At 51.6% G+C, this 280328-nt stretch overlaps 10 protein-coding genes, 3 long non-coding RNA genes and 1 pseudogene across 23 annotated transcripts in view; 5 read left to right on the top strand and 9 right to left on the bottom strand.

Moving 5' to 3' along the window:
• Positions 1 to 447: 447 nt before the first annotated feature.
• GPR137C (G protein-coupled receptor 137C) lies at positions 448 to 21443 on the bottom strand. The gene is made up of 7 exons (XM_021538447.4): positions 20958 to 21443; positions 13785 to 13828; positions 12881 to 13109; positions 10401 to 10550; positions 9778 to 9900; positions 9569 to 9684; positions 448 to 1477 (listed from the first exon to the last, which is right to left on the bottom strand). The coding sequence occupies exons 1-7, from the start codon at positions 21288 to 21290 to the stop codon at positions 1327 to 1329; spliced, it is 1146 nt and encodes a 381-aa protein (XP_021394122.1). The 5' UTR covers positions 21291 to 21443; the 3' UTR covers positions 448 to 1326.
• On the bottom strand, positions 4201 to 5991 carry LOC146767439 (splicing factor 3A subunit 3 pseudogene; annotated as a pseudogene).
• Positions 21444 to 21565: 122 nt separating the features above from the next.
• Positions 21566 to 59972, top strand: TXNDC16 (thioredoxin domain containing 16). Its single transcript, XM_021538428.4, has 21 exons — positions 21566 to 21674; positions 22726 to 22940; positions 28396 to 28599; positions 29530 to 29612; positions 30336 to 30409; positions 31209 to 31283; positions 32097 to 32218; positions 32736 to 32826; positions 34771 to 34927; positions 35978 to 36144; positions 36463 to 36523; positions 37963 to 38107; positions 38811 to 38957; positions 39405 to 39464; positions 46191 to 46359; positions 46672 to 46808; positions 51257 to 51341; positions 54651 to 54789; positions 55340 to 55500; positions 57214 to 57404; positions 58374 to 59972. The coding sequence occupies exons 3-21, from the start codon at positions 28431 to 28433 to the stop codon at positions 58643 to 58645; spliced, it is 2505 nt and encodes an 834-aa protein (XP_021394103.3). The 5' UTR covers positions 21566 to 21674; positions 22726 to 22940; positions 28396 to 28430; the 3' UTR covers positions 58646 to 59972.
• A 21396-nt stretch (positions 59973 to 81368) lies between these two features.
• Positions 81369 to 87259, bottom strand: PTGER2 (prostaglandin E receptor 2). Its single transcript, XM_021538429.3, has 2 exons — positions 86370 to 87259; positions 81369 to 82794 (listed from the first exon to the last, which is right to left on the bottom strand). Exons 1-2 carry the CDS (start codon positions 87213 to 87215, stop codon positions 82549 to 82551), a joined length of 1092 nt encoding a protein of 363 aa, XP_021394104.3. The 5' UTR covers positions 87216 to 87259; the 3' UTR covers positions 81369 to 82548.
• An 815-nt stretch (positions 87260 to 88074) lies between these two features.
• Positions 88075 to 91015, top strand: LOC146767440 (uncharacterized). Its single transcript, XR_014955860.1, has 2 exons — positions 88075 to 89034; positions 90656 to 91015. It is a non-coding gene; the product is annotated as an uncharacterized LOC146767440 (long non-coding RNA).
• LOC146767441 (uncharacterized) lies at positions 88848 to 92620 on the bottom strand. The gene is made up of 2 exons (XR_014955861.1): positions 92343 to 92620; positions 88848 to 92306 (listed from the first exon to the last, which is right to left on the bottom strand). It is a non-coding gene; the product is annotated as an uncharacterized LOC146767441 (long non-coding RNA).
• Positions 92621 to 92695: 75 nt separating this feature from the next.
• Positions 92696 to 103548, bottom strand: LOC110474760 (prostaglandin D2 receptor). 2 transcript variants are annotated; one of them, XM_021538430.4, is made up of 2 exons: positions 97763 to 103542; positions 92696 to 94595 (listed from the first exon to the last, which is right to left on the bottom strand). In XM_021538430.4, the coding sequence occupies exons 1-2, from the start codon at positions 99338 to 99340 to the stop codon at positions 94326 to 94328; spliced, it is 1848 nt and encodes a 615-aa protein (XP_021394105.2). In that variant the 5' UTR covers positions 99341 to 103542; the 3' UTR covers positions 92696 to 94325. The 2 variants fall into 2 exon arrangements, 1 of the variants encoding a protein (XP_021394105.2); XR_014955859.1 differs by having other exon boundaries at positions 94468 to 97184; positions 97395 to 103548.
• Positions 103549 to 114541: 10993 nt separating this feature from the next.
• Positions 114542 to 132068, top strand: NID2 (nidogen 2). The gene is made up of 22 exons (XM_077783882.2): positions 114542 to 114820; positions 115604 to 115912; positions 119610 to 119842; positions 120082 to 120455; positions 120967 to 121116; positions 121194 to 121439; positions 121622 to 121822; positions 121951 to 122169; positions 122441 to 122584; positions 123620 to 123748; positions 123831 to 123974; positions 124057 to 124176; positions 124257 to 124490; positions 125188 to 125424; positions 125543 to 125764; positions 125887 to 126056; positions 127040 to 127169; positions 128399 to 128570; positions 129623 to 129780; positions 130330 to 130453; positions 131111 to 131223; positions 131303 to 132068. The coding sequence occupies exons 1-22, from the start codon at positions 114632 to 114634 to the stop codon at positions 131311 to 131313; spliced, it is 4029 nt and encodes a 1342-aa protein (XP_077640008.2). The 5' UTR covers positions 114542 to 114631; the 3' UTR covers positions 131314 to 132068.
• A 191-nt stretch (positions 132069 to 132259) lies between these two features.
• Positions 132260 to 149159, bottom strand: RTRAF (RNA transcription, translation and transport factor). The gene is made up of 8 exons (XM_021538448.4): positions 148965 to 149159; positions 145744 to 145868; positions 144304 to 144403; positions 140646 to 140732; positions 139706 to 139794; positions 136759 to 136827; positions 134028 to 134076; positions 132260 to 132590 (listed from the first exon to the last, which is right to left on the bottom strand). Exons 1-8 carry the CDS (start codon positions 149023 to 149025, stop codon positions 132436 to 132438), a joined length of 735 nt encoding a protein of 244 aa, XP_021394123.1. The 5' UTR covers positions 149026 to 149159; the 3' UTR covers positions 132260 to 132435.
• Positions 149160 to 152793: 3634 nt separating this feature from the next.
• Positions 152794 to 156180, top strand: LOC146767442 (uncharacterized). The gene is made up of 3 exons (XM_085581031.1): positions 152794 to 154485; positions 154577 to 154791; positions 154847 to 156180. Exon 3 carries the CDS (start codon positions 154853 to 154855, stop codon positions 155558 to 155560), a length of 708 nt encoding a protein of 235 aa, XP_085437157.1. The 5' UTR covers positions 152794 to 154485; positions 154577 to 154791; positions 154847 to 154852; the 3' UTR covers positions 155561 to 156180.
• GNG2 (G protein subunit gamma 2) lies at positions 152798 to 184705 on the bottom strand. Of its 4 annotated transcripts, none has more exons than XM_085581032.1 (5): positions 184444 to 184705; positions 177299 to 177419; positions 159112 to 159178; positions 157460 to 157575; positions 152798 to 156376 (listed from the first exon to the last, which is right to left on the bottom strand). In XM_085581032.1, exons 4-5 carry the CDS (start codon positions 157544 to 157546, stop codon positions 156248 to 156250), a joined length of 216 nt encoding a protein of 71 aa, XP_085437158.1. In that variant the 5' UTR covers positions 157547 to 157575; positions 159112 to 159178; positions 177299 to 177419; positions 184444 to 184705; the 3' UTR covers positions 152798 to 156247. The 4 variants fall into 4 exon arrangements, with proteins under 4 accessions (XP_085437158.1, XP_085437159.1, XP_021394124.1 ...); XM_085581033.1 differs by lacking the exon at positions 177299 to 177419 and adding an exon at positions 179466 to 179657; XM_021538449.4 differs by lacking the exon at positions 177299 to 177419.
• Positions 184706 to 191468: 6763 nt separating this feature from the next.
• On the bottom strand, positions 191469 to 234801 carry FRMD6 (FERM domain containing 6). Of its 7 annotated transcripts, none has more exons than XM_085581038.1 (15): positions 234602 to 234801; positions 234301 to 234373; positions 203692 to 203877; positions 202626 to 202716; positions 202344 to 202486; positions 201670 to 201746; positions 199648 to 199834; positions 198557 to 198712; positions 197920 to 197985; positions 197763 to 197831; positions 196909 to 197083; positions 195200 to 195535; positions 194982 to 195107; positions 194188 to 194279; positions 191469 to 194091 (listed from the first exon to the last, which is right to left on the bottom strand). In XM_085581038.1, exons 3-15 carry the CDS (start codon positions 203788 to 203790, stop codon positions 193807 to 193809), a joined length of 1902 nt encoding a protein of 633 aa, XP_085437164.1. In that variant the 5' UTR covers positions 203791 to 203877; positions 234301 to 234373; positions 234602 to 234801; the 3' UTR covers positions 191469 to 193806. The 7 variants fall into 7 exon arrangements, with proteins under 7 accessions (XP_085437164.1, XP_021394127.2, XP_085437162.1 ...); XM_021538452.4 differs by lacking the exons at positions 234301 to 234373; positions 234602 to 234801 and adding exons at positions 210806 to 210924; positions 212853 to 212971 and having other exon boundaries at positions 202407 to 202486; XM_085581036.1 differs by lacking the exons at positions 234301 to 234373; positions 234602 to 234801 and adding exons at positions 210806 to 210924; positions 212853 to 212971.
• Positions 234802 to 240270: 5469 nt separating this feature from the next.
• On the top strand, positions 240271 to 247775 carry LOC146767443 (uncharacterized). The gene is made up of 3 exons (XR_014955862.1): positions 240271 to 241175; positions 241403 to 241449; positions 241758 to 247775. It is a non-coding gene; the product is annotated as an uncharacterized LOC146767443 (long non-coding RNA).
• A 28292-nt stretch (positions 247776 to 276067) lies between these two features.
• Positions 276068 to 280328, bottom strand: part of TMX1 (thioredoxin related transmembrane protein 1) — a 6385-nt gene continuing 2124 nt past the window's right edge. Inside the window, exons 5-8 of the mRNA XM_021538453.3 lie at positions 279497 to 279542; positions 279317 to 279418; positions 278988 to 279060; positions 276068 to 278621 (exon numbers count right to left, since the gene is read on the bottom strand). Coding sequence (XP_021394128.3) covers positions 278443 to 278621; positions 278988 to 279060; positions 279317 to 279418; positions 279497 to 279542 — 400 coding nt within the window. The 3' untranslated portion in view covers positions 276068 to 278442. The remainder of the gene's footprint in view (positions 278622 to 278987; positions 279061 to 279316; positions 279419 to 279496; positions 279543 to 280328) is intronic.

Consider the following 280328-nt stretch of genomic DNA (forward strand, 5'->3'; position numbering starts at 1 on the left):
CCAGCTCCCAGCACAGCATTCCCTGTCCCCCGGGGTCACACCGGGGCTGGAGCAGCAGGTTAAAAGCAGTGCCAGGGTGGATTTGCCCCATGGGCAGAGCAGCTCCCTCCCTGCACCAGTGCCTTTATCCAAAGCTGCTCTGCTCATCCCCACGGCTGGCTCAGGGACAAGCCAGGAATAACACCAAGCCTCATCTCCAAAGAGCCCAACCTAGGTCAAACTTGGCTATTTTGGTTAAGGAAAGACAGAGGGACCTGTCCCAGCCTGACCCAGCACTCCCAGCTCTGGGAGGCCCCAGGTCCATGGGGAGGGCAGAGTAAGGAGCCCAAGGATCAGATCCCTGTGTTTTCTGCCCCGTCCTTCTGCAACAGCAACGTTCCACAGGCAGCCACACACCCCCTGCACCTCAGTGGGGACCCAGCAGTTCACATTCACTTCAGGTTAAAACTCTTGGTTATCTGCTAAATGCAATTTAATACTGAGGGGGATGAGGGGAGCCCCACTGTGGGCACCGAGGAGGGGGAGCAGGGCTGCTCCCAGCACCCAGGGGGTGCAGCAGCCCTGGATTCACACACATTCCTGCACACACACTCCTGCTGAGCCAGCTCCAGCCTCTCCCTGCAGGGAAAAGCCAGCCCTGTCCCTCTGCCACGGGCCAGCAGGAGCACTGACCTCACTCAGCTCTGAGCCACGGGCCCAGGGAGGACAGGCCAGCAGCCAGGTGGGAGCAGCAGGCAGGACAAGACCCCCCGAGCCCCGAGGCCTCACCCAGCCCTGCCAGGTGGGAATATGGCACAGTAAACTCCAGCATCCAGCGCCGGGGGCCCTGCCCAGACAGAGCTCCCCGCTCCCAGGGAGGCAGGATGCAGAGTCCTTCAGGGAACACGTCTTTGCAGAAGACAGTGCCTCTCCCAGCTCTGGATGTGCAATTAAAACAGTAACTAGAACAGTCTCAGGCCAAGCACAGCCCGAGTGAGATTCGTTCCTTCCAAGTGTGCAGATAAAAGTGCAAATATGCATTTGATGTTTCTTTTCTAGTGAGGAAGCTCTGGTGCATTTAGCTGCCAACATCTTGAAGACCAGACCAAGAAAAAAAAAGAAAAAAGCTTCCAGAGAGTTCAGCTTCACTTTGCTACATGGTACCTTAAAGTCACAGTTCTCTGACTTAACTGCCTGCAGCCCTGGGCTCAGTCCCGCGCGCAGCTGCGGCAGGTAGTGGAATGTTTGTGTCGTGAGTTAGATGCTTCGGGGGGGAGAGGAGGACGAGAGGAAAACCAGGTTACAATCCTATACACGAGTGCCACTCTGGGAAGAGAGGGAGCCTCCTCAGTTCTGTGGGGCAGGGTGGGAGCTGTGGTGGTGCTGGTTGATCTCCGAGCCGCCCGCGGCGCAGAGCAAGGGCGCACTGTCGGCGGCGCTCCCGCCGGCGGTGCCAGCCAGGGAACCGTAGCAGCCCGAGCACTGAGGGGTGGCCAAGCTGCAGGAGAGACAGAAAAAACAGACTCAGAGGTGGCCAAGCTGCAGGAGAGGCAGAAAATAAACAGGCATGGATTTTATAGGGATTAAGAATTTGGCTCCTCCAGATTTCCGCTCCCAGCACTGCTCAGGGGGTTGAAGTTTGAAGGTGCAGTATCTCCAAGGAACTTGGCTTTGATGAGGCAGCTACAAGGAGAAGAGCACAGGCCCTGCTGGTCAAGAGGAGCCAGAAGCTCTGAACTGCTCACCACACCTCTGGGCAGCAAGTGAGGTGTTATAGACAGGTGGAAGAATTTTAACAGAAAGGTCTTATGAAATCAGGCCTTCCTCTGCTAATATTACCAAAGCTGGCCTGTCATTTCTTCTAAGTGCAGCTAACAAGCAATTTTTCAAGTTGCCATGTGAAGCTATTTTGAGAATCCAGAAGTTCCTTTAACACAACAATCTATTCTGAGGGTGAAAAACAAATTCACTTGTGTAAATAATAAGATTTCTGCCATGAGAACCCACAAAGGAAAAATGCAAACATATCTTAGAGAGAGAAAACTTGATAGACATATACAGTAACCCTTACTGATCAATGAACTGAGTTTCACTGCATTGCTGACCAATTAGGTTTAACACAGTGCTGATAGTTCCTATAAATATGAGCTCTGTGAGTAAAGAATTGGCTTTCTGCATGAAGAAAAAGGAGTCTCAACTGATTTATTCCAACCCCAAAGACGTGACTGATGTGTGATGAACAGCCTGTCACAAAAAAAGGTGAAATGAGCCAAGGTGAGCACAGGAGCGGAGGGTGAGATGGGATTTAGAGATGGAATATCCAAAGTCATGAAAGGGAGATTGCAGCCAGCCACGAGTACAGCTGAGGCAGCAGCAAACAGCAGCCTGCAACAAGACCAGACACAGCACATGGACACAACCACTGCCGGCTGCAGGATCAGCACGAAAAGAAATCCAAAGCAGCAAAAGGCTACGGCCACAATCAGCCGTGGGATCGGCGCAGAACGAGCAAAGACAAGAGCAGCCAGTGAAGCAGAACCCGGGCACGGGGGCTGCAGATGGTGTGGAATGCACAGAAACAAACACAACCCCTGGGAGAAAGTGAGCACCCGGTGAGAACAAAACTGAGAGTTGCAGAACGCAAATCAGTCCACGAACTGCGGGAGAGACGCGGCTGAAAGAGTCGTGGAAGGTGAGGCAGCCTAAGAGCTGGCGAGGAGAGAAGGGCCCAGCAAATCGTGGGGACAGCAGCACAAGAATGGTGGTGAGTGAATGGCCAAGAAGCAGAAAGAGTCTGCTAAGGAGTGGGGAAACAAGTCACAGAATGGAACTGGCACGTGGGAGCAGCAACGGGGCAGAAACGTACGTGTCACGGAAAGAAAGCCAAACTGGGAGTTAAGAGGCAAATGTGTGGGGAAAAGGAGAGAAAGTGTGATAAGTATATGTGAAATATCTACCCCCCACAGCTCCCCAGAGTTACCAGGCTAGCCCAGATCTGCAAGGCCTTGGGGGGAGGTATTTCGGGAGCAAGGCGAAAGATGCTCCAACCCCTGATGTGGTCCAAGATGTTTATTCCATAGAAGGAAGATGGAAAGAGAGTGAACAAGGAGGGGACAGAGCCTTATCTAGGCTCTGTACAGGAAAGGATACTTGGCTCCCAGACAATTGGGTCAAGGAAGAAAGGGTTAAACTAACATGGTCTCAGCTACAGGGGTCTCTGGGGAGGGAAAAACCATTCTCCAGAGCAATCCAACATATATTCTGACAACTTTGTCACTGTGTTGTGTGGTCCAGGGGCTGGTCCCTGATTTGGCAAATGTATTTAGTGGAGCCTGAGCCTACACTCTGGTTCTGGGACAGTGCCTGTGTGTGCGTCCCTGTGTGCAGGTGCCTGGGAGCACACGGCCCCCGTGTGGGTCATTTTCCCTTCTCTCCCAGAGCAGGACATGGCAGTAGGGGCAGCAAGAGTCAAACCACGTGGAGAAACAAATGAAGAGCCAGGAGCCCAGAACCAGAACTTAGTTGTGCGCTCTTGCAAAATGATCTCCAGAGCAATGTAGTTACCCCCCAGATGGCCGGGACAGGCGGCGCAGGGCTGGCTGGCCTCCGCTCTCTGGGGAACTGTGGTGACTGCAGGTGGTGGCATTGCAGCCATCTGAACGGGTCTCATCCTCCAGCAGAGCTCAAACTGCAGGACCAGCAGTGGCTGAACAGTATTTTTGTAGCAAAGCTTCTTTCCTGACCTAGCAGCTCCATCAGGGCTGGGCCCCTGGGTCGGCGCTGCCCCGCAGAACTCAGAGACTCCAAAACAGGAGAGGAGAGCTGTGGGCGCTCGGTGCCTTTCTAGCATTTTCTACATATTTGTCTTTTGGTGTTTTTCTCCTTATGGTGTGCAGATTTAGGGTTTGTTTTCTTGCCTTTTCCCCTCCTCTTCTTCACCACAAGTATTTTAGGGGGGAGAACAGAGGTGCAGCGGTGCAGGATGGTGCCACACAGCTTTCCCTGCCTGAGCTGGCGGTGGCACAGGGCAGCTCAGCCCTCCTCCCCCTTTTTTGGGGTGGTGCCTGCCCATCACTTGGGATTGGCTGATCTATATTTAATTGCTGCTCATCTAAAGGACCTGTTGTAGATATGGGGCAGTGTGGCAGGCCTCCCCCTGCCCTGGCACGTGGCTTGGCCAGTGCGCCTCTGTTCCTTTTTTGTTTTGTTTTTTTATATAAAACAGTGTTAAGGGGCTTACTAGAAAGTGACTCTACAAAGTATTCTTGAAATCTATATTCATACACACAGAAAATCCAGACAATGAAGAAGTCAGAGCTGCTGCCAGATCCACTCTCTCTGCAGATGTGTGATCCTTCACCAGGGGACAGCTACAGCAGCCCTTGGCGCTTCAGGTCTTCGTAGGTCTTTTTCTTTACCACATTCCCACTGGAATCCTCACAGTCCTCCTCTGTATCAGGCTGCCACCTCCCCGAAGCCTTCTGCTGTTTCAGCTTTGCCCACAATGAGACTGCATCCTCAATCCCCGAGATGTTGGCAAAGTGTGCTGTGTTGGGAATGCCCAGGCACCGCATTCCATGGGCGTGTCTCCACTCTGCAAAGTGCCTCTGGAACGCCTTGGGCCCTCGGTAGGTGCAGTCACCACAAATCTCACAGCTGTAGTGGATGTTCAGACCATGGAGTTTGTACAACCAGGACAGAATGGGATTCCCTTCCCAACCAAGAGGCAGATTTTTAGGGTTATAAATGGTTTCATTTTCTTCATCTTCACTCTTGCTGATCTGCTCTTCCTCCTCCTCTCTCTCCTCCTCTGTCCATGCCTGCTTACGCTGCATGTTCTTGTGAGTGAGGTGTCTTTGTTCCCAAGAACTTCCATGTACACATAAATCTGAGCTTCAGGAACGCAAGATCCTTATTTCTTTCAGTGTCTCTTTTGCTTCCTTTTGTCTTTGGATTCTCAGCAAACAAGGAAGGATCAACTGCTTCCAAGGATTTGCCTTTAGTGCTAAAAAGCCTCTGAGCACGCTCCTCCACAGTCCCACCACACTTCAGTCCCAAAGCCAGCAAAGCTGATTTTAACCTGTCCAGTCCCAGGGAGGCCAATTCCTCCCAGGAGGAGAAGGTTGAGAGCTCCAGGTGGGCACCAGCATGGGTGAGGGCACTGCTGGTCTCTTTCACCCAGCCCAGGAATGTGCCGTTCTCCCACTTCTTCTCAAACTCCGTCTGAATTTTCCCAAAAAGTTCATTCTGGTCCAGTAATGGTTTCACTTGATCTCTGTATTCCTGCAGGTACTCAAGGAGCAATCCAAGATACCTCTTATATTCAGCATTTTTTCCTCTCCTTGAGAATATCAAAGAGTTGGTCAAATGTGGATAAGTAAGTGATAGAATCCAATTTCTCTGATGATTTCAGGTTAGATTACTTGAGGTAACAATCATGCAAATCCAAGTATTGCCCGTACCGTTCCTCACCTGTAAACTCCACCGGATTCTGAGCTTCTTCACTCAGGTTGTCTCTGGACTTCCGCAGCTCCTCAAACTCCACTGACAGGAACACAGATCTCATTCGGGTGCTTCCAGTGAAATTCCTTAATTGGCTTCAGTTTGTTGTAAAACTCCACAAATTCCTTTGGCCTGGAAACAGCACTGAGCTCTTCCTTACGTGGGCTGTCCTTGTCGCGCTATGGGTCCCGCAGGTTCCCGCTCGCTGCCATGAACCTGTCCTGCAGGGCCCAGGTGTGGTGGTCTGAGTTGTTCTGGTCGTGGAGCGTGGACTTTTTGGTGAGCATCTCCTTCACCACCACGTCCACGAGCTGCTCCTGCTCCTCGTGGTGCCACTGCTGCTGCTCCAGGATCATCTCCATCTCGCTCACGGCTCCCGCCACGCTGTGCGCCTGCAGCTCTGCTCTTCTCCCAGGGTTATTAGCAGCAATTTATTTTAAGTTCTTAACTAAGTCCTATAACCTTGAATTTTAGCTGCAGCAGTTCTTTAAAGTTTAGATATGATTAGATCATAAATAAAATGTTACTGCTGAAGCAGACAAAGTGAGAATACTACCTGACAGCCTGTGGGTCAGGGTGGTGGCTCAGCCCTCCTGCAGTGCCAGCTGTGCTTCTGCTGGAGCAGGGATCCTGAACAAGGGGGGGGTTTCCTCTGAAGGTCCAGTGGTGGCGTAGAAAGGTCTGCTCTTCCTCTGGGAATGCAGTGGAAAAAGCCAGCCTGTGGTGTTCCAAGTCTCAGATTATAACCAGGTAGGAATGCTTGGCTCCTCCCTTGGGCAGAGCATCTCCCCATGGATGATGGAATTTTTATCAGCCATGCAGGGACACTCAGTGGCCATGATCAGCAGAGATCTCCTGGAGGGGAGGACTGGTTGTGGGAGAGATAAAGAAAACTGCCCTAGCTGGTTTTAACAGCTGGCCCATTAACAGAAGCCATCCCCCACAGAGTTATGAGGGATGGGTCATGGAAGAGATAAAGAACACTCCCCCACCTGGCTTTAACAGATGGGGATAGAATACATCTGGTTACATCTTGCATTGCCATCTAAGACAGTGAAATATTGCCTTTCTACATTGTAAGATATAAAGCTGTTTTCTTTTAAGAGATAAGATGAATAAACAGCTGTGATGAAACACTGATAAACACTTATTTGTGGATAAAGAAGACAGTGTGTTCACCCTTGATTTTGTTGAAGATTCTATTGCTCCTTACAATCTCTGCTGTTTTATCTTCCACAGATAACACAGAAGAGTCAGTTGTGATTCTACATTACGGCTGTTGTTGATTGTAAGCTGTTTTAGTGCCTTCCTTTGTCACATTTTACTGTCATAGGTACATGACTGTTTAGAAAGGTGTTATCTCAACTTCCTAAGAGGGTTACCACTGATACATTGATTACAGGATGAGAATTTACTGATTTTATAAAAGGCATAATTCATAAGATGTTATTACTGTATTTATAGCCAGCTTCTTATATGCTTTAACATCTTTGTGCAATTATATAAAAGACACATGTCCTTTTAGGATCCTTCTTTTTTGTTCCCTAGCTGCTTATGCATCTCTCAGACCAGCTGAGCTCTCTGCCTAGTCCTTGCACTGGCTCTGTGGTTTGACCCAATGCTGTATCATAATTTTAAGTATTTTTCAGAGTTCCAAGAAAAGATATTTGAGCTTCATTGAAAGCCTCCTCTGAACTGCGTGTCTTGGGGTTTTCCCCAGTTATTACAGAAGCACTCCAGCAGTTTGCTGTGTTTGAAGCATCTCTGTCCTGAAGGAAACTTTGTAGGGATCCAACTACTACTAGATGGTTTGGCTAGTCTTTAACCCCAAGGCCTTTACTCATAACTGCTATTCTGAAGAGCCTTGTTTTGAAATGTGTTTAGGGAATTCCCTCCCAGATGAAGCCTGGGCTGTGGCCAGGCCCTAGCTCTACCTGGATGGAGAATTTGTCAATAAATCAAATGTTTTCTGCATCAAAACTAGATTCAGGTCACTTTGACTTGGCAATTTGACCCTTTATATATGACAGCTGAACCTATCTTTAGAGTGAGCTTGGGAATTATTATCTGGAAATAATTATCCAAAGCCTCACTAAATTGAGGTTTGTCAGCTGTTTGCAGACTCTGGGATGATGGTACCGTATTTCAGACATTCCTAATTACCTAATTTCACATGTATTATTTATTATGTGTATTATCTGAAGCAGTCTTAATTGTTGTACCTGACTTATTCCTGATTGCAGTCAGTTTCTTGTTCACTACATGTATTGTTTCAGCTTGATGTTTCCTCATGCTTACAACCAAAGACATGCATCTCATTTTAAAAAAACAAAACAGAGAATTTAGTACTTTAAGACCATCCAAATAATGTAATATGTACATTAGAAATTTAGACAACAAATGATTTTGAATAATGTAATATTTACAGTAGAATTGGAAAAGAGATCATCAAAGCTAAATCCCAATTGACTGTGCTTCAATTAGCAAAGCCTAATTGATTCATTGACTTCAAGAGAGGGTTTGTTTGTATTTTATCAGCACCAGGTTCAAAGTGGTCACCTGTTTGTTCGATCAGACACTGATCACCTCTGGGAAAATGAGGCTCAGGGGAAAGAGAAATAACCTAACCAGAACAGAATAACCTGGCCAGAACAGGAACACAAGTGGGACTGCCAAGACTCAGCTGTGCCTGCAAACTACAGAGGCAATTTGCCAAAAAAAGCCCCTTATGTCAGCATCATGGTAGAGTGTTCCTACTAACCTTCTTCAGTTATTCCCTGTTCCAGGACCCAGGAGGACAGTCAGTGATGTCAAAGATCAACATTTCCAGCTAATGGACTTTCTCCTGAGTCTCAACTATTTGGACTTTAAAACAATGGTCGGTTATTTCCACTTCCCTAAGAGACATTGGGCATTATTGTTTCCTCATGCTGCAAAACCCTGTGTCAATGACATGATAGAATTTGGTAAGTTTTGTTGATTGTAATTGGTCCTTTATGCATCTTATCTAACAGATAACCAGTGATAACCTTAATGAGATAATACCCTCACAAGAGTAAGCTGTTTTCACATCAAAACAGAGCCTTTTTTAAATTAATGAAAAGGGTGAGATGTCCTAGACAGGTAGAAGAATTATAACAGAAGGGCCTTATGAAATCAAATTGCCAAAGCCAGCCTGTCATTTCTTCTAAGTGCAGCTAACAAGCAATTTGCATGTTCCCATGTGAAGCTATTTTGAGAATCCAGAAGTTCCTTTAACACAACAATCTATTCTGAGGGTGAAAAACAAATGCACCTGTGTAAATAATAAGATTTGTGCCATGAGAACCCACAAATGAAAAATGTAAACATATCTAGAGAGAGAAAACTTGATAGACATATATAAAAGCCCTTACTGACCAATGAACTAAGTTTCACTGCATTACTGACCAATTAGGTTTAACACAGTGCCTTCTGATATTTCCTACAAACATGAGCTTTCTGAATAAAGAACTGGCTTTCTGCATGAAGGAAATGGAGGCTCAGCTGCTTTATTCCAGCAGTGAAGGAAGTGAAATGGAAAGGAAGTGTTGCAGGCCAGGTTGGACTGGGCTTGGAGCAGCCTGGGATGGTGGAAGGTGTCCCTGCCCATGGCAGGGGGTGGAACAAGATGGGCTTTAAGGTCTCTTCCAGCCCTAACTATTCCATGATTCCATGGTGACAGAGCTACCAGGATGCCTCAGAGTTTTGCTGGGAATACCTGACCATTCTCCCCATACCAGCACTTCCTGAAGATCTTTGTCCAAATTACCTTCCAGAACTTCACTAACTCTCACTCCCCAGTGGAGAAACCCCTCTGGAGATCATTTCAGAGCCCTCTGAAATGGATCCCAGCCCTCCTGTATGCAAGCACCATCCACCTCTCTGAGCTGCTCACTTCTGCCCAATAAAAACAGCTCCTTGCGAGCTGCACAAGGGAACAAAAGCCCTGTCAGAGGCTCCCTGCCCCATCTACCTTGCTCAAGCTGCCTCTTCCACCAGAGCTTTTCCTAGGAGCAGAAGCCAGGATGTCAGAGGGCAGCAGAGCAGCAGCACAAGCCTTCCTTACCCTCCTTCCCTGGCCCCGAGCCGTGACAAGTCATCGTCGCTGTCGTAGCGCCTGGGATTGTCAAAGAAATAGGCCCTGGAGCTGTAGCTGTGGCTGTTGACCATCCCTGCTGGAGTCTGCCAAGGAAAAAGGAGTCAGGACAGAAGAAAAACATTCCCAAAAGTCACTTCAGGCATCCTCCCAGCACAGGGGCACTTGCTCAGGCCTACCAGGTTCTGGCTCAGTCTCTGAGCGCGGAAGAACAGCACCACGAAAGTGGTTGGCACCAGCTCCCAGAGGAACAGGACCACTCCAAACACCACGTACTCCTCGCTGCTCACCTCCACGTGCACCTGTGGGCACAAGGCAGAGGGGTCTCTGTCATCCCAGCCACCCACAGAGCTCCCAAACGCTGGAACTGGGAGTGTAGAGAAACTTTTCCAAAGGCAGGAGTCCCCAAAGCAGCAGAGTGACCTTCACCTGGCTGCTGGTTCTGCTCAGAGGGTGCTACCAGGCACTGGGAGCTCGCTGCCACACCAGTGACTGTCCCTCACACACAGCCATGCCTGATTAAACATTGCTGTTCTGCTCTAGTTGAGCTGTCCCTCCTCTCCCTCAAAAGAAAGAGTTGGCAGGCTGAAAGGGAAGAGAACAACAGGAAATCCTTCCTGAAGTGGCTGGAGAGAGGAGAACTCAGGTTTGCTGGGTGGAGAGAGCCAGCAGAGCAGAAAGGCAGCTCATGTGGGGGTTCAGCTACCCAGACACTCCCCAGAGCCCCCTGTTCACCCTCACAGGGTGAGGAGTGACTGCATTTCACTTCACTGGGTCTGGACTGGGTGGGTCACACACTCACCTTGTCTGAAAGGTTGTCCCAGCCATAGTTAAAAGGACCAGGAACATTGTCTGGAGATATGGCCACAGCTACCAGGTTATAGCAAGCCCTTGAGGAATACAGGAGGGCCACTACAGATCCCACCAGAATAGCCTGGCAGACAGATGTTCCCTGGGACAGGAAGAAATAGAGAAAGTTTTAATACAGAGCTGTGATGTTCTTCCCTGTTCCCTTTAATGCATGAGCAGCTGTGCAGGCAAGAATGACCCAGAACATTTGTATGTTGTTGCTAAAATATTCAGAGCTGGCTAAGAGCTTCCTCATGTGATGAGTTCGTTGCAGGAGCCACACAGCCAGAGCTGCCTGGGAGCAGGGAAGGATCTGAGGCAATGTCCCTGGCAGGACTTTGGCAGCCAGCTCCAAACTGGGGGGTCCAGGGAGATGCTGCTCCACCCCTGCCTTCCCGTGGGAGTCTCCACAAGGCCAACAACCAACCAGCAGGAAAATCAACTTCTGCTTTACAGCCCAGACTCTGCAGAGGTGTTCACCCAGCCCTTTCACTTGCAGCTACCCAGCACCCCAACACTGCACACAGTTTGTCTAAGAAAGAAGCTCAAATATTTGGGGTGGGCAGAAAGACCCAGAGCCTGAACCCCAGTACCTGGAGGGAGCCCACAGGAAAGATGGAGAGAGACCATTTCCAAAGGGAATGGCTTCAAACAGACAGAGGGCAGGGTTAGATGGGATATTGGGACTAGATTCTTGGTTGTGAGGGAGCTGAGGCCCTGGCACAGGGTGCCCAGAGCAGCTGTGGCTGCCTCTGGATCCCTGGAAGTGTCCAAGGCCAAGCTGGATGGGCTTGGATCAACCTGATCTAGTTAAAGGAAAGCCATGGCAGGGGGTTGGATCTGGATGGGATTTAGGATCTCTTCTAACTCAAACCGTTCAGGAATGCTGAGACAAACCAGGCATTAAATCCATCCATTAATGCCTTTAATGGCTGCTGGGTGGCAGCAAGTCACAGTGAAGGACAAACACCCTTCAGCACCTGAGCTGCCTTTGTGTTTAAGCAGAGAATCTGCTGAGGAAGCTCATCCCACTGGTCTGCTCCACATCCCAGCTCTATTTTCCTAGATCTAGAGCTCAAGACAGTGTCTTGAGAGCATCAGCAGGAGAGAGGTGCCAACAGACAAGTGACAGCCCTGCTGCCACTGGAAGCTGAGCCTGTGCTGCTCAGGCCAGCACAACGAGGCACAAAGGCTGCTGAAGCAAATCTCCAACTCACAAGGACCCCAGGACAGGAGGTGGCTGCAGTCTAGCCTCCTTCCCACAGCTCCAACGTTCCCACCTTCAGTGTGGAGGCAGCAGCCCCCAGCCCTGATGTGTGCCTTTGAGTTCAGGGGCAGGACAACCTTCTGGGGTATCTGTGTAACATTTCTGCTTATCCTCAGCCTGTTTCTGCAGCAATTTTCCCAAACACAACATCAGAGGATGCCCCCAAGGCAGGGGAGGGAGGCAGAGACCTTCAGCAGCCAGCCAGGGTGAGTATCCAAGTGGAGAGCAGAGGCTTCCCTGGAGCATGTTGTACACAGCCCAGGGGCAGCCTCGGGTGTGTGAGGAGAGGAAGTTCCTGCACTGGGGAACTGGGTGAGTTAATGAGTGTCCAGAGCCAGTCAGAGCTGAACACCAGGCCCAGGCCTGCAGGGATGTGAGCGGCTTCTCTGCCCCTGCCTCCCTGCAGATCTGGATGCAACCTGCAGCCTCTGGACAGCTGTCACAGCAGCCAGGCAGGACACCAGCCCCAGCCCACACATCCTACATTCCAGGAAACCACTTCTGCTGCTTAAGGAGCCAGACATCTCCAGAAAACCTCAGCTTCAGCTAGCTATGTTCAGGTGCTCTCTAGGTTTTTCCTCTAGGTGTTTCCAGGCACTCAAGTGGACACTGATTGCAGCCTCCTGCCACTTCCCTATCTGCTGGAAAAGAGCTGTGTGTGTTCAGACCCTCACCTGTCCTGCTTTGGGACAGGACCTACAGCAACTTCTGCTCCCATTCCAAAATGCTTATCTCATCTAGGACATCTCATCCTACCCAAGCAGAGTCCAGCTAAAGCTGCATTTCTGGGGGATCCCCTTTGCAGGGAATCATGACACACCTGCTTCAGGTAAAACACACAGCAAAAACTGCATCTGCTGCTCTGAGAGAACCCTCTCCTCAAGGCAAACCTGGAATTTTCTATGCCTGAAAAGCAGAAGCAGCTCATAAATCTGTTATGCCAAAGCTGCAGACAAAGTATTCCCCTACAACATGCAGGAAACATCACTCCCACAGCAGGAACATGCACTTTGTGAAAAGGAGGAATCCAAGAGTTGCCACCTCCACAATGGAAGGAGAATTTGAGCAAGAGCAGCTCGGGTACCACCAGGCCAGTGCTGCCCTGAGTGAGCAGACCCAGATGCAGCTGAGCAGTGCCAGTGGGAATTCCCAAGGCATTCACCCACCTTGGACTCGAGGTAGACGTTGGCTGAAGACATCTTTCCCAGTTTGCACATGCAGCAGGCCAGGGAGATGGCACAGAGGATGAAGAGGCTGTCGTTGACCAGAGCCCGGGCCAGGACCGTCCACCTCAGCTGCTTCTCCGGCACCTCGCCGTGGATCAGCATTGCACAGGTTAAATTCACAACTAGGAACAGGAGGCTGGTGAGGATGGAGCCCAGGTACAACAGGACCCTGGAGAGATGGTGAGGGGAAAAATGGTCAGTGAGACAAGGCCAGGTTCATTCTGCACCTCCCTCGTGTCTCAGCAGAGCCTCCCAGTGCTCGGCTTGCTGGGAAGCTCAGGCATTCCAGCAAATTTCAGGGGTTGTATTGGCAGCCCAAGGCTGCAGAGGATTTGTTGGAGCTGCTCTCATAACACATGAGCAGCGTAAGCAGTCATGAGTTACAAGACTCATCTTCTGACAGTCAGGTTCTTATCTTGCAGATTTTAAGTGTTGCTCCAGCTCTGCATTAACTCCAGTCAATAAGCCATGAGTCATCACAACCACTGCAACTCCTTTATTGAGAGCCACTGGAGCTTGCATTTTCCACCCTGGGTTTCCCTGGGAAGCACCTGGGCTGCACAAACCTGGGGCTCACCCATTGCTCAAACCTTGTTCTGCAGATCTTTTCTGGGCTGGGACAGCTCAGAGTGACCCTAAGAGACCACCCAGGGGAACTGGGATGCTTGAGCTCTCCTGGCACACCTAAAGCTCCCAGTCCTGCTCCAAGGTACAACTGTGCTCCTTTCTCAGAGCACAGGTATGGAATTAAAGCTCTGTTCAGCTTTTGGGGCCTGACCCTCCCATTCCCAGCCAGTTCCCCTGGGACCAGCTTTGAAGGGAAGGTCAGGACAGCAGCACTTACTTGTACTTGTTGAATTCAGCTGCACATTTCACTTTGAATATGACCTGGAGGAAAGATTTGCACAGGGTTACTTTACACAGCCTACAGTTGCCTTTCAACTTTGTTAAGAGATAAACAGGGAAATTAGAATCCAGCTGGGTATCTCCAAGGAATCTGGATTATTTATTAGCACCAAGCCTCGCTCTGGACCCAAAAGAATGGTACTTTTTCCTTGTACAAGCCCAACTCAAATACATGTTCCCAACAACCATAAACATATTTAACAGCCCATATGTGACAAGCACTTTAACACCACACCTTGAAGACTTAAAGAAAAGAAGGGAGTTTAGCACTTTGAAGTCCTTCAAAAATCCATCTCTTTTCCCTAATGTTTTGGGCTGTTTTAGGATCTCAGCCATGCTGGATTTCCATGTGAGAGGAGCAGAGACAGTTTAGGAAGGTGCAGACACTCCCAAGTCACAGCTCAGATGGGAATTCCTGCTGCAAAGGCACAGGGAACCTGTGCTCACACTGCTCAGGAACTGGGTTGTGCCCAGATCCAGGTCCAGACCCCACCAGGAGGACCCCAGAGCTGGAGTCACATTCAGCCACAGGCAAAGCTCATGTCCTGATTGGAGACTTTGAAGGAACTTGGGAAGAGGCACACACACATCCAGAGCGATCCCACCTGTACTTGTGGGATCACTGCACAGGTGTGGAGGTTCAGTTTCTGTTCTCCCACAAGGAGCCTTCCCTGTCAGCAGTGAAGGATCACTCATCTCCTCCCAAGCATCCTTAGGCAGCTTTTATCCTGGTGGGATTCCTTGGCTCCTGCTTCCAAGTCAGCACAGAGGTAGAAATGGCACAAAAGCTTCAGGAATCAGGCTGCTGCCAAGGGGATTTCCAGAGACATTTCAGGACCTGAGGGTTGTCTGAGCCACTGCAGTGGTTCCAAGCATTTCAAAGGATGTTGGACAGCTTCAGTGATTCTCTTCCAAGAGCCACTTCCACTGCCTGGCTCCTGTTCCCGAGGCTGAGGAAGGATGAGCTTAACTTCGTGAGGAATGAGACATGGTTCTTCAGCAGAGGGAGGTATCCAGCCTCAGGAAAGCTCTCTGCCCCCTTGTCCCGGCACACAGAAGCACAGGAGTGTGACACAATCCACTCTGAGCCCTAAAATTCACCTCAGCTACAAGAAACCGGGCCTTGGAAGGGGCCACGTGGTGACACCAAAACAGAAATATCCCTGAATCCTCCCTTGTTTGCCATGGGTGACATTCAGGCATTTTGGGAGTGCCATGGAATCACTGAATCACTGAGGCTGGAAAAGCCCTCCAAGGTCACCAAGTCCAATCCAGCACCACCACATTCACCACTAAACCATGCCCTGAAGTGCCACATCACAAGTTTTTTTGAACACTTCCAGGGCTGGGGACTCCACCACTGTCTTGAACAGCCTGTTCCAACACCTCACCACCCTTTCAGTGAAGAATTTTTTCCTAACATCCAATTAGGATCTAAATATTCCCTGGCACAACTTGAGGCTGTTTCCTCTTGTCCTGTCAAAACAGGCATTTTGGTGACATCCAGCTGGGAAACTCCTGGTTCAGCACCCATTCCAGCAGCATGGAAATCCACTGAGGAATCTGCTAGGACTCCATCTGTACCCTCAGCCTCTGAACAGCCCTGCAGAGTCCCTGGCTTGTGTTCCAGCTGGAAATGTTGTGTTCTCAGCTGAGAACAGCCCCTCAGCTGAGCAGGGAAGTGCCCCTGGCTCACAGGAAGATGCTGCTTTGGGCAGGACACTCTTCCCAAACCCTGCAGCCCCAGGGATGAAGGCACACAAAGCTGAGTCAGGGTTATGAGTGCAACAGCAATTTGAGCCTCATGCTTGGCCCGCTGCCATGGAAAGCAGAGGGAGACCACAGCTCCAGCCTTAACACTTTTATGAGCCCCTGGATAGTCCTTCCTAAAACTTCAGGAAGGGAACAGCCACCACTGCTTTGGTGGTTTTGGTTATTAAGGCTGATAAGTTATCTGAAGGTTGCTTTTCCTTCCCAGGGACTGGGTCAGGAGGTGCCACCAGCAGCGTGCACAGGGTGTCTCTGGGTTCTTATCCTTGAGATGAGCTCTGAGCCTCCTGCACGGGGCTCTGCTGCTCTCAGAGCCCAAGGACAGCTCAGGCAGAGGGTTCTGCTGGGAAAAATCCAGCACAGAGAGCTCAGGAGCAATCCTCTTCTTCAGAAAAACAGGAAAAATAGACCCCTGTGCTTCAGCAGGTGCATTAGGCCAAGCTGTGAGCAGCAATCCTTGCAAACTGAATGGTTCCTTCAAACCTGAGCTGAGCCCAGCTCCAGAAACCAAGCATGAAAACAGGGAACAGAGGTCTCAGCAGCACTGGGAACATTTACTCTGAACAAGTCCTTTACAGCAGTTTGGAATGCTCAGGTGCCTTTCCAGAGCCATGGATCCCTTGAGCACCCCACATCAGCCAGAAGGTGAGGCTGAAATGAGCTACACACCCCTCCAGCTGTGATGCTGGAGGCTTTTGGGTTTGTGATGAGTGGATTTATTCCATAAAAGTGATTTCCTGTGATTTCCTTGCCCACATCACAGCCCGGAGAGTCCCTAGGGGCGTGTTCAAGAGACACACTCACCCTCTTTAGAAGGTGCACTGGAGGTGGCACAGCTGCTAAGGGAAGGAAAGCGACACATCCCAGATCCCACAGATGAATCCAAGGACCACTCCCAGTGCCTGCACAAGGATCCTAACCCTAACAGTGAGGCACTTAGGCTGGACCAAAACCAAGATACTTTCCAGCAGATCTGAAAGATCCAGGAACTTGTTGTTGTCCACTGGAATAAAATTCTTTTTTCCTTCATAAAGACAACACGAATTTGGGCTCTGCAGATACAAGACACAACCATGCCCTGCCCCAACACAGCTCAGCTGCTGGAGCATCCCCAGACAGACCCCTCCCCTCACCACATGAGATAATGGGAGCACAGCCCAGACTATTTTGGGATCACACCTTGTACCAAGTGTGCAAACCCCTGCTTCAATCCACAGAGGAAAAGCTGGAACTGTCCATGAGGATCTCTCACCATCCTCATACTAGTATGGAGATCATTCCATGCCAGCATGAACACAGGCTGCAATTCTGCATGTTCCCTCCTTTCCTAGAATAGCTGGTCCCCAGCAGGGCCACCTGTTATCTGGGAAACATGGGAACCATCAGCCATGGGATGCAGCAGTTTGGAGTTTCAGTGATCCCCCACCAGCTGTCCCTCTGAAGCACAGGGCACTGCCAGGTGTCTGCTACACAGGGAAGGTCAAAGAGGGAAATGAAGGATGCAGATTTTCCCATTTTTCCATCTGAGAAGATCTAGGACAATGAAGACAAACCTCTCCCAGGCTGGATGCTCTCTCCATGCCTGTCTCCAGTGTCATTGGAGCAGGAAGGGATGAAAGGGGCTGATGTCATCTCCTCAGATGGAGCACTAAGAGCAACCCAGGCAAGATGAAGGGCTCTGGCACACCATCAGCCCCATCCCTGTGCCAGCTGCTGATTCCCAGGACAACCAAGAGTGCCAAGGGCTCAAGAAGGTCTTTAAGATCAAGGTTGTTGTGGATGCATTTCACAGAATCATTTGGCTTAGAGAACACCTCCAAGGCCATCAGGTCCAAGCTGTGCCTGATTCCCTCCTTGTCACAAGCCCAGAGCACTGAGTGACACCTCCAGGGGTTCCTTGGACATCTCCAGGGATAGGGGCTTCAAACATCCCTGGCAACCCTTTCCATGGAGAAATTTTCCCTAATATCCAATATAAACCTCCCCTGGCACAGCTTGAGGCTATTTCCTCCTGTCTCTGATCCCTTGGGAGCAGAGCTCAAGCACCCCAGGCTGTCTCCTCCTGCCAGGAACTGTGCAGAGCCAGAAAGTACCCCCTGAGCCTCCTTTTCTCCAGGCTAAATACCCTGAGGTCCTTCCATGTATTTCCATTTCCATGTACCACACTCCTGAGAAAGACCTGGGGAAAAACAGAAGTGGCAGAGCCTTGGGAAAGGTGGCATTGTTCAAGCAGCTGGCAGCACAGGAACTATTCCAAAGGCAAAGCAAAGGAGCATCCTAGGATGGACATCAGAGCTATTGAGGCAACACTGGGAGTGGATCTGAGGAATTCTGACCTGATGGACTGTGAACTCCAGATTCCCAGGAAAGGACTCCTTCTGGTACAAGCTGAAATAGAAAGGAAGAAATGCTCCCATGCTAAAGGGATGTTTCCAGGTGGAAAAAGTATCCCAAGGGAGCCTACAAGAGAGCTGGAGAGGACAAGAGCATGGAATGAAAGGACACAAGGAATGGCTTCCCACTGCCAGAGGGCAGGGATGGATGGGATACTGGGAAGGAATTCCTGGCTGGGAGGGTGGGGAGGGGCTGGCACAAGGTGCCCAGAGAAGCTGTGGCTGCCCCTGGAAGTGTCCAAGGCCAAGCTGGAGCAAGCTGGGACAGTGGAAAATGTCTCTGCCCATGGCAGGGGTGGCACTGGATGAGCTTTAAGGTCCCTTCCAACCCAAACATTCTGGGCCTCTATGAAAAAGAAACACACATCCCACACTCATTCTGCCAGGTCTCTGTATCCCCTCAGGAATCTCAGGGACCAAGATGGGATAGGAAGAGGACAACCTGTCCCCACAGAAAGGAGGAACAACAGGCAGTTTAGCAAATTTGAATTTCAGCCCTGAAACAGCCTGGAGCATTAAGTAATGCCAGTTCTCCATGGGTATCTGTTTCCTGGAGCTTCTTCCCCACCACCCTTCCAACCTCAGCCTCAATGCTGCCTGAGGAGCTCTGTGAATCAAGCAAGAACAGCTCAAATATCAGCACAGGCCATTTTCTTGCCCTGATGCCATTTCTCCAGCATCTCCACAAAGGAGGCTCTGTGTACAGGGACAATGAGCCAGGCCCTCAGCACAGCAGCAGCCCAGTGCTTTTATGTGAGGACATCTCAGATCAGGATGCCACCCCCAGGGCAGCAGAAGCTCAGTGTCCTTCCACAGGCTGCTGCCAAGTGGCCCTTAAAAACTGGGAATGGATGAGCATGTCCTGCTGGAGTCACACCAGTAAACACACCAGCCACCTCTAGATCATGGGAGCCAGAAAAGCTCCAGAGGCTTTCCATTTTTTTGCTCCATACCTCTGGAGTTTCAGCACTGAGATCTCCCAAAAACCCCACAGAGTGATGGACACCCCTCCTGGTTGTTCCAGGGAAGCATCAGGCCCTCCCTGGAGCAGAGCAAGCAGACCCATTTTCATAAGTCACTTTATCCTTCCCCACTCCAGATTCAGAGCTCTTATTTCCTCAGACAGGATTTCCCTTGGCTCTAGGTCTTCAAGGAGAAAGAAGTGGGATATAGGCAGAGTTCACTGAAAAGCAGATATTGTGGGAGGAGGAGAAGCCTGGGAATCTATTTGGATTTACTCTAAGAGGACCTTTAAACAAGCCTGCAGAGAGGCAAATCTGCTGTCAAATCCAGTGACCTAGAGGAAAACAGAAATCCAGCCACTCTGTGGAGCAGAGCACAGAATCCCTGCTTTTCAAGGGACACCAATCCCTCCTGGCTGGAGCAACTGGGAGGTCAGGCTCCCTTAATCAGACAAGATGGATTTGTGCACTCTATGCACCATTTGTTATCCCACTGCCACACCATCAACAACACCTTTTGCAACAGGCAGCTCACCCCCAAAGCCTCTGGGTGTTTACTAGGGGGCAAGAGAGGGGGGAAAAGAACCAGAACAGCAGAACAACCCCACTGCTCCAAGTATCATGTGAATGTTGGTGTCCTGGGGAAAATGAAATCATAACTCCCGTGGGTGACACATCAGAGCAATTTCTGTGTGCTAGCGATTCCTTTGTGAGGCTGGGGAACAGCTGAGAGCTGCAGAGCAAAGAATCCCAACAACAACAACAAAGCTGGAAGGAAAAAGTGGTGACTTGTTTCATAAATAGGCAGCGAACTGGGAGGCAGGCGAGCAAAGGGCTGCTCAAGAGAAACTGGAGCAGAAACAAAATATTCAGGAGGAGGATGGGGAGGGGAGAGCCAGGGCTTTAGGGGATAAAGGCAAGTGGAAGGACTAAAGAAAGGAGGCTAAAAATCACCACACGAGTGATGAGAAAGCCAGAAAAGCAGGGACACAGCTCGGTGACAATAACAAGCGGCTCCGCACTGTCCCAGCAGCGATGCTGGTGCTGGGAAGGGGCCCCCCTCGGCTGCCCCGGGCTGTTGTGTGAGGGATCTCGGGGTTTTTTTGTCTGACAAGCTGCGGAACAACAAGCCGGGTTCGCAGCGGAGCGATGGAGGGAAGGAGGGAGCGCAGCAACAATAGCAGAAGAGGCTCTGGCTGGTGACGTAATGGTTGGCATCACTCCAGGCCAGAGCAGCCCCCGCTGCTGCCACTTTCTGGTCCCCTTTGCAGAACGGGAATCAATTAAAACAATAAAAAAAAAAGATGGAAAACAGTCCCTCAAGTGACGCCCCCCCCCCCCCCCCCCACACACACACAAACACCCCGCCGTGGGTCAGGGTTGCTAAGAGGAAAACCCCACCTGGGAGCAGGGCATCTCCCAAAACCCAAATTCGGGGCATGTGGCTGTGCCCCCCCATGCGGGGTCTGCACTCAGGGTACAGCCCCGCACCCCAAATCCCTGATGCTGGGATTCTGGGCGCACTTTTAGCTCACACCATCCCCCCCAAACCCCACCCCGCCCCCCAAGCTTGGATTCAGGGCACAATCCCTGCGCTTCTCCCCACGCCTGGATTCAGGACACACAATCCTTGCGGCTGAGCTTGGATTCAGGGCAGAACCCCTGCATCCCCCAGCCACCACAGCCTGTCCCGAAGTCTGCAGCGAGGCTGGATCCAGGGCACAATCCCCGTGCCTCCTTCCCGGGCGGGATTCAGGGCACAGCCCTGCATCCCCTCAGGCTGTCCCAAAGCCGAGCCCGAGGGCAGAGCCCCGGCATCGCCTCCCAGCCTCACCTGGGCGCTGCCATCCCCAAAGCCTCGGCTCCAGGGCGCTCCAAGTTTGGAGAGAGGCGGCTGAAGAGGAGCTGCCAGCCCCGGCGTCCCGCAGGGTGGGAGCTTTGGAAAAAGGAATGTTGGAGGGGTTTTGCCCGAAAGGCAAAACTTACCTCGGCGAAATAGAGGTTGAGGAGGCAGAGGCTGAAGAAGAGGAGGCAGCCGGGCAGGCAGTAGAGGAGCCAGTGGGCGAAGGGCTGCTGGAGGCGGAGGGCCTGCAGGGAGTTCTGCAGGTAGAAGGAGAACAGGGTGGTCCTGAGGGCTGCCCAGAGCAGGCAGAGGAAGAGGCAGAGCGTGTGGTAACTCAGCCGCCGCTCGCGGTAGTAGAGCAGCAGCCAGAGCTGCAGGTAGGCGAAGAGGAAGAGCGCGGCGTAAAGCGCCGTGTGGAGCACGGTGAGCCCCAGCTCCACGGCGTAGGGCACGGCCGCCCCCTCAGCGACGGCCATGGGGCAGCGGGAGGCACCGACCCCCTCCCTGCCTTCCCTCAGCCCCGGCTGGACACCCCCATGCAACAAAGGGGAGCCCCCCTCTCTTTTCTCCTCCTCCTCCTCCCGCCCGCCCGGCTGCACCGCCCGCCCGCCCGCCGCCAAACAACTCCGTGCCGGGGCCGGCCGGCTGAGCCCGCTGATTTGAGGGGCGGTGGCGCGCGCTCCCCATTGGCCGCCCGAAGGCCACGCCCCCCGCCGCGCCCACCCGCCGCGCCCACTGGCCGGCGCCGCCTGTCAATCACCCGCGCGACGCCCCCGCCGCGCCGCCGCTTTGCTTGTTGGGTTGGCGGCGCCGCCCGCCCGCCGTCCTGCCTTCGCTCCTTCCCGGAGAGGCGGCGAGGGGTGAGAGGGGCGCGGGGAGACGGGAGGAAGGGATGAGAAAGGTGGGAGAGGGGAGCGAGGGGTGAGAGGGGCCGTGAGGGGAGCGCTGAGCGGCCTCCCGGAGGAGCCGGGGGGATGTGGGCACCCCCGCAGGCAGAGTCGGGCTGTGGGAGCATCCCCGCTTCGGGCTCCCGGGGTGTCCGGGTGTCCCTCACGGACCGGGAACATCCCGATTACAGGATGGGGATGTCCGGGTGTTCCTCACGGACCGGGAACATCCCGGTTATAGGATGGGGATGTCCGGGTGTCCTTCAGGGATCAGGAACATCCCGATTACAGGATGGGGATGTCCGGGTGTTCCTCAGAGATCAGGAACATCCCGGTTATAGGATGGGGATGTCCGGGTGTTCCTCAGGGATCAGGAACATCCGTGTCCCCGACGGACCGGGAACATCCCGGTTATAGGATGGAGATGTCCGGGTGTTCCTCAGGGATCAGGAACATCCCGGTTATAGGATGGAGATGTCCGGGTGTCCCTCACGGACCGGGAACATCCCGGTTATAGGATGGAGATGTCCGGGTGTCCCTCACCGATCAGGAACATCCCGGTTACAGGATGGGGATGTCCGGGTGTTCCTCAGGGATCAGGAATCCCGGTTACAGGATGGGGATGTCCGGGTGTTCCTCAGGGATCAGGAATCCTGGTTGCAGGATGGGGTTGTCCAGGTGTCCCTCACGGACCGGGACCATCCGTGTCCCCGACGGACCGGGAACATCCCGGTTATAGGATGGAGATGTCCGGGTGTCCCTCACGGGTCAGGAACATCCCGGTTGTAGGCTGGGGATGCCCGGGTGTCCCTCACCGATCGGGAACATCCCGGTTATAGGATGAGGGTGTTCGGGTGTCCCTCAAGGACTTGGGACCGTCCGTGTGCCTCATGGACCGGGAGCATCCCAGTTGCAGGCTGGGGATGTTCCTCACGGTCTGTTCCATGCAGGCAGCCATCCATCCATCCATCCATCCATCCATCCATCCATCCCTCCATCCATCCCTCCATCCCTGTGGATTTAGGAACAGCTCCGGTGCACCCCGTTGTTACTGAGAGGCCTCGGCCGGCTCAGGCATCGCTTCCCCCGGCTGGCACAGAGCCACCCGCGCTGCTCTGCTCTGGGCATCCCGGCTTTTCCAGCCCTGCAGCCAGCACCCAGGGACGCCTCGGGGTGGGATGCTGTCCCAGCACCGAGGAGGAGGGATGAGGACATCAGCCTGAACGCCCGGGACACCAGGTAGGTGACAGCCCTGAGCTTGCTCAGTGATGTGCATCCAGTGCCAGCTGCTTTCCAGTCACTTCGGGGGCTGCTTCCCAAGGACTGACTGAACATGGCAGCAGCAGTGGGTAATGCTGGTTCCACCAGGGAAGTGGTGGAATTCAGCAGTGCTGGTGATTCCAGCACATGGTGATGCTGCCAGGGAAGTGGTGGATTCATTGTCCTTGGAAATGTTCCCAAACCGTGTGCATGTGGCACTTGGGGATGTGGGTTCGTGGTGGGCTTGGCAGTGCTGGGGGAATGGTTGGATTTGTTGGTCTTAGATGTTGTCTCCAGCCTGTATGATTTATGATTCCATGCTGCAGGCTCTCTGCTGTGCATGGGAATCAGAGCTTTCCTCTCCTGGCATGTCCCCCCTGCAGCCTTGGATAGCAAGTGAGACCTAGCTGCTGGGAAGTTGGACCTGGAAATGAAAATGAAAGTGAAACTCTTCTGGAAGTGGCAGGATAAATGGCAGCATGGGAGCATCAAAAATCCAGGAAAAAAAATCCAGGCAAAACACACTGGGAAACAGGCTGGGATGCACTTGGATGCTCCCAGAAAAGGATCCCTGTGATTCAATATGCTCCCACAGCTGCCCCTGTAGGCAGGAGGGAGATGCAGTGAGTGCAAAGGGCCAGTGGTTATTTGAGTCCCATAATTGCAGGCTCGTCCCAAAGCTCTGGAGAAGCATCTCACTGTTATTCCAACTCCAAAAGCTGGGGAATTGCAGCTCTAGCACTCTACTCAAAACAGTTGTGTCCAAGAACTTGCCTTTGGAAAATTTGAAAGGAGTTGGGTTGAGCTCTGTGCCAGCTAATTGGGTAATGATAATGAGCTTCTGATAATTATCATGGGTCATGATAATGAATTTGTCAGCTGTGTAGGAAAAGTCTGGAGCAAGGGAGGGATGTGTGTGGTGAAAAATATGAAAAGTCAATATAATTCCAGGCAAGGAATTATGGGTTGGATTGGAAGGGACATTAAAACTCATCCAGTTCCACCCCTGCCATGGCAGGGACACCTTCCACCATCCCAGGCTGCTCCAAGCTCCATCCAGCCTGGCCTTGGGCACTGCCAGGGATCCAGGGGCAGCCACAGCTGCTCTGGACACCCTGTGCCAGGGCATCTCCACCCTCCCAGCCAAGAATTCCTTTCCAATATTCCATCTGTCCCTGCCCTGTGGCAGTGGGAAGCCATTCCCCCTTGGGGAATGGTTAGACTCAGTGATCTTAGAGGGCTTTTCCAACCTTAAGGATTGTGTCATTTTTCTGGATCACCTAAAGGAAGCTTGTTTGCATGGGCAAAAATGCAGGAAGAGCTGTCAGTGTTCCTCTCTGCCTTGCATTTTGGAGCAGCAGCAGGAGGCATATTTGTGCTGGGACATCCAGGTGAGCTGCAGAGAGAACTTCAGCCTGTCCATCCTGCTGGAGCTAAGGGATTGAGTCAGCTGCACATGGATTTGGGGTCTGGTTTGTGCCCTCCCTTCCAGGAAATTTGGGAGAACAGCTCACTGGTTAGGTGCTGCCAGAAGGGCTTGGAAGGCAGGTGAGAATCCTGCCAAAAACCTGTGCCAGCAGGGTGTGGGGTGAATGTCCTACTGCAGAGAGAGCCTTGATTTGGGTCAATCAGCACAGGAGAGCTTGAAGTGACTCCATTTAGGAGCATCCTAAGTGCTCCTGGTTTAGGAACATCTACCTAGGGAGTTAAAACCAGCTGAGGCCTCTGCAGGCTGGGAGAGGATGGAATGGGATAAAATGAACAAGGAGCCACAGGGTGGTGTATTTCTGGGGAGACACTGGCACAGGTGCCCAGGGCAGCTGGGGCTGCCCCTGGATCCCTGGAAGTGTCCCAGGCCAGGCTGGAGAGAGCTTGGAGCGCCCTGGGACAGTGGAAGTTGGCCCTGCCCATGGGAAGGTTGGAATTTTGGTTTTAAAGGTCCCTTCCAACCCAAACAACTCTGGGATCCTGTGTTGATATTTAGACAAGACAAAGTGGAGATTTTACATCACTGGCATTGAAGTCCAGGCTGGTGGTGTTTCTGCTGAGTCCAAGGAAGCCTGTGGATGGTGGAAGGTGGTCCCAGCTGGCTGGGCAGTTCATAATTCCAGTAGGACAGCAGTTCATCCTTGTCTCGTGACTCTTAAATCCCACCCCACATCACCCTCCTGTGGGATTATGTTTTTTTCCTGACTTAGAGATGGGGTAATTGAGAGGTGTTTTAAAAACTTCCATTTTATTTTTAGTTATATGTGAAGGGTAAAATAATACAGATGTTATAATTTATATTATTATAATTATAAATTAACTATTTCTTAATTATAAGTGTTTTCTGGCTTATTAGTTTTTTTTACACTATATTTGTAAATGTTTTAAAGTTATTTATTTAAAATTACTCCTCATGGGTCTTACTACAATGCATTTTTATAGTTTTATTTTTCTAAAGTATTTAGTCTTATTTGTAAGGTTATCTTTTAAAACTTGTTTCTAGTTTTATTTATTTTTTAATAATGTTTGTTTTATATTATGGCATTTTTAAGTTAGTATTTCTTACTTTAAGGTTTGTATATAAATATATATTATATAAACCTTCTATCAAACTTTAAAAAATTCTTTATTTCTTTCTTCCACCACACTTTATTTATTTCTTCCACCCTCTCTTTAGGAAGCTCAGCTTTCTCAGTGATAAATCTTGGCAGCTGAGATCTGTGTGAGGAAAGGTGTCATGGGAAGCAGCTGGGATCAGAGGTGATCCCAGCCCATGGATTCCACTGCAGGATTCCAAAAAAAAAAAACCCTGATGTGGCACAAGCAATTTATGCCCCCGCAAGAGTTTGGGCTGGATATCTCTGATGGATTCGGTTTCACCTCAGGTCACCTGCAGTGACTTTAACCACCTTGCCTGGCTCTGCCTTGGAATTGTGACAGTGGAAACATGAGCCAGGCCTGGCATTTCACCAGTGCTGTCCCTTGTCCATGGGCTTAATCTTTCCCCGCAGTGACACAGAGCTGCTTCACACATCCCTGGTATTTTCACACATCCCTGGCAATCCTGCAAGTGTCAGTGCTGCAGGGTTGTGGCTGTTTCCAGCCCTAGGGGGTTCATTTTCCATTGATGGGAAAGAGGTGACAGAGGAAATGGCCTAAAAGCTGAATATTCAGGTCTGGGGTGCTGGGGAGCAGAGGGAAGTTGCTGGGCAGGATGGAGTGATCAGGAGGTGAGAGGGAAGGGGTGAGCACACATTTTTCACTGGACCCCAGAATGGTTTGGGTTGGAAGGGACCTTAAATCCCATCTCATTCACACCCCCTGCCATGACAGGGACACCTTCCACTGTCCCAGGTGGCTCCAAGCCCCATCCAGCCTGGCCCTGGACACTTCCAGGGATCCAGGGGCAGCCACAGCTGCTCTGGGCACCCTGTGCCAGGGCCTGCCCACCCTCACAGGAAAGAATTCCCAGTTCCAAATTTCCCATCCATCCCTGCCCTCTGGCAGTGGGAGCCGTTCCCTGTGTCCTGTCCCTCCATCCCTTGTCCCCATTCCCTCTCCAGCTCTCCTGGAGTCCCCTTAGGCACTGGAAGGGCTCTGAGCTCTCCTTGGGGGCTGGAGTTATGTTTTAAATGCTGGCCCTCTCTTCCAGATATAATTCTGTGACATCTTGTAGTCCTTGGAGGCTGCTCCTCTTCCTTCCTTGACAGTAAGCTCTCCCATTTGACCTGGGCTGGTTCCCACGTGCCAGGATTGTGTTTATTTTTCCATCCTGCCATAGCCAAGCTTGTCATTTAATAAACATCAACCCCCCCCCAGCCTGATCCCTGTCCCCTCTGTAAGCCAGGGGAACAGATGGGAGGGCATGGGACCAGAAATGCCTGACACTGTCCAAAGCTGGAAAGGAGACAACTAGATATTTTGAGATGAAAAGAAAAAAAAAAAATTAATGTATTTCCAGCTCTGCTGTGCCTTCAGGCCTGATCCAACCCCCTCAGCTCCTGGAGAAGGAGCCTGTGAAGGCTGAGTGTGCCTGTCAGTAACTCCTCACTCCTGGAGCATGGCAGGGAAGTTTTCCCTGCTCGTTTTTGGAGTGTTTGAGCTTGGGTTGATCCCAGGGCAGCCGTGGTGAGCTGACAGCCTCTGCCAGGGTGTTTGTTGGAGGAGTGACAGCCCATGGACACAGGGTGTTTGTTGAGGGAAGCAGCTGCAGCTCGTGATGTAAATTCTGCATGGATTCAGGCCCAGCTTTGTCCCTTTGTTGAGCAGGGAGCAGCCACGCTCCAGCAGCAGAGAGCAATCCCTGAGGAGCAGGCTGGGAAGGAATGGAGTGGGAAGAAAGTGGCTTCTCATCCTTTAACCTCCTCACATCATCTGCCATGGCCTGGAGTGAGCAGAATCCCAAAATCTCAGATTTGGTTGGGAGGGACCTTAAAGATCATTTTGTTCCATCCCAGGGGCAGGGACACTTCCCACTAAAATCAATCTGTTCAGGAAAATTCACACTTAATAAATGTATTCCCTGGGAAAGTCAAGATAGCTGCTAAGAAGTGGCAAAGTCAGTAGCCAGAAGCAGAAAAGATTTTACAGAATTTTTGTCTGACTTGCTGCTACACATATTTTAGGTCAAGGGTAATCTGATTTTTTAATTAATCCTTTAAAGGTTAAATTGTATAGAATGTCTGATCACAGAGTAAAGTAAAAAACCCAGCAGTATATACAAAAATAGCATCCATTTAAGTTACATAAATCCTTATAAATATAAGAGAGAAATCAGTTATTCTATATAAAAAAAAAATTGGAACATGTGTTCCTGAAGCACCAGCAGAACATCCTCATGCTGAGGACTTCAGCTAGAAAATCTTTATAAATATACCTGCAAAATTCTTCCTCACTCTGACCAGGAACAAGTGTCAGAAGATGCACATTTCTCTTTTGCACTCAAACAAGAGCTCTCCTATTTGAATCTCAAATGGCCATTTGGTTTTTGGCAACCACAACACATCCCATCCCTTTGCAAACACCTTTCAGGGCCACATAAATTCTACTGGCATCCTCACAGCTTTGTAGCAGGAATTGAGACAGTTTGGGCGGGGGTTTGTGGATGATGCTGTCACTGTTTTGATGCCTGTGCATGGAATTTTTGTTTGACTCAAAAGAAATAAAAAGGAGGGAAGAAAACCAGCCCTGAACTGAAAGCACTGAGGGTCTGTGCACTTGAAGGTGCCACTCAGAAGGAAGAGAGTGGCCTCTCCTGTCGTCTTTGCAGTTGTCTGAGTCACCTGTGGATTTTGTGACTAATTCATAATACCCTCAAGATGTTTGTCATATTAATAATAACTTCCACAGTTGGAAATTACAACCATGTAACAGAGACTAAAACAAAGAAACACTCATATATGTGTTTGTGTGTGTTTATGTATTTTTAAATTTTTTTTCCCCCCAGTTGTGACTCTCCTGTGCCTGTAGCTGGGAATAGCCATGTCAGCCCAAAAGGACAGATGGGTTTCTTCCTTGGTTTTCCTTCTCTTCTGTGCCTCCTCCATCCCAAAATGTGGAAGTGCCAGCCTGCAGCAGGAGCCGAACCCCCAGCACTATTTCAGTGGCTTGGAAGCTGGAAAAACATCCTTGGCTTTTTTCACCCCCAGTGGTACGTGTTTAATGTGAGTTTCCATCAGCTGGGGCTCAGCAAGGCTGCGTGAGAGTGGAACAACCACAGAATCATGGAATGGTTTGAATTGGAAGGATCTTAAATCCCATCCAGTTCCACCCCTGCCATGGCAGTGACACCTTCCACTATCCCAGGCTGCTCCAAGCCCTGTCCATTCTGGCCTTGGACACTTCCAGGGATTCAGGGGCAGCCACAGCTTCTCTGGGAATTCTATTACAGCCCCTCCCCACCCTCTCAGCCAGGAATTCCCAGTTCCCAATCTCCCATCTGGCAGTGGGAAGCCTCTCCCTGTGTATTGTCCCTCCATCCCTTCTAAAGAGTCTCTCTTCATCTTTCTTGTTGGCTCCTTCAGGCACTGGAAGGCTGCAGTTAATTCACCCCAAAGCCTTCTGTTTTCCAGCTCTCAGCCTTTCCTCTAGCAGAACTGATCCATCCCTCTGATCAACCTGTGGCCCTCCTCAGTGAAGGGGCAGTTCTTGAGGTTTTTAAACCCAAGGGGGTTTTGAGGAGCTGGTTAAGCACTGTGTTTGCAGAATTCCAAGTGCTCCTGACAGGCAGAGACCTCTTGGGATAGGTTCTTTCCTGGTTGTGTCCTCAGGCACGGTCCTTCAAACATCTTCATTCATTTTCTGGATTATTTTCTGGAGGTACTGTGGAGAAGAAAGCAAATTTCCTAAAGGATTTTTCCCTCTTCCATAATACCTGCTAAAAAAAGGGAAATCCCTTTCCTGAGGGAGAACTAAAGGCTGTCATGGATTAGGAGAACATCCTTGACCTTGCTTTTGTTCTTTGTGATTTCCCAAAGACGTTGGCATGGGCTGAGGAACATCTCCCACATCTCAGTGTGTGGCAGGAGGATGCTCTTCACCCTGAGGACTTGGAGAGGATTTTTTTGTGTGTGTGTTTCAGTTTCTCCTGGTGCTCAGCCCTTCTGGGAGCAGATTGAGAGCTCAGCTGAGGCCCTCCAGGACTATGGTGTTTCCGTGGTGAAGGTAAATGGGACTCAGGGAAGCTGCTGGGTGGGATGGAGTAAGGAGGAGATGAGCAGGGAAGAGATGAACACAGATTTTTCCATAGGCTCTGGACTCACAGAACAGCTTTGGCTTTCAGGGACCTTAAAGCTCATCTCTTTCCACCTCACCTTCCATGGACAGGGACACCTTCTACTATCCTGGGTTGCTCCAAGCCCTGTCCAGCCTGGTCTGGAACATTTCCAGGGATGAAAAATCCCCAACTTCTCTGGGCAGCCTGTTCCAGTGTCCATGTTCATGATGGACGAGGTTGGCTAAGTTCTTTTCAGCTCAGTGCAATAAATATTTCATACAAAGGAGTTTTTAGCTGAAATTTTATTCAGATTCACGTGAGGGAATTACAAATTCAGGCAAGTGTAATTAGACTCTAAGAAGTGCTTATATATTTATATTTGGATTTATTTGGTTTCCTCCAGCTACAGACCAAGTTCAGTAAGGAAGCACTGATCTGTCCCTTTGAATATGCTGGGTAGACCATGGGGTCTTTTGTTCCTCTCTTACTCAAATCAGCAGGCTGAGCTGGAAAACTGAAGTACAAACTCCACTCTCCATTTCTGTCTCCATTTTGGTGGATTTTCCCTTCTTGGAAAGGCTGGATTTACAGTCTTGAATGGAAGAAAGCTGTAGGGGGTGTGTGTGGTCATTGTGGGGCTGAATCTGTAATTACATGTATTTGCTGTCTAGGTGAATTGTCCCAAAGAGGATGTCTCAAGATATTGTGGAAAAGAAAATGCATTAAGGAAAGCCTTCCTGTTCAGGTGAGGAGCATTTCTGGGCACTGCACTGGGATCACTTTCCAGTGCAAGTGTTTGAAGGAAACACTGTCAGCAATCAGAGATGTCTGCGGAGGAATGAGAGGAGCCATGAGGAGAAAAGTGACCCGCATAGTTTAGCCAAAGGTACCCCCAAAATTCCAGCACAGGCAGAGGAGATGCTTTGTCCTCAGTGTGAATTCCCCCATCCTGCCCCAAGTTCCTTGGAGCAGCAGAGGGATGAGCTGTGGAATGCAACCACAGGAGAAACCCTCCATCAATGTTTTGCTGTTCCTCTGGCCTCCCACCCCCAGAGCTGTACTCAGGCCACAAGATTTTGGGTCTAGTCCAAGAAAGAAACACTTTTTGGTGGTCTCCTTGTTGGTCGGATTATATCTTCTGCCCTGGATGGGAAGGTTCAGCTCCTGGTCACTCCAAGGGTTGTCACAGGAAGCTTTTCCATGTATCAGCTCAGTTTTCATTGACTGTTGTACTGATAATCATGGAATAATTAAGGTTGGAAAAGACCTTTAACATCATCAAGTCCAACCTTTCCAAAGACCTTTAACATCATCAAGTCCATCCCTTCCCCAGCACCGCCAAGGCCACCATGTCCCCAGGTGCAGCAGGAACCTGCTCAACTGGGCGTGAATGATTCCCAACTCTGATCAAAGACATCTCAAGTGTGTTCTGCTATTTCTCCATCATCCTCCCTATCATTCTGTGCCTACCTTGTCTCCCTTTTTCCATGGATCCATGCAGTGCATCTCTCTCAATTCTTTTGGTGACTCTTTTCTCTCCCCAGAGGAAACCGACTGATCCGAGAGTTCCTCACCGATGCTCTGTTCGACGTGAACTCCATCGTCGCCAACGTTTTGTTGTAAGTCCAGACCACGTCCCACTCTCTGAAATCCTTTTCCTTTCTATTCCCCCTAAATGCCAACCCCAGGCTGATGCCTTGTGTCCCATCTGGGTTGCCAGAAACGGATGCCTTGTGAAGGCTGAGCTAGAACAGAGACCAGAGGGAGCTAAAGAATAAAGCAGGGATTTATTCAAAGGATCTCTCCTCCATGGATCCACCTTGGGCAGCACAAGAGCCCAGCCAGGGTTGTACTCAAGATGAACCAAAATGGTCCCAAAATGCACAACTGCTCACAGGGACTCTCCCTGGGATCAGTTCTGCTCCATTGGCACCTTGGAGTTCATTGTCCCATTCCAGCTCCAGCCCATCAGTCCCACCCTGCTGGTTTTTCTCTCTCCAGCCCACGGTGTTTGTGCTCCTGGGCTGAGGTTTGGATCATTTGTCCTTGGTGCCCAGCTGGAGCAGGAATTGTTTTGTGTCCCTGCTCTGTGCACAGAGCTCAGCATCCCCTGATCTGGAGCCCAGACCCACACACTAAAGCAGCACAGAATCTGAAAAATATAAAACCTGAGGCATCAAGGTATACCAGGGGCTGCTCTCAGTCAAGCTTGTCTCTTCATAATCGTTTGACCCTGTTAAACTTTTTCCCTTGAGACAACTCACCAGCACATACCTGGTGGTGTGGGCACACACTGGGCACCTCCAGTTGGCTGTGAATCCTTAATCTGCCAGCAAGAAGCTGGAATTTTACCCTGTTTTTCCCATCATGGTTGTGTGGCTGTAAATTTACTCTTCAACCAGTTGCTAATAAGGTTTTCTCTGCCTCCACAGTGCCCTGCTCTTTAATGAAGTTAAATATGTTGAAACACTGGCAGACCTTGAGAACATTGAAAATCTATTGAAAGGGAAGTCCAACATGGTCTTTGCCTACGTACCAGCTACTGGGACAGCAGGTATGGATTTTCAGCTTTCCATCTTTCCTCTCTTCCTCCAGCTTTTTTTTTTTTTTTTTTGGTAGAATATCCAGGAGCTGAGTTTCTGATCCAAAGTCTTTCAAAGGAAAACCTGAAAGGGCCACCCAGCCACAGGATCTCTATTTCCATATGTTTTGCTTTGTTTCCAAAAGGAATCAGTTGCACCAGAAACGTTTTGCTGGGAGCACAAACCTTGAGAGACGGACTTGGAGAGAGACAGCAAGCCAGTGGATGCTATCTTAAAAATAATAAATCCCTGGGCAGATCTTTGGCTCTGCAGTGGAATGGATTCTCACACAGCACCTGTTTGCTGGGGATCAGGAATGGGATCCAGCTCCAGTTGCTCACTTCCCTTCACAGTGTGTTTTCAGACAGACTCTGTGACATTGTACCAAGAGTTTCTGAAAGCTTGGGAATTGATATTTACACCTGGCAATGATGAAACAGGAGATATGGAGGGAACAAAGCTAAGTTCACCTTGTCTTTCCCTTTCCAGAGCACAGAGCTGTGATGGAGGCAGCTTTTGTCTATGGGACCATCCACCAGTTTGTCCTGACAACTGAGGCAGCACTGCTGAAGACCACCAGGTATGTCCAGACACATCCCACCGTGGAGAGCCACTTCCATGCACTGTTTGCCTCACTCCTGGGGTCTCAAATTCCACAGCAACTCTGGGATGGCATTAGGATGTTGTGCCAAGGGTGGACAGTCAGATCTGTTTTCCAAAAGTTGCTGGTTGTGTTCCTTGGAGTAGCCTTGCTGTTTGTGGCTGTATTGGGTGGGATTTCACAGGAGAAGAGCCCTGTGTCTCTTTTCTGTGGCTGATGGATCAAACCTCAGCCATGGGTTTCCAGGAGAGCTGATGTTAAAATCCTAAAGCACTCCCACCTCGTGCTGTGATATCCAAGAGCAAAAACTGGAGCACTGCTCATGGATTTGGGAATTCCCATCCTGTGGCCTCAGTGGTCACCCCCTTCCCATACAGGAGGAGCTGCTTTAGAATGGCAGATCCTTCCATGTGATTGCTGGTGTGACCTCCTGCAGTCAGGAATGTGGGGGAGGAGGTGGGAACAGCACATGGGGTATTGCTTCCTCAGCCCACAGTGTGCCCAGCTGGCCAAGAGGCCACTGGCACCTGGCTTGTACCATCCTGTGGCTACAGAGCCAGGGCAGAGATTGTCCCTCCTGTGCTGGCACTGCTGGGGCCACACCTCAGATCCTGGGGTCAGTTCTGGGCTCCTCATGACAAACACTGAGGGGCTGGAGTGTGTCCAGGGAAGGGAACAGAGCTAGAAAGGGGCTGGAGCACCAGGAGAGGCTGAGGGAGCTGGGAAGGGGCTCAGCTTGGAGAAAAGGAGGCTCAGGGGGGACCTTGTGGCTCTGCACAGCTCCTGCCAGGAGGGGACAGCCAGGAGGGTCGGGCTGTGCTCCAGGGAACAGGGACAGGGCAAGGGGAAATGGCTTAAAGTTGTGCCAGGGGAGGTTTGGATGGGATATTAGGGAAAATTCCTTCCTGGAAAGGGTTGTTGTGTCAGAACAGGCTGCCCAGGACAGGGGTGGAGTCCCCATCCCTGGAGGGATTTAAAATCTGTGTGGATGTGGCACTTGGGGACATGGCTCAGTGATGGCCTTGGCAATCCTGGGTTGGACTTGGAGGGCTTTTCCAACATTAGTAACTCCATCATGAGTTACCTGGGACTTTGTCAAAGGCACCAGAGTGACAAAATCACCCCGTCCCGAGGTGCCGTTCATTCCATCCTTGCAGGATTTCGGGGAATCGTGCTGTGGCTCCCGCTAGATGGCACGGTTGTCATTGCACAGAAATCGCCTTAATTCTCCTTAGAGCAGCGCCGCCTCCTCCCGACCTGCTGAAGTGGTGGGTGGGAGCTCCTCCAACAGGAACAGCTTCCAGCCAACCGGGGCAGCAGGATTTGAGGTCTTAATATTGCGCTTTGCTCTTCCATGGAGAGCTCTTAAATCCTTATCCAAAGAAGGTGATCCCTGTTTTAGGTATAGGGAATGGGTGCATCGGAAAAGGAAAGTGACTTCCCAAAGTTACCCACAGGCCACCAGCAGTGATGGTGTCACAGCTAACCAGGGATGCTTTCCACTGTCCCAGGTTGCTCCAAGCTCTGTCCAGCCTGGCCTGGAACGCTTCCAGGGATCCAGGGACAGCCACAGCTTATTTGAGCAGCCTTCAACCCTCACAGGGCACAATTCCCAATTCCCAATCTCCTATCCATCCCTGCCCTCTGGCAGTGGGAGCCTTTCCCTGTGTCCTGTCCCTCCATGCCTTGTCCTCAGTCCCTCTCCAATTCTTCTGGAGCCCCTTTAGGTCCTGAAAGAGGCTTTGAGCTCTCCCTGGATTCTTCTTCTCTCCAGGTGAACAACCCCAGTTCTTCCAGCCTGTTCCACAACCCTGCCAAACCCCGGGCTTGAGGATAATCTGTGAAACACATCAGCAAACCTGCTCCTTCTGTCAGGGCACTTTGAACCCCTGCTCAGGGTGGGTTTTGTTTGCTCTCTCACAGCCATGATGACCCCGATGTCTCTTCTGCCTGGCTCTCGTTCTGCCATTGCCAGTGGGCCACAGAACCAGCCCAGCCCTGCAGGAGGACAGCCCTGGCACAGCCCCTGACCCTGCTCAACATCCACAGGCACCTCAAGCTCATGGGGGCTCCCTTGGTGGTAGGACTGGGAAGGAGAAACTGCTGGGAACCTGGGTGGGAGGCCAGGGTGGGGGTGTGAGGATGAGGGAGGTGAGAGAAGAGAGAAAGGCTGGGTGTGGGATCTGCCCCTTCCAGGGTGGGTCCAGGCAAGGAGCAGGAATCACCTGGTGCAACTGCCTCACCAATTCAGGGCTTGCCAAAATGTAAATATTATTGAGAGCATTTTCCAAATGATTCTTGAGCACTGCCCAACTTGTTCCAGTGCTCTTGGTAAAGAAACCTTCCTGATGTTCTGTCTAAACCTCCCCTGATGCAGCTTTGAACCATTTCCACTTGTTCTATCCCTGGATACTCTGGAAATATCAGCGTTTCCCTCTCCACATCCCCTCAGGAAGCTGTGGAGAGCAATGGGGTCATCCCTCAGCCTCCTTTTCTATAAACCAGACAACCCCAAAGTCCTCAGCTGCTGCCTCAGGAGTTTCAGCACCCTCTGGAATTTGATATCGGTCCCTCACACCTTGGTGATCACAAGGAAGAGGAGGCTCCCTCAAATTTCCTCCTTTCACGGGGCAGAGAACTTCAGCAGCCTCCTGTTCCCAGTGGTCATCCTTGGCCGTCCAAAAGGATGAGTAGATGAAGGAATGCTCCTTCAGCCATATTCCTGGATTAGGCTCATGGAGGGATGGCACTTCATCAAGCACCTATGTGCTGTCATGAAGCAGCACGTCCAAGGCAGAAAGGGAAGGATTCCAGCTCTTGCATGTTGTGGCTGGGATTCTCAAACTGCCCCAGGGAGTGGATGCCAGGTAAATAAAAATGAGTGGAAATTTGACATCTGGAATTGCTAAACCACAAACCCCCCCCCCCCACAAAATAAAGCCCAGGTTTTTAACAGGGAAGGTCGTGACATGTTGGAACAATTTAATTGCAGTTGTGTGGGCTCTACTTCCATGGATGTTTTAGAATTGTGTTTGGAAGCTTTTTCCTGAGGATTTCTGTGGCTGGGAAAGAACTGAGGTACCTTCAACTTGTGGAGCTGTGCTGCAGCATAACCCTGGCTGTTCTCCAGACAGAGGTTGCTGAGGACCCAGAGAAGATCTCCACTGTCCACTTGCAGCTCGGGCTGCCCCTGGTGTTCATCCTGAGCCAGAAAGAGACCTACGAGGCTGACAGGAGGACAGCAGAGTTTGTGGCCTGGCAGCTCTTGGGGAAAGCAGGAGTTGCCCTTTTGTCCAGGTATTTTGTTTTGGGGTTCTCCTTGCTTTTTCTGGAGTTTATGAGGTGGGTTACCCCAACACCAGGATGACAGTCAGTGGACTCAATCACATTTGGATGAAAGGCAGTAAAGCCAGGCTATATCCTGTGACAGGGTTTCATATTTAAGGATTTGTCCAGAATTGTACTAATTTGAAAGTGTTACTGGTTTAGGGGTGGAAAAAATATTCAGACTAAGAGAGATTTTGGAGAGGAAACTTAGCAGTGGTGGAATTAGGGCAGAAAGAGGAGGGGTGATCTTCCATGTCACTACCTAATATTCACTTTGTGTTTTGGAAGGGACCTCGTAGAGCTGAACGTTCTGCACCGGTCAAACGTCGCCCTCAAGACACCAGATGAGGTTGGATGCTGGATTTCTTTATTGGACAACTCTTAGCTCTGGAGAGGGTGGTGGGATATTGCTCCTCTCTGGGATTGATTTGACAGCATTCCCTGAAGCTCAAGGGGAAGTGTCTTTCCCAGGCTATCCAGAGAATCTGTGGATTTCCCATCCCTGGAAGTGTTCCAGGCCATGTTGGACAGGGCTTGGAGCAGCCTGGGATAGTGGAAGGTGTGGAACTGGGTGATCTTTAATGTCCCTTCCATGATTCCATGATTTGGGTGCTGCAGAGCCACTGTGCCTGCTGGGAAAGAGAAAACAGTGAGTTTATTTTGGTCCAAAACATTGAGTGACACCTCCACTACCCCTTAAGGCAACACAAAGTTGTGAACTCCATCCAAGTGTAAATTCCCCAAAAGATTTGGGCTTCTGAAAGGCCTTAGGAAAGGTGTCAAAAGATGGGAGAGGGACTGAGTGTGAAACAAAGAGCAAACAACCAAAGGTCTGTGCTGGCTTATCTAACCCAGTGCCTCTGGCAGTGAGCTGGGAGAAGGGCAGGGTGTGAGTTAAATGAGGTTGATCAGGATGAGTTAACTCTGGAGGGATCTGACCCAGCTTGTGAGGCAGGCTGGAATTGGGTGCTGGCAGATGCCAGGGAACACATGATGCCCCAGATTACCTGAACTGTCCCACTGGTGATTTCAGGTGCAGGATCAGACCTGAGCATCCCCTGAGGGCTTCCCATGGCCTGCTGAGAGACGTGCACATTGGGTGGCTCTGGGAGCCCGTGGGAGGTGCAAGCACTTTGTCATTTCTCTCAGCTCCTGATGAACTTTCCATTTTCTCTCCAGTGCCTTTGTCTGAGCTGGTGCCAGTGCTGGTTTTAAGCTGACAAGGTCTCATTTCTGAGAAATTCATGTTGCTTTTTTGCTTCTTTCCATGGGTGGCCAGTCCCTGTACGCTTGGGAACATTTCTCCTGGCTGAGCTCCATGAGATAAAGGATTTTTTGAGCTGGTTTCCCAGGCTGTGATGGGCTCCTTGGACCCAGCCTGACCCCTCTAATGAGGGGACATCCAAGTGGCCCCTGTACTTCCCTGCTCTTCTTCCTTGGCCACTGGGATTTTTCCTGCAGTGCTGGATCTGAGTTAAGTTGCTGGGAGATGGGGCTGGTGTTCACTTTCACCACAGGATCCTTCATAATCACATTTACTTACTTAGCCAGTTTTCCTTTCATTTACAAAGAAACATCAGCCTGGAGTGAGAAAAACTCATGCACAGGAGAAATTGAGTCAAAGAAACATTACCCAGACATTCCCCTGTTTGGCAGCTTCAGGGATCCGTGACATATCCCAAAAATAAGGAGTTGGGAGATGGTGCCCCATCAGCCTGGAGTTTGGTCTGCAGTCAAAATAAGCAGAGGGGGAATGCTGTGCTCCCACTGATTTGTTGTTTTCTTCAGGGAATGCCAATCCAATACCTGGTCTTGGAAGACACTGATGAAGTTATAACCTTGGTGGAAGATAAGAACAAGGTGAAACAAATCCAGGAGGATGAACAGGAGGAGGAGGAGGAAGATGAAGATGAGAAAGAGAATAACAATCAAGGTGTGCAATTAATCAAGTGAAAAGCTGATTGTCATCAGACAGAAGGTGCAATCAGCATCAGACATGGCAAAGCATTAGAGAGCACTTGCAAACCATCACAGTCACTTCATGGTGGCCACAAAGTGGCTCTTTCATTCTCTGAGGTCACTGGAATATGACAGACAGGTCTGATTTTTAGTGGAAACACCAGAGAGAAAAATCAGAGCTGTTGGAGGAGCAGTTGCTGTGTGAGGGACAGGAATGTGCTTGGATGCTCCAAAGGCATGGGGGGGTTGAAGTGCTCCCAGCACTTTGTACTCTACAAGCATCTGAAAATCATCCATCCCCTTGGAAGGGTTTGAGACACGTTTTTTTAAGAGCAGATCCAGACTTGCTTCCTCCAGGGAGAAAACTCTGGTTCCTGCAATGCAGAATTGAAAATGCATTTGTTCTCTGTGGAAAACTGGGGGTGTTTTCTTAATAAAAAGGGGGCAGGATCCTAGAGGAGCTTAGAGTATTGTTCCAGTCAAGGACAGAGCTGGTGTGAGGTGGGACTGGGGCATTTTGAGGGGTTTGTCTGTGTGGCTGTACCTCCTCTCCCCATACAAGATTTCACTCACCCCACGTCTCTGCTGAGGGGTTCTGCATTACAAAATCATGCACTGGGGTGGCCCAGGGAGCTGCAGTTCCCCCTGCCCTGGACACACCTGTGGCTCCTTTGCAGATATTCAGGATGACCAGGTGGTGGAAGCAGTTTCCAGGGACAAGAAGAGAGAGCTGCCCCTGGAGCAGATCCTTGTCCTGACAGAGGAGAACTTCCACTCTTCCCTCTCAGAGGCTGCTCGGACAGTGGTGCTGTTTTATGCCAGCTGTGAGTATGAAATGTGGCCTGGCTGTCCCTTTTGTCACTTTGGGATGTTCTCTGTGCTTTCCATGATCCTGAAGACAAGTTCTGACCATTAATCTGTGCCACCTCCTGTCCCATGGGCACTAATAACATTCAGATTAAATCAGTTCTTCTCATTGGCTGATAATAGCAGATATTAATCTGATATTAAGAGATTTTTAACTTACATTTCATAGGAAAAAATGTGGGACAAGAGGGGAAATTAATGTGGCGTGGAATCATGGGCTGGCCTAGACATAGGCAGAGACATGAAGCATGAAGTTAAATTTTCCTTCTTTATTTCAAATCCTCCAGAGCTCAAAGCACCTCAGGATGCAGAGATTCATAATGTGACATTGTCAGGGAGCAAGGTGGGGCTGGCTGTCCCCTGGCTCTCCCTCAGGGCTGTGTTTCCCCTCTCCTGTGTTTCAGGGGAAGCTGTGTCCCTGGCAGTGCTGCGCTCTTACTCCGAGGTGGCTGCTCACCTGAAGGGTAAGGAACCCCAGGGCTCAGGGTTTCATCTGCTCCCCTTGGCAGGAGGAACCAAGACATGGATGGTACCTCATTCCCTCACCTGGAGCACACTCAGTTTTCCTCCTCAGACCTCTAACCAGGTTGTTCAGGAACACTCCTTTGTGTCTGATTTAGGGATCTTTGCAGAATCTCTGTTCCCAGGGGAAAAAACACAGGACGGGAGGAAATGGCCTCAAGTTGCACCAGGAGAGTTTAGGCTGGATATTAGGGAAAATTTCTTTATGGAAAGCGTTGTCCAGACCTGGTACAACTGCCCAAGGCAGTGGTGGAGTCCTCATTCCTGGAGGGATTGAAAAGCTGTGTGGATGTGGCACTTGGGGACAGGGGACAATGGTGGCAGTGCTGGGGGAACAGTTGAACTCGGTGATCTTAGAGGGCTTTTCCAAGCAAAACAATTCCATGATTTTGTGATCCTGGAAACATTCAAGGCAAGGTTGGATGGGGCTTGAAGCAACGTGGGATAGTGGAAAGTTTCCCTGCCCCTTCCAGTCCAAATTAGTCTGTGATCCCTTTTGCTGGGCACAGTGACTGCATCAGGGAAAATTTGGGACGGGCCAGGGGGTGACACAGAGCAGCAAACAGCAGGAACTGTGACCTGGAACGTAGAAACAGGGTCTTGCTTGTGCCCCTCAGGGCTCTGTCCTGCCCAGGCCCTACATCAATGTGCTGGGTGGCACTTCAGCTCTGCTGGAAAAAGGAGCTGTGGTCATCCCTGGTTTTGGAGGGAAGGAGGACAGACAGGTGTGGGCAGGCACAGGGCAGGACAATATCACATTTACAGGGATGGTGCCTCCAGGGCTTGCAGTCTGCCTCAGTTGTGGGAACTCTCACAGGTGGCCACAGAACTTCATAAATAACACAGGGATGGTGAACAATCAGCAGCACTTGGAGACAGCACATCAGGGAACCTGGGAACAAAGGCAGGAGGGAGGGATCCTTCAGGAGGGTCTGTGCAGTGTAAACCTCACACATTCAGGCCTTAAACCCCATCCCATTCTGCTTTTTGGAGAGGTGGGTTCTTGCATGGGCTGAATCTCTTCCAGAGATGCTTCTTTTCTCCCCTTGGCTGCAGGGGACACTGAGGTGGTTTCATCCCACTGTGGCACAGTGGGGAAGTCACATGGATCTGGGCAGGAGCTATTCCAGCACCTCTGGAGGTGGCTGGTGCCTTCTCCTGTTTTTTTTCCTCCATCAAGGCTCATTTTTCCTGGTGCTGGCAGCCCCCTGGGATTGGGCACCGTGTCCTGCAGGATTCAGCAGTGGGGACATAAATGGAGTGTGCAGAGGGCCCCACAGTTTTCTGGGAAGCAGCTGCAGTGGGAGTTGCTTACAAGCTGTCCTGGGAATGCTGCAAGCAGTGCTGAGGGCTGGAGGAAAGCAGCTCTGCATTCATGGTCTGCATGAAGGGAAAGTCATCAGCAGCTTTGATCTGAACTGAAATCCCAGCAATAAACAGGAAGGGACAGGAGAGGTCATTGTTGTTGTGGGGTTGGTGATGGTTTGGGGTTTGTTTTGGACTTCCCCAGCAGCCAGACCAGCTAAAGGAACAACACAGGAGAATCTGTGGGTAAAACCCAGCCTTTTCCCAACCCTTGGTGGGTTCTGTAGGGTCATGTGTGTTCTGAATCACTTGATAACGATCTCAGGGCAGGGAAGCAGCCACAGACAGATTCTCAGCAGAGATCATGAACTGTCTGGGGTCAGGACCTTTCCTCTGTGATCACTCAGGTCTCTCCAAAGACCCTCCAGGCCAGATGGAATTACTCCAGTGTGGTTTCCCTGCCATGAGCTCGGAGCAGACACAGAACAGCTGCATTGGTGGATCTGGAGATCGATCCTTTTTCCCTGCTGGTGAAGGAACTTCAGGGAACTGGGAGATCCAACTACCAGAGGAGCTGGAAAACCTCAGAGGATGCTGTTGCCTGGGCTCTCAGTGATGGTTGGATTAGGAAGAAGACCTCAAGCTGTGCAGGACTGAGAACAGAACATCAGGGTATGGCTTGGGGCACTCTCAGCTCCCCAGAAGCACTGCCTGCTCCAGGGTGGAGCTTCCTTCCCAAGGGCTGGGAATCCACAAGCAGCTGTCTGAGGAGTGAATCACCCGTGCTGGAGGCACATTTTGAGTTGCAGAACCAGGTCCTGCTCCCCATGCCAATTCTTTGTGCAGAATGGCACTGAGAATAGGCCACGTGTGATCAAACACAGGGGAATGGAGGAGGCTGGAGACTGCAATGACCCCGTGAGTCATCCCATTCCAGATGCTCAGCAGATCCTCACCAAGTGAAGTTTCCAGCCCTCAAGTGTTTTCCATTTGTTGAGAGATCCAGTTTAGCAGGAGACAAAGAAGAGCATCTCTGTCTTGCTGAACTGAGCACCTTTTCTACCCTTGGAGCTAGGAGTTTCCACTCTCACTGGGGCTCACTGCTGCACCTCTGATTTGCTTTTGCAAGATGGGAATTTTTGGAGGCAGTAGGGTTAAGAGCAGAGGATGTGAAGGTGAGATAGTGCTGAGCATTTCCTGGGTGGGTTATTAGCCTTTTTTGCAAAGAAAGGAAATCAGTATCTAAGAAGAGCAGTTTATTGTGATGAAAATTGGTTCTGCTTCCCTCCTCTGTGCTTGTGGGGTCTTTTTGACCAGGGACTTACAAAGGCAGGGAGTGAAATTGCAGCTTAAAGACAGGAAAATCAGCTGCGTGATTTAGCAATTTATATCCATGGAGCAAAATGCTGGAGTGAGGGTTTCAGTGTTCATTGTGTGATGTTTTCCAGGTAGATGTTCCCATTCTCTTTTAGACTGTTCCTTTGAAAGTGCAGCACTTTGTACATAACTTTTCTTTCATGTTGGGGCCTTTGGACCAGCTCTTCAAGTGAGCTGGTTTATTAATACAATCATGGAATTGTTTAGGTTGGAAAAGCCTTCCAAGATCATCGAGTCCAACCATTCCCCCTGGCACTGCCAAGGGTACCATTGTCCCATGTCCCCAAAGACCACGTCCACACAGCTTTTAAATCCCTCCAGGGATGGAGACTCCACCCCTGTCCTGGGCAGCTGTGCAAAGCTGGACAACCTTTTCCATGGAGAAATTTTCCCTAATATCCAGTCTAAACCTCCCCTGGCCCAGCCTGAGGCCGTTCCCTCTCCTCCTGTCCCTGTTCCTTGGAGCAGAGCCCGACCCCCCGGCTGTCCCCTCCTGGCAGGAGCTGTGAGAGCCACAAGGTCCCCCTGAGCCTCCTTTGCTCCAGGCTCAGCCCCTTCCCAGCTCCTCAGGAACTCTCCAGCCCCTTCCCAGCTCCTCAGGAACTCTCCAGCCCCTTCCCAGCTCCTCAGGAACTCTCCATTCCCTTCCCAGCTCCCTCAGGAACTCTCCATTCCCTTCCCAGCTCCCTCAGGAACTCTCCAGCCCCTTCCCAGCTCCCTCAGGAACTCTCCAGCCCCTTCCCAGCTCCTCAGGAACTCTCCATTCCCTTCCCAGCTCCCTCAGGAACTCTCCAGTCCCTTCCCAGCTCCCTCAGGAACTCTCCGGCCCCTTCCCAGCTCCATCAGGAACTCTCCAGCCCCTTCCCAGCTCCTCAGGAACTCTCCAGCCCCTTCCCAGCTCCCTCAGGAACTCTCCAGCCCCTTCCCAGCTCCCTCAGGAACTCTCCAGCCCCTTCCCAGCTCCCTCAGCCTCTCCTGGTGCTCCAGACCTTTCCCCAGCTCCATTCCTTTCCCTGAACATGCTCATGCACCATGCTAGTCCTGCCTTCCAAATAATTATAAGTTCAAAAGATTCCTGATTGTTCTTGTTCTCTATGGTATTAATGATTTGTCTTTTCCTGGTTTTCCAAGACATCTAGGACAGATGATCTTGCTGTTGCTGGGTTTATAGCACCTGAAACCACAGGGCAGGATTTTGTGTTCCTCTTTCACCTTTCTACCCATTCAGCAGTGACCACAGGGCTGGACAGTCCTTTGCTGAGTAACTCAGTTCCTGAAAGTTCTGCTTGTTCAGTCATTAATGAAATGGTGCAGGTTGGGGTGGGTGTTTTTCAGGCCAGATGGGGCTCCTTCAGAGCATATGGTAGATAATTCCCTGAGCTAATATCTAAATATTAAAGTTAATCTTTGAAAGAGCTTCAAGCAGCCTCACAACTCGATTTTAACAGGATATCAAAGCCCCATTTCCATGGAATTATTTTCCAGAGTTGGGCAAGACACAAGATGATGTGGTAAGAGATGATGAGAACCAGCTATACTGGATCAGAGGTGTAAATCTGAGGTCAGGCTTTCAGTTGGAGGTCTTCTTGCAGAGTCTGGGAATGACACAAACCATTTCTGCTCTCGTGGAGTGTTTTGACAATTGCTGCCTGCCTGAGTGGATTTGCAGGCCCTTCACTTGTGCTTCTTCCTGCTTTTTCTGCACAAGAGTTTGACACAAGGCAGAACAGCAGCAAACTCCTCATGTGAACTGCAGTGCAGAGCCTTAAATGAAGGTTGCAGAAAATGGTCCTCTGTGGGAGGCCAAGGATACAGGGATAAGGAGTAGGAACTCATGCTGAGGTCACCTCTGCCTTCGCCCCCTCATGGAATCCCAGAAGGGTTTGAGTTGGGAGGGACCTTAAAGCTCCATCTCATTCCACCCCTACCATGGGCAAGGACATCTTCTACTATGCAAGGGTGCTCCAAACCCTGTCCAACCTGCCCTGGAGCCCTCCCAGGGGTTAGGGGGTCCACAACTCCTCTGCACAACGTTTGTGCAACAATCAGCTGTGCTCAGTTCTCAGGAACTTGTTTTAATACTTGGTCAGCCCTCCCCACCTTGGCATGGGCTGCTGCTTGACCCTGCCCAGTGATCTCACTGCCCCTCAGAGCACCCCGGACGTGTTGTTGTTAGATTTTGTTGTTTCTCTCTCGCTGGAAATTTCCAGACAAAACTTGGTTGGGTTTTTCCTTAGGAGGGAAATCTTCCAAACTGCTCCAGATTCTCATTTGCTTGAACCATTCCAAAAACGTGTTTCCCAGGCTGACTTGCTGGGCTCTGCAGAGGTTTCACCAGGACAGAAGAAAAGAATTTTCTTCCCATGGACTGCAGATGCTGTTGAGTGCCCATCCCTTTCCTGCACCACTGGTGGTACATTTGCATCCTGCTTCTCCTCATGGAATGCTGCTGTCCTTACACTTTGCCCTTCAAATTGCTTTCTGCCCCTCTAGGCTGGAGATCAAAACCAGATTGGATGTGTTTTATTCTATCAGCCAGGCCTTTAATGAATTTAGTGATGAGAATCAGACCCAGGACAGGGAGAGAAGAAAACTTGGCTGGTTTCTCTTCAGAAACCATCATCATCTGCCCCAACCCTGGCTTCTGGCGGATTCTTTGCCATGGTCTGCCTCCATATGTGTACTTGTCTCTAGGTTTTATCCCAGCTTTCCCATGCAGCTTTTGAGTCCTGTTCAGAGAAGGATTTGGGGAAGGAATGAAGATTTCTGAGATAGAACATTCCTGCTGTGGGCACGGAGAACTGCACACTGTCCTTGGTCAAGCCTCTGAGGCAGCTCAGGTGAGGCTGGAAGCCAAGGGAAGGGAAGGAGTGAAGCTGGTCAGGATTTAGGTCAGGTTAGCCATGGACCAACAGCAGCCTGTGCTGGGCTTCACTCAGCCCTAAGATGAAAGAAAGGCTGGTAAGGTCCCTGGAAGTGTTCCAGGCCAGGCTGGGCTTGGAACAACCTGGGATAGTGGAAAGTTTAAGAATAAACCTGCCCATGGCAGGGGGTGGAATGAATTGGAGCCTTAAGGTCCCTTCCAACCCAAACATTCTGTGACTTCATTATTCTTTGCTGAAGGAAATGCTGGAGTTGCACAAATCTTGGGCTCGTAGAGAGCACTCAAGGAGCCAACTTTTCATGTGTTTCACTTCTTACCAGCCTCTTGGGTTTCTTGTCTTGGTGTGACCCATAAAAAGCCTTTTTGGGACATTTCCCAGGACCCACAGTTGGACTGACTGCTCTGTAATTCCCAAGTGCTCTTCCTTTCCCACTCCCTTATTTACGAGACTCCTTTCTTAAGGTCCTACAGATGTCTGCTCATGGCATGGGTGGAATCACAGAAAATCCTGAGTTGGAAGGGATGCACAAGGATCATCAAGCCCAACTCCTGGCTCTCAGGATGGCCCTAAGAATCCCACCCTGTGCCTGAGGGCAGTGGATGGGAGCATCTCTCTTCCACCCCCTTTAGCTGATCCATGTGCATTTGGCTTCATGCTTGAGGTAGAATAGAGATTTTTCAATATTGAACAGCTTAATAAATGCAAAAACCTTGGCTGCATCCTCCTCCTCCATCATGCCAAGCTTTATCTTCCCTCTTTCCTGTAAGTGAGTGCCTGCATTATTTCTTCCTCTTGGCCTTATTCCTGAGGTATTTCCAACACCTTTCCCTACTGCCTTTTGAGCTCCTGGACAGATGTCTCTGGATTTTGTGGTGTTGACGAGTCAGATGTGAATGTTTCTGGGAATTAGTGATTTCAAAGGGGAGATGGGCTGTATTCAAAGGGATTGTGTATTTGGGGCTGGATTTTGGTATATTTCTGTCAGCATTAATACAAATATAGACAGTCATATCCACTGAGCTAATAAAAAGCTCTCTTTTCTAACCAATTTATTGTTTTTAGTTTTTCATGTAATTCATGAGTATTTCTTTTCCACTGTAGGAGCCCCAGGGGTTTTGCTGTCCCGGGTGAACTGCTGGGACTGGCCTGGCCTTTGCTCCCAGGAGAATGTCACCCAGTTCCCCACCATCAGGATTTACAAGGAGGGACAGCAGTCAGTGACATATGGTGGCATGTGGGAAACCGAAGAGCTGAGCAGCTTCATCCTGCTGTGAGTGACAAATCCCCAGTGGGACATCTGCCACATCTTCTGTTACCATCCCTGCCTTTTTGCTGGAATTCCTTCTCTGTTATTTTTAGTGGGGCTCCCAGTGCTCTCAGTTTGGCTCAGGCTGTTCCCTCTCAGCTCCAGCACCTCTCTGGTGATAATTATCACCTTCCCAGATGGTCATTTTTGTATCTAATGAGGTGTCACACTTGTCCCATTGTGATGGAGCCTTGTTGGATTGAGGTTGCCATGTTGTCTCTTCATCCCAAAAGCAGAAAAGACAACAGCCCAAGTTGTTTCTCTGCCTTTCCACAGGAGCCAGGTTTCCTGCCCCCTGAAGCTGGCCACGATGGATGAAGCAGAAGGATATTTAAGAGGGGAGTTTCCATCTGAGCTCTCATCCCACCACCACACCTCACTCCTGGGAGTTTTCAGCTCAGCCACCAGTGAAGGTTTGTTGGGATTGGTGGGTTTGGCACTCTCCAGCTTCATTCCTGGTGGGACTGGGCTGCTTCCAGCTGTTGGAAGTTCACAACACAGCCTGCCTGGCACTGCCTTTTCCAGTTGTACAGTGAGAAGGTAGCAGGTGGTTCCAGGGGTGGGATTTCAGACCCATACCCTGGCTCAGAGGACACTCGGCTGCCAGGTGGGTTTGTTACACCCACTGTGGGAGTAGAAACTTCCCAAGCCTGTTGTTCCTGTTGTACCTCCTGCCCCTTGCCCTGAAGAGTTTGGCTCTGTCCTATTTATAAATCCCTTCAAAGTAGTTGTAGGCTGGCATTCAATTCCCTTTAAGCCTCTGTTTTAGCCCAGATCCATCAGCCTCTTCCTGGAGCCCATGTACAACATATCCCAGAATCTTCTTCCTTAAAAAAGGAGGAGATCTACTCTTGGATCTTGCTGACTTCTGAAGAAGCAGTAGCCCCAGTTCTTGTAACACACAATCCAAAACCTTTATTTTTTATTTTTAAACAGAACAACAAGAAGGTAAAACAGATGTTTCCTGCATCAGGAGGAATGAATTGTGAACAACTCAATGAAATCCACTTGTGGATTTTGGAATAGATGGACACAGAAGTGCAACGTATTACCAAGGGAGAGGGGATAAAGCCAGTCTGGAGAGAGAACTTCAGGCAAATCACAGAATCATGGAATGGTTTGGGTGGGAAGGGACCTTAAAGCCCATCCCATTCCACCCCTGCCATGGGCAGGGACACCTTCCACGATCCCAGATTGCTCCAAGCCCTGTTCAACCTGGCCTTGGGCACTTCCAGGGATCCAGGGGCAGCCACAGCTTCTCTGGGCCCCCTTTGGCAGGGTCTCACAGTTGGGAGCTGAGATCTTCCAACCCCACAGGCTCTCAGTTGCCAGCTCCCCCTGGGAATTGCTGCCTTAAAAATAGGAGAACTTCCCGATCTTACTTAAGATCAAGCTTTCAGACTATTTTTTGTTTTAAAGTTCCCTTGTGCTCTAAACTTTGGTTGAATGCACCAAGCTACTTTCTCTCTTGAGAGGGTCCAGAGGGAAGAGGTAAGAACAAGATAGGATGCCTGGAACCAACTAAAAAACACTTGGGCTGTGTTCCCTGAGCCAGCTGACAGCCAATTCTCTGCTTTCCTCTGGAAATCTAATCTGGTAAATACAGCAGAAAATCCTACTGATCCCAAAAAACCTTTCATCCAGCCCAGAAAAGCTGTGGCTGCCCCTGACACCCTGGAAGTGTCCAAGGCCAGGCTGGACAGGGCTTGGATCACCCTGGGATGGTGGAAGGTGTCCCTGCCATGGCAGGAGTTTGGAACTGGATGGGCTTTGGGCCATTTCCAACCCAACCCATCCTGGGATTCTACAGAGTTGTTGCTCATTTCCTTCCATGCAGACAAGGGCCCTGGAGGCTTCCAGACAGCTTTTGTGGATTCTGTGGGGTTGTCTCTTCCCTCAGGGCACATTCCATCTGCAGTGTAGGATGGCATCCTCAGCCTGGGGTAACTCAGCCACAGGGAGATGAAATTTGGGATGTCTTCTCCACCCACTTCCTGAGGGTGCTGGAGCTGTGATGCAGAACAGCCTGAGGGAGCAGGAACCTGGAGCCAGCTGTTCTGGCACCAAGCCTTGCTGGAGTCAGGAGAACCACATTGTTCCTATTATCAACCTGCAGATTTATCTGGTATTCCTAATTATTTTCGCATGGCAGAATTCCTGCTCTAACCCCGAGCAGCAGGGAGTGGGGTCATTGTCATTTCTAGTGAACTGCAACAGAGCAATGAGATGTCCTGCTAAAAACATCCTGGATGTTTTCCAACCCTTACCATCAGGACTATGTTAACAAGCCCTTTGTGGGGTCTGAGCTAAAAGAAGCTTGGTGGAAAAATCCTAAATAAAATTTACTAGGATGAAGTGAATGTGTTATGAGGGCAATGAACGAGGTTTTCCTGGAAACTCTGAGTACTCTTAGGACAGAAATTTGGTTTTGATGCAGAAACTGGAAGCATCCTATGACGTAAAACTGTCCTAAACCCACAGGGATATTTGAAAATATTGAAATATTTGAACATATCCCTGAGCTCTGGTGCCTCACAGGACTTGGCAGCATCAGTGGAAGCCAAGTGAGGAAGGCAGGAGAGATCCTATGGGAGCTGCTGTGCTGAGGAGCGTGGTCAGAAGATGCCTCCTTCCAGAGGGACTCAGATCCTGCTTCCCAAAACTTTTCAGGGATTTTAGACCCTTCCTCATCTGGCACTTTGAGTCCTTCTTGTTCCCAAAGCAGTGAAGTTGTGCTTGTGCAGTTCAGGGCAGCTGGGATTCCAGCTCAAGGATGGTGCTGCAAAGCATGGTCAGCCCCCTCAGGGAATTAAAATTGCGCTTTCAGGGGGGACTGATTTCCTAGGAAATATTGAAATAGATTTTTTGAAGTGCTTCCTGTCTGCAGTGGAGCTGTGTGAATTTGTTGGGAGGGGATTTGACTACAAAGAACTTGGAGAAATCTGGGCTGGTGTGTGGCTCTGGGTCTAGTACAGCCAGAAATAGGGAAAAATTTGGAAGTGTGATTGGGAGTGAGGACAAAATCAGGTCAAAGTATTGCTGGTATTGCTGGAGGTTGTCCTGACTTAGGAGGGAATTCCTGCAGCCAGGGCTGACCCGGGGCAGCACTTCAAGACAAGCTCATATCTCAAGTGAGGATTTAAGGCTTGGTGGAGGAACTTGGGATGGGAATTTTTCTTTCAGCACTGATAAAATCAAATAACTAAACACCAGAAGAGCTGGAAAGCAACATCCAAGAATGGCTTCTCTGTAGCAGCTGGAAAGGGACTTTGGACAATGGCCTGTAGTGTCAGGACACAGGGAATGGCTTCCCACTGACAAAGGGCAGGGATGGATGGGATATTGGGAAGGAATTCTTATCTGTGAGGGTGCTGAGGCCCTGGCACAGGTGCCCAGAGAAGCTGTGGCTGCCCCTGGGTCCCTGGAAGTGTCCCAGACAAAGTTGGACAGGCTTGGAGCAGCCTGGGACAGTGGAAGGTGTCCCTGCCCATGGCAGGGGTGGCACTGGATGTTCTTTAATGTCCCTTCCAACCCAGCCCATTCAGAGATTCTATGATAATGACTGAGCCCTCAATGAACCACTCCTTAAGGAACTCCTTCCATTTAAAAAGGAAAACAGTTTAAATGAAAGTTTATGGGCCACGTGGGAAACAGTGGAAAATACAGCTTTGAGTGTAGCTGCAAAACAGGACTCAAAGAACCAAAAAGGGACCAATTGTGAGGCAGCTCCATCTACTGAGCTCTGAGTCACTGCTCCCAGGAGCTTGGGCTGGCCAGCTGTGCTGTGACAGTGAACATCCTCAGGAACAGTCACTGGTGTGTGACAGCAATTTATATCATGGCTGTATCTGAGATACCCCCTTAATCCTCAGGAAAAACCTGGCTTCTCCAAAGAGTGAGATTTCTCCCTCTCCTTGGGTCAGCAGAGCTGGTTTTGTTGCTTTCAGTTGCTCAGTGCAGAGGAGGAGGGGGGTGGTGGTGTTGAAATCCTCCCTGTTCTCACCCCACCTTTGGCAGCAGCTGTGTGGAGCTCTGATCTCTGCATTTCACAAGCTCCCCACCATGCCTTGCACGTTCCCACAAAGCTTGGTTTTCCATGGATCCACTGCCTGAAAGCACAGCCAGGCTGGACAAGGCTTGGAGCAACCTGGTCTGATGGAAGGTGTCCCTACCCATGGCAGGGGGTGGAACGAGATGAGCTTAAGGTCTTTTCTAACCTAAATCATTCTGGAATTCTGTGAAATTGGAGGCTTTTTATAAGGGAATAAAGCAGCTCTGCAGTCAGCTTTGTTTTGGAGCTGTGCTCTCAGTCTCAGCTGTGACCAAGACAGCCCAGCCTGGTTTTCCCTATCCTGCAACAGCCTCAGTCTGCTGGGAAGAGCTGGATAAACCAAAAGACACTTGAGGGAAAGGTTGGTTTATCTCCAGGCTCTTAGCCCTACTCCAGTAAAGTCATCATCCATCATTTCTCAAAGGTCAGTGGGATTTATAAGATTTCTGTTTAGACTTATAATTGGTCTCCTGTTTCCAAGAACGCTTAAGGACTGTAGGTCCTTAAAAACATTTCATTTTCCAGCAGTGCCTCTGTCCTGCAGATCCTGGAGGCTCAGTGCTGGTGGCTGAAGAGCAAACACTGTTCTCATAATGGGAATTTTCCCCTAATCCTTGCTGTGTGCTCCTCCTCCCATGGCCTGCAGCCCTGAGCTGCACTAATTTCTTGGGAGCCTCTAATCCTGGTTTAGTTCCTGCAAGTCTGCTCTGGCAGGATGTTATGTGTGCAGGCATCGATCAGGTTTCCAGGAAAAAACCACAACACCTCTCTTTCTATTATTTATTCTTATGTCTTTGTCTTTTTTTCCAGCCAGGGAAGCTTTTGAAGAGGCAGGAAACATCCTAAGTGGCCACGTAAGGATGGGGATGTATTTTGAAGATGATGCCTTGGCTTTGTAAGTGGTTTTTCTTTTTCTTTGGGAAGAATTCAAGCTGATCTGCACTTAGTGAAAGGCAGTGCCTGGAGCAAGTGTCAGTGTGCTGAGGGACAACTATAAGTGACTTTTTCCTGCAGGGAGAGGGGTGAGGACTCATCCAAAGGGAATTGTCACCTTGGCTCTGCCCCTGGTTCTCAGCCTGTCCATGGTTCACCTTCCTGCTGTTCATATTCACTTTCATTTTCAGCCCTTCAGCCCCCATGGATGTGGTTGTGTTTCTCACACAAACAAGAGCAAACCTTTCTGAAAATAATAATAATAATAAAAAAAAAAACAGCCTGGAAAAAGATATACCATCAGTGTGTGAGGGAGGAAAAGTCCTGCCTTTCTCTTTCCATGAGGTAAAAATGATGGATAGCCACTGCAGTGCCTTCCCTTGCTCTGGTGGTTGCCCCCAGTTGCCAAGAACAGCCAGAAAAGAAGCTGCTTGTGACTATTTGGGCTAGGAGTGGAGTGGACATTGAGTCTGGGTGCTGGAAAAGGCTTTGGAAGCTGGGAAATAAATGTTGTCTTGCCCTGGAGCTGCATTCCTGGTGGAATTGCATCCCTGACTTTAAGCCAAGTGGGAATTAATGGGATCTTACCTGTGTCCTTAAGACTCCAGCAAGGGACAAAATCCTTTGGGTTGGAGTGTGAGAGGTCCTTCAGTGCCTAGAAATGCAGCTGGATCCAGGGGGAATCTCCAGCTTGCTCTGGCATCTCATTTCCATCAGGAATTAGCTATCAAGGCAGAGTTTAAAATCCCAGGAGGTCCTTGGCCTGTTTTCCAGGTGTGGGTTTAAGAGCCTACAGTGCAGCAGGGAATTCTTTTCATTAGTTCCTCAGAGGTGTGATGCATTCCTGATGAGACATTTCTGTGGTCAGCACAGAGAATAAAAATGTAAATACTTTGGGAATATGTCTCTATTACGTCTCTATTAACCAAACTGCTCCAGGCATCAGCTAAGACTTCTCTTCCCTGAGGATTTCAGCCCAGCTGAAATAGAAGGGAAAAAAAAAAAAAAAAAGCAGAGGACAGGGTGATCTCTCAAGGTACCAGTAGAAGAAGCCTTTGTTCTCTCAGAGCTGACACATGGAAGAATTCACCTCCCTGCTCCTAGAGTTTGCAGCCTGCTCCTGTTTAGCAGGAATATTTAGTGCAGTTTATATTGATAGTCCTTCTGCCAAATTTGGATTTTGGCAGTGATTTGTGGGTGAAGCTACTGTAGCTGATGGACTTCAACTGTAAGCAGAAAGTAAACACTTACAGGAATTCCTTATGCAAGAGCCAGGCACACTTCCCTTCTTCACAAAATGAAAAGTCATTCTTGAGCTCAGTGCCCAAGGAGAAAATATTTATGGCTCCCAGGTCATGGAAAGCTGATTCCCCTTTTGTGTATCCTGTAGACCTTTTCCAGAGCTAAAAAAAAGGCTACAGGATACACAAAGGCTGTTGTGAGCAAAGCTGTTTGCTCAGCAGGCACCTGCTGGGCTGGTCACTAATTAAGGGGAAAAAGGCATTGAGGAAGAAATGCTTTGCATGAGGTTGTTGCTTATTTCCACATCGATGTCAGAGATTCTTGCCAAGTATTTGTTTGCAGATGCTTCTGATTGAAATGCAAGACTTGTGTTACCCACTGAATGGTCCTGCTGTATAAATAGAAAGCTGTGGTGAGCAACAGCAAAATCCCTCAGCACCAGGAAGAGAGAAGGGAGTTCAGGATAGAGTGTAGCTGGGGAATTGGGTGATTTTCTGACAGCATGTAGGATATTTTCTTATAGAATCATAGAGTAGAACTCCAGAATGGTTTAGATTGGAAGAAATCTTAAAGCCCATCCACCTTCCACTGTCCCAGGTTGCTCCAAGCCCTGTCCAGCCTGGCCTTGAACACTTCCAGAGATCCAGGGGCAGCTTCTCTGGAATTCTCTTCCAGTGCCTCAGCCCCTCACAGATGCTTATCCAAGGCTGCTGGACAAGGGGATGCATTTTAGGTACAGGGAACAAGAGTCCTCACTCCTCTGAGCCATGACCAACCCAAAGAATCTCTTTAAAATCCACAGAAGTTTAATAAGTTCAAAATCCCTGAGTTAAAATTTTTTGGGGTTTTGCCAGACTTAATCAACTGTAAATACATCAGCTCACGGTGAGGTTTGCAGTGGTTGTGTTAGTCCCAGACAGATAAATGCTGTGATGGAAGATGGGAAAGGCTTCCATGAGAGTTGGAAACCATGGAGGTGAATTATCTGCAGTTCATCCACTCGTTGTGTCATTGATGACCTAAAGAAATTCCTCCCTGGGAGGGTGGGCAGGCCCTGGCACAGGTGCCCAGAGCAGCTGTGGCTGCCCCTGGATCCCTGGCAGTGCCAAGGTCAGGTTGGACAGGGCTTGGAGCAGCCTGGGACAGTAGAAAGTGTCCCTGCCATGGCAGTGGAGTTGAACTGGCTGAGCTTTAAGGTCCCTTCCAACCCAACCCATTCTGGGATTCTTTGCTGTCACAGCCTTTGAAAAATTGCCAGGAGCCTTTATAAAAAAAAAAGAAAAACAAAAAACAACCAGACATGACCCCAAAAGCTGCAGAGGCAGCTGATTTCCCCTGTCACACCCTTCCTCTGGGCATTGCCATCTGGAGCCTCCAGGGCTGAAGTTCCTCAAACTTCCAAAAAATTGCTGTTCTGGCTTGGTGTCCCCCCCTGCCCTTTCTTTGCTCAGACTTCTCCGATTTTTGCTTTTCCCACTTTCTCAGCTTTTCTGTGAGTACCTGGAACCCTCTTGCCAGAAGGGCACTGTGGAACAAAGGCTCATCTGACTACTCCACCAAGAGTGGGTGGGTGCAGTCTGTGTGTGTTGCTCCAGTGTGGGGCTTGGACTTCATCAGCATTTTTGGGTTTCTTCACTAAAGATAAAAATTGGATTTCCTGGAGGTTGTTTTGTGTGGGTTGTGTCCCTTGGATGGAATCTGAGATCTCTGTTTGCCTTGGCTGGGGAGGCAGAGCGAAGCCCTGGGTGGGTTTTTCCATCACCCAACTGTCAGTGTGAAAATGAAGGGGAAGTAGGAATAAAATCCCAGAATTCCAGAATGGTTTAGGTTGGAAGGGACCTTAAAGTTCATCCCATTCCACCCCCTGCCATGGCAGGGACACCTTCCACGATCCCAGGCTGCTTCCAGCCCTGTCCAACCTGGTCTTGGAGAGTTCCAGGGATGGGACATGTCTTGAGGAGGATGCCAGCTCTGTGTGCAGCACATTTAGGGTGTGTCCAACCCCCCTGTGCCCATCCCTCTTTTTCAGATCCCGAAAATACTCTGTGTCCCCCCCTGCCCTCCTCCTGGCCCGGAGCGGTGGCCGGAGCATGGAAGGCATCGCTCTGTCCAAACAAAGCGTGCAGGACATGGTGCAGACCATCAGACATGAACTGCTGGACATTTTTGTGAGTAAAAATAAAATCAAAATGTCCTTTTTCCATTGCAGTCATTTACAGAGCCCTGATTATAGCGTGGAGTTCTGCAGAACGGCCGTGTCCACTTGTTATTTTTATCATGCTGAGTTTGTTTTTAAATTTTATGACTTGGAGCAGGGAGTCTGGGCAGAAATCTACTCTTTGCTGTGTGGTCTTGAAGTAGGAGACCCCGGAGTTGAGGGACTGGCCTCAGAATCACTCACCTGCTAGTTGTCACAATTATTGTTTGGTTTATTCCCTATTCCCAGGGCTTTTTCCCTGTGCCTTTTGGAGCCTCTGCCTGCTCTGCTCACATCCCCATCTCCAAGCTCACAGCTGCTCCCACAGACTTGGTGCACTTGGGTTGGGCAAAGACATCTCCAAGTGCACCAAAATCCCAGTCCTCTTCCTGCTTCCCAATTCCACACAGACACTGCAGCCTTGCTTAGCCCCTACACCCTCATATAAGAGCAGAAATTGGAATTTTCTCCTGTTTTCTCCTCCCCATAACCCCCAATTTCTTGTTTGTGATATCCTGCAGCCAGAAATCACCGTGCCAAATCTGCCCCAGTACTTGCAGCGCGGAAAGCCCTTCCTCATCCTGTTCAGTGCTGGTGACATCAGTCAGGTGGAAAGCAGGGAAATGCTGAAGCTGGCAAAAGGAAGACCCCAACAGGCGTTTGTGGCTTGCTGGTTGAACCTGTGAGTGTTTAAAATCTCTTCTTTCCATTAACTCGCTCTGAGCCTTGCAGAAAAAAAAACCCTGAGGCTGCAATTACTGAGAACAGGAGCTGGTGATGTGAATGTTGGGTCTGAAGTCATCAGGAGCTGGGAGGTCAAACCATTGAGCAATGGTTCACTCAGCGTTCTGGGCAACTGCAAAAATTGCCTGACAAAGTAAAATTAGTAAATATTTAATTGATTGCAGAAATAGTTTTCAATAGAGGAAAATGTTCTCCAGTGCTTGTTGTAGCTCGACCCTGGGTCTGGTGTTATTTGCATTTTTATTGGGATGGAATGAAGTGCATATGGGAAGGAAAAAAAAAGGAAATTTGCCCTCCTGGAATGTCTTATGGTGATTTTCCACCAGCAATTAGAGGGAATGACTGGTCATTGACTGGGGAAAGAAAGTTTTCATAAGAAGGTTCAACCAGAAGCCCCATAAATTAAAAATATTCAAGCAACAAAATTAATTTAAGACCTAAAAAATAGACAATTGTAGAAACGGGGATTTTTTTTTTTCATCCTCCTCTTCTTAGTTGCATTTTGAATTTTTGGCCTTTGTTTGTTTTCCCCAAGCCCAGAGAAACTTCAGTGGCTTAATCATAACGAGCTTTGAAGTCTGGGAAGCACCGTCCAGCGTGGGCTGGAGTTTAGCTGAGGGGGAAAGTGCACATGTGCTCAGAGAGAAGGGGACTGGGCTGCCAGTAATGCACCAGAAACAAGAGCCCTGGAACTTCCCCACCTACACATCTGCCTTTGCTCTGCCTTCCTGAGACACAAAAAGCCTTCCTGTGCCAGAGCAAAATGGCAGTGCCACAAAACAAAAGGGTTTGGGTGGAGGGGACCTTAAAGGTCATTTCATTCCAACTCCTGACATGCCCGGGAACATCTTCCACTGTCCAAGGTATCCCATCCAACCTGGCCTTGGACACATCCAGGGATCCAGGGGCAGCCACAGCTTCTCTGGGCACCCTGTGCCAGGGCCTTTCCACCCTCACAGCAAATAATTCCTACCCAATATCCCATCCATCCCTGTCCTCTGGCAGTGGGAAGGCACTCCCTGTGTCCTGTCACTTCATGTCCTTGTCAAAATTCCCTCATCCTAGAAAGAAGCCCATATTCCCGGGGCAAGAGCCAGCTCAGACCTGAAGCCTTATAATAGTGCTGGAGTGTCTCAGCACCTCTGGGGCTCGCTGTCCCTCTGTCTCAGTGTCCTGTTTCCTCTGTGTCACCTGAGGAATTTGCCTTTCCATCCCTGTGGAACTGCAGTGGAAGGAGCTGGCAGCTGTCCCTGCAGACAGGGTCTGACCCTGGGGGCTGCAGGACCTGTCCCACTCTTCTCCCACCTCTTCTTAGAAACTTAAGGTGGAAAACATCTCCCACCTTCCTACAGACTGTCCTGCTCAAGGATTTCTTCACACATCCAGGCTGTTTACAGTGCTTAGAATCAGGGAATCCTAGAATGGTTTTTGGTTGGAAGGGACCTGAAAGCCCATCCTTGGGCAGGGACACTTTCCACACTCCCAGGTTGCTCCAAGCCCAGTGCAACCTGGCTTTGAACACTTCCAGGGATAATGCTTCTGCAATCCCACCAAACTGTGCTTTGCTGGATGTGACCCAAGGGCTTTGGTGGGGTTTTTTTTGGCTCTCAGTCTGCTGTACTGCCAAACCTGAATCTCCTCTTCCCAACAGGGAGAAGACTCCGGTGGGATATGGGATCCTGAGGACTTACTTTTCCACCACTCCTCCCTTGCCCGTCCTCCTCTGGGTGAACTTCCATGCCGGGGGTCAGGTGTTCAAGTTCCCCTCAGAGCAGTCCATCACTGAGATGAACATCTTGTCGTGGCTGGAGAGGCTCCAAGCAGGACTGGAGATTCCCAGCAGTAAGTGGACACAGGTTCATAACATTCCCAAGCACACACTGTGAGCTCCAGTGTGTTTATGAGAAGATACTACGTGCAATAAATTGTCTGCCCTGGAATTTAACGATGGAAAAACCAGCTCTGCTTGTTAGAGCTGCAGAAGTACAAATAGTCCAGCCAACAGAGAATGCCCACACTCACAAGTTTGCTTTGGGACTGTTTAATGCTCAGAGCCAAACGTGGATAGTTTGGAACCTTGGAATCTTTTCCCTGTGATAATCCCCAAATCTGGTTGTGTTTTCCCATTCCCAACCACAGCTTGCTCATAAAAAACCTCCCAGCTCCCAGTTGACAGTGTAAGAAGTAGCTGCTTTTCAGGCACCTTCCTGCATTTCTTTTTGGATGGGGAAGGATGAGGAAGCTGCTGTTTAACTGGGGTCTTTAGGACATAAAGGGTTGGCTTGTGCTGTGAAGCTTTTCACTGCATCCCTCCTGTCTTGATCAGCCTGATGAGGCTTTGGAGAAAGCCAGTGTGGATCTGTCTTCCTCGAGAGCTGGAGAGGGACTTGGGACAAGGGATGGAGGGACAGGATAAGGGAATGGTTCCCAGTGCCAGAGGGCAGGGATGGATGGGATATTGGGAAGGAATTCCTGCCTGTGAGGGTGATAAGGCCTTGGCACAGGGTGCCCAGAGAAGCTGTGGCTGCCCCTGGATCCCTGGAAGTGTCCAAGGCCAGGCTGGATGGGGCTTGGAGCAGCCTGGGATAGTGGAAGATGCCCCTGCCCATGGCAGGGATTGGAATGACATGATCTTTAAGGTCTCTTCCCGCCCAGATTGTTCTGTGGTTCTATGATCTTTCAGGAAATATTTTTAATTTTGTATTCATTAGAATGGGAAGGAAAAAAGCCATAATTCCTCAGAAAGGGAAATATCCATAGAGATGGGGCATAACTCTTCACCTACTAACTGAGGCTGTATTTGCTGCTCAGGTACCTTGTCTGAAGAAGACTGGAAGCCACCACTCCCTGCTTATGACTTCCTCCAGATGATGGAGCCATCCGTGCCTGAACTGTCCCCCCACCCTGGGGACTCCCCAGCGCAGCAGCCGCCCAAGAGCCCCGGAGGGGACCCTGCCAGCCGGGAGGAGCCATCCCAGCCGAGCGCAGCAGAGGAAGGCGGTTCCCCTGGGAGGGGCCTGCGGGGGACGGCCCCGAGGCTGGCAGCGAGGGACAAGCAGGGCAGGAGGCACAGCGAGCTCTGAGAGCTGGGCTGGGGAAAGGTGAGGGACTGCCCTGCAAAGCCTGGCACTTCCCCAGCCTGTTCTCCGAGGAGAGGAGAGGTTTCAGCTGTCTAGGAATGGTGAAAGGAAAGGCCACTCCCTGCTGCTGAGTGCTGGGGGCTTCTGATGCCAGGGACGTGTCTGTACATCCCATTTGTTGTTCCCTGGCTGCTGCTGGGAGCTCATCAAGCAACAAGTTACACTGGAAAAGACAATTGAGCCCTGCTCTGTAGTTTCCCCAAATCTCAGTCACTTTAGTTGCCCTTGAGCAGGAAGGGGTGAGTGATTCCAAGATAAAAAGCCCATTTCTCTCCTCCCTGGTTGCAGGAGAAGCTCTACTGATGTGTGACAGGAAATCCTGCAGTTCCATCTGCATTGGATCCATGTGGAGCCAGCATCCCACCACTCCAGGGCTGCTCCAACCAGTCCCCAGTTGTGTTTACACCTGACTTGTGACCCAAATTCGTGAGGGTGTTCATCCTCACAGGGGGAGAAGAGGTGGATCTGGTCAAAACAGATTTATTCCAGAGGCCAGAGCTCAGGTCACACAACAGTCCTGAATAGCTGGGACAAAACTCTGCCAGCAAATCCCAACGGTGGGCAGGTTGGGAGATGGCTTTCCTCACTGCTGGCATTTTCTTGGTCACAAGCCCGGGGGCTATTTGCAGCCTCAATTTGTCTTTGCTCTCGGTGACAGCAACGAGGTTGGTGCCTCCTGAGCTGGAAATGGTGCAGGGAGCAAGGTCTGTGGAAAGCTGAGTGCTGTGGAAGAGGGGAGGGTGATGAAGGGCAAGGCTGGACCCTTCTGAGGTGGGATGGAACTGCTTCACACTCAAAACTCAAGTGGGGAGCTGCAAAAGCTGGGGAAGTGGATTTCCAGCCTCTGCACATCTCCTGGGGACAAGAAATGGCAGGAGGTTGAAAGCAGGTGGCCTTTGAAGTCCCAACCCAAACCATTCTAGGATTCCATGACCATCCCTTCAATGAAATTTCTCTTCCACAGCACTGCTGAGATGTGCTGGGAAAGTCAGATCCTCTTCCAGTCCTTAGAGCTCTGAAATTACTGGGAAGAGGAAAACCTGGTAAGGGACTGCTGAGAGCATTGCAAACTCAGTATTTCTCATCCTGCAAGCAGCACACGTGGCTGTGAGACTTTTGAAATACCCAGAAATAGATTATTAGTCCTGAGCTGTCCTGGAAGCCCTTAATTGAGAGAGACCATTTTTGGCCTGAGTGACAGGCTTTGAGCCAAAATGTATGTATTCAAAGGAATAAAGTGCAGCCTGCTGATCAAAGGCATTATTCCCAAGGGAAGGGTGTGAGCAGATCCTTCGTGTGTTCCCATCATTCCTCTGCTCCGTAAGGTCCTTACGCTGCTGAATTCCATAAACTGAACATTGCTCATTTCCCATCCTGTCCCTGATCATCAGCATCGAATCCCAGAATGGGCTGGCTTGGAAGGGACCTCAAATCCCATCTCATCCCACCTCTGCCATGGGCAGGGCCACCTTCCACTATCCCAGGCTGCTCCACACCCCATCCAGCCTGGCCTTGGACACTTCCAGGGGTTCAAGGACAGCCACACTTTCTCTGGGCACCCTTTGCAGGGCCTCCCCACCCTGACAGCCAGGAATTTCTTCCGATTATCCCATCTCACCCTGCCCTCTGTCAGTTTGAAATGCAATAATTGGGTTTTTCATTGCATTTTAAATATACTCCATCTCCAGTAGGCTCCTCTGCATCTGTTTTGGGTAGTGGGAGCAGGGGGCCTGGGGCAGGTGCTCCTCAGCAGCAGGATCCTTTGCCTCCCCAGGGATTTTGGAAGACCAGGAGCATTCCCACGTCCCTGCTGTTATCCACGTGTCCCTTTCCAGGCACAGCCCTTCTCCGGTGCAGGGCTGGGGCAGGAGTTTGTCAGTAGGGGTCAGTGCCACATCTCCGTTGTGGCTTTGCAACTTGGGGACTCTTTGGGGCTGTGTAATGCTCAGAGCCAAACGTGGATAGTTTGGAACCGACATCTTTTCCCTGTGATAATCCCCAAATCTGGCTGTGTTTTCCCATTCCCAACCACAGCTTGCTCATAAAAAAACCTCCCAATAAATCCCTGCCTCTCCCAGTGTTGCTGGATTGAGGCTGGAGCATCACCACCTGGAAGGTCAGGAGCAGATTCCCAGTGGGATCCTGTGGGGATGCTGCTGGATAGTCCCAGCTCTGCTGGCTTCATCCCCAACATCACCAGTGGGATCCATCAGCTCCAGCCTCCCAGGCTGGGTTGGGATGCCCAGAGCCCTGAGCTGAGTCCACCTCGCAGGTACCAGCACAGATTTGGGAAGGGATGTGTTTATCCATGTCCCATCACTGCCAGCATCCAGCTGGACTGCCAGCTCTCTTTGCCAGCTCTGAATGCAGATCGTGGTCCTGGATCACATCAGGTGGCTTGGAGTTTATTGGGGATTTATTTCTCAACACAAAACGTCTTTTTCACTGCCTAGCCCCAACAGGCACTTGGGGAAATCCATGGAGGCAGAAATGTGCCAGGTTATGTATGGACAGGGGGAAATTGTTAGGGATACTGAGGGCACTTTGATGAGGGTCTGCATCCCAAAATTTCCTCATCCACCAGAGCAAATGCTCCAGCACTTGGCTGTTTCCAACAACTCTGGGAACAAAGCAGGGCGGAAAAAAACACTCTGAGGGTGTTTATGGAATTAGAGCCACAGAGTGGTTTGGGCTGAAAGGGACCTTACAAGGGCATCCAGTCCAAGCCTGCCATGGGCAGGGACACCTTCCACTGGACAAGGCTGCTCTGATTCCCATCCAGCATGGCCTGGAATTCCAGCCTTGGGTGAGAAGTGAGGCAGAGGAGGCAGAGCTCGTGTTCTGGGGGGCAGCTGTGAGGGACAGTGATTCCCAGGAGGCTGGAAGAGCAGGGTCTGTCCTGTCCCAGGAGGCTGGAGGAGCAGGGTCTGTCCTGTCCCAGGAGGCTGGAGGAGCAGGATCTGTCCTCCACACAGAAGCCAGCAGGGTCTGCATGCTCATCAACCTCCCTGTGTCAATGCTGCTGCTCCAGTGAGGTGAGATCATCAGGGACACTGATGTTATCAGCTCCCTCTTCAGCCATTTAACAATAAAAGTCATGTTTGGATAAACCACAGCTCTGCCTCCCTCGGGGGTGCAGGCTCAGCTGAAGATTTCCTGGCTGATATAGATCAAGTGCAGCTCCAGACCACTCTGTCTTCTGGTGGGACTTCATTTCAGCAGATTATTTGGATGTGCTTCAGGAGCCTTTCAAGGGGTGTTTATCAGAAGATAAAACAAAGATACACACATACACACCCAAAAAAGGATTATGTGCTTGTCCTGAAAGCAAAACAATTTATTGTCCAAAACAACAGGAAATTCTCCGTGCACTCCTTGTTGGCCCCTTCCAATTCAGGATATTCTGTGATTCTCTGATCTGTCCCCATCCTTAAGGAATCCCACAAAGGCAGGCTGGCAGCAGTGCTCACTACAGGACAGAGGAAATATTTAAAGTGTCTGTTGTATTTTCCATGTTTAAAAGCTTTAAGAGGGAGCGGTCTCAAAACCGTGGGACACTGGAAGCAGTCACGACATTCCTTCTAGGTTTTCCACCCTTTGAGCAGGACCAGGGTGGTGAGAGACAAGCCCTTGGAATGTGGATTTTCCGAATTGGCTGCGAATTTCCAAATTCCCAGCTCATCCTGGACCACTGATAGGCAGCCACAGCCCCTCCTGGGGAGCCTCATTCCATGGCCAGGCTCTGCTCTGGGATACAGCTGCAGGATGGCAGAAGAGGTGGCTGCAGCAGGGAGGAGGCAGGACAGGACGTGATCCCCAGGAGGGTGATGCTGCCAGGCAGGAGCAGAGCCACGGGAAGGACAGATCTGCCTGCACAGATTCCAGCAGGATGTGGAGCAGGACAAGACCTGGTGAGCTGGCTCATATCCCCTGGGCTCATCTGTGCCTGAGGCTGGCAGGGGACAGAGAGAAGCAGTCCCTCCATCCCAGCTGGTGGCTCCTCTCCAGCAGAGCCCTGTGTCGGGAAATGTTTGTCCGCAGTTGCCGGGTGAGGCTGGGCTGCTGCCGGGGGTGTCTGGAATAGCCTCCTCCAGACCTCAGCCCACCCCTGGGGACAGCCAGGGTGATGCAATCCATCCTGGTGCCCTGGATGTGTTCCCTGTTCCCCTGGCATCGCCTGAGGGGATGGAGAAGGATCCCGCAGCTGCCTGGTGTGTCCATCACTGGCATTGTGTCCCCGCACAGTGCCCTGCTGCTGGCAGTGTGGGGAGGTGCTGGGGACCAAGCAGGGACAATCTGGGGACAGACACAGATGTTGGTCCAGGGCTGGGGTGGGAAGCAGTTGATGCCATAAAGGCAGGGTTGGAGGTGGCTGAGGAGCTGAGCTGGGGAAGGGAGGGTGCAGGATGGAGCTGGGATGTGGGATGGGGGTGCTGGCTGAGCAGGATGGGGTTCCTCACAACATAGGGTGGCTCTTCCACCTGGCACTTCCAGTGCTAAAAATACAAATGGCCCAGGAAAGTACCCCCAGCCCCCAACCTGTCGCTTGCAGGGTGTCCATCCCTTCTGCCCCATGCCCAACGTGGGCAGGAGTTGGGTCTCAAGGACACCACTGGCTCCATCCTCCCGGATGGGGATTGGGATGGAGCTGGGAAGATCAATCCAAAGCAGCTCCTCACAGAACACCTTCTGTCTGTATTTTCTCTTCCCACCTCCAGCCTGTCCTGGCACTGCACCCACAGCTCTGCTCTCCTGCTCCATTCCAAAATCAGGTCCTCACTGCTCGTGACTCACAGGCCATGGTTGAAGTCAAAGTCCATGCTGGAAGAGCAGCAACCACCATGGATCATCCCATGGTAATCCCTTCCCAGTGTCTTTCCTGCTGTTCCCAAAAAGCAGAAGCCCCCAGGGTTCCGTGGGGCCATAGAGGGAGCAGGAGTGGCACGTCCCCTTTGGGACATTGTTGTTCTTTGTCCATTGTTCCCTTTTGGCTCACGGAGCCGACGTGGAGACGGGGAGCGATAAGTGGGGAGAGGGCAGCGCTCGGTTCCTGCTCCCCGACAGGTTCTTTTCCGACCTCTCCTTAGGTAAACTCAGCCCTTCAGCTCCCTCAGAGTTTGCTTTGCTCTCCCTCACCCCTCCAGCACGGCGTGGGGCCCAGGAGAGCAGCCTGGCTCTATTAATAGCCCCTGGAATTGCCAAATCCCTCCTGTGTGTTGAAAGAGTGGCTGCAAGCCCATGATTCAGCTCCGTGGTAACGCACGGGACGGTTCCCCAGCATGGCTGTGGTGGGAAAGCTCCCAGCTCTGCTCCAGCCCTTCAGGGCAAGCTGGGCTCTCCAGTGGGGAGGGGAGATGGGGAAGAGCCCATCAGCTGGGATTTCTTGGCTTGCTGGCAACACAGATGGTCCTATTACTAAAGCTGGTGGCGTTCTCTGCACTGGCCGCTGCCCGAGCTCGCTCTGCACAGGGATCCACAAAGAGTAAAATCCAGGAGCCTCAGAGAGGGAAAAGCCAGGGAATCATGGAATCCTGGAACCATTGAAGTTGGAAAAGACCTCTAAGGTCATTGAGTCCAACCATTCCTCCAGCACTGCAAATCCCACCTAGTAATGTCCCCAAGTAAGTGCACACAGTTTTTAAATCCCTCCAGCTGCCATGGGCAGCTCATGCCAGTGCTTGGCAACCCTTTCCATGAAGAAATTTTCCCTGATATCCAATCTAAACTCCTCTGGAGCAACTTAAGGCCATTTTTCTTTGTTCCCAGGGCTCTTAGGGTTGAAATCCATGGTGTCTCTATCCCAGCCTTGCTCCATGAGCAGTCCTGCCTGGAGGAGAGGGGAGAGCATCTCCTCAGGCTCCTGCTGAGTTTGAAGTCTTGGAGTCTCCTTAAGCTGGGCTTGTGAGTGACTCATGCTGGGGAGTGGAGCTTTGCAGGCCTGAAGTGACTCCCTGTGGATCCTGGACCTGCTGTGGGGACATGGGTGGGAGAAGTGACCCATGGGGAGAGGTGGGATCCTGGATATGGAAATACAAGGGATGCTGCAGCTGGGGGAGTTCAGCTTAGCACAGCAGGGAGCAGGCAGGGAGCCCCAGCTGTGAGTAGGGCCAGGCACCACCACCAAGGCAAATATTTAGAAAGGCATTTGCTGCCCAAAAATAGCTGGAAAAGCTCTCAGGAGCAAAGTTGGAACAGTGTCTGTGGGCAGCAGCCAGAATCCCCCAGCCCAGGGCAGCTCCCAGATACAGGGGACAGAGATAGGAATGACCAACATCTGTCCATGAATGGCAGTGAGGGGATCTGTGGGGCTTCTTTTGGAGACATCCCATCCCATGGATCTGGAATAGGGGAAAGGTGGCATTATCCTCCTTGTCAATCCAGGGATGCTGAGATGTGGGTACCAGCATCCAGATAAGATCATTTGTTCCCAGGAATTAGCACCTTTGGATTCAAAGGGGCTGTGTGCTTTTGGAGGGCACAAGGTGCCAGAGGGATGGAGCAGATTCCCCACTCCAGACACCCCTTGGAAAACACCAGCTCAGAAACATCCACCCACTCTTGGACACCCAGCTCAGGAACCTCAGCCCGCTCCCACCGAGCCAGAGCTGGGTGTAAATCCAAGCAGGCACCAGGAACATCTGGGTGGGATTCCTTGCCAGGTGAATGTGTCCAGAGTCAAATCCTGCCTCTTCCTGAACCATCCCTGGGGTCCTGCATTTCCCTCCTGCTGAATCCCACTGTCTCTCCCAAATCCCCACGCACTCCCCAAGAAGGGCACAGCCCCCACAGAGGGTAGGTGACAACACCCATCTCCAGGTATTGGCAGTGAGCTAAGAGGAGAACCAGGGTGGGAATGACTGGTTTGAGTGACTTGTCCCCTTCTGGGTCCCCACCCTGGTGACACTCATCCTTCCTCCTCCTTTCAAGAAGAGCATGAAAAAGATGAGCTGGCAACTCTGCCACACCATCCTCAGGGACTCTGGCTCCCAAGGGACACCAGCTGAAGACCCCAGAGGGACAAAGCCCAAAAGCTCCAGGTCTCTTACCTCTCCTGCAGCCCCTTGCTCTTCCCCTCGGGCTGGGGAGGAGGCAGTGGTGAGGCTCCACAGGCTCCAGGTGCAGCAGGATCTTGTTTCATTCCTTCTCCTGCTCCGAGGCCAGACTAAACTCCTCACTGGAGTCTTCCCTACCAGGGATGCCCTCAAAGTGCTTTTGGAGCTTAATTTAAGTCCTGGCTTAATGATAGAGCTGGCTGTGACCTTCCTATGCCCCGGCATCCCACCTGGCAATGCTCCCACTCATCCCTGGGGCATCAGCAAAACCCAGAATCCATAAATAAAAAAGCCACCAAAACCCAACCTGTCTGTTTATCCTCACTCCGTGATTTCCAGTGGTGTTGGAGACAGGAGTTGGGAATGTCTGTGGCTCCCAGCTTGGACATGATGCTGCAGCCTTGGGTTGTTGGATGTTGGAGCAGGGCGGTTGATCCCAAAAGATTTGGAGGTGCCAGCACTGATGCTGGGAATGGGGTCACCTCCTGTGTGGCACCATCACCATCCCCAAGGACACCAGGGTGTCTGCAGACCCCCAGGGTGAGGGTGGCATCGAGCCTTCCCTCTCCCTGTCCATCCAGAGGGACACCCAGTCCTTTCTCCCACTTTGGAATTGGTGTCTGCAGCTTTCTGCACTGGGGCAGGTGGGTCCCTCACCCCAGCAGGACTGGGATGCCCAGCAGGGACTGTCCCCACTGCTGGGAGTGGCAAACAGGGATCTCTGTCCCTGGGAGTGAAGCAGCTCAGGAGAAAGCCATGGAGAGCGAAACGGGAGGGTGGGAATGTGATTCAGGCTGTGTCAACCCAGGGCAACGCTGCCCTGGCCAGAGGAAATCCCTCCTGATTCATGGCCTGGGAAGTCCTGTGGCTTTTTGGTGACCCAGCGATGCCACCCCACAGCAGAGAGGGCTCTGGGTGACGGGGCACTGCCAGGTGCCAGCGTCGCCTCCCAGCCTCCCCAGCCACGGAGGATGCAGAGATTCCAGGGATGACACACAGGTCACCAAAATGCTGCCTGGGCTGAGTAAGAGAGAAAGCTGGAATTTTTCCCCAGCAGGGATTTCTCTCTTCCTTTCTCGCAGCCAGCAGCACGGTTTTAAGGACTCTGCTCCAGCTGGGACAGGTCTCACATATTTTACTTTATCTGACTTGACTTTAGTCTGCACTCTGATTCCCAGGGAATGGGAAAGGCTTCCCAACACAGCCCAGCCAGCCCTGGCTCCTGATGGCAGAGCTTCAACTATTCCTCACGTCCTGGCATGTCAGAGGGGCCAGCTGGCTGCAGTTCCCAGCTTTTCTCCCTGGGAGGACATCCCCTAGATCCCTTGGCCCCACAAGGTGTGTTCCCCACCCATGGATAAATCCCTGCATAGCCCCCAAGTGCCTTGGGGGTGGGGATCCCTTCAGAAAGGGCTGGGTTGGCTTTTGGGAACCACGGTCCTTCGCCAGCTGAGCTTGTTCTGGCTTCCTGTGTCCTTGGACCTGTTCCCTAAATCCCAGCTCATGTCTGCTGGTGGAGACAAGCTACAAAGAGACTTTCAACGTGAGCCAGCAGGGCCAGCCCTACACATTCCTCTTCCCAACCAGCTCCCCAAGTAGATCTATGTCTTTAGGATATGAGTTAAAGCCATTTAATCACAAACCTCCTGTTGTCCATTTCCTTTGGACGTCCTCAGCTTTCCATGATTTTTTTTTTCTTGAGCAACATCCCTCTGAGATCTTGGGGATGGTTGTGGATTGAGTCATCGGATGCAAGGACTGTGTAAGTCTGCTCTGCTCTCTCCTACTGCCTGGATCTTCCCTGATCCACCACAGTCCAAACTCCTCTGTGCTCCCACCCTCCTGTGCAGGAGAATTGAGTGGTGCAGGAAACATCCTGCTGCTTGGTATCCAGGATATGGAGCCAGGCTGGGACAGCTGGGAATGTTCCCCTGGAGAGGAGAAGCTCCAGGGAGAGCTCAGAGCCCCTTGCAGGGCCTGGAGGGGCTCCAGGAGAGCTGGAGAGGGACTGGGGACAAGGGATGAAGGGACAGGACCCAGGGAATGGCTCCCACTGCCAGAGGGCAGGGATGGGTGGGATGTTGGGAACTGGAAATTCCTGGCTGGGAGAATGGGGAAGCCTGGCACAGGGTGCCCAGAGAAGCTGTGGCTGCCCCTGGATCCTTGCAATTGTTCCAGGCCAGTTTGGATGGGGCTTGGACCAACCTGGGATGGTGGAAGATGTCCCTGGGCATGGCAAGGGCAAAACTGGTTGAGTTTTAGGGTCCCTTCCAACCCAAACCATTCCATGATTCTGTAACAGGAGATAGTTTTTCTTGGAATTTCTTGCCCAGATGGACAAAGGTGACATTTTGTCCCTCCCAGCCCTCATTTCCAGCTGGCAGTGCTGACATTGGTCACTTTATTCTCTGCAGAGCTCAGCTCTTGCTCATCCCTCCTTGCTCTCCTGGCCATTGCCCTCTCACCGTGACCTCTGCCTGCCCTGTCCTGCTCCAATACCCCCAACATGAGGCTCTGTGGGATTTTCCAGACCACAGCAGCTGTTGGTCTGCGTTGGGAATGTCCCACAAACTGGATTTTCAGCCAGCTCCTTGTCCCCTTCCATCCTGGCTGTCGTCCCTGGAATGTGGCTCCCTGTGGGAGACACTCAGCTCCCCTCGGCTGCTGCCATCCCCTACAGACCCCCAAAGAGGGACAACGACCTCATAGCAGGACAAGGACACTCCCAGTGGGGTTTAGACCTTCTGTGAGGATGAGGATCCCACAATGACTCCCTACAAGGACAGGGATCACCCACAGGAGAACAGGGTTTAAATCCTGTTAGGGTTTAGGGCCCCGATGCCAAGACAAGGATCTCACAGTGACCCCCTAAGACAGGGTTTTCCCTGCAAGGATGGGGACCCCAAAAGTGTCCCCTGTTAGTTATGGCCCTGTGGACTGCCAGCAGCCTTCCACTCTCAGGAAAGAAACAGCAAACCCAAGCAGGAGTGAAAGGGCAATTAAATAGGATTTTAAAAATGCTCTGGGCACTGCTATGTGAAGGAAAGTCTGACAGAAAACATGCCCTCAAGAAGAAATCCTCCCTGGCTTAGCACTTCCTTCTAAAAACACACAATGACTTCAGAAAAATGTGCGAAAACACATTTTCTCTCCCCAGAGGGAGAGAGAAAAAAACAGAGAAAAGTAGCAAAGTGATGGTGTTTGGTGACTGGAGCTCAATCCGTGTCTGGCAGGAGGTGGGGAATGTGCTCCAGGGGCTTTGGGTGGGCAGGCTGGAGGTGTGGGGGCATTGGCAGAAGATCTCCCTGAGAGCATCTCTGCAATGCCCAGGCAGAGCTGATCCCCCTCAAAAAGTTGTCAGGTGCTCAATATTTTCTCCAGTGCTCCCACACGGAAGGGATGTGCCACCCTTGGGCCTTCCAGCCCGCTCTCGAAGGGAAATTACTGATTGTAAACCTTGTAAATACGGATTTATTCCCACAACACTCATCCCAGCCATGAATAATTAAGGGAATTAATGCTTGTGAAGCTCTGGAGAAGTGTTTGGCACCGTGGGAGCATTGGCTGCTTGAAGCTGAGCCCAGTTTGGCAGCAGCTGGAAGTGGCACTGTGGCAGGAAAATGCTGTGCAGAGCTGGCCTGCTTTGAGCAGAAACTCCAACAAGGAGGAAAGTGCTGAGAAAACCACTTGGGGAAAGACCTCTCTGAAGGGGAAATGTCGGAATCTGAGCTATTGATGATTCTGAGATTGTAAAAGTCTCTGTCTGTCAGCCCCGCTGCCAAAGCAGAAGCCATCATTGGTCTGTGCTGGTTTCCAGGTTGTTTATTCTGTTGATCTCTCACATGTTCTGCTGCCCTGCCCAGCTCTGTCCTGCAGGGCAGCGTGTGGGGCTCTGCCCTCAGTGGGATGTGACAAACATTCAATACCAGAAACTCCCTGGGCTGCATTTACAAGAACGTGCCAATATCTGTCACCTACGTTGGACAGTGTGTCCCCAGCCTGAACCAACAGAAAAATGCCAACACCACAGTGAGACATGGAGGGCATGAAGGAGGAGAAAAAGGACAAGGCACACCCAATTTCCTCCAGCTTGTCCCCTTTGGACCCTTCATCTAGAATCCTAAAATTTTACTTTTGCACCCATGCCACACTTAATTATTACTGATATCAAACCCTCAGAGCTGGTAATTGATCCTGTAAGATTGAAAACTCTTTTCCATGGACAGAGATCACAGCCAGTGTCTCTGGGGGCTCTGTCCAGGGGGGTTCCTGACCCCTGCCAGGGTCCCAGACCTGCCAGGGCAGCCAGAGGGAAGCCCTGGATTCCCACAGGGAAAGAGCTGCTTGAAGCAGCAGATGTCCTGCCCTGGATGTTCTGCTGTTCAGTTTTGATCCCTGGACCCTCTCGGGCACGTCAGGGTTCTGCTTTTTGCTGTCTGGTTATGGTCCCAAACCCCTCGGCAGCACCAAGCCTCCAGCTCCCCAGCACCCTGCCGGGAATGCTGAGGTTTCTCGGGCTGATTGGCTGCTAAAGTGGGGAGTGTAAAAGGTAATGAATGGAGGGAAGATGGCAAAATGCCACACACTGAGGAACCAGCCAAGCACAGCAACTCCAGTGGTCAGACACACCAGGACAGAGCCTGGAAGCTTTTCCCTTGTCTTCATTCCCCTTTTCCCTTTCCTCTTTTGTCTTCCCCTTTTGCATTCTCCTCCCCTTTTCCTTGTCCCCTGTCCCCTGTGCTCTGTCCTCTGCCCCCTCTTCCTTTCTCTTTTCTCTTGTCCCCTTTCCCTTTTCTCTTTCATTCCCCTGACCTCCTTCCCCTTTTCTTTGTTCCCTGTTCCTGTTGTCCCCTTTCCACCTTCTCTTGCACCATTTCCCCTTCCCCATTTCTCTTCGCCTTTCCCTTTTCCCTGTCCTCTTTTCCTTTCCCTTTACTCTTCCCTTTCCCTTGTCCCTGTCCCCTTTTCATTTCCCTTTTCTCTTCACCTTTCCCTTGAACCTGTCTTCTTTTCCTTTCCCTTTTCTCTTCGCCTTTCCCTTATCCCTGTCCCCTTTTCTTTTCCCTTTACTCTTCCCTTTCCTTTGTCCCCATCCCCTTTTCTTTTCCCTTTTCTCTTCACCTTTCCCTTGAACCTGTCCCCTTCTCCTTTTCTCTTCACCTTTCCCTTTTCCCTGTCCCCTTTTCATTTCCCTTTTCTCTTCAACTTTCCCTTTTCCCTGTCCCCTTTTCATTTCCCATTTCTCTTCACCTTTCCCTTTTCCCTGTCCCCTTTTCATTTCCCTTTTCTCTTCACCTTTCCCTTGTCCCTGTCCCCTTTTCCTTTCCCTTTTCTCTTCACCTTTCCCTTGAACCTGTCTTCTTTTCCTTCCCCATTTCTCTTCGCCTTTCCCTTTTCCCTGTCCCCTTTTCTTTTTCCTTTACTCTTCCCTTTCCTTTGTCCCCATCCCCTTTTCTTTTCCCTTTTCTCTTCACCTTTCCCTTGAACCTGTCCCCTTTTCCTTCTCCTTTTCTCTTTGCCTTTCTCTCGTCCCTGTCCCCTTTTAATTTCCCTTTTCTCTTTGTCTTTCCCTTGTCCCTGTCCCCTTTTCCTTTCCCTTTTCTCTTCACCTTTCCCTTGAACCTGTCCCCTTTTCCTTCTCCTTTTCTCTTTGCCTTTCCTTTGTCCCTGTCCCCTTTTCCTTCCCCTTTTCTCTTTGCCTTTCCCTTGTCCCTGTCCCCTTTTCCTTTCCCTTTTCTCTTCCCTTTCCCTTGTCCCTGTCCCCTTTTCCTTTCCCTTTTCTCTTCCCTTTCCCTTGTCCCTGTCCCCTTTTTATTTCCTTTTTCTCTTCACCTTTTCCTTCCCCTTTTCTCTTCCCTTTCCCTTGTCCCTGTCCCCTTTTCCTTTCCCTTTTCTCTTCCTTTTCCCCCATCCCCTTCCCCTTTCCCTTGTTCCCCGTCCCTTACCCCCCTTCCCTCTTCTCCTGCCGCCTTTCCCGTGTCCCCATCCCTATTTGAAGAGCTGCAAACAGGGACGTTTGCAGAGGCTCCGTGCTCCTCCTCTTCCCCATCGGGGTCATTGTCCCGCAGCAGACAGGAGGGATTCCGGGAACAGCCCCAGGGGAGCCCGCACGCCCGGGATGACCCTGGAGGAAGCAGGAGCACTCCAGAGCTTTCCAAAACTGGTGCCTGACGTGACCATTCCAAGAGGATGAGCAGCTTCCTCCAGCAGCCCCAGGGAGCTCTTGGCAGAGCCCCTCGGCAGGGCACGGGCTGCTCCTGCCTTCCCCGGGCAGAGATTTGCTGGGAGGACTCATCCTGGTGGATCTGGGGCCCATCCTGATGGATCTGGGGATCATCCTGATGGATCTGTCCTGATGGATCTGTGACTCATCCTGGTGGATCTGGGGCTCATCCTGATGGATCTGTGGCTCATCCTGGTGGATCTGGGGATCATCCTGATGGATCTGTCCTGATGGATCTGTGACTCATCCTGATGGATCTGGGGCTCATCCTGATGGATCTGGGGATCATCCTGATGGATCTGTCCTGATGGATCTGGGGCCCATCCTGATGAATCTGTGACTCATCCTGATGGATCTGGGGCTCACCCTGATGGATCTGTGACTCATCCTGATGGATCTGGGGCCCATCCTGATGGATCTGTCCTGATGGATCTGTGACTCATCCTGATGGATCTGGGGCCCATCCTGATGGATCTGTCCTGATGGATCTGTGACTCATCCTGATGGATCTGGGGCTCATCCTGATGGATCTGGGGCCCATCCTGATGAATCTGGGGCTCATCCTGATGGATCTGTCCTGATGGATCTGTGACTCATCCTGATGGATCCGGGGCTCATCCTGATGGATCTGGGGATCATCTTGATGGATCTGGGGCTCCATCCAGCCTCTGCAGGGCCCTCGGTGAGGCCTCACAGCTCAATTCCCAGCCCCAGCTGCATGGAAAAGGTCTGGAGCAGAGGAAACAGCAGCTGCTCATGACAAATAAATGTTGTCTCATGTCCACATCCCCTCTCCATGACAAACCCCATTGCTCTGCGGGGCCAAAGCTCTGGTAGCACGAATGTCCAGGGATAAACAGGCTCCAAACCACCCTGGAATGGCTTCTTGTAAACAGAGACTTTTCTTTTCAACTCTGTTCCAAACTCTGTCTGCTTTGATGTTTCACATCTGGGCTGGCCCTCACCATTTCCTCCTGCCCCCACAAGAGCAGATTGATAAAACCTTGTCCCTGCTGCGGTGTTTGGGATTGTGGGGTCCCAATAAAAGGCATCCATAGTGGATTTATCCACCCCAGTTCTGCCAACCACTGCTGTGCTGCTTATCCAGCACCTTCCACGTGCAGAGGGAGGAGGGTGGTGAGGAGAGTGGTGCTGGAATGGGTTTTTGGGAAGGTGATGTGCTCAAGGAGCTCTGGGGGGTTCTCCCAACACCATTTCCAGCACCAGGGAGGGGAAACTGAGGCAGAGCAACCGTAGAATCCCAGAATGGTTTGGGTTGGAAGGAATCCTAAAGCTCATCCCATCCCACCCCCTGCCATGGCAGGGACACCTTCCATGATCCCAGGCTGCTCCAAGCCCTGTCCAACCTGGCCTTGGACACTTCCAGGGATGGGACGTGCCAGACCTGAGGGCTGGAATTTTGACTATGGCAGAAGCTCACTCACAACCCAGCTGCTCAGAAAAATGAGATTTCCAGGTGGTTTTTCTGAGAGTTTTTAATCCAGCCACAAAATGGCACCTTCTGTCTCCAGGGCAGCCCAGGAGGAACCACAACGAAACCAGAGCCACAGCACTGGCACATAAAACCCCACAAAGATTTATGGCCTGACGTGCTTGGCAACCCCAGGACCTTTGCTCTCCTCCTCACATGAGCTCAGCTCACGAGGCTGCCCTTGGGGTCCTGTTTTTTCCCAAAAGTGTGGGCTTTTTTTGGGAGAGGTCACAGATTCATCACAGGGGGCAGGATGGTGAGAGATCCACCCCACTCCATGATGCCCCGAAGCTTTTATGGCCCCTATAAAATCCAGATGCTCGATGTGAGTTTGACACTGTTTAGTCTCGTGCTTTGGAAGACTTAGGTCACTTTGGGAGCAGCAGCTGGGAGGCATTTCCCTGCGGATTTGATGGATGTGGATGTTTGCACATTCCAGGGAAAGCCATTTCAAAAAAAAAAAAACCAGCCCTGCATGAGAAACTCTGGTGACACCCAGGAGTGTCCCCAGCACACTGCCCACCTCAGGCTGTCAAACGGGGACACGAGGTGCCCCTTTTCCAAACCTTGGGAAAAGCCCATGGGTCTCAGGGTGCTGGGATGACCCCAAGAGTGTAAAAATCCTAATTTCCAGCCCTGCAGCCAAAGGAGTCTGAATGTGCAGGATCAGCTTCTCAAGGCTGTTTATTCTTCTTTATCTAGAACATTCTCTCTCTGCCCTGCTGAGCTCTGGCCAGCAGCTCGGCCGTGGCATTCTGTCTGCCCTCAGGGCTATTTGCATTTTATACCAAAAACTACCTGTGCTATATTTACAATATTGTGCTAATATCTATAATTTATGTTGGGCAGTGTGTCTGTGCCTTAAACCAACAGAAAAGTGTCACCAGCACACCAAGGCATGGAGGGCAAGGAGAAGGAGAAGAAGGTCAGGACATGCCCAAATCCCTCCATCTTGTCCCTTTGAATTCCATTAAAAAAAACCCCCAAAATTCTACTTTTCCACCCTGTGTTAACTCAGCTCCCACACTGCTCAAACCCTTGTGGCTGTAATTCCTCACATAAATTTGGCAGTTTTTTCCACAGGCTAAAATCAAAGCCACGGGTGTTTGTGACTTCATGCCAGGGTCTGGAGCAGCCAGGGCAGCCAGAGGGATGTGCTGGACTGTATTTAGTGGCTATATAAAGTTAGTATATATTTATATATTTATATATTGATAATATATTTGTATTTATATACTTATAATAGAGTTATATTTATAATATATATTATTTATATATTAATTATATATATTTAGTTAATATATACTAATAATATTTATTATATATTTATATTTACATATTTACAATAGATTTATATTTATAATATATTATTTATATATTAATAATGCACATATATTTAGTTACTATATATTTATTTTAGTTAGCATATATTTATAACATATATCCATAATAGTTAGTATATATTAGTATATATTTCGTTAGTTATATATTAGTTAGTATATATTATAAATAGTATATAGTTAGCATATATTTATTAGTGAGTATATATTTATAACATATATATTCATAATAGTTAGTATATATTAGTTATTATATATTTAGTTAGTTAGTTATATATTAGTTAGTATATATTATAAATAGTTAGTATATGGTTAATATATATTTATATAGTTAGTATATATTTATAAATATAGTTTGTATATATTTATAAATATATATATTTTAGTGGGTTGTAAATATATATATTTAGTGGGTACATATATTGTTAGCATATATTTATTAGTATATATTGATAAGATATAAATTCATAATTACATTTATAATATATATGATATATTTATAATATATGTTATTTATAATAGATATAAGTTATATATTTATAATAGATATAACTTCTATATTATAAACATAACCTATATAAAATAAGTTATATTTATAATAGATGTTCTATATTTATAATAGATATAACTTCTATATTATAAACATAACCTATATAAAATAAGCTATATTTATAATAGATGTTCTATATTTATAATAGATATAACTGATATATTATAAATATAACCTATATAAAATAAGCTATATTTATAATAGATGTTCTATATTTATAATAGATATAACTTCTATATTATAAATATACCCTATAAAAAATAAGTTAGAATAGATGCTCTATATTTATAATAGATACATTAATTAGTATCCATAGGTGGGCAGGCCGATCCCGGCCTGGAGAGCAGGAGCAGGGCGTGAATTCCCTCAAGGGAATGATCCATAAGGATGTCCTTAGCGGACGGCAGTTTTTGGGAGGGCGGGCGCAGGAAGGAGCGCGGGCAGCCCCTCCCTGCGGATCCCGGCCCCTCCCTGCGGATCCCGGCCCCTCCCTGCGGATCCCGGCCGCTCCCTGCGGATCCCGGCCGCTCCCTGCGGATCCCGGCCCCTCCCTGCGGATCGCAGCCCCTCCCTGCGGATCCCGGCCGCTCCCTGCGGATCCCGGCCGCTCCCTGCGGATCCCAGCCCCTCCCTGCGGATCCCGGCCGCTCCCTGCGGATCCCGGCCCCTCCCTGCGGATCCCGGCCCCTCCCTGCGGATCCCGGCCGCTCCCTGCGGATCCCGGCCCCTCCCTGCGGATCCCAGCCGCTCCCTGCGGATCCCGGCCGCTCCCTGCGGATCCCGGCCGCTCCCTGCGGATCCCGGCCGCTGTTTTTAGCTCCGCGTCCCGGGCAGGCTCGTAGAACTTCCCCTTCTTTCTGCTTCCAGCCGCCCGTGGATCGGCCCCGAGCTCGGGCTGGGTTTTTCCCGGTCCTTCCGTTTGGGTTTCTGCTTGGAGGGTCCCGCTGGATTGGGGCGACTCTGGGGAGATCTGCTCCCTCCAGCCTCTGCCTGGGCGTGTGTTTTGGATAAAGGATGGGGCAGGGAATAGCAGGGATACAGGGATACAGGGATACAGGGATACAGGGATACGGGGATACGGGGATACGGGGATACAGGGATACAGGGATACAGGGATTAAAGAATTCAGGGATACAAGGATTCAGGGACTCAGGGATACAAGAATTCGGGGATTCAGGAATTCAGGGATACAGGGATTTGGGAATTCAGGGATACAGGGATACAGGAATTCAGTGATATAGGGATTCAGGCATACAAGGATACAGGAATTCAGGGATATAGGGATTCAGGGATTCAGGAATTCAGGGACTCAGGGATTCAGGAATTCAAAGATACAGGTATTCAGGGATACAGGGATTTGGAATTCAGGGATTTGGGAATTCAGGGATTCAGGAATACAGGGATACAGGGATACGGGGATACGGGGATACAGGGATATAGGGATTCAGGAATTCAGGGATACGGCGATTCAGGGATTCATGGATATAGGGATACAGAGATTCAGGGATTCAGGTATTCAGGAATACAGGGATACAGGGGTTTGGGAATTCAGGGACTCAGGGATTTAGGGATTCAGGGACTCAGGGATTTAGGGATACAGGGATTCAGGGATACAGAGTCCAACCCCATCCCAAGATCCTCCAGCTCACCCTCCCAGCACACCCCGCTCCATCTGCCAGGAAAAATGAGCAGCAGGAGGGCTGCAGCTCCATGGAACCATGGAATATTTAGCTTGGAAAAGACCTTAAAGCCCATCTTGTTCCAAGTCCTGCCATGGGCAGGGCCACCTGGCACTAAAGCAGGGTGTTCACCCTGTTGTTTTTGTGTCAGAGGATGAGAAAAACAGAGCTGCAGGAGAAAATGTCTGGGCACAGCCCTTCGAAGTGAGGAGGCCACAGCACAGCTAAAATAAATCTGTGTGGTTTGAGAAATGGACAGTTTATGGTAATCTGGGGACAAGTCCTAGGAGACCTTCACCCCCCTGTAATGCTGAACCCAAAAGCCAGAATGAAATTTGTTATTATTACTCATATATTGTAAAAAAAGCTTGAAAATTCAAGGCTCTGCTGGGAGAGCTGGGAGTGTTCACACTGAGAAGATTCCAGGGAGTCTTTGAGCCCTCCCCAGGGCCTGGAGGGGCTCCAGGAGAGCTGGAGAGGGACTGGGGACAAGGGATGGAGGGACAGGACCCAGGGAATGGCTCCCAGTGCCAGAGGGCAGGGATGGGTGGGATGTTGGGAATTGGGAATTCCTGGCTGGGAGGGTGGTGGGGCTGATGCAAGGATCCCAGCCTGTGGATTCCACTGCAGAATTCCCAAGTAAAACTGATGTGGCACAAGGAATTTATGCCCCTACAAAAAGTTTATTCTGGACCTCTCAGGCATATTTGGTTTCACTTTAGGTAATTCTCCCCAGCCCTGCTACTTCCAAGGTCTCATAACCCCTCACAATGACAGGGGACAGAACACAAATCACCCATTTTGGGTCTCTGTGTTGGGCAGCAGGCTCTGATTTTAATCCTATGAAATTTGGGATACCACAAACAATCTCCTGGAAAAGGCTGATCCCTCTTTCAGAACAGGATCGTTCTGCTGTGGGGTGAGCTAAGGACTCCGAGGAAAGGTTTCACATGAATATGTGGGGATGCAGAGGTGCAAAACCAGCTCCAAAAGCAGAAGGCAGCTGTGGTAAAGCCAAATGTGACTTTTCCCTGTGTCATGGGAAGCCCTGGAATCACTGCAGAGCCAGATGGGAAGCCCAGCCATGCCATGTCCCCGTAAGTCACTTCCTTGGCTAATTAATTTAATCTAATTTAACATGGATCACACCCTCTGGAGCCCAGGGAGGGTTTCTGGGCCTGGAAAGGCAGCTCTGCTTTGCTTCCAGCATCCCAAAGCAGAAATTCCAGAAGTGCTCTGCAAGAATGGTGGGCTCAGCCACACCACTGCACCCATCCCATCCCATCCCATCCCATCCCATCCCATCCCATCCCATCCCATCCCATCCCATCCCATCCCATCCCATCCCATCCCATCCCTAGCCCACCTTTCTAGGGTATTCCCAATTTTTTGCCCACATTTCCTGATCCCTCTGAAAGGGATTGAGGGGTTTTTGTGGCCCCCAGTAAATGGCCACAACAGCCCAAAAATGAGAGTTTCCTCCCTGCTGACAGCACAGAAATGTGGGGGAGGTGTTCCAAACAAGCCAGAAAAGGAGGGAGCAAGAGGAAAATGCTTTTCCTTTCTTCTCTACTCTACCAAATTTATAAAAAACAACATTGTGTGGCATCACCACCATTTGGGAATGGAGAGGGATTATTTAAGAGGGGCTGAAGTGCCAGAATAAAACGGCTTCCCACTGACAGGGTTAGATGGGATATTGGGAAGAAATTCTTCCCTGGGAGGGTGGGCAGGCCGTGGCACAGGGTGCCCAGAGCAGCTGTGGCTGCCCCTGGATCCCTGGAAGTGCCCAAGGCCAGGTTGGATGGGGCTTGGACAGACTGGGATGGTGGAAATGTTCCTGCCATGGCAGGGGTGGGATGGGATGTGTGGGAATCCAGAGCTTCCCTCTGGCTGCCCTGGCAGGTCTGGGACCCTGGCAGGGGTCAGGAACCCCCCTGGACAGAGCCCCAGAGACACTGGCTGTGATCTCTGGCCATGGAAAAGAGTTTTCAATCTTACAGCATGAATTACCAGCTCTGAGTGTTTGATATCAGTAATAATCAAGTGTGGCACGGGTGCAAAAGTAAAATTTTAGGATTCTAGATACGGTGTCCAAAGGGGACAAGATGGAGGAAATTGGGTGTGCCTTGTCCTTTTTCTCCTTCTTCATGCCCTCCATGTCTCACTGTGGTGTTGGCATTTTTCTGTTGGTTCAGGCTGGGGACACACTGTCCAACGTAGGTGACAGATATTGGCACGTTCTTGTAAATGCAGCCCAGGGAGTTTCTGGTGTTTAATGTTTGTCACATCCCACTGAGGGCAGGGCCCCACACGCTGCCCTGCAGGACAGAGCTGGGCAGGGCAGCAGAACATGTGAGAGATAAACAGAATAAACAACCTGGAAACCAGCACAGACCAATTATGGCTTCTGCTTTGGCAGGGGGCTGACAGACAGAGACTTTTACAATCTCAGAATCATCAACACCTCAGATTCTGACAGGATGAGCTTTAAATCCCTTCCATCCCAAACCATTCCATGATTCTGTGGCAGAATTTGGACAAGATCCCCACTCCCTGCATCCCCTCAGGCACTGTGGAAAGTCTCATTATTTTGTATTTTGGGAAGTCTGAGGGGCAGCTGATGCCCTCTGTTGTCTCCAAGGAATGGCTTCTCCCTCCCTACTCTCCAGCAGCAGATTCCCAGATGGAAATGCAGGATTAAAGACCTGCCTGGAGCAGGTTTCTGGTGTGGGAATAAAAAAGTCATTAAGGGCCGGCACAGACAATGAAATGAAACTTTGTCATCTTGTGTTTGAGCTGAGCAGACGCTGAGGGAGCTGACGAGAGGCAAATTAATTTGCTTTTTCCGAAGGCTCCTGAGTGACGTTAATAAAAGCAGCATTTTGTGCAGGCTCGTGGCTCAGGATGCAGAGATTCAGAGTCCTCCCCGTCCTCACAGAGCTCTGCTGAAAGCCCTTTTCTCCTTTGGAAGCAGGGAAAGGAGGAGATTTTTGATTCCAGAGCTTGGGTGTAATCCCTGGCCAGCAGCTCAGGATGTGTCCTGGCAAAGGGACTCAGGTTTAGGGGGTTCCTCTCCTTGTAATTTCCCTTTTATTCTGGCATTCAAATTTGATCCAAATCATTTCCCTGAGCCCACTTGCCAGTTCCTCTCCTGCAGCAAAAAGCAGATCCCAGGGGATGGATGCTGGGAGGTTCTCTCCCAGCCCTGCCTTTCCTGATGAGGAGCCATAAAGCTCCCAAAAAAACCAAGCAGCTGCTAATTAGTGGTCAGCAGAGGAGCTGGGGGCTGGCAGGAGAGAATCCTTGGATTCTGGGAGAATCCTGCCTTGGGGCTGTGCCACGGGTCCTGCTGGGCTCTCCTCCCAGCCCATCACATTCCTTGGCACGATGCTCCCCGCAGGATGCGACCTCCTTGCCATTTCCAACATTTTTCCCATTTTTTAAAAAATTTTCTTTCTATCTTTTGCACATCAGGCAGCCTCTCCCTCTGGCTTAGAGCAGAATTAGGTCCTGAAATTCCAGCGTGAGCAACCAGGTCGTGACCATCCAGATAAATAAAGCTCAAGGACCCAAGGCTCTTCCTAAAGTTTTTGGCTCCTTTTCCAGCTGAGCACACCCCGAGACATGATGGGAGCCCCAAAACTGAGCCCAGAATGTGCTTTTCCTCCTGCTGTGTGCACGGATGAGGGAATAATTTGGGAAGGGACGACTGTGCCTTCCAAGTGCTGGGTGGGATGGTGCCAAATTTGGCTTCCCAAGGTTGGCACCAGGATTAATGACATTCTGTGGGTGTGGGGAGCACCCCAGCTTCACCCCCATGGGCAGGCACATCTGGAAATCCCATCCCTAAAAATCCACAGCCCCTCAGCTACAGGGTGCTGCCAAAAACTCACTTGAGCAAGAGCAGCCCCTGCCTGACATCTGCCCACACATCTTTGGGAGGCCAGGAAACTTCCTGTGGACGTTGGCTGCCTGACAGAAGTGACCTCAATTTTGCCTTTTTTAGGGTGGGTATTTTTGGGGGTGGTGTTTTGCTAACAGGTGGGAGCTTTGCCTGCCTCTCCCTGCCTGTGGGATAGGCAGGTTTTAGGGAAGAGCTCAGAGATGGGGGGAGGAATTCTGTAGCTCCAGTAAGAAATGTCATTCTGCATCTGTAAAACACAGTTTAATTCCACTTCTTAGGAAATTGGAGGCACCCACTTCCCCCTGCCAGCCTCTCCTGCTGCCCTCTCCCCCCATTCCCGTGGTTTGATCCCACATTTCCTCCAGGAGCCAGATCTACCCTGAGGAGCATCACAAGCACAAACCCACACATGATTCAGCAGGCTCCTTTGAGAGACATTTATTATTTAAATAATAACTTTTTTTTTTTTTTTTAACACATCACCTCGACTCACAAACCATGGAAAAAAACCCAAATCTCGGCACCTTTGGGCTCCCTGAGCAGAGCTGCAGCTCCCAAATGAGACTCCACACTGGGAATTGCACAAATGCCACTGGATGTGTTGGATGCTGCTCGAATGGGAGCCACAAGAACATTCCTAATGGCAGTGGTGGCCTTGGGATGTGGAGTTGGATGCTCCTCATCCCAGTGGGAACGATCCTGGAATCCCAAAGAGCAAGAGGAATCCCAGAAAACAAAATAGTGGTGTTGAAGGATGCTGCCCAGCAGGGCAGGGTTGATGACCTGGATGGTTTTGCAGTTGTTTTTTTGCTTTTATTGATTTTTTGGGGGGGTTATTTTAAATAAATATTCGCACCAATCAAGGACAAACCCAAACCCCACCAGCAGCAGCACCCTGGATGTGGGTGAAGCTCATGGCTGTGACCATTCCTTGGTCAGGCTCTTTGTTCCTTTTGTTGGCTATTTCAGAAATCACGGGGCAAAGGGAATTTCCGGATGGGTGCTGCAGAGGGGCTGCTCTGCTCCATCACAGCGCCAGGGAAATGCCAAAATTCGGCTTTTTTAGTACTTTGGTGCCCCTCAAGGACCCACCAGTGCCTAAAATCTCGAGGGTGTGGCACAGACAGACATCAGCACACAGACCTGCCCCTAAAAAAGTGCACTTCTTTAGGCAACCAGCCTAAAAAAAGGGGGACATTTTGAGGATACACTGCTCCCTTCCTCTCCTTCCCAATCCCTACGGATCTGGGGGCCCAGATGGGTGCGTGCAGCCAGCCAGCCCCATCTCCAGGAGCCGCAGCCCTGCCTGCATCCCACAAAACCCGCAAGAACCAGCAAGAACCTCTGCTGCCCAACCGTGGGGTCATAACAAAACCCCCCCAAACTTCACCCCCAGCAGGGGGGCGAGCCCTTCTCCAGCCCCGAGGGCGACAGCAGCACGCAGGGACTCGCCAACCCTTCCAACCTCCTCCCCGCGAGAGGCCGCGGTGACATCCCAGGTGACACCCTGAGCCACCCCAACCCTGGCCGGGCCGCGTCTCTCGGTGAGGCCGAAGGCAGAGCTCCCTCAACACCCGTCGGGGGAGGCTGGCTTCTCCTGGATCTACTGCCCGCAGAGCTCCGGCCGGGCCACCGGCTTCGTCACGGCCGACGACACCGTCCGGCTGTCCGGGGCCGCGGGCGGCAGCCGGCAGCAGAGCGCGGCGCGCATGAGGCGCAGCACCGGCGGCCGCAGGATGGCGAAGACCCAGGGGTCCACGATGGAGTTGATGGACAGGAAGCGCAGGGCCAGCAGGTCCAGCTCGTGGCCGTCCTCCTCCTGGCTGAATTTGTTCACGTAGGCGCGGATCTGCCGAGCCAAGGTCGGAAAGGAGATTGAAATGATTGAAACGGCCTCGTTCCGCGTTCCCCCCACCCGCCCGCCGCCCCGGCATTGCGCTAGCGCGCGTTCATCCAAGCCCCGTCCACGGGATTCATGGAATTCATGGAATTTACAGAATTCACAGACTCCACAGAATTCACGGACTCCACAGAATTCACAGACTCCACGGAATTCACAGACTTCACGGAATTCAGAGAATTCACAAACTTCACAGAATTCACAGACTCCACAGAATTCACAGACTTCACGGAATTCACAGACTTCACAGAATTCAGAGAATTCACGGAATTCATAGAATTCACAGACTCCACAGACTTCACAGAATTCACAGAATTCACAGACTCCACGGAATTCACAGACTCCACAGAATTCACAGAATTCACAGAATTCACAGAATTCACAGAATTCACGGAATTCACAGAATTCAGACTTCACAAAGTTCACAGAATTCACAGACTTCACGGAATTCGCAGAATTAATGGCATTTACAGAATTCACAGACTCCACAGAATTCACAAACTCCACAAACTTCACAGAATTCACAGACTCCACAGAATTCACGGAATTATGAGGCTGGAAGAGACCTTCAACATCATCGAGTCCAACCCAGCCCCAACAGCTCAACTCAACCCTGGCACCCAGCGCCACATCCAGGCTTTGTTAAACACACCCAGGGATGGGGACTCCACCACCTCCTGGGCAGAACATTCCAGAACTTTATCACTCCTTCAGTAAAATCTTCTTCCTAATATCCAACCTAAATTTCCCTTGGTACAGCTGGAGACTCTGTGCTCTGGTTCTGTCAGTTGCTGCTTGGAGGAGGTGCATCCAACCTGGTCTGGAACCCTTCCAGCCACATCTTCTCTGGAAAACCTGAATCAGGGCCTCACCACTCTCACAAGAAATAATTTTTTACTCATATCCCATCTAAACCTCCTCTCTGTAATTTTCAATCCATTTCTCCCTTATCCTGTCACTCCAGGCCTTTGTAAAGAGTCTCTCCATCTCCCCTATAGTTCCTTTCAAGTACTGGAAGGTCATAATTAGGTGACCCTAAATCCTTCTCTTTTCCAGGGTGAACAATCCCAGTTCTCCCAACTTTTACTCACAGCAGAGCTGCTCCATCCCTTTAACCAATTTGGTGCTTCCTCTGGACTCGCTCCAACAGTTCCAGGTCTTTCCTGTTCTGGAAGGACCCCAGGGCTGAGCACAGCACTGCAGTGGGGTCTCAGGGAGAAATCACAGGGAGAAATAATCCCAAACCTGGGCCCCCAGGCAGCTCTTTTGGGGCAATTTTGAGCTGGCACAGCAAATCTGCTGACTGCACGGGTTTAAATGACCTTGAAATGAAAGCCAGCCCCGTGCTCCACTTCGTTCAGAGCCACAGTCCAACCCGTGGCTGCTGGAGGAAGTGGTGGCTCCCACCTTGAGACCACACGGGAGCAACAACCGTGGGAGAGGATGAGCGCTGTTGGACCTGGCCCGTCCTTCCCGCGACTGCCGACTCATCCCAGCCCCGGGGCTTCCTGGCAGGGTGACTCAGCACTCCTTACTCACCCGGGTCACTCGCCACCCCCTCACTCGGGGCTGGGGAGATGCTTGGATGGGGCTGGAGCAGCCGGAGCATCCCTCCCCTGCTGGGATCCGCTGGGTACCACGCCGGGCTGGCACGGCCGCGCTCAGCGCTGCCAAGCCCTGGTGCGTTTTGGGAAGGAATTCGTGGCCCGATGGGTTTGTGTGCCTGGGCTCCTCCTGGGAGGAGCGGTGGCTGCTGTGGGCAGCTGAGGGCAGGAGAGAAAGTGTCACCCCGAGGAGGCAGCTGGGTTTGGGCAGCTGAGGGCAGGAGAGAAAGTGTCACCCCGAGGAGGCAGCTGGGTTTGAGCTGCTGCCAAAGCGTGGCCCCGCATGGGAGCCGGGCGATGGGAAAAGGGAAGCTGGCTCGGGATAAGGCCGCGTCTGCCACCACAGGACCCATGGGATCCCGGCCAGGGCCGCTTTCCCAGCCCCTCTGCCCCCAGCACGCTCACAGGGCCCTGCCCGCGTGTCCCCACCGAGGGGTTCCGCTTCCTACTGGCCACAGCAGCCAGCCCAGGGCGTTTTTGGGACATGGGAAGAGTGTCCATCGTGTGTGGGTTCAAGGTCAGGAGCTGGAGAGTCTCTCAGGGCTTTGAGGCTCCTGGGATGCTCACAAACATCTGGACATTATTCCTTTGTGCTCAAAGCCCGGCTCGGCCGTATCCTGTGGTTATTTCCTTTTCCCTTAGGAAAAGCAAGGGAGCATGAAGGGAAGGTGGAGTCTATTTAACACCAAGAGTGTGAAATTAGCACTGGGTGTGCTCCCAGCCTTGGTGGGGTCACTTCTTCAAGGACATCCAGCACTGGGGGGCTCATACACCCGGACCCATCAATGGTCCTGGTGGAAAAGCACTTGGAGGGATGAAAAGTGGCCCTTGGGAGGGGAGAGCCCAGACAGAGGCAGGGCACTTGCTCTCTCCACTCCTTCACTTGGCTGTTTTGATCCCAGATTTCTGCTGGAAGCCTCGTGCATGGATGGGGCACGGGATGTGGGGATGTCCCTTGGGATGACACGTGCTATGGCTGCTGTGCCAGGCCTCTGTTCCCAGAAATCTCCCATCTCTGTGCCAGCGCCTCAGTGCTGCTGCAGAGGAGCAGAAACCTCTAACAGTGAGGTGAGTGCAGCCTTCCACATCTCCAGCTCTATCCACAGAAATCTGGGATAACTCATCCCGCCCAGCACGGACATCCACTGCCTCCAGCCCAGGGCAGCTCCTTCATCCCACCTCTAGAAGTGTGGTTGGTTGTTCTGCCATCCCTCACACCTCCACCGTGAATTCCTGGATCCTGGGAATCGCAGTGATGCTGTGTTCTCCAGGACACCCCCCGGCTGTCCCTGCCTGAGCCACACAGCCTGGCCTCAGAGCCTCTGTGGGGTGGGAGGGCACCTCTGCTCCTGCCAAATCATCCTCCTGCCACCCCATCTTCCTGCCACCCCATTCTGCTGCCACCCCTTCTGCTGTCAGACCATTCTTTTGTCAGACCATCCTCCTGCCATTCCATGCTCCTGCCATTCCATCCTCCTGCCACCCAATCCTGCCACTTCATCCTCCTGCCATCCCATCCTCCTGCCATCCCATCCTCCTGTCACCCCATCCTCCTGCCACCCCATCCTGCCATTCCACGCTCCTGCCACTTCATCCTCCTGCCATCCTGTCCTGCCACCCCATCCTCCTGCCACCCCATCCTCCTGCCATCCTGTCCTGCCACTCCATCCTCCTGCCACCCCATCCTCCTGCCATTCCATGCTCCTGACACCCCATCCTCCTGCTGGCACTGGGGACACAGGGAGTGATTCCCCCGCTCCCCAGCTGATGTGCAAATTACCAAGCTCATGTCTGAGCTGGGCTCTCCCAAGCTTTGACCTCAACCCTCGAGGTGTGGCCAGCGGAGCTGGGGGAAGCTTTACAAAGACCAGGAGAGACACGCGGGCGCTGGGGGAAGAGGGACCAGCCAGTGACACTCACCGTGAAGGGCAGCGAGCAGATGACGAAGGTGATGGTCATGATGGAGAGCAGCAGGAGGTGGTCGATCTCCTCGGCCATGGAGAACATGCGCCGGCCGCAGGCGGTGGCCAGGCGGGGCTGCTCGGGGCTGCCCACCCGGCGTGTCCTCTGCCCGCGGCGGTGCATGCGGGCCAGGTTCACGATGACGCTCAGGTTGCAGAGCAGCACGGCGAGGATGAGGAAGAGGAGCAGGGTGGCGTAGAGCAGCGAGAAGGTGACGTTCAGCCCCGCCACCTCCCCGTCGCTCTGCTGCGCCTCCAGGTGCATCTGGATGAAGCACCAGGTGCCGGGGCAGTACTGCACGTAGCGCCCGAAGCCCACCAGCGGCAGCGAGCAGAAGGCGGCCGAGAAGGTGTAGATGGCCGGCAGGGCCACCAGCCCCGTGCGGGGGCTCAGGAAGCGCTCGTAGAAGTAGGGTCGCCCCAGGGCCAGGCAGCGCTCCAGCGCCATGGTGAAGAGGATGAGCATGGTGGCGAGGCCGAAGAAGCTCATGGCGAAGCCGAAGTAGAGGCAGAGGTGCCCCCCGCGGGCCAGGCTGGTGAGGGTGAGGTTGCGGTGGTAGGAAGCGAGCACCAAGGGGCTGACGGAGCAGGTGCCCAGCAGGTCGGTGACCACCAGGGCCAGCACCAGGACGTGGAACAGCGCGGGCGGGCGCTGCCGGGGCCCGCGGCGGCCGCGCAGGAGCAGCCCCAGCGCCAGGAGGTTGCCCAGGAGCCCGGCCGAGAACATGAGGGCGCTGACCAGCGGCCGAGCCCCGGCCGGCAGCGCTGCCCCGTCGCTCCCGTGCGCCCGGCCCGTCCCGTTCATCCCGCGCCGCCGCCGCCGCACGCCCGACTGCGCCGCCGCCCCCGGCACCGGCACCGGCACCGCCCGCCCCGACGGCACCGCCCCGGGGCCCCGGCACCGCCCCGGGTCCCCCCGGCACCGCCCCGGGCCCCCCCAGCCCCGCGCTCACAGGGATGGACGGAGCGGAGGCGGAGAATGCGCACGGACCGACCCTGGCCGGACCGAGAGTCCCGGTACCGGTGTGGGAGCCCCGGACACGGCCAGTCCCGATGCGGATCCGAGAGTCCCGGTACCGGTGTGAGAGTCCCGGTACCGGTGTGGGAGCCCCGGACACGGCCAGTCCCGGTGCGGGTCTGACAGTCCCGGTACCGGTGTGAGAATCCCGGTACCGGTGTGGGAGCCCCGGACACGGCCAGTCCCGGTGCGGGTCTGAAGGTCCCGGTACCGGTGTGAGAATCCCGGTACCGGTGTGAGAATCCCGGTACCGGTGTGGGAGCCCCGGACACGGCCAGTCCCGGTGCGGTCCAAGAGTCCCAGTGCCGGGCCGGGAGGGCTGCCCGGGATCGCTGGGACAGTCCCCGGTGTGACCCAGCCCGTCTCCGGCACGCCCAGCCCCGGGGCCCGACCGGGAGCGTCTCTTACGATCGGCCCCGGTGTCGGTCCAGGAGCCCCGGTGCCGCTCCAGGAGCCCCGGTGCCGCTCTAGGAGCCCCGTGCGGCTCTGAGAGCCCCGGGGCACGGCCGGTCCCCGTGCCAGACCGGGAGCAGCTCTCACGGCCAGTCCCGGCACGGCTCCAGCAGCCCCGGTGCCGCTCCGGGAGTCTCGGTGCCGGCCCGGGATCGCTCTCACGGCCAGTCCCGGTGCAGATCCCGCGGTCTCTGTGCCGGGCACGGAGCACGCTCCGTCCCGGTGCTAATCCAGGAATCCCAGTGCCCCTCACAGGGTCGGAAACTCCCGGTGATGCTCTGCAGGCTGCCCCGAGAGCCCCACGGCACAGCCGGTCCCGGTGCTGGCTCCAGAACCCCAAATCCCCCCTGAGCCCGGGGTCCAGCCGAGCCCAGGCTGTGCAGGGAATTCCCATTGCTCCAGAGGAACCCACGGACAGCTCCCTGCCCCACGGCTGGACCCCGCCATGTCCCCACTGTCCCCCTCTCCTGCATGTCGTCAGAGGTCCCCAAGGGGCTGCAGCAGTCTGGCCATGACCTTAAAGCCCATCCAGTCCCACCCTGTGCCATGGGCAGGGCCACCAGGCTGCTCCCAGGCTCGTCCAGCCTGGAACACATCCAGGGGTGGGAAATCCACGAGCTCGATCCCGGTGGCCTCAGATGCTCCCTCCATCCTTCAGGACACCAGCTGTCACTCAAGCTGCCTTTTATTTAAGTTCACAGGTAAATAAAAAGTATTTTTACCTCCTGTGGCCCTGTCGCCACAGCTGCAATAATTTAATTTTTCATTTACTCCGTCGCACCTCGGTGCAACACTGCAGCAGGGACACAGCAGGTTGCAGACGCACCAGTGGCCTTGGCTGTTATTTTAAAACCCAGGCTTTTGCAACAGGAACTTTTTAAAAACCACGCGCTTGTAACAGGAACTTGGCAAAGGAAATGTGGGGCACGGCAAACTGGAGGGCTGCGGTTTGTGACAGCACCTCCATTTCTCAGGGGCCACTCCCAGCCTGGCTCTGCTTTCTCCTCTCACACAGCTCAAGAGCCTCTTCAGCCTGGTGGGGAGGACGAGCTGAGGGTGACGTGGCAAAGCCCCAGCCCTGTTCCCATGCTCAGATCGATGGGTGGGACGGAGGGGATGATGCTGTAGCTGTCCCAGAACCACCTCAGCACAGGTGAGCCAGGAAAATACATTTTCAACCCTGCTCCCAGTCCTGATGCAGCAGAGCAGCCGAGCACACGGACACGGCTGCCGGTGGGAGCCATCCTGTTCCATTCCAGAGGCTTGGGTGGCACCCTGCCCCTCGTTCAGCCCTCTTTGTGCCTCCCAAAAATTCAGCTGAGGCTGGATCCTGCCCTGATCCATGCAGGCAGCTGCAGTCTGCCCACCCTGAGCCCTTTTCCGAGCAGCAGGCACCCTGTGGGGTGCTCCAAGGCTTTTCCCAGCCTCCCGCTCCTTTCTGGCGCTCCGTGTCACAGCTCAGGAAGGGCTTTTGGCTTCTTCTCATTTTCCTGGCAGCTAATGGAGCCTTAAATACCCTTCTGGGGCTTCAGGCTTCTCCACTGACAGTTGTCTCTGATGGGATTTTTCTGTAATAATAGGAAAATTGCTGGGCTTTTGTTTTTTTCATTCCCCCTTCTGTGCTGGAAAGCAGGAACAGGCTGCCTGGTACAATCTGTCCTGCCTTGGGAAGTGTTTGTTTTCTTCCCGTGGCTTCCATGTTTAGCTCGTGTCCTGCCTCTAGCGAGGGCCATATCAAATCCCAGAATTATTGAAACTGGAAAAGTCCTCTAAGACATTAAGTTCAACCATTGTCCTAGCACTGCCAAGGCCACCACTGACCCATGTCCCCATGTCCCCAAGTGTCACATCCTCAAGGTTTTTAAATCCCTCCAGGGATGGGGACTCCACCACTGCCCTGTGCAGAGAGATTTTCTCCAACACCCAGTCTAAGCCTCTCCTGGTGCAATTTGGGATCATTTCTCCTTGTCCTGTCCCTGTTCCCTGGAGCAGAGCTTGATCCCCCTGGCTGTCCCCTCCTGGCAGGAGCTGTGAGAGCCAAAAGGTCCCCCTGAGCCTCCTTTGCTCCAGGTTCAGCCCCTTCCCAGCTCCCTCAGGAACTCTCCAGCCCCTTCCCAGCTCCCTCAGGAACTCTCCAGTCCCTTCCCAGCTCCCTCAGGAACTCTCCATTCCCTTCCCAGCTCCCTCAAGAACTCTCCAGCCCCTTCCCAGCTCCTCAGGAACTCTCCATTCCCTTCCCAGCTCCCTCAGGAACTCTCCATTCCCTTCCCAGCTCCCTCAGGAACTCTCCAGCCCCTTCCCAGCTCCCTCAGCCTCTCCTGGGGCTCCAGACCCTTCCCCAGCTCCATTCCTTTCCCTGAACATGCTCATGCACCATGCTAGTCCTGCCTTCCAAATAATTATAAGTTCAAAAGATTCCTGATTGTTCTTGTTCTCTATGGTATTAATGATTTGTCTTTTCCTGGTTTTCCAAGACATCTAGGACAGATGATCTTGCTGTTGCTGGGTTTATAGCACCTGAAACCACAGGGCAGGATTTTGTGTTCCTCTTTCACCTTTCTACCCATTCAGCAGTGACCACAGGGCTGGACAGTCCTTTGCTGAGTAACTCAGTTCCTGAAAGTTCTGCTTATTCAGTCATTAATGAAATGGTGCAGATTGGGGTGGGTGTTTTTCAGGCCAGATGGGGCTCCTTCAGAGCACATGGTAGATAATTCCCTGAGCTAATATCCAAATATTGAAGTTTTCCCTAAAAGAAGACTCTGGGCTTGTAGGGAAGTTTCATGAGCTCCACACAGAGCTCTCACCCTCTGGAGTTTGCTGCCTGTGCTTGGGGAGGGTGCTGGGATCCTGCTCCATCCCTGGTGGATTTTAAAGGATGTCTCTGGCTCCAGGGACATGAAGGAGTCCAACCCTCCTGTTTATGGTGAGTGCATTTCATCCCTTTTTAACCAACCCCCCATCCTGACTTGTGTTTAACACTTCTCTTCCAAAGCCTTGTCACCCCTTATCTCGTGTTCCAGAGCTTCCAGCAGCCTCACTCCCCATCCTGGACAAGCAGGGCTGAGCACTGGGCCAGGTTTTGGTGCCTTGTGTTGTTATCCTGTACCTGGGTGCAGGGGTTAAAAAATAAACGGAGGCACTCCTGGGCAGGCTGGGGCTCCTGGCAGCCCTGGCACGGCTGCCTGCCCAGGCACGTGCCTCCCTGCTGGCAGAACAGCTGAAAAATGCAGGCAGGCAATAAAAAAATAAAAAAATAAAAAAATAAAAAAAAAATGGGCTCTTTGCAAGAGCGAAACAATTTGTCGGGAAATGAGCTTGAGCAAAGTTGCGCCTGGATTTTGTGAGCTGGAAAACAAACCAAAAAATCCACCCTGAGGGTGATTTATGTGCAGGAAAGGAGCGGGATGCCGGGAGAGGCGATGCTGGTGGCAGCAGTGACAGCGGGGGACGGGGCAGCTGGCAGTGCCGGAGGGTGACAGGGACATAAAGCAGCGCCCAAAAAAGCATCGCTGGCGTGGAGCTGCAGCCCCGAGCCGAGCAGCATCTCTTTCTTGCCTCCATTAGGGCCAGGTCCGTCCCTTGGGAAGGGCTGGCAGCCAGGGGTCCCCGGGGGGAGGATGGAGCAGGGAGGGCTCCCAGCAGCTCTCCCTCCTCAGCCGCAGCTCCCTGGTTTTTCTGCTTCCTATTCAGCAGCAATTACAACCAACCCGCGCGTTGTCGGGTCTTTTTTTTGGCATTCAATTCTTATTTCATGTATATTTTCTTTTCCTTTTAGTTTGATCTTTCCCAGACTCAGTAAGGAAGGGATCTAAGCTTTGCCTAAACTCCTCGAAGCCCCAAACCGGACGTGTTGAGGCAGTGAAAAATGGGGTGAAAAGGGAAAATTTGGGGTGGAGAACATCCTTGGGCTCCTCGTGCTCGGGACCCAGCCTGGCTGGGGACGTGCTGCCATCTCTGGCGGGGACAGGGCCACGGCAGCCCGGCCTGGGAGCCAGGATTTATCCGCCCTGGCTGCGCCCCAAATCCAAACCCCGGCGGCGGCAGCGCTGGCTGGAGACTCCAAGTCTGCTCCCACAGCAGGTAGGACAGCAGGAAGGGCAGAATCCCGATTAATAGTGCTGCCCGAGCCAGGGCAGCGTGGCAAGGTCGCTGGAAATGTGTGGTCCCAGCCAGGGAGCCGCGGGGATAGGGTGGGGGGTGGCTGGTGGCTCTGTGGTTCATTTCCTGAGATGATAAAACCATGCGTGGGTCAGTGATGCGGCGTTTGCGTCCTCACGGGGCTCAGGGGCAGTCGATTTGTGCACCTTAATAAAGAACCTGATTTGGTTTGTGTTGGTTTAATTACCGATTTCCATGGATGGTGGTTACCCTGGGATCTAAACACACACAGCACGGGGCAGGGACCTTTCCTGGGGCAAGGATCTCTCCTGGACCAGGGATCTCTCCTGGGGCAGGAACCTTTCCTGGGGCAGGGATCTCTCCTGGGGTAGAGACCTTTCCTGGGGCAAGGATTCTCCTGGACCAGGGATCTCTCCTGGGGCAGGGATCTCTCCTGGGGTAGGAATCTCTCCTGGGGCAGGGATTCTCCTGGGGCAGGGACCTTTCCTGGACCAAGGACTTTTCCTGGGGCAGGGATCTCTCCTGGGCCAGGGACCTTTCCTGGGCCAGGGATCTCTCCTGGGCCAGAGATCTTTCCTGGGGCAGGGACCTTTCCTGGGGCAGGGACCTTTCCTGGGCCAAGGATCTTTCCTGGGGCAGGAATCTGTCTTGGAGCAGGGACCTTTCCTGGGTCAGGAATCTCTCCTGGACCAGGGATCTCTCCTGGAGCAGGGACCTTTCCTGGGTCAGGGACCTTTCCTGGGGCAGGGACCTTTCCTGGGGCAGGGACCTTTCCTGGGGCAGGGATCTTTCCTGGGCCAAGGCTTCTCCAGGAGTGGCTCTTCACAGGCACCACGGGCAGCTGATGCCCTGCACACCCAGAGTGCCCTCAGCTCATTCTAATGCTGAATCCACCCATGATCTTGGAAATCTTATCCCACCTCAGTGATCATCCCGTGGTTCTGCATCGCCAAACACTCCCAGCCTGACCGTGCCTGCTCCATCTGCCCCGAGTGGAGCACGGAGGTTTGGGGGAGGAGATCCCAGTTTAGGGGGGACAACCACAAAATTTTCCAGGGCCGTTATCTCATCCGGCCGCGGTGGAACAGATCCCAGGAAAGCCACGGAGCAGGCTTTGGAGCTGTTGACTCTGCAGCCCCACGTGAGCCATCTCCAAGTCAATACCACACCAGTAACATGAAACCAATCCATGAACCAACCCTCATTTCCTTCTTTCTCCTCGGAAAAACCCGAGGAGTGGAACTGAGCCGGCAGCTCGCAGGTGCCCCCAGAACACCCCCAAACACAGCTCTGCCTTTTTCTCCAGCTGGGAGAAACAGCCAGAGCCAATCCCAGCAAGTCACCTCCAAAAAGCTCCAAGATATTGTTCCTTCAAAAGCAGAATCTGTTTGACACTGAGAGTAAACATCACGTGAGAGCGGGCAGGAACACGGCTGCACCTTGCAAGGCTTAGCTAAAGAGAGGAGAGAAATACCCTGTCTCCTCCAAGGGCACTAAACTGTTGATCATCATAATTTTTTTGGCCTAAATGGTCACTTAAGGCAAAAATTAGATCCAGTTAATACCTGTGGTTGAAAGGAAATGGATGTTCCATTAAAAGGATCGCTCTCTTGCACGCTCCCACCGAGAGCTCGCGCACGCCAGGCTCTGCGTTCTCTCAATTAGTGCCCTCATTAAGGCTCAGGACAGCCATAAATACTGAATTTAGATAATTACAGCAGAACAGGTACGGCTGAGGAACACAAATGCAACATCCACGCCCGGAGGTTCCCAGAGAAGAGCGAGATAAGGGTTGGCAAACCACAAACCACAGGGAAGATCCTGGGCAGGGGTGGAGGGTGTGCCAGGGAGGGAATCCACCTACATCCAGCTCCTCCTCCCACCGGGAATTGCTGCTGGAGTTTCTGAGTCCCTCACCCAGTCTGGGGACATCCCAAACCCATTCCTTGGCACGGAATGGGATCACGCACAGGCCAAGGCGATGAAACTCTGATCCACTTTTATTCCACGGGGACACACCCACACTTCTCCTCCGTGTGTGTCCCCAGCCCTCCTGCCCTCCTGCAGCCGGGCTCTCCCGCACCCTCCACGAAGCATGGAACATTCCCAAATCCCCGCGGATCCCAGATCCTCTCCGGGGCAAAACGCAGCCTGGGGGAAGGGGCCAGAAACCCTTCCCAGCGCCCCTCGCAGCGAGCTGGACGCTGTCCCCTCCTGCCACCGCCCTGTGCCACCTCGGGATGCTCCGGGGCAGGGACGCGGGGCCGAAGGCTCGCTCCTCATCCTCGCCGGCAGCCGCCGGCTTCCGCAGCGGTGCCACGCTCAGGGGGTGCCCAGCCGGGGGGGATCTGTGCCACCCTGCCAGCCCGGGGGACAGAACTGGCTGTCACCAGCGGGGCCGGAGCCTTTCAGCGAGGCTCGGCGGGAGCCCAGGCGGCGGCAGACGCGGCGCACGAAGGCGCGGAAGACGGAGGTGCGGAAGATGATGAAGACCCAGGGGTCCACGATGGAGTTGACGGAGAGGAAGCGCAGCGCGCTCAGGTCGGCGTTCTCGTTGAAATCGGCGGCAAAAGCTCCCATGTAGGCCCGGATCTGGCCAAAAAAAAAAAAAAAAAAAAAATATATATATATATATCCAGGAAATGGGAGAAAGTTTGGGAAGGTCAAGGAAACAGCGGGGAATTAAGGGGGAGTAAAAATACTGCCAAGGCAGCAAAAGAGGTTTGAAACCCCCAGTATCGCCATGGATGGCATCAGGGTGTGCTGTGGGTTGTGGATCCAGCTGGGAGTGGGGCTGGATCATGTCCTGAGCACGTCAGGACAAGGATGTTACAGCTGGAAATGTGGTCGCAGTGACCAGGAATTTTTAATAGATGAAGGAATCACCCAGCCTTGGCAGGTGCTGCTCTGTCCCCAAGGCTGGGGCACCCCACTGGCGCTGATCCCCTTGCCATAGGAATTAGAGCTGGAATCCATTGGATAACTCAGCAGGGGTTCATCCTGGGGTGCTCACACAACCCATGGGAGCCTGGCTGTGCCGGGGCTGCTGGTGGCTGGTACCCCTTGGTGTGCTTCCAGAGGTGACAGGAAGTGGAAATTGTCACCAAAGGCAGTGGCAGCACCCGTGCACACCCCCCACCCTGATTTTGGGGTAGCCCCAGCTCTGCCTGCAGAGGGGGATGGAAAGGTGGAAGATCCGACCCAGGTCTCCCATCCCTGGGGGAGAAGTGAGAGGATTTCAGGGCATGGTCTGATAAGGGTGGGAATGGGGGGCTTTAAAGGGTCTGATAGGGGTGGGAATAGAAGGTTCTGAAGAGTCTGATAAATGTAAGAATGGGGGAATTTGAAGGGTCTGATGGGATGGGAATGGGGGTTTTGAAGGTTCTGATGAGGTGGGAATGGGGGGCTTTAAAGGGTCTGATAGGAGTGGAAATAGACGGTTTTGAAGAGTCTGATAAATGTAGGAATGGGAAGTTTTGAAGGGTCTGATAAGGGTGGGAATAGAAGGTTTTGAAGAGTCTGATACATGTAGGAATGGGGGATTTTGAAGGGTTTGATGGGGTGAGAATAGGGGGCTTTAAAGGGTCTGATAAGGGTGGGAATAGAAGGTTCTGAAGAGTCTGATAAATGTAAGAATGGGGGAATTTGAAGGGTCTGATGGGATGGGAATGGGGGATTTGGAAAGATCTGATGAAGTGGAAATGGGGAGCTTTAAAGGGTCTGATAGGAGTGGGAATGGGGGATTTTGAAGGGTCTGATGGGATGGGAATTGGGGTTTTGAAGGTTCTGATGAGGTGGGAATGGGGGTTTTGAAGGTTCTGATGAGGTGGAAATGGGGGCTTTAAAGGGTCTGATGGGGTGGAAATAGAGGGTTTTGAAGAGTCTGATAAATGCAGGAATGGGGTATTTTGAAGGTTCTGATGAGGTGGGAATGGGGGCTTTAAAGGGTCTGATAGGGTGGGAATGGGAGGTGCTTGAGGGTCTGATAAGGGTGGGAATGGGGGGGGTGAGGCAATGAACTGACACCCCCTCCCAAACCTTTAACCCCTCGGGGGCACCCAGAGGCACAGAGGGGTGGTGATGGGGTGGGGGGTGGGTGTTATTCCAGTGGGGTTAAAGCAGCAGATTTATCCCTGGGATGGGGAGGGGACACTCAGATGGGACTGAAATAATTTCCTGACCCCTCCAACGCCTCTGGGACAGAGTGGTGATGATGGTGGGGGGTGTTTTAGGGGGTTAAAACAACGAACTGACCCCTGGGGATGGCTATTCCAGGGAGGGGCAATGGAATGACCCTGCCTGGGACAGAGAGGGGTGAGGGGTGGGTGGGAGTATATTTCAAGGAAATTTGAGCAATAAATCAATCCCCAGGGTGGTGGGGTTGTTGTGGTTATTCCAGGAAGATCAAACAATGAGTTAATTCCCCCATCCCAGGATGGGTGTTGGATATTATTCCATGGGGGTTAAAGCAATCCTCAGATCCCTGGGATAGGGTGGGAGACATTCAGGAAAAAAAGTAATTATCCAACCTCCTCCAGTACCAGCATCACAGAGTGATGGTGCTGGGGGGTTATTCCATGAGGGTTAAAGGATGACCTTTAATTCAAATTGATTTATGTATTTATTATTAAATAAATTTAATTGATTTAATCAATTTAAATAAATTGAGGAGACTGGGGATGTGGTGTCGAGGGTGGGCAACCTCCCAGAATGGAATAGTGGAGCCAAGGGGAGACTTATTCCAAGGGGATTAAAGTAACAACCTGGCCCTTGGAGATGATCCTAGAGGGTGGCAGGGGTGGGTTACTCACAAGGGACTTAAGCAATGATCCCCTGACCCCTCCAGGGGTGGGTGGTGGTTCCAGAATTTATTTCAAGGGGCCTAAACACCCCCTGACCCCTGGGAGTGGGGGATGGTGGTGGTGGTGGGGTGATTATTCCAAGGAGTTTTAGGCAATGATCTGGTCCCCGTGGGCAGAGTGGGGGAGGATTTAGAAGGAGGCAAAGCTTTGGCTCCTCGGAGCTGGTGGTGGTGTCAGGGTTTATCCCAAAATCAGTGCTCTGACCTCTCCAGGACCAAGTGGTGCTGGTGGGGGGGATATTCCAGGGTGCTTTAACAACGGCCTGACCCCCATGGACAGGGTCAGGGACCATTCCAAGGGGCCAAACCATCAATCCAACCTCCCTGTGAGGAGATGGAAAGGATATTTTCCCAAACAGATTAATGCAACTACCAACCTTTGGGGTGTGGGGTGATGAATGTTTGAGGGGGGTCGAAGCAGCCACCCAGGCTCCCAGGGGCAGGGGCTGCTGGAGGGGATATCCCAGGGTGCCTGACCCCTATGGACAGAGTGGGGTACCATTCCAAGGGGGCCAAACCATCAATCCAACCTCCCCGTGAGGAGATGGTGCTTAGAAAGGATATTTTCCCAAACAGATTAATGCAACTACCAACCTTTGGGGTGTGGGGTGATGAATATTTGAGGGGGGTCAAAGCAGCCACCCAGGCTCCCAGGGGCAGGGGCTGCTGTGGGGGATATCTCAGGGTGCCTGACCCCTATGGACAGAGTGAGGGATTAATATAAGGAGGCCAAACCATCAATCCAACCTCCCTGCAGACAGGATGGTGCTGAGGAAAGGATATTCCCAAGGGATTCCACACAATGACCGACCCCCGGGCGAGGCACCAAAGCAACCACCCACCCTCCCCAGGGGCAGGGGGAATTTCCCGGAGCCGGGGAGGCGCTGGGATTACTCACGATGAGCGGCAGGGAGCAGACGGTGAAGAGGACGGTCATGAGCCCCAGCAGGACGAGGTGGTCGAGCTCCTCCATGCGCGGGGCGGCGGCGGGGGGCGTCCCGCGGCGGGGCTGCCTGCGGGCCATGCCGTACAGGTGCCGCATGCTGCTCACGTTGCACGCCACGATGGCCAGCACCAACAAGCCCATCAGGCTGGCGTAGAGCACGGGGAAGCCCAGCTGGCCCGCACCACCGCCGGCCATGCGGATGAAGCACCATGTGCCGGGGCAGTACTGCATGGGAGCCCCAAACCCCAGCAGGGGCAGGGCGCAGAACAGCGCGCACAGCCCGGCGGCCGCCGGCCCCAGCGCGGCACCCAGGCGGCGGGTCAGGTGCCGCCGGTAGAAGTAGGGGTGGCCCAAGGAAAGCCAGCACTCCAGAGCCATGGCCAGCAGCAGCAGCGTGGGGGCCAGCCCGAAGAAGGCCATGAGGAAGGCGAAGAGCTGGCAGAGCACCCCCGGCTGCTCCTCGCCGCGGCCCCCCGGCCCCAGCTCGCTGAGGCTGCGGTTGTAGGCGTACGCTGCCAGCACCATGGGGCTGATCAGGCACTTGCCCAGCAGGTCGGTGACCGCCAGCGCCGTGACCAGCACGTAGAACGCCGACACCCGCGGCGGGCGGCCCCCGGGCGACCGGGACCGGCGGCGGTGCTGGCCCAGCAGCAGCAGCGCCAGGACGTTCCCCAAAAGGCCGGCGGCGAACAGCACCGAGCTGGGCACGGCCGACTGCCCGCTCTCGATGTGGCGGCTGCTGCGGCAGCGGTAACCCGCGGGCTCCATCGGCAGCGGCCGCGGGGCATGCGCCGCTCCGCTCGGCGCGGGCTGCGGTGGATGTCCCCCCGCACCGGGCTGGGAAAGGACCGACAGGAGCCCGCACCGCACGGCGGCGATGTCCCGCAGCGGGATGCGATGCGGTGGGATGGATGGATGGATGGATGGATGGACGGCAGAGGGATGCGATGCGATGGATGGATCGCACCGCACCGCGCCGCGCTTGCCGGTGGCGACTGTCCCGGCGGGGCGGGTGGCCCCCGCCGCGGAGAGAGGGAGGCAGGAGGAGGAGGAGGAGGAGGAGGAGGAGGTGCGGTGCAAGCGGGCACGGCCCCTGGGACAGCCCCTTCTCGCCGCCCGGCCCGCCCCGGCCGGCGGAGCTCGGCTGCGGGCCGGGGGTGCGCCGCTCCCCCGGGAGAACCGAGGCTCCCCCGGGAGGGAGGGGAAGGGCCGGGGGTGAGTGCCGGGGGGGAGGGTGAGGGACTCTGGGTGAGACTCTGGAGGGGAGGCAGCTGGAGCTGAGCCCCTCGGGGTGGGGGTGCCGGAAAGGGGACGGGGCTGAGCCGCGGGGGGGGTCACGGGTGGGGGAGCTGAGTCCGAGCAGGGCTGGGGGGATACGGGACAGGGGGACTGAGCCCCTGGAGGGGTGACAGGGCCGAGGGCTGGACTGAGCCCCTGGAGGGGTGACAGGGCCGAGGGCTGGGCTGGAGTGACAGGGAAAGGGGCTGGGGCTGATCCCTGCGGGTGTCGCAGCACAGAAACCAAGTCCATGCAGTGGAAAGCGTCCCTGCCTGCGGCAGGAGGGTGGGAACGGGATGATCCTCCAGATCCCTTCCAACCCAAACAATTCTGGGATTCTGGTATGGTTCAACTCGAGCAGGTGCCGCATCTACCTGCAGCCCATCCCACAGGTCTGCCGTGTGCTGCTGACCCCCCAGGTCCTGGCAGTGCTCCTCTGTCCCACCAGCAAACTCCGGGAGAAGCCCCCAGAGCTCCTTCCAGGAAAAGCAGTTCCGACCGCAGCACCACGGCTGCAAAAACAGCGGCTTGCAGGGTGCATGTGATGATGAATAAGCATGAAACCGTGCCTGTCTGCTCTCAGACCACTTTTTGCTATTCTGGATGAGTGTACACGAAGCACAGGGAAGTATCAAAATGACAGCAGGGGTGGGAAAGGAGGTTTGAGGGGGCAGACATCATTCATGGCAGGTTTTAGTGGCGGGCTGTAGCTCTTGTAGCTGGTGATTCTTCCAGCAACGAGGGCAGGGACTGTTTGTGGCAGTGCAAGGGAAAGTCCTGGGTCCGGAAGAAATCAAGATAAAACTCGTTGCAGCGCAGCTCTCACCCACGTCTGGTGTTGAAGTGCTGCCCTCATTAGGGCTGAGTGTGAACCCAAAGGCTGCTTCCTGCCTGGGGCCCCGGGGGAGAGGAAATTCAGCCTGCCCTGAGAAGCAATCCGAATGATAGCTTCCAAAATAGCTCCTGGAAAACACCCAGTGCCTTCCTTAGCTGAGCCTGCGCTGCTGTCGGCTCCCTGCAGGGATCCCAGCAGCAGGGAACGGGGGAAGGAGGATGTGATGGGTTCCCTCAGCTTTTCACAGGATGAAGATTGGCAAGGAGAGCCCAGCACCTCTGGAGAGCTGATTTACCGGGAGCACAATGCCTGTCCTGACCCCTGGAGCAATTGGTGCCATCCCTGCTGTGATGCTGCAAATGCCAGGGAGGACGCGCTGGCACAGGTGCCCAGAGCAGCTGAGGCTGCCCCTGGATCCCTGGCAGTGCCCAAGGCCAGGCTGGGCTTGGAGCAGCCTGGGATGGTGGAAGGTGCCATGGCAGGGGTGGGATGGGCTGGGCTGTGACATCTTTTCTAGCCCGAGCTGTTGTGGGGTTCTGTTGGGATCCCCGATGGGATCAGCTGCCGGCAGAGCCGTGACCCCGCACACTCCCCGTCTGCTCGGGTAGGGAAGAGGCTGCACTCCTGGGCTGCTCGCCCACCACGGGAAAGTCCCTTCACAGCCACCAGAAGGCCGAGTTCAGTGGCAATTCGATGCTTGGCAAGAGGAGGAGGAAGAAATGAGACAAAACCCAGCCCCTTCTGGAGGTGGGTGCTGCCCCCGGTTGCAGCAGCTGCGGCTGGAAAGCCCAAAGGATCCGGGGTGCTGCTGCTTCTGACCTTGCACTGCTCCATGGGGAAACTCTGGGATGGAGAAGGGACTTTTTGGGACCATCTGACTGCGGCTCTGATGCTGTGGGAGCAGGCACAGGAGGAACCCACGCAGTGCAGGTGTGGCTGGGGGGGTCAGAGCAGGCGGGCAGGGGATGATTGCACCTGGTCTGGAATCCTTCCCCTGCTGCTGGAGGATCTGATGCTGAGGATGGCCAACCACAGGGCCTGTTTGGAGCCCTGGATGCTGAGAATTTTTGGCTTTTTCTGTTCAAAGGCACAGAACCCCAAGAGAACCCTGCATTTGACCTGAGGCTGTGGAGAAGCTTCCAGAATGGAATAACAGAACTGGGATTGTGTGGGTTAAGTTTGAATGGAAGTGCGTGATGTCACAGGGTGGAAAACTCAGAGTTTAAGGGTTTAGAATATAGTAATATATCTAAAGCAAGATGGAGGTTTTAGAGTGGAGGCTGATCCTTCTTCTCTTCCCCATGGGTTTGGGTGGTTTTGTGTAATTGGATAAAAAAGCCCTCATTGCAGGCAGGGGTGGTTGGTTATTGGGTTAAAAGTGAAAATAATTGAGGTGTCGTTTCTTAATTGGACAGTTTATCCTTAAAAAGGCCTTGTAGAAACAGTTTAAGGTAAAAAGAGTTTAAGATAAAAAGCAAGATGGAGGTTTTAGGGTGGAGGCTGATCCTTCTTCTTGCTCTCTTGAGGGTCTGTGCCTTTTAACACAGAAAGTCCAAAATTCTCAGCATCCAGGGCTCCACCAAGGGCCCATCCTCCTCTGTGGAGAGGGATGGATCCCTCGAGCCAGGCTGGGGGCTGGGATAAGTGTCCAGCCGGGAATGTAACCACAGACTCACCTCCCTCCTCCATCTCCGCTGGGAGAGAACCCGGCGTGGGCAGCCGGCTCGCATCAAATCCCCAATTAGCTCTTCCTTGGCTTCATTTGCATAAATTGCAGCTATTAGAGGAGGGGAAAATTATTTGGAGAAAGTCTCATCACCACGGATGACGAATGTCCCCCGTTCGTCACGCTTCCGACGTGACCCTCTTCTGCCTGGTCACATTCCTGCTGGAGAGGAGGGAGGGAGTGGGGGGATAAAAAAACCGGAATAAAAACAACCCGAAGCGGAAGAAAAAGCAGCCACAAAACCCAGAGGCAAATGAGGAGCTGGAAAAACTTGAAGCATCCACAAGGAATTTTAGTTTGTTTGGGTTTTGTTTTTTTTTTTCCCCCTCTCCAAAACTTTTGTTGGTTGCGCACGGCAGCAGAGCAGACGCTCCTCACCAAAATCTGGCAAGGAGAAGCTGTAGGGAATCCAGTTTTTTTTCCCCAAACCTGGCTTTTCCCAAAGAGCCGCCGCTGTTCTTTGTCAGGAGCACGGGATTTTCTTCCTGCGGCTCAGCGCTGCTTTTTGGAAGTGTTTGTCCTGGTGGCTGAAAATCCCGATTTTTAGCCCCGAGTGGGGCTTTGGAGGGATGCGCTGGCCGGGAGTTGAGGCTTTGGCAGCTCCTGCTGGACATTCCCCGATGGAGCAAACCAGGATGGGAGGGTCCTGCAGGGAAAAGCCTCTCCCTGGCCCGGGAGCCTCTGCCTGCTGCTTCCAGAGCCATCCCAGCCTCCCTCCCCTCCCCGGGATCGTTTCCCACTTGTTCCTGTCATGAACAAAACAGCCTGGCTGGGACACTCGAGCTGAGTACTGACATTGAAATATTAATTAGCTAATTGCTCCTAGGAATCACCTACAGCCCCGCCCTCACTACCATTCTAGGGCTGGGATGCAAAATAGGGAGGCCAGTGGAATCATGGGAGGGGGTTTTGGGGTGAAAACACACCAAAATGGAAAAGCTGGGCACAGTGGAGGGGGCTGGATGGGTGAGCTGGTTGGGGAAAAGGGAACCACGTCCCTGCTCTGGGTCTGACCTGTCACCATGACCTGCAGGGGACAGGGCTGGGCTGTGGGAAGCGGGAACAAAGGGAAATGTTATTCCCGGTGTTCCAGGAGGGGAGCAGAGGGATGGCTGCTGCTGGACTTCAGCTACAGCCTTTTTTTTTGTTAATTTTTGTTTTGTTGGGGGGGTTAGTGGTTTATTTCTGAGGTGTTTTGAGTTTTGTTTTGGTTTTAGGTTGTTTTTTGGGGGGTGTTGCGGGGATTTTTTTTTTTTGGTTGTATTTTGTGGGTTTTTTGGGATTTTTTGGTTTCGTTTTGGTTTGGGTTTTTTTTTTTGTTGTTTTTTGTTGGTTTTTGTATGGTTGGGTTTTGGTTTTGTTTTATTTATTTATTTTGGTTTGTTTTTTTGTTTGTTTGTTGCTTTTTTGTTTTGTTTTGTTTTGGGGTTTTGTTGGGTTTTTTTCGTTTTTTGTTATTTATTTATTCAGTTAGTTTTGGTTTGGTTTTTGTTGGGTTTTTTTTGTTTGTTTTTGTTGCTTTTTTGTTTTGTTTTGGGTTTTTGGCTTTGTGTTGGTTGGGGTTTTTTGTGTTTTTTTTTTTTTTGTGGTTTTTTTTTGTTTGTTTTTTTTGTTATTTTTTTCTGCTCCCTGCATCCCCCCCATCCTCACCGTGGCAGTGTCGCCTCGGGAGCGCAGCAGCTGCGATCCCTCGATCGCTCCCAGCTGCCGCCTCGTCCCGGAGGATAAAAACCCTGGAAAATCGGGAATTGTGCCCTGGAGGGGCTCCAGGGGCTGCCGGCACCTCCTCCTGCCAGGGGCAGGGGAAACGAGGGGAAGGAAAGCAAAAAGCAAAAAAAGCAAAAAAAATGCAAAAAATGCAAAAAGCAAAAAAGGCAAAAAAAGCAAAAAGCAAAAAAAAGCTAAAAAAGCAAAAAAATGCAAAAAATGCAAAAAGCAAAAAAGGCAAAAAAAGCAAAAAGCAAAAAAAAGCTAAAAAAGCAAAAAAAGCAAAAAACAAAAAGCAAAAAAGCAGAAAGCAGAAAGGAGGAGCTGGCAGGAGATGGAGCAACGCTGCCCCGGGAATTGCACAAGGCCGGGGCTCGTCCCGGCCCGGGGATGAGCGGGAAGGAGAAGGAAAATTGGATTTGGGCTCGGTGGAGATTCCAGCACAAGCCAGGGAGAGTCCCGGGAAGGGATCCGGGAGGGATGGGGGTGAGGGAGGGAGAAGGGGAAGGAAAAAGAAAAGGAAAAAGGGAAAAGAAAGGAAAAAGAAAAATGAGAAGGAAAGGAAAAGAAAGGAAGAAAGGAAAAAGGAGAGGAAAGGAAAAAGAAAAGGAAAAAGGGAAAGGAAATGATAAAACAAAGGAAAAGAGGGGAAGGAGAGGAAATGGAAAAGGAAAAAGGGAAAAGGAAGGAAAATTACAAAGGAGAAGGAAAATAAAAGAAAGGAAGAAAGGAAAAAGGAGAGGAAAGGAAAAAGAAAAGGAAAAAGGAGAGGAAAGGAAAAAGGAGAGGAAAGGAAAAAGGAGAGGAAAGGAAAAAGAAAAGGAAAAAGGAGAGGAAAGGAAAAAGAAAAGGAAAAAGGAGAGGAAAGGAAAAAGAAAAGGAAAAAGGAGAGGAAAGGAAAAAGAAAAGGAAAAAGGAGAGGAAAGGAAAAAGAAAAGGAAAAAGGAGAGGAAAGGAAAAAGGAGAGGAAAGGAAAAAGGAGAGGAAAGGAAAAAGAAAAGGAAAAAGGGGGAGGAAAAGAAAAAGAAAAAGGAAAGGAAAGGAAAGGAAAGGAAAGGAAAGGAAAGGAAAGGAAAGGAAAGGAAAGGAAAGGAAAGGAAAGGAAAGGAAAGGAAAGGAAAGGAAAGGAAAGGAAAGGAAAGGAAAGGAAAGGAAAGGAAAGGAAAGGAAAGGAAAGGAAAAAGGAAAAAGGAAAAAGGAAAAAGGAAAAAGGGGGAGGAAAGAAAAAAGGAAAGGGAAAAGGAGAGGAAAGGAAAAATAAAAGTAAAGAGGGAAAGGGAAGGAGAGAAAAGGAAAAAAGGAAAGGAAAAAGAAAAGGAATAAGGGAGAGGGAAGGATGTGTGTGTGTCCCCACGTGTCCCAGTGTGTCCCCACGGGTGTGCGCCGCGTGTCCCACTGTGGGCAGCAGGCAGTGGCCAGGATTGTCGGGATCACCGGGATCACCAGGATCACCGGGATCACCGGGATCACCAGGATATCCAGGACCGGCCCCGCTCCCCGCCCCGCTCCGCTCCTTCTCCCCCCTCCATCCCCGCAGCCATGCCCAGCGCTGCCCCCAATGCCAGCCGGACCCGGAGCTGCTGGAGCAAATCCAGAGGAAATCATGGAGCTGCTCCAAGGGCTGGAGCCAGGCTGGGAGAGCTGGGAATGTTCCCCTGGAGAGGAGAAGCTCCAGGGAGAGCTCAGAGCCCCTGGCAGGGCCTGGAGGGGCTCCAGGAGAGCTGGAGAGGGGCTGGGGACAAGGGATGGAGGGACAGGACCCAGGGAATGGCTCCCACTGCCAGAGGGCAGGGATGGGTGGGAGATTGGGAATTGGGAATTCCTGGCTGGGAGGGTGGAAATGTCCTGGTACAGGGTGCCCCTGGATGTGTCCAAGGTCAGGTTGGACAGGGCTTGGAGCAACCTGGGATAGTGGAAATTGTCCCTACCCATGGCAGGGATGGGAATGGGATGATTATTAAGGTCCCTTCCTGTGGGAATCCAGAGCTTCCCTCTGGCTGCCCTGGGACCCTGGCAGGGGTCAGGAACCCCCCTGGACAGAGCCCCCAGAGACACTGGCTGTGATCTCTGGCCATGGAAAAGAGTTTTCAATCTTACAGGATCAATTACCAGCTCTGAGTGTTTGATATCAGTAATAATTAAGTGTGGCACGGGTGCAAAAGTAAACTTTTAGGATTCTAGATGAGGGGTTCAAAGGGGACAAGGTGGAGGAAATTGGGTGTGCCTTGTCCTTTTTCTCCTCCTTCATGCCCTCCATGTGTCACTGTGGTGTTGGCATTTTTCTGTTGGTTCAGGCTGGGGACACACTGTCCAACGTGGGTGACAGATATTGGCACGTTCTTGTAAATGCAGCCCAGGGAGTTTCTGGTATTTAATGTTTGTCACATCCCACTGAGGGCAGAGCCCCACACGCTGCCCTGCAGGACAGAGCTGGGCAGGGCAGCAGAACATGTGAGAGATCAACAGAATAAACAACCTGGAACCAGCACAGACCAATGATGGCTTCTGCTTTGGCAGCGGGGCTGAGAGACAGAGACTTTTACAATCTCAGAATCATCAACACCTCAGATTCTGACACCTTCCAACCCAAATCCATCCTTCTTTCTCCTCATCCTCTCCCCTCTCCATCTCTCTGTTTCTTCTTTCCTTCCTTCATGAGCAGCCCATACCTCCTTGGGGGGAATAAAAAAAATCCCCAAAAGATTTGAATCTCAGTTTAAGGAGCGAAGAACCCTGAACTAAAAACCAAAATAAAATCTCAAGAAACATAAAAATAATTAAACCCAAGCGGGCTGGCTCCTCGCTTTAGGCATGGAAAAGTTGTGAACCCCCCAGACGTGGGGATTTGCATCCCTCTGGATGTCCGCGTGTCCATCAGCTGTGTGACCGGGCTGGGCGGAGCTCCCAGATGTGCTGCCCATGTGTCCCGCCATTGCCCATTGAATTTCCAGCTACCCCCAAGCCCTCTGTCCCCATTTAGCCGGGTCGCTCAGCCCTGAAATCCCTTTGAGCCTGGAACGCCGCCGGGGCTGCATCCGTCTTCAATTTAAAGAACAAATCCCGGCGGCGGCGGGCGGAGCGGCTCCTGCCGGGGCTCGGCGACCTCGGTGTGTTTTTGGGGCAAAGAGGATGTGGGTGTTATAAATGAGAATTTATGCAGCCAGATTAAAAATAAAAATAATTTTATCAGCAGTCAAATTCTATCTCGCCAGCCACACGGAAAGAACAGAGCTGAGCCCGGGGTCGGCCCTGGGTGTGCCACAAGGAGTCAGCCTCAGCAGAGGTTTTCCCCCATGCCCACACACCTCCAGCCTGGCACAAGTGAATTTTATAGGGAAAATTCCACCTGAGGCCAAGATTTCAGCAATCAGTCTTTTCTTCCATTCAGAATCCATAGATTAATAAGATTTTCTTTTTTGGTGATGAGGAAGAATAATTCAATGTCCAGAGTAGGTGAATTCCTGATGAGATTTATAGGAAGGCTGCACTCACATGGATCTGTCTGAGGATTTCCATGAGATCCATCTTGGGCTGTTTATGGGATGATCAGCACCCGATGGTGAACACCTGGAGTCCCCATGGTCAACACCTGGAGTCCCCATGGTGAACATCTGGAGTCACCATGGTGAACACCTGGAGTTCCAATGGTGAACATCTGGAGTCCCAGTGGTGAACACCTGGAGTTCTGATGGTCAGCACCTGGAGTCCCCATGGTGAACATCTGGAGTTCTGATGGTCAGCACCTGGAGTCCCCATGGTCAGCACCTGGAGTCCCCATGGTGAACACCTGGAGTCCCCCATGGTGAACACCTGGAGACCCAATGGTGAACACTTGGAGTTCCAATGGTGAACACCTGGAGTCCCCATGGTGAACACCTGGAGTCCCCATGGTCAGCACCTGGAGTCCCCATGTTCTTTCCTTGTGGGTGGCGAGACAGAATTTGACCGCTAATAAAATTATTTTTTATTTTTAATCTGGCTGAATAAATTCTCATTTATAACAATCTGGAGTCCCCATGGTCAGCACCTGGATTCCAGCCATGGCCCATCTCCCGGCCGAGCCAATCCTTTTACTTGTGACTCAGTTTCCAATATACACCCAGTCTCGCCTGCAAAGGGGGGAACTAATACAACGGGCATGATTTAACAAGTATCCAATATTCCATATTTCACACAAGAAATGGTGTGAATTATATTTACTACACATAACACGGGGGACACGTGTCGGGGGGAAGAACCTCTTCAGCCGAGGACAAAGGCTGGCAGGGGTGATGGAGCCGGGGAAATGTGGCTGGAAGCAGATTTGCTGGCAGAAGCTGTCAGGGGGAGACAAGGCAGGAAGGAGATAAATGCAGGGAGAATTGCTGGGATTAGTCACCCCCGAGCCCTCGGGGGCTGCAGGGGTCAGGGCTGGAGGCCCCGGGAGGTCAGGAGAGGAGAGATGAGCTGGAAAAAGTTTTGGGGTGAGATTTGGATTTTTTTAGAGCTGAATCCCATCTCTGATGGTGATGCTAGGGCAAATTGTGGGATCTCAGCTTCCCCAGCAGCTGGTCTAGGGGAAGTCCCTGCCCATGAAAAGAGATGGGAGTTATGGTGTTTTCCAATCCAAACCATTCTGGGATTCCCCTGTCCACTTCCAGCTGGGCAGATTCCAGGGGCACCTAATCCATGCAGCCAATAGCCCAATTCTGCAGCAAACTCTTGATTCTGGGTATAAACACCCAAGGAAGGGTCTGAAAGCTGCAGCAGCTCAGCCCAGCACGGTTGGGGTCAGAGCCCTGGGATGGGACAGGAGCAGACCTGTGCTGGGGGGGTTTAGGTTGGATATCAGGAAAATTTTCTTTCCCCAGGGAATGGGCACGGCCCAAAGGCTGCCAGAGCTCCAGGAGGGCTTGGACAGCACTCCCAGGGATGTGCAGGTGGGATTGTTGGGGGATCTGGGCAGGCTGATCCCTGTGGATCCCTTCCAGCTCAGGGAATTCTGTGATTCTGCTTTGATTCTGTGCTCTGGATGGGGACAGGCAATGTGTGTCTGCTTTGTGCTGCAGGGATGAACACCAGACTCCCTGGAGACACCCCTGATTTCATCTCTGCTCTGAACCCTGATTTCATCCCTGCTCTGAACCCTGATTTGATCCCTGCTCTGAACCCTGATTTCATCCCTGCTCTGAACCCTGATTTCATCTCTGCTCTGAACCCTGATTTTATCCCTGCTCTGAGCCCTGATTTCATCTCTGCTCTGAACCCTGATTTTATCCCTGCTCTGAGCCCTGATTTGATCCCTGCTCTGAACCCTGATTTCATCCCTGCTCTGAACCCTGATTTGATCCCTGCTCTGAACCCTGATTTCAATTCTGCTCTGAACCCTGATTTCATCCCTGCTCTGAACCCTGATTTGATCCCTGCTCTGAACCCTGACTTCAATTCTGCTCTGAACCCTGATTTCATCCCTGCTCTGAACCCTGATTTCATCTCTGCTCTGAACCCTGATTTCATCCCTGCTCTGAACCCTGATTTCATCTCTGCTCTGAACCCTGATTTCATCCCTGCTCTGAACCCTGATTTTATCCCTGCTCTGAACCCTGATTTTATCCCTGCTCTGAACCCTGATTTTATCCCTGCTCTGAACCCTGATTTCATCTCTGCTCTGAACCCTGATTTCAATTCTGCTCTGAACCCTGATTTCATCCCTGCTCTGAATCCTGATTTCATCTCTGCTCTGAACCCTGATTTCATCCCTGCTCTGAATCCTGATTTCATCTCTGCTCTGAACCCTGATTTTATCCTTGCTCTGAATCCTGATTTCATTTCTGCTCTGAACCCTGATTTCAATTCTGCTCTGAACCCTGATTTTATCCCTGCTCTGAACCCTGATTTCATCCCTGCTCTGAACCCTGATTTCAATTCTGCTCTGAACCCTGATTTCATCCCTGCTCTGAACCCTGATTTCATCCCTGCTCTGAACCCTGATTTTATCCCTGCTCTGAACCCGCTCCCTCCTGACGGATGCTCCAGCACAAACCCATCCAGGCTGCTCTGCCTGCAGATGCAATCCCCTCTGCCAGGGAATTTGCTGGAGCCTGGACCAAATAAGGAACTGGTGGCGAATCTTGGGGAGCAGGAATCAGTGTCAGGCAGGGCTGGGAGCTCCCTGCGAGCTCTGTGCCAGGAGCTCCTCACGCTCATCCGGCAGCTGCTGGAGGAAAAACAGCTTTGCAGCAATATTTAGAGAGAGGAAGGAAGGAAGGAAGAAAGGAGAGCCCCAGAGATTAAAAAAAATAAATAAAAGAACCTTTCTTTACCTTTATGTCTTAAAATACACTGCAAAACCTGGAGTGATTCTTGGGGCTGGGGCTCAGATGGCTCAGAAAGCTTTTCCATCCTGCGAGTCTTCAGCTCCTCGGGGTGCTGGGAGATCCGAGCTCCACTTTCCAGCTGAGAGGATTCAGCAGCTTCATCCCGGAGTCCCAGAATGGTTTGGGTTGGAAGGGACCTTAAATCTCATCCCAATCCAACCCCCTGTTCTGGGCAGAGACACCTTCCACTAGGCCTGGTTGCTCTGAGCCTCGTCCAGCTTGGTTTTCCTCCTCTCCATACACTGAAACCTTTTCCCACATTTCTGCTGCAGCCAAGTTGCCAAGAAACCCTCTTTTTACAAAAATCTTGTTTTCCCACGGTGCGCTGGACCCCATGATTCCAACTCTCCATGAGGAAAACTTCTCTCCCACAACACCTGTGATGTCCTGAGCTGAAAGATCCGTGGCTGGGTCACAAGTGGGAAATCACCTTGAGCAAATCCTGGATCCATTGGGAATTGTGTCCATCCCTGAATTCCACTGGGAATTTTGCCCATCCCTGGATCCACTGGCAATTGTGTCGATCCCTGGATCCATTGGGAATTTTGCCCATCCCTGGATCCACTGGGAATTTTGTCCATCCCTGGATCCACTGGGAATTGTGTCCATCCCTGGATCCACTGGGAATTGTGTCCATCCTTGGATCCACTGGGAATTTTGTCCATCCCAGGATCCATTGGGAATTTTGCCCATCCCTGGATCCATTGGGAATTTTGCCCATCCCTGGATCCATTGGGAATTTTGCCCATCCCAGGATCCATTGGGAATTTTGTCCATCCTTGGATCCATTGGGAATTGTGTCCATCCCTGGATCCATTTGGAATTGTGTCCATCTCCAGATCCATTGGGAATTGTGTCCATCCCTGGATCCACTGGGAATTGTGTCCATCCCTGGATCCATTTGGGATTGTGTCCATCCCTGGATCCATTTGGAATTGTGTCCATCCCTGGATCCACTGGGAATTGTGTCCATCCCTGGATCCATTTGGGATTGTGTCCATCCCTGGATCCATTTGGAATTGTGTCCCTGCAGCGGGCCAGGGCGAGGAGGTGCTGAGTCACGAGGCGAAGCTGAGTCAAGGAACTGAGAGCAAAAATGAAGGAGCGGTGTTCCCAAAAATGGAGATGTGGAGAGCTGGGCGCTCTGCCGGGCTGGGGGGGACCTGCCCTGCTGGCAGCTCCCTCAGGATGCTCCCAGGAAAGGAAACAGCCCCAGGGAAGGCAGGGAGATGGAGAAATCCCTCAGGATGGCCTGAAGGAGGGCAGTGCCAACCCACAGAGACCCTCTTTGTCCTTGGCACAGCTCAGAGCTTTTCCTGCTGCTGGAAATTGGGGCTCTCCGATGGCTCCCGGGGCTGGGCTCAAACCCAGGGCTGTGCCCACCTTCCTGGGCCAGAGGGCAGCTGATGGAGCCTGGTTTATTCTGTCTGCTGCTGTCACGTTTGGCTGGTATTATCCAGCAGATTCCAGTTTTGGTGGATGGAGGAATTTTCTTTCTAATCATTTCATGGTCGGGCTCTGCTCCCAGGGAACAGGAACAGCCTCAAGCGGTGCCAGGGGAGGTTTGGGTTGGATATTGAGAACATTTCTTCACAAAAAAAGGTTTGTCCAGCCCTGGCACAGCTGCCCAGAGCAGTGGTGGATTCCCCATCCTGGAGGGATTTAAAAGCCACGTGGATGTGGCACTTGGGGACAGGGGTCAGGGCTGGGTGATCTTGGAGGGCTTTTCCAGCCTAAACCATTCCATGACTCTATAAGGGTGGCCCCTGAGACTTCTCTTTTTCTGAGGACATGAGGCCAAAGCCCTTTTTGGTGCTGCTCCAGGGAGCTCAGGGGTGCACAGCCTCTCCCTGTGAGCCTTCCCTGCAGGAACCCCAGGGATATTCCAGGCTCGTGGCCCTTCCTGCCAAACCGCCCGGCTTTGAGCAGGGGGACAAATGCTCCAAGGGCTTTATTGCAGTGACCCGCTAACCCAGCTGGCAAAAGGACACTGCTGAGCCATCCCTGAATCCCTGCTCTTATCCCAGCCCTGCTTCCCTGCCAACATCCCAGAGCACCGAGCGGTCCCGGTGCATCCTGCGAGCCTTGGCCGCGTGTTGCGGCTCCCGGCGCCGCTGCCACGGCCGGGAATGTCGCTTCCTTCCCCGCCTGCCCCGGGAGAGGTGCGGGTTTCCTGCTGCTCCCCTCGCTTATCTCTGCCTCCTGCGGGGGCTCGGCAATTCCAGCGCTTGCCAGGCTCGGGGAGAGGCTGCCGGGATTTCCTGCCTCAGCAGCCTGGGAGCCAGGGATTCCTCTGCTTTTCCTGCTCCTCGCAGGGCAAGGTGAGCCTTCAGCAGGACGGGGAGGTGCCGATCCCCCCTCCCCAGGGTGTGAGCAGTGCTTTGTCCTGGTTTTCCCAACAGGGAGTTGGGAGTGTCTGCTGGGTGGGGACAGATCCATCCTCAGCCCCATCCGGCTCTTCCCCCGTTTCCATGCTGGCAGCACATCTGTTTCTGCCCAAAATGCCTCCCAGGAAATGGCTCTGGATTGTTTTTGTGCCCAAGCTGAGAGAAGGGATGGCCCCTGCAGCCAGAGGCTCTGCTGAGGCACATGGAAGTGATTACCGGGTCCCTGTGCCACCTCCCTTCCCAGCACAGGGTGTGGACGAGCACAGCCTGTCCCCGTCCCCATCCATATCCTGTCACCAGCCTCATCCTTTTCCCAATCCTATCTTCATTCTCATCCTCAGCCCCATCCCTATCCCTGTGCCCAATCCCATACACATCCCAAAACCCATTCCTATGCCCATCCACATCCCCAAGCTTGCCCTTTTCCTCACCTTCCCCTTCATCCCCTATTGCCCATCCTTATCCCCATCCCCATCCTTGTCTCCTCCTTATCCCTGTTCCTGTCCCCATCCCAACGTCCATCCCTGGCTCTGTCCCATTCCCATCTCCCCATCCACATCACGATCCCCATCCTTATCCTCATCCCATTTCTTGCCTCCATCCTCTTCCTCATCCCAATCCCTGCTCCCAGCCCCACTAAGGCTCCCAGCTTCTCCCAAAGCCACAGGGATGCCAGCAGGGCTCTGCTCCCAGTGCCAGGACAAGACTTCAACTCTTCCAGCTGCCAATTTTTTTTTTTACTGACTGGTGCCAGTCTGGCTCAGGGAGTTGGGAAAATTCACTTTTTAGCATCCTAAAGACTGTAGGAAGCCTGGCAGCTCCTCCTTCCCTGTCCAGAAGATTCTTAGGGCCCGTGGTTTAGGTTTTCCAAAGATCTCATGGAGCAGCAAGGCTTCCCTCTCTTTCCCTCCACCCTTCCTTGCCCCCTCTGCCCATTGCCACCCCCGAGGTGCCACCAAACGCCACCATTCCCCATGGGAGTGACATCCCAGCTGGGATCTCACCAGGCAGAGGAGCTGCTGGCTCCCTGCAGCTCCCAGTTTCCCTGGAGAGCCACGGAGGTGTTTGAGCTTCAAAGAAAAGCCACATTTTGGCACGGAAAGCTCCTCAAAGGCTGCGGATCGTGTCCAGCTGGCCTGGAACCCACTCAAAGTCCTAATGGTTTTCCATGGCCAGGCAAATGACTCCTCCCAGGGGCTGGAGCCAGCCAGCTGCCTGCAGCCAAGGGGCTTCTCCAGATGTGGCCCTGGCAGTGACACTCCAGACTTCCAAACCAGCTCAATCCCAGCAGCAGTGGGAGCTGCTTTCCAGGGTGAGCAGGATGCAGGGGGCAGGGATCACAGGGACAAATCGCTGTCACTGCAACAGACAGGGTGGAGGGTGCCCAGCTGCTTCCCGTGTGAGGATTCCCGTCGGAATGCCATGAATGTGTCCCTGATTTCTTTCTCTCGACAGCCTGCGGCGGTTTGACACTTCCCTCCTTGTTATCTGGCATTCCTCGGGCATGGCTGTGCCTGGGGACAGATGCAGTCTCCAGGCCAGGGAAGGGGAAAAAGCTCCAGGAAGCTGGAGCAGAGCTTTTGGCTGCTCCCAGGCCGGATTTCCAGGAGCACTCATGGAGCGCAGCTGTCGGGATTGGAGCTCTTCCTCCCCTCCACCACTGCGGGTGCTCCCACCGCGACCCCACGAGCAAAGGCCGGGAATTCTCCTCCATCCATCGGGCACTACAGGGCTGGAGAGGATGGAAAGACGGGGAATTCTCCTCCATCCATCGGGCACTGCAGGGCTGGAGAGGATGGAAAGACGGGGAATTCTCCTCGATCCATCGGGCACTGCAGGGCTGGAGAGGATGGAAAGACGGGGAGTTCTCGATCCATCGGGCACTGCAGGGCTGGAGATGATGGATGACGGGACAGAGAAAGGATAAACAGCGCTGACCCCGCTCCCGGCCCTGCGTGCGTGGGGGCCGCTCGCTGACCGCTGCCAGCTGAGCTGTGACAGATTTTGGCCGGGGGCTGCCGCGTCCTCCCCCCGCGGCTCCCCTGGGGATCAGGAGTCACGTTTCTTCCCGGCTCCAGGGAGCAGCATCCGAGGGGGCGAGCGGGGAGCGGCCGGAGCCTCCCGCGACCCCGGCCCCGACCCCGGCTGGAGGCGGGCCCGGCCCCGGGGGGGTCGCGGCGGGGCGGGGATGGGGCTGGGGGGCTCCGGGGCCGCGGGGCACCGAGAGGGGATCCCGCTCTCCTTGCCGGGATGTCCCCTCGGGACACGGCCGCCGTGGTCCCCCGCTCCCCCCGGGATGCCGGTACTGGGGGGGATGGGCGCCTCGACTCTGGACGGATTTTGGGTAAGATCTGATTGGCCCAGGAGGGGACGGCCGCTGCTTGGCCACACCCCTCGGGCTACTCCCCGTCCCGCCCCGCGGGGCCGGGGTCGCCCCGTCCGGTCCGTGCGGCTCCGTGCGGCTCCGCTCGGCTCCGCTGCTCCGCTCGGCTCCGCTCGGCACCGTCGGGAGCTCCCGTGGCCGCCGGCGGGATGCGGACGCTGGCGGCGGTGCTGGCGGCGGTGCTGGCGCTGGGGGCAGCCCTGCCCCGCCCGGGGCTGCTCCCGCACGGCCCGGCCCGCGGCGATGCCCGGCTCCGGCCCGGAGACGACGAGAGCTCTCCGGGGCTGCTGCTCCGCCGCGCCCTCCGCCTCTACGGCCGCGCCGCCCGCCGCCTCTACGTGAGTCCCGCCTGGCCCCGCTCCCTGCTCCCTTCTCCTTTCCTGCCCTCCTTCCCCCCGGCCGCTCTTCCTCCCGACCCCGCTTCCTCCTCTCCATCATCTCCCTGTGTCCCTCCATCTTCGCTCCGTCCATCTCTCCACTCTCTGTCCCTCCCTCATTCCAGCCTTGTCTCTCTCCATCTTCCCGCTTTGCTTCTCTCCATCCTTCTGTCCCACCATGCCTCCTTCCCTCTGGCTTTTCACCCCTCCATCTTTCCATCCTTCCTCCCCTGACTGTACACCTCCTCCCTGCCCCTCCATGTGCACCTTCGCTGTCCCACCGCACGTGTTCCATCCATCCATCCATCCATCCATCCATCCATCCATCCATCCATCCATCATCCATCCATCCATCCATCCATCCATCATCCATCCATCCATCATCCATCCATCATCCATCCATCCATCCATCCATCCATCCATCCATCCATCCATCATCCATCCATCATTCCCCCCTTTCCCGCGGTCTCCTGCCCGGCGTCTCCGGCTGCGGAGGAACAAGAGCGCTTTCTCCTCCGCAGCTGTTCCCCCGCCAGCAGCGCCTGCAGCTGGGACGGCCCCGAGCCGCAGCTCCCTGGGGGCTGGAGGAGCCCGAGGTCTTTGTTTTCTGCCCGGGCCGGATGGGGCCACGCGGCCTCGGGGCTCTCAGCCCCACTGCACCGAGGAGGGGGGGACAGGGCAAGGGGACCAGCGGTGGTGGCACCTCCGCAGCTCCTGAGCACCCTGCACCGCCTCTCCCTGCAGGTGGGGACCAACGGGGTCATCTCCACCCAGGATTTCCCCAGGGAGACCCAGTACGTGGATGACGATTTCCCCACAGACTTCCCCGTCGTCGCCCCCTTCCTGGCCGACCTGGACACCTCCGGGGACAGAGGGAACATCTACTACCGGCAGGATGACTCTCGGGACGTGCTGGACCAGGCTGTGCGATACATCCGGGCCGGGTTTCCCCGCTCTGCTGGCGCCTTCGTGCCCACCAACGCCTTCATTGCCACCTGGGAGGAGGTGGGCGCCTACCAGGAGCTCTCCCAGGACACCGAGCCCTCCACGAAGGTGAGGCCGAAGGGCTGAGCTTGGATGCCCATCCTGCGTGTCACGGGACGATGAGTTTCTCTTGTGTGGTAGCCAAAACGCTGGGTCTTTTCTTTCTGAGCAGCTGGATGGTGGCTCCATCCATCCACCCATCCTTGGGTGAGCACCAGGAGGGGCGTGGAGCTCTCCCCCTCTGATCAGAGCTGTGGCAGTGGTGGGGTTGTTGGCCAGAAGAGGTTTAGAGGTTGCCTTGGTGGCTGGAGGTGCTTGAACAAGGACATGGAGTGACAGGACAAGGGAGAATAGCTTCACATTGCTTGGATCACATGTTAGGAATGAATTCCTGGTTGTGTGGGTGGGGAGGCCCTGGCACGGGGTGCCCAGAGAAACTGAGGCTGCCCCTGGATCATTGGGAGTGTCCAAGGCCAGATTGGACACTGAGGCTTGGAGGAACCTGGCACAGTGGAAGGTGTCCCTGCCATGGCAGGGGGTGGGATGGGATTTAAGATCCCCGCAAACCCAAACCATTCCACAACTCTGACTCTTTTCAGACAAAGCTTTCCAGTGCTGGTAGCTCTGGCTTTGCAGGGCAGAGGGTGGCTGGGGGCAGCTGGGGGAGGCCCTGCTTTGGGTCCCCCATTGTGCTCCTGACCTTTACTGGTGGCTCGGGGCTGGTCCTTCCTGCTGCCCCTGTGCTGATTGTGCTGCTGGTGAGCAACCGGCTCTGGAATTTCCACCGTGGGCTGATGTTGTGCCTGGAAATCAAGCTCATAGGTGGTCTGCCAGCTCGGGGGGTGACCTGTGCTCTCCACCCACGGGGCTGATAAGGCTCCTGCGTGGGTGGACCTCCAGCGCTGCCTGTCGTGGGTCATGAGCTGTCACATCAGGCTGATGACGTGCTGAGGAGGTGACAGCGACGCTCCGCCAGCTGCAGGGCCTCTAAGGAGCTAAAAAGGATGAGCTGCACGAGGAAAACTCTGGTGATGGACACCCAGAGCTGGGTGATGGGTGATGGGCTCCCCCCCAAAGCCCAGAAGCAGCCACCAGGTCCTCAAGGACCACCAGGAGCCGTCCCCCCACTCTGGGGCCCTTTGGTGGCACGGTGCCGAGGGGGAAGCCAAGCAAGGCAAGAAGCTGAGGTTTGGAAGGAGACAAGGCACATTTTTTCCTCTCATTTAGAAGTTGGGAAAACAGCTGAAGAGATGCCATCAGGGGCCTCACAGCGACCTCATGGCCATCGAAAACGCGGCCTCCTCTTCTTTTCTCTTCCCCGTCGTGGTTTTTTCCTCCTCTGAGAAGTTTGGATCAGGCTTTGAAATGAAACCGGTCTTGTTTGGAAACGAGGAGCTCCAGGGAAAGCTCCTGAAATGCAGCTTGTGCCTGTGCTTTGCTGAGCTCCCCTTTCGCCAAAACTGCTAAAAATCTCCCCAAACACCACCTTTTTTTTTTTTTTTTCCCCTGACCAAATGTGGTGTTTATGGAAACGCTGCCCCCCTGCTGCTCAGAGCCAGGACTGACTCCAAAGCCTTTCCCCCTGCCCTGGAAAGACATGGCTAATCCCTTTTGAGCCCCTAAAGTGGAAAAGTGGGTTGAGATGGGGAGCAGAGGATCCCCAGAGCCCCTCTTTGGGGGTCCTGCCTGGGTGGGAGGCCTGGCGGTGCCGTGTCCCCTCCAGCTCCCTGGGACATGCTCCTGGTCCCTGCAGTGACGTTTTCCCGAGCTGCAGAACAGGACAAGGCTGAATCTGCTGCTGTAGGAGCAAAACTTGCCCTTTTGGGCTGGAATTTGCCCTTTGCAGCTCTTTGCCGGGGACTTCCCCCCTCTCCTTCCCTTCATCCCACCGTGCCAGCGCATGGATGTCACCCAGCGTGTCCCCCCGGCCACCCACCCCAAGGCAGAAGGAGTCCTGCAGCTGCTGCTGTGCTTTGGCTGCGTGGGGGAGGAATCCAGCCCCGGGGGGAGGGGTGGGAGGGTCATTCCACCCCCCCTCCAGCTTTTTGGCCGCCTTTTCGGGGTCTCTGAATGCCCGAGTGTGTGACAGGCACAACAAGGCTCTTTATATCCCGCGGGGCTGCCAGGAAATCCAGTGATGCTCCCGGGGGCCCTGCGCCCCAAAATCAGGGCTGGTGCTGTGGGGGTGGAGCGGGGGGAGCCCCCAGCCCTCCCTCCCGCTGCTCCGGGGGTGAAACTGGGAATTCAATCGCTTTTCCTTGGCTCTGCTTCCAGCACTGGGTGGGAAGGAAGGGCTGCAGCTCCCTGCCTGCAGCAGGAGGAGCAGGAGCAGTGTGGAGTGGGTTCCTCGGCGTTTTTTGGAGCGTGTGTGCTGTCGGGTGGCTCGTCCCGGGGTTGTGGCTGCGGTTCCGCTGCCTGGCACGGCCCCAAGGCTGGTAGGGCTGCCTGCCTCCTATAGCGGGATGTATGGGAAGCTGGGAGCACAGGAATGTTTTTTCCGGAGGAAACCGAGCTAAAATTGTTCTCAGGGATGAGCGGGAGTGAGGGGGGGAGGTGTGGGTTTTCCTCTGGCACTGATGGGATGGAGCAGGGGGGTGTCAGTGGGAGGACAGGAGTGAGGAGCTCCTAGTTCAGGGGTTACCTGGCCAGGGATGCTCTTGGGACACCCTTGCACTGAGGGAGTGGCCAGGCTGTGCCATGGGCTCCTAGGAGGATGCTGAGCATCTTCCCAGGATGTGGCACTCGGGGTTTGGCTGGGCATGAGCGGCTCCAACTCCTGCTCTTCCCCAGGAGATCTGTGCAGGCTGATCATGGAATGGTTTGGGTGGGAAGGGACCTTAAAGCCCATCCAGTCCCACCCCTGCCATGGGCAGGGACACCTTCCACCGTCCCAGGCTGCTCCAAGCCCTGTCCAGCCTGGCCTTGGACACTCCCAGGGATCCAGGGGCAGCCACAGCTGCTCTGGGCACCCTGTGCCAGGTCCTCCCCACCTCCCAGCCAAGAATTTTTTCCCAGTATCTCCATCGCCATCCCCTGGCAGTGGGAGCCATTCCCTGTGTCCTGTCCCTCCATCCCTTGTCCCCAGTCCCTCTCCAGCTCTCCTGGAGCCCTTCAGACCCTGCCAGGGGCTCTGAGCTCTCCCTGGAGCTTCTCCTCTCCAGGTGAGCACCCCCAGCTCTCCCATCTGTCTCCATGGAGCTGCTCTCTGTTGGAAGGCCCTTTTGGGGTGGTTGCATGCCCTGTGGTGTGTGTGGGGCTGCCTCTCACTCCTGCTCCCCTTCCTTCACTCCTCTGCTGTGCTCCTGCCCCTCCGTGCCATCCATCCATCCATCCATCCATCCATCCATCCATCCATCCATCATCCATCCATCCATCCATCCATCATCCATCCATCCATCCATCCATCCATCCATCCATCCATCCATCATCCATCCATCCATCCATCATCCATCCATCCATCCAGCATCCATCTATCCATCCATCCATCCATCTATCCATCCATCCATCTATCATCCATCATCCATCCATCCATCCATCCATCCATCATCCATCCATCCATCCATCCTCCATCCATCCATCCAGCATCCATCTATCCATCCATCCATCCATCTATCCATCCATCCATCTATCATCCATCATCCATCCATCCATCATCCATCCATCCATCCATCCATCCATCCATCCATCCAGCATCCATCCATCATCCATCCATCCATCCATCCATCCATCCATCCATCCATCCATCCATCCGCTCTCCCTTTGGCAGCTCAACACCTTCCAGGCAGTCATAGCCTACAACGATGAGGACACCTACACCATCTTCCTCTACCCTGATGGTGGCCTCCAGTTCCTGGGGACGCGACCCAAGGAGTCCTACAACGTCCAGCTGGAGCTGCCAGCCCGGGTGGGCTTCAGCTGGGGGGACAGCGATGACCCGAAGAGGGATGGGCTCTTCCACAGCCTGGCCAGCAGCGAGCAGGCTCTGAGGAACCTGGAGAGGTGACCGGAACCTGGGGGGCTGTGGGTGTGGGCAGGGGGAGCAGGGTCACCTTCTCCCAGCCTTGGAGCCTTTTAGAGCCTGGAAAAATTTGGGGAGTGACCTTGGGGTGCTGGGCTGCAACAGGGGCACAGCCCCACATGCACAGGAGGTGTACTGGGGTCCTGGAGGGGTGGTGCCGTCTTTTGGGGTGGCTTTTCCAGCATGGCTGTGATGATGTTCATGTGTGCTGTGTCCTCAGGGAGAGCAACACGGGAATCCCTGGCGTGTGGGTTTTCCACGTGGGCAGCACGGAGCACGTGGAGCCGGGGGGTGGCGAGGGAGCTGCTCCTGCTGTGCCTCAGAGCCCCGCTGAGCACCCCAACCCTGGCACCGCCGGCCACCCCCACCCTCTCTCCAGCCACCCATCCATGGCCCAGCGTCCCAGCCACGGATCCCACAGCCCGGTGCTCCTAGGCTTTGTCCCCGGGAGGAGGGACGCGCAGGAGCGGAGCCGCTGGCTGCAGCCCAGAGGGGACGGTGGCACCGGGCAGAGCTTCTCTGCCAACCCCTCCTCCTACAGCTCGGGCCAGCACGGCGTGGGCGTGGAGGAGGACGTGCATTTCAACCCCGACGGTGAGCGGCCGCTGTGGTGGCCCAGTGGGGACAATGACCCAGTGGGGACAGTGACCCAGTGGGGGTGGCTCCCTAACAAAGGCTGGAAGTTCACCACGTCCTAAGCTGCCCCTGCAGCTCCTCCTCTCGGCTCCATGGAGCAGGGGTTGGGGTGGGAAGCTCAGGGGACAGGTCCCCAAACTGGCTTTGCCACCCTCTCCGCCACCGAGCCAGCTGTGGAGTCGCCGTGCCACGTGCCCGGGGAGAGCAGAGCCCCGTCCCCAGCCAACTGTCTCCCAAAAATACCGTCAGGAATTTGATCTCGTGCCCTCTGTCAGATCTGCCTGAAATCAGGCAACAGGTTCCAAGGCCTCCACCACCCCTCTGCATCCCGGGTGACTCTCTTGGGAGCCGCCACTGCCAGCTGGCTCGTTTCCAGGCGGTGCTTTTGGGGCCGAGAAGGCAAAGCACCCCACCCCCTGTGAAGGGTGGCTTTGTCATGGTGTCCCCAAGCGTTTCCCTTTGTGCCCAGTGTTCACCTACAGTGCGGCCAGCAAGGAGACGTGTGCCCAGCACCACGGGCGCTGCTCCCCTCACGCCTTCTGCACCGACTACGCCGCCGGCTTCTGCTGCCACTGCCGGGCCACCTTCTACGGGAACGGGCGGCAGTGCCTGCCCGAAGGTACGCGGGGCGGGCGGCGGGGACGGGCAGCCCGTGCCGGGGTGGCCGCTGCCAGGGGTGCCCATCTCCCCACCCAGGGGCCGTGCATCGCCTCAACGGGAAGGTGAGCGGGAGCCTGAGGGTGGGACGGGCGTCCGTCGACTTCCAGGACGTGGACCTGCACGCCTACATTGTGGGCAGCGACGGCAGAGCCTACACGGCCATCAGTGGGGTGCCCCAGCCCGCTGCCCGCGCCCTGCTGCCCCTGCTGCCCGTCGGGGGGCTCTTCGCGTGGCTCTTCGCCCTGGAGGAGCCTGGCTCTGAGAACGGCTTCAGCATCACCGGTGAGCTGAGCGGGGATTTGGGAGGTGCCATCGCTGCCAAGGGTGTGGGTGATCAGGGTTCAGGGCAGGGGTTTCTCCAATCGCTGTCTCAGCTGGTGCTCACCTCTCGCTGTGATCCCCCCATGGGAAGGACACTTTGGGGTTGTCCCTACAAATGGTGACCGTTCCTTTCTCCTGCCCAGGTGCTGAATTCACCCAGAGCCTGGAGGTGACGTTTTACCCCGGTGGGGAGACGGTCCAGGTCACTCAGACAGCCGAGGGCCTGGGGCCGGACAATTATTTAAACCTCAGGACACACATCCAGGGTGAGGTGCCATTCCTGCCAGAGAACGTCACCGTCCACATCACTCCCTACGAGGAACTCTACTCCTACTCCAGCTCGGGTAAGACCTGTGCTCACCTACCTTCAGTTCCTCACACACCACCCCTGAGTGCCCGAGAACATGCCAGCCGCATGGATGCTGACACCGTTTCTCCCACGTCCCACGGCGTTCTCCGTGCCACCCGGCAGCCGTGACATCCTCGGGCCAGCGGGAATACGTGGTGGCCGCGGGCACCGCCAACCAGACCGTGTCCTACCGCCTGCGACAGAACATCACCTTCTCGGGGTGCCCGCACTCGCGGCCTCCGGCGCGGCAGCGGCTCTCGGTGGCGCGCGCCTTCGCCCTCTTCGACGGCCACGAGCACGTCCTGCGCTACGCCCTGGCTGCCCGCGTCGGCCCGGCACGAGGTGAGCGCCGGCACCCAAAGCCAATCCGTGTGCCAGTCCGGGGTGCTGCCGTCTCCCAAAGCTGTGGTGTGCTGGCTTTGCCCAGGATCAGCCACAAAGGAGGGGTTGTGCCAGCAGTTTGAGCTGCAGCGCTGCTGGCGCGGTGGCACGGCCGCGGTTGCCTGTGCGGGACAGCGGTGCTGCGGCGCAGCGGTGGTGCCTGCAGCGGGGATGGTCGCTCCTTGCGACTCCCAGATGTTTTATTCTCCCCAACATCCCTGTGTGCCCACAGGCGATGCCGAGAATCCCGGGGTGAGCCCGTGCCAGGATGGCTCCCACGCGTGCCAGGCACCGGCGCGCTGCCAGCCTGGCGTGGGCACAGAGTACACGTGCGAGTGTGCCGCCGGCTACCGCCCAGATGGACGCGGCTGCCGAGGTCAGCGGGGCTGGGGGGAGCTGCTGCATCTGTGCCCCATCAGGCACCAAAATGGTCACGGGTATTTGGGATGTCACAGCATGCACAGAGCTTCTCCAAGCACAGGGATGTCATGGGGGAAACTGAGGCTGGGTGCTGGAGGTCCTTGGGGAAGCGCTCCAGGAGCAGACAAAAAGGAGAGACAGGAAAAAAGAGCAAAACCAATGGGAACATAATTCCTGTGTTTCATAAATCCAGCCAGCTTTGTTGTTGCTTTCCTATCACTCCAAACTCAGTGTTGCAAATTTATCTTCCAATTTTAGAGCCCTTTCCACAAGAAGCTGCCCAGTGCCAGTGAGCTGCACTGCGCAGTGATGCTGGCGAGGAATTCAAGGATCCTGCCTTTCAATAAGGAGCAGGTTTCCTTCTCCTAAAATCCCAGGTTAAGTGACCCATCTGATCACTTAATTTAAGGAGAAGGAAACCAAGTTTTAAACCACAAATAATTGAGAATATTGGTGTGCCTTGAACAAACGCTTCTTTGTCAAAACTATACACCCAAAGCGATCTTGTGGGTTTTTTTCCCTTCTGTTTTGAGCTGATTAGAAAGTTAATTCCATACTTCATTAAGTTCAGTGACAGACATGGGATGGGCAACGTGGGGCAGGATATTCCCTGTCAGACCATGAGCAGCCAGACCCTGAAAATGGGGGTGTCCCACCACCATCGGGGTGCCCGGTGTCACTACAGGACACGTAAAAACAGGACGTGAGCTGCTGCTATTGCAAAGCTGAAAAAAAGGAAGTTTATTTTCTGACTCCAGCATTTATACTTTTCCAAAGGTGACAGTGGATTGGAGGGTGAATGTGCCACCTCTCCAATGACACTGGACAAACTATTAGTACATCAAATTTCTCTGCCTCCGTGAAGGAATGCAAAACAATAGGTTGTTTACAGAAAGTTGTGTGAGAAAGTTCTCTACAAGAACGCAAACTCAGAAGGCTTTAGAAAATCTTAAGAATCAGGGCAACACCTGGTGTCTCCTCCTTTCCCCAGATGTGGACGAGTGTGCCGAGGGCCTGAGCCAGTGCGGGCCCTTCTCCGAGTGCCGGAACGTGCCGGGCAGTTACCGCTGCGAGTGCCGCGGCGGGTACGGGCCGGCGGCGGACGGGCAGGCGTGTGTGCGTAAGTGCTGACCCCAGCTGGGGTGCCCCCCACTCCCGTGCCCCGTGGACGTGCCCTGAGCACCCCTGCCCTGTCCCCACAGCGCTGGCCCCGGCGGGTGACCCCTGCGAGGACGGGCGGCACCCCTGCGCTCCGGGGGACCGGGCGCGGTGCCTGTCCCGCGGTGACGGCCGCGCCACCTGCGAGTGCCTCCCCGGCTACACCGGCGATGGCATCCACTGCTCTGGTAAGGTGGGCACGGGAGGCACCCCACGCCGCAGCTGTCGGGGTGTCCCTGTCCCCGCTGATCCCATCTTCGCCCTGCGCAGACGCGGACGAGTGCGCCGAGAGCCCGTGTCACCCAGCCGCCGTCTGCTACAACACCCCGGGCTCCTTCTCCTGCCGCTGCCGGCCCGGCTACGCGGGCGACGGCTTCCAGTGCACGTACGGTGAGGTGCCCGCTCAGCCCCGCGCCCTCTGCGCTGGCACAGCTTCCCCAGCCTCACTCTCCTCTTTCCCGGCTTTCCAGCGGCGGAAGGGAACCCGCAGCGCCTCACGCCCTGCCAGCACGAGCGGATGTACCCGCGGGAGGTGCCACCCCTGGGCGACGGCCACGCGCCCCAGTGCGACGAGCAGGGCCGGTACCGGCCCCTGCAGTGCCACGCCAGCTCCGGGCACTGCTGGTGCGTGGACGCCGCCGGGCAGGAGATCGCCGGCACCCGCACGGCGCCGGGCACCACCCCGCCACGCTGCGGGAGCCCAGGTCAGTGACACCCCCCGGGGGTGAGGGGAGCAGGGTTGGCTCCTTGGGCGTCTGGCTGGTGTCCCAATGGCTTCCCACTTGGGCCCAGCTGCCAGCAACATGGGGACGGTGGGGCCGCAGTGAGTGGAGGGGACCCATAAACTAAACAGCCATAAATGAACACTTGAGAAGTTCACCTCAGCACGAGGAAGAATTTCCTAATGCTGAGGGCGGCAGAGCCCTGGAAGAGCTGCCCAAGGAGAGTGTGGAGTCTCCCTCTCTGGAGATATTCCAAACCCACCTGGACACATTCCTGTGTCACCTCCTCCAGGTGACCCTGCCTTGGCAGGGAGGTTGGACTGGAGGATCTCCAGAGGTCCCTTCCAACCCTAAGGATTCTGTGACTGTGAGCCTCTGCCCAAGCACCCTCCTGGGGCTTCACTGAGGGCAGGGTGCTGTCAAGTGGCATCGAGGGGCTCCTGGGTATTTAGGGTGCCCTGGCCCATTGGGTTACAGTGGCTGTGGCCATTGGGCCACCTCCTGTGTCAACTTATGACGGAGGGAACAGCTGTGGGGTGTGAAGGGGGCTGGAGTGGGGCAGGCTTGGCCCCTGCTCCAGACAAAGTGGTGCTGGAAGATGGGAGAAGTGGTGCCAAGTGGCTCCAGGGGAGCCGGTGGCACCCCCTGAGCCCGGGGTGGGGACGTTTGCCGCCGGCAGAGTCCATCCAGCAGCTGACGCCCTGCGAGCACGCGCGGATGTACCCGCGGGAGGTGCCACCAGGGCCGTCACCCGTGGGCGACGGCCACGCGCCCCAGTGCGACGAGCAGGGCCGGTACCGGCCCCTGCAGTGCCATGCCAGCTCCGGGCACTGCTGGTGCGTGGACGCCGCCGGGCAGGAGATCGCCGGCACCCGCACGGCGCCGGGCACCACCCCGCCACGCTGCGGGAGCCCAGGTCAGTGCCCGGGGCAGCATCAGCGTGGGGGCACGGCCAGCAGGGAGAGGGGGACACAGGGCTCTGCAAAGCCCTGAGTCCCCCGGATAGGGTGGTGACTGTCACCCTCCCGTGCCAGAGCCCACGGAGCGGCCCCCCAGCATGTGCGAGCGCTGGCGGCAGAGTTTGCTGGAGCACTACGGCGGCAGCCCCCGCGGGGACCAGTACGTGCCCCAGTGTGACCCCAGCGGGGACTTCACCCCGCTGCAGTGCCACGGGGACAGCGGCTACTGCTGGTGCGTGGAGCAGAGCGGCAGGGAGATCCCGGGGACGCGCTCCGAGCCCGGCACCACCCCGCCCTGTAAGAGCCCGGCGCCCCAAAGCCACCCCGGCCACCGACGGCGCGGGCGCCGCGCCCCGCTGCGGGCGTGGAGCCGAGGGGACCACGCCAGCTGAGCATCCCTGTCCCCTCCGACACGCCAGGTCTGCCCAGTGTCACCCCGCCCAGCGTCCGGCCCGAGCCCCGGCCCGACGTGTCCCCGCCGGCCGCGGGGACGTTCCTGCTCTACGCCCAGGGCCAGCAGATCGGCTACCTGCCGCTGAACGGCACCCGGCTGCACAAGGAGGCGGCCAAGACCCTGCTCTCCCTGCATGTACGGTATCCTTGGGGTGGGGATGGGGTGCAGGAGCACCCAGGGAGTTTGGGACAGGCTGGTGCTGCCCCTCGGCATTTTCAGCTCTCTCTGAAGCACTTATCGGGGTTTCAGGGGGACGTTGGCTGTGCTGGCTGCCTTGGTGGCGCTTTGGGGAAGTGATGATGGCTTCCCAATGACAAAGGGCAGAGTTAGATGGGATATTGGGATGAAATTATTGACTGGGGCGTGGGGAGGTCCTGGCACAGGGTGACCAGAGAAGCTGTGGCTGCCCCTGGATCCCTGGAAGTGTCCGAGACCTGGCTGGAGCAGCCTGGGATGGTGGAAAGCGTCCCTGCCCATAGAAGGGGTGGAGATGAATGATCTTTAAGGTCCTTTCCAACCCAAACCAGTCTGGGATTTTATGGATTCTATCTTTTCCTCCCTCCAGCCATCCCCAGCAGAGAGACAGGTCCCAGACCTGGGACTGCTCATGAAGGGAAGAAGTTCAGGTGCTTCCAGAGCTCTCCAGGGTTGCTCTCAGCCCAGACTTCCAGCTGCAGGGCTGGCCTTTTTTCCTTCCCTGGAGTCCCCTTGGAGCGTGGCCATGTGCCTCTCCAGCCAGGCCAGAGCAAGGCAGAGGAACGCAGGAATCTGGGCCAGGACCCCGGGGAAGTGAAGGACCTTGCCAAGTATTCCCTCTCCCCATCCTGAAGGTCATTCCCCGGGCTGGCTTTGCTCTTGGAGCCCCCTGTCCTTCAGGCAAAGGCTTCAAATCCATCTGGATGTGGGCTGAGCCTGCACCAGCTGGCCTAAAATCCTCTGCTGAGGGGCTCAGCCTGGGGGGCGCAGTGGGAACAGAGCAGGGTTTTGCTGGGGAAGTGGGGTCTGAGTGTCATTCCCCCCTTGCAGCGTGTCCCAGGCAGTGCTGGCTGATGGGTTGAGGTTTCTCCCTGAGCCTCCTGGCAGGATCTCAGCCCATGTCCCTGTCCTGACCTTGGCAGGGCTCCATCGTGGTGGGGATCGACTACGACTGCCGGGAGAGGATGATCTACTGGACCGACGTGGCCGGGCGGAGCATCAGCCGGGCGGGGCTGGAGCCAGGCTCTGAGCCAGAGACCCTCATCAGCTCAGGTGGGCCCCCATCCCCAGTGTCACCTCCCCAGAGACCCTCATCAGCTCAGGTGGGCCCCCATCCCCAGTGTCACCTCCCCAGAGACCCTCATCAGCTCAGGTGGGCCCCCATCCCCAGTGTCACCTCCCCAGAGACCCTCATCAGCTCAGGTGGGCCCCCGTCCCCAGTGTCACCTCCCCAGAGACCCTCATCAGCTCAGGTGGGCCCCCGTCCCCAGTGTCACCTCCCCAGTGTCCCATCATCAGCTCAGGTGTGTTCCTGTCCCCAGTGTCACCTCCCCAGTGTCCCATCATCAGCTCAGGTGTGCCCCTGTCCCCAGTGTCACCTCCCCAAAGCCCCATCTGCTCTTCCCATCACATCTCCGGGCTGAAATAATTAATCTTTTTTAATTACCTTTACTAATTTCTATATGCATAGCATTTCACAATAGATCATGCATATTCATTTTGTTGATTTTGCATTACACTTACAGCTAGCTACACTTATACTCAGCTTTTGTCAGAAAGTACAGAAAGAACTCTTGGGTCACTCTATCCTGTCTGCTTCAAGGTTCAAAGAGTCTTTCTTATCTCTTATCTTTCTAGTGTAGAAATTTGCATTTTTTTCTCTCTAGCTAAGGCAGTTTTGCTAGTGCTGCAGTTACCAGACTAAACAGCGTATTTCACTTATGTTAGCAAGCTCAAAGTAGCACATTTCACCTAAATCCAAACAGATTTCTACATTATTAAATTTTCACTATTTCTCAGGGCTCCTCCCATGGATGCCTACATAGCAACCAAGGCCAGACAAAATTAAGAGAATAAAAAGTGGTTATATTTATGGAAGAGCCTTCAGGTACATTTTGAAGGGGCTACACCCAAAAATTGACAGTTGTCACACATTTGTAAGTTTGGTCCATTTTCATATTGGGGATTAATCTTGTAATTACAGCTTCAGATAATGAAGTAATTTACCCCAAGTTTGCTCCCTCCCCAACTCAGTTTTGTTCAAATCTCTGGAGACCTAAGGCAGTGAGGTGTCCTTGATTGCCAGGCCTGGAGAGGAATTGCTGTGTCTGCCCAAAATGGGGAAGCAGCAGCTCAGAGTCGCACACTAAAGAATTACAGAATTACGAATACATGGAAAATAGAAAAATTTAAGGCATCGCCACCTTCACCTTCGGGCCGGGGACGCCTGAGGGATCTCAGAGCAGCGTTTCCCCAGCATGAGCGTGGCCGTGTCCCGGCAGGGTTGATCAGCCCCGAGGGTCTGGCCGTGGACCACCTGCGCCGGGCCATGTTCTGGACGGACAGCGGGCTGGACAGGATCGAGCGGGCCCGGCTGGACGGCTCCGAGCGCCGCGTGCTCTTCCACAGCGAGCTCGTCAACCCCCGCGCCATCGCCGTCGACCCCGTCCGAGGGTGAGCACCAAAACTCCGCCGGGATTTCGGGTTTGGGCTTTGGCAGGTGCAGAACTCAGCCCCGTCCTCTAGGAGGGATTGGCTCTGCTCCCCAGCCCCTCTTGTTGGAATCTGAGCTATTGATGATTCCGAGATTGTAAAAGTCTCTGTCTCTCAGCCCCACTGCCAAAGCAGAAGCCATAATTGGTCTGTGCTGTTTCCAGGTTGTTTATTCTGTTTATCTCTCACATGTTCTGCTGCCCTGCCCAGCTCTGTCCTGCAGGGCAGCGTGTGGGGCTCTGCCCTCAGTGGGATGTGACAAACATTAAATACCAGAAACTCCCTGGGCTGCATTTACAAGAACGTGCCAATATCTGTCACCTACGTTGGACAGTGTGTCCCCAGCCTGAGCCAACAGAAAAATGCCAACACCACAGTGAGACATGGAGGGCATGAAGAAGGAGAAAAAGGACAAGGCACAACCAATTTCCTCCATCTTGTCCCCTTTGGACCCCTCATCTAGAATCCTAAAATTTTACTTTTGCACCCGTGCCACACTTAATTATTCCTTATATCAAACACTGAGAGCTGGTAATTCATGCTGTAAGATTGAAAACTCTTTTCCATGGACAGAGATCACAGCCAGTGTCTCTGGGGCTCTGTCCAGGGGGGTTCCTGACCCCTGCCAGGGTCCCAGACCTGCCAGGGCAGCCAGAGGGAAGCCCTGGACTCCCACACCTCTTTTTATTGAATAATTGAGATTTGGCTCAAAGTGCTGTTCCAGTATCAGGATGTAGATTATTTTGAAAAGCTGTGCCTCCAGGGTGCTGTTGGGATACAAAATGTTCTGCTCCTCAGACTCGCCCTTGTTGAGGAGCTGCTGCCTGCAGGAGTTTGGGCCATAAACATCTCTAATATTGTTCTGCTTTGCTCCGAGAGGTTTTTTTGCTAATCAAATAAAGATGCTTCAGGCACTGATAAGGGAAAAACCAGGCCCTGCTCCTGGCAAGAAGCAGGATCATCTCCCACCACTCCTTACTGTTATGTGCCCTGTTTGTGCATTATTTCCCAAGCAACCTTTACTGGACGGACTGGAATCGTGAAGCTCCCAAAATCGAAACTTCCACTGTCAATGGAGACAACAGGAGGGTTCTGGTGCACTCAGACATTGGTTTGCCCAATGGCCTGACTTTTGACCCCTTCTCCAAGCTGCTGTGCTGGGCAGATGCAGGTAATGTCCCCAAGGATGGGTCAGAGAAGGTCACACTGAGGGAAAATCCTGGATGTCTTCAGCCCAGTGCTACCTCTGGGCTCCAGTGTTGCACCAGCCGAGGTTTAGATTGGATTTTAGGAAATATTTCTTCATGGAAAATGTTGTTGCTCAGGGCAGTGCTGGAGTCCTTGTCCCTGGAGGGATTTAAAAGCCATGTGGATGTGGCATGTGGGGACATGGAGTGGCCTTGGCAGTGCTGGGAATGGCTGGGCTTGGGCTTGGGGAGTTTTCCCAACCATGAATTTTACAATCCTACATCTTTAGGCTGAAAAGCTGTCTCAAAATGTAATAAATCAGGAAAATGTTCTTCCCCCAGAGGTGCTGGCACTGCCCAGGCTCCCCAGGGAATGGGCACAGCCCTGAAGCTGTCAGAGCTCCAGGAGCTCCCTGGGGTGCTCAGGGTGGGATTGTTGGGGTGTCCCGTGATCCTTGTGAGTCTGAAATACAGGGAACATCTTTGGTGTGGCATTTCCAGTGGGATATGGGGAATATTTTGTGTCGGAACAGGCACCAAGCACCTGGAATGCACATTCCCAGATGGCAGCGGCCGGCGCGTCATCCAGAGCAACCTCAACTACCCCTTCAGCATCGTCAGCTACGCCAACCACTTCTACCACACGGACTGGAGACGGTGAGCAGGGAGAAAAAAACAACCCCTGCATGCCTGGGAATGCTCAGCTCCCTTCCCCGAGAGGAATCCCATCCTGCTCCCAAATCCTGGAGCCTCCCCAGAGCTCTCCTGGGTCTCTGAGCGCGGCTTCAGCAGCGGCCGCTTGTAAATCTCAGCACGGAGTTGTTTAGACACAAGCCCGGCTCCCTGGGAGGGATAAAAACAGTGGTTTGGGTTTTTTTTAATTTTTTTTAAATTTAAACTTGGCTCAAGCCTCTGGATGTAGATGAGGCCCAAGGAAAGATCCTGTCCTCAGGCATTCCCTTTGCCCGAGCATCAGGAACTCGCCTCTCGTCCCGCTCCAGCTGGAAGCTCTCACAGCTCCCATCCAGGCTGAGGTTACAGCAAACACTTCAGGGCTTGCCACGCTCGGAGGAGACTCTCAGGGAGATCATCTCTCCTTTGCTGTGGCTGCATCAGCACAGAGAAATGCACTGGCTGAGCTGGAGGAGGATTTGACATGGAAAATTTCTTTCCACTTGTCCTGCAGGTGTTCAGACCAAGCTTGTTGTTAAACACACATAAGTAGGGGGGAAAAAAACCCAGTTTTGTAGGTGAATAAAACCCAGTTTTGTAGGTGAATAAAACACTTTTTCCTTTTTTTTTTTTTTTCACCAGGGATGGGGTGATAGCTGTAAATAAAGAAACTGGCTCCTTCACTGATGAGTATCTTCCAGAGCAGCGATCCCACCTCTATGGAATCACAGCAGTTTATCCCTACTGCCCTGGAGGTAAAAGAAAAACCCACCCAAACCCCATCACCCTGCTGGGTGCCTGACACGCTAAAAAAACCTCAATTTCTCCCCACAGCCAGGAAATAGCAACTCCATTTTTGAGGAAACAAGGATCTTTGCACCCAGAGGAATTTCAGACCCAGAGAACTGTCACTGCATACAAGGGGGGAGAAGTCCCTCACCAAGGCCAATGACGTGCCCTGCTTTCCTGCAAAAGATTTTCAAGTATTTTTTATAGTTATACCTCAAGACTTTACTACTGTATTTTTTTACCAAGTGGAAAATGTTGAGATATCACAAAAAAAAAAAAAAAAAGGTCCTGGGAAGCTCAAGCCATGAGTCAAACTCTTAAATGCAAGATTTAAAATGTAGCTTTTTTTTACTCCAATGTTTTATTTTATTGGAAGAAGAAGAATGGATTCATTTTTCATAGTTTTGACAATCTGACCAAGAGGTCTTTTTATCCAAAAAGAAGAATTAAGTGCCTATGGGAAGCTGTGGATGCAGTAAATTGCTGGGTCTAAATAACAAACAGCCCTGAAGACAGAGACTGTGTGTGCTCCAAAATCCTGCAGAACAGGGATGGGATGTGGCACAGGCATTGAAGATTTTCCAGAGGATGATTCCGTGTTTTCACCACTGCCTCCATGCATGTCTTTTAGTATTTATATTAGAAGAATATGCTAGAATTGATCTGTTCATGCTTGTTGGGTCTTCCAAGTGCCTTCCTAGACCTACCCAGTGTAGACCAATACATGTTCAGAAATACCAGTTACGTTGTAATGCTTCACTTTTTCTAGGTTACTTCAATAATTGAATAAAAAAAGGTTGGTTTAAGTTTCCCTCTGGATTCGGTTTTTCACTATTTCAGTTCTAGGGGAATATTTCAGTGTGGGGAAGCAGCGAGCAAGCTGTCAGGAAAAGATTTTATGTAACAATCCCATCAACACAAAGCCAAACACAATGAAAAAGACACACACACACACAAAAAAAAAGTCCTATTTGCCAACTCAGAGCTCATCAGAACAATCTGTTTCCCTCGATGTCATTTATTTAAAGAAAAATCTGGTAAGTCATCGGAAGTCAGAATCCAATTTCCTGTTTTCTTTCCCAAACAGGCAAATTAATCTCGTTTCGAGCCGCGTGCCAGAGAGGAGCCGCTCCTAATTGCACCAAGCACACCCGGGGGGGCTGGGAGCTCTTCTCTCTTCATCTCCCCACCTTCCCCAGTCTGTGGTCAGTCTTGGGGTCAGCAATGATGGCCTGCACGGCCACGATGGCCTCGTTGATTTTGGTCTGCAGCTCCCGCAGCTCCTCGATGTGCAGCAGGCGCAGGATTTGGGCAGCTTCGTTGATGACAGCATCTGGGGAGGGGCACGGAGAGGAACTGCAGTTAGCCACGGGTTTATCCATCATTTTCAGCTCCCAGGAGGGATTTAAGGAAGTTTTAGCACCCTGAATGTTGTGCCTGCTGGTGGTTTCCAGGATGGGAACGGAGGACGACGTTCCCGGCTGCTGGACAGGGATGGGGTGGCCTCCAAACCTTCCCCACCACCCTGCAGCCCCAGGGAATGAGGGAACCACAGAAATTATTTTAATAGTAAAAAAAACAGAAAAAACAAGCCCAAAATACACATTAAACACAAACTGTTGGCTGCAACTCATTTGCAAAAAGTGGGTTTTTTCTATGGCCATGATAGTAAAATCCACGTTCAACTGCAATCTTAAAAATCCATCTCCGCTGTTAAAAGTGGTGATCCATGCTGCCTTGGGATGGAAATGCTGCCTTGGGATGGAAATGCTGCCTTGGGAAGGAAATCCTGATGCCAAACTAAACCAAATCAAACAAAAAAATCCCCCCCCCCCAAAAAAACAACAAAAAAACCCCAAACCCGCAAAAAACCAAAAAAAACCCCTGAAAAAACTCAAAGCACAACACACCAAAAAACCTTCCATAAGGACAGAAATAACTTACAACCCCTAAAAAGCTTAAATTAATAAAAAAAAAATACAAATAAAAAACATCATAAAGGTATACTTCTATAATTAGAAGTATATATATACATTATATAAATAAAAATCGATCTTAATAAAACAATAAACATTTATAACAAAAATATAATAATACAAAATAAATAAAAACTTAAATATAATAAAAATATAACAATATATATTTATATAAAATAACGTATTAATTTAAAATGTCCACATTACAGTGAAAATAAATAAAAATAATCCATTAAAAACACAAAAGACTGGGTTGGGCTGGAAGGACCTTAAGGATCATCTCATTCCAACCTCCCACTGCAAGGCTGGTGTGAAACATTCCAAACATTGATTTAATTGACAAGGAGCACAAGTGAAGCCTGTGGAGCCCCAGGTCACCTGGGTGGCTGTTCCTTATCAATAATCCATCAGGTTTATCAATAATCCATCAGGTTTATCAGTGATCCATCAGGTTTATCAATCAATAATCCACCAGGCTGAGCTGCCTGGATGGGATTTCAGGAAAGCAGCACAGCTGTCCTCTGCTGGTAGCAGCAGGATTTACAAACAGCAGGATGCATTCCTTGGGCTGCATTAAAAGTTGGGATTTAAACAAGATTCCAACCAGACTGGATTTAGGCTTTGCTGTTCCAAACCCAAAGTGCTCAGGGATGCTCATAAATAACCAGCTGGGAGGGAGGAATTCTTTCCACTGCAGGGTTTTTTACTGTCCACATCAGCTCTGCATTTGACAGTAATAACTCTGTCAAAGGCAAACATTCCCATTTAAAAGTCACATTAGGAGCAGTGCTCACCTCCCGTGTCAAATCCAAGAATGTGCTTTTCCAGAGCAACAGGCAGCCCCTGGAAAAGGGGAAAAAAAAACCTGTTAAAAATGTAATTTTAGATGTCTGGTAAATAAAATCAAGTACAACAGCAGCTAACTAGGGGAGAAAATAGAGGTTTTGCTTAGACAAAAATGTGTGAAAAGCTTGAAAAGTTGATTCAACAACTCCCTCTGTGTCCTGAGACACCAAACCCAGAGGATTATTACAGAAAAATCTTCCTGCTCAAGAATCCCTCAGTGGATACACAGTGCCTGCATTCAATCCTTAAAAGGCCAACAGCAGGACTGGGAGCCATCACCCAAGGCAGCAGCTTCCCAGGAAAACAAAACTGGGCTTTCTTAGAAACTCCTGCCTTTCAACAGCTGCCAGGCTTTGAGCAGGGGCTGACTGCAAAGAGCTGCAGAAATTCTCTGTAATCAAGTTTTGCTGAGCTCACAATATCCCCGGGAGCATCTGCCTCAAGTGTTAAGCTTAGGAATAAAGCGAAATATTCCATTTTCTCTATGAAAACACTCCAAGGCAAAATTTATTAGTGGTCATTTCTAAGCGTTGCTCAGTTTCCTTTGCCCTGTCCAGCTGCAGAGGAATGGTCACACTAAATCATTACTCAGGGAGCTTCAACATGCACTTAAAATTAAACATTCCAAACCCCAGATTTTGCTTTTATTACCCTCAGTAAGTTTTTTCAACATTTGCCAAAAGCCTTGCATCTTGCACAACAAAAACATCAGAGTTCAAGACTGTTAATTTCTGCAGGGATGGGGCTGTAAAGCTTTTTTTTAAAGACAGTGAAAATTTACTTTAAAGGATTTTATACACATGGGAAAAAAAAAGAATCTGAGCTGATCAAAATACACATTAAACACAAACTGTTGGCTGCAACTCATTTGCAAAAAGTGGGGTTTTTCCATGGCCTTTATAGTAAAATCCACATTCAACTGCAATCTTAAAAATCCATCTCCACTGTTGAAACTGGTGATCAAAATGCCACTAAAACCACTTCAGAAAGATTCCAGAAATATCAGACTTCCTATACGGGCTTTTTTTAAAGAACTGAGCTTTACACTTAAGGTCCTTGCCAGCCTGGGGTGTTTCTGAGGAAAAATTATGATTTTTTTCTCTTTTTTCCCCCCCCGGTTCTTTGTGGAAGAATTGCCCAAGGTTCCCCCAGTGCCACCTGGCAGCAGGAAATTCCTTACCCTCCCTTCTTCCCACACTCCCTGAGTCTGATCCTTTTTGGGAAGCTGCCTTTGGAATCCCCTCAGCCCATCCTAAAATAAGCTCATGATCCTTCAAACAGGGAATAAACTAAAAAAAAAAAGAGCACCTTTACATCAGGAACTGCACACACAACTTCATTCCCAGCCTCATTCCCTACAAACCTGATTTATGAATGCTGCACAAAAATGTGCCTATTTACAAATCAGCCAAAAACCTGAAGAATGAATCTCATTTTCCTCTTTTTTTTTTTTTTTTTTTTTTTTTAATTTCCAACCCAGCCATCCTGTCTACTTTGAATAGATTTCCTTTTTTTTTTTTTTCCCCCTGGCACATGAAGACATTGATGGTCCCTCCTGGCACAGATTTTCCTGCTTCTCACCACTCCCTTTTCTCCACACGCCTTGGAATGTGGCATTCCTAAGGAAAAAACCCTCCCAGGTTATCTCCCAGACAGAGGCATCTCAGCCCTGCTGATGCTTTGAAGATCTATCAGAAATGAACAATTCCCTGGCAGAAAAAAAAAACCAACTCCCTGTTGCTCCAAGAAAATCTCATTTTGATCCCAGCTGTGCAGCTATGAAAACAACGAAAAGCTGCTTTTTATTAACATTACAGAACCTGAAATGAAGACAACAGGTTCAGCTCAGCTGTTTTCCTGCTCTTTGGACAGTTTTATGGATTTACAGGTCCAAAGATTTGATAAATAAATAATTTAACTAATTAATAATGGATTGTTGTGAGCAGCTGCCAAAAAAAGGAAGGAATTTGGGCTCTCTGAGCAGATCCAGCTGTTTTAGCAGGGACACTCCTACTCAGACACCCGAGGGCAGGTGAGGCTGCCTTTCCCAGCCTTCCCCCAAATGCTGCAGAGATCTGGAATGATGAGGAAATCCCAAACTAAAAACCCACAGACATCCCCTGGAACACCTTCCCAACAGACAGCTCGTGGTGAGCAAAGAATTCTGCAAAAATGTTGAGTTTAAGGGCAGAAATTCCTTCACTGCTCCTTTTTTTTTTGGGGGAGGAGAGGAGGGAGGAGCTGGATTTCCAACATCCCATTCCTTGAACACGTATGAGGTGTCCACATGAAGCAAAACACTCCAAAAAAGGAATATTTCAAATTCTTTACACAGCCAATGCTGCTAATTCCAAGAAAAAGCCAGGTCATGCATTTCTCCTCATACTATAGGCCTGCTGCACTGAACAGTCAGGATAATCCTCTGGAAAAAAACTCAGGGAAGAGCTTTTCCATGATTTCTCACACAGGTGTATTTGTATTCCCATGGAACAAAACCAGCTTTGTGTCCTGCTCTCCATAATCCCCCAGACCTGCTGGAATCAGCATGGTTGGGATAAATGAAGCTTCCACCATCCTCCCAAAGGAAGTGTTGCAACAGAAGTGGTTTTGACTGAGGGGACAGAGCTTTTATCTTCATTAATTAATGTGGAATAATTAAGCCTGGCCATGGGTACAAACCTCCTTGGACTGGCTGGCTTTGGCTATGGCATCCTGTGTCAGGCGTTCCTGAACCAGAATCCGAATTGCCTGGGAAAAAAAACATGGAAAGGGGACAGCAATTAATTCATGTCTTGAGGCATTTCTCAGCAATTCCAAGAGAAAAAGAGCCAAAATTATAACCTCAAACCCAGTTTTGTGAGTTTTTTCTTTTTAACTCTTCCAGCCATTAAATCTTTCCATTTAGGAATAATCTTGGCATGCAGGAGCTCACCCAGGTGAGAGAACCAGAAGTGACATGGACATTGATTTCACACCATCAATTCCTGCCACTCCTGGGACAGAAGCTGCAAAATAAAAGGAATAGCCTGGAAAGCTTGGGATTTTTAGCCTGGAGAAAAGGAGGCTCAGGAGGGTGACAGGAGGGAGGAGCCAGGAGGGGGTTGGGATCTCCTGGCAGAGAATGAGAACCAGGACAAGAGGAAATGGCCTCAAGCTGTGCCAGGGGAGGTTTAGGTTGGATATCAGGGAAAATTTCTTCCTGGGAATGGTAGACAGGCAACTGGAAAGGGTTTCACAGTGGTGGAATCCCCATCCCTGGAGGGATTTCAAAGCTGTGTGCGTGTGGCACTTGGGGACACGTGGCAGCGCTGGCAATGGCTGGGCTCGGTATTTTCAAGGTCTTTTCCAACCTAAACAATTCCATGATTCCAAAATGAGCAGATCACAACCCCAAGGCAGCAGCACCAAGCTTCTTTTCCTGAGTTCTCACACTTTTTAACTCTGCAGCAATGTTGCTTCTCTGGGAAGGAAATGCTGCCTTGGGATAGGAATGCTGCTTTGGGAAGGAAATCCTGCCTTGGGATAGGAATGCTGCCTTGGGAAGGAAATGCTGCTGCCAGCATCTTTTAGGAAGTGCTGAACCACCTCCCACATGCAGAGAAACCTGGAGCAAGGCTTCCCAGGCAGGCTTGGGAAAGGCTGAGAGCAGAAAGGAATTAATTTTAGCCTTGGGAACAAGAGCAGCCTTGACTTTGACAATCCTGGTGCTCATCTGTTCTCCCTGGCTCCAGCACATGGGGTGAAATCCTATCAGAGCTATCAGTTACTGATACCTACAGCTCCAAATGCCTCCAAAAATAACTGCAGGAATACCATGCAGGCAGATTTCCACAGGAAAGAACTGGCTCTGTCAAACACATTGCTCAGACTCTCCCTGATGAGCAGCCAAAAGTGACAGAAGCAGCTCCGTGCTTCTTGCCCAGCATTTCTCCCAGTTTTGGTCATGATTAAAGTTGAGCTGATACCAGAAAAGTTGTCACTTAAATACTTGTAGAAATCTGTCACTGAAGGAAGTGGCCTGGACAAAGGGATGGTTTGATGGGGAGTTTAATTCCAGCAGTGAAACCAGACCCTGTGGAAGAGAATTCCAAGTGCCTTTGGCATGAGGAAATATCCAACCGTGTCCCACAGATGTTTTCTGATCAACTTGCTGGGTTTAAATGAAGAAAATGAGATTTAAATCTCTGCTCCCCTAGCCAGATGTCTGTGGTGTGCCTGCACCCTCTGGCTCTCCCAAAACATCCACTCCTCAGTGTCCAAGGCTGGACAGGGATCAGAAATTCCCTGCAAACCTGCTTATTGTTGGGGAGAATTGGAGAGTTTGACTGACACCTTCTAATATCATCATCTCAACCCCAAAACCAGCTTTGCATTGTTCCTGGAATGTGAATTTTCACTGCAGGAATCCACTCTCGCTGGAATTAAAAGCAAGAAAATTCAGGCTGGTTTTGCCCAGATCTGTCTGAAAAAAAGAGATGTGGAAATAAAACCACATTTATGCAGAATTATAAATCCTCTAGAGTTTCCTTCAGAGAAGATCTGAAGGAATTTTGATAAGAGCAGAGCTCATTCATGCTGCAGATCCTCAGTATCACCACACCCAGGTCTCCTCTCCCTACCTGATACCCCTTTTCACTGATTTTTGTGGGGTTTTGAGTGTTTTTTGGTGGGGGGTATGAGTTTCCATGCTCCTTAAAGATTGGAGAAGGGTATTTTGGGAAGAGAAAGTAGAAAAAAAAGGAGGAAAAAAAAGAAGGAAAAAAAAAAAAGGATGGAATAACTGCAGGCTGAGAATTCCTTAAGAAACCAGGTTACCATGATGTTTTCCAAGATTTTCAGACTTTCACTAAATAAACTTCAATACCCACAGCTTTTGGTATCTCCAAAATAAGTTTTGCAAATGTCACAACTATTGTCATGAACAGAACTTTATGTTTTTTTTTTTTTCAGTGAAATACTTTTATTTTAATGCCAAACAATACCAAGCTTATTCCCATAGCATGACATGATCAAGTACGAACTTGGGATTTTATACTCTCATCAATAATGTATTTTTTATTTAAAAAAATACAGTATGGGCTTGACCCCAAATCTATGTAGAGTTCCATCAGAAATTTCCTTCAAGGCATAAAAAATATGGTTTAGAAAATTAATCAGCTAATTTAGTGCACTTAAAAGTACTAATTAGGTGCCAAAACTAAATTAAATAATGACAAGGAGTAAACAGTTCATAGGACAAAAATAAAAAAGAAACTTTTAACAGTGGCTCCTCCCTTGGATGTTGTTTAAAATATCTTTGGCATCTTAACTTTTAAATTTTCTAGTTTCTCTTAATTTCTAGCACTGGAAAAGGATCTTCTCCTTTGTGGATGTTCCTTAAGGAATTCAGCTAAAATTGTTTACCAGGGTAATTTTCCCTGCAGGAATTTCCAAGAATTGTGTTCTTATCTGCTTGAAAAGACATGGATTTGGGGTATTTTTTCCCTATCTTTGCCTAAAAATACATGTTTATCAGTAACTACACCTCAAGCTATGAACACACACCAGGCACTGGGGAAAAGAAGGAAAAAATGAGGGGAAAAATGAGGAAAAATTGAGGAAAAATGAGGGAAAGTGGGAAACTCACCTTGAGCATCACCAAGTAATCATCATGTCTCTGGATCTGAAGCAGATTAGCCAAAGCCATCACTCCGGCCTTGAAATCAGGATTATTCACTGGAAAAAAATAAAGATTATCATTAAAAATAAATGATAATTTAGTTTGGTTTCACTGATTCCAGCAAGCAGAACTGGCTCCCTGACTCCATGGCATTGGATTGCTCTTAAGGATGTACAAGAGCAATTCCCCAGCATCCCTGAAGTGTTCAAAAAACAAGGATGTGGCAGCTGGGCACATTAATTAGTGGTGAATGTGGCAGTGCTGGGTTAATTGTTGGGCTCAGTTACCTTAGAGGGCTTTTCCAACCTTAATTCCGTTATTCCAAGCAGCGAGGAAACAATTTGGCTGCAGAGGAATCAGCACTGGGCTACACAGCCAGGTGAAGTGCTTGAAAATAAAGCAAATTACAGGCAGATATTGTATTCTGTATATTCTTTGTACATTTTTATTATTTTATATCTTTTTATCCCTGCTGCTGGTGAGGGTAGGATCAATCCCTGCCTTTTTGGAGATGGAGGAATGGAAAAACACTTGGAAGATGTAGGGTTGATTTTAGCAGCTCTTTCCCAGCACTTCCATTTATTTTGTCTGTGCCTACCAGGAAAAGAAAATGAAATTTATATTATGACAGAACAGCTGGAGAAGACTGAGCCAACAAGAAAATCCTGACAGCATGGAAGTAACCAGCATGCCATCATGTTTCCTTGGATATTTTTATTTTTGAAGGCATCTTGCTCTTAAAACAAGTAATTTTGATTTACAGAGCAAAGCTGTTCATGCAAACGTTCAGATCAGCGTTCCTAAAGCTTTAAATGGGGCTTAAAAAAATCTACATCACAGGATTAACCAACTGAGGAACACACAGGCCATGGAGCACATCCCATGTAGGAGCTTGTGACACACTTACCATCCAGGTTAATCAGTGGCTCTGCATTTTTTGCTGTGTTGTCAGCATTTTTAGCACCATCAGGGGTGGAATCCTTGTACTTATCAGCTGCAAAACAAGGAGGCAAAGACAAAAATCATCAGCACCAACGGCAAAAAGAACTAACTCAAAAGTTTAGCGAGGAGCTGAGGTGTTACAGCTGGATTTTTGGGGTGTGGTGGTTGCCCAAGTGCTTTGTGGGGTTATAAACTGAGATTTCTGGGTTTATAAACTGGGATTTTGGTGCTCCCCATTAATGATACCAAAAGTTGCCACTCCTGTGAGGTGCTCCAAGAGCTCCCAGCTGCAGAGAGGTTCCAGGAGCAGCCTCAGAGCTTCCACACTTTTCCACAGGGCAGGATGCTCTTCATTACGGAAGAGCACTTGTTCAGAAGTGCTGGAAATTTGGTTATTGAGAATTTCAGACTTTCTGTGCTGACAGACTCTGACCCCCAGGAGAACTCTGCATTGACCTGAGGCTGTGGAGAAGCTTCCAGAATGGAATGGCAGAACTGGGATTGTAGGGGTGGATTTGAATAGAAGTGTGTGATATCACAGGGTGGGAAACCTAGAGTTTAAGGGTTTAGAATATAGTAATATATCTAAAGCGAGGTGGAGTTTTTAGGGTGAAGGCTGCTCCTTCACCTTCTTCTCCATGGGTTTGGGTGGTTTTGTGTAATTGGATAAAAAATCCACATTGCAGGCAGGGGTGGTTGGTTATTGGGTTAAAAGTGAAAATAACTGAGGTGTCATTTCTTAATTGGACAGTTTGTCCTTAAAAGGCCTTTTAGAGAGAGAGATGGGGCTCCATTTTTAGTTTGTTGAAGTGCTGCAGAACTCAGGGTCTGTGAGACTAACATTGATTAGAAAAAATAAACATCTGCTTATTTTGAGTTCCAACAAGAAATGCCATGATGCCTTGAGAAGGCTGCCCTAGAACAGAGACTGGGTGGAGTTAAAGAATAAAGCAGGGATTTATTAAGAGGCCTCAATGGATCCACCTTGGACAGCACAACCCAAAATGGACACAAAATGGACAACTGCTCACAGGGGCTCTCCCTGGGATCAGTTCTGCTCCATTGGCACCTTGGAGTTCATTGTCCCATTCCAGCTCCAGCCCATCAGTCCCACCCTGCTGGTTTTTCTCTCTCCAGCCCACGCTGTTTGTGCTCCTGGGCTGAGGTTTGGATCATTTGTCCTTGGTGCCCAGCTGGAGCAGGAATTGTTTTGTGTCCCTGCTCTGTGCACAGAGCTCAGCATCCCCTGATCTGGAGCCCAGACCCACACACTAAAGCAGCACAGAACCTGAAAAATATAAAAGCTAAACCTAAGGCATCCCAATCTCACAATTTAATCCCAACCCTGGCAAAAAAGAAGCAAAGACTCAGCACACAAGCTGCATCTCCCAGATCTGCCACTTCTAAAATCCCTCAGTTCCACTGCCAGGGCCCTCTGCCTCGAGCAGGGATCAAGAACTGGGGGATGATGTTGGTCCTGATGAGCAAATGGAACATTTCCAGCTCAGGGTTTGGTTCACAGCCCACACTGGCGTTTTCCAAGCCTTTGGACGATGAAAGCTCCTGAACTCCTCCTTTTTCACACAATTCCAAGGAACAGGCAGCTCATTTTGCCCATCATGAGGGACTGAGAATCCCATCACAGGTATTTGTATCCCATCCCTGCCCTGGGCAGAGTTCAGCCTGCAGGAATTAAAGGCAAGGGAAAAGCAGCACTTTGGCTGTTGTTATTTTGCCACCAGTAATCACATTTGTATTCCCACACTCTCCACAAGGAGATGGAGCTGCTGTGACTTGGGGAAATTAAAACTCCACTTTTTCATAACTTTGTCCTAGTTACCAAGTGTTCCACATCCCCTCATTGTTAAAAAAAAAAAAAAGAAAAAGAAAAAAAAAGGGGGGGTGTAAAAATAACTTCTCTGAATAAATGTAGTACTAAATATAAAACATTTAATACACTTCAGAGGAAGTTCTCATAAAGGCAATCCCACAGGGAGAAGGGGGCAAATATCTACAATGGGATTGGCTCTATCCAGAAAAAAAAATAAAATAACAAATGCAAATATGCTGTTCCAGTCCTGTGGGAGCTGAAAAGAAACAGCTCCTCTGAGCATGGGGTGGAAACAAGCACTTGAAATTGTGCTTTATCTTTTTAAAGAAGTGAAATATACTTTTGACCCTGTCTGATTTTGATGAAAAACTTAAAAGCAGTGTGAATTTATGCAGGGGAAGGTGTCCCTGCCCATGGCACTGGGTGTGTGCAAGGGCGTTGTGACATCACAGCACATTTGGTGACACAGTGGGGGTGACAGCTCCTGTCCCCACGCTGCAGAGCTCCAGGTGCCAGACAGGGATGGCCTGAGCAGGATCCCAGCAGGATGCCCAGCCTGGAGCAGCTCCTGTTGGTGGCTTTTGGGCTCAGCTGTTTCTACCCTGACAGCTCCTCCCGCTCCTGCCCACCCTCCTGGGCCACCCTGGTGTGGGATGTGCCCCCTCTGGAGCTGGAGAAGAAGGGCAGTGCCCACAGGGGCATCACCATGCCAGAGGTGCTTTACTGGAGCATCCCAGCCCTGTGCCTGCTGCTCCTGGGGGTTTTCCTCAGCAGGAAAATCAGGATCTGCTGGAGGAAGGTGAGGGAGGGGTGCCAGGGGGCCATGGGGACAAGGAAGGGACTTCCCAGACTGTGCCCAGCCCCAGCAGGCAGAGCTGGGTCCTGAGCACTGTGGGGAACACCAGGACAGGGTTAGCAGTCCTGGGGTTGGAATGAGATGGGTTTTAGGGACCTTCCAACCCAAAGCATTCCACGGCTCCCACACAAGCTGCTCCCTGGGGCAGCCCAGGAGAGGCCTGAGGCGCCCCTGTCCCTGTCACCCTGTGCCTTCCAGAGACGTGGCAGGAAGGATGGATGTTCCTGCAAGACCTCCAAGCTGCTCTCTAAGCTGAAGGAAAACCCTGACTTGCTGAAGCTCTACCTGAAGCACCTGCAGAAGTGCAGGACATCCTTGGTGGAAGTGTTCCAGGTCAGGCTGGGTGGGACTGGGAGCGACCTGGCCTGGCTGGCCCTGCCAGAGGGGTTGGACTGGAAGGTCTTTACAGCTTCCTCTCAATCCCAATCTCTCTGTGACTCTCCAGAAAAACCAGCAATACAATACAGGAGGGCTTCAAGGAGGAGACACATTTTGCTCTTTGCCAAGAAATTCCCAGCTGTAGCAAGGCTCCCAGGAAGGCTGGACAGTGATGGAGCTGTCCCAAAACACAGGGACAGCACAGCTTTGGCAATAAAGGTTGCAGGTGGAACTGTGTCCAAGGTAAATGGAATGTGGAATGGATCCAGGGAACAGAGGGAGTGGCCCCAGAGTGGGAATGCTGCAAAGCTCCTCCAACCAAAGGGAAGGAATTCCTGGCTGGCAGGGTGGGCAGGCCCTGGCACAGGTGCCCAGAGCAGCTGTGGCTGCCCCTGGATCCCTGGAAGTGTCCAAGGCCAGGTTGGAGCCACCTGGGATAGTGGAAGGTGTCCCTGCCCGTGGATCTTTGAGGTCCCATCCAACCCAAACCATGGTGGGATTGTGTGAAATGAGTCAGAATCCCCCACTCCCCTCCCATTTTGAGGATTCCCCTCATACCATTATCTCCATACTCCAGCCTCACAGCCAAGCCAAGAAGCCAATCCACTGTTTCCTGTCGTTCCTGTATTTTGAAGGGACAGTTCACATCTTTCATGTACTGGGGAGCAAAAAAACAAAACAAAAAAAAAGAGAAAACAAATGGATTTTGGTGGTTGAATCAGTTGGGAGCACAGAACTGTTGTCACTTCCCCACAGAAAATATTAATTAACAAGAGGTGTCACTGTGAAATTCCTGCTGTGGCATCCAATCCATGTTGGAGTGTCCCAATCCACCTCTAGCCCAAGTCTGACACCTAATAATGGAATTTTATTTTTAATTAATGTTTTTTTATTGCCAGACAGCACCAAAATGCCCTTGGTTTGCTCTCTGCTCATGTCACAGAGCAGATGGAACAAGGCAAGGGGGAACAAATTGGAACAAAGCTTTCCCACCTGGAATGAAACCACCTAAGGCTTCCCCAGACCCAGAGGATTCCCTGGAGTAATTTTCCCTTTTATAGGGATTTTGTACAACAAGAGAGGACAAAACCAGGCTGAGGTTCTGTCCAGACCACGAGATCCAGCCCTTGCTGCTGCCAAGGCTCCCAAAAACCAGGACATGGTGACATTCTGTCACATCCCTTTGCTGCAGGGACAGGAGTGCCACACAGCTGGGAAAAGGAAGGCAGGGGCAAAAAAGCAGGAATTTCCTGGAAATGATGGAAAGGACACTCTCCCCAAGCCAGGAAACGCACCACAACAGCACCAGCTGCCAGGAATTCCAATAATTCCCATTTACCTACAGGATTTTGGAATAATTCAGGTTCCCCCTGAGCAGTGAGCAAAGCAAGAGTGTGCAGGAATAAAAAAAAATTGGAATAAGAGGGCAGTGGGAATTACAGAGCAGGGAAATGGCAAGCAAGAGGAAAAGCTCAAGAGCTTTGTGGTGGCTGCAAGTGCTCAGAGATGACCCAGAGTCCATCTGGATGCAGAAAATCCATCTGGATGCAGAAAATCCATCTGGAAAGGCAGGAGGAGCAGGGATGAGCTTTTCCCACAAGCTGGCAAGGCCTGCAGGAGCCTCATGCACCTCCTTTTGGTACAGGAGGAGCAGTAATGCAGGAAAAAATGTGTTTATTTGCAGAAAAAAATGTGTTTATTTGCAGAAAAAAATGTGTTTACTTGCAGAAAAAAAAACGTGTTTATTTGCAGCCAGTCCTCTTTCTGCTTCAAGAGCTGAATCAAATCAGGCAAAAAAAAAAAAATAAAAAAAAGAAATCAGATGAGGATGGATACTCCACCTATTAAACAAACAAAGCTGAGGGAAAACTATGCAGAAAATTGCCCCATCAAGTCGCCCAGTTTGGCTTCAATAATACACTGAAATTCCCAGGAATGCAGTAAGGCAGAGCTCCTGGTGTGCCACAGCAGCTGTGAGGTGTCAGAGCAAGGAAATACCTTCTCGAAGGATTTGGGCCACTCCTCGCTGTGGATGTTCCTCAGGTTGCCCCGGTCCTCGATTTTGTAGTGTCGGATTTTCTGGTCCTCCAGCCACACAATGAAATTCCTGAACTCGGTTTCATCTGAGGGCAGGAGGGAGAAAAAAAAAACCAACAGGAATTCAAAATTTATCTTAGGTTTTCATCTGATTCATACAAATCTTGATGCCTCTGAGCACTTTTCCCATTCAAATCCAACAATATTTATTAGAATATTTATTTATATGCTTAAATAAATAACTATTAAACCGCCACAAACCATCTATTTAGTGGGCTATAAATATATTTATTTAGTGGGGGCACATATATATATATATAGCTAGTATACATTTATATATTTATAATATATAATATATATTTATATTATTATATTTATAATATATTTTATTTGTATATTTGTATTACACATTCAGTTAGTATATATTTATTTTAGTTAGTATATATTTATAAATGTATATTTTAGTGGGCTATAAATATATATATTTAGTGGGGATATACAGTTAGCATATATTTATATATTAATAATATATATAATATATTTATAATAACTAAATTTATAATATATATTATTAGTATATTTATGATATTTAATATATATTGATATATTTATAATAAAGATGATATATCTATATTTACAATATAGTTATATTTACAATATTATTCATATAATATATATTTAGTTAGTATATGTTTATTTTCGTTAGTATATATTTATAAATATATATTTTTAGTATGTACAGATAGTATAGTGATATATTTATAATATATTTTATATATTTATATACTTATAACATATATATTCATAATAGTTATATTTATAATGTATATATTTAGTTAGTATATATTTATTTTAGTTATAATATATTTATAAACATATATTTTAGTGGGTTATAAATATATATCTCTATATAAAACCCCCCTATATATTTATATATTTATAATATATATTTAGTTAGTACATAACTATAATATTTATTGTATATTTATATTTACATATATACAATAGAGCTGTATTTATATTACATTATTTATATATTTATAATACACATATATTTAGTTACTATATATTTGTTTTAGTTAGTATATATTTATAAATAGATATCTTTTAGTGGGTTATAAATATGTATATTTAGTGGGTACATATATAGTTAACATATATTTATTAGTTAGTATCGATTTATAACATATATATTCATAATAGTTATGTTTACAATATATATATTTAGTTAGTATCTATTTATTTTAGTTATCATATATTTATAAATATATATATTTTAATGGGTTATAAATATATATATATCTATATATAAAACCCCCCTATATCTAATATACATTAAAAACCCACTAAATTGTGCATTCTCTGACCAAAAATCAACCCAGAGTGTTTTTCATTTTTCAGATGACTGACCTCATTAAAGGCATCAGCCTACTTATTACTTTTATTGGGAATATAATTATAACTCAAGGAGCACAGAAACAGAGGTGAAAAAACAACAGAGAATTTGAATTTCTAACTCTTTTTGGGTTAAAACCCCTTTTTTTGAGCTTCCAGCACAAGCACGACACATGCAGCATTCATCCTGCCAAAAAAACAGCATAAATATTCTTTATTTATGCCCATTTCCCCATTCCCCGCTGACTCCTTTTGACCCAAAATCCCGTTTTTTGAGGCTGGAATTGCACAGTTCCCAGCCTGCGGTGCTGTCCTGGCTCAGGGCAAAGCTGGGGGCTCCTCTGGGAAGGAGAATCGGCGGCCCCGGGGGGTTTGGGGCAGTAATTCCGGGAGAAAAGCGGGAGAAGGCGGCTCATGGAGCAGCTGGGGGCCACAGGAGGGGACAGCTCCGGGGCCGCCGCGCCCCAGAGCGCGGCCGGGCATCCCGGACGAGCTTCGGCCACGGAATCACGGAAGGGTTTGCTGGGAAGGGACCTTTCCCACCCCAATCCCATCCCAGTCCAATCCGATCCGATCCCCATCCCACTCCAATCCCATCCCATTCCGATCCCAATCCAATCCGATCCGATACCCATCCCATCCCAATCCCATCCCATTCCGATCCCAATCCAATCCGATCCGATACCCATCCCATCCCAATCCCATCCTCATCCTATTCCATTCCAATCCCAATCCCAAACCCAATCCCATTCCATCCCCATCCCATTCCAATCTGAATCCCAATCTAATCCCGTCCCAATCCCAATCCAATCCAACCCCATCCCCATCCCATTCCAACCCCATACCAATCCCAATCCAATCCGATCCCCATCCTATTCCAATCCAATCCTCATCCTATTCCATTCTAATCCCAATCCCAAACCCAATCCCATCCCCATCCCATTCCAGTCCGAATCCCAATCTAATCCCATCCCCAATCCCATTCCAATCCCAATCCCAATCCCATCCCACCCCAATCCCATTCCAATCCCAATCCCATCCCACCCCAATCCCATCCCCATCCCAATCCCATCCTCATCCTATTCCATTCCAATCCCAATCCCGTCCCTATCCTATTCCAATTCCAAACCCAATTCCATCCCATCCCATTCCAATCCCATCCCATTCCAATCCAGTCCCATCCTCATCCTATTCCATTTCAATCCCAATCCCATCCCAAGCCCAATTGCATCCCATCCCCATCCCTATCCCATTCCAGTCCGAATCCCAATCCAATCCCATCCCAATCCCATTCCAATTCCAATCCCATCCCCTCCCAATCCCAATCCAAATCCCATCCCCATCCCATTCCAATCCTATCCCATCCCCATCCTATTCCAATCCAATCCCAATCCCATCCCTATCCTATTCCAATCCCAAACCTAATTCCATCCCATTCCAATCCCCATCCTATTCCATTCCAATCCCACCCCTATCCTATTACAATTCCAAACCCAACTCCATCCCATCCCCATCCCATCCCTATCCCATTCCAGTCCTAACCCCAATCCAATCCCATCACAATCCAATTCCAATCCAAATCCCATTCCAATCCCAATCCCATCCCCATCACCATCCCATTCCAATCCAATCCCAATTTCATCCCCATCCCGTTAAAATCCCAATCCCATTTCATTCCAATCCCATCCCTATCCCAACCCCATACCCACCCCATTCCAATCCCATTCCATTCCATTCCCATCCCAATCCCAACCCCAATCCCGGTCCAGCCCCCCCCAGCCCCTCACCCCTGCAGTTGAAGCCGCCGGGGTTGTGGTAGTCGAGCGCCGAGAGCTTGCGGCGGAACATGGTCCCGCTCCCGGAGCCAGCCGCGATCCCGGTGCCGATCCCGGTCCCAGTCCCGCTCCCGATCCCGATCCCGGTGCCGGCCCCGCTCAGGCCGCGCTGACGGCCCCGCACGGGCCGGAAGGACGGGAACGCCCGCCCCCCGCGCGGCGTTCTGCTCGCTCATTGGCCAGCGCGCTGAGCGGCGGTCGCTTCGACCAATCGGAGAGCGGAACGGGCTGCCGGGAGGGGAAGTGGCCGCGCTGCTTTGGGTATGGACGCGGCGGAGGGGGCGGGGCCTGAGGTGGGCGGGGCCAGAGCGAGGGGCGGGGCCAGAGCGAGGGGCGGGGCCAGAGCGAGGGGCGGGGCCAGAGCGAGGGGCGGGGCCAGAGCGAGGGGCGGGGCCAGAGCGAGGGGTGGGGCCAGAGCGGGGGCGGGGCCAGAGCGAGGGGCGGGGCCAGAGCGAGGGGCGGGGCCAGAGCTTCTTCATTCCCGTCCTGCCTCGACAGCGACCCAAGCCCTGTCCAACCTGGCCTTGGGCACTTCCAGAGATCCAGGAGCAGCCACAGCTTCCCTGGGCACCCTGTGCCACCACCCTCCCGGCCAAAAATTGCACATTTCCCCCCTAAATTTCCACTCTTTCCGTTAGAACCCGTTACCCCTTGTCCTGTGGCTGCAGCTCCTGCGGGAGCATCCCTGTCCCACCCCACAGCTGGAGCTAGGCACATTGACTCCAGCATGGAGAAAAGGAGCTTTGCCCACGGTGTCACATCCTGCTTGTGGCTGGATGCAGTTCCCAAGGGGTTCTCCCCATCAGGGAGGGTTTAGCAGGAGTTTTGGGGCTGGGCTTTCAGCAGCTTTTAGTTCAGCAGCTCAGGGGAGAACAGGCTGGTTCAGGGTGGGACATGGCTGCTTGCTCAGAAACTGAGAAACACCTAAAATTCCCTAAATTTCATTGTCCATCCCTTCTCCCCTCTCTTTCCTTCTTCTCCCAGCCCTGGCACTCAGCACAGGAGCAGGAGAACCAGGAGTGACGAGGATGGAGGCAGTGAAACCTCTGCTCTCTGGTGGAACTCAAAATGTCCCTCAGACATTTTTAGAGGATCCACGCCCTGGTCAGAAGCATTTGAGACCCTGTCAGGCAGCTGGAAACAGCTGTGATTTTGGGTTTGAGCCATGGAATGAGTTACCAACTTTGAAGGTGGACCAAACAGTCAAAAGGGTTAGATAGGATAGTAGAAGTAGTTACAAAACAGAGGGGAAATTTTTTTAGTATTGTACAGGGGGGTTTTTACTTTGTACATGGGGGTCAGAAGTTCTAAGATGGAGGAAAGTGGGCTGATCCTGTTCTTCCTCCTTCTTCTTCCTTGCCTCCACGTTCTTGGTGATGTTGGCACTCACAGATTGGTTTAGAGTAGAAAGGCACCATTTAATATAGGTAATAGGCATTGGGGAAAAACTATAAACATATAATATGTAATATATCATATAAAAGATAGCAGCAGCCCTGGCGGGGGGAGAAGAAGCAGTCGGGGTCAGAGAGGATGTCAGGGTGTGTGTGTGCCTCTGCCTGAGCTCTGAGCAAACCACAGCAGTCTGAGAAGAAAATCTTTTCGATAACTCGCAATAAACTGCCTTGAGACCAAACAACAAGAGGCTGCAGAGTTTTTCTTTGGAAGCTCGGGTTGGAGGAGAGACTTTTCCACCACACGAGACCCCAGACCATGCCTGGGATTCTCCTAGCTCTCCACCCCTCCTGCCTCCACCCCCCATTCCCTGGTGGCTCTCTGCAGGAGCTCAGGGCACAAATCCATCCCCAGGAGATGAGCTGCCGAGCTGCTGGGCTCGCAGCTAATGAATGCAATTAGTGCAGATGGGTTTATTCTCATTAGGGAGCCGGGCAGGGGGAGCAGCATCTCGCCCACGCTCTCCTCACCTCCTCCTGCTCGGCAGATGCTGCTCCAGAGCCGAATCCTGGGGAGGTGAGGATGGAAGGGGGCCAGGGAACAGCTGAGCTGCCTGCCAGGCGAGGAGAGACTTGGCTCCTTCTGAAATGTAAATTTTAAGGAGTTTAGAGATTTTTGAGGAGCTAAGGTTTTAGTTAGAAATGAGCCTTACTAGATTTAATCAAAATAAATGAGTAGGCCTTGATGAAGTTAGGAGTTAGTAGTTAACTAATAACTGATTGTTTGTCAGCACAATGTTTAGTTAGCTGGTTTATAATGAAGAATACACAAACTGACAAATAGCTTTTAGGAACATGAGACAATTGTGGGCCTCCTCTGTTCTGAAATCAATTGAAGACAAGGAATGGGAGTTCTACCAAGAGTTCATTTGTCAGATTTGCATTGAAAAGGTAGAAAGGTCAGAACGAGGAAGACTTCATTGACTTCCTCATTTTGGGACCCCTCCCCATGGAAGGGACACCCACCCATTTCAAGGAACAAACTACCCATGCTGAATAGATTTTGGAGTGATTAGCATACAAAGTGAGGAATGGGATGTACCAAAATGATGAATATGTATTTGTATTTTGGGTATTCAATACCTGTATGGATAAAAAGACTCTGTAACCACCTGGAAGCTGCGGTGTAGATTTGGGAGCAATCCCACACACAACAAACACACACTTTCTAACTTTAAACTGTTAGAGAGTTTTTGTCCATATTTTTTAATAAATCACTTCTTCCCCAGTGACACCATTTTTCTTTGGAGCTGCTCTGACAGACACGGAAAAGGATGGAGGAGCTGGGAGTTGATGCTTGGAAAAACTGGAATATTGGCACAGATCCCTGCTGGGCTGGCTGCTGGTGGTTTTATTTCAGAACCTACAGGGACACCTGGTTCCTGGCCACAGGGATGAGCTGAGGCCAAGCAGCTTTAAAATGTGGCCAGCAAAAGTGTCCAGCAGCTTTGCTGGAAAAACACTCACCCCTGAAGGTCCTGTGAAACTGGAGGGGAAATTCAGGATGTGGGGATTTTGGTAGGAGCACAATATGTTTGATTCTGTGATCAGGAAGAGTTTTGGTAGTAGAACAAGGAAGAATCGTGGAATCACAGAACCCTGGAATGGTTTGGGTTGCAAAGGACCTTAAAAAACATCCAGTTTGATGCCATGTCATTCACAGGGACACTTTCCACCATCCCAGGGTGTTCCAAGCCCTGTCCAGCCTGGTCTTGGACACTTCCAGGGATCCAGGGGCAGCCACAGCTGCTCTGGGCACCCTGTGCCAGGGTCACACCACCCTCCCATTAAAAAATTCTTCCTTATATCTGAGCCTGAATCAACCCTCTTTTAGATGAAAACCCTTTTTGCTGTCACTCCAGGCCCTGTAAAAATCTGTCCTTCTTTAGAAGGTTCCTTCAGGTCCTGGAAGGGGCTCTGAGGTTTTCCTGAAGCTTTCCCTTCTCCAGGTGAGCACCCCCAGCTCTCCCAGAGCATCGATCCAGGATTCTCCAGCTCCTGGAGCAGCTCCATGGCCTCCTCTGGATTTATTCCTGTGCTGAGTGCCAGGGCTGGGAGAAAAAGGAAAAAGAGGGGAGAAGGGATGAACAATGAAATTTAGGGAATTTTAGGTGTTTCTCAGTTTCTGAGCAAGCAGCCATGTCCCACCCTGAACCAGCCTGTTCTCCCCTGAGCTGCTGAACTAAAAGCTGCTGAAAGCCCAGCCCCAAAACTCCTGCTGAACCCTCCCTGATGGGGAGAACCCCTTGGGAACTGCATCCAGCCACAAGCAGGATGGGATCCCACCTCCCCAGGGGTCGGCACACACACAGAGCAGCATCTCCAAAAGGCTTGAAACAAATCCAAAAGTTTATTTCCAACGAGTACACAGACCATGTGGGATGGGGATGCGCTACACCACGACTGGCTTTCGCCTACAACCACCCCCTCCCCAAAATCCTGCTGCTGGCAGGGTGGCAAGCCATGGACAGACTGCCACCAGCAACTTTTGCAGACAATAAAAGTCCTTTTTTCCAGTACTCCAGATATTTATTTTTTTTCTTTAAAAGCCTGGGGGTAGTGGAATGATGTTTGAGGCCAGGCTGGAAATCCAGCATGGGGATGGAGGGATGGGTGAGATTTTTGTTGTGAGGAGGGGAAACAACCTTGGCAGGCGATCTCTGCTTGGCTAACAAAGGCAGATCTGTGTAAATAGAAATATTGGGGGTGAAATACCTGGCAGCACACCAATGGCAACACCACAACCAACAGAAAAAATCAAGCCCAGCAAGGTAAAACACCTTCAATGAATAGTCTGGGTTAGTTCAAAATCTCCCCCTCCCCGCTCCCCCATATTCATGCAGGTTTATTTTGTTGTCTAAGGTTTTAAGAATTCGAGTTGTAAAATAGGCAAGTCGTTAAAAAAATTATTACAAACCACTTTTGAGAAGGTGTTTGAGAAGGGGTGGGGTGGGAGCCCCGGGTCAGACCGGCTGCACTTCACTCTCTGTGACAATAAATCAGATTAAGAAGAAAAGACAAAACTCAGGATGGGGTTTTTACATCTCTGCCTGGTAACACCAAGAGTGAAACCAGCTGCAGAGCAAACCACTTCATCCACCCTTCATCCTTAAGCTAGGGGAGCTGTAGTAAAAAGAGCAAAATTGGGGAATTAGGGAGGTGCTGGGACCATCTAGGCTACTCGTGGCTTATAAACATTCCCAGGTGCCAAAAGTTTGGAGTCCAGTGTGAGAAGAACTGGCCTTCTCCATAGAAGAATTAGAAAAAGAGTATGAAAAGGTAGAAAAACCAAAAAACACTTTTTTTTAACGGGCTAGAAAGAGTTACCAAAAAGGTACCTAAAGACTTTTCCCCTCCCGGATCCACGGGGATTTTCAAAAGCTCACACCTGATTCAGAACTGGTTCAGCGGGGTCACCATCGACCCCCAAACCCCGTTGTGACCCCCAGCTCATTCTGTACATAAATCCCCACGTTATGATTCCCCAAAGTGATGGTTCCCAAAGGGATGATTCCCAAAGTTTCCCAGGAGGACAGATGAGCAGGGGAGAGCCAGGAGGTGTTTAGCAGCAGAAAGGAGAGACAAACCACAGAAATATGGACTCGAGGAGGAGCCCAGAAAGGTGGTGTGTGTCCCCCCAAAGCTGGGAGCAGAGGAAGGAGACCTGGGAATAACTGCCCAGCCTGGCACGGAGCCCAGGACGTGTGTAAACAGGGAATCAGGCACCTCCGGGAATGGGGGGCACCCCCACGGTGCCCGGGGCTGCTCCCCTGGCCCTTCCCAACGTGGGGAGGGGGCAGCGGGAACGGGAGGGGAGGTGGGGGCAGGAAGGGGCAGGAACATCCCAACAGAGAGCAGAATCCCATGGTGGGACAGCATCCCATGGAGGAGCAGCATCCCACCGTGGAGCAGCATTCCATGGAGGAGCAGCAACCCATTTTGGAGCAGCATCTCACCATGGAGCTGTATCCCACCATGGAGCAGCATTCCATGGAGGAGCAGCATCCCACCATGGAGCAGCATCCCACCATGGAGCAGCATTCCATGGAGGAGCAGCATCCCACCATGGAGCAGCATCCCACCATGGAGCAGCATCCCATTTTGGAGCAGCATCCCACCATGGAGCTGTATCCCACCACAGAGCAGCATTTCATGGAGAAGCAGCATCCCATGGAGGAGCAGAAGCCCCCCATGAGTCTGTATCCCACCATGGAACTGTATCCCACCATGGAGCAGCATTTCATGAAGGAGCAGCAATCCATGGAGGAGCAGTGTCCCACCATGGAGCTGTGTCCTACCATGGAGCAGCCTTCCATGGAGGAGCAGCATTCCATGGAGGAGCAGCATTCCATTTTGGAGTAGCATCCCACCATGGAGCAGCATTCCATGGAGGAGCAGTATCCCACCATGGAGCAGAACCCCACCCTGAAGGAGCATCCCACCATGGAGCTGTGTCCTACCATGGAGCAGCATTCCATGGAGGAGCAACATTCCATGGAGGAGCAACATTCCATGGAGAAGCAGCAGCCCCCCATGAGGCTGTATCCCACCGTGGAGCTCTATCCCACCAAGGAGCAGCATTCCATGGAGGAACAGCATCCTACCATGGAACAGAACCCCACCCTGAAGGAGCATCCCACCATGGAGCTGTGTCCCACCATGGAGCAGCATTCCATGGAGGAGCAGCATCCCACCATGGAGCAGAACCCCACCACTGAGCAGCATCCCACCACTGAGCAGCACCCCAGCCCTGAACAACATCCCAGCAGCATTCCAGACCAGCCCCAAGGGAAGGAAGTGCTACCAGGAACTGGGAAAAGAGCAGGACCAAGCGAGGAGAGCAGAGGCACAGAGGTGCAGGAGAAAGGAAAGACCCGGAAAGAAGCGGTCGACTTTGATTTTTGGATTTCTGGCTCGCCCTGCGCCCGGGCTGGCACGTGCCCTGTGGCAGGAGGTATTTCAGGCACGTTGAAGGCATCTCAGGAGCTCTCTTGGCTCTCAGAACCGCCTCTGTTCCCTCCCTACGGCTCCTTCCACCAGCACGTGGTGCCAAGCGCTAGAAAAGAAAAGTCTGGAGCGGACGGACGGAATTAAACTCTCATGCACTACCACTGAATGTCATCACAGGGCCAGGAAGCACCAAGCACGACACGGGAACCACTTCTACTTGCAGAACCAAAGCTAACCATAGAGGGAATGGTCAAAAGTGGGGTTTGCTGGGGACACAGAGCTGCTGGCGTCCCCTCGACCCGCCCTGCTACGCTACGGCCAGAAATGAAAAAAGCACAAGACCAGACATTGAGTAACAGCACAGCCACCTAACCTGTCGCTATATATCTGACAACTTAAATCAAAAATATTAGCTTGGAAAGAAACCGACAATATCATTCCAAGAAGGTTATACACATCCTTAGCAGCTAACTTTGCTCAGCACAGCTCTGGTGCTTTAAATATGGAACAATCAAACAATTTTGTGAGCAGAAAAGTGACACCGATTTATTCTTTACATGGTTTTTTGTTTGTTTGTTTGTTTGTTTGTTTGTTTGTTTTTCTCTTTCTAGGCAACTCTACAGACTTCAGATCTTTTGCCTCGCAATGCAGATCATCTGATTCCCCCAAAGGTGGCCAGGTTCTTTAAACATGCACATCTCTGTAGCTTCCAGGCCGTGTTTTTTAACTTATTTTTGTTTAAATTCTGCGGACCAGCAGGTCGTCCCCATTCCTAAAAACTCTACATCAGTGTTCAGGGTGGCCTGAGTGCCCGTCAGGCTCCTCCAGGGTTTACAGGATCACGCAGAAGAACTTCTTCTCTCTGAAGGGGTTTTCTGAGGCCGGGACAGGGGTCAATAGAGGGTCCTCCTTGGCGTGGGCTTCGCAGTACGCCATCAGGTCTGCTGCTGCTTTGGACACCTGCAAAAGGAGGAACCCTGTGCTAGGGACAGGCTGGGGACATCCCACCTGGAGAGGTGCCACCAGCAGGGAAGGGCTGGCAGCATCCCTGGGCGGGGAACATCAGGTCTGGGGTGAAAACCTGACTGACAGAGCGGCAGCGCGTCCCTGCCGGGGCTGGTCCTGGGCTGGTTCTTCACGGGGCTCTGAGCTGCTCTGGCAGCCTGAATTCCCATTCCTTCCCAGCCTTCCCCCATTCCCAGCCTTCCCCCATTCCCAGCCTTCACCTGACAAGGACTGACTTCATCCCTGCTGCCTCTCCCACGCATCCCTTGGCAGGAACATCCACAGCAGCGTTTCCTGCCCTCACCCACCAGCCTCGCTCCTTATTCCAGACACGGCAGCAGCTCCCAAGCCACCAGAGCTCATCCCAGCCCTGCAGCACTTCTTTCCCTGGATTTCAGCTCCCAAGCCACCAGAATTCATCCCCCAGCCCTGCAGCACTTCTCTCCCTGGATTTCAGCTCCCAAGCCACCAGAATTTATCCCCCAGCCCTGCAGGACTTCTCTCTCTGGATTTCAGCTCCCAAGGCACCAGAGTTCATCCCAACCCTGCAGCACTTCTCTCCCTGGATTTCAGATCCCAAGCCACCAGAATTCATCCCCCAGTCCTGCAGCACTTCTCTCCCTGGATTTCAGCTCCCAAGGCACCAGAGTTCATCCCCCAGCCCTGCAGCACTCCTCTCCCTGGATTTCAGCTCTTAGCAAGGAGCTGCGATGCCTTGGGGACAGTCCCTCCTTCCCACCACCCCACAGGGCTCCAGGTGATGCTTCCAGCTGCCTCTCACCAGGGCTTGGAGCAATCTGGGATAGCAGAAGGTGTCTCTAGCAGGGGGTTGGAACAAAAAGGGCTTTAAGGTCTCCTCCAACCCAAAGCATTCCCAGATTCTATGATGCCATCTCCCACTGCCTTCAGCCAGGGCTGTCAGGATCACTTAAAACAAGAGCATCCTCAGCTGACTCCACATCCCAGCTCCCTCCACGTGCTTTGGGCAGCAGCCACCACATCCCAGCACTCCCAGAGGCATCTCCCAAGAATCCCTACCTTTATCCTGTCGATGTTGGCCTCCATCTTCAGCTGCTCCACCAGCTTGCGTGCCTGTGCTATGCTAGCAGTGTTGTTGCTAGCCATGGGCAGGCCAGGAGGGCTCCCGGGACGGGCTGCGGGCAGGAACACACCGGGATCAGCTGCTGGGACGGGCTGGGGTGGCACGTGTGGAGTGTCAGAGCCATCCAAATGACAGGGTGAGGGTGGCAGATGCCACCCCGGGGCAGGGACACCGTGCCAGGGTTGTCCCCAGAGCAGGGATGCCACTTAGCTGGCACTGGGGCTGTCCAGAGCTCAGGCTGCAGCCTACAGCTGAGCTGTGCTTTGGTGTTTGCTGCTCCCTGAAAAGCTGTGACAGCAACAAAACCCAGGATTTCTGTGCCAGAGTCATTCCCTGCCCATCCTCCAGCCCCTGCCAGTGCCCAGTGTGTGTCCAGGGTCCCTTGGCCTCCCTGCCTTTGTCCCTGCTGCCAATTTGCACTTTGAGATGCTAAACAGGATGCTGGAGCTTCCTGTTGCTGGGGATTCCTACCCCAGGCAGGCGGGGGATGCTCATTAAGGTCACTCCAGGCTGGATCCCGGATGTTTTTCCAGCACCTTCTGCCAGCAGTGAGCTCTGGCAGAGGCAGCAGAACCCCAGCACCCAGCTCTGGCAGCAGCAAGGGTGTCCCAGCAGTGCTCCTGCCGGACTGGGGCTGCTTACCAGCTCAAAAACGGGTTTTCATGGCACTTTATATACGTATGTGTATATATACACACTAAATATGTATACACATATATAAATATATATTATATATTCCATATTATATATTCCATATTCCATATTCTATATTATAATTATACTATATATATTCTATATTATATATACACCTATATAAACATATTATATTCCATATTCCATATTCCATATTCCATATTCCATATTCCGTATTCTATACTATTATATATTATATAGTATATACTATAATTTACTATATATAATATTATAAACATGATATATTATATAATAGATAACAGAATAATATATATTAGTATATATTATTAGATATTACAGCCATATTATATTCCATATAATATATATATATGTATATTATATTATACTATATTATATACTATATACTATATACTATATACTATATACTATATACTATATACTATATACTATATATATCATATATCATATATCATATATCATAATATATATAATATATAATATATAATATATAATATATAATATATAATATATAATATATTATATATTATATATTATATATTATATATTATATATTATATATTATATATTATATATTATATATTATATATTATATATTATATATATAAATATATTATGTTTAATATATATTCTATTACATATATATTCTATTCTATTCTATTCTATTCTATTCTATTCTATTCTATTCTATTCTATTCTATTCTATTCTATTCCATTCCATTCCATTCCATTCCATTCCATTCCATTCCATTCTATTCTGGCGTTTTATGGGATTTATATGGGATCCCACATAAATCTATGGGATTTACAGACAGAATCACCCTGGCACTGGTGCCTGTGCTTGGCGAACGAGTCCTGCCAGGGCCAGCCGGGTGTGAGGATGAGGAGGGGAGCACGAGGAGGGGCTGTTTTTTACCAGAAGCCGATCTCTCCGCTGCTCTGTGCCTCGAAGGGAAGCTCTGCTCCTCTCGGCCCTTCACTGCCTTTAAAGAAAGAGAAAAGAAAATGAAACTCAGCTCCATGGGACCAGCATTTATGGCAGCGGAGACCCGCAGACGCCGGGTGCCACATCCCCAGGTTCCTTCCTGTGTCCCCCCGCCCTGTGCCGGGCCAGCCCAGCCCTCAGTGACATTTCTTGCTTGCATTCAGCGAGGTTTTCAGCACAGGAAGAGGTTCCAGTCAGTGGGCAAGTAGCCCAGGGCTGCTGGCAGCCCCGAGCAGGCTGGAGGGTGCACAGGGCATGGATTGAACAGTGTGGTGCACAGAGCTCGTGCTGGGCTGGAAGGAGCATCGCTGGGAAGGATGAATGAATGTAATTGCCTGGCAAAAGATTTGCCATAGTACAGCCAGGATGAAAACAATCCCCCCTGCTAGCCGGACAACGCCCCTACCTACAGATAGGTCCAAAAGTCAAATGGACTGTTCTATCTCACCCCCCAAAATGTACAGTTCATCCCACACCTGTAACCCTACCCTAAAACATCAGGTGTCTGACCCCATTGGCCCAAGTCTTGTTCCAGCCCACCTTGAAGCCCCTGATAAGGGGTCTCTGAGGGGCTGGACGCTCTCTTGGAACCCCCACCCCCTTGGAACTTCACCCTCTCCTGGAGCATCCTCTCTGCCCCTTGTCTCTCCCCTCCCTCTGTAGCGATCGCTGGGACGGTTTCTGGACGGTTTGGGTGAATGGAGACGGAGATCTCTGGAGGCTGCTCTTGGGGTATCAGGTTTATTGGGGATGGAGAAAGGTCCTGCTTGGAGCTCCAGACCCAGCACGTGGTGAGGCTTGAGGGGATGAAGGAGGGGAGAGAGAAGAGGATGCTCTAGGAAAGGGTGGAGGTCCTGTGAGGGGGAAGATCCAAGAGGAGGAGAAGTTCCAAGAGAGGAGGAGAAGTTCCAAGAGGCTGTCCGGCCCCTCAGAGCCCCTTATCAGGGGCTTCAAGGTGGGCTGGAACAAGGCTTGGGCCAATGGGGTCACAGGCACTTGATGTTTTAGGGGAGGGTCACAGGTGTGGGGTGAACTGTACATTTTGGGGTGAGATGAAACAGTCCACTCGACCCCTGGACCCATCCGTAGGCAGGGGCGTTGTCCGGCTAGCAGGGAGGACTGTTCTCATCCTGGCTGTGTTATTTATGGATAATTATATTTATCCATCCTTCCCAACATCCCCCATCCCCTCAAGCCTTGCCACGTGCTGCGTCTGGCAGCTCCAAGCTGCTCCATCTCTAATAAAGCTGATATTCTAGGAGCAGCCTTCAGAGATCTCTCATCTCCATCCATCCAAACCGTCCTGGAGCTCAGCATTGCCCCACAGAGCATCTCCTGGGGAATGCTGCCAAAATGCTCCAGTCCAGCTCCTGGCTGGAGGTTCAGCTCAGCCTGTGCATTGTTTCCATGGGGGTTTCTCATTTCATCTCATCTCATCTCTCCCCTCTTTTTTGGTGGCTGGAGAAGGGTTTGAGCAGCAGAGCGCAGCCCTCTTCCCATTTCCCTCTTCTTTTAATTTTCTTAATCTGGGGTTCCTGACACTGATGACTGAATGGTCTGTGAAGGATTCTGAAATGACTATTTTTCTTCACGAGGCACCATTGGTGTTGGGGAAGTTTTTCCTCTTTCACAACCAGAAAGAGACGTTCCTTGGAATTTTATTACAACATCAGCCTCATCGTCTCAGCATTACACAGTTGAGACAACAGAAAGATAACAAAAGCTCACGTCCTGCCAGCAGCAGATTTCTTTGTTACAGAACATTTTAAAAACTTTCCAGCCAACAGCATATTGCTGAAGCTTACAATTGTTCTAACCAATCACTAAAGGTACATGTAACTTCACACAATACTTACTTATATGCCTTCTATTAACAATACACAGTACACCATTTTTAAGCTTAAAATCTTCTACTAAACCTATTTTTCTACAGTTTTGAAGTCTATCTTAACGAAACTTAAAACTCAAGCGATTGTTTCATGTCCTTATTTACTTTATTTACTATTTACTATACTATTGTAACCTTCTCCTACCTTCAAATGTTAAAACTACAACTAATTCTAATTTCTCTATTCTTCCTGTTTCTGAAACCTCCTCTCCTAACTTTATAAAAATCTTCTTACTTTTACTATGTCCCACACCATGAAATGTGCTGTGGTTCTGGCACAGCAGCTGGAAAAGCAGCAGGTTCAACCAAGACTGGGTTGGGTGCCACAGAGGCTTTCCTAAGGCAGCAAATGTCATCCCTGGAAGGGTTCCAAAAATGTGTGGATGTGGCATTTGGGGACACGGGTTAGTGGTGGGATTGGCAGTGCTGAGAGCTCGATCTTTAGAGGGCTTTTCCAACCTAGACAATTCCATGTTGTGCCCTTTCGTACAAAGTCTCAAGATGTGCCAGAGGAAATAAAGGTTGGATATTAGAAAAGTTTTTTACAGAAGAATGATCAAGTTCTGGAATGTTCTGCCCAGGGAGGTGGTGGAGTCCCCATCCCTGGGTGTGTTTAACAAAGCCTGGACGTGGCACTGTGTGCCAAGGTTGAGTTGAGCTGTTGGTGTCAGCGTTCCGGTGTGAGAACCCCGGGCTTGGTCTGGGGTCTCGTGTGGTGGTAAAGTTTCTCTTCTAATTTGTGATTTTAAAGAAAAACTCTGCAGCTTCTTGTTGTTCAGTCTCAAGGCAGTTTATTGCAAGTTATCTAAAAGATTTTCTTCTCGGGCTGCAGCTGTTTGATCAGTGGCCCAGGCAGAGGCACACACACATCCTGACATCCTCTCTGTGTGTGTCCTCTTCTTCTCCCCCCACCCAGGGCTGCTGCTCTCTTTTATATGATATATTACATATTATATGTTTACAGTTTTTCCCCAATACCTACTACCTATGTTACCAAGTGCTTTTCTACTCTAAACCAATCTGTGAGTGCCAACATCACCAAGAACGTGGAGGCGAGGAAGAAGAAGGAGGAAGAACAGGATCAGCCCACTTTCCTCCATCTTAGAACTTCTGACCCCCATGTACAAAGTAAAAACCCCCCTGTACATGTGCTAAAAACCCCCCTGTACAATACTAAAAAATTCTCCCCTCTACTTTGTAACTACCTCTACTCTAAACTTTTGTGACTGCTTGTTCCACCTCCAAAGTTGGTAACTCATTCCATGGTTCAAACCCAAAATCACAGCTGTTTGCAGCTGCCTGCCAGGGTCTCAAATGCTTCTGACCAAGACCTGGAACCTCCAAAAATGTCTGAGGGACATTTTGAGTTCCAACATTCCAGAACACAAATAATCACAGGATATGATTCCATGCAGGTGCTTTTATTAAGAGCTCTGGGAGTCGGGGAACAAACCCAAATCTGACTCTGACACAGCTTTCAAGCTGAATGTATTTTATATTCTATCATTATATAACTTACATATTAATTATTAAACTTATATTGTTCTATTGTATACATTACCATGAGTTTCTCATGATCTTTCTTAGGTCCCTGACCACAGTCTCTCATGATTATTCTTACGATTAAGCAGTAATTATATTTAATAACTAAACAATCATCACATCTAACAATTATATAATTTATCATGTACTAGCTACACAGTGCAGTTCTAGCAAGTACAAGTTCTTCATGTGCTTAAGGTATTTCTTTTTCCAGGGCCTACTAAGTTTAGTTTTCCTTTTAACCCTAAATCCCCATGATTTTAAAACCCTTTTACTATCACTGGGGCTGGGTTGGACTTGATGGTCTTGAAGGTCTCTTCCAGCCCAGTGATTCTGTGAATTCTGTGGATTCTGTGGATTCTGTGGATTCTGTGACAGGACCTGCTCCAGTGGTAGGGAATCACTTCAGGGACTTCCATGTTTAGGATCCATGGGAGCAGGGAGGACAGCTGAGAACATCTGTATGGCTGTCACAGCCCTGATCCTTGAAATAATTCCATATATCCAACCCTGCTGCCACCCCTCCTGCAAGGAAACCCTGCCTCGCTCTTACTACAGCCAGCCCTAGGGACACAAAAATGGGGAAAACAGCCCCAAAAATACGGTGAGGGAAGGGTGGGACCCTCCTGAGACGAACACAGGCCTGCTGGGACAATGCTGGTGACTTTGGAGCAACCCAGAGGAGCCTCCCAGGAGCCACCACACCCCAGGCCACGCTCAGCCACTCTGCAGGTGCTTCAAGTAGAAAGGAGAAACATTTTGGGGCCTTCAGGTGATGGGTTTAGAGCATTTCCACCCCTGGGGACACCAGGGAGTTTCCTCCACTACAAATAACAAAAAGAAAAGCAGCAGGTGACACTTCAAAGTGAGCTGGTGAATGTCCCACCCCAGCAAACAGCCCTGGTGGAGCTGCTCCAGCACAAAAGCAGCTCTGAAATCCCAGAGAGAGGAGACCCCACTGTGCCCCCTGGAAGGTGTGGAAGCAGCAGGAGAAACCTCCGAATTTTTTGTTCGGATTGGTTTTATCATAGAGAGATTGGGATGGGATGGGATGGGATGGGATGGGATGGGATGGGATGGGATGGGATGGGATGGGATGGGATGGGATGGGATGGGATGGGATGGGACCTTAAATCCCATCTCAGCCCATCCCTGCCATGCCTAGGGACATCTTCCACTGTCCCAGGTTGCTCCAAACCCTGTCCAGCCTGGCCTTGGACACTTCCAGAGATCCAGGGGCAGCTTCTCTGGAATTCTCTTCCAGTGCCTCACCCCCTCACAGATGCTTATCCAAGGCTGCTGGACAAGGGGATGCATTTTAGGTACAGGGAACAAGAGTCCTCACTCCTCTGAGCCATGACCAACCCAAAGAATCTCTTTAAAATCCACAGAAGTTTAATAAGTTCAAAATCCCCAAGTTAAATTTTTTTAGGGTTTTCCAGACTTAATCAACTGTAAATACATCAGCTCACGGTGAGGTTTGCAGTGGTTGTGTTAGTCCCAGACAGATAAATGCTGTGATGGAAGATGGGAAAGGCTTCCATGAGAGTTGGAAACCATGGAGGTGAATTATCTGCAGTTCATCCACTCATTGTGTCATTGATGACCTAAAGAAATTCCTCCCTGGGAGGGTGGCAGGCCCTGGCATCCCATTCCACCCCTGCCATGGCAGGGACATTTCCACCATCCCAGGCTGCTCCAACCTGGCCTTGGGCACCTCCAGGGATCCAGGGGCAGCCACAGCTGCTCTGGCAATTCCAGCCCAGCCAGGAATTCCCAATTTCCAGTCTCCCACCCATCCCTGCCCTCTGGCAGTGGGAGCCATTCCCTGTGTCTTGTCCCTCCACCCCTTGTCCCCAGTCCCTCTCCAGCTTTTTGGACCCTTTGGAACAAACCCAACCCGTGGGTTTGTAATAAATAACCCACTGCACAGCAGACAAATATCAAAACAAGCTGGCAAGATCCCGAGCTGTAATTACAGCACAGAGCCCAAAAGAGACACTATCCACGTCCTGGCCGTGTAAAACATCATTAGCATGAAAATAATGAGGAAGGGCTCATTAACCTGGGGGCTCCAAGGCAGGAATCCCATTATCCAGGCACACAGGTGCCATTAAGTGAGGGAAATAAGGCACTGCCTGAATTCCCTTGGGAGTGCCATGAAACTGCTTTCATTGCAGGCAAAGCAGCGGGTGTGAGAGCAGCCCTGTGATGATGGGAAGGCCAGGAAATTGAAAAGATAAAAATAAAAATAAAAATAAAAAATAAAAATAAAATTTAAAAATTACAATTAAAAATAAAAATAAATTAAAATTAAAAATAAAATAAAAATTAAATATAAAATTTTAAAAGGAAATTTAAAAATACAAAAATATAAATTAAAAATATTTTTATAAAAATGAAAGTATATATAAAAATAAAAATATTTTAATTAAATTTATTATATTATATATTTATTATGTAATATAATTTTATTATATTTCTTATGATATTATATTTATTTATATTCTATATTTATATAATTTATATTAAAATAAATATTTTATAGATTTATGGTTAATATATAAAATAGCATAGTATAAAATAGAAGAATATAAAATATAATCTATTTAATATAAAAATATAATAAAAATATAAATAATAATTTAAAATCCAAAAGGATTTTGCTGCCTAAGGCCAGGAGCTGAGCTCTGATGGAGGGGACCTGGAGATTAATTGGAATAATGCTGGCACAGCTCCTGAGTGACCTGTACCCAAGTGCTGCCATCACCCCACCACCCTGGGAATTCCCAGATTCCCCAAATGGGGTCAGCCATTCCCTCTGAATGGCATTTTCTTCCTGTCATCAGCAGCACCCAGCCAGACCAGGCACCAAAAATTGGGATTTAGGTGGGCAAACAGCGAGGCACATTCCTGATCCCTGGTGCAGCTGTGCCAGCTCTTGGACTGCTCACTCCAGCTTTCCCAAAAAATTCCCAAACAATTCCCAAATATTGGGGAATTCAGGGCTGCCCAAATATCAGGGAATAAGGATGCCCAAATAGTGAGGGAAAAGAAAGGAAAAACAGAGGGAAATATGGATTCCCAGATATTTGGGAAATGCAAATGCCCAAATACTTGGGAACAAGGATGTCCAAATTTTGAGGAGTAAGAGTGTTCAAATACTGAAGGATAAGGATGTCCAAATACCAGGGAATAAGGATGCCCAAATACCAGGGAATAAGGATGTCCAAATACTGGGACATAACAATGCCCAAATACTGGAGAGCAAGGTTGACCAAACACCAGGGAATAAGGATGTCCAAACACCAGGGAATAAGGATGTCCAAATTCCAGGGAATAAGGATGTCCAAATATCAGGGAATAAGGATGCTCAGATAATGGAAAATAAAGATACCCAAGTATTGAGGAATAAGGATGTCCAATTTTGAGGAATAAGGATGTCCAAATCCTGAAAATAAAGATGCCCAAATCCTGAGGAATAAGGATGCCTAAATATCAGGAAATAAGGATGCCTAAACACCAGGGAATAAGGATTACTAAATACTCAAAAATAAAATGCCCAGATACTGAGGAATTAGGATGTCCAAATACTGGGGAACATGGGCACCCAAATCCTGGGGAATTCAGGATACCCAAAGACTGAGGAATAAAAATGCTCATATAAAGGAAAAAGTTATTCCCAGATACTTGGGAAATAAGAATGCCCAAATACTGAGGAATAAGGATGTCCAGATTTTGGGGAATGACGATGCCCAAATATCAGAGAATAAGGATGTCAAATCCTGAGGGATCTTCACCAAAATCTTCACCTCTTCTCAGTGATGTGGAGCAACAAATGTAGCTGTGGAGCAGCTTGATGGGCTGAGGTTAAGGTTAAAAATGCTCTGAGCTAAAAGCCACCACTGCTCTGGGCAGAGCACGCCCTCCTCCATCCCAGGCAGTCCCACCCACCTGGATTCCTGGAAGCATTCCCACACCAAATGGAACATCCAACCCAAAAGAGCCACTGCAAAAAGAGCATTTCTTGCTGCTGAGCCCTCCTGCTAAGCTGCCATCCCATTCCTCCCTCCCAGCCCGGGCTCCTGTGGGGCTCTGGCACCCCAGAGCTGCCAGCTCTGCTTGTAGGAGTCATTAAGCTTCGTTTGGCAGTTCCTCATCAGCAGCAGCTGCTGCCTGCTTTGCACAGAGCTGAGAGGCTGTGGAGCAGAGAGGATCCTGGAATTTGGGTGCTTTCTGCTGGATCCATCACCAGCTCCAGCTCCAAACCCATGGAATCGCAGCTTAAGCACCTCCAGAAGTTTTTTTTCTCTTCTTTTAGTTGGGTTTTAGCTCAAGGTCCACATGGGTGGAGATTGGAATTCTCCTGAATGTTTAAAAAAATGGCATTTTCCCATCTCTGGAAGTGTCCAAGGCCAGGTTGGATGGAGCTTGGAGAAATCTGAGATAGTGGAAGGTGTCCCTGCTATGGCAGGGGATGGACAAAGATGAGCTTTAAGATCCCTTCCAACCCAAACCATTCCAGAATTTATGGTGCAATGATCTTTGAGGGCTTTTCCAACCTGGATAATTCTATGATTCCATTTTCCAGACTTTTTTCACCTCCCAGCGAGGTTTTTTTCTCTCCTTTCCATAAAACCCATCTCTCTCCTCTGAACCAAAAGGAAAAGCAGGAATGAAAGAGAAAGTGCTGACATTGGCCAGGCCGAAACCTCTCCCTTCCTCCCCAACAAAGACCAAAAGCAACCCCACCCACCCTGAAAACAGCTCCTTTTTGGGGTGAAAGCAGCAGCCTCCCTGCTCCTTCCTTGCAAAAAAAGTCATATTTTCCATCCCTGATGCACCAGCATTTTCCACTCAGTTATAGCAAAGTGGGTGAACCCCACTGGGACAGCCAGAATTTTGGGGAGAGCAGGGATCAGGGTTGTTCCCACCAGGCAGGCATCACCCAGGGTGGGGGTTAGTCCAAAAAATGGGGATTTTTGGAAAGAAAGGGGTTTTTTTTAACAGAAAAGGGTTTTTTTTTTGGACAGAAAAAGGGCTTTTGGTCCAAAAATGGTTCCAGGCTGGGTTTTATAATGGAGAAACTTGTCCCAAATCTCATTCCTGCTGGGATTTCTCCCTGTCCATGTGCTTCCCAAGAGCTGAGCCCAGCCCATCTTGCTGCATCCCCACTGAGACAAACAAGATCTCCCAAAAATTGCCTTTTCCTCCCCAAAACCAGCCAGGATTGGAATAACTGGGAATAGGGTCACCGTCCGGCTGGAGCGTGGGAATCCCTGCTGAGGGGCTGGCTGGCTTTGCCAGGCATCTTGTGGCTTTTGCTAAAAGCCATGGCTAAAAATAAGTGGCTCAGCTGAAAATAAAATCGCTAAATATACCCAGAAAACTATAAAAATACAACAGGCAAAATAGAAAATAGCAGAGCCACGTTTTCCAGAGGGTGGGAGATGGGCTAATCCCACTGATCCCAACAGGAGTTGCAGATCTGTCTGGGAAAGGAGCCTTAACACTCCCAAATTCCCCATGTTTCACTCTTTCCTGAAGGAAATAAAATGGTCTGAGTTTGATTTGTTCCACGGGGCAAAGAAAACCTTAATCCTGAGTGGTGGTTCCAGCCACAGCTCCCAGCCCCTCTCCACAAGGATTTTATTCCCTTTCCCAGCCATTTTTTATCCTGGATGTCCAATCCGGTGTTTAAATCCCCGGGAAGCAGCTTGCAGGTCAGAGATGTGCTGGCAGATAAATAAATAAATGAATTAAAAGACAAGGGAGTGGAGAAACGAGCCTGTTTCCATGGAAACAGCTTCCTTATCCTGGCAGCATCCGATCCCTCCTGCCAAACCCAAACGGGAGGGCTGGGATGGGCTCCTGGTTCAGCCTCAATTATTGATCCCAGAATGGTTTGGGATGGAAAGGACCTTAAAGCTCATCCTGTCCCACCCCATGTCATTCACAGGGACACCTTCCACCATCCCAGGCTGCTCCAAGCCCTGTCCAGCCTGGTCTTGGGCACTTCCAGGGATCCAGGGGCAGCCACAGCTTCTCTGGGCACCTTCCCATTAAAAAATTCTTCCTTATATCTGAGCATGAATCCACCCTTTTAGATGAAAACCCTTTTTGCTGTCACTCCAGGCCCTGTAAAAATCTCTCCTTGTTTAGAAGGTTCCTTCAGGCCCTGCAAGGGGCTCTGAGGTTTTCCTGGAGCTTTCCCTTCTCCAGGTGAGCACCCCCAGCCCAGCCTTGAGCCTTTCCAAGGATGGGAATTATCAAGGCAAGGCAAAAGTGTGTTTTTCCTCTTCCCTAATTTTGATTTAAAGGAAGAGCTGAGCCCTGGGATTGGCTCTGTCAGAGATGGGATGTGCCCTTCACTCACCTGGAAAGCCCAGCTGGAGTCAGGAGGCTCCAGCCCCAAATTCCTGGTGTGTCCCCTTTCCCTGGAGCAGTCCCTGCCCCGTGGCCCTCAGCTGGTTTTTGGTTTTCTCTCAGGCCCCTAACAGCTCAAATTGAAGCAAACAGGAACCAACCTCCACTTCCTTTTTTTGTTTTTTAGGGGTTTTGTGGTTTTTTTTTTAAAAAAACCAGATTGTTCAGGTGAAGGATCAGCAGCCTGGGACATCTCCTTTGGTCCCTCCTGCCACTGTTCCTACAAGATTTTGGCTCTCTCCATCCCACAGGGAGGGAGCACAGACCTGCTCCAAGGTTGGAAAAAGGGTCCAGAACCATGGGAATGCCACCAGGGAATGCACTGGTGGTTGAGCAAACCCCCAGGCTGCTGGAGGGTTGTTATTTGGGGGAAAATCCTGGGAAAAAGTGTTGGTGCACAAGGGATAATCCCAGTGGTGGGAGCAGATCAGGCTCTGGGTGTTCCCTCACCTTGGCCAAATACCTGGGGAATAAGGATGCCCAAATTCTGAGGAATAAGATGGAATAACATGTCCAAATACCAAGGAATATAAATGCCCACATAGAGGGAAAATAAGGAATTCCCAGATGCCTGGGGAATAATGATGCCCAAATACTGAGGAACAAGGATGCCCATAAAGATGGAATAAAGAATTCCTGCATACCCAGGGAATAAAAATGCCCAAATATTGAGGACTAAGGTTGTCCAAATACTGGGGAATTCAGGGCTGCTAAAATCCTCAGGAATAAGGATGCCCAAATACTGAGGAATTAGGATGTCCAAATACTGGGGAACATGGACACCCAAATCCTGAGGAATTCAGGGATACCCAAAGACTGAGGAATAAAAATGCCCATATAAAGGAAAAAAAAAAAATTCTACCTGGGGAACAAGGATGCCCAAATACTGAGGAATAAGGAAGTCCAAATACTGGGAAATAACAATGCCCAAATACCGGAGAGCAAGGTTGACCAAATACCAGGGAATAAGGATGTCCAAATACCAGGGAATAAGGATGCTCAGATAATGGAAAATAAAGATACCCAAGTATTGAGGAATAAGGATGTCCAATTTTGGGGAATAAGGATGTCCAAATCCTGAAAATAAAGATGCCCAAATCCTGAGGAATAAGGATGCCTGGATACCAGGGAATTAGATGCCCAAATAATGGAAAATAAAGATTCCCAAACACTGAGGAATAAGGATATTCAAATTTCAGCGAATAAGGATTCCAAATCCTGAAGAATAAAGATTTCCAAATCCTGGGGAATAAGGCTGTCCAAATCCTGAGGAATAAGGATGCCTAAATACCAGGGAATTAGGATTTTCCAATTATATTGGAAAATAAAGATTCCCAAGTATTGTGGAATAAGGATGTCCAAATTTCAGGGAACAAGGATGTCCAAATCCTAAAGAATAAAGATGCCCAAATCCTGAGGAATAAGGATGCCTGGATACCAGGGAATTAGATGCCCAAATACTAGAAAATAAAGATTCCCAAATACTGAGGAATAAGGATGTTCAAATTTCAGGGAATTAGGATTTTCCAATTATATTGGAAAATAAAGATTCCCAAGTATTGAGGAATAAGGATGTCTAAATTTTGGAGAATAAGCATGTCCAAATCCTGGGGAATAAGGCTGTCAAAATCCTGAGGAATAAGGATCCTTAAATACCAGGGAATAAGGATGCCCAAATACTAAAGATTCAAAAATACTGAGGAATAAGGATGTCCAAATTTCAGGGAATAAAGATTCCAAATCCTGAAGAATAAAGATTTCCAAATCCTGGGGAATAAGGACGCCTGGATACCAGGGAATTAGGATGCCCAAATACTAGAAAACAAATATTCCCAAATACTGAGGAATAAGCATGTCCAAATCCTGGGGAATAAGGCTGTCCAAATCTTGAGGAATAAGGATGCTTAAATACCAGGGAATTAGATGCCCAAATATTGGAAAATAAAGATTCCCAAATACTGTCCAAATTTTGAAAATGCCTTAAGGTTTAATGGGGTTTTCTGGGGGGTTGGGTTGGGTTTTTAAGGTTCAATGAAATGTTAAACAACACCCAGAGGTCACCAGGAGACCGGAGGCTGCTGCAGCACAGGGGGTGGAGGACAGGAGAACACACAGCTTGAGAAATTCCCCAAAATCCAGGGATGGATCAGAGTATCTCCAGCACACAGACCACAGAATTCCAGACTGGTCTGGGTTGGAAGAAAACTTAAAGCTCATCCCATTCCAATCCCCTTCCACTATTCCCGGGCTGCTCATCCAGCCTGGCATGGAATGCCAGGGATTGGGAATCCACAGCTTCTCTGGGCGAGCTGTGCCAGGGCCTCACCACCTTCCCAGGGAGGAATTTCTGCCTTATCTGCTCCTCCAGCTCTGAACTCCTGACCCTTAATTAAGGGAAGCAGCCAAGAGCTATTATTTCATGTTAATTAACACATCCAGTCATGGGTTTTGGTTTTTTAACATCCTGCTCTCAAGGATTGGCCAGGGTCGAGATAAGGATCTCGATGGGAAGATGGGAAATGAGGATTGAAAGGGAAGGGGAGATGAAGGGAGAGCTGCAAATGGAGTTGTTTCTCCTGGCATCACATTGCCAAGAGGATTTGGGTGTTTGGCTGTGTCAACACCACATTTCCAAGAGGATTTGGAAAGGGACAAACTCACCCTGGAACAGGGGAGGCTTTAGCAGGTTCCTGAGGGGCAAAAAAAAAAAAGGAAAATGAGAGGGGGAAGGCTATAAAAGGAGGGAGGGGGAAAAAAAGAAATAAAAAAAAAAAGAGGAAAAAGGGAGGAAAAAAGGCAAAAAAGGGGGAAGGAAAAAAAATCCCCTATGTATTCTGTATTTCCATAATCCATAACTTTGAAAAGGAATTTACTGTAGCATGCTTTCCTGCAAACCACCCCAAATTCAAGGCTGTGGAATGGTTCAACTCCACAGCCTCAGGGATTTTCTCCAACCTAAATGATTCCGTGATTTCCCAATCCCTGCTCATTGGCACGGGGACACAGCCAGCCCAGAGGAACTGGGACAAGACATTGCCCTGATTTGGTTAAAAAAATCCTATTTTAGAGGCACCCTCCATGTGACCACATGAAATGGGAAGGAAAATGTAGATTTTGCCATGGCTTGTGCCAAGCTGCTGGGCCCCACCTTTCTGCAAATCAGCTTTCAGCTCAAATAAACCCCAAATCCCTGCTTTTTTTTTTTTTTTTGGCTAGAGCCTCACTATTTTCCCCCCAAAAAAACCTCCTGCAGCAGGCAAAGCCTTGGGCTGCAGAAATCCTCGTGATGAGAAATCATCCTCCAATGATTTCACCCCAATCAAACCTTTATTAGAATTTTATTTTAAGTAACACTCACAGGGAGCCCGATGACCCTTTCCAGCCTCTGGGAATCACCCAACAAGTTACAGCAGCAGGGAAACAACCCCGTTAAGCAACCCCATTAATTTGAGCTCCTCCCCCCAAGGAATTACCTGAGACTGCTTTAATTAGGTATCCACCGTGCAAAAGAATTAATTAATTGGTGATAAGCACCTGAACCACATTACTCATAAGGCTCTATTTCAAGCTTCAAATACAGCAAACGGGTCACAGCCCAGCTGAGAGTGTAGCCAGAATTCCCAGGGCTGCTGCCTGGTATTTCTCTTCCCATCCTTGTCACAGAAGGAACAAGGTTGGGAATTTTTTTACCTTTTTTTATTTTTATTTTTTTTACTATTAATTTTCCTTCCATCCATGGAAGTGTTCAAAGCCAGGTTGGATGGATTTGGAGCAATTTGGATAGTGGGAATTATCCTTGCCCATGACAGATGTGGGACTGATGATTTCAAGGTCTGCTCCAACCCAAAGCATTCAGGGATTCCATTTCTTTTCCAGGTTTTTTTACAGCATCCAGAGTTGCTGCCTTCAGAGCTGCTCTAATGGTGGCCGCAGCACATGGAATTGGGGGTTCTGTAATCGTTTTGGGGGGTTTGGTGGGGTTTAGGTGGGGGTTGTGGGGTAAAACTCTGCTATCTTGGGGTTGTGAGGGTTTCACATCCCTGAAGTGAGGAAAGCACCTGCTGAGGGCCACATCCCGATGTGCAGCTGGGGGATCCACATGGAACAGGAGAGGGTTTAGCAGGGTTCTGAGTGGGAAAAGAAGAGGAAAAAGATGGGAAAAAAAGAGGAAAAAGACAGGAAAAAAAGGGTATAAAAGGAGGGGAAATAGAGAAATAAAAAGAAGAAAAAAAGAGGGGGAAAAAAAGCAAAAAAGGAGGGGGAAAAAGGGGGAAAGAAAATCCCCTGTGCATTCTGTATTTCCACAATCTGTAACTTTGAAAATTAATTTACTGTGGCTTGTGCTGGCTCTGATGTTCCACAGCCTGGCAGAGCTGAGGCTGTGAGATGGGAGCCTCCAAGCTGAGGAGGATGAGGGCAGGGATGCAGGAAGGGATGAAGAAAGAGGCAGAGACAGGGACACAGGGTCCAGAGAGGGATGCAGGAGCTGATGCAGGCAGGGATGGGAGCAGGGCTGGTGTTTTAGGTTGGAAATGTGGGTGTGTGTTCTGTCCCCATCTGTCAGAGCTGGGGCAATTCTGTTCTGTTCTTTGGGCAGTTTCTTTATCTCTTCTATAACCAATCCTCCCTCCAGGAGATCTCTGCTGTTCATGGCCATTAATTATTAATTATCTTCTGTTCATGGCCACTGAGTGTCCCTGCATGGCTGAGAAAATTCCATCATCCATGGGGAGATGCTCTGCCCAGGGGAGGAGCCAAGCATTCCTACCTGGATCCAATCTGACCTGGGAACAGCACAGCAGCCTTTGCCCCCTGCATTCCAGAGGAGCAGCTTCCTTCCCCCTGCATTCCCAGAGGAGCAGCTTCCTTCCCCCTGCATTCCCAGAGGAGCAGCTTCCTTCCCCCTGCATTCCCAGAGGAGCAGCTTCCTTCCCCCTGCATTCCCAGAGGAGCAGCTTCCTTCCCCCTGCATTCCCAGAGGAGCAGCTTCCTTCCCCCTGCATTCCCAGAGGAGCAGCTTCCTTCCCCCTGCATTCCCAGAGGAGCCCAGGCCCATCTCCCCCAGCCCTGGAGCTCCAAGGAAAACTCCCCCCTTGTGCAGATCCTGCTCCAGCAGAAGCACAGCTGGCACTGCAGGAGGGCTGAGCCCCCCTGGGATGGGGCTGAGCCACCTCCCTGACCCACAGGGGACAGGGCTGCTCTCACTCTGGCACTGCTTTGTTTTCTGTTTTTTTTTGTACTATTGCATTTGTATTTTTAATTTCCCTAATAAATGCTATTCCTATTCCCATATCTTTGCCTGAGCGCCCCTCAATTTCAAAATTACAACAGAGGGAGGGGGTTTACATTTTCCATTTCAGGCTCCTGCCTTCCTCAGCACACACCTGGCTTCTCAAACCCTGCCCACGGCAGGGATGCACACAGGGATGCAGGCAGGGATGCCCACAGGGATGCGTGTGGGGATCTGGGCAGGGCTGCAGGCAGGGCTGGAGCCCTGGCAGAGCTCAAACCGGGTTATTTGGGCGGGTTGGCAGAATTAGGCTGTGGGTGCTGCTGCTCTGACCCACATTATCCCAATTAATTTGAACTCCCTGCCCCGCTGCTGCCTCTCCCTCCCCTGTGCCCTGCTGCACTCCAGGCTAAAGTAGGCCCTGCTCATGGAGGCAGGGATTGCACCTGGAATGAGGAGAGGAGGGCACGGCCAGCGTGGCAGAACTGGGGCAGGGAGCCTGAGGCAGCAGCAGCAGAATTTCTTTTCCAGGTTTTTCACAGCTGGTGCCTTCAGAGTTGCTCCAATGGTGGCCGCAGCACATGGAATTGGGGGTTCTGTAATCGTTTTGGGGGGTTTGGTGGGGTTTAGGTGGGGGTTGTGGGGTAAAACTCTGCTGTCTTGGGGTTGTGAGGGTTTCACATCCCTGAAGTGAGGAAAGCACCCGCTGAGGGCCACATCCCGATGTGCAGCTGGGGGATCCACATGGAACAGTGGAGGGTTTAGCAGGGTTCTGAGGGGGAAAGGGGGGAAAAAGAGGGAGGAAAAGGGGGAAAAGAGGAAAAAAAGAGGAAGAAAAAAGAGGAAAAAAAGAGGAAGAAAAAAGAGGAAAAAAGAGGAAAAAGGGGAAAGAGAAAAAAAGATAAAAAAGAGGAAAAAAGAAAAAAGAGGAGGGGGGAAGGGGGGAAAGGACAGGAAAGAGGAAGAAAAAAAGAGGGAAAAAGAACAGGGGAAAAAAAAGAGGAAAAAAGAGGAAGAAAAGAGGAAAAAAAGGTACAAAAGCAGGGGGAAATAGATAAAGAAAAAGAGAGGGAGGAAAAAAGTGAAAAAGGAGGAAAAAAGTGGGGGGGAGGGGGCATGTGCTCAGCAGCTTCCCTTTGCTCCAGGCCTGACCCACCTAACATTTTCCCTGACCACGCTGCTCCTGCAAAACTGCAAAATTGGCTTTTCCCTGCCCAGCTGCTCCCTCAGAGCCTTTCCCAGCCCATTCCCTGGCCTGTCCTCACCCACCCTCATCTCTCACCACCCTCCACACACAGCACCTCACCTTCACCTTCCCTACAGAACCCCTTGAGCAGCCTGTGTTCCTCCCAAAAATCCTGGCAGAGCATCCCTGCCAGGCTTCCTGCTGAGCCCAGGGCGCTGCTTTGCCCCGTGGGGATGGCACAGGCTGTGCCAGGGCAGCGTTTTCACACTTAAATGGCAAAAAAAAGAATAAAGGAGGAAAAATGCCGAGCCCCAGGAAGGCTGCAAAGGCTGGATGGAACAGCACAGGACAGCCGGATTCCCTCCCATCCCACCCCTCAGGTGTTTCATTTTTCCCCATGGGTTGGAACTCAAAATGTCCCTCAGACATTCTTAGAGGTTCCAGGCCTTGGTCAGGAGAATTTGAGACCCTGGCAGGCAGCTGCAAACAGCTGTGATTTTGGGTTTGAGCCATGGGATGAGTGTGCCCCCCCTAAACCTGGATTTTGGCACTGCTGGATCAGCCTGGAGGCACCACCCTGGACTCTGGGGTGTCCGTGCCTTCCATGGGGATGGGACAAACCCAAGGGGCACTGCTAACGTTGCATTTCCAAACCAGCCCCTTCCAGCAGAGGAACACGACTGCTCTGTCCTCACCCGCTCCAGGCAGCCGTGGAGCAGCTCCTGGGGTGGCCCTGAGCAAGGCCAGCCTTGGCCTTGGGACAAGGGATGGAGCTGTGAGCTTGCACTGGTTGAAGAAGTTAAATTTGTTCACGAAAATGTCTGTCAAATTTTAAATATCACAGCAGCAGCCTCCGAGCTGAGGGGAAGTGTCTGTACCCCCAGTCTGAGGGGAGGAGGTGAATGTGGGGCTCCAGCTGTGCCAGAGTGTTGGAACTCAAAATGTCCCTCAGACATTTTTAGAGGTTCCAGGCCCTGGTCAGAAGCATTTGAGACCCTGGCAGGCAGCTGCAAACAGCTGTGATTTTGGGTTTGAGCCATGGGATGAGTTACCAACTTTGCAGGTGGAACAAGCAGTCACAAAGGATTAGATATTATAGTAGAAGTAGTTACAAAGTAGAGGGGAGAATTTTTTAGTATTGTACAGGGGGGTTTTAGCACCTGTCCAGGGGGGTTTTACTTTGTACATGGGGGTCAGAGGTTTTAAGATGGAGGATTTTGGGCCTGCCCTGTCCTCCCTCTTTCTCCTTCCTCACCTCCATGTTCTTGGTGATGTTGGCACTCACAGATTGGTTTAGAGTAGAAAATCACCATTTAATATAGGTAAAAGGCATTGGGGAAAAACTATAAATATGTAACACGTTATGTACCATATAAAAGACAGCAGCAGCCCTGGGCGGGGAGAAGACAAAGATGAAGAAGAACAAGAAGAAGATGACGAAGAAAAAGACGACAAAGAAGAAGAAGAGGAAGAAGAAGAGGAAGAAGAAGAAGATGAAGAAGAAGATGAAGAAGAAGAGGAAGAAGAAGAGGAAGAAGAAAAGGAGTCAGAGAGGATGTCAGGGTGTGTGTGTGCCTCTGCCTGAGCTGTGAGCAAACCACAGCAGCCCCAGAAGAAAATCTTTTCAATAACTTGCAATAAACTGCCTTAAGACCGAACAACAAGAGGCTGCAGAGTTTTTCTTTGGAAGCTCGGGTTGGAGGAGAGACTTTTCCACCACACAGAGCCCCTGACCCAGGCCGGGGTTCCCACACCCATGCCCACCCCCAGAGGTTTCATCCTTCTGCAATCACCACGCTGCTCCACGAGCTGCCTCCCTCAGGGTTAAACACCTTTCCCTGCCTACCTGCTGCTGGGCAAATTCTGTTTCAGTGGGCTCCTGTCTTTTTCCTGAGCTCTGAAGTCACTGGAAGCAGCTGCTCTTTGTTCCAGGCAGGATGCAGGAACAGCGTGGATTCCAAACCAGCCTAACTTTTACACCATTTAATAGAAACACTTACACAGGGCTTAGATTTTAGGCTTAAAAAATAATAATCAGCACCTCGCCCTTATTTGCTGCTTATACCTCTCCTAAAGCCTGGCTCACTGCATTAAAATAAGCTTTTTATCCCCTTTCTTCCCCGTTTTTTATTCATGGGGTGGAGGGAGGAAGGAGGAGGGAGAGTTTCCCCCAGCACTGGCATTAAGTGGGGAGTGAGGGAAGCACCAGAGGCAGATGCAAACCCCTGAGCAAGGTTGTGAGGCTGAGCAATTCTATTAAATCAGCTGCTAAATAATGCAAGGGATTTTGATGGAGCCAGCCCTGCCAGCACCACACAAACACCACCACGTCTCCAGGATTTTAAACATCCAAGGGATGCAGCAAGAACTGAACCCAAAGCCTTTCCCAACCCCTAAAGCTGTCCCAGGGTGACACAGGAGCTCTGTCCCCACCGGGTTCTTGTCCCTTCCCAAGGTTCTACACAAATCCATGGAATCCACCATGGAAGATTGGTCTATGTTCAGCTTTTCCCAAGGTGGGGAACCTCTGCTTGAGCCCTTTGCAGTGGGATCAGAGCTGCTCCAGCAGCAGCCACAGGCCTGGAGATGAATTAGAAGAGGTTCAGGCAGGTTGTGATGGTCCCAGCTGAGGACCCCAAACTGCTGCAGAACCAGAGAGGGGGGACAGGAAGTCCCTCAGAAGGAACGTGGAGAAGACCTGGAGCATGGAGAAGACCCAGCCATGTTCCTGCAGGGCACCCTGGGGACACCTGGACCCACAGGGACTCACACCACAGCCATGGGACAGCTCTGACCTGCCCTGGGTGATGGGTGAGAGCAGAGATTCCTTCCCAATCTCCCACCCATCCCTGCCCTCTGGCAGTGGGAGCCATTCCCTGGGTCCTGTCCCTCCATCCCTTGTCCCCAGTCCCTCTCCAGGAGTCCCTCCAGGCCCTGCAAGGGGCTCTGAGCTCTGCCTGGAGCTGAACATTCCCAGCTCTCCCAGCCCAGCTCCAGCCCTTGGAGCAGCTCCATGGCTCCTCTGGGCACTGAGAATTTCTCCTGCCCTCAGGAGGCTCAGACCAAACCTGTTTCTCCCAAGGTTTCTGTGCAGAGCCCCTTTGGCTGCAGACAAAACAACGTCACAGGCAGACCCCTCGGCACTGTCCCGGTATCTCCTGGTGACAACGGGGTTGTGAAGACATTTTCCTGGCACCCCTGACTCCCAACACCTTCTTTATCCTCCTTCCCTCCCTTCCCTGCTTCAAAACAAAACCAAAGAGGAATGAAATCCGTGCTGAGCATCTCACATCAGCTGACAGCTCGGTGCTTTTGCACCCAAAACCACCCCAAAGCACAGCTCCTCCAACCCCACAGCTCCTGCATAAGAACTTACAGCTCAGGGGATGATTCCATGACAAGTGGAACCTGAAGAATCCTCCCAGCATCCCTTCAGCACTGCCCCTAAGGGATCAGAGCCCGGGCTGTGCCTGTTGGACCCCTGGCAGCGCTCCCTGTGTCATCCCAGGGGGATGCTGCACCAGGTCCAACACTCCTCAGCTCCAATCCAGCTCCTGGGACACAGCCCAGATGGGAAGAAGAGAGCAAACAGCTCCTCCCCATCCCTGCAGGCTCTGGGATGCACAGGGACACTCTGCCCGTCCCCAGGGAGCCACCACCAGGGTGGCTCTCCCTGCCTCAGCGCCACCTCTGCTCCTTGGAAAAGGAACCAGGAAAAGCAAATCGTTAAAAGGGAATTGGTAAAAAATTCAGAGGAATTTCAGGCACTGGCACGCTGTGCCCAGGGTGGAGTGCCCACCCCTGGAGGGATTGAGAATGTGGATGGTGGCACTTGGGGACACGGGTGGGAATGGCTGCGCTGGGAAGATTTTAGAGGCTTTTTCCAACCTAAACAATTCCACCATTCTAAGCCTGAAGCGACACGGCAGCAGCCGGACGTTAATGACCTTAATGAGCGTAATTAGCACATGAACCCGCCCCCGCGGTGCCACCCTTCTCCCGGAGGTGCCAACCTTGGGAACACCGGGGCTCTTCCCCCGCAGGAGGTGCAGGAGCAGAGGGAGGATGCTCAGCACGGATTGACTCCGGGAATGTGCCGGAATTCACCAGCGGTGGCACAGGGCACCGATGTCCCCACCAGGGCACCGATGTCCCCACCAGGGCACCGATGTCCCCGCGGTCCCCGCCGCAGCTGCTGGCTCTGCCTGCAGGGATGGAGGCACAGGAGAAGCAGGAGCAGCCAAGCTTTGGGGCTGGGATTTGTCCCCCCCTGGCCGGAGGAGGGATGCTGAGCAGCCCCGTGACACCGGGAACACCGAGGAACTGGAATATCCTGTGCTCTGCCAAGGGTTTTTCCCTTTTTGGGGCATTTCATGTGACCCGGGAAGGAGCACGAATCCCTGATGAGCTCCAAGACACACAGATCCCTCTTGCAGTGCCCATCCAGGACCTTTCCAGGCAGGAAAGCTGTTCCTAGGGAGCATCAGGGGATGGGCAGAGGCAGCTTTCCTTCCCAAAGAGGAGAATAAACCTGTTAAAGTGAGCCAGCAGCTCAGCTAAAGGAGCTTTATCTCCTCTGGCAGCACAGCAGCACCCCTGGAATAACCAACCTGCAGCTCAGGAATCTGCATGAGGACAGCAGAGAACTCCAGAGCTTCCCTTGGATAAACTAATTAACCCGGGCTCTAACGAGGGTGATGATGACAGACCAGAGGGGAAGGAAAGTGCTGAGTGAAAAGGCAGGGAAGGACGAGATAAGGTGAAAATTAATTGTGTTTGGGAGGATAAGCAGGTCCTGGTGCAGCTGCTTCCCAGGAATTATCCAGGGTGCCCCAGCTGCAAGGTGCTGCTTTTTCAAGGCTTGGCCCAATGTCATTTCAGCAGGGATTTTTATTCCCACCAGTCCTGGTGCTTGGAGTCCATCATTCCCACATGAAGTGCAGGAGATGAGTGATTTTAGAGTCCAGCCTCAGCTGCATCCCAGCCCATCCCAAATGGTCTCTTAGATCCTTTCCAAGCCAAGCCAGCTGTGATCCTGTCATTCCCTGATCTGTGATTCCCTGATCCTGGCATTCCCTGATCTGTGATTCCCTGATCCTGGCATTCCCTGATCTGTGATCCCTTAATTCTGTCATTTCCTGATCTGTGATCCCTTAATTCTGTCATTTCCTGATCTGTGATCCCTTGATTCTGTCATTCCCCGATCTGTGATTCTTTGATCCTTTAATTCCCTGAGCCCCTAATCCTATAATTCCTTGATCCTGTGATTTCCTGATCCCCTGATTCCCTGATCCTGTGATTCTTTGATCCTGTGATTCCCTGATCCCCATATCCTATAATTCCTTGATCCTGTGATTTCCTGATCCCCTGATTCCCTGATCCTGTGATTCTTTGATCCTGTGATTCCCTGATCCCCATATCCTATAATTCCTTGATCCTGTGATTTCCTGATCCCCCGATTCCCTAATCCTGTGATTCTTTGATCCTGTGATTCTTTGATCCTGTGATTCTTTGATCCTGTGATTCCCTGGTCCTCTGATCCCCTGATCCTCTGATCCCCTGATCCTGTGGTTCCCTGATCCTGTGATTCCCTGATCCCCTTATCCAGTGATTCCCTGATTTGTCATTCCCTGCTCCTGCCTCCAGCTGCCTCCCTGCCCACCCTGCACCTCCATTCCCTGGCACATCCCTAATCAAAGGCATCATTAATTAACCACTGGCCTGATCCAACATCCACCCCACAGCAGCACCATCCCAGCCCCTCTGGATGGGGTTTGGAGCAAGCCTGGCTTCTCCATGGAGCCAAATCCATCCCGCTGGACCCTGTCCTTCCACAGCCCCTGTCCCTGCAGCCACCCCGAGCCACCCCGAGCCCCCCTGGCCATTCCCTCCGGGGATTTTGGGTGGACAAGGCCCCTCCTGTGCTCTAAAAGGAGTGGATTTGGGGCTTTGCACCATACATGAGGCACCCAGAAGGAAAAACGCACGAGGGAGGCTGGGCTGGAGGTGAGCAGGGAATAAAAGAAGAAAAAAATCCTTTGCTCAGTGGAGCAGGACGCAGCCACCTCCTTTTCCATGGAATGGGGTCTCATTCCCACTGCCTTTGCTCTCAGCCCTCCTCCCCACAAAGATGCTGAGCCCAGAGAGGGAGAACAGCAAGAGAAGAGCCTGAAAAGCACAAAAACCTGAAAATCCAACCTAATCCTTCAGCTCGATCCTCCCTCTTCCATGCTGGCTGTGAACACACACGGACACATCCCACTTTTCCCATCCCACTTTTCCCATCCCGCTCCGGGCACAGGAGGGACAACCATGGAGAAGTCCCAGTGCCTAAAATGCCATTTTCTCAGGGTGAACCCCTAAATCCCCGCCCTAAACGGGGCGATCCAGCGGGAGGGAGCAGCCCCGCTGGCAGCGCCCGTGGCCCGGGCGTGGCTGCCCGGAGCATCCCGGTGGGATGGAGCGGGATGGAGCGGGATGGAGCGGGATGGAGCGGGACGGCAGCCCCCGGGCAGCGCTTTTTGGGGACACGGGGGGGTCCGTGGGGCTCCAGCATTGTCTCTCCAGACCGAATTACTATGGAAACAGCCAGCGCCGGCGCCTGGCTGTCCTCCTCCGGTGACTCACCGGGATTCAGGAGCCCCTGGAATTCCAGCGGGAGCAACCAGGTGGGATGGCACTGCCCACCCCGGGAAAATTGCATTTTTATTGCATTTTCCATTTGGCATGACGCGGCAAAGCAGCAGGCGGGAATGGGGATTAATAACAGTAATAATAATAATAATAATAATAATAATAATAATAATAATAATAATAATGGAGATTCTTCACCATCTCACAGCCATCAATCCATGGGAATCCCTCTAGGATTTCCTGCTCCTCGCTCTTGAGAACGCCCATGCCATGAAGCAGCCTCAGTTATCACCTCCCCCGGATCCCAAACGTGCCCCACCAAGCCACCAGCAGCTCAAGGAGAAAACCCCACGAGATCCTTCACGCTGCTGCATCATCCCCTGGGAGCAAAGCTGGCAGCTCCCAGGGGATCTGGGAGAGAGGATGGGCACGTGCAGGCACCGTGTGAGGAGCACAGGTCCTCCCCAGCTGGGAATATCCCATTTTTGGGGACGAGCTGCCTCCAGTCACTATCCAGGTGATGCTGAGACTGCCAGACTCCAGGTGAGCAGCCAGCACCCCATTCCATCAAGCAGCATCCCCACCTACTCCTTCAAGGCTGGAAATGCCTAAAAAAACCCCAAAACTGGTGCCAAGGAGCAGCTGGGGTGATGCCCACCCTTGCAGGGTCAAGGCAGAAGCTGGGCTGGGATGGGGCTGAGCCACATCCCTGAATCCCACAGCACGGGGGAGAGAAAAGCCCCGTTGGAACGCCGGGAGCACCTCCAAACCCCCTCCCAGAGAAAGGCTTGGCCCCAGGGCTTTCCTGGCAATAATTAATTGAGTCATATTTCAATCCAGGCAGCGGCCATATGGTAGGAAAGAGGATTAAAATCGCACGCTCCGCTTGCATTCGGGGAAATGCAGCTATAAGGAAAAATCCTCAGTGCCTGGCTGCAGGCTGCTGCCACCCATCCACACGGCCCCAGCCCCTTTTCCAGGAGCGAGGAGCACGGCATTGCTGCCGAGATGGATCCTCGGGAGGATCAGGGGGGAAATGGGGAAAGAAAGAGAACCCCAGAGGCAGCAGCAGGAAGAGCAGAGGCAGATCGCTGCTGCTGCTTTGGGCACCGTGCTCTAAGTTCATTAGCAGCTCATGAGTAATTGATTAATGAGGGGGGTATCGCCGTGCGCCAGGATTGTCCTTAAATACAAATCGTTTTCCACCGAGGAGGAGAGAATCGGTGGAATCACCGCCATGGATTGGGAGGGTCCTTAAAGCCCATCCCATTCCACTCCCTCCATGCACACCTTCCCCTGCTGCTGCTCCCAGCCCTGGCCAACCTGGCCTGGAACCATTCCAGGGATTTGGGGCAGCCACAGCTTCCCTGGGCACCCTGTGCCAGGGCCTGCCCACCCTCACAGCCGGGAATTTCCTTCTCGTTTCTATTCCAAATCTTCCCTGGGTCAGGTTTTTTTTTTTGGGGTTTTTTTTTTTTGTTTGTTTGTTTGTTTTTTTTTTTTTTCTTTGCTGGATTCCTCCCTCCCATTGGGCAAGCGAAGCCTGGACCAGTTTTCCTCAAGCTCATCTCGCCGGCGATTTTCCCGGGAATGCTTCACCCAAAGCACCGCTGGGAAAAACACGGATTTGGATCGAAAGGAGAGGGACAGAGCTGTAGGGATGGCAGGATGCACCTGCATGGGCATCACCCCCAAATCCCTCCGAGCCAGCCTGGGGCTGATCCCAGCTGATTTGCAGGGATTTGGGGTTGGGAAAGTCTCCCCGTTCATTCCTTCCTTCCTTCCCGTGATTAAAAAAAAAAAAACAAAAAAAAACAAAAAAAATCAGGAAAGAAAGAACACTACGCCTCATTCATCCCCGGAGAAAGCCTTGCCTGCGCTGGCAAATCAGCTGATTAAGGAGGATCAAACCCTTTAAACCCAACCTTTGTTGCGAGGCTGAATTCCCTGCACCCTTCCCGGCGGGGTGGCACCCCCATCGCCCCCCGGCAGCGCGGGGTCCCCGTGGCATTGCGGGGATGATTGCGGGATTTTGGGGGGGATTTGCTGCCGCTTTAGGAGCCGCTCGGTCCCCACAGGGGGTCAGTGACAGGGGGTGACAGAGGGTGACAGGGGTGGGGACCGCCCTGCCCAGCCCCACCTGCGCCAGGGCGGGCGGGGTGGCCAATGCCAGCGCTCCCAGTGCTCCCAGTACCTCCAGTGTTCCCAGTGTTCCCAGTGCTCCCAGTACCCCCAGTCCTCCAACCCTCCCAGTGCTCCCAGTGCTCCCAGTACCTCCAGCCCTCCCAGTGTTCCCAGTGTTCCCAGTGTTCCCAGTGCTCCCAGTGCTCCCAGTGCTCCCAGTGCCCCCAGCCCTACCTGGCAGCGCTGCCCCGGTCCCCGCGGGGCAGGCGGCGGCGGGACGGACAGACGGACGGAGGGATGGAGGGACGGACGGAGGGATGGAGGGACGGACGGAGGGATGCTGGGATGGAGGGAAGGATGGAGGAGGGAGGGCCGGAGGGATGCGGCCGCAGCAGCAGCAGCAGGAGGAGGAGGAGGAGGAGGATGGTGGTGGTCAGCAGCAGCCCCGAGCGGCGAGTCCCCACCCAGCTTTGTCTGCGCTCATCCCGCTGCCTACAGGAAGCGGCTCAGCCCCGACTTCCTCCTCCTCCTCCTCCTCCTCCTCTTCTCCTCCTCCTCCTGCTGCTGCTCTGCTCTCCTCTGCGCTCTCCCGGCGTTTGCGGATCGCTTTTGCCCAGACCCCGCTGCCTCTGCCCATCTCCTGTCCCCGTCCCTGCCCCGCTCCCTTCCATGGCCCCTTGTCCCCCCCATCTGCACCCACAGTTCCCACACCCACCCCCTCGCACCCCACATCTCCCCCCGAACCCGCCCTGCACCCATCACACCCCCAAACCGCGCCCTGACCCATCCCTGCACCCATCACACCCCCAAACCCATCCCTGCCCTCCCTCACCCCCTGCACTGCTCCGAACCCCCCCTGCCTGCATCCTTCCATGTCCCTGGAGCCCCCCCAAAATCCTGGATCCCTCCCAACCCTTCCCTCACCCACAGCCCCCATCCCCCCAGCACACCCAAACCCCTCCCTGTCCCTCAAACCCTTCCCAAAACAAAGTTCCCATTTAGGGATCACTCCGTATTTTAATTTTTTTTTTTCAGTCAATATCAGCCCAGTTTGGGGGATTTGGGGTGGAAGATTTCGGAAGCATGAGGGATGGAGTTTTTATAAGGTGGCTTTTCCCTTTCCTCCATCTGCTCCAGCCCAGCCCTCATGGAAATCCTTCCCTGGCAGGGTGTGAGACCCTGGCACGGGTGCCCAGAGCAGCTGGGGCTGCCCCAAATCCCTGGAATTGTTCCAGGCCAGGTTGGACATTGGGGCTTGGAGCAGCCTGGGATGGTGGAAGGTGTCCCTGCCATGGTAGGGGGTGGGATGGGATTGGATTTAAGGTTCCTTCCAACCCAAACCATTCTGGAATTCCATGGTTTTGTGAAAGGAAGTTGCTGTGTCCCTCAGGCAGGGCTGGGGCAGGGGGTACAGCAGAGCTGGGGAGGAGCACAACCCCCAAAACATCTTTAAAACAGCCCCAAAAAGCCCCCCAAAAAAAGCCCTAAGCAGCTCAAAAAAGCCCCAGCCAGCCCCAAACAGACCAAACCAGCCCAAAAAAAAAAAGCCCCAAAATAGCCTTAAATCAGCTCCAAACAGCCCCAAAACAGCCTCAAACCAGCCCCAACCATCCCATACCAGCCCAAACCATCCCCAAACCAGCCCCAAATATCCTCAAACCAGCCCCAAACATCCCAAACCAGCCCCAAAACATCCCCAAACCAGCCTCAAACATCCCAAACCAGCCCCAAAACATCCCAAAACCAGCCCCAAACCAGCCCCAAACATCCCCAAACCATCTCCAACCATCCCAAACCAGCTCTAAGCAGCCCAAACCAACCTCAAACATCCCAAACCAGCCCCAACCAGCCCAAAACATCCTAAACCAGCCCCAAACCAGTCTCAGACATCCTCAAACCAGCCCCAAACATCCTCAAAACAGCCCAAAACAGCCCAAAACTGCCAAAACCAGCCCAAAATAGCCCAAACCAGCCCAAACCATCCCAAACCAGCCCCAAGCAGCCGTGCCAGCAGCAGCAGCAGCGCTGTGGGACGCAGCTGGTTTTGGGAGCATCCCAAAGGGGCGGCAGCAGGAGCCCTCCGGAGCCACCCTGGGGCCACGGGTGTTGGGAAGGATGGATAAATAGAATTATCCATAAATAACACAGCCAGGATGAGAACAGTCCTCCCTGCTAGCTGGACAATGTCCCTGCCTACGGATGGGTCCAGGGGTCGAGTGAACTGTTCCATCTCACCCCCAAAATGTACAGTTCACCCCACACCTGTGACCCTCCCCTAAAACATCAAGTGCCTGTGACCCCATTGGCCCCAGCCTTGTTCCAGCCCACCTTGAAGCCCCTGATAAGGGGTCTTCGAGCTTCTAGACCCAGCACGTGGTGAGGCTTGAGGGGATGGGGAGGGGAGAGACAAGAGGATCCTCTGGGAGAGGGTGGAGGTCCTGTGAGGGGTGAGGTAAATGAAGGGGCCAGGAGACTTTGTGCTCCTCTCTTGATAAGGCCTTTATTGAAAGGACGGCCTATGGGGTGGGGGCTTGGGGTTCAGGACCACGACCACGACCACGATGACGACCATGACTATGACGACCAAGACCACGATGACCACGATGAAAAATGACGACAAACGATGACAAACGACGACGACAAACGACGACAAACGACGACGACAAACGACGACAAACGATGGCAAATGACGACAAACGACGACAAGCGACGACAAACGACGACAAACGACGACAAGCGACGACAAGCGACGACAAACGACGACAAACGACGACGCTGCTCCCAGGTGAGTCCCAGAGGAGGGGTGGACGAGCCTGTCAGTCACGGCAGGATCGGAGTCTTCACCCTTGTAGGATACATCAAAAAACTCCTGTAGCTCGTTGGTCCGGGGGGTTTATCTCACTCTGGCTCCTTGAGCTTACATCAAGGGGCTTCAGAAATTCTGAGGGTCCTCTCCAGCTCCTTGAAACTGCCCCGGCATGTAGGAGTAGATAATTTTGCTGTCTCTGCTCTTGGCTCATTGTCTGGGTCCATTCTGGTTTATGTCAAAGTCCAGTAATTAATATTCAGCAGATGCTTGGCCCTCTGGGAAACAGGAAGTCTTCCCTGGGAGCAACTTCTGAACTGCCCAACGCAGTGTAAGGGACAGAAAGGGCTTCAAACTACTAGTAACAGCAGAATAAACAGCTAGGATTTCTTCCACAAAGGATTTTAACAAAGGTGCCAATGGCAGGAAGGGGTAGAGACACTCAGGGAGTTAACTGGGGGTGTAAACTGGGTGTAGGGGCAAATACATAGGGGTGGAACTAACAAATACATGAACAAGGGAACTTCCAAACTGTGAGGAGGTAAGCAGACAAAAGGTTAGACATCCAATTTATTCATAGCAAGGGGGAAGATCCAAGAGAGCGTCCGACCCCTCAGAGCCCCTTATCAGGGGCTTCAAGGTGGGCTGGAACAAGGCTGGGGCCAATGGGGTCACAGCACTTGATGTTTTAGGGGAGGGTCACAGGTGTGGGGTGAACTGTACATTTTGGGGGTGAGATGGAACAGTCCACTCGACCCCTGGACCCATCCATAGGCAGGGGCATTGTCCGGCTAGCAGGGAGGACTGTTCTCATCCTGGCTGTGTTATTTATGGATAATTATATTTATCCATCCTTCCCAACACACGGGGGACTCTGTGCCACCCTCCCCGGGCCGGGCTCCACCGATCCCTCCCGGCTGCCACCGCCGGGGCTTCCCCTGCCTTTGTTTCCACAGCAACCCCCGGTGACCGATTTCCTTAGGGCCCAATTTCCTTCGGTGCCCAATTTCCTTCAGTGACTGATTTCCTTCAGTGATTGATTTCCTTTGGTGACTGATTTCCTTCAGTGACTGATTTCCTTCGGTGCCTGATTTCTTTCAGTGCCCAATTTCCTTCAGTGACTGATTTCCTTCAGTGACTGATTTCCTTCAGTGATTGATTTCCTTTGGTGACTGATTTCCTTCAGTGACTGATTTCCTTTGGTGCCTGATTTCTTTCAGTGCCCAATTTCCTTCAGTGACTGATTTCCTTCAGTGACCGATTTCCTTAGGGCCCAATTTCCTTCGGTGCCCAATTTCCTTCAGTGACCGATTTCCTTCAGTGCCCGATTTCCTTCGGTGACTGATTTCCTTCAGTGACTGATTTCCTTCAGTGCCCAATTTCCTTCAGTGACTGATTTCCTTCAGTGACTGATTTCCTTCAGTGCCCAATTTCCTTCAGTGATTGATTTCCTTCAGTGATTGATTTCCTTCAGTGACTGATTTCCTTCAGTGCCCAATTTCCTTCAGTGCCCAATTTGCTTCAGTGCCCAATTTCCTTTGGTGACCGATTTCCTTTGGTGCCCAGTTTCCTTCGGTGCCCAATTTCCTTTGGTGCCCAATTTCCTTCAATGACCAATTTCCTTCAGTGCCCAATTTCCTTCAGTGACTGATTTCCTTCAGTGCCCAGTTTCCTTTGGTGCCCAATTTCCTTCAGTGCCCAATTTCCTTCAGTGCCCAGTTTCCTTTGGTGCCCAATTTCCTTCAGTGCCCAATTTCCTTCGGTGCCCAATTTCCTTCGGTGCCCAATTTCCTCCTCTGCCCTTCACGGGGAGCTCAGCCCTGCCACATCAGCCCAGCATCCCCAAAAATGCCACCCAGAGGTGTCCCCACAGCCCTGGCACCCCCTTGGAGCCCCCCAGCATCCCTCCACAGTGACCCCCACACGGCTGCTTTCATCAAAAGGCTCCAGGGATAATTTCAGGGTGCCAGAAATCCCCTAAAAAAACCATAGGCACACGGAGGATTTTTTTTTTTTTTTGTAATTATCACCAGATGCTGATGGGCATGCCCAGCCGTGCTTGTTTTGGGAGGGTTGATTTTAAAAAAAATAAATTAAAAAAAAATTAAAAAAGGATGCAGTGTCAAGCACCTACTTGGGCACAGCCATCCTTGCTGAACAGCAGGAGAAAGCGGGGGGGGGGGGGGGGGGAAATATTAATTAGTAAATTAAGGATACCACTGCAACATTTCCCTTTTTTGCTCCATCGAACTGGCATTTGCCCGTGCTCGCCCTATAAATCCCAAACCTCTGACTTCTCTGGCCAACCCGGAATAGCGATGGGAGCTGCAAAATTTGGAAGTGGAGAAGAGATGGCCTCAGGGCAGGTTTTTTGTCAGCGTTGAAAGGCATGGAAAGGCAGCAGAGAGCAGCAGGGAGCATCCCAGGGAAAAGCCAGCGTGGCCGGGATGGGAACTCGAGGACCTTTCCCTCCCCTGGGGACATCCCCCGTGCTGAGATGAAGCAGGAATGGGATGTTTTGGGCTGGTTTGAGGATATTTGGGGCTGGTTTGAGGATGTTTGAGGCTGGTTTGGGGCTGGTTTGGGATGGTTTGAAGCTGGTTTGGGGCTGTTTGGTGCTGGTTTAAGTCTATTTTGGGGCTTTTTTTTTGGGCTGGTTTGGTCTGTTTTGGGCTTTTTTTGGGCTTTTTGGGGCTGTTTTAAGGGATTTATTAAATTCATTCCCATTTAGCCTTTTTTAAGCACAGCCCACGGGGAGGGGAGAACTCCCTCTGCTCTTTACGCCCGTCTGGCCGGTGCCACAAACCCTTCCCCATCTGGCTGGAGGAAAATTGAAAATTCCAGGGATTTTCAGGGCAGGATGAAAGCTGGAGGCTATACTTAGCAGCAGACAATGCAGTCCCCCTCCCAGAAGTGGCTCATTCCCTCGTGCTCCTCCCTCCTGCCCCCAAAATGTCGGATTTTAGCAGAAATCAGCAATTAGGGCCCCGGACCTGCGGATGGTCAGCCGGGGCCGAGGATATTTTTAGAGGACAAAGGGAATTTGCTGGGAACCTACAATTATTTCTGTGCAAAAGGCACTGGATGCTCGTGGCAGTGTGGATGCTGAAGGTGCCAGGGGAAGGGGGCAGTGGGGGCACTCCAGGGGGGCACAGCCCCACATCTACATCCCAGGGTTTGGAGGAGGGACGGATGACAAAGGCAGGCAGGACCCAAAATGGGACATGGCTGCGCCCAGGGCCTCAGGGCAGCGCTGTGTGCTGGGAGAAACCACTCTGGAGGATTTCCAGATGCTGCTTCCCCGTGGAAAACAGGCTCTTCATCATCATCATCATCTTCATGGAATCCCAGAATGGTTTGGCTTGGAAGGGACCTTAAAGTCCATCCCATTCCTGCCATGGGCAGGGGCACCTTCCACTGTCCCAGGTTGTTCCAGCCTGGCCTTGGGCACTTCCAGGGATCCAGGGGCAGCCACAGCTGCTCTGGGCACCTGTGCCAGGGCCTGCCCACCTTGAGAACCAGGAATTCCTTCCCAAAATCCCATCCATCCCTGCCCTCTGGCACTGGGAAGTCATTCCCCCTTGCCCTGGCACTCCACAGCCTCTCCCAGAGGATGAATCCACGGAGGATCAAGAGATGCTCCAGGAACTGGAAGTGGGGACCTGGAAAGGTTGTGGGTGTTGGTACCTTCCACAGTTGTCCTTGGCTGGAGGAAGGAGGTGCCAGGATCAGCAGAGCTGGTCCAAAATCACATGGAAAAGAAATGGCCAATAATGTCCTGAGTTTAATTAGCACCGCTGGGAGATGGGAGGGTGGTGCTGGCTGCTGTGGGGGACAAAGGCAGCACAAACATTCCATCAGACACCGGAGACTCCACGTGCACCACCCAAAACCACCAACTCAGGGTCCCGAACCGACGCTGTGGAGCTCCTCCCTCGGGGAAAACTCACCTGGGAGCTGCTCCCAAATCCCCATCCCATTATCCCCAAGGAGCAGGGGAGGAGGAGGGATGGAAGGGAAGCAGAGGATGGGCTCACTCATCACACCGAGTGCATCCCCAGCAGGATTTGGGGTTCTGGGGGACTGCCCCAGGCTCTGCCCCACCATGAGGGGGTCACTCCATCCCCACAGCTCCTGAAGGTTGGGCACTCCCCTGAGCATCCCACCAGGATCCTCACTATGGACACTCCATATTCCCATTTATTTCAGGAGTTCCCCCTGCGCCTCTTCCCAACTCCAGAGAGTTGGAATTGGCTGGCGCTTGCACAAAAATCACCAAAAATCAGGATTGAAAGGCTCAGCCCATCCACTGCCCTGCCTGAGGCAGGAGATGCCTTAACCTGAGCTGGGATCACCGGAACAAAGAACAATAAATGCAACTTTCTCCTTAAATTCAGCCTTGCTCCACCTCCCCCTTAAGCCTGGGAGCATGTTACATCTCCAAGAGTCAAAGTGATGCAAACAACTGTCACTTTATTGTCACATCCAGCCGTACTGCAAAAGGCACACAACAAACTTCATTGGTACAAAAGAATTTCTCTCCGGGGATTTTCACTTGATTTTCCTTGAGTTTTCTTTTTTTTTTTTAATTTTTTTTTTTCTTGTTCTCTTTTTATTTTTTTTTTTTCTTTCCCTTTTGCAACACAGTCACTGGGCTCTCCCATCGCCCTGATGGGAAGATCCTTTCACAGAAAGGATTATTTTGTGCAGACAGACAGCTCCTTATTGCAGGGGGAACAGTCCTAAGGGGCAGGAGGGCACGGCCACCTGCAGGAAAACTGGGAATAAATGGCACCTCTGTGTCCCCCTGCTCCCTGGCACTGCTGCTGTTCGTAGGGACGAGCTCCAGCCCAGCCCAACTCCAAGCCCAGCTCTGGATGCAGGATAATGGGATGGGGCTGCCCCCTCCCCATTCATTTCTCAGCAGCACTGAGCATTTCTTCACACGTTTAATTCCATTTTTCCCTCCAGCTCTGTGTTTCTGCAGGGTTGGGGTCCCATGGAGAGCACCCAGAGGCTGGCAGAGGGGGGAAGGAGAGGCTGGGGATGAATTTGGGGGATTTTCCTGCCTGTGCCAGCACGGAAACTCACGCCGCTGGTGCACACACTGCAAACCCAGCTGTGGACGGGGGCTGGACTCACAAGCCTTATCCCAACACCCCAAAAGAGGTTTTTGGGGTATTTAGTGGGGTGTCCCCCAAACCAGAGTGGGGCACACAGCCCTGAGCCCCAGCAGCATCCCTCCAGCTGCCCTGTGTGGATTTAGGGACATAAGGATGCTTTAGGGACCACCATCCTGCCCTGCCAACATGGAATATTGACATTATTTTCCCACAAAACCCCTCAGGCAGGGCCAGATCAAGCTCTGGGGTGGGGACACATGCCACAGTCCCACAGCAGCTCTCCCATATCCCAACATCCCAAGAGAATTTTTGGGGTTTTTTTTGCACTGTGCCTATAGCTACTCTCCATTTCTTTTGGTACCAGCTCCCATTTCTCAGCTCCCTCCCCCAAACATTTCTTATAAAAATAAGATTGTGCTTATTTATAAAATAATTATAATTTTTTTGTTTGTTTTTTTAAGAAAAGCTTCCAGTTAAAAAAAAAAAATGGTGGTGTATCAAAATATGGCAAAACTTTGGCTGTCAATGGCTAAACTCTTAATTAAAAATATCCACTACAAAGGCATTGTGCTGTGAGATTTAACTCTGCAAACTGCAAATATTCCACCTGGGCTGTCTGGCTTCCCTGGGACACACTCAGAAACCACCCTTGGATTTTCCTAGCACGTCACCATCATCCTCTGGCAGAATAATTCCAGCTGTAAGACACCTAAAGATGCAGGAAAAGCCTTGGGAAAAGGGAATGGAGATGCAGCGGGAAGAGCCACACGGACAAGGCAAGGATGCACGTTCTCCTGGAGAGGAAAGTCTGTTTTCTCACCTTAGTGCTTAGGAAAAAAAAAAATAACATTGCTGCTAGAGTTCGTGAAAGAAGAGAGGCAGATCCTTTGTGCAAAAGGTGTTTCAAAGCAGGAGTAAAATGCAAATGGGTCTGTAAGATCCAGACATATATAAACATACATACCTCGATATATTTATATATGTATTCTCTAGATATTCAATGTTTGGGATGCATTATTGCATTATCTTTATAGGGGACTTATTTATTTCCATCCTGCTTTGCTTTCTTTTTGGGGAGGTTATTTTTTTTTTTTTTTGGTTTTGGGGTTTTGCTCTCAAAAAAAAAAAAAAAAAGAAAAAAAGAGAAAAATATAAAAACAAGTTGCAAATGGCTCTGAGAGCTTCCAGCCAACATCCACCCAGCTGGAACTGCTGTGGCCTGACCTCCAGCACGTGTTTTTGGAAAAACTGGGATCATGCTCTACCCCAGGAGCTGCTGGCCATGCTTTCCTCCACGGAACATCACCATGCCCAGAGGAGATCCCTGGCTGGTTATTGCTTAATTCTCCCTTCCCATACTGGCCTTTAGGGTTATTTACATTTCTTTGGCTTGGCTTGAACAGACAGTCTGGCACTTTCCAGCCACCCCAGAGTCACCTGGGGGAAGGAGGGGGAGAGAGGCCACGAGAAAACACAACGGTGGGCTCCTGCCGGCTCCAGCTGAGCTGCGCTCCGGCCAGGCGGAACAAGACAACTTGGGTTTGGCACAAACTCCTCCAGAATCCACCCGGGGACCCCCGTCCTGCCCTCATCCAGCACCACGGTTCCCACGGTCTGCAGGGAGCAGGGCAGGCCTGGGGGGAAGGCGGCGTCGGAGCCTCCCCACGCTCAGACCACGAACTCGGGGACTTCGTCGTGGGTGAGATCCAAGGAGAAATATTTGCTGGTTCTTTTCACCGGGAAGGTGTCCTGCATGTTGATGCACTGCTGGGCCAGGCAGCCGTTGCAGTAGAGCCCGTCCTCGGCCAGGCCGTGGGCGCAGCCGAAGGTGAAGCTCTGCGCCGTGTCCTGGCACAGGTTGGCCAACTGCAAGAAGTCCTTCTGGTAGAGCCGGATGTCATCCAGGCTCAGGCTGTGCCGGTCCGTCGACGTCTTGGGTTTCCTGCACGTGGTCTGGGGGAAGCCAAGAGGAGGCTCAGGATGTGCCAGGGAGCCCCTGGGGCCGGGGAATCCCAAACCCCCAATCCCGAAGCCCCCGATCCCACGTACCTGGGGTAAGGAGTCGGTGCTCTGCCCCCGCAGCTTCACCACCGTCTCCGAGGAGCTGGAGGTGGAGGAGCTGATCTCCTTCACGATGAGTCCTGCACAGAGGAGGGTGCAAAGGTTATTTTGGGTGGCTCAGCTCTCTTGGGATCACTCCTGCTGTCCATGAGGACAAAGGCTCCCTCAGCTCAATGCGGTGCCTTCAGCCCAACAGCTCCACTTGCAAACGGCGTTGCCTGCAAAGCATCCCAAATTTGCCTCAAAATGGCAAATCCAAAGCTGCTCCCAGGGAGCCTGGCACCCACAAGGACCTCCCAGTAGCTCCCAGCTCAGAGCTGCAAGTGACTTTCTGGGTGCAAGCAAAGCTCCAGAGAAGATCATGGAGTCCAACTGTTCGCCAGCACTGCCCAGGCCACCAGTGTGCCATGTCTTCAAGTGCCACATCCATGTGGCTTTTAAATGCCTGCAGGGATGGGGACTCCACCACTGCCCTGGGAAGCTGTGCCAGGGCTGGACAGCCCTTTCAGGGAAGAAATTTTCTCCAATATCCAATCCAAACCTCCCCTGGCAGAACTTGAGACAGGTTCCTCTTTTCTTTACCCCATCTCTCCTTCAACCCATTGGGTGAACAGTTTTTCCCAGCATCCCAAATGAACATCTTGGTCTAACTCTGCTCTGCCAAACACCAAAAAACCACAGAATGACCAGAGTGGGAAGAAACTTTAAAGACCATCTCATCCCAGCTCCCAAAGGCGTGACTTGCACCGGGGGATTGGGAAGAGCAGCGGCCACCACCTTACCCGAGTGCCCGTTGAACTTGCGGGACAGCAGCATGTCCTCGGTGATGTAGACGCACATGTCGGGGCTCACCTCCATCTCCCCAGCCTGCTCCAGCTCCCGGGGGTCATCCACCAGCATCTCGATTTCTGCCGGACACCAGCAGAGAGGACAAGTCAGCCGCGAGCCTTCAGAGCACCCTCCAAACCCAACGACGGGCCAAGCCAAGGCGGCGCCTCACCGTCATCCTGGGAATCCTCCTCCAGCCGCTCCTTCCCGCCGCTCTCCACGCCGGAGGTGTGGGAGCTGCCGTGGCTGGTCATAGAGCTGCAGGTCTTCAGCTTGCGGTGGGCGCCGGCGCTGGAGAACCCGTCCTCGGGGCCCGTCTCCCGGGGTTTGGGGTCGGCCTCGATGCCGGAGGTGTGGGAGCTGCTGTGGGAGGCGGTGGAGTGCCGGGACAGCCGCTTGTGCCGGATGCTGCCGGCGCTGCTGCCGCTGGCGCGCGAGCGCTTCTCCAGCTGCTCCATGTCCAGGTCCAGCGTGTCGCTGATGTAGGATTCCCGGTACTGCTTCTTCTCTGCAGGGGGGCACGGAATCAGCGTGATTGCCACGACCCCCGGGGCAAACTGCACCCCCTGGGAGGAATTGTCACCCTGGCACAGCTGGAGATGGCTCTGTCCCGGTGGCAGTAAGGGAGGTGGGGCAGGAGCTCCACACCTCCACACCTCCTGTGGGCCACCTCCTCCAACAGAGGAGGAGGAGGGAGAAGGGGAGGAGGAAGAGATGTGGAGGAAGAAGAGAAAGAAGAAGAAAATAAGGAGGAGCAGGAAAAGAAGAAAATAAATTAGGACAAAGAAGATGAGGATGAGAAGGAAGAAGATGAGGATGAGAAGGGAGAAGATGAGGACGAGATGGAAGAAGATGAGGATGAGATGAAAGAAGATGAGATGGAAGAAGATGAGAACGAGATGATGGAAGAAGATGAGGACAAGAAGGGAGAAGACGAGGACAAGATGGAAGTAGATGAGGATGAGATGGAAGAAGATGAGGATGAGATGGAAGAAGATGAGGATGAAAAGGAAGAAGATGAGGACGAGATGGAAGAAGATGAGGATGAGAGGGAAGAAGATGAGGATGAGAGGGAAGAAGATGAGGATGAAAAGGAAGAAGATGAGGATGAGATAGAAGAGGATGAGGACGAGATGGAAGAAGATGCAGACGAGATGGAAGAAGATGAGGACAAGATGGAAGAAGATGAGGACAAGATGGAAGAAGATGAGGACAAGATGGAAGAAGATGAGGATGAGATGGAAGAAGATGAGGACGAGAAGGGAGAAGATAATGAGGAGGAGCAAGACAATGAAACAAGGTGGAAGAAGATGAGGAGGAAGAAGAGGAGAGGAAAGAGAAGAATACAGAACAGAAAGGAAGATGAGAAAGGAGCAAGAAGAGGAGGAGCAGGAAGAGGAAGAGAAATAAAAGGAAGAGGTGGAGGAAAAGAAACAGGAAGAGGAGGAAGAAAACAAGAGGAGAGTAGGATGAAGATGAGGAGGAAGAAGATGAGGAGGAGGAAAACATAAGAGGAGGATAATGATGAGAACAAGAAAGAAGATGAGGACAAGGAAGAAAAAGATGAAAAGGATGAGAAAGAGGAAGACGTTGAGGCAGATGAGGAGGACGAAGAAGAGTAGGACAAGAACAACAAATAAGAAAAGGAGGAAGAGGGGAAAGGGGAAGACAAGGAAGAGAAAGAGAAGACCAGGAGAGGAAAGAAGAAGAAGAAGACCTTATGCTTTCACAAGGATGAAGGACACTGGGAAAGCTGTGCCGGGACACCGGGGACGGCAGCAGGGCTCACACCCACCCCTAAGCAGAAGAACCAGCGGCTCCTACGGGCGTGAAGAGCCTGTGGGAGGCTGTCCTGGTGGGCCTGGGGCCTGGAACACCTACCCTCGTTCTCCTCCAGCCTGCGGACCTGGCGCAGCACGGGCTGCAGGTTCATGTAGAGCCGGTGGCTGCTGCTCAGCAGCTGCAGGAGGTGGCGCGAGCGCAGCGGGCAGCCCGTGTAGTAGATGAGCTTCCGGGCCGAGGGCAGCCCGTCCGGCAGGATCTCGAACTTCTTGCCCTGCGTGGGACAAGGGAGGCATCAGCCCCGCAGAGGACAATGCTCCAGGTGTCACCCAGTCCTGCTGCAGCTCCTGGGTAACCCCACAGGGAGTCATCGCCTGCTGCGGGTCAGTGCAAAAGCGTCCCACGCCCACATCCAAGCCCAGGAGATGCCCTGCCTGGGGATCGTGGAATCACAGAGGGGTTTGGGGTGGAAAGGACCTTAAAAACCACCTAGTCCAACCCCCTTCCATCTTTCACTATCCCAGGTTGCACCAAGAACCGTCCAGCCTGGCCTTGGACATCTCCAGGGATCCAGGGGCAGCCACAGCTGCTCTAGCCAGACCCTCCCCACCCTCACAGGGAACAATTCTTTCCCAGTCTCCCATCCATCCCTGCCCTCTGGCACTGGGAGACATTCCCTGTGTCCTGTCCCTCCATCCCTTGTCCCCAGTCCCTCTCCAGCTCTCCTGGAGCCCCTTCAGGCCCTGCCAGGGGCTCTGAGCTCTCCCTGGAGCTTCTCCTCTCCAGGGGAACATTCCCAGCTCTCCCAGCCTGGCTCTATAGGAAATGGTGTGTGGTCCAGCCCATGGAGCATCTCCATGGCCTTCTGTGGACCTGCTCCAAGAGCTCCATGTCCTTCCTGTGCTTCCCCCAGAGCTGGAAGCAGTGCTCCAGGTGCAGATGGTGGCACTCACCACAAACACCAGTTTCCCCACGTTTGTCCATGGGAAGTCGTAGAGCAGCTGCTTTTCCTCATCCAGGTTCTGCAAAAAGAGGAGAGGGAGCCATGGCTGAGGATTCTGGTAGGGGCATGGAGCTGAGCTGAGCCATCACCTTCACTCTGTCACCTACCTGGAAAATCTGGATGCCCCGTGTTGTCAGCCCCAGAGTCAGCGAGGCCTCCACTTCCCTTTTGTCCTAAGGGGGAAAAAATGCTTTCAAATACACAATTTGCAGCATGAAGTGGTTAAATCCACCCCGCCTCAGCCCAGGGATCCTCCCACAATCACCCCAGTGACCACTCTATGATTAATGTGCCAAATTAAAAGTGGAAAGTGACAGGATAAGGGAAAATGCTTTTTAACTAAAAGAGATTTAGATTAGACGTGAGGAAGAAATGATCCCTGTTGTTGATTTCAGCACCCCTTTGATGTCAGCAAGGCCTGTGAGGGTGGGCAGGCCCTGGCACAGGGTGCCCAGAGCAGCTGTGGCTGCCCCTGGATCCCTGGAAGTGTCCGAGGCCAGCTTGGAGCAGCCTAGGATAGTGGAAGGTCCATGGCAGGGGTGGAACTGGATGAGCTTTAAGCTCCCTTACATCCCAAACCCATTCTGGGATTCAATTAAAACACCCCACGCTCTCCCAGAAAAAAAAAAAAAAAAAAAAAACCAAACAAAAAAGCCAGGAGAAAAACCAAAAAACGCAGCATGTATTTCTCAGGCAGGGCATTCCCAAAATTCACATCCCAACAGCCACGGGGCCAGGGCTCACCTTGTACAGCCTGTAGTAGTGCACGGCCACGTCGTCCAGCCTGACAGCCTCCTTGATGTACTTGAGATGGGCTTCTGAGGCTGTCAGGGCAAACTGGTCCTTGTGCATGTTGGGGACGTGCTTCAGGATGTAATCCTTGCCCCTCTTGGCAACCACCTGTTTGGAGGGGGACAGAAGCTGCTCCAGCTGCCCCGTGCTCGCTCAGGGCCGGGTGCTGGCTGCTGGGAGTGCTGGTTCCAAGGGAAAAGGGCAAATTGGAGCTTTGCTCTAGAGGCATCCAAGCAAAAATAAAATAATTGCGGCAGCCAGTGGCTCCTTGTCAGGATTTCCTGCTGGGAAGTGTGCTCCATGTGGCCATGCCATGGTGACACCTGTGCTGGGGCGGGGAGAGTCACACACGGAGTCCCTGCGTGGCTGGGGACGCAGGCCCAGGGCCACCACTCCTCAGGGATGTGTGTGAAAAAAGGAGAAACAGACAGATTTTGGGACAAAACCAAGAAAATTGGTTGGGGAGGAGAAGAAAAGGCACCAGAGAGAGCTTTGAGCACCTGAAGGGGCTCCAAGAGAGCTGGAGAGGAACTTGGGACAAGGGGTGGAGAGACGGGACACAGGGAATGGCTCCCAGTGCCAGAGGGCAGGGATGGGTGGGAGACTGGGATGGAATTCTGCCCTGTGAGGGTGGTGAGGTTCTAGCCAGAGAAGCTGTGGCTGCCCCTGGATCCTTGGAAATGTCCCAGGCCAGGCTGGACAGGGTTTGGAGCAACCTGGGATAGTGGAAGATGTCCCTGCCATGGCACGGGGTGGAACGGGCTGAGCTTTAAGACCCTTCCAACCCAAACCATTGTGAGATTCCGTGCCACCAGTTCCCAAAGGGACCAGCCACCAGTTCCCAAAGGGCTGCACCTGCTGCTGGTGGAGCAATGCCCACAGAGAATCCCCCAGGAGCATCCCTGCAGCTCACAGGGAACTCCCCACCAGCCCCACGGCAACCCCAACCCGCAGCTACTTCCACCCCCACAGCAACCAGGTGATTTAGGAGCAGGATGAACCCGGGATGCAGCCAGAGCAGGGAGCACAGCTGGATGTCTTACCCAGGCAGGGAAATAAGCCTCGGGCTCGAAGTACTTCCCGTAGTGCTTGTTCCTCTTGAAGTCCCCCAGGTCAGCTTGGAGGGCGAAGGCCGTGAGCAGGAAATACGCCTCCTCCCTCAGCACACACTGCGAGTGCAGCACCTGCTTCCTCAGGTGCCAGTAGTAGTAGTACCGAGCTGTCCTGTCACTGTGGAGGGACAGGGGACACTGAGTACCCAGGGGACACCCGCTGGGAAGCCCCCAGGTGTCAGAATCTGTGCTATTGATGATTCTGAGATTGTAAAAGTCTCTGTCTCTCAGCCCCCTGCCAAAGCAGAAGCCATCATTGGTCTGTGCTGGTTCCAGGTTGTTTATTCTGTTTATCTCTCACATGTTCTGCTGCCCTGCCTAGCTCTGTCCTGCAGGGCAGCGTGTGGGGCTCTGCCCTCAGTGGGATGTGACAAACATTCAATACCAGAAACTCCCTGGGCTGGATTTACAATAACGTGCCAATATCTGTCACCTACGTTGGACAGTGTGTCCCCAGCCTGAACCAACAGAAAAATGCCAACACCACAGTGACACATGGAGGGCATGAAGAAGGAGAAAAAGGACAAGGCACACCCAATTTCCTCCATCTTGTCCCCTTTGGACCCCTCATCTAGAATCCTAAAATTTTACTTTTGCACCCGTGCCACACTTAATTATTACTGATATCAAACACTCAGAGCTGGTAATTGATCCTGTAAGATTGAAAACTCTTTTCCATGGGCAGAGATCACAGCCAGTGTCTCTGGGGGCTCTGTCCAGGGGGTTCCTGACCCCTGCCAGGGTCCCAGACCTGCCAGGGCAGCCAGAGGGAAGCCCTGGATTCCCACACTCAGGGAGCGATCACCAAAGGGTTCTGCTCCCTCTTCCCTATTTGTTATAATTCTGCAAGCCACTTCACCAGCCAGGTGGAATAACCTCCTCAAAAAGTCTGTGCAGGTGCCACTGTGTCCCCAAAGCCGTGGGAAGTGTTTTATCCCCAAGCAGGAGCTGCAGCTCCCACTCAGCTGTGGGTCAGTGCAAATCAGGCTGTGTTAAACCCCTAAACACATCCCCCCTAAACACATGGTGCCAGTATCAAACCATAACACCACTATTGTAAACACAGGTGAACCTGGTGGGAAGAAATGATGATGTTTGACTCTAGTTCAGAAGGTTGAATGATTTCTTTATTATAACTATGCTATAATACATTAATATACTATTTAAAGGAGATACTAAAACTATATATTTACTTTTTAAACTATTATATCTAACTAACTCACCACTCGTGACCCTCTCGCCAGAGTCCAGACACAGGTGGGTTGGACTGGCCATCAGGCTCAATATTCACTAAAATCTAATTAAGCAATCACCTTGAGTAAACAATTCTGTAAATACATTCCACATGGGAAAAACAAGGAGTAGAAATAGAAATCATTTTCCCTTTCTTCTCTCTGTGCTCCTCTGTGGCAGCACATTTCTCTCTCTCTCTCAGGATTTTTCATAGAGGTGCACAGAGAGAAATGAAAGAGAAAACAATTTCTATTTCTGCTCCTTGTTTTTCCCATGTGGAATGTGTTTGGAGAATTGTTTCCCTGGGTTGATTGCTTGGTTGGATTCTGGTGAGGATTGTTTGAGCCTGGTGGCCAACCCAACCCAACTGGGGCTGGATTCTCAGAGAAGGTCATGAGTTGAGTTAGAGATATAGTTAGAACAAGTAGGTTTGTAGTTTTAGTATCTTACTTTAAATAGTATATTAATGTATTTTATCATAGTTATAGTAAAGAAATCATTCAGCCTTCTGAATGGAGTCAGACATCATCAGTTCTTCCCACTGGATTCACCTGCACTTACAATACTCCCCTACAAAAAAATCCTGAGAGAGACAAGAATGCTCCTGCCACACCCCACCCCACAAAAGGCTTTGTCTGGGGGCAGTGTCCCCACCTGCCCCTGTGAGAAACCACCCAGCACCCAGCCAGGAGCAGCCCCAGATTTTGGGACGTGCCCTACCTGATGAGCCGCCCGTTCTCCACGTAGTACTGCACTCGGAAGTGGATGATCATGGGAGGGCCAAACTGGTCGATCCCCTGGAATGGAGGAGGTTTTCAGGAATCTCAGGGGGATCCCAGCATCACACCCAGCCCCTCACCTCATCTCTCTGGGGTCATGTCTGTCACAACCACCCCTTGCCCACCACGCCACCGATGGCATTTTTGTTCCTCGGTTAAGAGTTTGGCACCCGTTTTTTCCAGATAAAATGCTGGAAATGAAGGGAATTTGGATTTAAAGAGGCTGGGTGTGACAAGCCCAGGAGTTCTGCAACACCTCCACTGCTGCTCTCCCTCTCCCAGGCCATCATCCAGCAGCACTCGAGCCTGGGCACCACCCCTCAGCACTGAAAGAATGAAAAGGTGCTTCAGGGAGAAAAAACCCACATTGATTTTAGAATTTGGAAGAAGGGAGCTCAAAAATTCTGCTGAAGGATAAGGGAAGAAAAGAAAACTAGAGAAAAAAACCCCCAGATCTCCAGGGATGGAGCGTGGAGGACGCACCCCCAGCTGGGGCACACGGTGGCACTTAGAGTGACAAGCCCAGGGTTGTGGTTTTGCACATCCACCCCCCAGCCCCACACTGACTAGATGCCCCCCCACCCCTTGGCAGCATTCCCGGGTCCTGGAAGTGACCTGTGACGGGGACAGAGGTGGCCTTACTGCCGTCAGCTCTCCATGCAAGACCTCACCGCTGACCTTGCTGGCCTCCTTCTTCCACTCCTTGGGGCAGTACTTGTAGAGTTTCTGGGCCAGGTCCATGTACACGTGCTCATTATCTGGGAGGGACAGAGGTGGCATCAGCATCCCCACGTGTCCCCTGCCTCCCACCATGCCCCATGAGTGTGGGGGGAGTGGGGAACTGTGACCTCCTCGTCACCAGAAGTGTTAATTTTCACACTTAAGCCCCTGACTTACTCTGGATGACGCTGAGCCCGAAGAGGTGACAATCCTTCAGCCTCAGGAGGTCACACACCTGCACCAGTAACTCTTGGCACAAGATCTTCACCTGTAAGAAAAAAAGCCTTCAATGAGCTCTGGCTGCATCTGTGCCCACCAAACCCCTCAGCAGGACCCCGAGCAGGATGGGGGGTGACAGGATGGGCTGTGGGGCTCAGCTCTCCATGGGGAGTCCCCAAAAGCCTGGACCAGAGCTCTGCCAGGGGTGGGATGCTCAGAGGACCAGGGGGCAGCTCGAGAGCAGTGGGTGGTGGAGGAACCCAGCACTGGGGAGATGTTTTGGGGGCAGAAATCAGAACATTGACAGTCTCATTCCACCCCATGGACACCTTCCACTATCCCAGGTTGCTCCAAGCCCAACTTGGCTTTGGACATTTCCAGGGATGGGGCAGCCACAACTTCTCTAGGAAACCTGTGACAGGGCTTCCCCACCCTGCTAGGCAAGGATTTATTCCGATTATCTAATCTAAATCTTTCCTCTTTAAGTTTAAAACCATTCCCCTTATCCTATCATTATCCGCCTCTTTCCAAACCTCTTTCCATCTTTTTTATAAGGTCCCTTTAAGTCCTGAAAGGAATTTCAACGTTTTCATGACTCAAATGCAAAATTGGGTGGGGGTGAATTAAAAACAAAACAAAACAAAACAAATAGTGGGGGAATTTCACATTCAGTGCCCCATCCCAATCGGAGCCAAAGCCCCTCCTGTTAATTCCCTGGGCTGGAGGAGGCTGAAGAGGCATCCAAAAGGGATTAGTGGGGTGAGGGCTGAAGAATGGGGCTCGTGCCATGCTGTGGGATGCCAAGCAGCAGGTCACCCTCCCCAAACCCCGCTGCTGCCAGCACCACATGGACCAAGGAGACGCAGGAGAGCGTAAACCACCGCCGCAACCTCCAGGGGAATAACTCGTGTGCATTTCCCCGGCAGGGCGAGGCCAGGCAGGCTCCAAACCAAACCCAGGGAATGCAAACACAGCCCCGGGGAGGGGATGGACACGTCAGGCTCGGGAGGGGAGGCTTCCTTACGTTGATGATGATGTTGAGGGAGTCGTCGTTGGGGAGGAAGATGCACACGCTGCGCCGGTCCTGCATGACTCTGTTGTTGTGGAAGGGCAGCTTGTTCATCGTGCTCTGGGCAGGGGGCTCGGGGTGGGCGGTGGGGGGCACCTCACCGGCGGGCCGGGGCGGCCTCGGGCTCCGCGGGCGCCATCCCTGCGGGGGGAAAAAGGGGGATGAGCCCTGGGCATGGCATCCTCTGCATCCCCCATCCTTCCCACCCACACCCCCGTGGTGTGGGCTCGTGCTCGGGGTGTCCCCCAAAAACCCTGAGCACACCCCACCACAGCCACCCCAACACAGCCAACCCCATGGTTTCTGGCCCAGCCCCAAAAAAACCTGAGCCAGCAGTTTGATTAAAAAAAAACCTCAGGAAAGGCTTTTCTGGCATAATTAAAATAAATAGAAGTTTATCCTCTGGGAATAACCCGGCTGGGCCAGCAAGGAGCGGTGCTGGAAGTGGGAAATTTTCCTGCCAGCCATGCAAAGGCAAGGAAATGCTGTGGGGAGCTAAGAGGATCCCCAGATCCCTTCCAACATCCTTTCCCCCAGTTCCGACTCTTTACTGGGGTGAAATAAAACAATCCAAGCACCAACAGGGATTTGCAGACTGGAATTGCCTTTCAGAGCCAACAAACCCATCCTAACACTGACCCCAGGAAATTCTCATCCCGGGGATGAGTATTATTCCCAAAGCACTTTTTACCCCACCATGCACAAGGACACGAATTCTCACATGACACCATGAGGATGGACTTCAAACTCTGACCTAGTTCAGCCTTTTCCTAGCCCAGATTTACGCTGGCACCCAGACAGCAGAGTGGCTCCCTTGTCACCAAATATTTGCTTCGGTCTAAAAGGAAGCGCCTTTGGCTTCCGAAAGCCTGGAATTTGTGCAGCAGCATGGGGAAAAGTGGCCCGAGGTGACTTTTTGTTGGTGGTTCCTGGGGTTTTTGCAGAAGTTGGGAAATCCGGAGGCGATGTTTTCCCACGGCCAGGGCGCCCCGGGGCTGCACCACAGAGGTTGTGTCCATGCAACGTGGATTCTGGATTTCCAACATGCATTGTATCCGTGCACTGCATTCGTGCCTTGGGATGGTGCATTGCGGCCGTGTGTTGCACCGGTGCGTTGCATGCCTGCGTCCTGGCCATGCATTGCACCTGCACGTTGCGTCCGGGCATGGCGGTGGTGCATCACGGATTCTCTGCGTTGCATCTGTGTGCATCACGGTCTTCCACTGCAGCCATGCATTGAGCTGGAACACTGCAGCACCTATGCATTACATCTGTGCAGCACAGACGTGCAGCCTGGCCATGCATTGCACCTACACATTGCACTCGTGCTCTGTGGCATCCACGCAGCGAGTTGGAGCCTCATGGCATCCGTGCAGTGCATGTGTGCGTTGCAGCATGCATGGTGGCATCTGCGCATTGCAGCACTGCCTTGTGGCATCCATAATTTGTGTTGGCGCCTCATGGCATCCATGCATTGCATCCGTGCAGCACACGTGCAAACTGGCTATGCATTGCACCCATGCGTTGTGGCATCCATGCATTGAGCTGGAACATCATGGCAGATATGCATCGCATCTGCGCATTGCAGCACTGCATTGTGGCATCCATAATTTGTGTTGGCACCTCATGGCATCCATGCATTGCATCCATGCAGCACAGGCATGCAACCTGCCCTTGCATTGCACCTACACACTGCACCCACGCATTGTGGCATCCATGCATTGAGCTGGAATATCATGGCAGATATGCATTGCATCTGTGCATTGCAGCACTGCATTGTGGCATCCATGCATTGAGTTGGAATATCATGGCACCTATGCATTGCATCCATGCACCCATGCATTGCACCTACACATTGCACCCATGCATTATGGCATCCATGCATTGAACTGGAACATCATGGCACCTATGCATTGCATCCATGCAGCACAGACGTGCATCCATGCATTGCACCTACACATCAAACCCGTGCATTGTGGCATCCATGCATTGACTTGAAGCATTGTGGCATCCATGCAGTGCACCTGTGCATCACAGCACTGCATTGTGGCATCCACAAATTGTGCTGGGAAACCTCATGGTATCCACGCATTGCATCCCTGCACTGCACCTACACATTGCACCCATGCATTGTGGCATACACGCATTGAGCTGGAACCTCACGGCATCCACACATTGCATCCATGGCCATGCATTACACCTACACATTGCACCCATGCATTGTGGCATACACGCATTGAGCTGGAACCTCACGGCATCCACACATTGCATCCATGGCCATGCATTACACCTACACATTGCACCCATGCATTATGGCATCCATGCGTTGAGCTGGAACATCACGGCAAGGTATGCACTGCATCCATGCAGCACAGACGTGCATCCACGCATTGCACCCGTGCATTGTGGCACCCATGCATTGAGTTGGAGCACCCGTGCAGTGCATCGCTGCCCCACAGCTCTGCGCTGTGGCCGTGCCTGGCACCTCTCCATGGCTGCTCCGTGCGGGAGCCGGCAGCGCCGCAGCCGGGCTGGTGCCAGGGCTCACTATAGATCCCGGCGGGCACGGAACGGGGCTGGAGGAATTTGGCACGGCCCGGCCGGGTGCCGGCAGCTCCCGGGCACCGGCGTGATGCGACTTGCACGGGCTGGGCTGGGGAGGAGCCGTGCTCCCAGCAAAGCAGCTCCCAGCAAAGCAGCTCCCAGCAAAGCAGCCGTGTCCCGGGGCTCCTGCAGCACCCCCGTGTCCTGCTCCCACCCACAGGATCCTCAAGTCCCTCAAGTCTCAAAAGTCCCGAGAGCTTCTTCCCGTGGCAACTCCGTGGGCTGCAGCCGGCTCGGAATTCCAGCCACGGGCAGCACCCACTGCTGGGCTACTGGAGAATCCATCACTGGGATTCTCTCCCCGACACGGGCAGGAACAGCTTCCACTGTCCCAGGGTGCTCCAAATCCTGCCCAACATGGAAAACTTCCAAGGATGGAGCAGCCTCAGCTCCTCTGGGCAGCCTGTGCCAGGGCCTCTCCTTCCTCCCTCACAGCCAAGAATTCCTTCCCAATATCCCAACTAACCTTGCCCTCTGCCAGTTTTAAACCATTCCCTCTTGTCCTGTCCCCCTCAGGCATGCTGGGGCTGTTCAGCCCCACACCAGTCACTGCATTTCCTGCTCCTCCTGCAGCCTGGATTGATCCCAGAGCACCAGGGATTAAACCACATGAGCTGGCGTCAGCAGAGCACGGACGGAGGGAAAAAAACACCCAACCCCAAACCGTAAATTTTGGTGTTTGTACAGAAAACATCCCAGCTCCTGCTGCTGAACGGGAACATTCCATCAGCCCACCACACAGGGACGGTCCCTATGGAGATTCCCTCAGTTCCAGGTGCTTCCCAGGGGCTCTGGCAGCCCTGAAAACTGCAGGAATTCAGCGAGGGGACACACAAAGCCCCTTCCAGGGTGCTGTGCCTGCAGCAGCCCCGGCCAGACGCCGGCAAATTCTTTCCAAGCATCTGCTGCTCATTCCCACAATGTCGGCTTTGATTCCCTGGGACCCCGCGCCGCTGCCCTCGCCGAGTCACTGCTGCTCCAGAGGAAGTGTTGATAGGAGGCACAAACATGGAAGCATGGAATGGTTTGAGTTGGAAAGGACCTTTAAAGATCTAACCCAACCTCCCCAGCTCCAAGCTGGAAAAATCCTGGATTGGAGGGAGAGCCCCTCTGGATTGCCCCGCAGCAGAGGGGGTGACACAGATCACCCCACGCTCCAAGCAGGAACCTCCACCCCGGGCAGGCTTCCAAAGGGTTTTCCATCCAAAGTCAGCTGGAAAAAACACTGGGAATGAGGACTTGAGCATGGATCAGCAGAGTGAGGAGATCCAGGTCTTCCAGCCATGTTTTCCCTGCTATGGGGAGAGGAGCATTAAAACTCCACAGGAAGGCACCGCAAACTGCTCATGACTCCAGAGCTGCGAAAATTCCTCGATCCACCGTGTTTTCCAGGCCCAGGCTGCTGGAATATTGTCTCCCTCCCTGGCACTGATGCCATGGGATAAATCCCGTTGCAAAGCTCGGCTGCAAAGAAAACATCCTGCAAAAAAACCTGGGAAAAGCAGCCAGGGCTGGCACTGCTGACTCGGCGAGGGATTTGCTCATCCTGAGGTCCTGCAAACACATCCGAGGGCAGGCAGAGCCCGGGATTGGTTCAGATGGAGGTGCTGGAGCAGGCTCTTGTCAGAAACAGAAATTTGGATGCAATTCCAGGGTGGGGATTGAACATCGTTTGAACTTGCTGGCTGAGGTGGGGTTTTCTTCCAGATTCCGTGCATGTGAAGCGAGGCTGGGTGGACGGGCAGCGTTTTTCCCTCTCCGTGGATTTAAATGGATTTAAGGGAAGCAGATGAATCTCCATCCTCGTGGGTTTGGGTCAGGTCTGTCCCTCTGTGGTACCCACCAGAAATCCCAGTGACCCCTGCTCAACCCAGCCACGATCCAGAGCCTCCAGGCAGATCCTGTCCATTTATCCATCGACCAAATCCATCCCTCCTCGCCAAAATATCTGCTTTCCAAAAAAATGCAGCCCTGTCAGGCACTGCCATCCCTGGAGGAATTTAACAGCTGTGTGGCTGTGGCACCTGGGGACGTGGCTTAGCGGTGGGGGAATGGTTGATTACAATCCTAGAGGTCTTTCCCAACCTAAATAACTCCACGATTCCCTGATTTTAACCCACCTCCAGGCTTTTGTTCCAGCCCTCCTGAAGCACCCCAGGGGGAGGGAAGGGATCCAGCCCAGGACCCACACGTAGGCAGGGGCCATCCCGCAGCCAGAGGCTGCCCAGAGCGCAGGGCGAGACGGGAAGATGAATTCACGGGGCAGGAATTTCTTGTTTTGAAGAGTCTGGAGTGGGTCTCACCCCACATCACAGGCACAGGTATGCACAGAGCTGTTATTACAAGTTTTAGGGCCGGCCCTTAATGCTGCTTCTCCGAACCCAAAACTCAGATTAATTCCCGCTTGCGGTTGCCCCGTAATTAAAATTGTCTCCAATTCTTCATGAACTCAACAGTTTCCTCCTAATGAAGAGAGGCAGATGAAAGAGACCTTCACTGGGAAAAAGGACTCGGTTATAAATATTCCATTACTTCATCCACCACAAAAGCTATTTGGATGCTGGAAGCTCAGCCTGGGCAGCTGGGGGCCAACCCCCACCAGCCCCAGAAGGTGCCCCCGAGTGCTGGGGGTATCCAAAAACCTCTCCAAGGAAAATTCCTCCAGGAGCTCGCCTGTCTCCACCTCTTCAACATTCTTCCTCTTCCTCATCCTCCTCCCCCTTGGCTACTGCAGTGGGACAACAGCGATGGGCAGGAATGGCTGAGCCACGTGGATCATCCTAAAAAACGGGATGATGTCCCCTCCTGCTAGGGATGAGCCCCACGGGACATCACATTCCAGGGGGAAACACGGGCTGAGCCATGGCAGCTCAGGAAACTGCTGCCCTGCCTATCTTGTCATGCACGGAGCAGAATCCAGCCTGGAAGAGCTGATTTTCCATCCAACCCACAGCAGAGCCACCCCAGGCCTCTTCAGTCCCTGACTTTGGAGCACTAAAATATAAATAAAGCGTCCCTGCCTCCGCCAGGGATGGACACAGAGATGGATTTCTCCTGGCAAGGGCTCCAGGGAGGGGAGGGACAACGCCTGCTCTTCCTCTTCCCTCCTCTGCTCCAGAACCAGCCCCTTCCATCCGATTTCCTTCCAGGAAACTTTGCCTGAGTCTCTGGGATTAGAACCATATCAAGACTGGCTCGGAGAGGGTCGTGCTCAGGGCAGCCCAGCTCCAGAGCCTGTGCCACGGCATTCCCAGGCATTTTAGGAACCATCCTCCAGCACCAACAAGCCCAAAGCTCCCAGAGCTCTGATCCCACTCCCAGGATGACAGGCATCACTCCCATGGATGTGGAGCATCGCCTTTGCTCCCCTCTCCGTGGGCAGGCTGCAGCCCACACCAGCAGCAGCTGCCATAAATCCCTTGGGATTTGGCTGCGGGATCCCTGGACCACAAAGCAGCCCCAAGGGCCAGAGTCACCATCCCAAATCCCTGCAGCACAGAAAGCACAGCCCTGAGTCTCCAAACCACGGAGCTCCCTGTTTAGAAATTAAAGTCGTATTTTCAATTTAATTAACAATATAATATTAAATAATTAATAATGCCACGTAAATATTAATATTAATAATATGCAATGACAAATGTTTACGTTATTTTCTACAACAACACATCCCCAAGATGCTCTGACCCTGGGCAAACCCTTCCTTCCCAGTAGGAGGCACTTTTGGGGAGCCCCATTCTCGATATCCCGCTCACAGGCTCCAAACCCATTCCCGCTCTGGGGGATGTGCAGTGCTTGCTGCACACAGAGGGGGGAAAAATGGGATGCAAAGTGCTCTGCAGACACATAAGAACCCAAAAACCAGCTCCGTTTTATGCCAAAAATTCAAACCCATGCCTGGACTATCCGGAGCTCCTGCTGCCCTCTGTGGCAGGGACCCGTCCTCGCCTCCAGCTCCAAATCCAGCAAAACAAAGCCAAAGCAAGTTCCTGATTTTTTTAATCCTGGGGCAGGCAGAGGCCCTCAGCAGCGCCGCTCTCCAGTTTTCCAGCTGGGAAAGCTCCTCAGCCACGCCACAGCCTCCATCAACTTCCCTGCCCCGGCCGCAATCGGGGAAAGCTTTTTGGGAAAAATATCCTAAGCCCACTTTTCAGTCAAGGGGGAGGGAAAAAAAACAGCATAAAACTCAATTAAGGAGCAGGCAGATATTTTAACCAGCGCCATGGTTTGTATACTCCATCTGGAGTCCAAAGGCTGCCGGGTTTTTTTTTTAGCAGGAGGGAACTGACATCATCTTAATTTCAAATTCCCATTTATTTTTACATCTGGTCTGAATTAATCTTTCTCAGCGTCCTGACTTTCATGTAATGGAATAATTGCTTACAGACTCGGGGTTTAAAGAGCCTGACTAAACCCAGTTTAAAAGAAAAGAAAGCCATTTAAAAACCGATAGTAAAAAATCCAGTACCTAGAACCAAACTCCAATATGCCTTCGGGATTGGGAATTTTAAACGGAACATCTCTTTCAGGCAAGAGAGCTCGAATTAATCCCAGCTCTATCCAAGATTCGGAGAGGGAGAGCGAGCCCTGTGGAAAAACACCAACACAAAGCAGCCCAGAATTAGGCAGAGCAGCAAAGCTCCATCGGTGCCACGCGGAAGCACCTCTGGAAAAAGCAGAGTTTGGCTGAGAGGGAGAAACATCCTGATGGCCAGAAAGGCACTGGGAGAGGAGCAGGGAGAGGAGGATTCGGGAATGGGAGATGGCAGGAAGGTGGCAGGGGGCCAGGGGCAGGGCAGGGTCGGGATGTGCCTCACTCCCACGGGCCAGTCAAAGGACACAGGAACACCGAGGATGGTGCTGGGAAAGCTCAGCCCCATCTCCCCACTGCCCCCAGGGCACCGGGTCAGATAAAGCCCAGCTTAGGACTGCATGGATTTATCCTGGCTGCTGCCAGAACGTGGCAGGGATACGCATTCCTGGTGGAGAGGGCCAAGGGTGACACCACCAGCGAGCAGCTGGCACCCAGAGCACGTCCACGGGGTGGGGGGCACCCAAGGGTGAGGGGAGCCCGGTGATAACAGGGTCCCAGAGGTGGCTGTGACCCAGGAGGATCCATGGATGAGAGGATCACAGCTGTGGGAACCAAGAGATGGGAACCACGGCTGAGGGGACCTGTGGGTCACCACGAGGCACAGAAAAGAGCTGGCATAGGCACAGAGGACCCACGGGTGAGGGGACCCAGTGGGGTGTGTGACCCATGGGTGAGGGGACCCAGTGGGGTGAGTGTGGCCCAGGGACAAGGGGGCCTGTGGGTGAGACCCAGGGCGAGAGAGGACCCACGGGCAAGTGTGACCCAGGGACAAAGGGACCCACGGGCACCCATGAACCAGGAATGAGGGGACCCATGGGCAAGTGTGACCCAGGGACAAAGGGACCCACGGGCACCCATGAACCAGGAATGAGGGGACCCATGGGCAAGTGTGACCCAGGGACAAAGGGACCCACGGGCACCCATGAACCAGGAATGAGGGGACCCATGGGCAAGTGTGACCCAGGGACAAAGGGACCCATGGGCACCCGTGAACCAGAGACAAAGGGACCCATGGGCACCCATGAACCAGGAATGAGGGGACCCATGGGCAAGTGTGACCCAGGGACAAAGGGACCCACGGGCACCTGTGACCCAGGGACAAAGGGACCCACGGGCAAGTGTGACCCAGGGACAAAGGGACCCATGGGCACCCGTGAACCAGGAATGAGGGGACCCATGGGCGAGGGGACCTGGGGGTGAGTGTCAAGGGTGTCACGGGTGAAGTGACCCGTGGGCGAGTGTAACCCAGAGACAAGGGGACCAACGGGGCAACCGTGACCCAGGAATGAGGGCACCCGTGGGTGACGGTGACCCACAGCTGAGAGGAGCTGCGGGTGAGTGCGACCTGAAAGCAACGCGTCCCGTGGGCAAGGGGACCTGTGGGTGAGCGCCACCCACGGAAAAGGGTCCTAAGGGTGAGCGAGACCCGTGGGTGAGGAGACAACGTGGCCCACGGGTGAGCGAGACCCGTGGGCGATGTGACCCAGCGGGCAAGGAGATCCGTGGGCGGCTCAGACCCAGGGGCGAGGGGTCCCGTGGGCGAGCGCGCCCCTGGAGCGCGCCCAGCGCCGGAGCGGCTCCGGGGTGGCCGTGGCCGTGTCGCGGCCGTGGGGGCCGTGGGGGCCGTGGGGGCCGTGGGGGCCGTGGGGGGTTCCGGCGGAGCCGCAGCTCCCGCGGGCGGGCGGGCGGAGGAAATGACTCGCATTCCTGCAGCCGGGGCCGCTCGCAGCGCTCCGGCTCCAACTCGCCCCCCGAGCGCAACAAGCGGCCGCGCCGGGCCCACCCGCGGCACGGCCCCGCGGGGGCGAGCCGAGCCGGGCCGGGCCGAGCCGGGGCGAGCGGAACGGAGCGGGACCGGGCTGAGTGCAGGCGGGCTGAGCCGAGCCGGGAGCGCGGTGCGGGGCGCCGGGCACGCACCTACCTGCGGCTGCGGGAGCGCGCTGCGTGCCGAGCCGTGCCGAGCCGTGCCGAGCCGTGCCGAGCCGAGCCGTGCCGAACCCCGCCGTGCCGAGCCGAGCCGTGCCCAGCCCAGCCCGGCCCAGCCCATCCCGCCGCCCCCGCCCCTTCCCGGGCCGCCCCGCACCGCCCCGAGCGGCACCGGCGCCGCCTCCCGCCCCGGCGCCGTGCCCGGGACAGCGGGGAAGGGGTCGGGAGAGGGGTGGCCCCGGCCGGGAGAGCCGAGTGCTGGCCCCGGAGGAGGCTCGGGGAAGAGCCTGAGCATCGCGTCCCCTGGGAGGGCACACGGGCTCCGTCCCTGCGGGATGGAGCCGCCCGAAGGTGCCCGGGAGCAGAGCGGAGCATCCTGCAGAGGGGACCGGCTGGGGATGCTCCGGGGGTTGGGAATCTCTGCTCTGGAGGGCTGGGAGAGCTGGGGGTTGGATTGACCTCACAGCCTCTTCCAGTGGGGCTCCAAGAGGACTGGAGAAGGAGTTTAGATACAGGGAATGGTTTCCCACCGTCACAGGGCAGGGATAGATGGGATATTGGGAAGAAATCCTTCCCCGGGAGGGTGGGGAGGCCCTGGCACAGGGTGCCCAGAGCAGCTGTGGCTGCCCCTGGATCCCTGGAAGTGCCCAAGGCCAGGCTGGACAGGGCTTGGATCACCCAGGGACAGTGGAGGGTGTGCCTGCCCATGGCAGGGGTTGGAACGAGATGGTTTTTAAGGTCTCTTCTAATCCAAACAACCCTGGGATTCAAGGATCTCCCAGGGAAGGGACTCAAATGTCCTCTGGGGGGGTCCCAACTCTCTTGTGTAGGGGAACCCCACACCCATCCCAGCATCCCCAGCCCTTGGACATCGGAGAATCCCAGTTCTTAAGATTCAGGTTGAGGCAGGAGCAGAATTAAACCCCATTCCCATTAAATCCCCCACAAGCAGCTGGATGAAGGTGAGTGGGGCTCGCTCGTGCGAGGCCTGGCCACCCTTTGGGGCTGATGCACGCACGGATCCCTCTCCATAGGTGACCCCAGGCCCGGAATAGCAACAGCAGCAGCACCATAAATTAGCAGCAAAGCATCTCCTCCTTCAGAAGTGCCATCTGGCGAGATTGTTTTTGGAGGAGTTATTTATTCCTCACTTTTAACTGTCTAAAGGCGTTTCTCGGGCTGACCTGCGAGGCCGCCTCGGCCCCCGCAGTCTCTCCGAGCCTCTGGGAGAGAGGAGCCGCTTGTTCCCAGCCCTAAATAAAGAGCAGCTCTGCTGTGAACACCCTGACACTCCTTGCTGAAATCTGTTTGCAGCTCAGCAGATCCTGCTGGGTAATTACATTATGGGAGCGCACGGCACCGGCGCTGGGAATCCAACGCGCCGCTCTCCCCGTGGCAAAAAACAACCTGGCTTTCTGCAGAGCTGGGGCTGGGCATCCCTCGGGTTTGGGCTCCCTCTCATCCCCCTGTCCATGCCAGCTGGAATTGAGAGAGGCTTTCTACCCCACAGCTCCTGCTCGAGTCCTTGCAAAGCCACTGGTGCCACTGCCAAGGGCACGGAGAGCATCCTGTCCAAGCAGAGCCTGTCATTCCAGCCAGAAATGCCCTTTTTTCCCCCAAAAAACTCCCTCTGGAAACACCCACCCTGCAGCGAACACGGGGGGCCAGCCAAGCAAAGCCTCCCTTTGGCCGATTTCTCCGAAGCCACAAATCATTTTTCGGGTTGTGGGGCGGCCCAAGCGGGACCCGGCCCCGTTGCTGCGGTGCTGAGGAGGACCAGTGGGTCCTGCTGAGCACATCCCAGCGCCATGCCGAGGCCTGTGGAGCACAGGGATGCAGGAACCCAGCGCCTGCCTTGCCGCAGAGGCTAAATAAAGCAGCAGGAAGAGCTCTGGGATGCCAGCGAGGCGATGTATAAACACCGACGTGGATGGCGCGGGCGCGACGCCGCTCCAGAGCCGGGGGGAGGAAAAAAATCCCGGCTCCTTGCAACGGGAGATGCTCCCGGGGCCGGGGGAGAAGGTCCAGGAAAAGCCATCCCAGGCTGCAGCGTGGGGAGAGCTCGGAAAGATGGAGCTCAGCCAGGGTCCGCTCTGCCTCTCCTCTCCTGCGAGAGGAAAAAACCCCAAGAGTCCCAAAAGTGACATTTCTCTCGCAATCCTGGAATTCATCTCCCTCAAAGATCCCAAGAGTGGAACCACAGATGGGAAATGGAAAAAAAAAAAGTGAATTATTTTGGGGTGGGTTTGTTTTTTGTTGGTTTTGTGGGTTTTTTTTGTTTTTTTTTTTTTGGGGTGGTTTTTTTTGGTTTTTTTTTTTGTTTGTTTGTTTGTTTGTTTTGGTTTTTTGGGTGTTTTTTTGCATCTATAGGCCTATCTCCAGCCCCTAAATAATATTAAATTTTTTTTTGCATCTCTAGGCCTAAATAATAATAATTTAAAAGATTAAAAAAAATTTTAAAAAAACCCCCAAAAATATAAAGGTGGTGTGGTTATGACTGAAAATATCATTCCCATAAAATACACGGATTTCTCTCATGCTGGATGTGTTTTAGATGGAAAGGACAGGAAGCAGCAGCAGCTCACTGTGATCCTGCATATCACCAGGCGAGTGTTTCCCATCCCAGGATTTCAATGCTGGCATTGTCACTGGCAGGGATAGCCACGGAGACGTGGGAGCTCTCTTATCTCACAGCGTCCCTCGCATTTTGTTCGGGCACAAAAATTATTCCAAAAGCAACAAAATAACAGCTCAACACATCTCTGCATCCCATTCCCTTCCCAAAGGCTGATGCATCAGTTGTGCCAACCCAGGATTGCTGCTGTCAGTGCCCAGCACCCGTTTCTAGGGATTTTTGGGATGTCCTGCTAGGAAAATTTACCCTGGAGCAGCAGCACAGGGATTTCGGTGCTGGCCACAAGCCTTGTGGGGTGCATTTGGGGACAGGGGTGTCACCGCTGCTCGGTGACACCTGGCACAGCATCACAACGATCCCGATGGGCCCCTTCCAACTCAGCATATTCCAGCTCTGGCTGCAGCTGGGATTTAGAAATTCCTCCCTGGACAAGAGAGGAAAACAAATCCCAGCTACTGTGAGCGGGCTGTGCTGGGGCTGGGAAGGTTTCTCAGCCCATAAGGGGAAGAAATTAAATAAAGAATCCTCGGCGCGGAGCCACAACAGCCGGAGCGTTGCTATAAACTCCAGAGAGGAGCTGGACCTCACTTCCATTCCTGCATTTCACGGGGATTTCCAAGGAAGCTTTCCCTCCCTCCCTACCCAGGCTGGGCTGGGCGAGTCCCTGTTCCCCCCAGCACAGGGTGGAGGGACCCTCTCCAGCTTTTCCTGGGCTTTTTCGGAGAACTCCTCCTGATTTTTGGCCATAAATACCCAATTCATAGAGATCTCAAATACCCAATTCATAGAGATCTCACCTCAGCTTCAATTTGGTTTGAATGTGATAGAATTAATACGCCTGAGCTGATTAGTTAATAATAAAATTAATAATAATAATCAATCATGAAAAGTCTGAGCATAGAATTAATACGCCTGAGCTGATTAGTTAATAATAAAATTAATAATACTAATCAATCACGAAAAGCCTGAGCACACATTGGGACCCCTCCTCAGGGGTTTTGCCCCAGCTCCAGCTCCATCCATCCCAGCTGAAATTTGGGAAAACCGATGCCCAGCGTGCAGGAGCCAGCCCTGGATGGTGCTGGGGAAGGGGGAGCATCCCTGGGAGTGGCCTGGGGACACCCCAGCTCAGGAGCCAGGTGGAGAGCGGGATGGCTCCTTGAGCATTCTGGAATTTGGGCAAAGCCAAACCACCCCTGGCCCCCCGGGAATTCAGGGGATGCTCCCAGGGGAGCTGTTTCCATCCGATTTTAGCCGAGGGAGGATGCTGCTACATTTAACTGGCCCCCAAAAATCCCCCTCTGTATTTACCATGCCCAGCCTTTGCTGGGAAGCCGGCAAGGATGAAAATAAAAAGGAGCTGCTTGAGATTTAAACCCAGCGAGGCTGGAAAAGGAGAAAATCCAGCCTGAATCCCCAAGTGTTGGAACGATCAAGGAAATCCAGCTGTGCATCCAGCAGGGAAGAGCTGATCCGGGGCGTTCTGCTCATCTAGCCCCAGGTATTTCCAGCTCCCCCAGCCCAGCATCCTCCTCAGCAGCAGCAGGGATGCGATTGGAGCCCGGGAAATTCCTCGGGATGGCCAGAGGGAAAGGCGGGATCACCCCCAAACCAACCCCCCCAGCTCCTCACCCAGCCCGGGCCACCAAGCTGGGGTTTATCCCCAAAATATTGGAAAATTGGGGCTGAGGTGGGCAGGGATTTTCTATGGTCTTCCCACAGCCCCATTCCTAAATCCACCCTCATCTCTCTCTTTAAAAAGCCCATTTCACCCCCTCCCATCCTTTCTGTTTTGTGGGGGTCCCAAATGGTTTTTTCGTGCCTCTGGGCCTGGGGGTTATTCCTAGAGTTTGCTCCCAGCCTGCCAGAGCTGCTGCAACCCCATGGAATTGTGGTGTGAAGCAGGAAAGGGCAGCAGGGAGGGGCAGACGGGGAGGAAAGATCACAGGAGCGAGCGGGGGAATATTTTTAGCCCGTCTGTTCTCCGGCTTCAGCACCACTCCATGATTCCAATCCCATCTGACAGAGGGGCAGATGCCTCTGGGCTGCTGAAACGGGAGAAAAACCCCAGCAAGGGCCCCCTCAGGGGGTCACCCACAGCCCCGACCTACAAGACATCAAAGAACCCACCCCTCAGTGGGGTGGGAGGAAAACTGGGAATTTCTCTGCTGGAAAAAAAAAAAAAAATTAAAAAATTAAAAATTCTGGTGGTGACAGACTATGAAGAGCCAGGGCATCCATCAGTGCTCCAAAGGAGGAAGTGTGAGGGGCACATTCCCCCCTGGCACCCTGGAGATCCAGCTCCTTGCTCCGTGCACACCTGGATTTTCCATGGCAGCAGGGTTTGGTTACAAGCTGGCAGGAGCCAAGGGGAAATCTGGGAATGAGGTCATGAAGCTGAAGGTTTTGCTCCAAATCTGATCCAGGGTGGATCAGGTGGATCTGGGATAAAGCTGGGGAAAATGGGCCAAGAAGGTCAGGGGGGCAGGGCTGGGTTTGCTCTGTGCAAAGTGCAGCAACATCAGGGATGGATTGGGCACGAGGGGTCACGGACCAGCACCACGTTCACACTGGGAGAACTGGAGATCCCACAACGTAAACCTAGTGGAACTCTCACAGCTTCAGCCAGTCAAATTAGGATTTCCCCATCATTTAATCATTTAATTAATTAAAAGATTTTAAAATAACTAACAAAAAATTTAATAATTCCCCATCATTAAATTTAATCCCCATAATTTAAAACCCAACTCCAACGCAAACTAAACTCCAACTAAAACCCAAAATCCAACTCCACCACAGAAGGACACAAGGGTTCCCATCCCATCCCATCCCATCCCATCCCATCCCATCCCATCCCATCCCATCCCATCCCATCCCATCCCATCCCATCCCATCCCCACCACCGTGCCCTGGGGTGGCACCGCCCTGCCGGGATGTGCTTTCCTTGGCACGGTTTGCAGCAACCCTGGTGCTAGCACAGCTTTCTGGGGGTGCTTTTTGAATAACCCTAACCCTAATCCTCCCCCTCACCGCTCTGCCGGTGCCGATTCCATCCCCAGGGAAAAGAGGCAGGCTCCTCTTTGGAAACAAGACACCGGCCTCGTGCTTCGTAAACAGGAGATTGCAGCAGGGCAAAGCCAGCCGGGGCCACCCTGTCCCCTCCTCCATCCCTGGGGACAGAGCAGCCCAGGGAGCCCCCGGAGCTTGGCCGTGGGCCCGCGTGTCCATCAGGCATCACCCATCAATGATTTACTGCTGCTCCGCAGAGCTGTTTGCGCTCCGGGCCCTCCCGGCCAAGGTCAGCGCTGCGTTTGGCCGGAAAAGGGGTGGATGCCGAAGGGGAGAGGGTTTGGGAATCCAAAGCAGGGAAAAGCAGAGCCCCCTTGGAGCCCAGCAGCACCAGGGGTTTATGCTGAGCATCCCTGCTCCCACCAGGCTCCAGGAGCCTGGAGCAGCTGGAGACAGATCATTCCATGGCACAGATCATTCCATGGCACAAATCATTCCACGTTTCCATAATTTGGGTTGGATCTCAAAGCCCATCTCATTCCATTCACCACTTCCACATCCCCCTAACCTCACTTGTCGGAATCTGAGCTATTGATGATTCTGAGATTGTAGAAAGTCTCTGTCTGTCAGCCCCGCTGCCAAAGCAGAAGCCATAATTGGTCTGTGCTGGTTTCCAGGTTGTTTATTCTGTTTATCTCTCACATGTTCTGCTGCCCTGCCCAGCTCTGTCCTGCAGGGCAGCGTGTGGGGCTCTGCCCTCAGTGGGATGTGACAAACATTCAATACCAGAAACTCCCTGGGCTGGATTTACAAGAACGTGCCAATATCTGTCACCTACGTTGGACAGTGTGTCCCCAGCCTGAACCAACAGAAAAATGCCAACACCACAGTGACACATGGAGGGCATGGAGAAGGAGAAAAAGGACAAGGCACACCCAATTTCCTCCACCTTGTCCCCTTTGGACCCCTCAAAGGGTCTAGGATCTAGAATCCTAAAATTTTACTTTTGCATCCGTGCCACACTTAATTATTACTGATATCAAACACTCAGAGCTGGTAATTCATGCTGTAAGATTGAAAACTCTTTTCCATGGCCAGAGATCACAGCCAGTGTCTCTGGGGCTCTGTCCAGGGGGTTCCTGACCCCTGCCAGGGTCCCAGGGCAGCCAGAGGGAAGCTCTGGATTCCCACACTCACTGTGGCACCCCAGGGGTGCCAGGACTGGTGCCAACAGCCCCTGCCTGGAGTTTGGGCTGAAAATCCCATTGGAGCCAGCGGGAATCGCTTCCCACCAGGAAAAACACGGCCTAACCCCAGTCCTGGGAGCACCGACAGCGGGGTGTTGGGCTTGGATCAAAGCAGGCGCCTCACACAAGGGGTTCCAAAGGTGCCAGCACTGCCAGGCAGGATTTGTGCAACTCCTCTGCTTTTTGAAGCCTCCACGGCGGCCTCTCCCCGCACCCACCCAAAAGCAAAATTGATTTTTATGAAATGGACTGAGGCGGCCTCCAGGAGGATCCATAGCTGGGCTAATGTTTGCCTAATGGGCTCCCTCAAAGGGCTCATTAATCCCTCTGTGTTTATTAATGGCACACCGGAGCCAGACAGCTGCAGCCAAGCTGCCCACGCCCCTGAGCTTCCAGGCACCCCAGATTTGGGGTCTCCAAGCTCCCCAGGTCCTGAGCTTCCAGGCACCCCAGGTTTGGGGTCTCCAAGCCCCCTGAGCTCCCAGGGACACCAGATTTTGGGGTTTCCAAGCTCCCCAGGTCCTGAGCTTCCAGGCACCCCAGATTTGGAGTCTCCAAGCTCCCTGAGCTCCCAGACACACCAGATTTTGGGGTCTTCAAGCTCCCCACATCCCTGAGCTCCCAGGCACCCCAGATTTGGGGTTTCCACATCCCTGAGCTCCCTGGCACCCCAGATTTGGGGTCTCCAAGCTCCCTGAGCTCCCTGGCACCCCAGATTTGGGGTCTCCAAGCTCCCTGAGCTCCCTGGCACCCCAGATTTTGGGAGCTCCAAGCTCCCCAGGTCCTGAGCTCCCTGGATCCCTGAGCTCCCAGGGTCTCCAAGCTCCCTGGGTCCCATATCCCTGTACCCCTCCACTGTGGTCACCCCCTTTTTTCTCTTTGGGCCTCTCCTTCCCCCTCCCTCATTCCATCCCACCCCCCAGGGCTAAAATCCCCATTTTTGGGGCTGCACAGTGAACCAGCACTGGACACCAGCTCTGAAGCCAGCACAGGCTTTGGCTGGGCTTTATCCCAGTGTGGTTCCCTGGGGAATCTCACTGGACAGGTGGCACTGAGTGCTCTGGCACCCATGGGACAGTCTGGAGCTGGCACCACGTCCCCAAAAACCTTGAAACCCCCCCAGCTTTGGTCATGGATTGGGAATGTCTCCCACACTTTATTTATGTGTTTATTTGCTTATTTAGCTGTAAGTTAATGGCAGAGCTCAGGAACGTTCTGGTTAACCTGCAAGCGAGCGAATGCATCTGAGGGCTTGCAGAACCACAGTGCATTGTTGCAGCGGTGCATTTTTCCAGACAGGATTTTGGGGTGCTCCTTTGGCAGGGAAAGCCTGTGGATATGTGGATGTACATTTATATTGAAATATTATATATTATTAAATATTAAATACTATTATATATGATATTTTTATAAATTTATATTACGCATTTTGTATAATATAATATATATATAATATTTTTATATATATAGCATTTTGCCATTTATATATAAAACCTGAGCAACCTGGGCTAGTGGAAACTTTCCCTGCCCATGGCAGGGGTTTGGAATGAGATGGTCTTTAATGTCCCTTCCAATCCAAACCATTCTGGCATTCCATGATTCCCGCTGCCCTCCCTCCCTCCTCTGCAGCAGGAAAAGGCATAATTTTGTTTTGGTTTGGTTTGAAGGGCAACTTTCAGTGGAAACCTTTCCCAGACACGCCACTCCCCCAGGAAGCAGCAGCTGTGGATCTCCAGAGGTTTCCCCCTGCCAGCTCCACACGCTGCTCCCAGCCCGTGTCTGAATGGTGAAAACATCATCCCCAGCTTTCACCCAGCAGGGCTGAGAAGTATTTATCCCTCCAAAAGTATTTATTATGCTCCAAAAGTGTTTATCCCTCGGGAAGGCAGTAAAGCCCCTCCTGGAAGAACGTTGTCTCGCCCAGACCACCACCTCATTGAATTTCTGGAAAATGTGGCCCAGAAGTGACACCATTCCCTCGTGTCTGGGATGTGCAGGACACCTGAATGGGCTGAGGGGACACCAAGGACAGCCAGGCTCAGGGATGTGCCCCAGACCAGATGATTTCCATCCCAGAGGATGGGAGCTCCCAGGGTGAAGTTCCTGAGCCATCCACCATGGGTGGATGAGGGAATTGTTGACTCCTGCACTTCCAGGAGGGAATTTGCTCCATGTTTAGACTCCAGAAGGGAATTTTCTCCATGTTTAGAGCCCTCCCTCCCCTCCCAGGCTCTGGGGAAGCCGGGATTGTCAGCAGGAGCCCAGGTTCCATTAAAGCAAACTGGGAGGGAAGTTTGCTCACCCTTCCCCAGGGTTGTGTCTGGGAGCTGGTGCAAGGCAAGAAGAAGGAATCACAGATTTGGGGACAGATCTGGGCCACCCCAAAAATGTCCCTTGCTGCCCTGGAAGCTCCAAAAAACCTCTGCCCCATCCCTGGAAGTGTCCAAGGCCAGGTTGGATGGGGCTTGGAGCAAACTGGGAGAGTGGAATGAGTCCCTGCCTCTGTCGGGGGTGTTGGAACTGGATGGTCTTGAAGGTCCCTTCCAACCCAAATAATTCTGGGATTTTAGGATTCTGGCCCATTTTGGGGTCCCACCCCAGCAGTGGGTACAGCAGCCCTCCCCTCCAGGGTGGGACCTGTGTCTGTGGGATTATCAGGGCAAGGCCCCATCACCAAAACCTCAATCCAGCGCCCCACGAGCTCACATTTTCACAGCACCCTGGAAATCCCTGGGTTCCTGCCCCAAACATCCCACAGCAGCTGGACCTGGCCCTCCCCACTTCCAAACCAAGCTGTTTATGAGCTCTGTCAGCACAACAAACCAAAAGCAGCTGTGGCTGCCACCTCCTTCTGTGTGATTCCTTTTTTCCTCCCTCTGAATTTTTATGATCCAGATATAAAGCCCTGAGAAACAGAGGTTTAAAGGAGAACCCTGACACCCCGTATTGCAGGGGCATGAAGTGCAGAGCCCTGACTCTCATCCACCCCAGGAGATTATTTAAATCTAAATCCAAATTATTTCAATGATCCAAATGATTTCAATGATCCAAATTATTTCAATCCAAATCCAATTTTAATTTTTTTTTTTTAAAGAAAATACTAAAAATAAAGCTCCTGGAAGCCAGCGATGGGCAATGAGGGAGAAATCCCAGGTGTTCTTTGTTCAGCCTTGACCACCTCGTGTTTGCACAATTCTGTGCCAACATTTCTCTGTCCAAGGCCTTCCCTGAAGGAAAGAAGGAAAGGGGTGAAGGATGCTGTGGGCATCCCAGGAAAACACTGGGAAACTTTCACCCCGCTGCCACCCTGCTTGTGGCACCACTCCCAACTGCTCCAGCAGCACCTGCTGTATTTAAAATTAATGCTTTTTTTTTTTTTTTGCAGAGGGTCCTGCTGTGTTATCCCATCCAATAAACCCAATCCTGGCTCACCCCAGATCCCATCCTGCTCCAAAGCCCAGGGACAGATGCCTCCATCTCCAGCCAAGAATTTTTGCAGTGTGGGGCTCGCCCTTTGCATCTTTCCTGGTGCAAACTCAGCCCTTAGGCCCCTTGTTCTCAAGGGATCCCCTAAATTTGGTGCTTTGCAGAGGGGAGTCCCCAGACTCAGCCATCCCAGCTAATCAAGCCCCCCACAGCCAACTCCCCTGATTATGGAATCCCAGAATGGTTTGGGTTGGGAGGGACCTTAAAGCTCATCCAGTGCCACCCCTGCCATGGCAGGGACACCTTCCACCATCCCAGGTTGCTCCAAGCCCTGTCCAGCCTGGCCTTGGGCACTGCCAGGGATCCAGGGGCAGCCACAGCTGCTCTGGGCACCTGTGCCAGGGCCTCAGCACCTTTACAGACAAGAATTCCTTCCCAAAATCCCATCTAACCCTGACCTCTGGCAGTCTGAATCCATTTGCACCCCAAATCCTCGCACTGGATGTGGCAACACATCCCACACCCCAGATTCCCACAAACCCTCAGCACACACTTGGAGCAACTTGTTTTATGGCACCAGTGATTAGGAAGATGCTGCCTTGAAGAAAAGAAGGGTTTGGGCTGTCAGAGCAGGAATTCAGGGCTCTCTCCAACCAGCCCCGTGGTGCTCTGAGAGCCTGGAGCTCCCCAGGGCTTACCCCGACACCAACTGCTTGGCTCATCACCCCCAAACCAAAAATCCCCACCCAGATAAAACTACAAAAAAAAAAAAAAATCACAAAGTTCCCCATTTTGTGCTCTGTGTGTGAGGAAGGAGCTGCAGCATCCCTCCCTGGAGCAGCCAAGACTCCTGTGCCTGGCACAGGCTCTGCCCCTGGGTGAAGGCTGGTGCCACCTCCTCATCCCCCCTCGCCCACAGTGGGGGTTTTCCCCTCTTTCCAGCAATATTCCCTGTGGCAGCACATTTCTCTCTCTCTCTCAGGATTTTTCATAGAGGTGCACACAGAGAAATGAAAGAGAAAACAATTTCTGTTTCTGCACCTTGTTTTTCCCATGTGGAATGTATTTGGAGAGTTGTTTCCCTGGGGAGATTGCTTGGTTGGATTCTGGTGAGGATTGTTTGAGCCTGATGGCCAATCCAATCCAATCCAATCCAATCCAACCCAACCCAATCCAAACCAATCCAACCCAACCCAATCCACCTGGGGCTGGACTCAGAGAGGGTCACGAGTTGTGTTAGAATCAAAGAAAGTACTATGTAGTTTTAGCATCCTCCTTTTATATAGTATATTAATGTATTTTAGCATAGTTATAATAAAGAAATCATTCAGCCTTCTGAATTGAGTCAGACATCATCATTTTTTCCCATTGGATTCGTCTGCATTTACAATAATTCCCTGTGCCCAAGGCTTTCCCAGTTTCTCATGGAATGCTCCTGCAGACATGGATCTGCCCAGCCAGCGCTCCTAGGAGGCCAGCAGCTGAACAAAGCAGAGCAATGACACTCCCAGGTTCTTTTTCCCAGTATAAATCTCTGGGTTTTAGGTATAATCAGAACAGTTTCCGAGGCACAAAGAGCTTTTTCCATTCCTCCACCTCCAAGCTCAGCAAACAACCCTACCTGCAGAGCCAGCTTGGATTTATCCCATTCCCATGGCTGTGTTTATGACAGGGATGCACCTCAAACTGTTCCATGAAGAAAAACCAGACCTGCCCTCCCTTCAACTGGGCTTCACACCCAGCCTAAACCTAAACCTAATCCACATCTCATCCCTCAAACACCCCAATCACCCCGTGCAGGGGTCGCTCCTGGAATTGTGCTGCTCCTTCCACACATCATGGAGAGATCCTTTTCTCCCCAGGCATCCCAGGAAAGGACAACACATCTGTGGGACAGCAGAATCCCATCCTGGAGCTGCCCCATCCTGGAGCTGCCCCGTGCCAGCGGCGTGGGAAGCTCCCCACACAAGTGCCCAGGCCAGCCGGGTGGGGTGAGCCTGGAGAAAACCTTTAATTACACAGGGCTGGGTGTTTTTCCAGTTGCAGGAGCCCAGCAGCATGTTCCCTCCCTGTCCCAGGTGCCATTAGTGCTGTTTGAATACTAATTGGCAATTAATAATATCTTTGCATGATGCAAATGGGTTCTAAACACCTGCAGATCGATTATTTCGACGCCTTCAGGTTTGCAACGTGCAGCAGTGTTTGGGGGTTGGATGATGGTTTTGGGGTTTTTTTTTGCTGTGAGCTGGAAAGGTGGATGTTTAGGGGTGCAAAAGGATCATTCCCACAGCACCTGCAGATTCTTTGCTTCTTTTTTGCCAGGGTCAGGATTAAATTTGTGAGATGGAATTTCTTGTTGGGACTCATGTTTGTTAGTTGGTATCTCTGTTACAGTCTCACTTCTGCAGCACTTCACTCTGACAAACTAAAAATGGAGCCCCATCTCTCTCTACAAAGCCTTTGAAGGATAAACTGTCCAATTAAGAAATGACACCTCAATTATTTTCACTTCTAACCCAATAACCAACCACTCATGCCTGCAATGTGGGATTTTTTATCCAATTACACAAAACCACCCAAACCCATGGAGAAGAAGGTGGAGAAGAAGGTGAAGAAGAAGGGGAAGAAGAAGGAACAGCCTTCACCCTAAAACCTCCATCTTGCTTTACATATATTACTATATTCTAAAACCTCAAACTCTGAGTTTTCAACCTTGTGATATCACACACTTCTATTCAAATCCACCCCCACAATCCCAGCTCTGCCATTCCATTCTGGAAGCTTCTCCACGGCCTCAGGTCAATGCAGAGTTCTCCTGGGGGTCAGAGTCTGTCAGCACAGAAAGTCTGAAATTCTCAGCAATTCTCAGGGTTCCAAGAAGGACCCAGCAGGAGTGGCCAGCCCAGGGAATGCTGGCAGGGAATTTCCCTGGCTGACCCATGGGATGGGCGCCCCGGCTGCGGGGCAGGGCTGGGGCTGCTGGTGCCCAGCTGGTGAAAAGCCACTGGGACATGTCTGTCTGTCCATGGCTGGGACATGCCAGGCTGGTCCTGCTCCAGGTGCCACGGGGAAGGAGGGAATGACATTAAAAACAGCCTCAAATCCCAACAGGAGCGGCAGCTGAGCGGGGATGGAAGGCGGCATGGCATGGAGGCAGCTTTGCTTATGCTAATGGGGGAGAAGAGTCTGCAAACAGCTCCAGGTGAGAAGATTGGGCTGGGATTTTCCACGGGCAGGCAGCCAGCCCCAATCCCTTTTATCTGCTCTTGGGAATGTCTGATTCCTGGGGGGATGGCTGCCCCTCAGCCCGAGGCTCTCCAGAATCCTTGAGTTGCAGCATCCATGGGCCCCATTCCCCACGTTGGGGTTTTTTGGGGGGGAATTTGGCTGCCCTAAGCACCTCATTCCTGCAAACATCTGCAGGAGACTGGGGAGAAGCTGGATAAGCAGCACAGCCTCCACCCACGGTGTTCCAGAGGATTTGGGATTATTTTTGGGAAGGGCAAGAAACACAGCATCATTTTGTTTTCTATTTCCAGGGGTTTTCACGGGTGGGGGGAATTGTGCAGAGAGATCCTTTCCCCTCCATAGCCCCATCCCAGCAGGATCAGCTCCCTTGGGATTGTAAATAAAAACCATGGTGGTGGTGGCAGCCCCTCCTGAGTCTTTTACATGCTTTAAATCCATCAGGATACAAAGCTGAGGTGAATTTTTTCATAGCACAAGCTACTCACACTCCAAGCTGTTCCCACACTGTCATTCCCTTTAATTTTGGGGGATCAGATAGTTCCTGTCAGCCCTGCTAACTCTGCTGGCTGCCCAGCAAGTCTTGCTCTGGGCTTACAGAGGCACTTCTAGAAAAGATAAGCAAGATGAGGGAATTACACACCCCAAAAGAAAAGAAGAGGCTCCCCAAGTGCAGTGAGAACACCTGCCTGGAATTCTGTCTCCCTGACTCCAGGGCTGGTTTTGCAATCAGATCTCCCAGAGTATGAACTCACACGAAGAGCATGGAAAACCAGCAAAGGCCCCATTTTTTCCCCCCATCTGGGCAATTCCCAGAGATAGGTTTGCAGGTCTGGTGAGCAGGAAAATATAAGTCACTTGTGCAATGGGCTGTGTGATGCTGTCAAGTGCTCAGGGAGACCTTTCAGGGAAGGGAAAGCGAGTTGGGAACAGAGCAGAAGTAATTTTTTTCCCTGTTTGTGCCCCAAAGCTTTTCCTGACACTGAGCAGACCCTGCTCAGAGAACACCTCAATAAACACTTTCCTTCCCAGGCTACACATGAACTTCTCACCAAAAAAAAAAAAAAAAATCTGTGTTCCTTTGATGAATCATTTGCATTAAATCTAATTAAACTTTTATCAGTAAAGCAAAAGAAAATGAGGGTTTTTTTTCTCCAGCAGAGATGAGATAGAGCTGGACCTGATTCCTATCAAACCCAACACTGCCCAGCTCCTCCAGGTCTCCCCATCTCTTGTGGGAAACAGGACGAGGAAGAACAAAGGGTGCGAGGAAACAGCAGGATAATCCATGGGTTTTCCAAGTGAAATGCCAGCGCTGAGTTCATGGGGATAAAAATTACCTGCTCCTCCCTGTCTGCTTTCTGGTGCCTCACTTGCAAACCCTCAGTGCTGGAAAAACCCTCCCCACCCCGGCGGGGCAGCCGAGGGCACGGGAGCTGCTCATTACCTGGGCTGGCTGAGCCAGCAGGATGGAGCCTGCTCCCTTTCCCTTTCTGTCCCTTCCCTCTCTCCATCCTCATCCTTGTCCCCGTTCCCATCAGATTCCCATTCCTATTCCTGTTCCTGTCCCCATTCTGTTCCCATCCCTGTGTTTGTTCTTGTTCCCATCCTTATCCTTGTTCCCATCCCCACTCCCGCCACTGTTTTCATCCCCATTTCTGGCACCATGTTTGTCCTTGTCCCTATTCCCGTCCCTGTCCTCATTCCCATTTCCTTCCCTATTCCTTTTCCCATCTCTATCCTCATCCCTACACCTGTTCCTGTGCTTGTTCCTGTCCCCATCCCTGTGTTCATTCCTTATCCTTGTTCCCATCCTCATCCTTGTTCCTATCCCCATTCCTGCCATTTTCATCCCCACTTCTGTCACTATTCCCATCCCCTTCTCCATGCTCATCCCCATCATTATGTTTGTCCCTGTCCCTATTCGCATCCCTATCCTCATTCCCATTTCCATCCCTGTTCCTTTTCCCACCTCTATCCCGATCCTTACACCTGTTCCTATCCCCAATCCCTATTCCTTTTCCCATCTCTGTTCCTATCCCCCATCCCTATTCCTTTTCCCATCTCTGTTCCCATCCCCAATCCCTAATCCTTTTCCTATTTCTGTTCCTATCCCCAATCCCTATTCCTTTTCCCATCTCTGTTCCCATCCCCAATCCCTATTCCTTTTCCCATCTCTGTTCCTATCCCCCATCCCTATTCCTTTTCCCATCTTTGTTCCTATGCCAAATCCCCTATTCCTTTTCCCATTTCTGTTCCCATCCCCAATCCCTATTCCTTTTCCCATCTTTGTTCCTATCCCAAATCCCCTATTCCTTTTCCCATCTCTGTTCCTATCCCCCATCCCTATTCCTTTTCCCATCTCTGTTCCCATCCCCAATCCCTATTCCTTTTCCCATCTCCATTTCCACCTTCATTCCTCTTTCCATTCCCATCCCTCTCCTCCAGCAGCCGGAGCAGTTGTAGGTTTTTTAGCCAGCCCTGGTTTTTATCAGGATTTCAGTTAAATCCTAGGTTTCTAGCTAAATTCCAACTTTTCTTGGTGAGCACAAAGCTGTGTAGGGCTCAGCCAGGCCGTGGGACCCTGCTCAGGCACTTCCCTAAGGGATCAAACTCTGGGAAGCAGAGATGGATGGTCCTGATTTGGTGGGTGACACCCCTGTCTGTGGGATCCCTTCCCACCCAGGCCATCCTGGGATTCCAGGAGTCTATGAAGAGCATGGATACGGAGCAAAACCAGCCCTGGGGATGGTTTGAAAAGCTGCAAGAATTCCTCCTGTTCCCTGCGACCCTCAGCACGCTTCCCCCTCTGCTAAGAACTCATTGGCATGTCACAATAACAGCCTGCACCCTTCCTGTGGGTGCACCTCCTCTGCCAGGGAAAATGGCCGGAAAAATAACTTCAATCCTTACATTTTAGGGCTAAAAATGGGTCTTAGTGGGGAAAAGGCTGGGGTGGACCCTGGATCTTCTGCTGGGAGCTACGTGGGTCCCCCCCTGCCACCCACTGCATGGACAGGGGACTGTGGGAGATAATCTGATAGGCCAAGAAATGTTATAATGCATTGTAAATTAGAAATAGTTGGCTTCTGATTGTAATAGCGTGAATTATATATATTAGCTGTATTGTCTCACCCTTCACATGAAACTAAAAATAAAATAAATGTTTTTAAAACACCTCTCAGTTGCCCCATCTTTGGGTCAAAAAAAAAGCTTAATCCAACAGAGGACCAAGAGCTGGGCCTCTCTGCAGGAAGGGTGATGTTTTTGGGAGTGGGTGATGGGGATATTTATGGGATGGAGGTCCCCAAAGTTTGCTCTGCAGGGAAGACGGGGGAGAGGGCTTGCTGTGAAGGGAAGGGAAGAGAGGAGGAGGAAATGCAAACTAATTAACTAATAAATATGCTGGGTTGGCTCGGGGCAGCAGGAGAGCAATCCACAGGGCTGACTCACTCTGACTCAGGCACAGGAGTGGGATGGAATCTGGCTCAGGAGAATCTCCTGCCTCAGCCACGCTGCCAGGACGCAGAGTCTGATCCCAAATCTGCCAGGGCCGAGCATCCCGTGGGGACCTTCTTCATGTGGGCTTTGCTTTCTTTGGAGAAATCCCTCTCTAGAGGGAAACAAAGCTAAATTCACCAGCTGGAGCAAGCAGCTGAAATGAAGTCAGGCTTTAGGGTGCAATTCCCTGTCTCTCGATTTCCACCTGAAAATCAGGACAGGTGGGAAATGCTCCTCGACACAGCCAAAGCAGCTGTGGCTGTGGGAGGAGGTGATGGTGTCACCAGTGTTGGGATCCCAAACGGGAACCCCAAAGCCATCAGAAATATCCAGAGCCAGCAGGAGGGCCAAAGGGATCGTGGAGTCATGGAATCCCAGAATGGTTTCGCTTGGAAGGCACCTTAAAGATCATCTCATTCCACCCCTGCCATGGGCAGGGACACCTTCCACTGTCCCAGGTTGCTCCAAGCCCCATCCAGCCTGGCCTTGGACACTTCCAGGGATCCAGGGGCAGCCACAGTTGCTCTGTGCCAGAACTTCCCCGCCCTCATAGGGAAAAATTCTTTTCCAATATCCCATCTAACCCTCATCTCAATGAAGCCATTCCCTGTGTCCTGTCCCTCCATCCCTTGTCCCCAGTCCCTCTCCAGCTCTCCTGGGGCCCCTTCAGGTCCTTCAAGGGGCTCTGATGTCTCCCTGGAGCCTTCTCCTCTCCAGGGGAACATTCCCAGCTCTCCCAGCCTGGCTCCAGAGCAGCTCCAGCCCTTGGAACAACCCCATGACTTTCCCTGGGCTTGTTCCAGCAGTCCCACACCTTTGTGATGCTGGAGACACCAGAGGCAGCTCTGCAGGTGGGGTCTCACCTGCGTGGCTCAGAGGAGGAGAACCCATTCCCTTTCCCTGGGCTGATCCCAGAGCACCCAGGCGCTTTTTGGGCTCCCAGCTCCCACGGGCGCCTCACACTGAACTTCTCACCCCCAAACCCTTCTCCTCAGTCTTGCCTTCACTCCGTTCCCTGCCCAGCCCGAGCTGGGGTGGCTCAGAAGGGACGGAAGGAGCCGAGCCCCGTGGGGAGCCCGGCGTGTCGGAGCAGGCACCGGGGAGGTGCTGCCTTCCCCCGGCTCCTGCTCGCCCCGGCTTCGCCCCGTTCCTGCCCGATGACTGGCTGCCATTGCTTCACCCCACACGCTCCAGCCCTGGGGCAAAAGTTCCCCTTGGCACCCACTCCCCGTGCCCGCGGTGCCGCCCCGGGGACGGGCACGGCCGCGGGTCCTTCGGTCGAGTCCTGAGATGCGGTCAAGGGCATCGCATCTCTGCACCCACCACCTCCAAGAGGCTGTGCCAAATTTTTTCTAGGAGATAAGGCTCCTCCACAGGGGACATAGGCCTGATATTTCCCCTCCACCCCACAGGAGTGACAGTGTGCTCTTAGATGAGTTCAGTGAGACAATCCTATCCTCAGCACAGGCATGAAGGGAAAGGGAGAGAAAAAAAAGTTCTGCAGTCAGCTTAGGTTTTTTCCCACCCCCGGAGGCTTTTGCTTACACTGACTTGCTTTTTTTTTTTTTTATTTGTTCTCGCTCCCTTTTTTCTTTTTCAAAATGTTTTCAACCGACACATTACCAAAGTCGTTTGCCTCCTGACAAAACCCGGGCTGCCTGCCAGCACATATTTCTGATAATTCATCCATTATTAAATGAAATCAAAGATAGGCGTTAAAAAAAAAAAAAAACAACAATAAAAAACCAAAATAAAAAAGCCATGGCAGTGCTTGCATCTGAGAGAGAGAGAGGGGCTGTTTACAGCTGGGCTGGGAGTTCCTTCCATGGCAAAAAAGATCTCCCCAGGGAAAAACCCACCCCAAATGCCTGCCCTGCTCCTCACAACACCAACATTTCTGTGTGGCCATGCTAAAACCCAGGGATTCTACAGATTTTACAAAGATTTTCTGCCTGGATAAAGGCGATTCCATCCTGGCTTGGGTGGGTGCTGCTGGATGTTCCCCTTCCTCGGGGAGAGCCTGCAACCCCTGGCCAGAGACAGCCCGACTGGATCAGCCGGTCCTCTCCAAACCGGAGCGAGAGGAAAAGCTGATGGAGAGGGAGGAGCCCAGCAATTACAGTCTTTTCTTTTTAATAACCCTTGCTGCTTCCCCGAGTCCGTATTTACATCCTTGGCACCAAAGTAGTAATTAAAGTCTCTCCACTCAGGTCTAAACAACCAGCAGACCCTCCTGTCATTAAAAGCAGAGGCAAATATGAAAATAAACTTAATTTTTATGGCTTTGGAGCCTCAAGTCTCTAGCAGCTGGCGGGGCAGCAGGTTTTAGGGCCACACATCAGTGCTTTGCTAGGACATTGATCCCATCTCCATGGGATGCTGGGGGTGGAAAACTGTTAGAAAAACTTCTCCATGCCACAGGTCCCTTCTTGTGCCATTTTTTTTGGTCATTTCCACTGCCCATAAGGGAATAAATGGGCCTTGGGGTCTGCAGGCACTAGCTAAAGGACTGAGCCATGGTTGTGCCAGGAGCTGCTCGAGCCTCTTGCTTTAAAGCAGCTATCAAAAAAACCTGTGAGAAAATTAATTATTCACTTAGACTGCTAATTAAGCTGATTTGCTCTGTGAGGGCATTGAAGGAAATGAGCTGGAGAAGCTCTTAATTGTTTAAAAAGAGCAATGCTACACACTCTCCTCCCAAGCTGCTCTGCTTGCCAAGAGAGCCTGGTCCTGTATTCCACCAGGTCCAGAGGAGTTTCATGGAGTCGTGGAATGGTTTGGGTTGGAAGAGGCCTTAAAGATCACCTTGTTCCACCCCCTGCCATGGACAGGGACACCTTCCACCATCCCAGGCTGCTCCAAACCCCAGTGTCCATCCTGGCCTTGGACACTTCCAGGGATCCAGGGACAGCCACAGCTGCTCTGGGAAACCTGTGCCAGGCCCTCACTTCCTCCCAGCCAGGAATTCCCAATTCCCAATCTCCCACCCATCCCTGCCCTCTGACAGTGGGAAGCCATTCCCCCTTATCCTGTCCCTCCATGCCTTGTCCCCAGCCCCTCTCCAGCTCTCCTGGAGCCCCTTCAGGCCCTGCAAGGGGCTCTGAGCTCTCCCTGGAGCTTCTCCTCTCCAGATGAACATTCCCAGCTCTCCCAACCTGGCTCCAGAGCCTTGGAACACCTTCACGGCCTCCTCTGGACTCTCTCCAGCAGTTTGACAGTATCTGTGCCAACATCAACCTTGCAGATGATTTCAAATAAGGAAAGATCAGCCACGAAGCTCAAAGTGCTCCTGAGCCTTCATCCCCAGAGTGTGTGACCCCATGCAATCCAGCGGGGATCCCTGCCAAAAACACCCCAGGAACACCTGCCATACACATATCTAAAAACCCAAAGGCTGCAGGCAGCTTGGGATTCAGCAATCCCAGCTCATTCATATGGAAGCTTGGAAGCAACAGGCACCAGGACCCGAAGGCAGAGCGCTGCACCCACTGCCCAAAGCACCCTCGGGTGGGTGGCTGTGGAAAACGGAGCTCTGGGTGCCAAGGGAACAGGATCCCTCCCAGCTGCTGGGTGCAGGGGGGGAGCAGAGGTGCCCCCAGGACCTCACCCGGCCTCCCACAGCAAGGAGTGGTGCCCTGCCCACACCCAGCCTTGCCCTCCCACTCCCACCACCATTTCACTTCGATCCCACTTCACCAAGACCTTCCCTTCTCGTCCTGCAGGGGTTGGTGGAGGAAAACTCCCCACGTCACATGGCAGAGAACAAAAGGAGCTGTTTTTAACCGAATGGATTAATCTTTGACAGGAACAGGGCGATGCCACACCAGCCTCACTCCTCCCACGGGAATCAGTCAGGCACAAACATGGTGGCTTTGCTGACAAGGAGCACATCTCGTCCACTCCAAGCCTTCTACTTCTGGCAGCGGCCAGGATGGGACAAATCCGGGGCTTGGTGCAGGCAAAAGATGGAAATCACACCAAAAGAACCAAGGGGAAATCCAAGATCCAAGCAAACGGCACTGCACGGGAGCTCGGGGTTTTCCTGAGACCATACCATCCTCCACAAGAATTCCCAGGCATCTTCACCATTCCTGGCACAGCTCTCGTGCTAAAATGCCACAACAAAAGAAAAACACGGCCACAAGGAGCATGGCTGCCAATGCTTGGCCAACTGTGTCCTCAGCAGAAGGCAAAGCTTTCCGACACCGTGATTTCCCCGAGAGCCTCTGCTGAGTTTCCAGCAGGTGGGAAGGATTTCACAAGCCATGGGAAACACCTGGATAGGCACCTCTCAGTCAACACCACAGCCCCACATCTCCAATGTCCCCACCACTCCCTTCCATCCCCAACGCCACTGCAACAGGCCCTCGTTTTCCTACCTGGTGCTGGGAACATCTATGAGTCAGGTTCTTCCAGCAGCTCCATGGCGAGCTCGGGGTTGTCTCAGCACAGCTGGAAGATAAAGCCACCAAGAGAAAAGCTCAGTGTCCTTGCAGAGGTGGCGTTTCTCAGGGCAGGTTCCTCCCGCGTGGCCGCTGGGAGCCCATCCCGCAGGAGCCGTGGGGCTCTCCACGTCCTCCTCCTGGGCTGGTGAGGCACCGGGATCCCTGGGAATTGCGCTCTGCTTGGAAGGACCAACCCTTTTTGACTGGTGTCCAAGCCCAAAGCGCATGTTCTTACCTGCTCGGTGGAAGATGGGGGGAGTCTGGAGCACCTCTCCGAGAAACACATGGATCTCAGCAGGGTGTGGATGTCCTGCTCCTCACCCAAACGCTGTTTAGGAGGAAAGGGGGCTGCAAAATTGTGGGAATTTGGAGAAAAGAGGTCGGAGGTGGGAACGCTCCTGCGGCTGGAGCCAGCACGGCTCTGCCGGTTGGTTCACAGCGGAGCTGTGATCAACAGGGATGGGGATGTCAAGCTGGGACTTGTCTCCTCGGCAAGGAAAGGGAACAGCAGGGATTACTAAGCGATGCAGGAATGTGGTTTGTTTAATATGAGCCATCAACACAGAAGAGTAAAATAATGACAGATGTGTAATCACATTTCCTGAGTCTAAAACCATGAGATCGAAAATTTAAACACCACTTTTCCCAAGATCAAGAAGATGAGCCGTTTGGCTGAGAACTGATTTGGTTACTAATTTCCTTGGCATTAAATCAGCTGTTTCCCCAATCTCTTGACAGGCTTTGCTCCAAGGACTGGGCTGGTCCCTGCCTTCCTTTGATGTGAGGGTAAGCAGAGAGGGAAGATGCTTTGGAAACAGGGATTCACCAACTGACCGAGCTGGCCTGGATCAGAGGCTCCTCAGCATTGCTTAATTCGTTTATTTTAATGAAAGATGGCGAGATAAGTTTCACATGGATCTTTATCAGGGGAGCGGCCGAGTGGTGGGAGACAGAAATCCAGAGCTGGGTTAAGCCAACCTTCCAAGGGCAGGATGGGGGAAAGGGAAGCCTTTTCCCCATCATGGAAAGCCAGAATTTCTGCAAGGTTGGATTGCAGAAGACGCGTGGCTGAGGGAGACCAGACTCACAATCCACCAAGAGTGGGGAATGCAATTTCTGCTCATCCCCTGGACATGGCATTGTCCCAAAGGTCACGGGTGCAGGACCTGGGAGGGAGCGGTTCCATGGTGGGGTAGGGCTGGGAGGGAACGGTGTCATTTGCTTCTCAGATGTTTCCATTCGTCTCTTGAGATCAAAAGTGGGAAAAACACCGAGTAGGGAGCAGAAAAACACTGGCACAGGAGCTGGCCTTAGAGAGACTCCAGTCTGCCTCTCTTCTGGATTTGGGAAGCATGTTGTCTCTCCAAAAGGAAAGGCTGAGAGACGAGGGAGTGTTCACCTGGAGAGAAGAAGGCTCCAGAGAGCCCCTTCCAGGACCTAAAGGGCTGAAGAGGGGCTGGGGGCAAAGGATGGAAGGACAGGACAAGGGGGAATGGCTTCCCAGTGAGAGATGGGATACTGGGAAGAAATTCTTCTCTGTGAGGGTGGTTTAGGGAGCTGGGAAAGCCAAAACAGAGGTGCCCAAGCATGCAGGACCACTCTCCCAGGACATGGAAAACACAGAACCATTTAAGGCCTAACAAGGAGAATAGAGAACAAAATGCATGAATTTATTTTGCATTTTTCTTCATGTCCCTGTGTTGGAACTCACCGGTGCTGGTGGGATTCACCCCTGCTCACATCTGGAGGAGCTGTGCTGACCCTACAGCTGATATCCCTACAGAGCAGAGGTGCCATCAGCCCACACCTCCCTGCTGTGAGCCTGGGAATGTTCCTACATTTCCAGGTAATTGAACAAAGTGGTTCCTTCCCTGAAGGTTCTTAACGAGCAGCGTCCCCGTATCCATGACCACGTCCCTGCTTTCCTCCCTGACTTTATTAGAGCCACGAAGCTGCTGTCTCCTGCCACAGGAAAGGCATCTCCTTCCCCTCAATGGACTCTAATTAGCTCAACTCCCTGCTAGGAGCTATTTTGGTGACACACATGCTCCAATTAACTCATGGTTTCACCCCAAATTGTGCAGGACTTGGACACGACTTGTCCCTGGCTGGTGGGACCATGTTTAGCCTGGGAGCAAATGCCCAGTACTGAGGTGGTATTGCTGGTCATTGGATAAGATCATGGAATCCCATGGTTTGGGTTGGAAGGGACCTCACAACCTTCCTTTTCTTCCTCCTGCCAAGGGCAGGGACACCTTCCACTACCCCAGGTTGCTCCAAGCCCTTTCCAACACGGGCTGGAACACTTAACGTGGCCTTGAACTTTTATGATGCAAACAGATAAGTTGAAATACAGAGAAAACATCCCATGCAGTGGATTTGGGAGCCTGTGGAAGCATTCATGGAGCAGCCATAGGAGGCAGAGCAACCCGCCTGTGTGGAGCAGCTCACGCCATGCCCGGGGCACTGACGGGTTCCTGGGAGCGTGGTGGCCTCCGTCCAGGGCTGCCATTCCGTTGTCACTCGGAGTCACCTCGGAAGGGAGGACGCGGGTGGGCTGAGTCACCCCCTCCCAGCTGTGCACAGCAGTCTAGACGGCGGCTGGCGTGGAGACACCTCCTCCCGAGATACCTGCGCCACCTCCCCACATCAAAGGGCCCCGAGCTGCTCCAGTGAGGGTATAATTACCCACCCCGCGGCAAGAGTTTCTCCCAGGGCAGGCTGATCTCCCTGCACAGCTCTGTCAGTCGGGGTGGTGGCCTCTGTCACCCTCCCGGCGGGGTTTGGTGGCTGTAGCAGGGTCTCCTGCCCCACAGTTTGTGGGAATCGTGGCTGTTGCATGCTGACCTTGCTCTAAAAGTCAGAACTCGAAATATTTTCCAATCCAACCATGTTCTGCTCCAGCTCCTCGGCAAGGAGAGGAGTCCTGTGAAAGGACAGAGATGTCAGGAGCTCCTTAACCCCTTTTTCCTGACAACTAGCCCCAAAAGCCAAGGAACAGCCTGGGCAGACTCTGGGAAGAGCAGGAGGAAGCTGAAGCCCTGGAAATCCTTGCAAACACCACCACAGCCTGACAGCGACTCCCTCCATAGGTGACCAAGCATTGAAGTGCAGTAGGATGCAATTTTCAGGTCAGGGAAAGCCCAGGAAAGCAGACACATAACCAGAGGAACCAGCTCTGTGTCACTCCTTGCTGTGAAGAACATCAGGATCTCCTCTTTACCTGTGCAAAAAGCCCCAAGAAACCCAATGCCTTGCAGGTGGGAGATGCTGGATGGTGTTTCCCACTTTTAGAGTGGATTTGTGCAGCTGGACTGTTGAACATAGCCAGCAGCTGATGACTAAAAAAAAAGATAAAATTGGCACAAATGAGAATTTAAGCTCTGGTGGGCAGGTAAAAAGGATCCCACCATGGATTCTGCCTGCAGCACCAGCAGGGCCAGGTGTAACATTGCCTTAACAAAGGCAGGGAGGGGCTACTCAATTTGCTGTTAAAACCTAAGCTCGATAGAATATCCATAAAGCTCACATTAAAGGATTAAAGACAGGCAGGAAGATCCCAGGAGGCAGCTGTCCTCCAAAAACCAAACCCACTCCATGAAGCAGAGCATTGCTGCTGCACTCTAAATTACAAACCTAAAGACAATCATACATGAACAGGTGGATTTTATCCACCCAGCTGGCTCTGCAGATGGATTACTCCCCAAAAGGGGGTTATTTTGTAGGGTGGTGTTCTCCCCTATACACAGCTTAAGTGACGTGTCACAGAATCCCAGAAGGGGTTGGGTTGGAGGGATCTTAAAAATCATCTCATTCCACCCCCTTTCCATGGGCAGGGACACCTTCCACTATCCCAGGGTGTTCCAAGCCCTGTCCATCCTGGCCTTGGGCACTTCCAGGGATCCAGGGGCAGCCACAGCTGCTCTGGGCACCCTGTGCCAGGGCCTCCCCACCCTCACAGGGAAGAATCAAAGCTGTCTTTGTGCAGCCCTAATGGATTCATGGTCATCTTCTCGCATCTTGGAATTGATTTTCCATTTTCCAAGAGAAGAGTTTCCCCTCTGTTTTTTCCTTTCTCGATCCTCTGTTTAATCCAAACTCAACTGTGAACACAATTCGTGCTCCTGCAGCTGCACAACAGCCTCATTTCCCAACACAGGCAGCCAGGGAAGGCTTACTTGGGAAGCGTGGTGGGATTAAAAAAGAACACCCCTTTGAAATGTGGAAACCTCCCTTTAAGCTGGGTAAGGATTTAAGGTTAGGAATATTCTAGGAGTGAGCCAATGCAAAGTGACTTTTATGATTCATTCTGTCTCCAGCCTGATCTGGAAGTGGCTGCAGACGTAGATGGGGGGTGACACTGAGATGACAGGGACAATAAAGATGCAAAGAGAATAAAAGGTGCAGTGGGCATGATTTTATGGGCTAGATAATATTCTACAGAATATAATAATACATGGAATATGAATATATCCCCTGCCCAGACAAGAGTTCACCCATGTGCTCATCACATGGGATGCTGGACAGAAAACGAGAGCTGGGCATTAACATCTCTTATCCAGGAGCACAAGGGCCTGAGAGGCTGCAATTATTCACTAATTATTCAATTATTTCACTCCACGGGGTGAGCAGGAGAACCTCTGGCCCGGTTCTGTGCTCCCAGAGCCATTCCCCTTCCTCCCACAGCTTTTGCAGGTCTGCTCCTCACAGAGGAGCAAAGCACCAGCTTGGCTTTGAGGCAGGAGGAATTACCCAACCTGACTGCCCTGAGCAGTTCCAGGGCACTGCAAATGCAGGAACTTGTCAGAGCTGCAGTTGATTTGCAGATTATTTATTTGCTGATTAGATCACATTTGGCTGATGGCTGCTGTGATCCTCCAGAGCACAAGCTCAGAGATCTTCCCTGGAGACCCACCAGCGTCTGGCGTGATGGCCAGCTCTGAGCCATCCCTAATTAAGCAGCTTTGCATTTCTAATTGAGGCCTGGAAGTCAGCCAGCAGGAGCAAGAGGCGTTCACCGGGCTGCCACCCTTTGATGACAGCACTGGAGGTGAGGAGGAGGTGGTGGCGTGCCTGAAGCTGTGCCCTGTGTCCTGTCACACACGGCACACCTCGACCTGCTGAGACCTCCTGTGGGGCCGGAGCTTGGCTCAGCCTGGAGGTGTGTGGTGGGAAAAGGTCCTTCATTCCTGTCCCACCACCTCTCCTGGCATGGGGTGGGCTGGAAGGGGCTCTCGAGGTGAGCAGAGCTTTGCACAAAGTGGCACCCGCAGGGTTTGCCGAGGGAATTGCTTTGTGTCTCTTCTGGAGGGACATTCCAAACTCTGCCCGCTTCAGAGCTGCTGTACAAATGGAGCATCCATCAGCCAGCCTGGGAAAGCTTTCCCTGCCTGGAAAAGCTTGCCCATTACTCTGGTGTATCAGGCACCTCTTCCCATCCCAACTCTCCATGACGTCCTGATGTCTTCTCCAGGGCCTTGGCGTTCCTCCCCAAACCCTGCTCTTCCCATCCCACGTTTTCCTTGCACCACCAACCGGCTCTTGTCCAAGGACCTGACATTCCTCCCCAAATCCTGCTCTTCCCATCCCACCTTCTCCCCATGACAACAACAATCTCTTCTCCAGGGCCTTGATGCTCCTTCCCAAACCCTGCTCTTCCCATTCCACCTTTTCCCTGCACCACCAATGGGCTTTTCAGCAAGGACCAGACATTCCCCCCCAAACCCTGCTCTTCCCATCCCACCTTCTCCCCACGCCATCAACAATATCTTCTCCAAGGACCTGAAATTCCTCCCCAAACCCTGCTCTTCCCATCCCACCTTCTCCCCATGACAACAGTGATCTCTTCTCCAGGGCCTTGATGCTCCTTCCCAAACCCTGCTCTTCCCACCTTTTCCCTGCACCACCAATGGGCTTTTCAGCAAGGACCAGACATTCCCCCCCAAACCCTGCTCTTCCCATCCCACCTTCTCCCCACGCCATCAACAATATCTTCTCCAAGGACCTGAAATTCCTCCCCAAACCCTGCTCTTCCCATCCCACCTTCTCCCCATGACAAAAGTGATCTCTTCTCCAGGGCCTTGATGCTCCTTCCCAAACCCTGCTCTTCCCACCTTTTCCCTGCACCACCAATGGGCTTTTCTCCAAGGACTTGATATTCCTTCTCAAACCCTTTTCTTCCCATCCCACTTTCCCATGCCACCAATGATATCTTCTCCAGGATCCTGATGTTCCTCCCCAAACCCTGCTATTCCCATCCCACCTTTTCCCTGCATCACCAACGGGCTCCTCTTCAGTGACTTGACATTCCTCCCCAAATTCCTCCCCAAATCCTGCTCTTCCCACCCCACCTTCTCCCCATGACAACAATCATCTCTTCTCCAGGGCCCTGATGCTCCTCCCCAAACCCTGCTCTTCCCATTCCACCTTTTCCCTGCACCACCAGCAGGCTCTTCTCCAGTGACCTGACATTCCTCCCCAAATTCCTCCCCAAATCCTGCTCTTCCCACCCCACTGAGCCCGTGCTCTGGCTTGTCCTGCCCCTCTGAGGCACGCACCCCTCTGGCACAGGGAATGCCTCTTCCTGACACAGCTCAAGCATCGGAAAAATGCGTCCCGGCTGGCTGGGGCTGGGCGAGCAGCACGCCGTGGGCAGGCATCCCAAACCCGCCTCTTCTCCAGCTCCATCCCACCATCCCTCGCCCTTCCTCGCCTCCCTCTTCCTCCGGGCTCTCCCCCGCCTGTGGAACAAGAGGGCTTTGTCTGCTCGCCCCGTTCAGAGCAGCACGGACGGCCTGAACTTCCCCTGAGTGAGTTTTTCCCCTCCAGCAGGATTTTGTGCTGTGCCGATGCCAGGGATTAACTAAGAGCATGACTCAACGAACCAGTTCAGACCAAGCAAGAACAACCCTTCATTTTTCTTCCAAGATTCTGGCTCAGCCCGGCACAGGCTGTTCTGGAGCATCAGAAAAGGGTAGTTAACTTGAAATATGACTTTTTAAACAGTTTATTACTTTTCCTGTCCTTTGTGTTGCAGCTGGTATGGGAGGCTGATGGAAATGCAATCAAGGAGATCATTCCAAGGTAGTTTTTCCCTACATTTTCTGTCTGATTTCAAGGTTTCCCTGTGAGATCCTGGCGTGAAGAGACACATGCCAGGGGGTGGAGATGAACATTTCCAGGAAGGATGAGATCCCCAGTTTTGTTTCATAGAATCATTAAGAAAAGACCTGTAAGATCATGGAGCCCAATGTTAACCTAGAACTAAATCCACCACTAGACCCCATGGCTGGGCAGGGCCACAGTGGGGGCTGGAGCTGCCCTTTGGGACTTCAGCTTCCATCTTCATGGAAAGCATCATCAGCGCTGTGTTTTTCCTTGCTGTCCCAAAGCTGCTCCCAAGCCTGAGAGCCCCGATGCTGCCAGGAGCTCACCAGGAACAACCTGCACTGCTTGGGATGGCCCAGGTGGGATCCCACACCTGCACTGCTCATCCTGGATGAGAAACATCAAGGAGACATTGATGAGGCCCTGGCAAAGGGTGCACAGAGAAGCTGGGGCTGCCCCTGGATCCCTGGAAATGCCCAAGGCCAGCTTGGATGGGGTTTGGAGCAACCTGGGATGGTGGAAAGTGTCCAGGCTCACGGCCAGGGTGGGATGAGATGAGCTTTAAGGTCCCTTCCAACCCAAACCATTCCATGATTCTGTGATTCCGTCTCTCCTTTTGCTTTCTTGTGGATGTCATGGAAAAGGAGAAGGAGGCAAGGCAGGAGAATGGGGTGTGGAGCAGCAGTGCCCAAGTGTGGGGCAGGAAAGCCTCCTCAGGTTTGGGAGCACCAGGGGTTGATCTGGAGCACTGGAAGTTGGTCCTGCCCACAGCCCAGGGATTTGGAGAGAGGGAAACCAGGAGGTCCTTGATGGCAACCTAACATCTACACCCAGGAGAAATCCTGCCACCCCCTGGGACTGTCGCAGCAGGGAAAGGAGCCAGACCAGGTCAGGATTGTGCCAGACTGGGCAGTGACCTGGGAGTGCAGCCCAGGGAGAAGAGCTTCAAAGCACCCATGGAGGTGGGAAATCAGCTCCTCATGCACCTGCAACGGGTTCCAGAATGAGGAGGTGTCCCAAGAGGGGCTCTGAAAAGTGTCCTGAGGGTGAGGAGCACACAGCTCTGCGTGCCTCATAGGAATTTCATGTTGGAATGTTCCCAGCCCCTCTGGAACCTGAGTAGAGCCGTGTCACCAACATCACTCTCTGTGCTCCTCATCACCCAGCAAGCAGATGGGCTGGGAATGGCCTCCCCTGCAATATTCCAGAGGGATGGGCAATTTCAGTGCAGTGCTGCTTGGGCAATCCCAGCCCCATGCCTCTGACTCCCTCTGTAACACCTGCCGAGCGTGGCAGGCACCTGCTTCCAGCCTGGCAAGGAAAATCAAGGTGTCACCTCCACTTCCATCAAAATCCACCTCACTGGGCTTCCCAGGAAGCTGAGCAATGACTGAACACACTCCATGTCCGTGCTTGGCAGGAGGGATAAGCAGTGGCCAAGAAGGCCAGTGGCATCCTGGCCTGCATCAGGAATTGTGTGACCAGCAGGAGCAGGGAGGTCATTCTTCCCCTATACTCGGTGCTGGTGAGACCACATCTTGTGTGCTGTGTCCAGTTCTGGGCCCCTCAGTTTGGGAAGGACGTTGAGATGCTTGAACACACCCAGAGGAGGCAACGAGGCTGGTGAGGGGCTGGGAACACAAGGAATGTTTGAGGGAGTTGGGGTTGTTTAGCCTGGAGAAGAGGAGGCTCAGAGGTGGCCTCATTGCTCTCTACAGCTCCTGAGGGGAGGTTGCAGACAGGTGGTGGTGGATCTTTTCCACCAGGCAGCAATTGGCAGAACAAGAGGACACAACCTCAGCTACATCAGGGAAGGTTCAGTTTGGATATTAGGAAAAAAATTTTCACTGAAAGAATAATAAAATACTGGAATTGTCTTCCTAGGAAGGTGGTGGGATCACCATCTCTGGATATGTTTAAAAAAAGACTGGACTTGGCACTTGGTGCTACGGTCTGGCTGTGGTGTTAGGGCACAGGTTGGACTTGATGATCTTAGAGGTCTCTTCCAACCTCATGATTCTGTGATTCTGTGATTCTGTGATTCTGTGATTCTGGGATTCTGGGATTCTGGGATTCTGGGATTCTGGGATTCTGTGAGTGGGAAGTGCCTCTGTGCTCTGAGCATCCCAGACAGAGCAGGGGGACAGGGATGAGCCGCGGGTTTGCAACACGAGGGATTTTCCATGGGGAGGATCAAGCAAAGCCAGAGCGGGTGGGAGGGACGGTTTCCCAGCGCTGAAATGTTTCATTTGGATGTTTTTTTACAGGAAACTCTGCTTCCAAACAACCAGTGCTTTCTGTTCAGCAGTGACCTCAGTGGGAAGAAAAATTGCTGCACAAAAGGGACGGGGAGCTGAGGCCAGGAGCAAAACCTCGGCACTGGTCCCACCACGAGCAGCTCTGGGTGGGTCCAGATGAAATGTTTTTCAGAGATTTTGTAAAATTAGTGGAATAAAAAATGCCTCCAAAACCTAAGGGGTTTTTTTTGGGTTTTTTTGGGAACTCTAGAGCACAGTTGGTTTGGACCCCCTACACCAGAACCATCCCAGCCACTACAGCAAAAGTATCCAGATCTTTCCCATTTCTTCATCTCTCCGAGCTCCTTTTGCTCCTTCATGTTAATTGAAAAAATACCCCAATTAATAAACCCTGCAAGAATCCTGAGGGCCTCATTAAAATCCTTCCTTGGGAGGATGGGAAGGCCCTGGCACAGGGTTCCCAGAGAAGCTGGAGCTGCCCCTGGACCCCTGGAAGTGTCCAAGGCCAGGTTGGATGGGGTTTGGAGCACTCTGGGATAGTGGAAGGTGTCCCTGCCCATGGCAGGGAGTGGAACAGGATGGGATTTAAGGTCCCTTTCCAATTCAAACCATTCTGGGATTCTGTGATGCTGATCCACCCTCGTTAGTCTGATTTTATTCCTCTTTCTGCATTATCGACTCCTTTACTTCAGTGCGAATTGGGACAATTTATATTCATATATTCATCTATTCATGTAATAAGGGGAGCAATTTTAGTGACTACTGATGGCCCTCCCCAGTAACACCTTCTCCAGATGGAAGAGATTTCCCAAAAGATGCTTCACTATTTTGTGCCCTGAGCGGTCGATTTGGGGTGAATTTTGCTCTCCAGAGAATGCCACCATGGACCACATCTGTGCTATGGGACACCCAAGACAAATTTCAGATTTCCCATTACAACAGCCAACAAAACCAAGCCATGGTTTGGCAAACTGCGCACTCAAAATGCCTCAAAAAAGAGTTTTGGACTAAAAAGTCCTTTTTCTGCATGTTCTGTAATTATTTCGCTCCAACACTGAGTTCGATTAATCCCAGAGTACACTTGAGAGAAGAAAGGAGAGAAGATGAAATCCTGCACTCTAATTTTCCAGAGCATTAGGCCTGTGGCAAAACACATCTCAGCTAATCCATCCATGAGATTTGCTTCCCAATCCCAGGCCAGGCAGTTTTCCAGAGGACACATGGGCAAGGAATCCCAGCCTGGGAATAGCACTGGGATTCAGAAGTGGTTTTCCAAGAAAATGCCAACCAAGTGCTTTTCCACCCTCTGGGTGCTTCAGGGCCCCATCCTGGAGTGTGCTGCTGCATCCAGGACTGGGCATCTCCCATTCCCCAATTGCTGCCATGACCCCATTTCATTGCTTTCATTTGTGATGTTTTCCACAATTTTGTACGGATAGAAATCCTGGCATCTCCTGCTAGGGATCCATGATGGAACTTGAAGGAGTTCAGTTGGAAAAGCCCTCTAAAGTCATCAGATCCAGCCTTTAACCAGCACTGCCAAGCCCACCCCATGTGCCACATCCACAGGGATCTTTAACCCTTCTCTTTTCCATTATTTTTTTTTCCATAGCTGAGCAATCGACACCAGCTTTTTGTCTGGAGAAAAAAACACTGAGAGAGGAAAAAACAGGGAAAAGCATCACTTAGAGAAAAAGGGTTTGCTTGGGTCCATCTCTATGAGGAGCCCACAACTGAACTGCTGCAGGTGGAGGGTTTTTCTCCATGCCTTGGATTGCTGTCAGATGTTCGGAGCTGCTGCCTGCCAGGATTGCTGGGAGCACGCTCCATGTTTGCAAACTCATCTCAAAAACACCTTGGAATTTGCCAGGAAGCAAAACTCCACTCCAAAGAGAAACCAGACAACTGGGATGAATCCAGGCCTTTTATTCCAGCTCTGATTAAAAAAAGATTACCTGTCTTGTCATGGGGAGGGAAGTTTGTCCCTAAAGGAAAAATCAAAACATGCCCTGGTGAGGAGGGTCAACCATATTCCCACAGAACACCTCGGTTTTGATGGAATCATCGTTCTCTGCCAGGAAAATAAAAACCAAATCCCTGGGAGATGGGATGTGGCAGAGCCCATCCACCAGGACCATGCCAAGGAGGAGGTGGTACCAGGGCGTCGCTGCTCCGAAGGCGTGCTGGAAATTATCCCACGTTTACCTTGGCTCCAGAAAACCCTTGCAAGTTATCCATGTGTCTCCAAGCTGACATTTAAAGCTGGGAGGTTCTGGCTGCCTACAGGGTTCTGATCTAATTCCATTTCAGTGTTTTCCCTGTCATGAGCTCGTTCCTGGCCTGATCCAGAGTCATATTTTCTCCGGGAACAGTTGTGTTTTGGATCTCCTCCTTGTCAGAGGCTTGTCCCAGGAGGGCTCTGAACCAGAAGGACTTTCTCCAGTTTTCAGGACTCGCAGTGAGCTCATCGTGTTTTCTCGGCGCGGATCAGAAATCGAATGTCAAGAAAAATAAAAGTATTAATCCAAAGATTAGCTTTGCAGGGAATGTGGAAAAGCAGTGAGCTGGGAAAAACAAGCTAGAAGACATGAGAATATCCGTTCAATACCACAAGAATAAAAAAAAAAAATCCCAACCCACAGACAACCTCCCCCTCAAAAAAATGTGAAGAATTCCCACTGCTTCACAGGAAGTTTGTTACGCTTGTTGTTTTCCCTTCTTAAGACTAATATTTTGATTTTTAAAACTTCTGTCGTGAGCATAAGGCCACCTGCTCCATGCCCAAGAACAACCAGCTGGGTTTTGGATGTGATCCCTTTGGATGAGCCTGGTTTTGGGAGCTGCCAAACAAACTCTGCTGAGTTCCCCACCCACGGGCACAAGGCAGGAAAGGTTGGGTTGTATCTGCATCCAGGTGCTGACTTGGGCTGGAAATTGGGAATTTGTGGAGCAGCACGAATTTTCATCCCAGCCATCAGCAAAGTGGGGTGTGATGCTGCTGCTGCTTCTGCTGGGGATGGAGATGACACAAACACCCCTGGGAAGATCTCAAAAGTCAGCTTGGGCTGTGCAATGCTAAGCTCAGCCCAAAAAGGGGTTTTTAAAATGTTTCTTTCTAATTACGATGCTCTTCAGCAACAGCAGAGCAGGAGCAAGGGCTGCTTTTCTCTCCCCAGTCATCTCAGTGCCATCTATCTCCCAACAGTTCGTTTTAATTATGCAATTACAGTGTGTACAAAGCTTTCTGTGAGCTCCAGTGGATAATTAAAACAGATGGGGAGCTCAATGGCACCAACTCCTTTTTCTTCTTTTAATTAATGTGTTAACAGTTTATGGGCCAGCCTGTGGAGATCTGCTCGTCAGCAGCTCTGGGGGGTCCACAAGTCCCCCTGGTGTGTGCAGACCTACCATGGGTGTGGAGGGGCTGTCCCACAAGTGGTGGTGGTCACCAGAAGGTCCCCACACACCTCATGTGTCACCTCTGTGGTGCCACTGGTGAGGCATGGACACCCTTGAGGATGGATGGATGGATGGATGGAATCCATGGATGGATGGATGGATGGATGGATGGATGGATGGATGGATGATGGATGGATGGATGGATGGATGGATGGATGGATGGATGGATGATGGATGGATGATGGGTGGATGGATGGATGGATGGATGGATGGATGGATGGATGGATGATGGATGGATGATGGATGATGGATGGATGGATGGATGGATGGATGATGGATGGATGGATGATGGATGATGGGTGGATGGATGTATGATGGATGGATGGATGGATGGATGGATGGATGGATGGATGGATGGATGGATGATGATGGATGGATGGATGATGGATGGATGGATGGATGGATGGATGGATGGATGGATGGATGATGGATGGATGGATGGATGGATGGATGGATGGATGGATGGATGATGGATGGATGATGGATGGATGGATGATGGATGATGGATGGATGGATGGATGATGGATGGATGGATGGATGATGGATGGATGGATGGATGGATGGATGGATGGATGGATGGATGGATGGATGAAAGTCTTCCAGGAATGGACAGATCTCTTGCAAGTCCAGGATATTCCAAGCATCTCAGGAGTTCATCCCAAGTCTCTGCTGGAAGAGACAGTGGAGGAAGACGAAGACAAAGACGAAGACAAAGACAAAGATGAAGATGATGAAGATGAAGGCACAGACATGTGAGTTCCAGGGCTAAATCCACTCCAATTCCAACCTGTGGGGATGCAAAGAGCTTTTGGGGCCAAGCTCAGTGGTGGAAGACCAGGAAGGGAATGGGGCAGGATAGAATCATGGAATCACAGAATGCTTTGAGTTGGAAAGGATGTTAAAGTCCATCCCATTCCATGGCAGGGACACCTCCCACCATCCCAGGCTGCTCCAAGCCCTGTCCAGCCTGGCCTTGGGCACTGCCAAGGATCCAGGGACAGCCACAGCTGCTCTGGGCACCCCGTGCCAGGGCCTCCCCACCCTCGCAGGGAAGGAGCCCTCTGTTTGCCCAGGGTGACTTGGAACTCCAGGATAAGGCAACAGGAGGCTGTGGAATCTTGGTGGCCTTGGGAATTAGGAGCTGTGTCCGGTTTGTGCTGATGCAGAATCAAACAGGCATCAAATGATGCAGGTGAGAGCACCCAAAAGAAGGTGAAACCCCAACTTGCCTCTACTTAACTTGCTGAGCTCACAGAACACCAGGAATGCCAATGATTTGTGAGGATACTGGAGAAGTTCATCCAACCAGGTTCCTAAACTCTCCAAAGCCCCATCAGAAGCCTCAGAGCTGGACAAGTGAAATGAAATATCCATCTCGGAGTGACTCTCATGGGGCAGGATGGGCTGGGAGAATCAAAGGTCTTTTCCAACCTAAACAAATCCAGGATTAATTTAATCTATGACCAGCTTCAGCAGGACAGTGCAGGTTCTGCAGGGGGAAGTGCAAAGCCTGAGAGAAGGAAGGATTTGGAGAGCAGCTCCCAGCCCTGTGGGTGGCTGTGGGCACATTTCAGGAATAGCCTGATAAGCTGATGATGTTTTATAAACTGGCCCTGATTGCAGCAACAAGCATGGGGAAAATCTGGAGGAGAATCCCCTCCAGCCCACCCCTGGATTGGGGATAAATCCCAGAATTTCCTGGGGCTCCATTGGGCCACTGGGATGAGATTCCTGAAAGAACAGCACTTTTGTGGGAATGTTCCCCCAGCAAAAAAAATGCCACTTGATGCCATCTGACAGGAAAATCTCCCTGCAGAGGTTTGCTTTGCCCAAACCCTGATGATCTTCCAGGCTTGGAGCTCCCAGCAGGAGCTCCCACACCAAGTTCTTCCTGCCAAAATCACGGCTGAGGGATGAGCAGGGTTGGTCTGAGCGAGCTGGCCAGCTGAAATAATAATCCCATGGTCAAGGGGGAAACAAGGAGTTGTTCCTGAGAGCCTTGGGGTGTCGTGTGGATTTGATTTCATGATTTTTAAGAGCAGAGTGGCTCTGCAGCTTCATGGAGGTGCAAGATGAAGGATGAGCAGTGCTCAGGGATGTGCACAGAGGGCAGGCAGGGCCGAAGGGGACAGGGACACACACACACACACAGATGCTGCAGGCTGGCTTTTCCCACATCTGCAGCCCAGCTGTTGGGCCACAGCTCAGCATCGCACAGCTTTTCCAGCTGAAAAATGTTAATAGCAGGGAGAGGGACACCTCTGGGAGGGAAAGCACAGCTCAGCAGCTGCATTCCAGCACTGGGAGAAGCTTTGCATGGCACTGGAGGCATTTGGAGGTCGGGGGAATGGACTTGGAGGGAAGCATCCAACCACAGGGATGTTCTCAGCCGTGCCAAGCACGCTGTCCCCAGTGAGGGTCACTCAGCTGGGCCAGTATCAATCATCCTGTGATAAACCCTGTCCCCATCCCAGCTGTCCCAGTTCCCCTCCTGCCCCTCTCCAGCCACAGCCCCCAGCCCTTCCATTGCACAAGGAGCTCGTTGCTATGGCAGGAATTGCAAAAACCCCCATGGAAAGTGCTTGTCTCAGCCAACCCCAAACTTCGCTGTGTACACAGCATAAAATTTAGTTGCTTTAAACTTGCATTTTTTGGCTCAACTCTCCTGGCCACATCCTGAGCCCGAATGGATTGAATTACTGAGCACAAAATAAATTCCATCTGAGCAGGCTGCAGCCCTTGTCTCCCTGAACAAAGGCTGAGGTGTTTGCTTTGCCTTTTTTTTTTTCCTTTTTAGAAGAAAACGAACAGATTTTGTCCACGTGGAGGGCAAGAGGCTGGGAGACTGGGAAGAGCCGTGTTAGCCACGATTCCCTGACACCAGCCAGAGCTGGAGAGACACCATCCATTGCCTCTGGATCTATCCCAGGGCCGTGATGCTACTGCCACCAGCATCCTGCTGGCAAATGTCACCTGATGTGGCAGTGCCACCTCTCTTTGTCCCTTTCTCCTCCTTTGGAGCAGGCACCACGCACCAGGTGCTGCACAAAGAGGGGAGCACTCTGAGGGTTTGGGAAGGAGGGACAGGGCTGCTCGTGGATTCTCTTTGGTATTTAAATCGGGCAGGAGAGCGAGGGGGAAGGAGAGGGAAGTAGAGAGGGGTGGCAAAAAAGAGCTGGAGGGGATCTGCAAAGGCAGACACTGCACAAAGCCTGGGAATGATCTCAGGGATCCCAGCACTGCCCGGGGTCGGGATGGGGCAGGAGGGGCTTGTCTGGACTCAGGTGTGGGATGGAAAGCTCAGCACGGCCCAGGTGGATCCCACTGCTTCCCAAACCAGGTTCCTAAACTCTCCAAAGCCCCATCAGAAGCCTCAGAGCTGGACAAGTGAAATGAAATATCCATCTCGGAGTGACTCTCATGGGGCAGGATGGGCTGGGAGAATCAAAGGTGTTTCCCAACCTAAACAATTCCAGGATTAATTTAATCAATTACCAGCTTCAGCAGGGCAGTGCAGGTTCTGCAGGGGGAAGGGAAGGGAAGGGAAGGGAAGGGAAGGGAAGGGAAGGGAAGGGAAGGGAAGGGAAGGGAAGGGAAGGGAAGGGAAGGGAAGGGAAGGGAAGGGAAGGGAAGGGAAGGGAAGGGAAGGGAAGGGAAGGGAAGGGAAGGGAAGGGAAGGGAAGGGAAGGGAAGGGAAGGGAAGGGAAGGGAAGGGAAGGATTTGGAGAGCAGCTCCCAGCCCTGTGGGTGGCTGTGGGTACATTTCAGGATAATGATAATGTTTTATAAACTGGCCCTGATTGCAGCAACAAGCACAGGGCAAATGTGGAGGAGAATCTCCTCCAGCCCACCCCTGGACTGGGGATAAATCCCAGAATTTCCTGGGGCTCCATTGGGCCACTGGGATGAGTTTCCTGAAAGTTCCCCGGGCCAGAGGGGGTCAGGATGGGGCAGGAGGGGCTTGTCTGGACTCGGGTATGGATTGGGGCACACAAAGCTCAGCATGGCCCAGGTGCATCCCACTGATTCCCAAACCCAAAGTGAGGGTTTGCAGAAGGAAAGCAGAGAGGTGAAGCTGGTGGGAAGAAATGCTGATGTCTGACTCCAGTTCAGAAGGATGAATGATTTCTTTATTATAACTATGCTATAATACATTAATATACTATTTAAAGGTGATACTAAAACTACAAACCTACTTTTCTAGCTACCATATCTAACTCACAACCTGTGGCCCTCTCCAGAGCCCAGCCCCAGGTGGGCTGGATTGGCCACCAGGCTCAAACAATCCTCACCAGAATCCAATCAAACACTCACCCCAGGTAAACAATTCTCCAAGCACATTCCACATGGGAAAAACAAGGAGCAGAAAGAGAAATGTTTTCTCTTTCTTTCCTCTGTGCTCCTCTATGAAAAATCCCGAGAGGGAGAAGAGGTGCCTGCCACAGCAGGCGGCCCTGAGCGCCGTCTCCAGCAGGGAATCTCCGGAGCGGGCGTGGGAAGCGGCTCCGCCGGCTCTGCCTGTCCCCGCGGCCGCTCCCCACATCATCCTCAGCCCCTGCAGAACCATCCCTGCTCTCCTCCATAGAAAACACCTCCACAGGGTCTCATCCAAAGGGTCACCAGACCCCCTGCTCCATGCTGGAATAAGCCCACCAAGAGGCGTGACCTCAAAGCAATCCCCCAAAATCTCCTTTAGACGCCCCCAGTGCTCATCTCACAGCCCCGTTCCAGCCCTGGGAAAGGAATCTCTGGCAAGTTTTCCTTGATGAGCCCTGATTTGCTCCAAGGAACCAAAATGCTTTGTGATTTGTGCAATTAATTCTCTGCTGGGGGCTCGTGGACCGTTCATCTGCTCAAAGAGAGCTGCAGCTGGAGAGAAAAACTGGAGCACGTGTCTGCCCAGCGTTCCTTGGGGATATTATTTATTGATTTTACTATTGTAGCCCTCTTTGGAGGGGGGAAAAAAGCCCAAACAGGGTTACCAGTGACACCGTGGGGTTTGTGCTTTGCTAAGGCTGTGGTGGCCACGGTTTGGTGTCACCCTCCGGCTGTCCCCACTGTCACTGTGCCTTCTCACAGCTTCCAAAGTCAGCTGGGAATACTGGGACAACAGCTGAGGATGTGGGGATGGTCTTCTGGGGTTCATCACATCCTATTTGGCACAGTGAAAGGGCAGGAATCTCCTCAAGGACAGTCTTATCAAAAAGTGATGGATGCCCTGCAGCAGGACCATCTCTTGTGGGTGGGCAGAGCCACCCAAACCCTCTTGCGCATCGAGGTGTGACATCCTCGCTGCTGGGGCTGAGCCACGTGGAGTGAATTCTTCCTCACACTTTCTCAAGCCTGGAATTTAATGAGGAATTAATGATCACTTGATGATTTGCACACACGCCGTGGAGGTGGAGCAACAATCCTTTATCAACGCCCACATCTGGTCAGGAAAGTTTGGCAGGGCCGTGGCTTTGATCCCAGCTCCCTGTGACTGCCACGCCCCAGCACTGGGTCACCTCCCCTGGTGTGCCATGGGATGATGGAACAGCTCCCAGTGAGCTTTTCCTAAATCACAGCATGGCAGTGACATCCCCACTTCCACAAAATCCCAGGAGACACTGAATGGTTTGGGTGGGAAGGGACCTTAAAGTTCATCCAGTTCCACCCCTGCCATGGCAGGGACACCTTCCACCATCCCAGGTTGCTCCAAGCCCTGTCCAACCTGGCCTTGGGCACTGCCAGAGACCCAGGGACAACTTCCCTGGGCACCGTGTGCCAGGGCCTCCCCACCCTCACAGCCAGGAATTTATTCCATATATCCAAGCTAAATTTCCCATCTTCCAGTTTGAGCCCATTCCCACTTCTCTTATCATGACAGTTCCTGGTGAAAAGTCTCTCTCCAGCTCTCCTGGAGCCCCTTTAGGCCCTGGAAGGGGCTCTGAGCTCCCCTGGAGCTTCTCTTCTCTTCTCTTCTCTTCTCTTCTCTTCTCTTCTCTTCTCTTCTCTTCTCTTCTCTTCTCTTCTCTTCTCTTCTCTTCTCTTCTCTTCTCTTCTCTTCTCTCCCAGCCTGGCTCCACGGTGCTCCAGCCCTTGGAACATCTCCATGGAGATCTCCTGCAGCCAGGCTGCTCCAACCCCCCCCTGGTGAGCAGGTAAGGCTGGAGAGAGGACGGCTGTGAGAGAAAAATATTTAAAATAGCAGTGGGCTCCCTCCTGTTCCTGATCCAAAGAATCTCCTTTTCCAAGCAGTGGAAACCTGTCCTTTAAAAGCAGGGCTGTTATTACAGCAAACGAGTTTGCAAACGAGGATGAGAAAAACAAACCAACCCAAGTGCCAGCCCTCCCTCTTGCCATGGGAAGAAGGAAAACAGCAGCTCACTGTGGCCTGTGGCCTCCACCCCGGCCCCCCTGGAGCCACAGCCAGCATTCCAGTAACTCCAGCTCTCCCAGAGGCCTCGTGCCATCACCCCATCCCAAAATCTGTCAGCGCTGGGAGCAGGGATCTGCTGTCCTGCAGGGCTGGCACGGGGTGAGCTCCAGCTCAGCGCTGGGACAGGAAAAATCCTCCATGGAAGTGGAGGAAGGATGAGGGACCTTCTCAACAGAGGGGTTTTCCAAAATACCCACACAATCAAACACCCACTGCCATCAGCACAGCCGAAAGAACACCCCACAACCCAAATAACACCCCACAACCGAAATTTTGGGATAAAACGGGAAAATTCATCCATTGAATAATGGGATTCTCCTCTAGGGAGAAACAGTTTGGGGTCTCCTCTGACCCCACAGCCACAGGACAGATTTGTTGTCCTCAGGGCTTGGCTTTTCCCCAGTCCCAGTAGTGGACACAGCACGAGGTTGGGATGCACCCCGGGAATCTGGGAGCTGGGAAGCTCCAGAGGAATCTTCTGGCAGCCCCAGCAGGAGGGAGAGAGGGAGAGAGGGAGCAGCCCAGCTGCAGACACATTCTGAGCACACAAAAGCATCTCCTGACCCCTCATTATCCACGTCTGAGGAGCTGGTGCCTATCAAAATAATCCCTTCAAAGAGACTGGAGGAGACAAGCATTGAAGTATTGATGAGCCAGGCTGGCACAGGGATTGATCTTGATGGGTTTGTGAATTTTATTAAGGACTTTAGAGAGGACACCCAGCACACAAACACATCCCCCTCGCTGGGCTCTGAGGGTTCCCCATCCCAGGGTGAGGCAAAGGCCCCCTGATCTGACCCCAGGCTGCTTCTGCCTCATCTGGTGCTCCCAGAGCCTTGGAAACAGAGGAACAAACAAGAGATAAGGGCAGAATTTGATGCTGCAGATAAACAACAACTAAAATCAGAGAGGGGGGGAAAAAAGCAAAGCCTCAAATACGATTCCAGCTCTGCCTCCTCTGGGTTTTTCCATGCAACACCATGGAAATCCCCCACATTCCCATCTTTATGTCTCTCCTCCTCCTAAAGCCGGGACAACCTTTGCTCCAGCAGAGCAGCTCAGCACCCAGGAGAGGCTCTCACCACTCCAATGGAAAAGGTTCTTCCCCCAGAGGTGCTGGCACTGCCCAGGCTCCCCAGGGAATGGGCACAGCCCCGAGGCTCCCGGAGCTGCCAGGGATGCCCAGGTGGGATTTCTGGGGCAGAGCAGGCAGCTGGACTCTGATTTTTGGGGTCCCCTTCCAGGTGAGGATCTCCTACATTCTATAATTCCACGATTCCATGACCCTGACCCAGTGCAGCTCTGCTCTGCTCTGCTCTCCTCCAGAATTCCTCTCCTGATACAGATCAGAGAGTTTTCAGGACTCTGCTGTGAGGCTTGCTGTGTCTTGTTTCCAGGCTGGCTTGTGTCTGCTCCCCTGGCTGGGCTTCACAAAAAAAACCCAGATGGGGATCAGCAAAGGTTTAAAGTGACCCCCAGTCCTTCCTGCAGATAAGCCAGGGCTTAGGGGGGAGCCTTGCCTGTCCCACAACTCCTGGGCACTGACAAATACTGAAATAACTGAAAATTCAACAAGCCCAAATCATCTTCACGTGCTCATTTTAGGGGCAGAGAGGGAGCAGCTGCACAAATCCCTCAAGAACCTGCAGTAGGATCTCCTTTCTTTGTGCTCCTGCCCCTCTTTCTCCAAGCAAACACTGCCCAGGCCCATGGGACCTCCCCATCCTCACATCTGGGAGAACAAGGGGGCAAAGAAATAAATGTCCATTATTTTCGTGATCTCTTCAGTGCCTGGATTGTCCTTTTCTCCTCCTATGTTTTTTTCCAAGTCACATCTCCATCTCACTTGGTTCCTTGGGAGCAAAGCTCTTCCAGCCCACACCTGGTTTCCATGTGGAAGCACCCTAGGACACCCCACATCCCCCCAGAGCTGCAGCCCCCCAGGTAGTAGGTGACTCCTTCCAGCTCCTTACCCAGCCTCTGATCCCTGCCCTTGTAAATCCTGGGAATTCACCCATGGAGCAGCTGGAATGAGGCCACCAGGGGCTGCTCTGCCTCACCATGGACAGCCCCAAAAACACGTGAAGAGCCCAGAAGCACCGTGAGCAGTGATTTACAGCTTGACTCAATTCAGAAGGCTGAATTATTTCTTCATTATAACTATGATAAAATACATCAATATACTATATAAAAGGAGGATATTAAAACTACATACTACTTTCTATGACCCTAACACAACTCATGACCTTCTCTCTCTCGAGTCCAGCCCCAGGTGGGTTGGATTGGGTTGGATTGGGTTGGATTGGGTTGGATTGGATTGGATTGGATTGGATTGGATTGGATTGGATTGGATTGGATTGGATTGGATTGGATTGGGTTGGATTGGGTTGGATTGGGTTGGATTGGCCATCAGGCTCAAACAATCCTCACCAGAATCCAACCAAGCCATCACCCCAGGTAAATAATTCTCCAAACACATTCCACATGGGAAAAACAAGGAGCAGAAATAGAAATTGTTTTCTCTTTCATTTCTCTCTGTGCACCTCTATGAAAAATCCTGAGAGAGAGAGAAATGTGCTTGCCACAACCTTCCACTACCCCAGCTTGCTCCAAGCCCTGTCCAACCTGGCCTTGGGCTCTTCCAGGGATCCAGGGGCAGCCAGAGCTGCTCTGGCAATTCCAGCCCAGCCAGGAATTCCCAATTCCCAATCTCCCACCCATCCCTGCCCTCTGGCACTGGGAGCCATTCCCTGTGTCCTGTCCCTCATCCCTTGTCCCCAGCCCCTCTCCAGCTCTCCTGGAGCCCCTCCAGGCCCTGCCAGGGGCTCTGAGCTCTCCCTGGAGATTCTCCTCTCCAGGTGAGCATTCCCAGCTCCCCCAGCCTGGTTCCAGCCCTTGGAGCAGCTCCGTGGCTCTTCCTGGACTCATCCCAACAATTCCCTGCCCTGTGTAGGAAAGCAGGGAGCCTGTGATGGATCACACACAGCTCGTGGCTGTGGTCTCTCAGCTCCCGGCAGGGAGCTGCATTCCCAGACGTGGTTTCCTCTCCCCGTTCCATGACTCCACGACTCTTCTCCTGGGCTGCAGGAGCCCTGGGCCCTGGGGCCATGGATGATGCTGTGATTCAGATCCCAGCATCAGGACTCAGAGGGAAATTTGCAATTCAGAGCAGCTCCAAGACTCTGAGAGACTCAACTGGGAAGTGGGAGAGGGCAAAACGCGAGACACGGCATCGGTGACAGGGACAAACACAACTCTGAGTGTTCAGCCAGCTCGATCAAAGCAGTGACACCTTCAGAGCTTCAGCCCCCACCATTCCCACCAGGAATTCACCTCCATGGGGGATACAGGTGCCCCATGGGATGCTGCAGAGCTGGAGAAGATGTGCAAGAGTGGGTGTGGGAATCCAGGGCTTCCCCCTGGCAGGTCTGGGACCCTGGCAGGGGTCAGGAACCCCCTGGACAGAGCCCCCGGAGACACTGGCTGTGATCTCTGTCCATGGAAAAGAGTTTTCAATCTTACAGGATCAATTACTAGCTCTGAGTGTTTGATATAAGTAATAATTAAGTGTGGCACAGGTGCAAAAGTAAAATTTTAGGATTCTAGATGAGGGGTTCAAAGGGGACAAGCTGGAGGAAATTGGGGGTGCCTTGTCCTTTTTCTCCTTCTTCATGCCCTCCATGTCTCACTGTGGTGTTGGCATTTTTCTGTTGGTTCAGGCTGGGGACACACTGTCCAACGTAGGTGACAGATATTGGCACGTTCTTGTAAATGCAGCCCAGGGAGTTTCTGGTATTTAATGTTTGTCACATCCCACTGAGGGCAGAGCCCCACACGCTGCCCTGCAGGACAGAGCTGGGCAGGGCAGCAGAACATGTGAGAGATAAACAGAATAAACAACCTGGAACCAGCACAGACCAATGATGGCTTCTGCTTTGGCAGCGGGGCTGAGAGACAGAGACTTTTACAATCTCAGAATCATCAACACCTCAGATTCTGACAGGTGGGAAACCTGATCTGAGATCAACTTCCAACCCCACTGAGAATCCCATGGGATGCTGGAGCATTTGGGTCAGCAAAACTTGCAGGAAAAGCTGGATAAAGCCAAGCTCCAGGAGCTCCACCTGGCAGCACTTTTTGGATTTACTGATGAAGGTCTGCAGGCCTCCAGTGGGAAAAGATCCTCATCAAGTGCTGCTTCCTCAGCCTTGAATAAAATAATTGCAAGAACGAGCGAGCAGCTGACACAGAACAAATTAATTTGGGAGATAAAGTACAAGGGGTGAGCTCAATGAGGTGAGGAGGAGGGCTGAAGTGTCGACTCCCTCGAGGTGAGGGATGTGACAAATCGAGGGAGCTGAGGTGGGGTTTCATCCAGAAAGGAGCAGTGACAAGCTGGTCATGAAGAGGAAAGGATAAACAAGATGGGAGGCTCCAAAATTCAGAATTTCTCACGAGTTTGGGTGGGGATGTTTGTAAGGCAGATGAAAAAAAAAAAAACTAATCACAGAAGAAAATCTACCTCTATTAACCCATTTTTTTGCACTGCTGCATCATCACATGTGCCGTGGGAGAGCCCTGGGGTGCACAGCAGCACTGGGAGGTGCTGGTGTCACCCTCTGGGTGGGCAGCACAAGGCTCAGCACAGCCCCAGGCCCGGAGTCCCACAGGAAAACCTGGAAAAGCAGCTGAGCACTGGTCCTGTGGAGCATCAGAGGAGGCAACAGATGGTGAACCTTGCTGTGTGATCAATATTGCAGCAGAGCCTGGGTTTGCCTGTGCAGATGTCTCTCCACAGGCTGGGAGCAGGATGAGGGAAGCACCTGGGGTTTGGGAATGGCCACGGCACAGAAATGGAGATGCTGGGAACACCAGGGTGAGCTCCTGGCAGAGCCCAGCCTGGGACAGTTGGTTCTGTTGGTGATGGTGCTCCAAGGAGCACAAAAAGTTTGGGGATGAGGTTGGGATGTGGTGATTTACAGCTGTCCCAAGAAAAAAGCTGAGCAGCAGCCATCAGTTCCCAGCTGCTGGCAGGACACAGACTCTTATGGAATCATGGAATTGTTTAAGTTAGGAAAGAATTTGAAGATTGTTGAGTCCAAACATCTCCCAGCACTTCCAAGGCCACCACTGACCCATGTCCCCAAGTGCCACATCCACAAGGCTTTCAAATCCCTCCAGGGATTGGGACTCCACCCCTGTCCTGGGCAGTTTGGCCAGGGCTGGACAACCTTTTCCATGGAGAAATTTTTCCCAATATCCAATCTCAACATTCCCTGGTGCAGCTTAAGACATTTTTCCTCTTGTCCTGTCCCTGTTCCCTGGGATTAGAGCCTGACCTTGCTCCTGCCTCCTGTCATGGAGCTGTGGAGAGTGAAGAGGTCCCCCCTGAACCTCCTTTTCTCCAGACTAAACAACTCCGAGGGCTTTGACCAGCCCGAGGTGACCTCGAGTAGCATCACCTGGAGGAAAATCCATGGATGTGGTTCCAGCAGCAAGGTCTGCTCTCATCTGCCTTCCCAAATGCTCCCAGCACCTGCTCAGAGGGGCTGGGAAACACTTTGGGTTCCCTGCTCTCCTGAGAGGCTTCCTGAGGAGCAGGATCACGGATCCAGGGATGGGAAACTGGGAATGGGGGTGGGAAACTGGGAATGGGGATGGGAAACAAACTGGGAATGGGGATAGGAAACTGGGAATGGGGATGGGAAACTGGGAATGGGGGTGGGAAACTGGGAATGGGGATGGGAAACTGGGAATGGGGATGGGAAACAAACTGGGAATGGGGATAGGAAACTGGGAATGGGGGTGGGAAACTGGGAATGGGGGTGGGAAACTGGGAATGGGGATGGGAAACTGGGAATGGGGGTGGGAAACTGGGAATGGGGGTGGGAAACTGGGAATGGGGGTGGAAAACTGGGAATGGGGATGGGAAACTGGGAATGGGGGTGGGAAACTGGGAATGGGGATGCACTGGGGACGCTCATCCCAGGACAAACACAAAAGGGACACTCAAGAGGATTCAGCAGGAGGCACGTTTGTGCCAACCCCTGGGAAAAGCCCTGGAAATCAGGGAACAGGAATGATTTGGCTCCAGCAGCATCTGGACAAGAGTCCCCCAGTGAAGGAAGGACTGCAGGGAAGCCAAGCCATGGGAGTGTCGCTGTTGAGGCAGGATGGGAATGAGAAGATTCTGACTCAGAAAGCTGCTGACTGTAAAACTCCAGTTTATTCAAAATACACTGCTCTTTCATACAGAGCTTCGTGAGGACCAACTCCATTGGTTCTGAAGTGAAAACAACTAAAACCATTGGTGTACAGTGCTTGAGGCACAGTGACAGAACTTAACTATAAACAATGTGAAAAACAAGAGAGATAAAGAATTATTTACCAGAGAGATAAATAATTATTTACAAGAGAGATAAAGAATTCTTCTCCAGCTCTTTCCCAGGCTTCTGCCTGGCTAGAAACTCTCCGTTTCTTTCTTTGACTGAATCTGAGACCCACGTGGGAGGGAGGCTGGGAGCTGCCCACTCTGCCAGCCTGCTGCCAAGGATTCCTGGCCAGGAGGGATTTCCTCCCTGCTGCAGCCTGATCCTGACCTTCCATTGACAAACGGGGCTGGATCCAGGAGACCAAGAAAAGGAGCTGCCAAAAGCCAGGCTCTGCCACTCCACAGTGTTCCAACAGAACAAGTCCCCTTCCAATGGGAGTGCAATGGCAGGTGTGGAATTTGGGGGGAATTAAGGCCCAGCAGGGACAATCCCTGCTCTGACATCTGTTGTGTTGAGGCAGGGATGGGAATGAAGAGACTCTATCTTCAGAAGGTAAAGAATGATCTTTATTTAAAAGCACTTCTCTTTTTTATAGAGAACATCGTGAGTATTAATTTTGTTGGTCTTAAAGTAAAAACATTTCACCTGATTGGTATACTTGGACGTAGGTCAGTGTGGTAGAACATATTTATAAATAATATGAACAGAAAACAAGATAATAGATTGCATTTTTCTTGGACTTTTTTCCAGGCTTAGCCTGGCAGAAATCTTTCTCTTTTTCTCTCTGACTGAACTGAGAATATCCACAGACATCCACAAGGTCTGTTAATGCCACACCTACTAGCAGGACCCTGGAAAAAGGTGCTGATAAGAGACAGAGGTTGACAACCTCTGCTGGTTCCTCATGGACTCAATGGTCTTAAAGGTCCTTTCCAGCCTTCATGATTCTCCACTTTCTCTCCAAAACAAGGAAATTTCCAAGCGTGATCACTTTGGTTCAATAAATAAATAAATAAATAAATTTTAAAATAAAGCAATTCAGCAGTAGTCTGGCTTAATGTATTAGCACTGACAGTGCTAATGACAAATGTGATTATTCCAAAGCTCCTACATATATCAGGGAAGTGAAACTGCAGAAATTGGCAACCCTTGGGCATTCTTCTTTTCCACCTGCCATTAAATCAATTTAAAGCTCCCATCTCAATCTATCAGAATTAATTATGTGTTTTCAGGCAGCAATTACTAGAAGAAGTCCTTCACTTTGGGATTGCTCCATCTCCAGTGCCCAGGGCAGGAGGGGGATGCAGGGACCAGGGTACTGGGGGGTGGATTTTGCATCACTCTGGGGTTATTTTTGCTCCAGAAGTGCTCCTGGGGTTATTTTTGCTCTGAAGGTGCTCCTGGACTCTGCCCAAAACAGGGCTCTGAGCATCTCTCATCCACAGAAGGAACAGACTGGAATATTTCAGTTGGAAGGGACCTGTCACAATGATCAAATCCAACAGCCTGATCACCTCAGGGCTGACCAAAAGTTAATTATTGAGGGAATCTGTGCCTCTTAAACATCCCTGGAAATGTTCCAGGGTCGCACTGGACGGGGCTTGGAGACACCTGGTCTTGTGGAAGGTGGAATTAAATGGTTTTTAATGTCCCTTCCAGTCCAAACCACTCTGTGATTCCATGGAACACTAACAGGCTCATTAAGGAGCTCTCTGGGCAGCTTCGTTTCCCTGCACACACAGCAGAAGTGGAGTCATTCCTGCCCTGAAAAAAATCCATTCCTGGTGCACTTCCAACCCATGTCATGTGCTTTGGGGTTTTTGTTGGCTTTTTGGTTTTTTTTTTCCTCCTGCCTAATTTTTTTTTTTTTTAAACAACCAAGTTTGGAAAGTCGCAGGAAATAAAAACAAGAAATTGCTGACAAGTGTCCCACTGTAATTGAGTGAGAACACAGAGCTCAGCTCTGCAGATTCCCAGAAATACAGTCCAGATGTGGCTCTCCACAGTGGCTCAGCCAAACCACAGCCCCTGAAATGACATCCCTGGCACTGGGAAACTTCCTCAGCGCCCCTTCCACTGGTGCCCAAAACCCAGCCAGAAATCTGGGAAACACAGAGCCTGGAGGGGCCCTGGCAGTCCCCAGTGCTGAGGGTCTGCAGCAGGAATTGTGGAATGGTTTGGGTTGAAAGGGGTCTTCAAAAACATTTAATTCCACCCCTGCCATGGCAGGGACACCTTCCAATATCCCAGGCTGCTCCAAGCCCCATCCTTGGGCACTGCCAGGGATCCAGGGGCAGCCACAGCGTCTCTGGGTACCCTTTGCCAGGGCCTCCCACCTTCCCAGGACAGAATTCCTTGCAGAATTCATGGCACGGGGATACCTTTGGTGGCCCAGGCAGTGTCCCAGCATTGGTGCTTTGCCTCCCAGCCCTACAAAAAACGAATTGTCCCCTGCCCTCTGCACCCTCCCATGAGACATCACAGCCCTGTGCTGCTGCTGGGGCTCATTTCACCAGGATTTACCTGAAATGTGAACTCTGCTCTTCCCAGAAGGATGGGAGATGTGTCCACTGACCCATTTTGAGTGGCTTTTTCAGCTGTTAGAAACCCAGGGGTGTGGTGTCAGGGCAGCCAGAGCAGAGCTGTGCTGCTGGGGGACATCCCTGCAGGGCAGGGTGATGGTTTTTCCTTCCAAATTAAATAATGGAAGAGCATCCACTCGTTTTGGGAAGCTTTTCTCTCCCAGAGTGGTTCACTGAGCACGGCAAGGAGAGGGGAAAATCCCACTACATCCCATAAAGGATGAGAGAAATGCCTCGAGGCTCCATCACTGGCTCCAGACCCACCGTGGGGATCAGGGATGTGCAGAGGAATCTGTTTGCAGGAAAAAAGCAGGTGTTTTCTGCAAACAGGTGGAGTCTCGAGGCAGACCCCGTTGGTGGAAGGACCATCTGTCCCCAAAATTGTGATTTGTACCAACGTGATGGTGTTGGCAGAGCCAGCCCAGCCACGCTGCCCGGCCATCTGCTCTGCAACAGAGGGAATTTATCCTCCCTAACCTCAGGGCTGTGTTCTCCGTGTTCAACATCAGAAAGGAGAACAAAGGCTGTGATTTGGGGAGGCTGAATCCACGTCCCCAGCTCCACACGGAGCTCCAGGGCAGAGCACAGCCTGGCTGCTGGGTTTGCAGGCACTGAGGGATCCCTGCAGCCCCACCGTGCCACTGCAACCCTCCTGAAGGGGTCAGACCCTCTGGGTGCCACTGAAGATTTCAGTTTGGAGTATTTGATGGTAAATAACCCGATTTGATGGTAAATAACCCAATTTGACTGTAAATAACCCAACACCGCCCTGGTGTCCCAGCTGTGGCCTGTGCATCCTGTGCCACCCTCAGGGGTGTGTGTCACTATTGGGCACGAAATGAGCACACAGAAGCTTGGTGAGTCCAACAGAGAAAAAGACCAAATTTTATTTCTGACCTTGCAATATACAGAATTTTAAAAGTGACAGTGAATTGGAGGATGAAATTGCTGCCTCTCCAACCACGCTGGTCAAACCAACAGCCCATCAATTCTCTCCTCCCACAAAAAAGAGTGTAAAACAACCATTATGTACATGAACAGTGCATGAGAACTCCAGTAGAAATATGTAAACATTATCAGAAGGCTAAAGAAGTTTTATGAGAATTTTAAAACTTTCAAAGAACCATAAAAGAAAACTTAACACTTTTAAAAATCAGGGCAAAAGCTGTGCATTCTATTTCATATCAGTCAGAGCTGGGGCAGCTCTCTGCTGTTCTTTGGGCAGTTTTCTTTGTCTCTCCCACAGCCAATCCTCCCTCCAGGAGATCTCTGCTGTCCATGGGCCATTAATTATTAATTATCTTCTGTCCATGGCCACTGAGTGTCCCTGCTTGGCTGAGAAAATTCCATCATCCATGGGGAGATGCTCTGCCCAGGGGAGGAGCCAAACATTCCTACCTGGATCCAATCTGACCTGGGAACAGCACAGCAGCCTTTGCCCCCTGCATTCCCAGAGGAGCAGCTTCCTTCCCCCTGCATTCCAGAGGAGCAGCTTCCTTCCCCCTGCATTCCCAGAGGAGCAGCTTCCTTCCCCCTGCATTCCCAGAGGAGCAGCTTCCTTCCCCCTGCATTCCCAGAGGAGCCCAGGCCCATCTCCCCCAGCCCTGGAGCTCCAAGGAAAACTCCCCCCTTGTGCAGATCCTGCTCCAGCAGAAGCACAGCTGGCACTGCAGGAGGGCTGAGCCCCCCTGGGATGGGGCTGAGCCACTCCCTGACCCACAGGGGACAGGGCTGCTCTCACTCTGGCACTGCTTTGTTTTCTATTTTTCTGTACTATTGCATTTGTATCTTTAATTTTCTTAGTAAAGAGCTCTTATTCCTACTCCCATATCTTTGCCCGAGAGCCCCTTAATTTCAAAATTAAAATAATTCAGAGGGAAGAGGTTTGCATTTTCCATTTCAAGGGAGGCTCCTGCCTTAGCAGACAGCCGGCTGTTCAAACCAAGACACAAAAATGATCCCCTGCAGTTGATGTGATCCACTCCTCTCCACCTGCCCTGGCAGGTAGTGGGATGCCTGTTTGATTCCCTGTTTCCATGACCAGTTTCTCCTGGAAGACCCACAGCTCTCAGCTAAGTAGAAGTTCCCAAATCAAGAGTGAGGTCTGTGGGTGAAATCTCCCCCTCTCCAAGCCAAATCCCTTCCCTGCATTGCTGCACGCCATTCCCAGGGGCTCCTTCCACGCTCTTCACTCGAGGAAAACCTCCTGCCACCATTATTCCCATTCTTCTCACTCAAAGACTTAACTCCATGTACAGCAGAGAAGATTTATTCCCTATATTCCGTGGGAGAGATTATCTCCAGCTGCTATTATTCCCTTATCAATAATTCACCGTGCAGCCCCACTCCAGCTCGTTCCCGACTGCACGAGCAGCCGGGAGCGATCCCAGCTCCTCGGATATTGCTGATGCTCCCAGCAAAGCAGAACACCACAAATGAGTCACATCCTCTGCAATCTTCTCCTTCCAGCTTCCCGTGGAGGGGAGCAGCCCCACGGAAGGGCTGCGAGCCCGTGGAGTTGAAATAAATACATAAATAAATAAAGGGGAGAGAATTAAACTCTATATTTCGATCTTAGAGGAGGAGGTCATAAAAAGGGACTCTTCATATCTGGAAAATCCAACACAATGATGTGATTAAAGGAGAAAAGCACACATGGAAGTGTCTGTGGATGCAGAGCACACGCTGCAGCCTTGATCAAGACTCCCCTGTTAGAAGGACAAGCTGGTTGCCATTCCCATTCATCTCCCACGGGATAACAGCAGTGGTGCACAGAGCTCAGGAGCAGAACAGCATCATTGGATTCATTTCTCCCACACCACACAGGGCACAAACGCCTCATCTCCCACTGGAGGGATGAGCGTCGGGATCATCGGGATACAACCTCGGCACCGCCACCCTTCCGGCGCTGTTAGAACCCCACCACCAGGGAGATTTACAGCTCTGAGGATGCACAAGTGTCACCTGTCACTAAATCAGGGGGAGGAAAGATGATCTCCCCCTTTGCAGTTGTCACTGGGCAGTTCCACAGCCCCAGCTCGGATGAGCCATCTCGGGTGTCCGAGACATCTGTGCCATCGTTCGCTGAACCTTCCACCCTCCAGGCTGGCTTTGCTCTGGAGCGTCCTGCCAGGGAGCCAGGCCAAGCAGCACTTGGGTGCTCTGTGACCCAGCCAGGTGGATTTGTCTCCCAGGGATTTATTGGCACGTGGGAGAAATGCCTCCCATTGCTCTCTTTACCTGCACGTTTCAATGGATTGCATCACAAAGCTCAGGAGCCCAGAGTGGGTATTGTAAATGCAGGGGAACCCAATGGGAATAAATGTTGATGCCTGACTCAGTTCAGAAGGCTGAATTATTTCTTTATTATAACTATGCTAAAATACATTAATATACTCTATAAAAGGAGGATATTAAAACTACATACCACTTTCTCTGACTCTAACACACCCTCTCTGAGAGCCCAGCCCCAGGCTCAAACAATCCTCACTAGAATCCAACCAAGCACTCACCCCAGGGAAACAATTCTCCAAACACATTCCACATGGGAAAAACAAGGAGCAGAAGTAGAAATTGTTTTCTCTTTCATTTCCCTCTGTGCACCTCCATGAAAAACCCTGAGAGGGAGAGAAATGTGCTTGCCACAGGGTTGGGTGGGAAGGGACCTTAAATCCCATCTCATTCCACCCCTGTGCCAGGGACACCTTCCACTGTCCCAGGTTGCTTCAGTCCCATCCAACCTGGCCTTGGACACTTCCAGGGATCCAGGAGCAGCCACAGCTGCTCTGGGCACCCTGTGCCAGGGCCTCCCCACCCTTCCAGCCAGGAATTCCTTCCCAATATCCCACCCAGCCCTGCCCTCTGGCAGTGGGAGCCATTCCCTGTGTCCCACCACTCTGTGGGACAGCAGGATGCTCTCCAGAATGGTTTGAGCAAGGCAGAGGACAAATGGCAGCAACGCAGAAGTTTGGAGAAGCCCAGTGCCACCAGCACACGTGGGTGAAGCTGAAGAAACAAAACCCAAGAATTTGGATTTTATCCATCCTCGAGGAGCCTGTAAGAGACCTGGAGAGGGACTTTGCACTGGAGCTACAGGACAAGGGGGAATGTCTTTAAGGCAAAGGAAGATGGATTTTACTGGATGTTGGGAAGAAACTCATGAGAAATTAAAGTGCCCAGCAGGGAGCTGGCTGCAGCAGCTTATCTTGAGCCTCCACTTATGGCTGGGCTCGGACACGGTCGGGCAGGCTAATCCAGGAGGAGATGCTGCAGTACCCTGAGCACTGCAGGAGATCACAGTGCTTCCAAGCTAATGGATAAGGCTAAAGACAGTGTGACCAATGGGATGAATCAATCAGAGCTGTGCAGCTTCAGGAGAAGAGAGAAAAGGAGAATAAAAATCAAGGCTTAGAGCTTTTAGCCCCTGCACTGAGAGGAAAGGCAGATGTGGGTGTCCCAACATAAAACCAAGTCCAGCTGAGGCCATGGAGATGCTCCCAGGGTTGGAGCCCCTCTGGAGCCAGGCTGGGAGAGCTGGGAATGCTCACCTGGAGAAGAGAAGGTTCCAGGGAGAGCTCAGAGCCCCTTGCAGGGCCTGAAGGGGCTCCAGGAGAGCTGGAGAAGGACTGGGGACAAGGGATGGAGGGACAGGACACAGGGAATGGCTCCCACTGCCAGAGGGCAGGGATGGATGGGAGATTGGGAATTTGGAATTCCTGGCTGGGAGGGTGGTGAGGGCACCAACCTCATGGTGCTTTGGGCATTTTGGGATTGTTGAGCTTTCCTGGATGGTCACACTGTGGGGTGTGAGGAGGGACAGCAGCTCTGCCACACTCCAGGGTGGAGGAAGGCTGGAGGAAGATTCTCTGGGATTTATCTGCTCGTAGTGAGGGAAAGGCAGAGCAGGGGCAGCCCCTGGGGCTGTGCCAGGGCTGCTCCCCGTGTGGAATTGTGCCAGGTTTTTCTGCAGGCTCTTGGCAGAGGATGGAGCCTGCATGTTGTGAGTGCTGCAGCACTCGATGCCCCATGCTGCCGTGGGCTGATTCCAGCCTTAAATATTGAAATTATTTGCCTCTGGGCTTCTCCCACCTCATCCCGTGGGCCACAGGGATGCAGCTCTGTGGATGCTGCACACAGGTACAGAGTTCACCAGTGACACTTGGGGGTGGCAGCACCTCCAAAATGTGCCTTCAAAAATCAAAATGAAATTTAAAAAAAAATTAAAATCACTTGGTTCCATCAGCTAAACACATATAAACCCCTGAACTGATACCACTTCTAACCAGCAACCACCTCTCCTATGCACAGATCTCACCCCAGGGAGGGAGAAGTGCCAGAAATCACCTCGAAATTGCAGTCAATTCTCAGTGGAAGGAATTCAGCTGCTCTGCTGATAAGCAGCCACATACATCTCCAAGCTGGAGAGGTAGATCATTAAGGGGAAATGTTTAGAGAAATTAAATCCTTTTTTGCTGCTTCTTATGCTAATAGGGAAAAGCAAGCTGATTTGCAGGAGGACAACATTTATCAAAATCAAATTCATCAACGTCCCCATCTGTTCCCGTTCTGGTGCTGACTTTGTCAAAAATCAGCTTTCCTTCAACCAACACCCGCGTCACTTGGAGCCAGTTCTGGGCAGATTTGTAAATAAACCACTTCTGCAAAGCCAGCCAGGCAAAAAAAAAAAAAAAAAAAAAAAATCCAGTGGAAAGGCCTGATAAATAGAAATACATGTTGGAATTGAAGGATTAAGGAGATGGCCGAGAGACTAAAGGGGTGGGGAATGATGAATCAGCCCAGGGTTAATGATACCAGAAATGGGAAATCTCCAAACCAGGATCCTGCATCTCTGCCTCAGCTGCTGTTGTTGCTCCTGGATGAAGCAGGATCTGGAAACAGCTCCATGCTGGAGCTGCTCTGCAGGCAGGCACCAGCAAGCTCCTCCTGGGGGACTGGAAAGATCTCCTAAAAATATCACAGCATCACAGAAGAGAAGCACAGAGTGTCCCGAGTTAGAAGGGACCCACAAGGATCACGGAGTGCGACTCCAGGTGCTCCTGTTTGCTGTGGGAAGCAGCGCTGACCTGGTCTGTGACATTGCTCTGCCTATTCCCAGTTACTGGAGCCAACAGATCATCAATACAGGCAATTCATGCCAAAGACTATGGAGGAACTCTTATCTCAAAACTCAGCAATGAGGCATTTCACAGAGTCACAGAACTTTTGGGGTTGGAAGGGACCTTAAAGGACACCCAGTCCCACCCCTGCCATGGCAGGGACACCTTCCACTATCCCAGGCTGCTCCAAACCCCATCCAGCCTGGCCTTGGACACTGCCAGGGATCCAGAGGCAGCCACAGCTGCTCTGTGCCACAGAAATTAAAGGTGGCCTCACCACCCTCACAGCCAAGAATTCCTTCCCAATATTCCATCCACCCTTTTCCAGCTTAAAGCCATTCTCCCTTGTCCTGTCCCTCCATGCCTTGTCCCAAGTCCCTCTCCAGCTCTCTTGGGGCCCCTTTAGACACTGGAAGGGTTTTAAGGTCTGGTTCCTTCCCTTCTCCAGGCTGAACACCAAATTTAAGCACCAAGGCTGCTTTCCCCTGTCCTCCTTCCAGGGCAGGATTATTCCGTGTGCTCCCACATTCCATTCATTCGAGACCTGACCCACACAGGCATTTCCAGCAGTTCCAGGTCCAAGGTGGGCACATCCCCACGGATCACACCTGGCACAATCCAGGTGGCACCGGGTTGTTGTGGCCCCCCAGGACACGCAGCAGCAGAGCCCAGCCTTGCTCAGCTCCAGGGATCCTGCCAGGACACGCACGCCAGGCGTGGGCACCCAGCGGATTTGGCTCCCAGCGCCACAGGAAACAGAGGGGGAAAATCCCTGATGTTATAAATTAAAATCTCTCTAGCCAAATTAATATGAAAAATTAATATTTAAATTAATATGAAAAAAATATCTATTTTGCAATACTTATGGCTTTTTTTCTTACATGGATTCTTCATGCATGTCAATTTTATGAGTGAAAAATTGCTGCTGCAGCTTCGGAGATTTAGCTCTGAATTTTGAGAGCTCTGTGCCCGTTTATACCCATTCCTTACCGTGGCTTTTCAGCTGTTTTCAGGATCTGGTTGGTTCCGTGGAGTTCCTCAGTCCTGTCCGGCCGCTGAAATCAGCGGGGCGCCGCCCGGATCGAGGATAGGGAACTCCCTGGATAGCCCCAAACCAGATCGCGTCGGGGTCACCAAGTTTGTTATAATTGAAAATTTGCCTAGGCAAATTAATATAAAAAATAAAATATTTATTTTGCAATCATATTTTATCTAGCCAGCCACAAGGAAAGGACAGAGCTGAGCCTGGGGTCGGCCCTGGGTGTGCAACAGCCTCAGCAGAGGTTTTCCTCTATGCTCACACCCCGGCTCGGCTCTGTCCTTTCCTTGTGGCTGGCTAGATAAAATATGATTGCAAAATAAATATTTTCTTTTTTCATATTAATTTCGCTAGACAAATTGTCATTTATAATGCTGACGTGCTGCCCTGAAGAGGAGAACTGGGTTTTTATGTTTATTCACAGGGCAGAAAATGCAGAGAGCTGCAGCTGCAGCACAGGCAGAGCCCCAGGGCAGCACTGGGCTCTGCTCACCACCTGCCCATTCCAGAGCTTTCCTTCCCCTCTGGATTCCAGCGAGGAGCACAGAGCAGCCCAGCTCTCCCTGGAGCAGCCAAAATGCTGCTCCTGCCCTGGAATTCTCCCATCTCCTGCCCCACAGAGCCAGCACCAGCAGCCTGCTGCCTTCCCAGGCTCCCTCCTGCTGGTCCAGCAGGGAAAAGTCAGAAGCAGCAGGACAAAGCTGTGCAAAGGAAATCCCAAAAAGTTTTGAGGATGCACCTGTGGGTGACTGCCATGGTGCTCTGGGCAGCTTCCATGGAATCGTGGCATTGCTGAGGTTGGAAAAGCCCTCTAAGACCATCAAGTTCAACCATTCCCCCAGCACTGCCAAGGCCACCACTGTCCCATGTCCCCAAGTGCCACATCCACCCAGCTTTTAAATCCCTCCAGGGATGGGGAGTCCACCTCCCCAGGCAGTTCCAATGCTTGACCATCCTTTCCATGAAGAAATTCTTCTTGATGTCCCACCTGAACCTCCCCTGGCATGACTTGAGGCCGTTTCCTCTCATCCTGTCCCTCTTCCCTGGGAGCAGATCCTGAATCCCACCTGGCTGCCCCCTCCTGTCAGGGCATTGTGAAGAGCCATAAAAATCTCTCCTCAGCCTCCCGATGTCTCATTGTTCACTCCCAGACCTGGAAATCCAAGTGATGATCTCAATCTCCACAAAATAAATCCATCTGTGGAAAGCCCAGTGCAGGAGTTGGAGATTTCAGTCGCCTCAGCCAAACCCCATCCTGCTGCCAGGTGCTTTCCCTCTGCACTTCCTCTGGCTCAGCCTTAATTATTCATTTCCTAACATCCTTTCATTCAGAAAAGTCTCATCAATCCATAAAATCTGCTTTTTCCATTGGTTCGATCCACTCCACTGTGGGCATCCACAGGTTCAGGTGGGCAGAGCTGAAAATATTTACATTTCCTGCTTTTACCACCTTCTTTTATGTCATAAATTAACTCCAGGTGTTTCCGTAGAAGTGAAAATTCCTCCAGGGAAGCACAGCAATCCAAGCAATCCTTCTGTAGCATCTCCACGTTGCCACCACGTGGTCGGATGGTTCTTTTCTCATCCTCTTCTTCTGGCCTCACCTCTTCCACAACTCTCTGGAGTCAAGCTGGAGCAGCCTTTTAGGAAACGTTCTCCAAAACTCTTTTAAAAACACTTTAAAAAATAATAATCTATTTAGGCACACCCAGGTTGGAGCAGATCTGTTCGGAGCAGCGTGAGGAGCATTAAGTATTAGTCCTAATTATCCTAAATTCCTAATTATCCTAAACAAAAGCAAAGAGTGATGTCCTGGAGCTCTTCCCGAGGGAGCCCCACCTGCAGGCAGATCCAGCCCGAATTTCACCGGGCTCCACTCTGCTTCTCCCTTTTCTGGGAGCGCAGGAGACCAAATTTCAGCGGTCACAGGAGGGATTTCAGCCAGGAAATCTTGCAAAAAAAAAAAAAAATATTTTTAAAGGTTTCTTCATCGTGTTTGTGCCGAGAAGCTGTGCTGGCCGCCTCTCCCTCCCAGCGAGGTCTCACTGCACCACCCCATGGTGGCTGGAGTTTCATCCTGGCTGCAGAATTCCAGCGGAGCATCCCAACAAACAACTCTTCCCCACGGGGCCAGGGTGTGGCGTTGCCTCTCCTGATGAAGGAAACAGGAGGAAAACTCCAGGGAAAGCTCAGATCCCGGGCAGAGGAGCTGGCTCGGGAAAGGGATGGGTGGGGAAGTGTGAATTTGTGAGCCCCAAATTGGGCAACTCCCCAGGGGCTCCCCTGGCAGGGGAGACCCTCCTGGAGCAGTTCTGTGTCAGGAACCAGAGACCTTCTGGAGCAGTTCTGTGTCAGGATCCAAAGACCTCCTGGAGCAGTTCTGTGTCAGGATCCAAAGACCCTCCTGGAGCAGTTCTGTGTCAGGATCCAAAGACCTCCTGGGGCAGTTCTGTGTCAGGAACCAAAGACCCTCCTGGGACAGTTCTGTGTCAGGATCCAGAGACCTCCTGGAGCAGTTCTGTGTCAGGAACCAAAGACCTCCTGGGGCAGTTCTGTGTCAGGATCCAAAGACCTCCTGGAGCAGTTCTGTGTCAATGAACCAGAGACCCTCCTGGGGCAGTTCTGTGTCAGGAACCAAAGACCTCCTGGAGCAGTTCTGTGTCAGGAACCAAAGACCTCCTGGAGCAGTTCTGTGTCAGGAACCAAAGAAAGACCCTCCTGGAGCAGTTCTGTGTCAGGAACCAGAGACCTTCCTGGAGCAGTTCTGTGTCAGGAACCAAAGACCTCCTGGGGCAGTTCTGTGTCAGGAACCAAAGACCTCCTGGAGCAGTTCTGTGTCAGGAACCAAAGACCTCCTGGAGCAGTTCTGTGTCAGGAACCAAAGACCCTCCTGGAGCAGTTCTGTGTCAGGAACCAAAGACAATTTGGACTTTTTCAGTCTTCAGCTACTGTTTATTGTTATCTTATCAAAACTTCAGCACGCTGGCCGCACCAGGCTCTGTGTGCAGGAAAAACAGCACAAAAATGGCCAACAATTTCTTTTTACAAGGCCTTTTAAGTCTAATCAAAAACTAAACTACCCAAATTAAGTGAGACCTAAATTATTTTCACTTCTAACCCACTAACTGACCCCTAAAGACCCACAATGCAGATTTTTCTACCCAATTACAAGGTACCAGCCAAACCCAAGAAGAAAGAGGAAGAAGAAAGAACTCAAGACAACATCCCATATCCTACATCTTGAACCCATCTATAACATACTAAAAATCCTAAAACCTAAATTTCTCACCCATGTGACATACTCCACTACTCTCTACAGAAGCTATTTCACACTTTTGTGGTTTCTGGTTTACCTTGAGGCTTTGGAAGTTTTCTCCATGAATGGAGGTCAAAGTCAGTGCTTCCCTGAGGGTCAGAGCACCCCAGAGCAGACAGAGAAATATTCCCAATGCCCTGGATTTCCACAGGGAAGGGCATGGATCACCCTGCTGAGGGTTATCACAAGTGATGCATCAACCTGACAGCTCCCTCGGCAAATTGTCACACACCCACCAGCCTGACTGAGCTAAAACCCCCGGGATTACACCCAGAGTGTCCTCCCTGAACACCGGGAGAGATCTCAGGGAGGTTTGGGGTTATTTCTCCTCACGCAGGGATTTCATCGCTCGCCTCTCGAGTTGCGGCAGCGCCACTCGCAACACATCCTGCAGCATCCCAAAAATTTGGGGAATTCTGGAGACAGGCATATGTGCTGTCCTAAAGGGGTACATGGGGTGTCATTGCTGCTCCTGGGAACACACAGAGGCCATAGGGAAAGGAGAGAAAAGAGGAGGAAGGAAAGGAAAGGAAAGGAAAGGAAAGGAAAGGAAAGGAAAGGAAAGGAAAGGAAAGGAAAGGAAAGGAAAGGAAAGGAAAGGAAAGGAAAGGAAAGGAAAGGAAAGGAAAGGAAAGGAAAGGAAAGGAAAGGAAAGGAAAGGAAAGGAAAGGAAAGGAAAGGAAAGGAAAGGAAAGGAAAGGAAAGGAAAGGAAAGGAAAGGAAAGGAAAGGAAAGGAAAGGAAAGGAAAGGAAAGGAAAGGAAAGGAAAGGAAAGGAAAGGAAAGGAAAGGAAAGGAAAGGAGAAAAGGAGGGGGGAAAAGGAGGAGGGAAAAGGAGGGGGGAAAAGGAGGGGGGAAAAGAAGGGGGAAAAAAGGGGGGAAAAAGGGGGGAAAAGGGGAAAAAAGGGGAAAAAAGGGGAAAAAAGGGGGGAAAAGGGGGAAAAAAGGGGAAAAAAGGGGAAAAAAGGGGAAAAAAGGGGAAAAAGGGGGAAAAAGGGGGAAAGGGGAAAAAAAGGGGAAAAGGGGAAAAAAAGGGGAAAGGGGAAAAGGGGGAAAAAGGGGAAAAGGGGAAAAAAGGGGGAAAGGGGAAAAAAGGGGAAAAGGGGAAAAAAAGGGGAAAAGGGGAAAAGGGGAAAAAAAGGAGAAAAGGAGAAAAAAAAGGAGAAAAGGAGAAAAAAAGGAAAAAAGGAGAAAACAAGAAAAGGAAAAAAGGAAAAAGAAAAAGGGATGTGTAAAAGACCACAATTCAAATACTTCCCAAATATTTGACAAGGGAATGAGAAAAGGAGGAAGAGGAAGAAATGGCTATTTGTCCTTGGAGAACCATTTATCCCAGGAATCTTTACTCTGAACACACCTTTTTATTGATTCTTGATACATCCACGTGCCAAGGAATTTAAAGGAAAATTCAGAGAGAATCTTCCTGAGGAATCAGCAGTCACATAAGAGGGGGAAAGGGCATTGAGGCCCAGGCTCAGCAAAACAGACTCTGGAAGGAAAAGCACAGCTGAGAAAAACATGATCTTTAATAGTGACCTTGCATTGATGTTTTCTCATTTTGCACTTTAAAACTCATTGATAGAGTCATAATTTAATTTAGAAAAAAAACCTTTTAGACACACACAGAGTTCACTGGTGCTTTTCCCCCTCTGGTGTTCACAGGGATTTCAGAACCTGCCCTCACTTCAAGGACATCACTCACACATCAGCCACATCCACCTCAACCCCTCCTGCCCAGGATTCCTCCTGGTTTTTGGGAACCCACCTGGGGCAGGCAGAATTCCAAGGACTACAAGTTGTCCTTTTGGATCTGCCTTGCAGTGAAAGGGAATTCCTGTAAGCAACGCTACATGGAAGTGAAATCTGTGGCTGGGAAGTTTCAAGCAGGGAAAAATGAGGGGGAAGAAGGCAGGTTCAGGCAGAAATTAATCTAGAAAGTCACTGGATTCATCAAGGAAGGGAGTTTGGAAGGTAAAGAGAAGCTGGTCCAAGAGTGGGAAATAAAATCAGGGAAAGGCCAAAGGTGATGTTGTGCAGATGAAACCAAGAACAAGACACCTGCAGGAGAGACAATTCCCCCTTCTTAAAGCAGAGAACCCTTAAAATTGAGATTCTAAACCAGTGCTAAACACTGAAATGCCTCCACCCCATCAAGCATTACAACTGAAACCACGGGTTTCCAACCCAACCTTGGGCAATCAGGCAAACACCAACTGCCAAAAATTCCCAGAACGTTTCCTTCCTATCAGGCAATTCCCAACCATTTTAATATCTAAAAATAATTCAGTTTGTCCTTTCCCTTGCTTTTTTTTTTTTTTCCCTTGGTTTTCCCTAGTTTTTTGGTTTTTTTGTTTTTTTTTTTTTTCCTTCTGCTGTTATTCCCTGCTGGATGTAACAGGAGGGGAGTGAGGTTTCTATGAGCATCTCCTGAGTGCCTGTGGAATTCTCAATTCCTCACTCCTGCCAGGGAGGGAGCTAAGAGCATTATTGCACTTTTCCAGAAAATTCCACACATCCAGAGCTAGCAGCTCCTCAGCAGCCATTCCCAAGGGCAGGGATGGAGGGAAGGAACAGGCTCAGAGTGCTTCGAGCATTCCTTGTCTGGATTTGTCTCCTCCCCAAGAAGCCTCTTGCACTTCAGAGCTGCCACCAGCTGGAATTAAGCTTCCCACTCCAGGATTAATCCCAGTGTTGATCCCTGCAGCTGCTGGGGTTGGATGCAGTGCGGGAGGGCCCATCTGCAGCTCCCACACACCTCACGCACGTTTGAAGCAACCACAGAAAAGAGACAGCAAAAAAATTAATTTTAAACATTGTTTGTCAACTCCAGCCTACATTTTTTGCTACATAAAACCACATTTTATTACAATTTCTGGCTAAGCCTGGCATGAGTGAAAGTCCCTTCCCAAACCATTGGAACCATCTACCAAGATGAGGTACCCAAGCCAGTCTTGACTAAAAATTACTCAGTGCAGCTTTACTTTGAATTATTATTCACACCTGACTTTTCAAAAATTATCACTTTTTAGTTTCAGGGTTACAATTTTTATCCATGGAAGCAGTTGTTTAATCACTAAGCAGCAAGAATCTGAGGGAAAAAAAAAAAAAGACACAAACACAGGAATCCAAAGCTGGTGGTTATTTTTTTACTTGAAGACTCTCTGAGAAATTATTGTTACATTATTGTCATTAATTTTTTCTGGAATGAAACAGGCCTGGTCCAGATGATATGGAAAGGGCAGTCTGGTTTTTACAAAATTCATATTCAAGCAACATCAGAACACACAAAGGACAGGCTCTTACACTCAGGTTACACCACTCAGCCTCAGTAGACATCTTTGGAATAGACATTTTTAAAACGAAGAAAATCAGTCAAGGAACTTAAATATTCACAGGACAAAACCATAATATTATGCAAAATATGAAGGGTGAGATTAGCAGAGCTCAGCAGAGGCTGCCTGTGGATAATCCAAGCAGGAGTTGCTGGATTCCAGCTGGGAACAGTCTCCCCTACGAGGCAGGTTTGGGATTTGGTTCTGTGCCTAAGGCAGGGAGAAGTGAGCAGCAGGCAGAGAAAAAAAGTAAATTCATGCTGGAAGTTCTTGCTCAAGCAGGAGCTCACAAGTCCAGCAGAGCAAAGGAAAGGTTGGGTGTTCTTTTAAAATGAAAAGTTAGCCACAAGTCAGCAGGGTGTCCCCTCTCTGTTGCACCGAGTTTGGCTGGAATTGAAAAATTAGAACCCTCTGCACTTAAAAAAGCTACATTTAAATATATCCCAAGTGGAGTGAGCAGAGTTCAGCTCTTGAAACAACTCAATACTTTTTCCTACCAGCTACAACATTTCTGTCTTCTCAAGCCCTCTCCAAAACCACCACGGATCAAAGCCAGTGCTACTACTTCTCAGTATTTCTTTATTTATTGCTTTATTTATGAGTACCAAAGGCTAAGAGATGGGAACTTTTAGAGAATTTAAGGCAATTCCACAAAACCAACACCTTAAGGGCAATTCTGACACACAGTGGTCTTTATTCCAATACCAGGAGAGGTTTTTATCTTTAAAAAAGGAGAGGGACATTCAGATTTCAGCCAAAAACACCCTTTCAGACATCAGTTTATCTTTTAACACAGCACTGAAGTCAAGTCATGCCAGAGCACCAATGCAGAGAAAAGAAAAAAAAAGGGGGGGAAAAGATAGAACAATTAAAAAAAAACCACTAAATAACTACAAATAAAACCTAAACACTAAAAAACCTAAATAATTAAAAATAAACGCTAAAAACCCATAAAGCTAAACAAGCAAACAAAAAAAAAACTAAATCAGAAACAGGCTTGTCAAAAAAATCTAAGTGTGCTCAGTATTAGGCTCATCCTTCCCTTGCAAAAACTTTGGAATTTAATCAAAAGAATATGGAAAACTCTTTGCAACACTGGTCCAATGGGAATGTGCATTCTTTTTATTTCTATACAGAGTGAAAACAAACACCATACAGACAAGAGTAAACTACTTTTTTCTTTATAAAGAAAAAATTCAGGTTTAATGTTCCAAAATGGTTTTGTGAAAACAGGGGAAAAAAAAAAAAAGGTTCTGTAGAAGAAATAGAAAGGAGTTATTTTAAGTTCAGGCCAGGTACAGCCTGCATGGATTTGCAGCAAGATTTGAGTAAGAAATGATGGATTAAAAACAAGCAGAGTCCTGCTGGCATCCAGGAGGAGGAATGAGAGGATTTGCACAGAGAACCCTGCATGTAAACTATTGCCACGTGGAGTCACAGAGACAGACAAGACTTCAAGGTGCTGCTTCTCACTTGTTCCTAGAGAAAAACTACTTTGCCAAGAAGCCCAGAGAGTTTTCTACAGCTTTTTCTGGAAGAAATGGATGCAAGCAGCAGGTTTCTGTCAGCCAGAGGATCCCACTGCAGAGTGCTTGTGCTAAGTTCCATCAGCTCTTGGTAAGAAAAAAGGTTGGGAGGGGTTTGTAGCTCTCATTGTCATAGCAAAAAGCAGTTTTTGTCATGTAAAAAGCCTGAACTAAAGGAATTTTAGTTCCATAACTAAAGGAACTTTTCCCCTCAGCATTTCTTCAGGGCACAGCTAGAGAGATCTATACTGAGAAACAGTATAAGAACAGGGAACCCTTTTGGGAGGTTTAACCAACAACCAGGTGAGTGCATTTTCCTTGCCAATGCTCCCTAATGGAAGAATGACTCTGGTTTACATTCTCTTCCAAACAATCTCTAGGGAACAAATCATTCCAGAAGCCACAGCAATTATTCCTTGGCACTTCTCTGCACACAGACAGGAGAAGTTCCAGCTATTTGCAACAGCGAGTTTTCCTTTGGAATACCTGATGCTTTTTTATATTATTATTATTATTATTATTTCCTCCGAATTCATGAAATGCAGCAACATTACCAAGCCAGGAGTCATTCTTCTCTTCAAGCTGGAGGATTTGACATTGATCTCCCTGTGAGTGGCTGCCTCAAACACTAATCCTGGTGCAAATGCAGCTAAGATTTCTCCAGTGGAGCAGCACCGGGCACGGGGCGCTGCCGGACACCACTTGGGGATGAGTCTCTCCTGCTCCCCTCCCTTCCCTCTGCTTCATCATCTGAGATATCTCCCTCATCTGCTTCTTGCTCTTCATACGTGTTTTTCAGCAGACGAGCTGGCTCTGGACCTTGTTTCCCTCAAGGAGAAAGGAAAAACACACAAATAAATACCATTCCCAAGTAAAATCCACTTTTTTTAACAGCACGGGCAAGCACAGCAACGCTGAGAGCTCCACTCAAGTTTGTCTCCCTGCCCATGAGGAATTTCATGTCTTGCAGGTATGAAAATGCTCTCAAAAATTTTAACCAGTTTTAAAAATACCCCAGCTTTACTAAATAAAAAATCCCAACCCACTATAAACCCTAAGGACGAGGCATCAACCCCAAATGCAAAGCCCTACACTCCATGTCACATCCTGCAGACACCACGATTTCTTGAATATTTTCTATAAATGAGATTTACCAAGCAGCTTCACTGAATTAGAAGTTTGCTGTGAGCTTACTTGACTGGGGCTGGAGCTGTGGTGGTCTGTGCCTTTTGGAGGGACAGATGCAGTCTGCCAGGAACACCATCATCTGCAACCAAAGAAACCCAAGGTGAAACTCCCAAACACTCTGCACATTGGAGTGGTTTAGGCTGGAAAATTTTAAGATCAAGTCTAACCATTTACCCTCAGGTGGATCCCATCCATTTCCCCTAGGATTATGGGGGCTCCCTCCTGCTCCCCATCCCTGTGTTCCAGCTCAGGGTACCCCAAAACCCACCCCAAAGCAGAGGCAGAAGCAGGAGGAGTGTAACAAAGTCACAGTCAGCCCCAAGGACTGCACTTACAAGTCCCAGGACCATTCCTAAGAACAGAGTTGCCAATCCAAAAACAGCATAGGAGCCCCAGACTGGTATTCCAAGATTTTCTGTTAAATAGCCATGGCCATGCTGGAATAAAAGAGAGTAATTTCAGGAAGAGCTGGATTTCATATTGAGATAAAATGAAGTGGAGATGTAAGCAAATACCCTGATCCACATGGACAACTTGAACAAGGCTGACATGCTGCTCATCCTGAAACAAAGCAGAGAAGAGGAGCTGAGAACAGCTTAAAATCAGCCTCAAACCTGTGTGAAACAACCTCAGCTCATACAGGGACAGCTATAAATTCCCAAATGTCTAAATGGATCTGATAACATCTGAATTTCAAGTCTCTTTTCTGTTCTCTCTGGACTAATGCTCTGTGAGAAGCCAGCTGGAACTCCAGTGAAGATATTAAGAAAGAAGCATCAGGAGGTTTTATTAAAACAAAAAATTAAGCTACTAAAAGAAAATCAGGTTATAAGAGCTGAGAGATTCTCAGACACTTAAGTTTGGTGTCTAAAGACAGAAAATAACAGAGAACTTGCTAATGCTGAGTTAATAGCCAGTTTCACACATTCCTTGGTGTGAGATAATACTTTGTAAGAGAACCACCCTTACAGCCAGGAATTCCTTCCCTATATCAAACCTAAATTTCCCTTCTGACAGTTTGAATCCATTCCCCTTTTCCCTGTCAGTTCCTGATGGAGAATCCCTCTGTGATTTCCTTCAGACAGAGGAAGAAATTTCCTAGAATTTAGCTGGGCAAAACCATCTCAGTTGCATAGAGACCAAACTTCAAGGGTCAGCAAGGTCCCTACAAAAGTTTAGGAAACAAGAAACCTCTTTAAGGCTTAAAGTAAACCTTGCTGGGGACATCTCTGCTATGGTGACAATGCTCAGGTCACCTCTGCCACGGGGACAACTCTCCCAGAGCTGAGGAAGAATTAGGACAACCACCCACCACATTCACACAGCTCCTGCCCACACAGGGCTGGG

Source organism: Lonchura striata, chromosome 5 (assembly GCF_050655825.1).
Source record: "Lonchura striata isolate lonStrDom1 chromosome 5, ASM5065582v1, whole genome shotgun sequence".
Classification (NCBI taxonomy): domain Eukaryota; kingdom Metazoa; phylum Chordata; class Aves; order Passeriformes; family Estrildidae; genus Lonchura; species Lonchura striata.

Coding starts and splice junctions, on each gene's coding strand:
- GNG2 (XM_021538449.4), bottom strand. CDS start 157,546: ATGGCTAGCAACAACACTGCTAGCATAGCACAGGCACGCAAGCTGGTG. Junction 156,377..157,459: donor CCAACATCGACAGGATAAAG/GTAGGGATTCTT, acceptor CTCCTTTTGCAG/GTGTCCAAAGCAGCAGCAGA.
- NID2 (XM_077783882.2), top strand. CDS start 114,632: ATGCGGACGCTGGCGGCGGTGCTGGCGGCGGTGCTGGCGCTGGGGGCA. Junction 129,781..130,329: donor GCTGTGCTGGGCAGATGCAG/GTAATGTCCCCA, acceptor GTGTCGGAACAG/GCACCAAGCACCTGGAATGC. Junction 130,454..131,110: donor TACCACACGGACTGGAGACG/GTGAGCAGGGAG, acceptor TTTTTTCACCAG/GGATGGGGTGATAGCTGTAA.
- FRMD6 (XM_085581038.1), bottom strand. CDS start 203,790: ATGAACAAGCTGCCCTTCCACAACAACAGAGTCATGCAGGACCGGCGC. Junction 197,986..198,556: donor ACTACTACAGGCTGTACAAG/GTGAGCCCTGGC, acceptor TTTCCCCCTTAG/GACAAAAGGGAAGTGGAGGC. Junction 197,084..197,762: donor TGGGGAAACTGGTGTTTGTG/GTGAGTGCCACC, acceptor TGTCCCACGCAG/GGCAAGAAGTTCGAGATCCT.
- TXNDC16 (XM_021538428.4), top strand. CDS start 28,431: ATGTCAGCCCAAAAGGACAGATGGGTTTCTTCCTTGGTTTTCCTTCTC. Junction 39,465..46,190: donor GGTGGCTGCTCACCTGAAGG/GTAAGGAACCCC, acceptor TTTCCACTGTAG/GAGCCCCAGGGGTTTTGCTG. Junction 46,360..46,671: donor CTGAGCAGCTTCATCCTGCT/GTGAGTGACAAA, acceptor GCCTTTCCACAG/GAGCCAGGTTTCCTGCCCCC.
- RTRAF (XM_021538448.4), bottom strand. CDS start 149,025: ATGTTCCGCCGCAAGCTCTCGGCGCTCGACTACCACAACCCCGGCGGC. Junction 145,869..148,964: donor CGGCGGCTTCAACTGCAGGG/GTGAGGGGCTGG, acceptor TCCTGCCCTCAG/ATGAAACCGAGTTCAGGAAT. Junction 144,404..145,743: donor GGCCCAAATCCTTCGAGAAG/GTATTTCCTTGC, acceptor TTTGCTCCCCAG/TACATGAAAGATGTGAACTG.
- PTGER2 (XM_021538429.3), bottom strand. CDS start 87,215: ATGAACGGGACGGGCCGGGCGCACGGGAGCGACGGGGCAGCGCTGCCG. Junction 82,795..86,369: donor TCTGCTCGCTGCCCTTCACG/GTGAGTGTCACT, acceptor TTGGCTCGGCAG/ATCCGCGCCTACGTGAACAA.
- GPR137C (XM_021538447.4), bottom strand. CDS start 21,290: ATGGCCGTCGCTGAGGGGGCGGCCGTGCCCTACGCCGTGGAGCTGGGG. Junction 10,551..12,880: donor ACGTCTACCTCGAGTCCAAG/GTGGGTGAATGC, acceptor TTCCTGTCCCAG/GGAACATCTGTCTGCCAGGC. Junction 9,685..9,777: donor AGAGACTGAGCCAGAACCTG/GTAGGCCTGAGC, acceptor TTTCCTTGGCAG/ACTCCAGCAGGGATGGTCAA.
- LOC146767442 (XM_085581031.1), top strand. CDS start 154,853: ATGGAGGAGCAGTATCCCACCATGGAGCAGAACCCCACCCTGAAGGAG.
- LOC110474760 (XM_021538430.4), bottom strand. CDS start 99,340: ATGGACTTGGTTTCTGTGCTGCGACACCCGCAGGGATCAGCCCCAGCC. Junction 94,596..97,762: donor TCTGCTCCCTGCCGCTCATC/GTGAGTAATCCC, acceptor TTTTTTGGCCAG/ATCCGGGCCTACATGGGAGC.